The sequence below is a fragment of the Gobio gobio genome (genome assembly GCF_949357685.1).
Source record: "Gobio gobio genome assembly, chromosome: 9".
In the NCBI taxonomy this organism is placed as follows: domain Eukaryota; kingdom Metazoa; phylum Chordata; class Actinopteri; order Cypriniformes; family Gobionidae; genus Gobio; species Gobio gobio.
This window is the reverse complement of record NC_137115.1, coordinates 14,187,706-14,450,853: the sequence shown is the minus strand read 5'-3', so window position 1 is coordinate 14,450,853 and position 263,148 is coordinate 14,187,706. Positions and strand designations below refer to the sequence as shown.

The 263,148-nt window shown below is 40.2% G+C and overlaps 1 protein-coding gene across 8 annotated transcripts; it reads left to right on the top strand.

Annotated features, from left to right (window-relative positions):
- The first annotated feature begins 57,779 nt into the window (after positions 1 to 57,779).
- On the top strand, positions 57,780 to 217,278 carry LOC307131630 (semaphorin-6D-like). 8 transcript variants are annotated; one of them, XM_079825371.1, is made up of 21 exons: positions 57,780 to 57,916; positions 108,136 to 108,222; positions 158,541 to 158,571; positions 204,924 to 205,092; positions 206,103 to 206,214; positions 206,353 to 206,413; positions 206,916 to 206,978; positions 207,080 to 207,181; positions 207,331 to 207,421; positions 208,150 to 208,269; positions 208,557 to 208,645; positions 209,147 to 209,364; positions 209,451 to 209,582; positions 209,785 to 209,940; positions 210,489 to 210,662; positions 211,028 to 211,168; positions 211,343 to 211,420; positions 211,595 to 211,653; positions 212,000 to 212,056; positions 212,550 to 212,720; positions 213,660 to 217,118. In XM_079825371.1, the coding sequence occupies exons 4-21, from the start codon at positions 204,975 to 204,977 to the stop codon at positions 214,949 to 214,951; spliced, it is 3,234 nt and encodes a 1,077-aa protein (XP_079681497.1). In that variant the 5' UTR covers positions 57,780 to 57,916; positions 108,136 to 108,222; positions 158,541 to 158,571; positions 204,924 to 204,974; the 3' UTR covers positions 214,952 to 217,118. The 8 variants fall into 8 exon arrangements, with proteins under 8 accessions (XP_079681497.1, XP_079681502.1, XP_079681499.1 ...); XM_079825376.1 differs by lacking the exons at positions 212,000 to 212,056; positions 212,550 to 212,720 and having other exon boundaries at positions 213,660 to 217,117; XM_079825369.1 differs by lacking the exons at positions 57,780 to 57,916; positions 108,136 to 108,222; positions 158,541 to 158,571 and adding an exon at positions 197,101 to 197,188 and having other exon boundaries at positions 213,660 to 217,278.
- Positions 217,279 to 263,148: the final 45,870 nt, after the last annotated feature.

Sequence of the window (263,148 nt, the reverse complement as noted above, 5' to 3'; positions counted from 1 at the left end):
AAAAAATAAGCTGTCAATACTGCCAAGGGCCATGGTATAAGCAGGATAATCCACGACTAGCTGTGCATTAAACTATTTGATTTGCACTTTGCGTCGGGCGGTTCTTTGCCTCCATGTCGTGCATTAAAATTGTTTAAAGGGGTCATAACACACACAGTTTCCGGCAATCTCATGTTGATCTTGAGTACCAATAGAGTGGCATTGCATCATTTATATTTCTGAAGAGTCTTTAGTGTTATGAGACTAATAAAAGACAGATACACTGTCCCGATTCTTTCTGAAAACAGCCGAGCTCGTGGAGGCATGCAGTGGGCGGAGCTAAAGAGTCACTAGCGGAAACAAACACACACACACACACACACACACACAATACCTCTTTGCATTATTCCTGGATAATTATTCCTGCTGCTCCGGAAAAACAAACTGTGTACTGTTCCCTTAACACTGGGTTCTTTGGGAAGCTGATCCAGGTTATCTTTCCCTCACAACCAAAAACACACTTCTTTGGTGACATTGTTGATTTCGTGCTCTAAAAACAAAATGATAGCGCTGCCGACGGCTTCTGTAACCCGAAAAAAGCACATTGATGGGCGCGCACTCGCTCTCACTCTGGTTGATGTGCGCATCCGCTCATCCGCTCATCTGGAAGAAGTGCCCATACAAGGAATTCTGCCCTTTATGACCTCACACAGGTCCATACTCTGAAAAAAAACGTTCCGAAACTTATTCGAATCCTGAAGGAGTGTATTTGGCATAGAAATACTCTGTCATATGTCCAACTCATTGTTTGGCATTTTGGCCATGTTTAGCACGAGAATCCAACAATTTCACAGTGTGAATAATCCGAATGCATGAAATAGCATTAATGCATGAATTATCCCTTACTTACTTACTTGAACTAACAATGAACAGTTGCATTTTATGTACTAGCATTAACAATTAATAAATACTGTAACAAATGATTTGCTCATGGTTAGTTAATGTTTTTTTTTTTTTTACTGCATAAGGTTAATTAATGGAATCTTATTGTAAAGTGTAACCCTTATTTAGTATGCCAACATAACCTAATACTGGGGAATGTTGTCACAAAAAGTGAATGTGTGTTCAATGATCTGTATTTTTGGTGCAATAATGGTGGTAATATTCTAATAATATCTAATTTGGAATCAAGACTTGACTATAAACTAAATGACTATCAAAAATAAACCTACCCTGAGAAATTCACTGGAGTTAAAAGTGTGACTGCAAGCACCGGTCTCCTTTATTTTTTGTTCTTGGAAGCACTCAATACCCTGCTGACTTCTAAACAAACCTAATAACACTCAGTGAATTAATGACATAAATTAAAGTAATTCGTATTTTTTTCGTTCTACCTTACATACAAAAATAAAAATACAAAGACTGGATCTTTGTGCATGTCTGATGCCTAAACTAAAGTTAGTGGACATTTTTAGTTTTACAGTAACTATTAAACCTAACCTAGTTTCTATTGAGAAAATTTAAGTTAAATTGAATATTGAGAAAATGACATTACTGCAATATGTCTACATTTACTGTAAAGTGTATCATATTCCAATGTTGAATCAAATGATTCTCCCATTCCAGTGGCGGATCTAGAAAATTTTACATGGGGGGGCAAAGGGGTGGCAAGAGGTCTTGGCAGGGTGGCAGGGGTAGACGGTACATGGAAATCCCTATATGTGAATTGCTTTGACAAAACAAACACAAAACCACTTTTAAACTACAGTACTTATTGTTTAATCATGCCCTTACACACACTACAAAGGTTTTTAATTCACAACAGGAATAAGCCCAGTGTTCAAACAAAACAAAACAGTATAAAAAGCAAAATGAAAATATAAACAAATACCATAGGCTAATTGTGTCCAAGATGCAGTGGACTACAAATATACAACAGTGGACAATACTCAAGTTCTTATTATAATTAAAAACTTATAATTACAGTCCACAAATGAAATGACCCATGATCACCCATCTTTTTTAGGAAAGCTTAAGGCGACTGTTGTTGTGCTTTGCAGCAAAATGTTTCAAAAACAGCGTTGTGTGTTTCTCAACATGTTACAGTGTTTACATGGTACAATTTCTGGTAAGCTACACTTTTTTGTTATTTCAATTCAATTAAATTATTGTGATTTGATTTAATATTGACTCATTTGGATAAATATTAGGCACACAAGATGTAGCCTACCTAATCTCAAGAAAAAACAACTCACCTAATGCTGTAAACATACAGAGAGCCCTATCAGCTGGCAGTGTTATTTAAGGTTAAAAATAACTCAAATTACATATAATGCGTTTTTTTATTATAATAACAACTTTATTTAATTATATAAATATGTAATATGTAATATGGTACACTACACATATTTAGCAAAATACTCTCGACTATAGCACATTTCTAGCCAACTAATGTGCTATAGCCTAAATGGCTAAATCATTAAATCATAATCATTAAATGGCTTTCCTGAGGTAAATGTTATGTGACATAATTGTTCCCCAGTTGTTTTATTGACCCCTTTGTTAGATTGATTGGTCGATATTATGTATGAGGAATATACATTTAGGTAAGTTTTAGGCTACTGTTTCTTTCAACATTGTTCATTCGTGTTTATTTACTATTAGCTAGTAGAGATGATCGGTCCACGTGCAGCTAGGGATCTGTCACGTAACATTTACAAGCGCCAAAACGGCATTTATTGTTTGAATTTCGTAATAAAAGTGACAGAATCTGAGAGCTGAGATTTTTTTTAATATCATTAGTAACCTGCTTTGTCTTGTCTGTCGGTCTCCGTGTCCTCTTTGCTTCGCGATTTTTCTGTGCGTGAGAGCGTGAAAAGTGTCAATTGCGCGTGTCTCACGGTGAATGTGTGAGATTTGGCAGTTATGGATACAATATTTTTATATTTTTTATTAAGCTGTTCTTGTCTTTACTAAAATCAAAATTAGGCTAATCAAAGGGAAGAGTGCTCTTACGTATCATAACCGCTGATTTTGGCTAACGTAATAGACTCGCTGTTTTTGCTGCTGCTGAATCGTCTTTAGCATACAATACATTCATTACAAATGTAATTTTAAGTTAAACGTGTGTTTAAACTACACCTGGGGAAACTCACTTCCCCTTCAGGGGCTCTGGGGCAGCTCAGTCTCTCTCTCTCCGGGTTGTAGGGCCACCGCACCGCAGCAGACTCGCTGTGTGTGAGCCAGACTGAACGGACGCGGCTCTGCACGTTTGAATCAGGGACGTAGCTAAGTATTTGAGGGGCGGGGGGAGGGTTATTTTATGTATTTTAATTTTAATACATTTAAAATAAAAAATTAAATGGTTTACTTTTGGTAAATGTATTGGACATACTGGCGGGTTGTTTTTACAAGTACAGTTTTTGGATCATCAAAGTTAGGGGGGCAGCTGGGGGGGCAAGGCTCTAGAGTAGAGTAGGCAAGGCTCTTGCCCCCCTGTAGATCCGCCCATGTCCCATTCACAGGTCTGGGTTAAAGTCGTGAATATCCCCCTGTGATTTAACATTTAAAAATCTTCAAATGGTGATTTGGCTGAGTCTTTTCGGGTAACACCATCAAGAATGAAGCACAAGGTCTGTGACCCTGGTAAATTAGTCTTACATGTGTGACTCCTTCTGACTTGAAAATTAAACACTTCTGTAAAAATACAGTAAGTGGTATTGAAGACATTGTATATGTATATACCAGAGTTTCCCTGTTTAGAGCTCAGAATATGGCAGAACAAAGCGAGACAACCAAACAGACCAAAAATCATTTAAAGCTCAGCGAATTGCACCTATTTGTGGAAATGCTGTTTCCTGCAATCTATGGCAGCCCCCTGAGCAGGTCTAATTAACGGCCTGAGATATCGACCACCACTCCAGCCCAAGACAAATAACCCTGCATTTATCTCAAACCTATTTTACCTAATTAAAGCAACACTTCCATTGACTTTTACTCCTTGAACACTTTGAGTTTGATTGGGAAACTGGATTTATGAAAACCAGAGAAAGTCTGAAAGAGAGATTTTCAGTTAAAAAGAAAGACAAAACACCCAAAGAAAGAAAGTAGGTCTAACTTTAGAGGTCATGTTTGCTTATCCAGCTTCTCTCAAAAGAGTGCTATGCTGTAGAGAACAGATTAATCATTGTTATCATCTGTAAGCATCATCTGTAATTATCATTTTATTGGTCTGTTATGGGACAGTGTTTCTGTCTGACTGCTGCCATAACACAGCTGATTAACATACAATTGGATGTAGTATGTGTATTGTTCTGTGTTAGCTGTGCAGTGTAATTTGAAATCTTTAAAGTTTAATTAAAGAGTGCATGTGCACGCATGTGCAGTATTTGTTCTAGACCTATTTTCTCATGAAACGGAGAGGGATATGTGAGACAAATCCTAAGACATTAATTAAAACAATTTTACTCTGAACATGGTCATAAAAATGTATGACTAAATAATAACTCTTCCAGAACTACTAGTTATCTGGACCATTATTTTAAAATAGGAAAAAAAAAAAAATGTTTTTCACTTTAATTTCATGGTCCAGATCTCAAGTAGTTACTGTATTGTTTACCTAATAAGGAACTGTCACGGTCCTGGATTTTCTATTAATTCTCTTGTTTCCATATTAGTTAACAGTAGTAGCTGAAGTGTTAATGTAGGACTGCTCATATGTCCTGTATTATTTCCTTCAGGACCGTCCTTAGGGCAGTGCAAGTTATGCGAGTTATCCCAATGTCGAATGGACGCAATTGTGAATGCTAACTCCCACTGGGCCCCGCCCCATGCTTGGGATGGCCCTGACTTTCTGCATAGTTCAGACCATTCTTCTAAATTGTTACAAATCTGTTTACAAAGGAGACACATTTGAGATGTTGATATTGAGGTAACTGAGATAACACCAGGTGTTTTTTTTTTTTTAAAACAGCTAAGCCTTTTCAAAAGACTGGCTTGACTGTAATTTAACATTTAAACTTTGAGTAGTTGGGAAGCTTCAAAGTAGCTTCCACAACTCTTGTGCTCTCTGTTGTGCTTTAGTTTGTATCTATGTGACAGATAAACAGGAAAACTTAAGCGTAAGTCCTTTCAGTTCCTGTTGCTAAGGTGACCTGCTCCTACTGAACCTCAGTGTCACGCGATCACGGTCAACTTCACGCCTCAGCACTAATTTATCAAGAGAATATTCTGACAGTCCACCAGTGTGCGTGACCAGCCCATGACGCAGAGATAGCAGCACATGGCACAGTTATTACTAAATTTACATTTAACACTGAAGCATAGCAGGAAAAGGAAATGACTGCCTGTATCACCCCTGGGCATGCAGACAAGAAGAGGAACAGAGAGAGAGGCTCTGTTCCAAAACTTAGTAAGCTGTCTTCCTAGTCTCAACTAGTCAGTTTTTTTTCCCCTTCCTCACTTCCTTGTCTGAAGAGACCATCCTACCAGCATGTAATGTGACCAACCACAGTCCATTTTCCCATTTTTTTATGTACTGTAATAAGTCAGAAAATACTGATAGTTGGACAAAAAAAAATAAAAAATAAACGTACTCACCCTCATGTCGGTCCAAACTTGTATCACTTCCTTTCTTCACTTGCTGCTCTTTGTCAAACTCATTCTTGCCAGCCCAATCTGAAGATGATATGAGCCAATCATTAATAATTTTTTTTTTGGACAATTAAAATTGACCAAGCAATGAGAAGAAGAAAAAAAATAGTTTTGAAAGAATTTTGTTTCTAGCCCTTACGGTTCAAAAGTTATTAGCATAAATGTAAGTGCAAATTCAGACTGTTGGTGGCACTAGAATGAGTTAGAGACTCCAAATTTGCTGTGATTAATGTTCAAACTGTCCTATGTCCTATCGGAGTGCCAAATGTTATAATTTTCATATGTTATAATGTTAAAAGAGAGCGGTTCTATGGGTAGCCATAGACTAAAGAGCGGAAGAAGAGGAAAAAGTAGCAGAAAGAAAAATAAGAAGAACACATCAATAACAAAAGGTGTCTACCATAGACTGTAAAAAAAGATGGACGACATGCCTACACTCTCTTCCGTTGAAGTAAGGGATGCCTAAAAGTTAAAGTTCTTCCCGAAGTTTACGAAAAATGTCCGTTGGTGCCTCTCTGACTACTTCTCAGCATAAAATAATTAACTAAAACCAAACTTATTTAAAGAATGAACACTTGAACTAACATCAGTGTGATAAAAACGACATAAAATGACAGAAATTATCCTTGGAAAAAATGTATTTGAAGTGTAATTTGATTGTCTTGTTTGTCTATGTCCCATTACATTTCATGGAGAGGGCGGGGTTTATGAGCTATACAGCATCCAATCAAGATGCTTTGGCTTCACTTTTCAGGACTCGTATAGCACAATTGGTGGCTACGCACCTATAGGTTCTTGTCCCCAAATTAATTCAATACTGGGAATTTCGGTAACGCTTTAGATTATAGCCCGGAAAGTACTGCATAAGTAAAACAAATTTACAGCATAACTTTCGGTAATTATAGTGTAACTACAGTATAAAATACGTACGTGTAGGTATAAGGGAACAATATGTAATATTTGGGGAATAAATGGGAAACTACCAGGGAAATTAACAAATCATTTATACTAAATGATAATAATTAATATATTAAATTAGTTATTTCATTTTTAAGTAATTATCCGTGTAGTTACAGGGTAAGTGTGAATCTGCAGGCTGTAAATTAAAGTGTTGTTTGTTACCCTCTTGTTTCATGTAGTTACAGGGTAAATATGAATCTATACAGGCTGTAAATTAAAGTGGTGCGTGTTACCCTCTTGTTTCATGTAGTTACAGGGTAAGTACAATAATAACACGTACACAGTCTGATATCATGCGGAAACCTTTATTTGTAAAAAACTTTCAAAACAGATTTACAACACTTATTCGTTTCTCTTGCTTGGCTTCATCCTCCTCTTGTTCCTCTTCTTTTTCTTGACACAGATGAATCTTAAGAAGGAATGTCTCTAGCTATTCTGTATTATGTATTAAAAGAAAATACAGTACACCCAGAAATGTCCTGCCCATGTACTCGTACTTGAACTACAATAATCCATACAATACCAATGGATGAATCAATGTCTTCTGAAGTGAAACGATAGAGAAGAAAAAAAAACAATATTTATTTGTTTAAGCTGTAGACTATCGGTTCCGACCAACAGTCATCTATGCGTGCATGAGAGGGTTAAGTTCATGCTTGACGTTACTTGAAGTGTGACGTGAGCGCGCTGAAAAACTCTGGTCACGAGGATGTCGGATGCCATCGGTTTTTATTTTATTTTTTTAATTAATGCTCACAACAATATACAAACAATAACAAAATATATGATAATAGCAATGAGAAACAAACAAGACAGGAAGACAGAGACGGCAGTTCTCCAGTTAACAGCTGGTCGGAAAGCAAAAAGATCAATTATGAGAGCATTTCTGGGCGTACTTTTTCTTTTAATAAATATTACTACGGAACATTTAGTGGAAATAATGAAAAAGAAGAAGAGGAACAAGAGGAGGAGAAGCCAAGCAAGAGAACCAAAAATGGGACAAAACGTGCTTCTTTCTGTCAGGACGTTAGTATCTGAAATTAAAAGTTTATTTCAAAAAATAATAAATGAATAAGAAGTGTTGTAAATCTGTTTAGAAAGTTGTTTTTCAAATAAATGTTTCCAAGTGATATCCGATTGTGTACGTGTTTTTTACCCTGTAACTACATGAAACAAGAGGACAACAAGCACCACTTTACAGCCCGCAGATTCACACTTACCCTGTAACTACACGGATAAGTACCCCTTAATTAAAAAATACTTACAGTATAAATAAGTTGTTAGATTTCCTGGTAGTTCCCCCTTTATTCCCCAAATATTACATATTGTTCCCTTATACACATACATACTTTATAGTTACACTATAATTAACGAAAGTTACGCTGTAAATTCGTTTTTACTTTCCTGGCTGTAATCTAAAGTGTTACCGAAATTTCAAATAAAATAGTTCAATATAAAAAGAACATTTATAGACCAGAATTTGTGTGTAATGTATATTAATGCATATTGGTGTAGGTCTATTGTGTTGTTAGCTTAGCTACATGCTAAAGTCAAAACAGATTAACTGTGGGTTTAATAAAAAAAAAGTTGCTTTGCTTTGAAGTTGCATCTGCCAAATGGATAAATGGCACGTTACTGTGACAGGGTTACATTCAGGACTTATTGTGGTTTCACTCTTTTTTTGATCAAAAAAATAGAAGAAAGGAACAGACAAAACCCACAGTAAATGATTTACTTCCGCAGTAAACATTTTTGGAATGCTCCACAGATGGTGAAGCTGTCTAACGTTTAAACAGCCTTAGATTCTGACAACGCAGCTTATTCCTGTTTGCAGTGTATAATTAGCGGCATGTTTCGCGGCTTATCGTGGGCCGTAGTGAGTCACTCTGACAGAGGAGTGCCGAGAAATAGAAATGACTACTCGCTAAAAACAAGAGAGACCATGAGGAATGCACTCCAAGGGCTGCGAGGAGTGATGAAGTGCCTATGAGAATAAAAACACCAGCTGCAGCTGGCAGTTGCCCCCCTGTGCCAAAGCAGAGATTCTCTGCCTGGCAGCACTTTGACTGACAGCTGGGTCAAGAACACCCACGGTCAAATCACTCGCTTCTCTCACCCCAGATTTTACACATCACTACAAGACGTCAAGGTGATGTGTGTAATTTTTACTGGTAAAATACTTTCAGCTTTCAATGATTCCAGCTTAATATGCAACTATAAGTAAGCTATGTGTGCACCTCTCTGTGGTGCTAATTATTCCTCACTTTATTTGGCTCAATCTATTCCATACGTTTTGTGTGGGACAATCTGTTTGTTTAATCTATGGTGAATAATGGAAGTGTTCTGGGAACATATAAATGGTCAATAAAGGGACTGTTCACCCTAATGTTGTTCCAAAAACAGTATGACTTTCTTGGAACATTAAATAAGATATTTTTATGTCTCAGTGTTTTTTGGTCCATACAATGGAAGGCAATGGTCACCAAAACTGTTAGGTTACTAATATTCTTCAAAATGTCTTATTTTGTGTTCCACAAAAGAAAGTCATACAGGTTTGGAACAACATGAGGGTGAGAAAAAAACGTTTTGGGGGAACTATCCTTTTAACTTTCTGAATCATTGATTACATTTGACCTCAAAATGTTGTCGATAGCATTAAATGCTATCACAGAATTATGAAAAAAATGTAAACAGTACAAAAAATTAAAGCAAACTAAATTACTTTCTACAATAAATAGTTTTTCTCACTATGTCATGATGTGCATTTGACTTTTTGTCGTACAACTTGATATATCATCCATATTTATTGAATTTTTATCTCAGCACAGACCATATAATGAAACATCATGCAAATTGGCTGGTAATCACTGGCTGTGCTTCAAAAGGTCAGTGGCAAATTGGGTCAAAGTTAAGATATTGGTGAACATTGTGAAAGGGCATTTCGGAGGACAAAATGAGAGATTACATGTTTTCAAACAAGCTTATCTGCTCTGGTAATCACAAATAACCAGCTCAGATAAATTTATCTGAGACCCCAGACGGATGAAAAACGATGGGAAACAAAATAATTTGGAAGGCAGTAGTTAATAATGTTTGTTATAACATGATAATATTTGTTATAATCGTCTATTACAATATAATACACAACTTAGAATTATAGTTAGAATTCATATGTGAGTTAATTGTTTTGGGTTGCCAATTAATACAAGCACTAAATGCAGTTATAATCATCTTTATTTACATAGTGCAGAAACATTTATGTGACTTAAAGCTATTGTCAGATCTAATCGGATGTAAGATATGAGTATTTAATTATCAATCGCTGTGTTTGAAGACAGACAGTAAATGAGAGAAAACAGGAAACTCTCTCAAAGTGATCTAAGGGTCTCATAAACAAAGATGCATGCGACCGTCACATTATCCATTGTTCTAAATACAAAACAACAGCATGAAGAGATTTCAATTATTTCTCTCATGTATTACTTTGAAGGTTATTTTGGCCCCAGTGGTCTGATCGTTTTTCTTTAGCTTAATTATTCTGCAGGAAGAGTCTGTATACACTCTTTCATTTCCAAAACCACATATAAGGCAATGAAAATCATAGAAACCATGTGTATATGTACTTCTGGAGTGTTCTAGTTTTGTGTTTTTAACCCCCACCCCATTAACCTAAGACACACAAAAGAAATAACAATGTTATCTCTCTTAACAGAATGGAAAAGACAGGCACCTGCAGGTGACTATTTCAATCTCTAATTTTCAGATCAGAGGGGAAATAAACAATTCCCCTGTTAATTCATATTTAATGCTGCTCTTTCTGCATGTTTGTAAATTAACAATTAAAGTGGAATAAATCACGGAGAGAGATCAAAGAAACTACGTTTTCAAGAATCCAGAAAGTGCTTATGTCCTCTGTGATTCACTGGAAAGTGTGAACAGTAGAAGAGAAAACATCCTGGCGAGAGATTGCACACCCTCAGCTCTTTTCAAGCACACAAGCACCTTTATCGACAGGCAGAGGCATCTCCGGTGTGGCTTCATATGTGCTCATGTTTGAAAAACTTGCATGCCTGTATCTATTGACTAATATAGTTTTGATTGATATTGGAATTTCTCTACACTAATTCCTCTGAATTGAAAATCACTGATGTCTGACAGCGTTAACGTGAATGGTTGATAACATTTTTATCCTTACAAAGCAATATTGTGAGAAGAAGAATGTGAACAAACTTAAACAACGCTCGGGAGTCGGGACAGTTGATGGGCCAGTGCTTCATCGTCATGAAAGTTTGAGTCTTTTCCAATTTAAATATTCAAGCACAAGATGATGTAAAAGGGAACTCAATTTGTTACTTGCGCACAGTTTAGAAAGTTTCTGTGCGCAAACATCTGAAAAGTGCGGCCAGACAGCCGTATTAAAAAAATACCCGCCTCAGCAATTATCCTAGTAAACATAGTCGGTAATGGCTTATGTGAACATAAACAGTTGAGAAAGACAACACATGTGTACAGTATCAGTATATTGGATTTGTCTTAAAATGACAGCAGCCTTATTTAATGTATATATTTAATGTATAGAGTGAGGACTGCAGTGTTATTTTACGTTTAATTACTTTTTTCAGTTTGTATACCTGAAAACTACTGTTAGACTTACCTGAAAAAAACCTGAAAAGCACTGTTCATTTAATTTGTATCTTTGTTCATGTCATTATTCTAGCCTGTGCTCCCCTGGTCTTGTGTGGACTTTTATGTTGTTTCCTGTTCTTGTTGTATTTCCTGTTCCTGTTTTATAGTCCTTTGTAGTTTTTCTTGTTGATTAGGTCTCTGATTGTTCCCAGGTGTGTGTTCTTTGCCAATTACCCCTTGTGTATTTAAACCCCAGTGATTCTTGTGTTCCTTGTTGAGTCTTATCCTACATGGATGTTATGTTTGGTGCACTCATTCTTTTCCCTGGTTGTATTTGTGTTGGATTTTTTTGTGTTTATTTTATTGTGTTCACTGTATTTTGGAGTTCACCCTACATAACAGATTAATTGACCAAACATGGACCCAGCAATGAGGATTATGCGTCTGCGTTAAGGCAGTCACTACCTTGAGGACTATGTGACGGACTCTATCCAACTGGTTCATTTGGCCAAAATGGGGGTGATCCTCCTGAGCCGCTCAGGGGTACATTTCCCGTACAATGACGTAACTCACTGCTTAACTACCAAAGTACGATGCATCGTTGAAGAAATCAACTAGCTAGTCACGACTGTTTCCCGAAACCCTATTGTCGCAAATCTGTCGTTCAACCACGTTGGTTATTGATGTCACGCAGGTGGTGGAGTAATAAATGCTTTTAATGAATTATTTTGAGATCGAATTCATGCTAGATTTTTTGCTATACATTATGGACATGGCACCTGAGGAATAATTCTATTTTTTCTCAGTTATTTTGCTTTATTTCCAGATTCAAATAGGCTCTTTTTTTACGTACTATAGAGCACGTCCGCACATGCGCACTCTTCAAAAACTTTAAATCTCTTGACAAACTAAAAGACATTAATGACATTTGAATGTATTCTAAATAAAATATATAGGTTGTACTGAATGTCGGCTTGCTTATTTTGCTCAAGATAAGGATTTATTAAGTCCACAAGTCATGCAAACAAGAAACTATGCTTCTAACCACAGGTCGAGAGCGGTCGTTGCAACCACACAAGTTTGCGTTGCTGTTTGCGAACGTTCGTTCGAACGACGGTTTCGGGAAACACTGACTGGTTGAACTATGTTGATAACGACGGAACTTGCGACCATAGTTGGCTAACGATGCTTTTGGGAAACGCACCCCAGATCAATTATGCCATTGCATGGTCCTTGGACATTTTATTGTTGGAGTTGCAGAGGAGGATCACGGCACTCCCACAGTGGCCGCCACGCCAGTTTCCCTCATGGCTGCCACGCTACAGTCCTTGGCACGACCACAGAGTTCATCCCTGAACTTTCTGTCAGTCCTGACATGACCACGGAGCTTGTCCCTGAATTCTCTGTTTTGCCCTGACACGACCACAGAGGTCGTCCCTGAACTCTCTGTCTGATCTGAGATGGTCATGGAGACAGTCTATGAACTATCTGCCTATCTGTCTGCTGAGCCGTAGTGGGTTCCAGTTCCGCCTGCTCTGCCGTGGTGGTCTCTAGACCCACCTAATCTGCTGTGGTGGTCTCCTGTTCCGCCTGATTCACCATGGTGGTCATCAGTCTTGTCTCCTGTGCTGTGGTGGTCTTCTGCGCCACCGTTGAGGTCTTCAGTCCCATCTGCTCTGGTCTTCAGCTCTGCTGAGATGGTCTTCAGTCCCGTCAGCTCTGCCATTATCACTTACCCTGCCTACTCCTCCCTGGCCACCTGCTATGGCTGCGCCCCGCCTCTCTGACCCTCCTCAGTCTTCAGTTCCACCACGCTGGCCTCCCTCTTGGACTTATTTGTCTGTCTGTTGAGGAGTGTCTGGAATCTGCTCCTTAAAGGAGGGGGGTTGATTAGTTATCTGATTGTTGCCAGGTGTTTGTTGTTTGCCAATTACCCCTTGTGTATTTAAGCCCCAAATTGTGTGTGTTCCTTGTAGAGTCTTGTTCTACATGAATTTGGTGTACTCATTCTTTTCCTTGGTTCTCTGTTCTCTGTGTTGGATTTGTTATCATGTTTATTTTATCATTAAACTTACTGCATTTGGATCCATCTCTTCTTTGATTTTGAGTTCCCTCTACATAACAGTTCTACTCTACTTATTTTTGTTATTGCTTGTAATTTGATTATTTGTTTTTATTTATTTTTTTACTGCCTGTTTACTTGTCTTTAATAATGTTTTAAATGTATAAAAGTTAGGCTAGTAGTTTTAGCTGTGTTATTAGAGAATTGTGAATTTGAGTTTTAGGCCCTGTATCTGAGTCAGCAGATCTGATTACCCAGAAATAAGGAAAAAAACTGGTCCCAGCTCAGAGCCTTGTGGAACACCATAAGGGATTAACACAGAATTTTCCGTTATTTGTGAGAAAACGCTTCTCAGCCAAACAGAATTTTCGATTTCCATGTTTCACTGATATATGCTAGGGGGCGCTATTATGCATCTTCTGAATGAGTACAGAAGCTCCTGATCAAAACATATGTGAAGAAGACACACAAAAAAAAAAACAAGCGATCGTATGTAAGCAGATGCATATGAAATATAATGTGATCATCAATATTAAACATCATATAAATCAAAACGCCTAATGTTACTGAATGACATGTCGACCCAGAAGGACCTAGGACTTTGAAGCTTTGGGGGTGTTAATGGGCTCGATCTGCTCCATCTGTGTTCAATCATCATTCTGAATCTGATCTGGATGTAGACTTTGACAAAAAAAAAAAGATTTTCTCAGATTTTTGTTCAAAATGTTTTTTTATGGAATGCATTTTCTTCTTTTTTTGTTAAAGCAGAGAGTCAGCTCTTTCTTTTGATATATTGCATGCTCAAATATTCATACAACAAAATATTCTATGGGCCATTACATTTTTTTTAAATGATTAAAAACCCTGGCGGTGGCTGGCAACTTTTTTCAAATATGCTGACGGAGAAATAGTTAATGAACTGAATTGTGTATGATCATTAGTCTGCATTTAGTTATTTATTCAAAAACACTGGTGCTTGATGCTGTGGGGCAATGATTCTATTTAAAGCACAAATATTGCTGCTGGAATTATAAGACCAGATCCATTCCTGATCAATACACATTTAACACTCAAGCACACAGGCATACACACATTGATTCACTCACTCACAAATGCTCATATCTCCATATATTCACGCTCTACCCCTCTCACATCTCTCACACACAGGCCCCAGTGAGGGGCAGATGTATTATTAAGCTGCAATGTTTTGTAATGGAGGGTATAATGGCTGTCAGATGGCTCGGTGGTTAAATTGAGTTTGCTGATTGCTTCAGGCTGATATTAGACTGCTATCATAACACTGACAAACCCATCATCACAGCGCTACAATATATTCTCAATGTTTCATTACTAACCTGTGCATAAAGGCCATGTGTGTGTTTGAATGCGTTCTCATGCATGTGTCTGGGTTGTATGTCGTATAATTCTTTTTCAACAATTATCTATCCTTCACTCTCTCTTTTTCAACTCATAAACACATGCTGTTATTAAAGTGGCAGTTTGAATTCTGCTCTGGTGTTTAGCTAGAGTGAGATTACAACACTTTATCTCCTTATCCAGCACAGATGAGCTTTATGAGTTCATTATCATTTATGCAGGGCCTCACAGCTGGAGTTCTCTCCGTTCCCCATCTCTCTCTGTCTGGTGTTTGTAGTTTCAGCTGTGTTTCCTCACTTCTGTCATTAGTTATTGCTGGTCTCTCAGTGGGCCGAAGAAAAACTTTATTCTTTTTTTGAGTGAAGCGTTTCCTGGGGTACAGGCTTTGTATGTGGGAAAGATTTGGTCTACATGTGGGTCCACATGTGCAATGACAGTTTCCGGTACTGCATCAAATAGAAACCAAACTAAAATCTATATGCGTTAATGTGTGCCACACGTTCACAAGTGTTTTGCTGAGGTTTTACCAGCATTTTTCAAAGCTTTATATTTCTGTACTTGATTTGTGTAGTCACTGTCATATTGCAAATATTTACAAAACATAATAATTCTAAACAATTATCATATTATACATATATAATTTTAATTTTGTTGTCTGTAACTCATATAGTAACTCATAAGATACTATAGAGTATCTATACTACTAGAGTTTCAGAATGTAAAAATGTGCACAAAATCATGTCCAGACCACAATTAACCTCAAAATCTAAAGAAAAGCAAAGAATTTGCATTCTGTAATGTGCTTAACATCTTAATGCTCTTAAAAATAGGCATTGTTTTCCTTAATCAAATTATAATATCTTATTTATTTATTTTTGTTTTGGGGTAAAATATAACCTAGATATATTATTGATATTGTTCAAGAGATTCACCATAATGCAGAACTTGAAATGGGGACAGAGTGAGCTTTGTGTGTTCCTATGAACCTAATGAAACTCTCTCTTACTGTGTATAAAATCATCTTACACACCACACGAATCCCATCCACACATCCCTCCCCACCTCTGGGCCTCTGGGCTTCTGACGCCTCACTCCATCTCAGGACCACAGAGAACAAATACAACCTCTCACACTAGGATTTCTTTAAAACCAGGTCACAGGATCGTGGTAAGAACTCGACACATTAGCATGCCAGTTACACACACACTCATATCTCTCCACATGTGCCTGACTGCATGGAGAGTTTCTTCATAGGTCAGCGAGTATTTCAATCCTATAGTGCCCTGTGCCAATGGCAACAGACGGTTAATATAACATACACACTAACATCTGGAGTATTACAAACACGCAAGATTAAAAACAGACTAAAATGAAGAGAAAGAAACAAGGAATGACGAAAAAAAAAAACGGAGACTATTTCTAAATTAAGATTTAAAGTTGATTTAAATAGGAAATGTAATAACAAACGAAACAATTCACAGTCAAATAAGTGGACATGTAACTCTTTTGACTCTTTTGCATTTTCTGGGCTTTTCTTACCAATTCAAGCCCTTTCTAACCTCCAGTCTCTGATGCAGTGACTGAATAATTGTGATTTTCTCTGCTGTATGAACGCAGCAGATCCACAAATGCTCAGAAATTGAACATTTCTTTGTATTCGATTTGGTAGGCAAACATAAAACAAATGTATAAAGAAGAGCTACACATGACTTGAATAGTCTTCACTACTGAGCTGTGTTTTATTAGGTGAGATTAAATTATAAATGGTTTTAATCTGAAATTATACCACATTTAAAATGGATATTACATAAATGGAAAATTGCTTTAGCAACTTTTATCCTACACTACAAAAGCTCTTCTCATTTAGAATGAAGGCAGCAAACAGAGTGCAGAATTGTCATTTTATTCTAAATTAAATTATAACACCTATAAACCTATAAAAACACCTATAAACACCATGGAGTAATTCCAAAAACAGATTATATTAATATCCAATGCCTAAAATGCCACTTAACCCGTAAATGCATACCTCGGGTCTTTAGCGACCCAAGACGTCATCCACTACCCTCCTCCTCATTCATTTTTTAAAGTTAGACATCAACCTTCTTAGTATTCCTCAATCAATCCATTTTAAACAATATAACAATAACAAAATAATAAAATTATAATTGAATGCCTGTTTTTCAGTTTTTTGTATAGAAAAAAATTGTATAGGGTCGGTAACGACCCGAGGTTTGTAGGATTGTACTTTTTTTTCTTTCTACACAATAATAAATGAATCTATAATGACGAAATAAGTGCAATTCAGCTTTATTCCACAAGGTGGCAATGTCTGAAACACAATGATGAAGTGATGTTTCACTCATAGTTACCATATACGAAACAATAATAATTATAATCTGCAAAACTTGAAATGGCTCAGCGATTTACTGCAGAGCAAGTACTGAACACATTCAAATATTACTGTCACCTGATGAAGGATCTGGTGAAGGATGCTGTCAGTGATCAAAATATTTATTTTGAAGACGTTGAAAATGAGTTTTGAGAATATGCGTGAGATCGCGAATATGAGCCTGAGCTGAATGTACGAGGACAGTGATGATGGTATAAAACATCTGTCAAACTGAACCCTTCCAAACTCCAAAAGGTAACAAAATTGTAATATTTACAGAAATATGTTTCTGTAATTGTTACTCTAAAATCAGGAGTTTTATATTTTATCGCGACAGGTAGAGATCTATCCATGTTAGATATAGATATGGGTTGCTAAAGACCCGAATATGTAAGAATGTTTGGTGAAACAGTCAGTAATTGATATATTGCATTATATTTCATTCTAATAGACCATGATTGAAGAACATGTCATTAGAAAAAATATATATATATTAGACATATTGACAATTAACTGAAAACATTTGTACAAATGAATTATTAATTATTTATATTTAGTTTTGCTCATGTTAGTCTAATAAAACACCTATGTTGTGACTGTTTTGGATTTCTTTGAATTGCAGTTTAGTAAATTCATCTTCCTGTCATTCAGCATCTAATGGTTTGTGAAATATTATAATTCACACTCATAAATTGGTAGTAAACCCATGTTTAAATTCACAGTGAGAGTGTTTAAATGATGACTTGGGTAAAGTGATGGAATAGATAAAGTCGCTGGAGTGTCGTTTCCATATGACAGTGTGCGGTTCTGAAGGGTCAGCAGACTTTCAAACAGTTTCAATCATGCTGTTCATTCATAATCTCCTTTGTAATCGGTGAGTTGCCCCAGCGTGACTATCAGTGATGATTAGCTATGAGCCGGAGAGAATGATGATGAACTCTGAGACCCCCTTACCCATTTACTCCATTTACAATATAACATGCTACTTACTCTTATAGACCATGCAACATAACAGTGTAGTTAAGCACAGCCAACAGCAGACAATGAACTGGGGCAATATATACACAAGGTAATGAACTAAAAGGAAAGTAACTAATAAAACAAAGTGATGAGTGAGAAAAATAGGAACAAAGGAAACAGGAAACAAACTAAAAATCTTTGAAAACAAAACTAAAACAATACAAAAATTGACATTTAGGGATGGTTGAAATCTGACATGAGAAGCAAGGAAAATAGGCAGATAAATCTAAAAAAGTGGTGCAATTTACCTGAATTCTTCTAATGTTCTTAGGTATGTTAGTATGCCGTTTCAACTGTAACTGTTTAAAGTACATTTTGCACACTGAGTATATACAATACATTGTATAATATAGGCTACTTATTATACGGAATAGTACTATAATGAATAAATGGTGTATTATGTATTTCATGGGTGGCCAATCATGTTGGGCCAACATCTGAGTTTAGCCCCTTCATTATTATGTGTATTGTATATACTGTGCATGGTTAGTTAGCATTGTGTATTCTGTAAATATTGTATGTGTTCCTCTGTAACTTCATGACTGCTATGTTTTTTTTTAAAATATATTTTCACTCACCATTACTCTAGTGTAAATGGTATAATGACAATAAGGTGGTCTGATTTGAGTCTAAGAAACGTTTTCCTCCTTGGTTTTCCGTCTACACACAATCAACCTCAAACGCTCCAGTCACCCTGAGGACAGTCTGAGGCTAATAACATTTGTGCTAGACACCCACCAACTCAAATATATATTATAGAACACGATGCATGTCAGGCCCAGAGATATTAATCACTACATTAAACCTCATCTAATTATTCCAGCACACCACATGGGCAAACTCTAATTCACTCAAATGGACTTACAAACCCCTTACACTAGAATATAGCCAGAACTCTAATAATTCAATATCGTCCCACAGATTAATTAACCTTATAGACCAAGGACAGATTATAAGGATCCCCTCATGCTTCTGCTGCTTTATTTCTTTCTATCTATCAATCAATCTATCTATCTATCTATCTATCTATCTATCTATCTATCTATCTATCTATCTATCTATCTATCTATCTATCTATCTATCTATCTATCTATCTATCTATCTATATATCTATCTATCTATCTATCTATCTATCTATCTATCTATCTATCTATCTATCTATCTATCTATCTATCTATCTATCTATCTATCTATCTATCTATCTATCTATCTCTGTCTACCTCAATTGTACATTTGCAGTGGCTTTTTACTAGGTGTCAGGCTGACCTCTAAACTCGAGGCCCCTGGCAGCCAGAGGCCCTAGGGCACTGGCCCCATTGGACCATAATCCATCCTTGTTACTGACACATCCATGAAAGAGAGAGAGGCACACACACAGAGAGAGAGGGAGCGCTGTAGAGGCTAATGGACTAATGGGGGCATTTTGAACTAACTAGATGAAGGAATGTGCAAATGCCCACTTATGACTGGAAGACAAGCTGGACAAAATGATTACTGAAGCAAAAGAAGGGGAGGAGAGCGAGAGAACTTGAGACCTTGACCTCATCAAGCTGTATGCTGTGGGTCTTTGGCGTAGGGATGCACCAACAGCCGAAAACCCAAATGAGGTTATTTCATCTGATGAAGTGGAGCGCTGTGGCCCCCCTGACACACATTCTCACACACACACCTCAAAAACACACGGATAAACCACATCTGCTAATTTAGCAATGAGAATCTCACAGCAACCAAGGTGGGCCAAAGTCATTAAAACATAATAAGACTGATCTGGTCCTAATAAAGCCGAAACACAATCACAGGTTTCCGCTCTCTCACGCACACACAGATGCTATCATCTCATTAGATTTTCTCCTCTCAATCTTTTCTGCTCAGCAGTTTCATCATTACGGTCATTTGAGACTATATAATTTGTGCTAATCTAACATTGTTCATACAGACTGAGAGACTCTGCATTTGTAGATATGTCTGTTTTGTAGATTAAATCTGCTTTGTGGAACTACTTTTACACAACTGCATATAAATAAAACCCCTCCATGTGTATGATTGTCTGGAAACACACCTCACAAACTACACAAACACTCATGAATGCACACACACACACACACACACACACACACACACACACACACACACACACACACACACACACACACACACACACACACACACACACACACCCTACACTAAACCACTAAACCTACCCCTAAACCTACCCATCCCACAAAACCCTCTGCATTTTTACATTTTTAATAAAAAATAGTTTGGTATGTTTATTTTGCATTTTGATTACAAGAAAATCGGCAAGTCCTCATAATGTAGGGGGCGTGGCCTGAAACCTGAATACACACCACAATATAAGGACGTCCTCATACTGTAGGTCAATCCAGTGCACACACACACACACAGGGGTGGATTAACGCATATGATAACCTAGGCTGCAGCCTAGGGGCCTATACGTAATCAGGGGGCCTCTGTTCAGCGCTTTTTTACAAATATTTTCTTATTAACCACTTTAGCTCTGGGACCATTTTTGGGGATTTCCGAGCCCGATCTCACAAAAATGCGTATAAATAATACGAGTGTGCAATCTCGTGGAATGTATACGGAAAAATGAGTTTTGGCGTGCATATGGTACGCCGTTTTTCGCGTGAATATGATACGCACTTTATGGCGTATTAAGGCCCTGTTATACTCGCGCCTGGCTCCGCAGCGCGAGCTCCGCAAACTGAGCGCGCTCCTCCCCCAAACGGACGAGGCGTTTATAGTCGACGCGCGCACCGTTGTAGTATTCTGTGAAACGACAGGGGGCGACTTGGAGTAATTGTTCTTAAATCCGTCGAAAGCACGAGCGAAGAAGTAGTTTACCGGTCCGGAACAGGTGAACATGGCGTCCCGCAAGCCGTTCGTGGAACATAAACGAACCCACATGAGCCCCGTAACTTTACAAGAGAGACTGGCCGTCACACTACGTGTTCTTGCGTCTGGCAGTAACCAAAAATGTGTTGCCTACAGTTACAAGTTGGGCTCGACCACAGTTTCGTTGATCGTAGTACAAGTACATTCCCCCAAATTTTGCAGATGGTTTTTATACTAATATATATATATATATATATATATATATATATATATATATATATATATATATATATATATATATATATATATATATATATATATATATATATATATTAGTTCACAGTGCATTAACTGAAGATGACAACTAATTTCTGATTTTGTTTGTACATTCTGAAATTAACACTAAACAAGCACAATAAATGCTGCAGAAAGTGTCTTGTAAACTAATGTACTAAATGAAGCCTCTTTGTACAGATACTTTTTATAAAACATGCCTTATTTTATCAAAGGTTCTATTTCAGTTAGTGTAGGCTCATTTTGAAAATGTAAGCAGTTACTTAAGACAAGTGCAAACTGGGTGCTTAATGCAAATGTATTCTAAAGTCCTATTCACAAAAGGAATGGATGGTTGGACGGATGGATGGCCATCAATGCAAACTTTCCATGAATTCTGTGCCATCTGGCTGTCGCGATGATCCCTCATGGAATGGTCATAAATGTGCCGGTACTGACTCACCAGCTCGGACAAAGTCGCCTCAAAATCGTACATCTTCGGATGCGGAGGTGCGCACGGAGTTACAAAAAATGCGCTGCGCACCACCAGGCGAAATGGGGTCTTGCGGAGCCAACGCGCGAGACCGCCCCCTCCGCGTTGACGTCATTTTTGCCGCGCGCACCCTTGCGCTCTTGCGGCCGCGGCGAGTATAAACAAGACTTTATACGTACGAACCCATTCCCACCCTCCCACCGCCACCCTACCCAAAAGGGTGTCATATACACGCCATAAAGTGCGTATCATATGCACGCGAAAAACTGCGTAACATATGCACACGAAAACGAATTTTGGTGTATACATTTCACGAGATTGCACACTCGTACTATTGATACGCATTGTCATGAGATCGTGTTGGGATTTCCACCTGGATTTGGCCTACCCAAATTGAAAAGCTTATCATACCCACATACAGTGGTCTCTAAATACACAATTTTGGTGTCATTTTACAGGAAACCCTTTGAAGCTACATAAACCACTGCTAAAAGTTAAAAACATGTAAGTATACTATACATATTATGTTGTCTGTTCAGCAAATTTTTACAATATTTTCTTATTAACCACTTAAACTCTAGGACCACTTTTGGGGATTTCCGCCTGGATTTGGCTTACCCAAATTGGAAAGCATCCCATACCAACATACAGTGGTCTAAATACACAATTTTGGTGTCATTTTACAGGAAACCCTTTGAAGTTACATAAAGCACTGCTAAAAGTGATAAACATGTAAGTATGTTGTCTGAGCTGTAATAAAAAGATTTATTCAAATGGATCTGAAGGGTGGACTAGTGTATAAGCATTGTGATGCTGCTATACTTAAATATATAAAAGCTATATTTATGGATTATTTACGTTTTGAGGTTATAAACTCATAAAGTGACATGTATGTTTTATTATTCTGTGTATCTTTTAAAGTTATGAAAACTGAAGAAAAATTAGGGTACTGTACTTTCAGGCCTTTGCATCACCAATGGTTATTATTACTACAGCCTGTTTCATCATTCATATTGAATGTAGGGTCATTACACTCGTTAGGAGCATATGGAGAAAACTGCAAGTGATTAAGATCCCAGATAGCATGTACGTCTCCGAGATGTCTTTTAGAGCTCTTCATCTGGAAAGCATCTGCTGTGTACAAAGATCTGATAAAGTGAATTTTACATACATTCTAAATCATAACATTTTTTAAAGACTTTTTTAAAATGTCTATTTTCATCTGTCAGGAAACGTTTAATAGATGGACTGCAGATGAGCAAACATACATCTTTCAGATGAAAAGATGCACATCAAAATAGATGTCTCTGGGATTGCATTTACGCTATAGCATACATTTTATCAGGTCATACCTTCCCTGGGAATCAAACTCATGACCTTGGACTTGCTAGTGTCATCCTTTACTTTTTGAGCCACAGGAACTTGATATTAAATAAAGTGTAGCATTTACTATATCGTATGCATTATCCAATAGCATTGGCCAAATTAAATTTCCATTTTGGATGTCACTTTAATGAGCCATAAGTTACACCTTGAAAAGTAAATGCCAGTGCCAGGAAAAAATTGCAAGAGACACATGCCGTGCATAACACTGCTCCTTATACACACTAAAGAGTCTAGCTTTGAATCCTGCATTACCGATCACATTTTCCTAGAACTACTTTTGGAAACACAGCTGATCTGAATAGAGACCAGAATATGGTATTGAAATAAACACCAGGAGTCATGAACTGAGAAAGTTTATTAAAGGTCCCATGGCATGGATTTTTTTTATTATTTTATAATGTTTCCTGAGGTGTACTTATATTGTTAGTATGATTTTTACATCATAAAATGTTATTTTTTTCTATCCTGATATTAGCCCTCTGGGTTGAATGCTCTGTTTGAAGGGGCTTGTCTGCTGTGAGACTTCAGTGAAAACGCCCACTGTTGTGATTGGCTGACATCTTTGTTTTTGAAATGAGTATTAGATTTTGTTGCGGCGGGGGCATGGTTTAGCAAGGTCTGCAAGCACTGCCAGAGAGAGACAGACTGGGTACTCGTGGACCAGAGAGACGGAGAGCTGGAGAAAGATTGATGAGAAAGTTAAATTGTACTGAGTCGTTGAGAGCACTGTGAGCGCAAGTTTATTTTGTTTGGGAGTTCTGAATAAACCAAGTCCCAGTCACGCCGACCCTGTCTTCTTCCTCCTTATTCTACGAACTTTGTAACATGGGGAACCCCTCTCACGAATCGTGAAAGTGTTGATTATAGCATTATTTTTAGATGTTTTCCCATCACATGAAAGGCTGCAGTGATGAGCATTGAGTAGACAGAGTCTGTTGATTGCGTGAATGCAGTGATCTCATCATTGCAACGCGTTTTCTCTCACAAATTGCTTTCACCACAACTAACAGTAAACACAATATCGACATGAATACAGTAAGAGCTTTGTTGTGCAGCATAATAGTGTCATTCATTATAATGGCAGTTTGGGCAAGTGTGACAGCTTCAGCCATTATATAGAGAGTATTCTTTGATCGCTAATCTAGCGTCTAATCAAAATTGAAATAACAGATTTGTTTCATGCTACTAAGAGAAACAAAGTGAAGTTGATCGTTTAGTCACTGGCTTGATTCACAGATCAGGCATTCATGAACACTGTTACTTACTGTTTGTGGCGGTGCTGTCAAATCCATATCATAAAAGTCTGTTTGTAAAGCCTGTGCTGACATTGCGACTAAAATAAACTGAATCCATTTTCTCCAAATTCTCTGCGCTGGCAAAGCAGAGGAAGGGGAGGTAACCTTTCCCCATATGACGACATACAGGGAAGATTCCAGATCGGCTCGTCTGAGCTTCCATTTTCTCAAAGGCAGAGCAGGACACTCAGAGCTTGGTTTACACCTATCAAAATGTATAGCCACTTGGGGACCATATACAGGCTAGGGGAACTCAAATTAATGTAAAAAAATAAATAAAGTGAAATTTTCATGTCTTGGGACCTTTAAAGATAGTGTTCTCCACACGTCCAAATGACAGACACTGAGTTCAAAGACCCAACTCTGAGCATAATTTGCAATACGAAAATCCATTATTAATTTAAAAGCAAATGTAAAATCAGTCATTGTAATGTCTAATAATCTAATAGGTTACAGTACCAGATAATTCAGATTTCTGAGATCCAGAGTTCTGTTCTGCTGTTATCTGAATGTTGTGGAGAAATAAAACTGATTATTTGAAATGCTCTGTTCAAATGTAGATTTCAGATCAGTCATAAATCCAGAAATCTTCTCATCTGAATATTCCTGGAGTCTTCTAGCATAGATAGTCACACACCTTTCATAATTCCAAAGAAAAAACATTCTTCCTCCTCCAAGGATGAATTTTATCAGGACCCACCTAAAACATTAGCTTCATTCAGGAACAAAAAACAAGAGTATATTACAATCACTTCACACAGTCATTCAGAGCAGATCAAAACTGATATAAACTTTATAAAACAGTTGCAAATGCTAACAATGCATGTATTAGTGAGTACACCTTCAATATCCCCTATAGGCATAGTTGCTTTACGTCCAGGGCCGATGATATAGATGCATATACTGAAGGCTACATTCAGTCTCAGATGCAGTACAATCAAGAGATCTCAGATAATAAAATCAGCACAGTAAAATCACTTAAGAACAAACTCAAAATATCAAATCTTTATACTCAATTTATCTTTAAAAACAAAGAACAAAAACAAAGGTCCCACTTTATATTAGGGGGCCTTAATTGCTATGTACTTACATACTTGCAATGTACTTATTATGTTCATATTGTATTGCAAAACACTTTTGCTGATATTGAGGTGGGATACGGGTAAAGTTGAGACAGGTGTGGTGGTATGGGTAAGTTTAAGGGTAGGGTTAGGTGTAGGGGAAGTGTCAACAGTGTAATTTCAAATGTAACTACAGAAATTAATTACAGATGTAATTACATGCAGGTATTTTTAAAATGTTAGTACAATGTAAAAATGTATGTACACAATAAGTGCATTGTATCAAATTATTAATTTAAATGTTTGTACATAATATTTAAGGCTACCTAATATAAAGTTACAATCTGTGTTTGCTTTAGCTACTGGCTAAATTTTACTAAAGTTTTTAATATATTGTCATATGTAATAAGTGACAAACACACTATGATGCACTAGTGTTGCAAAAAAAAAAGTTACATAATAATACTTAACATGTCCCATGTTAACGTGGGCGTGGTTTGTGAGCGCTAGGAGAGCATGTTAAACTTTCTTTAAACGGCATCAAATATGCAGAAACAGCGTTTTCAAAGCGTTCTAATATTCGTACATATTTTTATAAACAACGAGACATTTTTTTTTTATTCTCGCATGCGACGAATCTGTCGCCATCTAACATCTGCTAAAAAATCAAGTAAAATGATTTACATGCACGCGCATGTCCCCAGTTAACACGATCCCCAGTTGATTCATAACCATAGACTGTAAAAAAAATATGGACGTAGTGTCTGTGACGTCACCCATAGGTTTCTGAAGAGCCGTTTTGAAGCGTAAAGTAGGGACGAGATGGCCGTATCTTGTCAGTGCGTCATCGCGCGTCACTCCCAGATAATAGAAAATGGGCAAAGAGGCGGGACGTGGGTGTAGCTGAGGTGACGAGATGACTAACAGACAGCAGATAAATGGCTATCCACCTGTCACTCAAAGTGGCCATGCCCTTAATTATGCAGAACTTTAAAGCTTTATATAACGTAAACAAATGAGTTATAAAAAAAACCACCCCCCTCACAGTTGTCATGAAGGATAAAATTAGCCGTATAGACCAAAACCACAATTTGTACCAGTGTTTTTCTGCTGTAAAGTTGGGCATTTTAACATGGGGCTCAATGAGATTCTGCTCCCTTCTGGAGCCTGTGGCCAGTCGATGAATTGCAGTTTAAGTCACTTCCGTATTGGCTTCAAGAGAAATTGCCGGAGGTTGCCGCTTGTCCATAACACCAGCCGCGCTTCTTTATCCTTCTTTTCAAAACTTGCACTCCTACACTCTCCATGACGACAGACGACGAGGAAGTTTCAGCAAAGGATTAAAGGATTTACAGAACCAAAAAAAGCGGAACGCTCGTTTTCTAAACTGCTGCTCGTCAAGAACGTGTAGACTACTGTTTATCTGACTATGCCCAATGACACTGGATCAGAGCTGTCAATCACTGCTTTATTCGATGCCCATTGTTGCCTGTACATTTGATTGACAAGGCTCAACACAATTGTTTTAGAGCCCTGTCAGGGCATGGGAAGTGGGGGTGCTGCAGGATTGCACAGGATTGCAAATGCAATGCAAATTTTTTATTCATTTACATGTATTCATTTTTAGCATTTAGTAATTTATTTGTAATAAACACTTTAAGTGGCCCATTAAAAATATTATTTATATGTTGAATTATGCTTTTAAAATATACATGAGGTCATATTGTGACCGTTGCGGTGTGCGTAAAAAGAATGCGTAGAGCAGTAATAGGCTATTTCCTCCAGAGTGGAGAGTGCCTTTCTGTGACATGCTACTTTAGACCTATCTGAAATAAGTAGCTAGGGCTGCCCCCAACTACATTTACATTTACATTTACATTTATGCATTTGGCAGACGCTTTTATCCAAAGCGACTTACATTGCATTCAAGGTACACATTTTACATTTTTGTCAATTCTTGCTTTCCCTGGGAATCGAACCCATGACCTTGGCGTTGCTAGCGCCATGCTCTACTGTTTGAGCTACAGGAATGCTGTAGGAATGCAGGAATGCAACTAGAGTTTTAGTATATATATATATAGTATATAGATGCAAATATTTATTAAATATATACTGTATACATGAATGAATGTGTGTATATATGTGTATATATATTTGACAGCACTAGTTTAAACAATATTGATATTTTTTAGATGAAAACATGAAAAGATACTTTAAATGTGAAATAAAACCGCCAGTAGGTGGCAGCAATTCACTGTTAATGAGTGAGTCATTGACTGAATCCGAAATCGGCCCCTAAACCCTCATTCACAATTTCCTACATTAGGCCACTAATATAGTTCACTTGAAGGAGTGACTGAAAACGAGTGAAATCGAACAGCCATTGTTTGTACATAGGCTGTACACTTGTAATTGCGGTGCATTGTGGGATTGAATGAGTGCACTCAATAACATCCACTATGGTTTCGGACGCCACTACAAATGGCTGTCCCCTCAAATAATGCCCTATTTGAGGGTATAGGGGGCAATTTCGGATTCAGCCATTGAGATTCAACCGATTTATTCAAACGGCTGATTCATTCAGGAACAAATCATTTGACTATCTTAATGAGTGAGTCGTTGAATCATTCATTCAACCGATTCGTTTTAAGTACAGATTCATTCAGTAAGAAATCACCCGCCATGTGTTGTTTCAAACTATTTTCGTTGGTGAAACAAAACAAAAACAGGCAATAGGGTGTCTAAAATGTAAGTAACTTAATATTAGCTTATTTTTTATTAAACTTGTATAAAATCAATATCACATTTGTTTTCATGCTGATGTCTGGAGAAAAATGGTACACTTCGTGTGATATTGATCAACTATTTTAAATTATATAAAATGCATACAGGGACATTTTTGTTGCCTTTTTTGGGGACATTTTAGCATTGTAATAGACTAAAACATGCAGTACTAGTCTAACCTACTAGACTACATGTTGTGTATTCGTACACTCTCTGGGTGTATGTGAGGGACATACTCGATAATGTCAGATTGCACATCGTTAAAACTAAAATTACAATATAAATTGCCAACCCCTATCTCTCTCTCTCGCTTGTTTGATTTCCGGGATATTGTATACAATTTGGGGGGTGGGGGGCCTCTAGAAATCCCTGAGCCTAGGGGCCTGTGTAGACCTTAATGCGCCCCTGCACACTCACAGTGTTGGGTTTTTCATGCTTTAACTGGGACATTCCATAGACATAATGATTTTTTATACTGTACAAACTGTATATCCCACCCCTTAACTCTAACCCTACCCCTAAACCTCTGCATTTGTTTGTATGATTTAATTTGAAATTCAAATATTTTGATATTTTGAAGAATATGGGCAACCAAACAGTTGATGGGCCACATTGACTTCCATAGTGAGGAAAGGAAAAATACTATGGAAGTCAATGGGGCCCATCAACTTTTTGGTTACTGACATTTTTCAAAATGTCTTCTTTTGAGTTCTGCAGAAGAAAGACATTTATACAGGTTTGGAACAACTTGAGGGTGAGTAAATGATGACAGATTTTTGTTCGGTGAACTATCCCTTTAACTACACATATTCTGTGTCACAACTAGGTGTCAAAAGTTCTTGCATAAAATATATTGAAACATATTCGGTACACTGCTGTGTTAATGTTATAATACTGAAAAACAACAAAAACAAAGAAAACTGTTCAGTTAGTAGCATCACATGCAGTTATTTACTCTCCAGCAGTGACGCACAGACACAAATTGAAAAATTAATGCGCACAAAAACACTAAATGTTTTGTTTCTGTTTCATCAGCTGCTCTGTTTTTCTTATATGTCTGTTCTGATCGGATATAGTCAGTCTATAGAAGGGTAATAGGGTCACAGGGTGAGTGTGTCCAACTGAATTAAACATATGAGGACCTGTCATTCGTGTTATGTTATCCTTGACCTGTGCACAAGCTGTATTGACGTTCACCTCTGCACCTGACACATTTGATTTACACCGTCACAGCGACCTGTGACACGACACCTGTCTTAACATGTGCTGATACAGCCATGACAGAATTGATCTGACCCAGAATAACGTCTTCTCTGCGGTGTCTCTTCGAGTCGGTCACACAGAAACGGCATGCGCATAGCACATTTGCTGCAACATAAGCTTGGCAAAATGAATATCTGTGCTGACTGTATTTGTTATTGACCCCTGACTCATTTGGACACAGCAACTTACATTTTTTTAACACTGCAAGTGTTTCAGTTTAATTTGTAAATATTGGAATGCTTTACTGATATCAAGGGAAACATATTTTCCCCTGCTGTCTATGGTTTATTATTTACTGATCCAATGAACACTTACCAATATGTATCTTTCGATAACTGGCAGATTTTTATTTTGTACATTTGAATTGCTCCTAACTTGAAATATGTGAGTAAGCTAATTCATACATTTAACTTAAAATGATCATGTAATCTCAACTTTTGTAGTGGAAACGTGGCTAGCTTTAACGGTCTAATTCAGTGAATGTTAATTTGCTCATTGGTAACACAATGCTTTGATAACATTAGCATATCATAGCAATCGCTGAATGAGTATTTCAATTAGAGCATTTAACATATATCTGTTCTCAAGCTAAGCTCATGCTCCACTCGTCACTATGATGGTAACCCCCCCCCCCCCCCCCCCCAAAAAAAAACAACATAACAAGCTCTTCTAAATGAGCAGAAAAACATTAAACACTACTAAATATCCAATTTAACATTAATCATTATAAAAAAACTTAATTTTAGCATTTACTCTTCCTTTTGAGTGTCATGGCAAAGCATGCTGGTAAATAGAAATTCCAGCCCACTTTGAGTTAAATTTAAGTTTGTCTAAATTAAAAGAAACAAGTTCATAAAACTCAAAACAATGAAATAATTTTGATGACTTAAAATTAATCAGTGTTGGGAGAGAAAAAGAGAAAGAGAAAAAGTTAATTTGTTTGAACTAATAATTGATTTAAGTTTACTCAAGCTAATTAATCATTTTGAGCATTAGGTTTTAAAGTGAGTTCAATAAGGACTGCAACTACCACAAGCATACAAGTTTACATGCTTGATGAATCACAAAACCATTATAGTCCTTATTATATTTTAAAGCAAACAATGTTTTTGAAGTTCACTTTTGAGGTACGAATATGTATTTTATGTTGTGGAGCAAAACTGAATAGTCTTTTCAAGAAATGCTAACAACAGACCTTTTTATTTAGAAATTGAAAAACAATATTCAAACCTACTTTATTTTGGGGGTCTTTAACTACTATGTACTAACATTAAAATTAATAATTTGATACTGTGCACTTATTGTGTACATACATGTTTTTACATTGTACTTTTTATTTAAAACTACATTTACATTTAAGTATTTAGCAGACGCTTTTATCCAAAGCGACTTACAAAGAGGAACAAAGCATTCATCAAACAATCGTGCCAACAGTCATTGTACAATTCCAGGTTTATTACACAACGAGTTGGAGATTTTTTCTTAATTTGTGTTTGTGTGTAAATGCATTGGTTTAAGAGTGTGGGATCGTTTAGCGCTTCAGCTGCTTCTTGAAAGATATTGGCTGTGTTCGAAATCGACCCCTATACCCTTAAATAGGGCACTATTTGAGGGAACAGCCAATTGTAGTGGTGTCCAAAATCATAGTGGACGTTTTTGAGTGCACTCATTCAATCCCACAATGCACCGCAATGATGAGTTTACAGCCGATGTAGTACGAGCAATGGCTGGAGAAGAGGCTTGTTCGATGCACCAGCGCTGCGCAGACCGATCGGCTCATAAGTACCGCGAGAGCATTTCGAGAGCAAACGACTCCATATGCTTTGGAATCGCTCTCACTTTCAACCATAGACTGTGCTCTCAACTCACTGTGAGAGTCGCGCGCTGAATTAATTACTGCTGTCCGATTCGTCCCGTGTATATTACTCCACAAGTCCACTTAAAGGAGTGAATGAAAACGAGTGAGCGAATTCTGACACTGAAGGCGCCGGAGGGGATGCCATTTTGTTTGAGCTTTGCTTGCTTGTTAAAATAAAATAAAAAATGCTTACAGTGTATTGATTGCTTTGTGTCACACGCAGTGCGTATGCCTGCCCGAGTATTCCCACAAGTTTTTTTCTCAGAGAACAGCTGCTGCATCACCACGTTGTGCTTTTACGAAATATTATCTTCCATTGTTCTTCCAATTGTAGAACTGAGAGAACAACAAAATGAAGAACTGTTCATGCAACAAGACATCCTATTCTCTTACGCAATGGTCAACAGCTTGTAAGTCAACAAGCTTAAAATTAACCCTATAGCGCTCTCTTCTAGTGTAGTACTGAACTTACTGGGAAATAATATAAAAAATATTAGAAAAGTGGAAATAAAACGTCTAACGTGTTTAATAATAAGCGTTTATCGGTTAGGGGTAGGTAAACAGACGTGCTGAATTAGAGACGATAAAAGTGAGTGGGTCCAATAGCATTGGTCCTGTCCCACCCACAAACAATGGTTCCGACGCCCATGCCTATAGGATTCCGCTGTGGATGCCATCTCCTGACGAGACGCGGGAATTCATTTGACACGCGGCCCGACTCTCACAGTGCATTATGGGTATTATCTAGCCGTCAAGCGTACATCGGTTGTAAACTCGTCATAGCGGTGCATTGTGGGATTGAATGAGTGCACTCAATAACGTCCACTATGGTTTCAGACACCACTACAATGGCTGTTCCCTAAATTTGTGCCCTATTCAAGGGTATAGGGGGAGATTTCTGCCAGGAGATGGCGTCCACAGCAGAAACAATCATCCATCCATCTTCCAAACTGCACTGGCCCAGCGCAATATTATGCATACAGGTATAAATTCCTTTTTAATTGATTTTTAAATTGTTTGATTAAGGTTTATACATGGGAGTTTCCATGGCAGAGTTCAAGATAAATATTTTCATTATTACTGGAGCTGCTGTTTTGCTACGTTTCAATTTAACAGCAAGCAGAAACTGCAAAAGAGGCAGCCCTTCCGGCTCACTCAGTGTCCGAATTCATTCACTCGTTTTCATTCACTCCCTCAGTTGGACTATGTCAGTGGACCAGTGTAGGGAATAGTGAATGAGTGTATAGGGGGCGATTTCGAACACAGCCATTGTGATGTTCTCAGCAGTTCAGGTTGCGGTTGGCAGCTCATTCCACCAGAGAGAAATACAGGGGGTAAAAGTTTTGGAGAGTGACTTTTTGCCTCGTTGTGAGAGAATGACAAGGCTTCGCTCATTCAGTGAGAGAGGGAACATACATTTGTAGTTGATTACTGCTGTAATTCATTTACGTAATTGCATCTATAATTACACTGTTGATCCTTCCCTAACCCCTTAACCCAGTGGTTCTCAAACCTGTCCTGGGGACCCCCCTCAGTGCACGGGTGCGTCTCAATCACCTCCCTAGTTCAGAAGTCAGGGCACTGATCAGGGAGTCAGCCCACTGACTTACATCCTTATCAGTGCCCTGACTACTGAACTAGGGAGCTGATTGAGACGCACGCCACGTTTTGCATGTCTCCCTCATCTAACACTCCTGATTCAACTTATCAGCTCATTAGTAGAGACTGCAAGACTTGAGGTGCGTTCCATTGGACAGGGTCCCTACGCAGTGTTCACTGCTCCCTAAACTCCCTGAGCACAGTTTATCAGTTGAAGTGGACTTCGAGGACAAAAATTGCTCATTTGGAATGCCCTGCAGCGTCATCAAAATGCCGGCCAGGGTCGGGCAGATTATAATATATAGCATAAATTAATATTGTAATTTACTTTACTTTCATATTTAAAACCATATAATTGGCATATACATTTACAAAACACAGTATGTATCTAAAAAATCCATCCATCCATCCATCTTCTTCCGCTTTATCCAGGGCCGGGTCGCGGGGGAAGCAGTCTAAGCAGAGATGCCCAGACTTCCCTCTCCCTAGACACTTCCTCTAGCTCTTCCGGGGGGACACCGAGGCGTTCCAAGGCCAGCCGGAAGACATAGTCCCTCCAGCGTGTCCTTGGTCTTCCCCGGGGCCTCCTCCCGGTTGGACATGCCCGAAACACCTTCCCGGGAAGGCATTCAGGAGGCATCCGGAACAGATGCCCGAGCCACCTCAGCTGACCCCTCTCGATGTGGAGGAGCAGCGGCGCTACTCCGAGTTCCTCCCGAGTGACTGAGCTTCTCACCCTATCTCTAAGGGAGCGCCCAGCCACCCTGCGGAGAAAGCTCATTTCGGCCGCCTGTATCCGGGATCTTGTCCTTTCGGTCATGACCCAAAGCTCATGACCATAGGTGATAGTAGGAACGTAGATTGACCGGTAAATCGAGAGCTTCGCCTTACGGCTTAGCTCTTTCTTCACCGCAACAGACCGGTACATCGACCGCATTACTGCAGAAGCTGCACCGATCCGTCTGTCAAAAATCTATCTAAAAAATATAAATCCAAACGTATTCTTAATCAATGGTCTTAATAATTGTAGCTTTCTCATCTCGTGTGCTTTCTTTCCCACTCGCAGCTGCATAGTAAACATAAAGGTAAATAAAGTAAAATTATTGTTTACATATTCATACAATAGAATATGCGAATATAACAATCATTGCCATAACCATTCATAAATACTCTAGTTTGTATAATAATAACTATAAATATTCAAACGCATACGTGAACTCCTCCATTGCTGAGCCATTTCAAAACTCTTCCAACGGCTCTGCTCCATCGTTAGTTCTGACTGGTGATGCGACACGCAATGACAGTTGGGTGATTTTCGCTCTCCACTTCCTGTGAAGTGATGTATCGATGTTCCCTTATTCCCTACGCTATTCGCAATGCCCTTCAAACTGTACATGATCGCTCCCTTCGGATTTGAATCTCACTTAAGATGGAACGCACCTTCGAATTGGGTGTGTCTAATGAGGGAGACATACAAAATGTGCAGTGGTGAGGGTTGCCCAGGACAGGGTTGAGAACCACTGCCTTAACCCACCCTTAAACCTAACCATACCACCGAACCTGTCCCTAACCTTACATGTACCCTGCACCCCAATAACAGAGAATGTATTTTGTAATACAACATAAGGTTTTTAATCCTCGGATACTAGCATTTTAATTTAACTTAATTTAATTATATACATCTGCTAATTGCTTAATTTAAATTATGCGTCCTGTTTTCTTCCTAAATTCAAATTCAGAAATTGAAGTGAAGTTTAAAGGTAGGGTAGGCAATTTTGGAGAGGTTAGCAATAGCATGCTAGCTTTGAAAGCATGATATCCCACCCTTCCTTCAGAGCACTCTCCAAAGTCTGAAAAGCAGCACAAGACAAGAGACGGCATTAACTCAAAGCACATAACATTACAATATGTGAATGTTATCTACTTACAAAGCACTGACTTGTACCACCTGACTGTTGCAGATTTATTTTGGCGTTGATGTTGTTGACTTGGGATGGAACGATTACCGGTTTCACGATAAACCGCGAAAAAAATGTGCTGACGGTTTGTAATATCGTTTAAAAATTGCATTATCATTAAAACCGCATTTGATTATCACAAATTTGAAAACTCACACTAAATCCTGTCCAGCCTGCATCAGTCTGGCGCACAAGTGTTTTTTGAACAAGAGGAAATGGCAGAAGGCAGTGACAACGCCGGGAGATTTTTCAGCCTTCTAAAAGCATCAAATCTGAGGTGTGGTCATATTTTGGCTTTTACAAAAGTCCTGAGGAAAACTTAATCGAAGATGGTCACCCTGTCGGCAGAACATGCAAGAAGAAAGTCACTGTAATAGGGGGAAACACTTCAAATCTGCGAACGCAAGGCAAGTGGACTTTGACCTGAATACTAAAACTACGTCTAGGAAATAATAACGTGAAGCTTGAGCCAAAGACGAGCAAACAAGTTCAGACAAGACTAGGGTTACATTTAAGGGATAATAATGTATATTCATTGTACACTTATTACACAGATTTTCTTTACCACATAAACAAGTACGGGGGCATATTGAATTGAGATGAATGTTTTAAATCTTACCCGTTCATAAATCCATTTGTACAGTGTACAAAACAATCGTCCAGACAAGATGATCACAAGAAGTTATAGTAATAATTATAGTAATCTTAAAAGTAAAGTCCTCTGATTTCATTTTCAATACAATCAAAAACAGAGACGCAAGTTGCATTAATGAAACGAGAGAGCGCGTCTGTTGTGATGTGTGGATGTGAATGTTTTCAGTGTGCGCATCTGTTCTTTTTGAACACTTTCATCTCATTTGAACAAAACCGTGATAATATTGATAATCGTGATAATTTAGGTCACTATAATCGTGATATGAAATTTGCATACCGTTCCATCCCTAGTGTTGACATAAATCCAAGTCGGAGGACATGAACAGCTCTGGGTAGAGAATCACGGGTTGCCATCTTGTAATATTGCACTTTTTGTCTGAATGCAATGATTGAACAAACATTTTTTTTTTGGTCCTGAGACTTCCACAGAAGATATATGTTCATGTTTTAATATTGAGACCACTTCTATTACTGATTGCTATCAGGATGTGAAAAGAGTTTCAACCAGTATAACAAAGTATTTTTTTTTATTTTTTAAATGCCTACCCTACCTTTAAAACACATTCTTAATTCAGTTTGATCTCAATAAAGGGTGAAGAAGCGCAAGGGTAATAAAAAGACTGAATGCCATATTTTAAAACCTGTGACTCTGTGTGTCCAGTGGGAAATGAAGATGTCCTGTATATATGTGTCCATTAGTAAGTGTATGCCAGTGTGTGAAAAGACAGCTGAAGCATGCCCTTACCCTGACCTCTGTTTTATGGGAGAGATGGGAAGGACACAAGCAAACTCAGGTCAGTCTATGAACTGCTTTATTGTTTATCAATAAATCAACCTTCCCTACAACAGATGAACATCAATCAATACAAATACTGTTGCCTTCGTTATGATGGCCTTCAAAAACCTAATTATGCTGCATGATCTCCCTGATCTGTATTTATTATTAAAACACTAATCAGACCCAACATAATCAAACATTATTGGTTCTGTCAGAGGACACCAGGTCATTTATCTTTATCTGATTCTACCCTCAAGCCCCTTCATTGATCACCTGGGCCTTTTTAAGAATGAGACACAAATGCATATACTATACAATAGGGCTGCACGATTTGAGGAAAATATCTCATTGTGATTATTCTGGTTAAAATTGCGATTTAAAATGCGATTTTTTTTTTACAAATGAAATTTGTGTGTATATATATAACATTTTGTGCCTATATATTATGACTAATAATAATAATTATGAGTATTATTATTGCTAATATATATATATATATATATATATATATATATATATATATATATATATATATATATATATATATATATATATATATATATATACATATATACACATATGGATTGTCATATAGATTTATTTAGAGAGGTATTATTTTTCCTATTTTTTATCCAAAATAGGATGGCATGAGCACTGCTGGGCACTAAACGCACTCATGTTTCATTCATACTGGAAGCAAGAGGGCGCCCTCGCGCAGAAACGCCACATTTGCCTCAGAGAGAAGTAATATAATGACAATGGGTGCGTCCTAAAACCTATAGGCAGCTGACTCGTTGTCCCGCTGCCTTATCCGACAATGGCTTGTAAGGTAGCATTTGTGCATGAAGGCATCTCACAAAATTAATTTCGGATATACTTCTTAGGCAGTGCAACAATTTAATGATCTACAGCAAAAAAGAGAGAGCTTTGGTGAAAACTAAACAAATATTTAATTTCTACATTAGTAATTTCTCGCTAGAAATGACATCAGAAGTAGAAAAATTTGGTTAAAAAAAAACTTACATTTACACACAAACTGACCAGCAAACGCAACTTTCGGACACCATCTTTTTTTTCCCAGCTCAACTGTCACAGAATGGAAAGCACAGGATTGTGGGATATCAAAGGCAGCGAAGGATACAAATATGCTGCCTTCAAAAATCGATCAGATGAAGGTCTCTCAGGAGACAGGAAGTGAAGCTAACATTAGATTCGGACGTGCCTTGGTGCCTTGAAATGTGTCCTCCGAAGACAGCATTTTTCCAGGTTTCAGACGCAGCATACAGTATATCAGGAAATCCCTAAAGTGAAGCTAGAGCTGTGCTGAATAAAAAAAGATAGAAACGCTTTGATTAAACATGAAGACAATAAACACACGATATATGGTTTATTTGAGTTCTTCAAGCCGTCTCGGGTATTTTCATAATAATAAAGTATATTATAATGCAGTGCTAATCGACATACACTTCATCACTGTATAGAATACAGTACAATCATTAATCGTCTGCCTCATCCTGTTATAAGAAACCACGTCAGCTCACAAAAAGGAAATTCAAACACTTAAATCATGTTAATAAACGTTGTCTTTTTTTGTTTTTTCAAACGCACATTATAAGCGACTCAAACTCGCAGTGCTTTCAGACGGAGCAGTGTTTACTGCTGATCACAGAGCCGCTCTTCACACTATACATTTGTTTAATTAAAATTGCAGCCTTCACGCTTTCATAATCGCACATAAGCCAAATTGTGATTGTGGTTCGATATCGATTAATCGTGTAGCCCTAATATACAATCACCACAGAGACGGACCCAAAACAGCAATATTAACTTCAGAATGAATGAAGGGGAATAGCTGAATCCAAATGGCATTCTTTCTTCATGCAACAGTACACTAGAGACACGCCCTTCCCTGCCTCTGACAGATGAGCTTATAAAATGAGACACATACACAGAGGAATATCAATCAATCACAGCTACTGCTGACATGACTTTCTGGATGGAGATATTATGTGTGTTACTAGTGAGCCTAGTAAGCATCCTAAATAGGCAACATTTTGTTGCATCGTAGATGTGCTCCCAATACAAAGCCTGTTGCCAGGCACCTTCAAAGATACTTTGTATTTTCTGGCCAGATTCCAAATCAGCATTACATGTTAGCATTTTCTGCAAACTCTGTGGCTGACAAACCAGAAAAAACGTCAATTATACAGTAAATACAATGCATTTCATAGTGAAAAATAATTGGTTAGGGTAGAATATGTTAAATATTTTATCATGATCTGTCTGAATGCTCGATTCTGATTAGCTGGGAGTTGTGCGATAAAACTAATGCACAGGTAGCAATTAAACTCATGCTGTTATCTCTTTACAGCTCTCATAAAATACATGTTGACGTTTAAACCTGAGTTTACCATCCTAAAGCAGATATTTCAGCTAAATTAATGTTTTTGTGCTGAATATTAATTGTCTCCCTCTCGACTGCGTTCTGTCTGTTTGACGTGCATGCACGCGCCCGCCACACTGATGCTCGTTCAGTGAAGTTTAACACAGAATGTCAGGACGCTCTTTCATGCAAAATGGAAATACTCGCGTGAATTAGTAACATTTACAGATGAGGATATAACTACTGTTTCCACTCCACTATTACTAAATGCATTTTGTCCATAGAAATGTGTTATTCAGTGCTGTAATTTGGCACGAATGGTGGAAGCTTACCGTGCACAAAGGGCAGACCCGACTAATCGATAATGAGAATCATTGCACATCCCGTGGAGGGCCTGCTCATGCTTGGATGTTGCCAGCCAGCTCTCCAATCCATAAACGGCCACTGGGAGTACCACGGTCTTATACATTTTGGCCTTCATTCGAATGGGCATTCGTTGATCGCACAGGATGCCGGTGACTTGGCGCCATTTCATCCAGGCGGCATTGACTCGGTCCGGGAGGGTATTGCCGTCACTGCTGATAACAGATCCGAGGCACTTGAAATTGGTCGCTGCCTTCAGATCTTCGCCATCAATGCTGATGACTTGTCTGAGGCCCGCATTCCATATACTCAGTCTTCTTGATGTTAAGCCTAGTCATCTCTCTAGATAGGCTAACTCATTCAATTAGATGTTCTAATTCAATTAAATAAATGTAACCTTACTGCACTACTTTATCTCTGTGTCTGATTTAAAGCGGACAGAATGCTAGATCTCACGAGTATTAGCTAATGAAAAGACCAATGACAACTTTAACTTGTCAATGCCTGCAAATGACCCTGGTATAAGCGCAAAATATAGCACACACAGTTAAGGGATAATCCATGGCTAGCTGTGCATTAAAAGGTTTGAATACACTCCGTGGAGGCAACCACCCTCCACCTTGGTTCTTTGGCTTCACGTCGTGCAATAAAATAGAGGGTATGCATTGACGTCACTTTACCGCCAGAACACGCCCCCTCAGTTGGACTGAGTGGCAAAAGAGCTGCTGCACTACTGGATTTAATAGGGGAAACTGCGAAAATGCTAGTAAAACAAACAGTTATCAGTTTAAATTAAAGCATATAGAGTTCCTCACAATTCACCAAAGATCCAGTGATCCGTGGATAATAATAATAATTTGTTACATTTATATAGCGCTTTTCTAGGCACTCAAAGTGCTTTACATAGAAGGGGGGAATCTCCTCATCCACCACCAATGTGCAGCCACCTGGATGATGCGACGGCAGCCATATTGCGCCAGAACGCCCACCACACACCAGCTGATTGGTGGAGAGGAGACACAGTGATGAAGCCAATCGTATATATATATGTATATATGGGGACGATTAGGAGGCCATGATGGACAGGGGCCAATGGGCAAATTTGGCCGGGATGCCGGGGTTACACCCCTACTCTTTATCGAAGGACATCCTGGGATTTTTAATGACCACAGAGAGTGAGGACCTCAGTTTAACGTCTCATCCGAAGGACGGTATTGGGGATATTGACATGCAGCCAGGAATAATGTTTCCTGACATGTATATGAGCCAGATTTCGACGCCGTCGAAATACACAAAGCAAATTTGCCTTTTGAAGGCTTTATATAAATACAATATAGGTAGGTCTAAATATACCTCGGATTTCTTGTTAATCTATTTGTCCAGTCAATCTCAAAGCTCTTTCCTTTTTAGCTGTGTTTTGTGTGTTTTTCGTGGCATTCAGACTGAAAACCAATGCTGCCTCTGTCTTTTTTGCCCCTCAGTGGGCATAACCGCACTACGGATGACTGTGACATCACACGTGCATACACTCTATTGTTTAATGCACAGCTAGTTGTGGATTATCCCTTACATATAAATGTGTGTGCTCTATGTTGTGGTTGTTAGAAGACTGTGTTATTAGCTTAGCAACATGCTAATATCAAACTCTAATGAACTGAACTGTGAGTCGAGTCTCCTGTAGGGTGTACCCGTTTTCCGGGAACATTCTTAATTTTGGTGTTTTGTCCCTGACTGGAGCTGTTCCTGGAAATGTCTCCGTTTTACAGCATGTTCGAAACACTCCAAAAATACACCTGAAAAAAAGTCAAATAGCCTGCTGGTTAACACAGCAATCATCTAGTGATTTTTTTCCACCAACAGAAGGGGCTGCAAAATACACTGATTCATTTGATAAATTTAACTTAACCTATACAACACTGTTACCATTCAAGTTAGTCATACACTAACTATTAATTGTATGTTAAATTATATTAAACTATACAACAGGGCATTAAAGCTACACTGTGTAACTTTTTTTGTTTATTCTTAGCAAAAACACTTAGTTCTTTCAAAAATATATGTGCTCATTAATGTATATTTACTTCTTTCAAGTAATAAAGTATTCTCGTAAGTTTATAATATGCCATTGAAAATACATACGGGTGAAGGGTTCGAATGCAGGTCGCCATGTTGCCCCTCCATCTTGAAAGTACATTAGCCAAAGAGGGACATACCCGTAAAATTCAAGCTTCGCCTTTCGCGTTTTAACACTCGATGGCACCATGTCGAATGTGGACAAGGTCGAACTGGAAGCCATGTTAATCTTGGACTAAATTGGCCACCGTAGGAGTTAAAACGAAATCGGAATTGAGAGGAACAGAAACTAATATTCACAGGATGGTCATATACCTTTTCACTGCTAGATGGGGGAAAATATTACACAGTGTAGCTTTAACAGTGTGCGGGATTGTTTCACACACAATTTTAAATGTTCCTAAAAGTTCTGTCCCCCCAAACCCCAAACCCACACATCTTAACTACACCACATAGGTGAAAGTACAACTGAGAATCCATTTTTGTTTTTTAAATCAACAAAATAAGAAACATAACTTGTGCTCAAAATGAGCCTAAATGCAAAATAATAAGCCTAATTAGGTATAGTTCCAGTTTTAATTATACAGTATATTCACAGTTTGTGAAATTGAATTAGTCACCTGTGCATTGCAGAAAAGAATGAACTCGTTAAATATGGAACCCACAACAATTTAAAAAACTAAAACATACAGAAATGTAAAATAATACCAAGAATAATATTTGACCACTGAACTAGGAAATGTCAGCAGTTTTCCATTTTAGACCATAGTCTCCATTGGTCTTCATATAAGAGAACTATTTGTATGACACAGAAAGTTGCTTTCTTTGTAGAACACTCAAGATGGCAGCTGACTATGTAGGCACTAGACAGCAAGTAAGCTCACCGGGGTTTGGTACAGTGCCATTGGGTGTTAGCTCTAAGACCATGAAGATTTTAGTGTGTGCGCGCATACTGATAAAGACAATGTGATTATGCATGCATTTGAAATGTCATAGAATCTATTGTTTTCAGATTTATTCAGCTCCCGTCTTTTACAGACAGCCAAAAAAACACAGAACCATGGCCAGAGCGCCAAAATGGATTAATCACATATGCTAAACACTGTCTCTGTCATGAGAGAACAATCATTTATTTAACACACACACTCACACCTTTGATGGCTGAATTAGTAGGAAGAGCACCTCCCAGTGTGGTGTAGGGTACCTAAAAGGGGGAGGAGATTCATTGATGTCTACTTGACCTGGCTAATTTGCATATTCATGAAGACATCTGAATAAAGCTGAACATTCTGACAAACAAACACACACACACACATACACTCGGAAGCTCAGTATGGGGTCTTGCTAGATGATAGACAGCAAAGCCTCTTGTTTCTCTGCTACACTGGAAAATATTTTCCTATTTTATTGTTTTGTTGTTTCACTGGCGGTAGAAGGAAAACAAGCAAATGGTTTACTTTTATGGGCCATCAACAGCAGCAAAGCAGCGAATTTGCCATTCAGAGGATAAAACTTCATCAGTGAATATAAAGCCTGCAGAAATAGATCATTTATAAGCATCTGTATATTCGCTGCCATATGAAAATACAAATTCATGAGCTTATAGCGTAAAGATAATTCCAAACTGCCAAATAGTCTGATGACTGATGCACACTAAGTGTTTATACTGTTTCATATTTCTTACACAAAACTGAAATTCTCTCCTATCCTAATTACATACAATAGTATGACAGATTGTGTGTTTTTGTAATAATATTCAGACAACCCCTTGCACAATGAAAGAGGAGGGGTTTATGACAGTCCTTTGATGTGAATGCATGTGGTTATGAGACAAAGAGGCTCGGTAGTATCAAAGTGCAGTTTTGCAATATGGTAGCATGTTTCTATATTTCCCTACAAGCTTACTACTCATACACATTGTACAATCAGTATAGTACATACTCTTAGTGCATAGTAAAAGTATGAAAATTAGAGATCAACTGACTTTTCAAAACAGATGCAATAATAATAATACAAATAATAATAATTTTCTTTAGTGCTGGCCGCTATACCGGTTCATACTGAATACCGGTGTTTATTTTTGTTATGATGTGAATTTTGATTATACCGCAATACCGGTATATGTCGCTTAAACAATGTTCGGAACACGGTGCAGCGCGACACTGTTTGAGAGGGGCCCCGTTTCACTGTTGCACTGTAGTGAGGACACAGCTGAGATTGCATTACAGCCTATGGCTAAACCCTAAACCCTCATTCACTATTCCCTAAATTATCCACTAATGTAGTTCACTTGAAGGAGTGAATGAAAACGAGTGAGTGAATTCAGACAGCCATTGTGTGTACATCGGCTGTACACTCGTTGTTGCGGTGCAATGTGGGATTGAATAAGTCCACTCAATAACGTTCATATGGTTTCGGACACCACTACAAATGGCTGTCCCATCAAATAATGCCATATTTGAGGGTATAGGGGGCGATTTCGTATTCAGCCCTTGAATATAGCGGATAATTCAAACAACACGTGGCGCGCGCAAGAGAGCGGTTTCTGCGCGGAGCGCCGTGATGAGATTAACAACGCTCACCACATGGATCATATAGCACAGATATAGACCGGAGAGAGCGCGTTTAAGTTTTTATGGACATATTTCATATACTCTAGTGCTCTAAACACGAACCAGCAGCGTGTATGCGCACATATTTCATCCCGTCTTCTTCAAATGAAATGTATGCAAACAAGGACACTGATACTACAGCCGTACGTCTGATCATGACCGCGATGCCACGATGGATTATTCTGCTATACCGAAGACAATGATGTCAGTTAATAAATAGACTGACAATTCAAAGAAGAATGGGCAAAAAAGTAACTGCTTTATTCTTTCTGGATAAACTTACGTGTGTCATTTGTTCAGAGACTAGTGCTCTTAAATGTACTGAAAATATCCTTAGACCTTTTAAATGTTCTTCCGCGTTTCTCCCAAGTTTTGGCAGTTTGTTGTTATATAGGGTTAGATTTTTAAAATGCTTAGGAGGCCCTCAACTTTTTCTCTCCTTGGTCATATTTTATTATTCATGTGTCTGTAATGAGTGTTGCAGGTCTGTGTTTTATTGGTTGTTGCCTCCCCACAGCATCATTTTGTGGGGGTTTGCAAACCTGTATTAATTCTAGTGTGGAATCTTTCTACAATAATCACTCATTATGACAGTAAAATAGGGCATTCTAGTCAATCTACTGCAGTATTTCCTCTCTCAATCAATAGAAAATGTGGTTAACAAATACAGTGATATTGTGGAGTGTTATAAGTGAGGAGACGGGAGACAGAGATGCGTCGAGTCAGCTTTACTATCCACTTCAATAATTCACATTACTGTACAGCGAGATGTAAACAACAGTCACACAACGTTAACCCGGAAGCGCTTCTCAAAACCCCGCTCCCTTAAAGGTACAGTCTCTGGGTGAATGTCTCTCTCAGTTTTACTTGTGGGTCACCACACAGGCCCCCCCAGAATTCACCCATCATAACAGACCCATACCGAACGGTTAATCCAAATAGAACAAGAACCCTATTCACTAGTGCGAAACAGAACAGTCCAGCTCATAACAGTCCCTAAGAGTCAACGTATTGGGGGGCGGACCAGGCGGCCATACTGGCTGCGCTTAATAGGAGAGGGGCAAGGGGCGGGGCAGGGACCGTGCCAGGGGAGAGGGCAGGGGCCGAGGCTGCTGCCGGAGGTCGCCCTCTCCGTGGGGGCTGGGCCAGCTGAAGCGGTTCGCCAATATCCACATGAGCAGGCTTGAGGCAGTCTATAGCCACCCACTCAGGCCTGCCCCCCATATCCACAACAAAGTTCTTAGACCCTCCAGCCAGGACACGGAAGGGCCCATCGTAGGGGGGCTGCAGCGGGGTACAATGGCCATCGTGGTGGATAAAAACGTACTTGGCTGACGGTAAATCCTTGGGCAGTAAGACTGGGGGAGGCCATGGTGAGACGTTGGAATGGGAACAAAAGCGTCTGCAATGTTCCTGGACACAGCACGATGGGCGGCAACCGACCAAGGGGCCATGGCACCTGGAAGAAACTCCCCCGGAACACGCAGGGGCTGGCCGTACACCAGCTCGGCTGATGAGGCTTGAAGATCTTGCTTGGGGGCGGAGCGAAGGCCCAGCATAACCCATGGGAGGCGGTCAACCCAGTTGTTGTCCGTAAGGCTAGCCCTGAGCGCAGCCTTCATGTCCCGATGAAGCTGCTCGCAAAGTCCGTTGCTCTGTGGGTTGTAGGCTGTCGTACGGTGGTGCTTCACCCCCAGAACCTCGGCGACCGCCGTCCAAAGCTCTGATGTGAACTGCGGATCCCGGTCCGAAGAGAGGTCGGACGGTGTTCCAAAACGGGCCACCCAAGCCATAATGAACGCCCGGGCTACTTCAGCTGATGTAATGGAGGACAGGGGAACCACCTCTGGCCACCTAGTTGTCCTGTCCACCATAGTGAGGAGGTAAGGATAACAGGAGGGGGGAAGTGGGCCCACCAGGTCCACATTCACATGATCAAAACGTCTCTCTGGCACTTTGAAGGGTGCCAAAGGTGCCTTGGTATGACGAGTCACCTTTGCGCGGGAGAGGCAGTCGGCGACTAAATTATCTTTGCCGGCCACATGCTGAATGTCAGTGGTGTACTCGGAGATGGCAGAGAGCTGGCGCTGCTGTCGACCAGACCATGTCTCTGAAAACTTGGCCATGGCGAACGTCAGCGGCTTGTGGTCAACGAAAGCCGTGAACCGCTGGCCCTCCAACAGAAAATGGAAATGACGGGTAGCGAGGAAAAGACCCAGGAGCTCCCTGTCGAAGGTGCTGTATTTCCTCTCATTGTCACGGAGCTTCCTACTGAAAAAGGCCAGCAGCTGCCAGGCACCTCCTACCCACTGTTCACACACAGCTCCCACGGCATAATCAGAGGCGTCCGTGGTAAGAGCAACTGGGGCGGTCGGAGACGGGTGCGCCAGCAGAGCAGCGTTGGCCAGCGCGGTTTTGGCAGCCTCCAGGGCCCCATTCATCTCCGGGGACCAATCCAACACGTCTGCCGGTTTTCCACCCCGCAAGGCGTCGTACAAGGGTCCCATGAGTTGGGCCGCATGAGGGAGGAAACGGTTGTAGAAGTTTACCATGCCCAGAAACTCCTGCAGGGACTTCACGGTGCGTGGGCGTGGAAAACTGGCTACGGCGTCCACCATGGCAGGGAGGGGGACAGCCCCCTGTGGGGTGATGTGGTGGTCAAGGAAGGTGATGGACGACCGGCCAAACTCACACTTGGCCGGGTTAATGATGAGACCATGATCACTGAGCCGGCCAAACAACTGCCGGAAATGCGAATGTCGTCCAAATAAACAAAGAGGAAAGGCATGTCCCACAGCACAGAGTCCATGAGGCGCTGAAACGTCTGCGCTGCCCCCTTGAGGCCAAAAGGCGTCCGTAGAAACTCGAAAAGTCCAAAGGGTGTGATGACTGCTGTCTTGGGGACATCCTGCGGGTGGACAGGCACCTGGTGGTAACCGCGAACCAGGTCCACCTTTGAAACGATGGTGGCGCCGGCTAGGTGGGCGGAGAAATCCTGTACATGCGGCACTGGGTACCGATTGGGGGTGTTGGCATTGTTCAGGCGACGGAAATCACCACAGGGATGCCAACCGCCATCAGCTTTGGTCACCATGTGTAGGGGGGAAGCCAACGGGCTGTTGGAGCGTCGCACGATGGCGAGGTGCTCCATGGTGGCGAACTCCTCCCTGGCGATCGTGAGCTTGGCAGAGTCGAGGCGCCGCGCACGTGCATAGATCGGGGGGCCCACTGTGGTAATGTAATGCTCCACGCCATGCTTAGCCACCGCCGATGAGAACGTGGGCGTGGTGATGTCAGGGAACTCAGCCAGTAGGCGTTGATACCGGTCTCCAGTGGCAAGCGTGTTTGTCAGACAAAGCGCCCCCGCCCCTCCAAGCGTGCAGGAGTATGAAGCAAAAGAAAGGGCATCGATCAGGCGGCAGTTCGTTACATCCACCAACAGTCTGTACGCGCAGAGGAAATCCGCCCCCAGGAGAGACGTAGACACAGCGGCCATGGCGAAATCCCAGCCAAAACGCCGCCCGCCGAAACACACTTCCACATACCTCGTGCCATAAGTACGAATGGGTGTGCTGTTAGCGGCATCCATCGGGGGGCCATACCCGCCAGCCATGGTGTCCACAGGCTTCGCTGGCAGGATGCTGCGCTGAGCCCCAGAATCAACCAGCAGCCGCCGGCCAGACAAGGCGTCAGTGATGAATAACAGCTTGCAGTCACAGCCAACGCCCATAGCTGCTAATGAGCGCCGGCCCTGGCTTTTCCCTGGGCTCCAAAACTGCAAGGCTGGTGACACTGCTTGGCCTTGGCCCCATACCTGGAGTGGTAGTAACACCACCCGTCCTTGCACTGTCGGCGGGCTGTCACAGCAGCTGCGGTGTCCGGGTCGTCCACCGGGGGTGGAAATGGGGCAGACTGGTGTTGGGGAGGCAACAGTGCATGGACAAACTGCTGCCGGTTGGCGAGGAAAATCCTGTCTGCCTCCACAGCCATCGCCCGGTAGTCTCTGGAGGAAAGGAGGGGGGAACTGGCCTGTGTTATCCCTCTCAACTGAAACTGAGCCTCGATGTGCTGAAACCAAGGCCGTGGATTGTTCTGCCAAAAGTCCGGCAACTTGATGGTGGCAGCGTAGATCGCGCCGACATTAACCGCGCCGCTAACTGCGCATCATTTTCACCACCGCCGTTGTGTGACATAATTCAACTCGTGTCTGGGTCACCAATGTGGAGTGTTATAAGTGAGGAGACGGGAGACAGAGATGCGCCGAGTCAGCTTTACTATACACTTCAATAATTAACATTACTGTACAGCGAGATGTAAACAACAGTCACACAACGTTAACCTGGAAGCGCTTCTCGAAACCCCGCTCCCTTAAAGGTACAGTCTCTGGGTGAATGTCTCTCTCAGTTTTACTTGTGGGTCACCACAATATAAATTTTTGGTCATACCGCCCAGCACTAATTTTCATTTCAATAATAAGAAATAAGTATGCATAACCATCATGAAAAGTCACAATGCAAAAAAACCTTATCTAGTTCATTATTCTTTCATTACACAAAACAAAAATATATATACATATCATTTTTTTGTTTTTGTAATGATAGAATAATGAACTAGTTAAGTTTTTTTGCATTGTGACTTTTCACAAAAAAAGTATTATAAGTGTTTTATAAGTTTTATATATTATAAGTATTATATATATATATATATATATATATATATATATATATATATATATATATATATATATATATATATATATATATATATATATATATATATATATATATATATATATATATATATATATACTTTCATTTATTTATTTTTTTATTATTTTAGCTTAGATCACCCATTCCTGGCATTTTTAATGAACTGTCTAGATCTTTAACCATTATGCCATTTCACCCAGTGCCCTCATTTACACACTTTTAAACATGCTGCATGAACAGTGCCTGGGAGCAACCATTAATTAAACCATTCTCAAGTTCTTAAAGTTTGATGAGCATGTATTAAATAATATAAATGTGTAGAGTGTGAGGCTATTGAAAGTCTCAGTGTGTGATATGTGCTTAATTCTCATGGATGATTAAACATCCCAGCGGTAGATGCTAGATGCTACCCATCTCCTAAACACTGATGAATGGTGTTTTTCGAAAATCCTGGAAACTTTCTGCACCCTCTTTATTTGAACACATTTTGTAAACATCATTTCATCAAAATAATGAGCTGTTAGTTCAGTTTGCATAAAATCTGCATCACTCAAACATGGCCAAAATCTTAACTTAAGACCTAATTTTCTTTATTCTGAAATATAATGTAAATAAATACATTTATGTCTAATTTTTGTGCAATTAGAGCCACAAAAACAGTGACGGTATTCAAGCAAGTTCCCAAAATCTTCCTATCTGCCATAGAGTGATGCCGGTATGCAGGGCCGTGCAGAGAGTTCTTCAGAGGCAGGGGCTCAAATGTAAAAAAGGGGCAATATGTAAATATATATATATTAGGGGTGTAAGTAGGCTACCTCGGTTTTGAAGTCACGGTTCGGTACGGATTCGGTACAGCAGTTTTACAAAATTGCGTTTTATTAATTTTTATTCAACAGTGGTTTAATAAAAAAAATTGTGTCTGTCCTTAAATTAATTCAATTATAACTAAAAGTTTCTTAAAGATAATGCTGTAAACTATATAGGGAGCCCTTACATATTGCTTTTAAAGATTAACAACAGAGCCCAAACTATTAGCCTAAATTAATTTGCTATTTATTTTTAGATATAATAATCAACACTCATAAGCTTCACATAAGGCAGTTTTTGCATTAATATCTAAATCTAATTATTATTATTTTTTGATTTATTTTGTTGAAATATAATCATTTAGTGGCTGTAATTTTCATGACAGGTTTATTTAAACATACATAACAGGCTAAGTGGTATATAATGAATATATATAGGCTAATATAAAGAATATATAGGCTAATATAGTGCATGTATTAAGTGAAAGAGTTAATCTCTCTAGTGAACTCACAGCTGTGGACACTGAATGACTTCTGAGGTAAATGTGATTCTACATGACATTGTTTATTTACAAGCTGTTTTATTGTCTTTCCGCGGTTGAAACACCGATGGAGCGATTACACAACATATGATGTCAATGGTGGAGAGAAATTGAAGTCAATGGTGGAGAGAAAAATCCAGGAATGTTTTCCTCAAAAAACTTATTTTCTTTTCGACTGAAGAAAGAAAGAAATGAACATCTTGAATGAGATGAGGGTGAGTAAAATATCCTTTAACTTGTTGATCACAGAGCTTGTTTTTTGCGATAATGCAAAAGCCTATGAAAAAATCCTATCGATTTTTTTCAGAGGGAACCAGTGTGATATAACTATATAACTACTGATATGTCTACAAAATGACGTCATACCTGGACCACTCTATTGGTCGCACACAGATAACCCCACCCAAACTCACACCAATGGTTGAGCCAATATCACTATGAACACAGAATGTTCACGTGTGTACGTGCAGGAATTTGTTCTTAACCTCGTTCTAATGTTAATGAATTTGGAGTTTTCTAAATGAGTGACCGTTTACCCGAAGTTGGTTGATGGCGTAAAACTATTTTCATAAAAGGGCTTTCCGTACAACCTTGGAAATCAATTAGCTCAGCAAACATATCGAAAGACGCAGTCTCAACACCAGTTCAAACGCAATAAACTCCTTTTATACAGACCCAGATATCAGAATAGAATATCTTTTATTATGAAAGTTAGTGGTGAACCATGATTTGTATGTCCGTTAAGTGAATAAAACCTAATGTTTTGATAACAAAACAATCTCTGATTATCATTCCTATAGTTGTGTTTCTGTTTTACCATTTTTAATTTGCTGTGTAAAGTGTTGTTTTGAGGAAAACTGGCCTTCAATCATTTCACGTCAACTATCATGTATATGTAACGTCAGTGAAACAACTGTTGATCAGATTCTGTAGATTTGTAAAGATCAATTGATACAGCTCATAATCCACAACATACTCATCTGTCAACACACACTCACATGTAACCTGCAGCGTGCGTCCTATCAGTGTTTTCAGGTCATGTGTGACAGGAAGCTAGAGCCTGACATTACTGATCTCTTACAGGTAGTGTGTGTGTGTGTGTGTGTGTGTGTGTGTGTGTGTGTGTGTGTGTGTGTGTGTGTGTGTGTGTGTGTGTGTGTGTGTGTGTGTGTGTGTGTGTGTGCAGAGAGCATCTGACCTGGATTGCTGCATCCAGTGGGAATATGTTTGTGGTTCAGTACAGTGATGCGGTTAGCTGAGCCATTCAATTCACACACGCAAACTTACAATGCAGCCATGTAAAGGAAAAAGTGCTAATGTTTGTGTGTGTGTGTGTGTGTGTGTGTGTGTGTGTGTGTGTGTGTGTGTGTGTGTGTGTGTGTGTGCGTGTGCGTGTGAGAGAGAGAGAGAGAGAGAGAGAGAGAGAGAGAGACTTTGAGAGGAGAATGCTCTCTACTGCTTGTGAGAGGCAAAGAAGGCATCTTAATCCCACTGGCTGCTTGGAGAGGGCATCATTATCCATGTAGGTCTCCAATTGAATTTTAATGTAGTCGAGTCCTGTGTCAAGACAGATTTAATTACTTTATTCAATAATTTAAACTTGCATATTCATATATTTTTAACTTTATAAAAAGTGTGTTGGATTTACATGATTTAATCTTGTTCCTCGGTTCCACATAAATCATTTAAGTTAAACAAACATAATTTGTTCACATAATTTCAAAATCATTGAATGAAGTTTTTTTTTTAAGTATCCCAATTAAGTAGCCTATAAGTTATTATAAGTTAGAGTTATTAATATTTTTTTGCACATTTATTCTCATGACTAAATTATGAGACTGTAGATAGCTTCCAAACTATAGCTATAGCTCATATTAGCATGTTAAATGCTAAGCTTGAAATGCTCTGCAAAGCAGTAATAACGTGCTGTATCAGTCCACAGCAAACGCTCCAATCTTCTCCACAATAGTAACCCAGTGTAATCTAAAATAAATTGGACAATGTGTTTTCCAGCTTTTTTTTTTTTCAGATTTTAAAACTGTAACTCACTACTAATAAAACACAGATATAAATAGAAAACAAATCTTATCCCAAGGTCAAAAAAAATAACTTTTGAATGAACCCACAAAGAAGTATTACCAGCTGTCAAGATGCTCTTCTCTGTTGTCCAGGAGGTTCTGAAATTTGGAAGCAGTCTAGCTTCAGCAATCAGCTCTGATTCCTCCATGACCTCTCCAAAACATTTCAGGATCCCTTCTTTTAGGGCCTTAAGGATGGGCTTACAGACATTACATGTTGACTCCAGCCTTTTCAGTTTGTCCAGTAATTGGTAAAGAGTTAGCAGCAGGAAACCCATATGGACAGATGATTCCCCTTGGAGTATGTTGAGGGCCATTGCAACAGGCTTCATTACAGCAGTGTACTCAGTGTACCCATTTCAGCTGAAGTCAACTTTCACCAAAAAAACTGAAATAGTGAATAATAATAACAATAAAAATAATAATATTCTAGTTTAGCTGTGTGATAGTACACACACACACACACACACACACACACACACACACACACACACACACACACACACACACACACACACACACCATACAAATTTGTATATCTGTTAAATGCTAACATGTCCTGCTACTTCATTTTTTATCTTTAACCCTCTGGGGGTCTTCGGTCATTTCTGACCCGAATTCTTTTTTTCTTTTTTTTATGTTACAAATCGTAGCTTTATCGGAATGGTCTGAAACTTGGTGACTTTATTGGTACTTGGTATATGAACACACAAAAAAATTGGGGACAGGATTTGAAAAGTTTAAGTAGTCGTAAAAAAAATAGTCACACTTAGGGTCTTTGGGTCAAAAATGACCCGCATAGGAAATTAATGGGAAATTGGCAAAAATATGAAAATACAAAGTTTTTTTGTACATACAATCTACAAATCAGCCAGGATGCAGAAAAAAAGTACTCAACAGTGAGGGGGTGAATCTCTAAAACATCAAGAGTGCAAAACAGACAAAAATACTCACACACACACACACAAAAACACAATTAGCTTTTGGAATGGTACGCATTAAAGGTCCTGTTCTTCGTGATCCCATTTTTCAAACTTTAGTTAGTGTGTAATGTTGCTGTTAGAGCATATATAATACCTGTAAAATTATAAAGCTCAAAGTTCAATGCCAAGCGAGATATTTTATTTAACAGAAGTTCCCTTTCAAAGCCTACAACGAACGGCCGGTTGGGACTACATCTCTGTACATCCTGCTTTAATCACGTCAGTAGAGCAGTTTGTCGACTAACCTCCGCCCACAAGAGTACGCGAAAAAGGGGGCGTGGTCTTGTTGTTCCCGCGTGGATAAGAGGAAGTGTTGCGTTCGGTTGCGTTTGTATAGTTTGTTTGTCGCCATGTCGTCGAGACGCTGTTATTTTCATCCCGGAGTCAAGTCACCTTTGTTTGGCTTTCCCAGGGACGCTGTACTTAGAGATCATTGAGCGCATGCATCCCCGTTATGGTGAGAGGCGCGACCTTTCCGGTAACGTGCACTCTGCATGCGCTAAGCTGCTGTCGAATCACAACACGGGAACCGCTGGCACAATCAGACCTAGTTACGTGTTTCTGAAGGAGGGACTTCATAGAACAGCGAAATCTTTCAAGCCGTTTTGAGGACAGTGAAAACAGCGGTATACAGATAAGTAAATTGTGTGAAAAATACTGTGTTTTTTTACACGCGAAACATGAACACATGTTATATTGCACACTGTAAACACAATCAAAGCTTCAAAAAAACACGAAAAACGGGACCTTTAATTTGTGTGTGCGTGTGTTTTTGTGTGTATAAGTGTGTGTGAGTTTTTTTGTCTGTTTTGCACTCTTGATGTTTTAGAGATTCACCCCTTCACTGTTGAGTCCTTTTTTTCTGCATCCTGGCTGATTTGTAGATTGTATGCAGAAAAAAACGAATTTCCCATTAATTTCCTATTGGGGTCATTTTTGGGCCGAAGGTCCTGAATGTGACTATTTTTTTTTTACGACCACTTAGACTTTTCAAATCCAGTCCCCATTTTTTTTGGGTGTTTATATACCAAGTACCAATAAAGTCACCAAGTTTCGGACTGTTCCGATCACCGGATGGCACCGATCTCATTAAAAAAATTGCTTTCATGAGGCCTAGGCTTGACTCTAAAATGAAATACAGCTTTAATAAAAAAAATTGTAAAAAATGATATATATATTTTTTTTTTATTATAGTAAATGGGAAAAAATAGGTCATAATTATTGCATAAATATTAATTATTAATCATAAAATTATCTCAAAACACCAAAAAAGAAAAGAAAAAATATTATTGAACAAAAATATATTTCAATGATTTTACTCAAATCTTTTTTTATCTTAATCCCGCCCTCCGGGTCATTTTTGACCCGAAGACCCTGAGTGTGACCCATAAATGAAGACCCCCAGAGGGTTAATGCTGTGCATACATTTTGGATTGCTTGTTCTCATTGTTCCTTCTGGTTGCACACCATCCTTTCTACAGCAAGGAACAGTGAGTTCCAGCAGGTCTGATTGGGTCGCAGGAACTGCAATTTACTCTCACGTTCCACAGTTTCAATAGCCAAGCCTGAACTGCTTGTTTTATTCCAAAGTGCACTGCATTTTGCAAATGCTGACTGTGACAGTGTCTTGTATGTATCATTCCAAGCGTCTACTGCTGTGGCATCAGCAGTGCTAATAAGATTGAGAAGATGGCATGCACACTTCTGATGTTTGTGAACACATCTTGGTACTCCATCTCCAAGTCACTTTCATCCGAGTCTTCTTCCTCCTGTGCATCCTGTGCGTCATCTTCTTTCTCCTCCCCATATACTCGAAAGGCCACTATCTGTAGTCGTCATAGTAATCTTTCCTCTGATTTCATACTCTGAGTGTATTTTCTTGTGGCACATAACCGGAGGGAGTCCCATGGTTCTGTGTATGAATGCAAGATTTCATATATGCTGCTCAATTTGCATGATTTAGATCATTTAAATGAATATAAAATGTGCTGAGGTATAGACGAAATACCTAATGTTATGTATTTTATATATTCGATTTTTTTATTAAGATAAGGTCAAAGTGCCCATAGCTACAAAATTATCCTGTAATAGGCATCATTGTGACACTTACCGTGACATGCTTTCTTAAGTTGGAGCTGGAATTCTTGAACACAGAGATAACAACCTGTTTTGGTGCACACAGGCACACATGGAGCGTAGCCTGTACGTATTTAGCCTACGTAATAAAAACGAATAAAACTATACATTCATTATTATTTAATGGTAAGGGGAGGAATGTCAACAAATGTAGCAAAGTAAACGTATATTTCTTTAATGAAAAATGAACGTGAGTATAAGTACGGCAAGTGAAACCTACTCATAAAATAACTTTTATTTTTTTTCGTTACTCAAGTAAATGTAACTAAATAAATGTAGCGCGTGACTAGCCACCTCTGCATATGGTATAACTCTAACAACAGCTTTCATAGATATGAAGGCCTGTACACACCGGGACGAATATCGCGTGCGCTTATCGCCAGCGTTTTTCGTGATGTTTTTTGGCGCGTCTTGAGTGTTCACACCCAAGCGATTTCCACTGGCGTTGCGCCGAGTGAACGTGCATATTCAGTAGATGCGCTCCCGGTACACAAGGTGGTGCTGCGGCACTTTACGCTTCTGACACTCGCTTGTCACACAGAAGAAGAGGAGAGACAGTATTTACGTGCTTGCCAAAACCATAGATATATTATGTCTATGGCAAAACCATTCACACACTTTTTGCTAACTGGCAAGCAGCATTAGCAGCCTATCTTCTTCTTTGTCTACTTACTACTTCTTCGTCGTATCAGTGTGTGCTCGGCAAGACCGATTTTGTGCTTGAGCGCCACCAAGTCGTGTTTTACTGTCACTTCAGCAGCTCCAGGCACGTGAACAAAAGCGCGGATCTCATTGGTCGGCCAGTTTTTTACGCGCCGCGTCAAAATAAAAAAACGAACCCGAGGCGTTTTTTTTTAAATGACGCTTTTATGCCTGGCGTTTTACGCGTCGGTGTGCACACTCACATTGGCGCCCATTGTTTAGTCATGAGGCGTTAAACGTCAGCGATAACGCGCGCGAAAATCGTCCCGGTGTGAACAGGCCTTAAAGCTAATAAACATGGCAGTTGAACTCGCATGGAATAACTTTCTCAGCAAGATTCTCCATAAACTGTTGTCCTGCCATGACAGTAGTTGACCTGAAAGAGAAGACTCTCTCTCTCCTTAATTCATTCAAATTCATAAAAAAAAATAATAATAATAATATATATATATATATATATATAATCTCACAGCGCTATTTTATTTCACTTCATAATTCTAGATCTAATGAGCTGTAGATAAAATTACATACGGAAATTAACGTTATTTTCTGGATTTCGAAATGCAAAACATTCATGACAGCTGTTACCTTGTCCATGCTGGCAAATAATCATGACCACCTGACATGAATTATATAAATAATGTTAATAGCACAGCCATTCAAAACCAGAGGGTCTACCATATGCATAGTAAAGCAATCACCGACAATCATTTGGGGTGGGAATTAATGTAAACACCGATATCGGATACCAGTCGTGTCTAAAGGGAATGTAAACAGCGGATCGGATATGGTCAACAGATCGTATCTGTGCATCAAGACTTGCAGTGTAAATGCAGCCTTTGGTCCTGGAGGGCCACTGTCCTGCTACGTTTACTTCCATCCCAAATCAAACACACTTTCCTGTGATTTACATGTAATCCTGAAGACTTAGGTGAGATTTTTCAGGTGTATTTGATTATGGCTGGATCTAAACTCTGCAGGACAGTAGCCCTCCAGGACCGGAGTTGCCCCTCCCTGCATTAGATTTTTAAGGAGCATCATCTCATATGAACAGAAACAGGAGCAATATTGGACACCCCAGGCTTAACGTCTCCAAATGACCCATACCGTACTGCTCAAATGATTTCTGCCACATGCTGACCTTTAGTGACCTATCAGGACAGCTTATCTTACTGTGCAGAGGAGTGCGCATGTGCTCTCAAAAACCAACAGGGGAAAAAGGGGGATGGTTACAGCGCCTGTGCGGGAGTGTGTGTGCGCATTTAGCCGAGACAGCACCCTCAGGGCCGTCTGCGATCTCGGTCTGGTCGCCTGCCTGTGCCGCAAGTATTGACTGAGTGTCTGATTGTCTTCAAACTGTCAGCGTGGGCTTATTGTGTTTCACAGCTCAAGAACAGCCTGAAGACAATGAGAAAAACTCCGGAACTGTGCTTTCATTCTCTCAGATCTCTCCACGTGGCAAAGTCTGAATGCTAATTTCACACCTGGGCTCATTACGTTCCTGTTAAAAATCTCTGATTATTAAAAGTGCCAAATTCAGAACAGCGCAACAACGCCAATTATGCCACCACAAACTCCTTTCAGAAACGTTCATCACACCTTATTGTGCTTTGCCACTGGACCCAAATAAAAGAACTTGCTATAATGTGGTGCTCAGGGGAAAGGAGGAAAGAAATCAAATTCTCTATGTTGGCTAATCTCTTCGATATATCGCCACACTGTATTGATTCATATCCTGCCACGCGCGGCTGTTATTCTGAGGAACAAATAAAGCGCAGAGGGAGCAAGTGATCAATTAGCCTCACATTATTCCTTTTGTCTGCCACAGCTGAGTGGTCTTATCAACCACAACCACACAACTTCCCCTCTGGCTGTCATCCCGAACCTGCTTCCAGAACCTGGCTTTATCAGAACCACTGCTGCAGTCTGGCTTTGCAGGGTGCATGTGTGAGTGTGTGCTCTGAGCTCAACTCCCAAGAGTTTAACAGACAAGGGTGTGTGTGTGTGTGTGTGTGGCATTGACTCTCTCTGCGCTCGCAGCTCGCACACACACACTCCGCCTCGCAGCTGCGTGTATGACAGAGAGAGCAGCGTGCATGTGGACCACTGTCTCTCAGTCTAAGCCTGTGACAGTCCAGCTTGTGGAGGAGCTCGCTCTCTCCATCTCTTCTTGCGCGTGTGTCCTGCAGAAACCCGACAGAACGTAAGTCCCTGGTGTCTTTCGATGCTTTTGTTTCAGCTGTGCATGTGTGTGAGACACTTCAGACGTCCCCGTTCCCTTGCAGTTCTTCCTTCTGCTGTTTGAAAGTCTGTCTAGATGTGTGTTTGGTGTACAATGGCAGATGTTTAAGGTGATTGGGTCAGGTTTTGATTTGGGGGGCTGATATTAATGGGACACTATGGGGGGTGACGGTTATCCACGACTCCCTGCATGTCACATCCAGAGAAACTACAAGATCGGCTAAAGGTTTGTATTCATGGGCGCTTTGTTCTGGTGTGATGTAAGCACGTGTTTACAAGACTGGCTGATCGCACACCTGATAATTTAATGAATCTGCAAATACTGTATGAGTAACAATCTGCCTGTTTATAGACCACACTGCACTAAATCCTTTCTTAATTAATCTTTTTATTTATTTTTTATTTTTTATTTTTTTACTTAATATTTACTTGATGAGCAAAATTATATGACACATCTTTTTTTCAGAGAATATATCTTCAATACGTTTTATTTGTCTTACCCCATTGGAAACTTTACTTGTTTAAAGTGTAAACTTCATTAAACAAGGAAAAAATAACAGTGGGGGAAAATGGGACAGGAAGTAATTAGCTTGTAACTTGTGGGTGCATATAGCTATATTTGTATGAGGTTTAGCCCCTTCATGGTAATGTCTGTGTAATATTCAATGCTGAATAATGCTAAATGCTGAATAATTAATAAGACTCATAAAGCCCCAGCATGTGTTTGAGACTCTAGCTGCAGGGATGCACTTTAGCACTCCAAACTGGACACAGCACGCCAACCATGCCCTCATCTCAGCAGCAATTACTGAATTAAAGGTGAAATGTAGTGGGAAATATTCCACTGTCAAATAATTTCTGCTCATTAGTAAATCTATGTGGGGAGGCTGATGTATCTTCCATCTCTCTTAATTTAATTTAATGTGCTTAATTGGATTGACCAAATTATGTTTTGTGTTGGCAAACAAATAACATAGCAAGAGCAAGAGAATGATCTATGATGGAAAAAGTAGAACAAGGCAGAAACGAAGGAAAAGTTCATACAAATTCTGTAATTATTTACTCTTCTTCTTGTTCTGTAAGCTGTTAGTGTTTTGTGGAGAACAAATGGATGATCATATTGATTCATGTTGATTGTTTAAATGCCCGCATGCTATTTTATTTTGAAATCTACTGAAGTCATACAATAACTTTGTGATGAAAAAACTTTGCTCAAGTTGATTCAGTGTTCAAACATTGGTGGGCCATTTTTTGAATAATCTTTTGAATACAAATGAGATTTGAGAGCTTCCACAGAAGAGAACATTTTCAGTGATTAAAGCCCTACTGAAATGCCTTTAAACACGCAGCATTATTCAATGTGTTGATGTAATTTCCATTGAAACAGGAAGACAGGGCGGGACATATGATCAGCTCCTCCCCTTTAAAAAAAAATAGCCAACAGCGTTTTGTTTATTTCACATCTCGACCAGAGGCGTTGAGCTCAGTAAAGCCACCATTTCTTAACCGTTTCTCCCCCATATCTCTTTAAAATATATCATTCTGTGCAAAATTGGTATTCGCTGAATTGCGCATATGATCCGCTCTGTGCTATCGTGTCTCTGGACCGGAGCAGAGCTGTGTGTGTGCAGCGGCAGTTCACACGACACTAACGTGAAACCAGATTTCATTCATCCCAATAGAAACCATATTTACACTGTCTGAATTGTTCCCTATCCCCTATATAGTGCACTATGTGCCATTCACCATGTAGAAAATAGTAATCATGTGAACAAGTGACCAATTTTAGCTTCAGCATCTTATAATGTGGTGGCGGTGGTGGTGGGTGGGGGGTGCTTTAGATTCTAGAGAGACTTTGATTGGACATAAAATCTGATGACAAGCTGAAGTGCAGAGCGAGAGACTGTAAGGCTAATACATATAAAAAATCTATCTATCTATCTATCTATCTATCTATCTATCTATCTATCTATCTATCTATCTATCTATCTATCTATCTATCTATCTATCTATCATCTATCTATCTATCTATCTATCTATCTATCTATCTATCTATCTATCTATCTATCTATCTATCTATCTATCTATCTATCTATCTATCTATCTATCTATCAAAGCGGTTAGCATTAGCAAGTCTCCCAACTCTTTCACAGGTGCTCTGTCTCTATTGTTGTTCTGTTCCTTGGCTTGTTGAGTTCTTTTCTCGTTTCCTTTATTCAGTGCCATATGAGATCCTTTCTGTGTGTGTGTATGTGCGTGTTGTTTGTGTGTCTTTGTTTTGTTGCCAGGGCTTGGCTGAAGCAGACAGCATCCATATTGCCCATGAGCAGAGACCCCACCCAACCACATTCACATGTGATGAATAAAACATGACATTGAGATTGTTCCTGGGCTGAGTGCAGCCGGGCAGTTCTGTTGACCCATCTCAGAGAGCCACCGACAGGTTCGGACTAATTTTGGGTCACTTTAAGCCCATATAAAAAAGGCACGTCAGTGTCTACAGAGGCTGAGTGAATCAGCAAGTCCAGAATGATCCAGCTTGGGTCCCTAGACTCCCCCAGCTGAGGGAAATATAAAGCAGGAACACGTTCAAAGGAAGTCAATGTTTATTCCCTCGGTATCTCTCTCTTTTTCTCACTCGCTCTATTTCTTTACCTCCCGCCATTGTTGAGAGCATGTGCGGATTTGTGGAACATATACATCTTTTTCCTGTTCTTCCCTGTGTGACTTTTAAGCCGCAAACTGAGGAACAAAATAGTCATATTTGAGCTCTCTCGAAGGAGTTTTATTTATGCAGAAATCACAATTTATTTACAATGCAAATTCAGAGCAAAGATAAAAAGATGACTGTTGTGTGTGTGGAAGGTAAAGATCCTGACCCACTCAAAGTTTGGCTGTTATCGGTTCTGAGAGATTAGCATACGCGATCGCTCGCGGCCGTGTATGTGTGTTTCTGTAGGTTTGAATGCCTACTCGCTTTCTCTGAACAGAAAGGAAGCTTCCTGCCTTTTTCACCCTGCCGTATCCTCTTCATCTCTCTCTTTCACAGCTTGTTTTATTTGTCTGCGGGGACTTGCATGTATGTCTTCCAGATTCACACTTTCTAATGTTTCGTTTGCCCCCTTATGTATGATTTCTCTTGGTAGAGGTGGGTTGATTCACCTCTCCACCCTAGGCAAGTGCCCTTTCTCTTTTTGAATGCCAAACATCTCCTTGCCCACCCCCAAACCGAGCCTATACCAACCCCTCACTTCCTTCTAAAACCCTCCCTGAGGTATGAGGCTGTTTTAATAAATAAGGAAAAGAGAAACCATTGCATCATACCATCTTGCGGAACCAGGGTTTTGAAAATCGGCATAAATCTGTCCCACTTTGCAGCTTAGACTATAATACCTGAAGAAAGGAATCCTTTAGCATTCCTGTTCATCTCAATGGCAGTTGCTTGCCTGGAAGTAAGAAATTTGAAATCTGCCATCTTTGCGCATGGGAATCATAGAAAATTTTAGCCGATCAGCTGAGCCATAAATGTCATGAGATTAATCCAGAAGTCTTAGACTATGCTCCTGGAGACCCACTACCCTCCAAAGTTTACTTCCAGACTGTGTCAACACACCTGTTTGTGATTTTCCGGTGACTATTTACTATTATGAACTTGATTAGCTGGTTCAAGAGTATTTCAGACAGGACCACTCAAGTCAAAAATACCAAATACAGAGTTAATTAAAAACATTTTTATTTGAATGTTTAGTAAAATAACATTTGGCGGTATGGTTCTGTTCTAAATTCCCTGTCCTTTCATGAGCTCCATGAAAAGCTAAGACAGGGAACAGCAGCACTTCTGGGGATGATCCTCGCTTCTTACTGGGAGAGCGTCTCAAATCCCCCTATTGAGAACAGAACGTGCATCAAATGACAACAGTATGACATTGATTAAGTTGAACACCCGTTTAGGAGGAGCTGGGGAGGAGGTGGGTTGCAAAGCAGCTTGCAGGGGAAGTGACAAGCAAGCAGATTGACGCTGGGTTTAAATAGGCGCCCTTATTTGAGAATGCCCATTGGGTGCATAGAATCTAATCAGCTGATATGGGAGGGCTTTGAATTTAACGGTCAGCTGTTGGCGGAGCTTGATTACGTAGTATTCTGACAATCAGCTGATAGCGAAGCTTGATTACGTAATGTTTTGACGTTCGGCTGATAGCGGAGCTTGACTACGTGGCCTGCCTGAACTAACGCTGAAGCTTGATTTGTTTAGGGCTGGAGATAACCTCTACAGGACAGTGGTCTCCAGACCCTTACAACGTATGCTTCAAGTTAATTTTATTAACTATACTTAAGTAAAGTTCAAGTATATATTTATTTTTATGTAGTAAGTATACTAATATCAATGTACTTGAAATATACTTGTATACTTCAAATCATATTTCATATATTTCATATCATTCAACAATAGATCAAAATAAATAAATCCCTACCTAAGTAAGTAAATAAATTAACTACTTTTAATAGCTATAAATAAGTAATTTTTACAGACAAGTGGTTCTGTTCAGGTTGTGTATGCTTCTCAATGACGGGCACTAATCTGCCGAAATTTGTGGAGTTTTCTGCAGAATTCTGCGCGCGCAAATTCAGTGTGGGTATAACTAATACTAGTCAACTTGTGGTAATTAAGGCCTTATGAAGCGAATCGATGCATTTGCATAAGAAAAATATTCATATTTAAAACTTTATTAACTAAATTATCTAGCTTCCGGCCGATCGCCTTACATATTCAACTTCAATTCAACTTTGAATTCACAGTTCAAAATGCTTATGCTACGTCTGACGTCATGAGTGTGGAGCAGTTATGATGGATATATACATGCACTTTTATGGACTTCAAAAACAAAGCAAAATTCACTGCCATTAAAAAGCTTGGAAGAGACAGGACATTTTTTATTATAACTTCAATTGTGTAGGACACCTAGGATGACTTGAGGGTGAGTAAATCATGGGCTAATTTTCATTTTTGGGTGAACTATCCCTTTAAGTGAACATAACATCATACTTATTATTATTCATATTATTTTGTACCTTTTATTTAGGTATAATTTTTTTTATACTTGAAATATACCTTTAACTGTACTTTTAACTCTTTCCATTTAAAAAAAATAAAATAAAAATGTATTCTAGCGTCATGCATTCTTTTTTTTCAACACTTGAATTTGGGTACGTTTCATTAAAAAAAGCACATTTCGTAACAAAAAGCTAAGAAAATCGCATTTTTGTCTTTTGATTGAAACATAGTTGGAGTAAATTGAGTCCATCAACACCGCCAAAGTTTCACAGTCATTAACCCTTCCTGAGTCAACATTTTATTTGCTAACGTTAAGGCCTGTTCACACCGGGACGATTTTCGCGCGTGTTTATCGCGACGGTTAACGCCTCGTGACTAAACAACGGGCGCCAATGTGAGTGTGCACACCGACGCATAAAACGGCAGGCGTAAAAGCGTCATTTTAAAAAAACACCTCGGGTTCGTTTTTTTGTTTTGACGCGGCGCATTAAAAACTGGCCAAACAATGAGATCAATGCTTTTGTTCACATGCCTGGAGCTGCTGAAGTGACATTAAAACACGACTTGGTCGCGCTCAAGGACAGAACGGTTTTGCCGAGCACACATTGATACGAAGAAGAAGTAGTAAGTAGACAAAGAAGAAAATGAGCTGATAATGCTGCCTGCCAGTTAGCAACAAGTGTGTGAATGGTTTTGGCCATAGACATAATATATCTGTGGTTTTGGCAAGCACGTAAATACTGCCTCTCTTCTTCTTCTGTGTGACAAGCGAGTGTCAGAAGCGTAAAGTGCCGCAGCACCATCTTGTGTACCGGGAGCGCTATCTACTGAATGTGCACGCTCACTTGGCGCATCGCCAGTGAAAATCGTTTGGGTGTGAACACTCAAGACGCGCCGAAAAACATCACGAAAAACGCTGGTGATAAGCGTGCGCGATATTCATCCCGGTGTGTACAGGCCTTTAGCCTGTTTTTGAACTTAATATGCTGTTTAATGTTTGATGATCACGTTATTTTACATTTGCATAAGCAATCTTCCATCACGTTTCTGCTTCTTCTTCTTTCCTGTGTTTTGATCCAGAGATTCTGTACTATTTCAGAAGATGTGTAACATTGCCTCCAACCGTATAACAGTGAAAACTTGGATAGCCGGAAAATTTTCAGTTATGCCTCATTTTATTTCAACCACCATTTTTAGTCGTTTGCGGTGTGTGCAGTAAGAGTTGTTTGCTATTCAAATCAACAATGGAGTTTAAAAAATACGACTGATGGACCGACGACAATATTCAGGCTTTATTAAGTTGATATGCGGAGGATGAAATCGAGTGGGAACCGAACAGTCACGCACAGTCCTAGGTCACCAGACTAATATGCACGGTACTTTAGACCGCGATGGAAACACAGACAGCAACAGGTCTGGGGGAAAAAAGTTCCTGTAATAAATAGTTGTGGGTAATTTCGGTGTAAATGCAGCCTATGTGTAATAGGATACTCAATCAAGAGTAAACAACTAAAAACCAAGTATACTTAGAATACTTAATTATACTATATATAGTAGCCTATATCTCGATCAAAAGATTGAGTACAAGTACTGGCCAAATAAATGTAGACTTTTCTGCCAGTATAAGTCAAGTATACTTAAGTGTACATAAAGTATACTTCTGAGAAGTATATAAAAAGTAGATTGAAAGTACACTTATTTTTAAGTGGGGGGACTAATCACTGAAAGAACCTTTGCTGTTCTGAGGTGTGACAGCAGAAATGTCTGAAGTCTAAACCCGGGCTCTGGGAAAGCTACAATAATATTACAAAATATTTGTGATATTTTGAAGAAGGATGGCTTTTCGAACCAGAAGGTGTAGCTATGGCATCTACCAGAGTCTAACAGACCTGTGCTAATCAGCCATACCCTGGCCCATTGACTCTGGCTTAAAATCACCCAGTTAGACAGGAAAGTTAGAAATAACCAACAAAATATATATTTTTGTTTATTTGTGCTGTTTAGGGGTGTGTAAATCTAAAATATTTGAAAAAAATAGCTTGTCTACATCTCAAGCACACCATGATTCATTCTGCTTTTTACTGCAGAACTATTAGCAAATGCAGGGGGTCTTTATCAGCATAAAGTCCAGTCCACTTTGCATATTTTAGGCCAATAACCATCCAGTCGGACAGGAAGAGACAATCTGACTGACCATGTAAAGAGACTGACCACAATTGTATTATATTCTTATGTACCATATAGTGTTGTGTAAAATAAAGTAGATGGTAGTCCTCATGCTATACCCAACATGATTTATTTATCTTTTTACTGAAAAGCTATTAGTACACGTGAATTGCCTCTGATTAACCAACCTCTTAATCACACTGTTTACCTAAGCACCTATTTTTAGGGGCAGCTTTATGTCTCTCTCTCTTTCTGTTTCTCTCTCAATCCATCTCTGCCACTAACCCAATCTCATTAATGATCGATCGATCTAGGTCGGCTATGTTCTATGGCTGGAGTCTGAAGTGGTTATAAGCCATGGTTCTCTGGATGGGGCTGATGCGGAGAACCGTCTCTCTCGTGGAGGCTGCAGTAATTAGCTACTCAATGTTATGGCACTACATCAATCAGAACCTCTTTTCATCCTGCCAGTACCATGATTGGACCGTTTGTTCTGCCTCTCATGGGCCAGTGTTCAGACACTGTGGCTGTTTTCTATGTACCTCTAGAGCAGAGCTGATAACAGGTCCTGCATGTGACTGAAGCTCTCAGTGGATGCAACTGATTTACATGGTTTTAGCAAGAGACATACAAGAAAGTTTCAATAATAAGGTAAAAGGAACATTGCACCAAATCTGACATGATGTTTGTTGGATCCATACAGCGCCAAAATCGGACCGTGTCAAGGTTAATAAATCTCTTAAAGGGGTTCTATAATGCCCCTTTTTACTAGATGTAAAATAAGTATCTGAAGTCCCTAGAGTTGTAGCTCAAAATACCAAAATATTTTTTTTTATAGCATTTTAAAATTGTCACTTTTTGTCACTTTAAATTCAAATGAGCTGCCGCTGTCGCCTTTCTATAAGAGGGCGGAGCTTCAAGAGCTTGTGTTAGCAGCACCGTTCGCAAAGACCCGCCCCCCTTAAGTTAGTGTTGCTATGTCCGACAAGCCACGATGTTCTCATGCAGTGAAAAACACATTGCAGAGCAAAGAGGATACTGACAACGCACTGACAGACAGGACAGAGCATGTTACTTTATATGAAAGTGTCATCTCTAAAATAGTCATTTTTTAAAGAAAAGTAAACAATAAATACCGTTTTGTGGCTCTTTAATGTGTGGTGACAGGTCGCTGTAGCGCCTCAGTTGAAGCTGCTCGTGAACCGATCATCTCTTCTAGTTAATAATAAAATAAACATGAATGAACTTCAGAAGGAATGTTGTTTCAACTGCGGAAAGACGTCGGTACACACCGTTTTTCAAGTTCAAGTCCACCAACGTTAATCTACGAACTCTCTTGAGAAAATGGCAGATGGCGGATTATGATTAGTCAGATCGCCTGTCAATCAAACTCCCAGCGAAGGGTGAATTACATCACACAGACACGCACTGAAAATGTCAGAAACTGTTCAGCCTTTTATGCTCAAACGGAGTCGGACAATGATGGAGAGACTCTCTAAGAAGTGACAACATGTAGAATGCAACAGGATATTTCTGAATGATTAGTTGATGAATTTATGTAGCTGATGTGGACTTAACTATCTTCAAGTCATTGATTGGCATATTCTGTCATGATAATCTATAAATCGCTTGCGTGGGAACTGTTGTTAGATGCCTTCAGAGCCAGAGAATATATGCTGCTGCATGGTGATAGAACAGGTATAGTTTAGCTTAATCACAGATATTCTCATCTTGATTTTATGACATGCTATTGCACTTGTGGTATATCATTACCACCCTAGTCTCTACCAGCCATTTGTTGTAGTCCTTAAAAAGTGATTTATTTAAAAGAAAATATATCCCTTTGCTTTGAATTTTGAGCGTTGTAACTTTGCAGATGTTGTTTATGCTCAAACAGCAACATTACACATTAACTAACATTAAAAAGTAAAATCATTATCAACCACCCCTTTAAAATATCCGATAATTTGACTTTACGGCTAGACAATGTTAGTTAAAATGTCATGTTATGTCTCAAAAACGTAATTATATTTATAAATGATTAATTTGTGATGTGTAAAAATACACTTTTTACTTAAAAAAATAATGACTGATGAATTATTACGTTTCAACAAAAAGTTCTCATTAAAGTTCTTACTAAATACACATTTTTTGTACAGCTCCTATGCTTTCCCAGTGTGGCATTCACTATTTCAGATAAATCTATCCCTAAATGGCACAAAAAAATCTGGTCCCTTTACATGTCAATCAGTCTCGTCTAAGTGGCCAGTTCTTGTTCATAATAAATGGTAAGTGGATCAGACCAACAGCCAAAATTCTAGATCTGTGAAACTATTTCATCTAACCTGGCAGGATATGTCAGTTTAATAGGTACATTCGCTCACATCAGAGGTCTTGTTCTCATAGAAGAATTACAAAAGGCAAGATGTTTTAATCAGTACACGATCATAATAATAATCAATTTTACTTTTGCTCACTGTTTCCCCTCACTTCCTATTCTCTATTTAGGCATCAGTGGGTGTGATTAGATGAGATTAGCTTTGTTAGTGCAGGTGTATAACACGCTTTAGGCAGAGATGGGAATAGAACAGACAAATGCATTTTGACACCAAAATATTTTAAATAATTCAGTCATGATGTAGAGTTTACAGAAAAACCACAGATACAGAGTTTTCCTCTGTTTCTGTCAGTTCTGATTCTTGCTCAGCTGATACGAGTTCATCATCCTTGATGTTTAACAAAACATGAAAGAGAAACAAATACATCTGCTGTTCTGTTGTGTTTCTATGAGGTCTAAATGCTAGGATGTTCCGTCAGAGTTTCAGAAATGACTTTGAGACTGCTCAAATGTGCTGGATCATAATGGACCACACGTAGTTCACAGGCCATGAAAACCTGATGGTGTGGAACAGAGTAGGCAGGATGGTCATTTCAACAGCTAGATGAACGGCCAGTCTAAGAGGTAACTTTACCATTATACTCCTCAGGGCCAAAATAAAATTCACCTTATTTACGACCACAAAGTGGGTCTGAGTGCTAGTGTGCGTGTGTGAATTCTCAGCCTTAACTGCATTTGTGAGACAAACAAATGTTGACAGCAAAACAGAATTAGCCTACAATGCTTTTCAACGGCATTAGCCCACTGCTCATCGGAATTACCTCAAAACACAAGAGAATTAACCCACAACACAATGGAATTAACCCACAATAAAACTGAATATTTTTAGCTAAATAACATTTTAAGTTCAATGAAAAATGGTGTATCACCTCAACATGCTAAAGGGAAACATTTGTCAATTGTGTCAGATAATTCTGCCGGACATGAAACGTATAGTTTACTTTACAACAGAACATTTTTTACAACTTGTATTTTAATATGCTGTATTTTGACAGATAAAATCACATTGTAGAAACAGAAACCCCCCCATAAAAGATATGCAGCAAAAGAGGAAGAGCCAAAGTCACTTTTAATCAACTCAGCTCACTCTGCGGCCATCTTGGAAACACCCCAGGCAGCATTTTTTTCCAGTCATGATAGTACAGCGTATCTACTTAAATTAGGGCACAGAATTCTACAGTGTTTGCCAAACTTATGTTTTAATAACATTTCACCAACACCAAGGGTTATATCAATTTCTTTAGCTTAAATTAAAGGTTCAAAACATATTTTTCTTGGTCAAGATAACACACTTACATCCTATAGATAACAGCAAAAATACCAAATGATGCCCCTGACTGGCTCTTGTCATTTTTTATTTAAAAAAAAAAGATCTGGGACATCATTATGTTCATTATGTTATGGTGTGACTCATCCTTATAATGTGCATGTGGTATATATATAATCACTGAAAAGCATTTTAACAACAAAAAATAAAAGGTGTAAATCTACATGTCAAGGTGAAGTGTTTAGTTTCTGCAGTCATAGATCTAAAAACTGTCTGTCTGACACAGTCATGCCATTGGTTGAGCCAAATGTAGGAGTGACATAGGAACTGGCATAGAGCAGGCTTTATCTCTTTGTCAAACAAAATAACATTATAGCTGTATACTATTCAACAAGCAATGGTTTGTAGCTGCAGGACAAGGCATTTATTAAATCATTTCAACATGCGCTGTGCAGTTTGTCATTTATGTCACTGAACATTGCTCTTGCATGATATTTTATTAGCTGTAAACAAAAATATTGGATATGGGCAAATGCTTCCAGGAAAGGAAAAAAAAATCTTCAAAAGAAACTCAGTGGGGGATTTGATTTACTGAGCCACATAGTACCATCTGGAGACAGGCAAGCTTTCCCCAATATGGAGTAGTTACATTACCCCACCCACTGACAAACATGCACATACAATTTACCATGGCCGGTTTAGACAGTATAACTTAATATACTGCATGTATAACCATATACAGGCATACACTACAGTCAGAATTTCACGTAAATTTCAAGGAAAAATGAGAGCGCGAGAGAAATGGCTCTCACCCGTAGCAAAAACAGCATGACAAACCATTTTACAGAACATAAAGAACAAAGCAGGTTTCAACAACACAAAAAGCAAAGCTTTAATTAAGCATAATGTTAATTAGTGTCGGTGTGGTGGAACACTTGTTCAGTCTGATTATCAGCTAATTAATCTCCAGAGAGAACACACTGAGCTCAGAGAGACCGATTAAATTCCAGAGACCAGCATGACCAGCGGCCTGAAAAAGAGAGAGATTTTTAATAAATAAAAGGTAAAAAACCTGTGTGGCAAGCTACCAAGTATACTAAGCAAATTGCTAACAACCCAGGCAATTAGATTCCACCTCCTATATTCAGCCAATCCCATTCGGTTTCTCCCTGTGATTCCCAAATGGGGTGGAGTCCAAACCTGTCTAAGATGGAGCCTGTTTACCCTGCTAACAAGATCTGAACCCTTAGGGGCATCGACCGCAGTCTGCAAGAGGCAAGTGTGTGTGTCTTCAGTATTCTCTAGCTTTCTGCTTTACAAACATCTCCTTTAAGGGGTGAGGGGGTGAAGCATCTAAAACCAGAATGCTTTGGCTTCCCAAAATACCCTGTACTCTTCTATTAGCTATACAGTAAGTGCTATTACACAACCCATTTTTTGAAGTATAAATGTGTCCTTTACGGAAGCGGATTCCATTTCAGACGTCACAAGCGTAAAGCCTTAGGACAGAAACATCATTTATGCAAGTACACATACGAATGGACAAGCAGTGCACTGCAAGTGTGCATACTTAGGGCTTACTTCCTTTGCATTCTTCGTGTACAGATGACAACGTTGTCAAAACAATCCCTGTTCACAATGATCCACGATTAAAAACGCTGTATTATGCAATGCATGGCAGGCCAGTAGTTGGCGGTCACTTTGTAAAAAAAAACTACACGCCTATAGACTGAACACGTAATACGCATGCGCAAGACGTCACCGTTTTCACAAAATCACATTTTTGTAGTTAAATTTATGTCTGCTGTCTATGCGGTTACAGATCAGGATAGTTAGTAGTGAAGGTTTTGGGACTGTGCATGCCCTTGTTTGAGCCATTAGCCAATCAGCTTTAACATGACATCATTTTTCTGCATCTCCAGAGTGATTAGTCACATGGCAGATTTCAAATCATGTACTTCCATTGCTAACAGATTGGTATTTTAGACCTCCTCCCGGCAATGCTGAAAATACACATATCAGGCATAACATTATGAGGTGAAGTGAATAACACTGATTATCTCTTCATCACGGCACATTTTAGTGGATAGGATATATTAGGCAGCAAGAGAACATTTTGTCCTCCAAAGTTGATGTGTTAGAAGCAGGAAAAATGGGTAAGCGTAAGGATTTGAGCGAGTTTGACAAGGGCCAAATTGTGATGGCTAGACGACTGGGTCAGAGCATCTTCAAAACTGCAGCTCTTGTGGGGTGTTCCCGGTCTGCAGTGGTCCAAACAAAGGAACAGTGGTGAACTGGCGACTGGGCCAAGGCTCATTGATGCACGCGGGGAGCGAAGGCTGGACCGTGTGGTCCGATCAAACAGACGAGCTACTGTAGCTCAAATTGCTCAAGAAGTTAATGCTGATTCTGATAGAAAGGAGTGAGAATACAAAGTGCATTGCAGTTTATTGTGTATGGGGCTGCATAGCCGCAGACCAGTCAGGGTGCCCATACTGACCCCGGTCCACTGACAAAAGCGCCAACAACGGGCATTTGAGCATCAGAACTGGACCACGGAGCAATGGAAGAAGTTGGCCTGGTCTGATTAATTACGTTTTCTTTTACATCACGTAGATGGTCGGGTGTGTGTGCGTCACTTACCTGTTGAACACATGCACCAGGATGCACTATGGGAAGAAGGCAAGCCGGCGGAGGCACAGAGGTGGAAAGAGTAACAAAATATTCTACTCAAGAAAAAGTAGTTCATTTAAAATGTACTCATTTAAAAAGTTACTTTTTTAACAGCGGGGGTGGGGGACTCTCCTGTGTAGGGTTTTGCAAATTTGATATCCCTCAGGACAACACCACGCTATTTTTTTCTTTATCCAAAGTATTTCCATACTAGCCAGGGGTTCACAACAGTGTTTCACTTTCAGCTGGGTCTGAATCCCTGTCTTGTCCGTCTCCATCTTTTTTGTGATTTTTGGCCATTTGTTCTCCCTCGCTTCAATTCAATGCAGTAGTTACCGGAGCGTAATTTTCCTCCCTTTCGTATTATTTATTTATTTTTTACTCAGTAACGGATGAGGTTTAAAATGTAGTGAAGTACATTACTTCAAACAAAACATACTTAAGTAAAAGTAAAATTACAGATTTTTAAAACTACTTAAAAAAGTAGAAGTACACAGAAAAACGAATAAATTACAGTAACGTAAGTAAATGTAATTTGTTACTTTACGCCTCTGCGGAGGCAGTGTGATGCTTTGGGCAATGTTCTGCTGGGAAACCTTGGGTCCCGCCACACGTGGATGTTACTTTGACACGTACCACCTACATAAGCATTGTTGCAGACCATGTACACCCTTTCATGCAAATGGTGGCTGTGGCCTCTTTCAGCAGGATAACACAAAGCAAAAATGGTTCAGGAATTGGTTTGAGGACCAAAACAAGGAGTTTGAGCTGTTGACTTGGCCTCCAAATTCCCCAGATCTCAATCCAATCGAGCACCTGTGGGATGTGCTGAACAAACAAGTTCGATCCATGGAGGCCCCACTTCGCAACTTGCAGGACTTAAAGGATCTGCTGCTAACATCTTGGTGCCAGATTCCACAGCACATCTTCAGGGGTCTAGTGGAGTCTATGCCTCGACGGGTCAGGGCTGTTTTGGCAGCAAACGTGGGACCAACACAATATATGTTTTGTATGTTATATATGTTTGCCATTATTGGTGTATAACGTGTATTCGGGTTGTGTTATGAATTGCAAATTGTCATATTTCAAAAAGCGGCAATGCGTGAAATTGAGCTTGAATAGCTAGATGCTCCTGTGTTCACGTACTTATGTGGAGTATGTTTTCGAGCCGTGTGTGTGTGTGTGGCGTAAGTAGACATACAGTATACATATGCACACCTCAACAAGAGAGCAGAGAGAAAAATTATGGGAAAAGTCGTAAAAAAACCAGGATTATGTGGGGTTAGTAATTGTGTTGACCTTCAGTTGGTATTTTTTGTCCAACCTTGTTTTTTAAGCAGCTCCATCAGAGAGACAGTAAACTGCCCACTGGCACAGTGCAGCACCCGTCTGGCCCCTTTAATTCAACACATTTCTAATGCAAGTTTGTACTTTCTTTGACATGATGTCAGTGTAGACATCCTTTTTCCATTAGAGGTTCAACACCTCCATCTCCAATTTACGTAAACGTTTTTTGTCCTTACAACTCCTCCTCTGCCATCCACACTCTGTGCTTAAGGACTTCATGGACCATTCTGAAAACAAAGTGGCCTTCAATTTCAACTCCAACACCTCTGACAGTGTCCATCACCTAGTCCCATCTCCCACTGTTCTGCTAACAAGGTTCTTGTCGCCCGCTCTTCTGCCAGACTTGAGCAAATGAGCTGATGAGCAAATACTCTAGTTTCTCATTAAAAATTGTGCAACCACTAGTCTTGAAGGGGACCTATTATGTCCCTTTTTATAAGATGTAATATAAGTCCGGTGTCTCCAGAATGTGTCTTTGAAGTTTCAGCTCAAAATACCCCACAGATCAATTATTATACTATGCCTTAAATGCCTCTTTTTGGGTGCAAGCAAAACCACACTGTTTTCTTGTAGGCCTATGTATTTTTAAATGTAAATGAGCTGCTGCTCCCTGCCCCTGCATTTTTAGAATGCCGTTTCCTGCTTGAGATGCTCTAAAGACGCGGAACGGTTTGAGCACAGAGGTCAAAACAAGTCGGTCTAATGCATTTACATAGAAAAGCATTGGAAAAGTAGGGCAGTGGAATGGAAAAACGTGTTCTGTGCTCATTGATAAAGTCAACAACAGACCATTTAGATTGTTTATCATGTAGCTGAGACATGCTTGTGTTTCCACTAGCTGCTGTAGCGTTGAGATAAACATGGCAGACTGTGTAGCTCACTTAGGTGAGAATCTAAGTTAATAGGGCAGATTCTAATACTCCAAGACCATCTTAAGACGATTCTAAAGAACATCAATAAGAGGCCTAGCAGAAACCCAGACTTTTTTCCATATTTTGGGATTTAAATGGCCACTTTGGTCAAGTAAAATACAATGAAGACTTGATGATAAGATATTTCATAATAGCCAAACCTGCTCACGGATGACTGCTTTTCTGCAGTTCCATCTTTGCTCCAACTTACCTGCCCAAGTAATCCTGAAGCTAAACTCTGCAGGATGGTATCCCTCCATGAGCAAGGTTGGCTGCCACTGATGCAATATGTGGGCTCCCCCCTGAAGTGGTTTATCCCAAAACCTACCACTTCACACTTGCCACACACATTTCTTGTTGACAAGAAATTGTCAGGGGAGGCAAGGGAGGCACAGCCTACCCAAAATAAAATTCCCAGTTCATTTCATTCATTTCATGCCTCAGAATGTGAATTTCTTGTTTGTAATTTCACAATTGTAACACATCAAATATACTGAAGTCAGAACCACAGGTGCTCTTCCCCGAACGTCCCAAATCTGCCTTTTGGAAAACCGTGCTAAGGCAGTCTGAGGGGATAGAGAAAAGAGAGGGGGAGACAAATTCATAGCCACATATTGTATCCAATCACCATTGAGTATTTCACTTTCAGCAGTTAGAGTGTTAAGAAAACCCTTGGTATATCAACCAGTCATCGGTGTAGCCATCGAAACCCTAAATGCTGCCATGATCAGGGTGTCAGCATAGGTTGCAGCAGGGATGATAAAGAGTTGGATTTAATCGCAGCAGTAAGTTGATTTATTAACAAACTTGAAACAAAATACTAGCTAAACACTGCAACAGAACAACCAACAATATAAAGACAAGAACGGACAAAGAACTGAACAAACAGGGTTTAAATACACAAGCTGACTAATCAACAAAATGAACAACAGGTGCAAATCCATGAGAATCCATAGAAACTAACCCAAACACAGGAAACAAAACTAAAACACGTGCAAAACCCACCCAAAACAAACACAAGACCAGATCACCCATGACACAGGGTAAAATGGGAAAGATTTAGTCACCAAGGTATCAAAGTGGTTGTTCTCTCAATATCTTCAGCCCTGTATCGGCCGTTCCAGACACTCTGATCCATATTTTCTCGTCTACTAGCTAGACCAGTTGCATGAAGCGGTTTTCAGTTACCCAGGGAGGTTTGAGATTAGTTTGAGCAAACTTTAACCAAATCGTTTAGTGGGTTTCATCGACATGGTACACTATTTGGCTATGGGCAAGCTCACACTACAGAACTATGAGACATGAATTGCCATGGTTCTCACACTACACAAGGATTTTTCTTTTTGTTTGTCGTCATCTTCTCTTAATAGCGCTCATACTACACAACACAATTCATATAAGGTGCACAAACTACACAATATTTGGCCAAGTGGCAACCCTGACCAACAATGGAAAAAAGTATTTAAAAGTGTATTATTGAACTGCGGTATTATTGGTTGAGAGAAAGGGACGGAGATGGTTAATATTATGCAAGTGGAAGTAAGCAAAAAGCCCAGAGTCAGCTGCCAGCAGCAGATCATTGGTTATTCTGACAAGAGCAGTCTCAGTGCTATGGTGGGGACGAAAACCAGATTGAAATTGTACATACAAATTATTATTAGAAAGATGTTCTTGAATTTGAATTGAAATACACTTTTCCACTACCTTATAGATAAATGGTAAATTTGAAATAGGAAGAAAATGATCAAAATTAAATGGATCGGACCCTGGTTTCTTAAGTATGGGAGTAATAACAGCAGATTTAAGAGATGGAGATACAGAACCAGAAACAAGTGAAGCGTGGACAATTTTGGTAATCAATGGTGACAGGGCTGGTAAACAAGAGATGTAGGTGTTCAGGTGTAAAGGAGATGAATATACAAATGAACAATTATAAGGTGTTATACCAGAACAGCAGATCAAGAATATGCCCCTTAGTATGAGTGGGCAGTGTGTTAAATTGCTGCATACCAAAGCAATCCAAACACGATAAAAATTAACTTGTAAATGCATTACTGACATTATCTATGTGAATGTTAAAATCACCCAGCATAATAACATTTAGAGACATGGAACATAGATAAATCAAGAGTTCTGAAAGTTCAGTTAAAAAGGCATTATTGCTTTAGGGAGGACGGTAAATAGTTGTGAGGATGGTAGGAATCGTCCCATTAATTTTTGAGGCAACTGACTCAAAAGATGAATATGTTGGCAAAGTTAACTGATATACTTTCAATTTCTCTTTATGAAGTATTGCTAGCCTCCCTCCCCGCCCCGTATCACAGGATTTACAAACATAACCATTTCCTGGGGGAACAGACTGGTTTAGATGAAAAAAGTAATCTGGTCTCATTTAAAGAAACTCAAACTTACGGTCAGACAGCAGATCATACACCAGAGGTCCTTTAGTGGAAAGTGATTGTTTATTAAGTAATCCAAAGGAGAGATAGTTTTTACCAGAATCGTTGCCAACCAATCTGGCCAGGTTGGCTAATACACTGTGATCCGTGTGAGCCTCCTCTGCGAGCAGGGTTTAGATGACCAAAAGGACCATATTTGACATGAGCCATCAATGTTATAACTCCGCCAAGACCCGCAATGTATATATTTCCGACGTGGTATGTACACAATATCCGAGGGAAGATGTACAGCTGACAGAAGATTAAAAAATGCAAACGGAGCTGAATAAGTTCCGCCACTAAATACTGGAGCATCATCCATACCACTGAATGGGTTACAGCAGAAAGGACGACCCAAATGTAGTTCATCCCCACCAGTAGCTCATTGATCTTCATAGTTGATCCCCGTGCCAGAGGTACCACAGTTTAAAACAGTTCATAAATGCATTCATAACTGCAGGAGGACTAAGAAGTACTAAAAAGTTTTAAAATTCCCTCCCTGAGCAGCGCCAGCTAATAGCACCAGCGTTCACCCGGAAGGACTAGGAAAGCCAATGTTTTTGATCGATGATGATAATTATCATGGGAAGTATTATTATTGATGCTTCCATATACATTAGTATGCATTTTAAAAACTCTAAATGTATTGTTTTGCTGGTACTTGTGTGTATTTAAATGTCTGAAACCTAAAATAAACATTATGCGGTTGAAAACACTGAATAGTTGACAAACGCTGAGCGCGTCTGTCTCTGGCTCTGCGTCAGCCAAAAAGCGAAAGTATATTTGAATTTAGAAGTTGATCACGTGATGCACTGACCCTTCTAATCACACCGGTGTGATCATACGTGAGAAAGGGTTCAACAGATTAAGTTCACATTTTGAGCTCTTTGTGAAACTATATAAATTATAAGGCCTACTTTTCGTAATGATCTCTTAATCTTCATCAGAGAAGTGAATTGTGTGATTGGCTGTTTGCCACACGTGTCAGACTTTCAGGTGCACGCATTTCAGAGTTAAATATCAAACTCTGGATTAAATCTGAGTTGATAGAGGACATTTATACCGCGCGTTGTGAGCCCGTTAAACATGATCTAAGCCAGGTTGGATTGATATGAATCTGTCAACAGAGTGTGTTCAACAAGCTCCATGTAACCGGCCTCTGATGTCATACTTTTTTCAGGTCAAGATATCTGAACTACCAAAGCTGCCAAAACACCAACAATAAAATTAAGCCTTACTTTAATATTCACCTACTCTAGATTACTCACCTCACACAGGGATCATTGTCTTTTTATAGCCATATTTCAATCAGAACAATTGTTTGACCCATTTACAATGACCCAATAACTATGTTAGTATATTTAAGATTTTGAGAAAATGAATGAATGTTTGCAGCTCTGGTCTATTTATAGACTGGCGGGCGTAAGTGTTTTGGGGCGTGTCCGGAAGGAGGGTGCCGGGTCGGGATGTGGTTGCGTGGCACAGCCAGTTTTGCATCTCGAAGCCAAAGACAAAAATAGGCACACAAATCCACACCCAAGAGGACTAACCTGAACAAACAGCTAGTTATTCGCTCTAGCACTCTCATCAGACAAGCCGATATGAAAAAGCAAATAAATAAATTCAGAGAGTATTTACCCACATTTCTTCAGGGGACACAAGCAGCTTGCTTAAGCAAAGGTTACACCATTCTTCTGCAGGAACATTCTGCCACTGAGGATATATTTGGAAAGTGCAATATTGAACTAATATGAAGTTTAGTTTGTTTCTATGTCTCATGAGTTTGAGTTATGCTTTACAAGTGTCATTTTGGTTCCTGAGAGGAGCCGGTCAGAAAACTGAGAGGCCAGATCAGGTCAAATCATATCAACATGATGAAGCATATCCTCAGGGTCAGACTTCACACACAATAATCTACTAAATCTACAGCTGATATATAAATGTTTAATCACTTATTCTCATTCAGAATTAAATAATAATGAAAAATATGATATTATTGTGGCAAGCAGGGTGAGGTCGAAAGCCATGTTCTTACGGCTCTCGGCCCCGTCATGCTTGCCACAATTAATATAATGATAAATTATATAATTATATATAAATAATAATAATTAAATAAACAGTTGCATTTTTTAATTAAACATTAACATGCCATTATTTAATTGTTATATCATTCATAATTATATACCTCCTTTCATATTAGCAGAAGTACAGTACCTTTTCAGTCATAGTTGATTTTCATTGACAGATAGAACCTTAAACATCTTGAAAATATGACACAGTGATACAGCGATAGCCTCTGTGTCAGTTTTTCAAGGGATGAGGGACAGATGTCAGCACTCACATATTAGGTCTGTCAGGTGTGTTACAAATGTGTGTGACCCTAGACTTTAATTCTAGGTAATTACCGTGTTTACTGCAAATCCTCCTGACCTGGACTAACATTGATGCTCAACTGACCCACACACACTCCCACACACGGGCTGCAGTGTGCCCTGTTATCCAGAGGAGATGACAGCGGCTATAATTACATTAGAGCAGTAAGTACATCTAATCGCCTCCATAGTACTCAAGCTGCCTGGAGGATGCAGCGGCCAGGCTGGGTATGTGTGAGCCTCACTCTCACAGTTATGTTCTCCCTAACTGCCTGTCACAAACCATTAAGGCTGACTGACCACATACTTGACTGCAGGACCATATGTACAGGTAAACTCACATAAATACAGACACCCACACAGATGGTTAAAACCTCCCAGAAAAGTCATTAACCATTTCATACCGATACTGAGTATATATCTCAAAATTCAGAGTATTTAAAGGTTTAATCATCATTTACTTACCCTCATGATGTTCCACTGTATGATTTTCTTTCTTTTAAAAGAAAAAGGACAAAAGCATAAAAGTACTAAAAAGTATCATGAATCTATATGACATTTAATACAATCAAACACAATACAATAGCTTTATATGAGAAAACAACAGAAATGTAAGGGCTGATGGACGTCAATGATGCCATATTGAAGTTCAAACATACTGGCAGTTCATCTCACCATCTGCCACTGGTCTGTCAAACAGAAAGTTTCACCCCAAACTCATTCCACTTTCGAGTTGATGTGTCAAGCTATTTATACATAGCCACAGTGTTTATAATCTTGAGGATATCATCCTACAAATGGGTTAGTTATAGGGGGCTTTAACACTAGGCACATTTGCTGCAGTCTAGTCTGAACATGATTGTTTCCAGCGCCCCTCACAGCACTGGCCTGGTTTGTCTCAACTTGATTCTATCGAACCATGACAATACTATATTACTGCAATACCGAAGGCTGCAGTTTCAGGACCGCAGTTCTGGGACCCTAGTTTATATATATAATAGTAATAGTGCCACTTTGCCAAATGTACTCCAACAAAGGAGACCTGAATTAAACCTAAAACAGATGCAAAGACTAGACCGATGGAAATGATAACTTTTTTTATCTTTCCACCTTATTTTTACCATAAGAGCAGACGCTGCTATTTTAAGGCTTTCGATTTCAGGCATCTCCAGTTATTTTATCTGTGCAAAAATGCATGCGCAGGTTACTTTACTTCCTAAGCGTCTGAGTTGCTTTCAAATTCACGCGAATCGGACCACAGTTCCAGTGCAACCGAACTCAGACCACCTCCTACAGGTATGCTGCATCCCAATCTGCCTACTTAGGGGAGAGCGGGGCACAACCTAACGCGGGGCTAGTTGTAACACACATGGTTTAAAACTTTCCACACATGCCAGGATAACGAAACTTAGTGTATTTACTAGTTGCCATGTCAACATTATTTAGAGAAAAAATTGCGCCAAAATTAAAAAAATATTTGGAAGATATCACTGAACATTTATTTAACCATAGCAAAAGTAAATTTTTCATCTCAGTTTTTTTTTTTTTTTTAAAGTTAAACAAATCTGATATTATTTTAATCTTATATCTGTTATTTAACAGTTTATATAGTTCTTTAATGCGGATCTATCCAGCAGAAGACACAAGCCAGGTTTAAATCCTAGTTGCGTAGGTGGGGTGCGTTGTAACACTGCGTTACAATGAGCCCCTATTAAAACAACGCTATTATATTCTATACTTTTATGAATTCTTTTGAGAAACCATGAGAAAAATGTGAATAATGACTGAAAGTCAGTGTTGAGAAATGATTAATTATTATTATGTTTTGAACTATGCTGTATAGCTGTGTTTTGAGGTGTGTTCGTAGTCAAACTCAAAAATGTGTATATTTTTAATGATTAAAAAATGGCATTATTTTATTTTAAAAAGTTAATAATTGTATTTTATTGACATAATATTTTAGTTTGTCTTGTTTTGTTTTTTTTGGCTTATTATTTGATTATTTCAGATAACATTTTAAGCTGTCATTTGGTCATGTTACAATATGCCCCTCACATGTTATAATGTACCCCACCTATGGGGCATGTTGTCACATATCACTTACATTCTTTCGGGGTAAATCAAGAAAAAAGTATACACTGTATCAATGAAACAAAACCACATAATTGTACTAGACGTGTGAAATTAATCTGGGAAAAAATAAATACTCTGAACCCCAAGTGGATTTACACAAACTGAGAAAGTAAAAAAGCGTTAGGTTGGACCCCACTCTCCCCTATACTATGCCCTAAAAGTATGCACTGTTTTTGTGAAGAAAAATACATAGTTTTGAGTGTGTAGCAGAATAGTAGGCAAACCTTGGGACATACTACTTCGTCATGATTGCGTTTTTAACGGACTGCTCTGTCACTTAGTTTTGTGCATCCTGTCACTGTTTAAACTGCCCTGTCAATCATCTTGTCACCGTTAAAGTCCTCCACATTCAATTTAATTGAATTTCCTACCATATCGGAGAGAAATGTAGTAGAGCGTTGATCTGCCAATCGTGGGTCTTTCATGCGGAGAACTCTCCTCATGTGTTTGCATGATGCATTTAAAGGTTAATGACCAAACTTATTTTTATAAAAGTTCACAATGCTGTTGCAGATGAAATATAATATGGATAACATTGAATACATCTCTTTTTGTCAGGTTAGATACTGCTTATTAATCTCTCAAACCCCTTGATCTAAACCTCTCCACTAAACTGTTTTGAAACTAAACAGCCAGTGTGAAAGCATAGAAAAGCACCAACAGTTGTCTCTGCACATTCAACCACAATAGAAGAAAGTGTTTTAAAAAAGTGTTTGCAAAAAATTACACTTCAGCTTTAAATAAACTATTCTGACTCATGGCTTGTCATTGTCCTGTTGGTTTCTGCTGGTAAACGGACACTGACCTAATCCGTTTACATGAAAAATTATATTTCCTCAAACTGAGTTTACCCTGGACTAATCTAACCTTCTGCAAAAAAAGGGAAAATGCTGGCACTGAGAATACAAATAAGACATTTTTTGAAGACTTAAAGGGTATTAATGAAACATTTGTGAAGATTTTCTTATGAAGAAACTTCTGTGCAGGTACTGCATTGCCAAAATTAACAGATGACTAACGTAATCTGTTAGAAGACCTTTTAGAAATACAAGAAACTATTTATTCCCTTCTCATCATGATTCCCCAGGGCCATATGACTGCACAGCTAAGCATTTAATATCACTGCAGACCGAACATTCGACATTTTGAATATGTGATTTTTTTTTTGAGGTCTTAACCCTAACCCTTAATATTGTTGAAAGTACAGATCAATTAGTCTTATGCATCAAGACAAAATGCAAAAATTATGTGAAAGCAAAATGATACTATGGGTCTTTACAAATCATGTTACCAAAGCTTGAAAATGTTTGAATTTGTCTATGTTCTTTGGATTGCTAGGACAGTTGGCTTCATGCGTTGTATCTAATGCAATACAATGAAAGGTACAATTTTATGTGTGACTTAAGGTATGTTTACACTGCATGACTGATTTCCAAGGTCTGCAACAAAACCCCCGGATTGGGCCAAATCGGTACTCATTGTGGTCGCTGATGTTCGCTAAGTATGAGCAGGTCAGCAACGTGATCTGAGCCAGTCTTGAGCAGTCACAGACACTGCGTAATTTTCAAACCTTTTGGATTATATCGCTACGTAAACTTGTAGTGTGTACAATGCAACAAGGTGGAACTAATCCAACCAATCACAGCGCAGATGGTATAAACAGAAAAATCTTGTAAACTCTTGCGTGAATTTTTCATCATTTTATTTAAAAAAAAAAAACACATTTGGGACTTAGTTTGTTACAATGTTGCATTTTCTTCTTGGTTCGGTTTGCTTTCACAAGTCCACCTTTCAAAGCATACCAAAATGTGTTCATGCAAGTCACATGCAAGTACAGCTGTCCTTTTATTGATCAGAGATTCCTCTGCGTCATCCATCAAGATGATTGATAAGTTTGCTCCATGAGCTTATTGTGGCTGTATTTGTAACTGTCGAGACACACACAAACACTATATGAATGCAGGGGCGTAAATTTCATCTAAAAGTTGGGGGGGGACGATAAACATGAAATTTCTCAAGAGCAATTTTTGAAGGGGACACAAATAACACAGCCAAAATCGTACTTGTAAGGATATGTGTACCAAAAAAAAAAAAAAAAAAAAAAAACCTTTTGTGCTTATTTGGTGTTTTGGTGCACTGAAAAATTATATTATGTCCGTTTTTCTTTTCTCTGTCATATTATCTGACCAACAACACAGCGATATTTGATTAAATATGAGTAAGGTTCACCACACAGTCATATTATAATTATTAAATTATTTTGCACCCTCCACATAGTATTTTATACTATATTCAGATCTTTAGATATTCAAGTGCAGCAAGCCCTCTGATCTGCCACTTATTATCATAGGCCTAGTGAGCAAAACCCAACACAGATCTGGCGGAGCGGCCGTCTGCATATACTTTAGGTTTAGAATTAGCGCCAATTCGAGGGCGGGTTGCTTGAATTATGGGTTCATTAGTCCATTATTCTTAATGAAAAACACAGCAAGAAAACAGTAGCAATGACACATTCCCTTAAATAGGCACTTTTACATTTCGTTTTGAAACCAAATCTTCCGCGATCATCTTGTCTGTCAGCTGTGATCTAGCCTTGTTCTCTCCCCAAACTTGTGTGGTAGATTTTTTACGTTCTATGGTTAACGTTACTTTGGGTGCGCGGTGGACCAAACCACTGTGGGGCAAGAGGGGAGGGGGGGACTCAAAATGTTTCTAAACTTAAACGCATTTTTTGTCCCGTTTGCTTTTGTATTGTTTTACTACTTACACATTTATTTTAAGTATATATTATTATATTATTTACAATACTCAGCATGGTTTTTAGGGGGGGACAACCCTCAGATTGGGGGGGTCCTGTCCCCCCCGTCCCCCCCGTGATTTACGCCCCTGTATGAATGTAGCCGTCATTCCCCCTGTTAAATTCTATACTAAATTCATATTAATACTGCAGAAAATTCAAAAACGTTCTTTCTGGATCTCCCAGCGCTGTCTAGAGGTTAACTTTGTCAAGACAAACGCAAATATACAAATGTTATAATACATCTACAGCAGGAATCAAGGCTTCATCGGGACAGCATTCTTGCACAGAGAAGCGCAATTACACAACATTTTAAAATAAACAGGTGCTCTTTTGGTTTTCAACTGTGATACTAATGTGCTCACTCACAGAATCAGACTATTGCTTTTTATATAGCACATCATTGGTCCGTTGGGTCAGATTGCTTTCACACCTCAAGCGAGCCGCCCCAGATTTATTTTGCAATTGGGCCATAATTAATTCTTTCCATTTTAAAAACATTTTATTGTAGCTTCCTGCATACTTTTTTATCAACACTTGAATGTGGGTAAGTTTCATAAAAAAAGCAACATTTTAAACAAAAGGCTAAGAAAATCACATTTTAGTCAAAGACTTTGTCCGGATTGAATTCAGAATGATGATCAAAACATAGACGGGAGTATATCGAGTCCATCAGCACCACCAAAGCTTGACAGTCGTTGCCTCTTCATGGGTTTCATTCAACATTTCATTCAGTAACATTAGGCTGTTTTGAACTTCTGTATGCTGTTTAATGTTTGATGAACACGTTATTTTACATTTGCATTAGCAATCTTCTATCATTTGTTTTTGCTTCTTCTTCACCTGTGTTTTGATCCGGAGATTATGTACTAGAAGAACCGTAATAGCGCCATACCGTATAACAGTGAAAGCATGAATAGCCAGAAAATTCAGTCAGTGGCAGGGAAATAGTAAGAGATTTGAAGTAAATTCCAATGTACACTACCAGTGGATTAGCCAACGCAAAAATTCAGATACTAATTAGGATCAATATTTTCAAGCAATGTAAGTTTATAAGACTATGTAAAACTATGTAAGACTATTTTTTTATGTACAACATTTTTTTTGAATAGGCTACTCAATCAAAAGAGTAAACACAACTAAAAGGCAAGTATACTTAGAATACTTAATTATACTTTTAAGTACATCTTGATCAAAAGTTTGAGTTCAAGTATAAGCCAAATATACAACACTTTTCTGTACTAGTAAAGTATACTTAAATGCAATTTTTATATTTCTTAGAACTACATAAGTAGACTGAAAGTATACTTTCTTATTTTTAGTTTAAAAGAAGTATATTAATAGCACACTTGAATAAACTTCTTTTTCATAAGGGCCAGGTTACGAAATAAACGCTCAGGTGTGAAAAACCCTTACAGTCCTGTAGTGTACTGCCCTTAATTGTCCAAATGTATTCAAGTACGTTGAAGCCATATAGCCCCATTACGGATAATATGATGACTTGTGTGCTGGACGCACACATCTGGCATTGTATTTGTGATGAGAGCGGATGTGTAAAGTTGATATTCATCATGTGGCTTCAATTTGGACCTCAGATTCATTGACCTTCAGCAGTGCAATGGTGCTTCTCATCAGATTCACAAAGGAATCTAAACTGATCAATAGAGCACACTGAGCAGCCTTTTAATCTTCTGTGAAATCCATGTTTAATGAATCTCTGATTTTGATGGATTGCTATGATAGAGACGGAGATTAAATTACCTGATTCTGGATTACCATCTAACGGAACAGAACCAATGAAATATTCAATAAACAAACAGAGGAAATCACACAAATTTTCTCCAACAAGATTTGCATTGATCAAGAGGGCTTGTGGTGGCTCTCTGTCTCTCTGCGACAGCGGATCTTATGATAAACAATGCTTCATACGCTGCTGGCTTTCTTCTTTTTGACATGATACAAAGCCCAAATATGGAGGTTAATATAAACATCAATTATTAATATCTCTATAAAATCCTCCTGGAGGAGCAAAAAGAGAGAGATGAGATTGATCAAGACTCTAATATCAACAAGGACTGCAGCACAGTGAGGAATCTCTTTTTTTCTTCTTTCTTTCTTTTTCGGAGCCTGTAATATGCTTTTATTAAACAGAAAGGCCCTTCTCCTCTGGGCTGTCTCTGTTCCTGGAGGCTAACTTATCCAATTCAGTCTTTCTAAAGCACCTTCAACAGGTCAATATTAAAGTCTTTTTCAAAGTTACACTCTAACACTGAAGAAAACCATTTAGATTGGCTAAATCAAAACTGTCAAAAAAGGTCCCCTTCATAGGTTCACTTGACGCTGTGGCAGTAGCTGGTGCAATGGGAACATCATCCAAGTGTGACACCATCCAGGTGAACACCTTCTCTGATGCACTATATCAACAGTGCCTTAAAAAGGACGTGCCTGCAACACCGATAAGTGTGTTAAGTGCTTGGGCTTTCTGCATGCACAAGTGGTGTTTAAAGGGTTATCGATCTGCTCACACTGTGATAATTTCAAGATTAGAGTTCTTCACTCAAGCATCTCCTACTTTTCGCAAAAAGGAGGACAATCTCACACTTCTGTAGTTCTGCAGTTGCTGAGGTGCCGCATGAGCAAGGGTTCTGGGCATCTGATGTTAAAGTGGTCATGACATGAGAATGTCATACATGACTTTTGGTATTTAAAGGGATAGTTCACCCAAAAATTAAAATTAGCCCATAATTTACTCACTCCCCAAGTCATCCTAGGTGTATAAGACATTCTTCTTTCAGACGAATAAAATCAGAGTTATATTACAAAAGTCCAGGCTAATCCAAGCATTAGAATTTGATTCATAGTTGCTCTGTTTTTGAAGTCCATAAAAAGTGCATCTGTCCGTCAAATAACGTGCTCCACGCGGCTCCGGGGTGTTAATAAAGGCCTTCTGAAGCAAATCGACGTGTTTGTGTAAGAAAAATATTCATATTTATAACTTTATCAAGTAAACTTTCGACCGACCGCATTCCATGGAAAAATGTTGAAAGTGAAACTCAAGATGCGTACGTGACGTCATGACGAGCGTACCTGGTCGCGTTAGTCTTTCGATCGGCAGGTTAACTTTCAGCAATTTTTCCATAAATTGAACAGGGAAGGCGGTCGGTCGAAAGTTTACTTGATAAAGTTTTAAATATGGATATTTTTCTTACACAAACACATCGATTCGCTTCAGAAGGCCTTTATTAACACCCCAGAGCCGCGTGGAGCATGTTATTTGATGGGCAGATGCACTTTTTATGGACTTCAAAAACAGAGCAACTATGAATCCAATTCTAATGCTTGGATTAGCCTGAACTTTTGTAATATAACTCAGATTTTATTCGTCTGAAAGAAGAATGTCACATACACCTAGGATGACTTGATGGTGAGTAAATTATGGGCTAATTTTCATTTTGGGGTGAACTATCCCTTTAAGACGTATTTGTATCATTAATACATCCTGCAAGTTCCATAACTTAAAACGTCCTCTTCATCAATAAAAAAGTATTTATATAATCAAGCTGTAAAAAGGCTTTGTTTGGATGCGAGGTGGCATGTGGCGTCACAGGGTTACAATCATTTGCATACGACTGCCTCTGGAGCAAGACAACAATGGCAACTTTTACATCATCACATTATTATCCCCGCTCACTGGTGTTCAGTAAATGCGCAGCGAGTAAATCTACAGTAGTTGTTTACAAAAAGATTGCGATGCCATGCAGACACAGCATGCTTGGCTGTGGAAAAAAATAAGGCAACGGCTATTTGCACTAAGTGTTAATAGCGACTAGATTCTATTTACACTTAGTGAAAATAACATATTTTCTTAGTGATAGATGATATTTACACTAAGTGCAAATAGCTGTAGATGCTATTTACTAAGTGAAATAGCATACTAAGTGTAAATAGTAATTACAGGCAATGTATTCTTTATTTTGACAGATACATACTATTTGCACCTCAGTATTGTTGTACATTAACAGGATGCAATTATAACATAGAGTGTAAATGATTATATTTATTAAAATTATTAAATAAATGCAGCCTTTATGGGACAATAAAGGCCCTCCCTACACCTACCCCTAACCCTACCCAATAAATGCTTTTATTATTATTAAACATTTCGTTAGGCACTTTATTTCCACATTAATCCACATTTATTTCCACGTAAATGCCTTTCCGATATGATTTGTGATGATAAAAGGGATAAGAGCGAGCTCTGCAAAAGGTGGATTCAAACCCGGGTCGATCGCGCCAAAACCAAGATCCTAAAGCCGTACAATACTGATTGCACCACTGAAGACATTGAAATTTGAGCATTTTTGTTATGTTGTTTGGCCCAACCAGGTATTGTTAGGCGGAGCTAGTGTGAATAGCACTGGCCAACAAGGCACGCTATTTGCACTTGGTGTGAATAGACACAAAAAATGATCTTGGCATACATTTCTGAAGGATCCTGATGTCAGAGAAAAAGGGATTCAGTTTATTTTTAACGAACATGCTACTAACGTCAGTGCTGACTTGTGTGTCTGTACCATACATTTTACCAGCCACTTTTTTGAGAGTCGCAATTCGATACTGGCTTTGCCCAAAAACTTTTGCACAAATATCAGCCTGTGCCTACTTTTCTGGAACCAGCAAGGTAAGCAATGTATTTCGTTTGTAAACCGGTAATGACAGTTAAATTCATAATGAACAATCCTAGTATTTTTATTCAAAAGAAATCTATCTTTATAATGGCAGAATCTGTGGAGTTTATCTGGACACTTGCCATGCAATGTCATCCAATCACAGCAGTGGGCGTTTACTCTGAAGTCTCACAGCAGACACGCCCCCCTTAAAACAGAGCCTTCAAACCAGAAGGCCAAATTCAGAGTGGGAAATTTGTTTTTGTGGTGTCATTTATTTCATTTATTGTCATTTGTGGTGTCATTTATTTCTAAATTATGACAATTTGTTGATGTAAAAACCATATTAACATTATAACTGCACCTCAGGAAACATTATAAAATCATTTTAAAAATCCAGTTCATGACCACTTTAAGCTTGAGGCTATGAAGAGTGAGCCGATGTATTCCCCCGTTACTCTCTGTCCGGCAGTGTGTTTTTCCAGTGAAATTTACACATGACGAGTTATGCCCGATTAAGGTAGCTTGCAATGCAATTTCTTTCAAGCATGATGGTGATGTTCCCTAGACTGCCGGAGTTTCAGACTCTGAGGAGTTCAGTTTAGGGCAGGAGGACGGCTCTTCCCACATGCAATAAGGAAGCACGTCCCTCTCTGATTTCTACAGAAATGTTGGATATGGTTTCATGTACAATGGACTGTTAAAGCTGGACTGGCAGGAGTCCAGCAACTGATTTGGCACTGATTTTCTTCCACCAAACATGTGATTGGCTGCTCTATGGCTTGGTCGTTGGCAACGGAGAGACAACTGTGGTTAAACCTCACAGATATTAGGTAAATAGATAGACTTAAGGTGTATGTGGCGGCGATAGTCTTAGAAGGTTTCACAGGGCCTTCTTTCGAACTGCTTGAGTCAGCTTTGGATAGAATTCGGATGTTTAAGATGTCTTGTTGTTGGGCTTGACATCCCTTGAAAGGATTTACAGGGATTGTTGGTGACATTCGATATGGATTTTGTTCCAATTCTGGTGATGGTTTTCTAGAGTTCAACACTAGGTTACCTACTTAAGGTTGCTTCTACTTCATTTCTCTCTTAGGTTGTGATGTTACAGTTGTTTTATTCTCTGCTCTTTGAGTCGCAAGAGGTTGAGAGACTGCATATGGTGTTAGAGGTTTTGACCACACAAACCAGTGGTATGAATCTGATCAGCTGTTTGCTTGTTTTGGTGGGCACAACAGCTGCTGCTAAGAAACAAAAGATGGTGTTATCTATTATTGTGTATTTGGAGGACATTTATGTGGCAGCAGTTTGGGCTTCTCTGCACTCTTTTGTCAGATTTTATTATCTGAATGTGATTTTTTTTTTTTTTTAACTGATGTCTTCTATCAGTCTATGCTATATGTTCACGTCTTGAAAAACTTGCATCCAAGCCAAAACTAGCATGGTGCTTATGTGGGAAACAGGTTTGAATCCAGTCAGCGTGAATGATTGCAGGTGTGTTTTTTAAACACTTAAAGGGACAGTTCACCCAAAGATTTACTCACCGTCATGTTGCTCCAAACCTGTATGGGTTAGGGTTAGGGTTCATCAACTGTTTGGTTACCGATATTCTTCAAAATATCTTATTTTGTGTTCAGCAGAAGAAAGAAATGCATACAGGTTTGGAACAAATAATCCTGAAGACCTCGATTAGCTTGTTCAGGTGTGTTTGATTAGGGTTGGAGTTAAACTCAGCAGGACAGTGGCCGCCTCCTGGACCGAAGTTGCCCATTCCTGATGTAAGCTATCATTACACCAAAGTTTCATATCTAAAGGGATAGTTCACCCAAAAGTCAGTATTTTGATATTGAATATCTCTGTTACACTTTCAGTTGACAGGTCTTACGTGAATGAACTAGGGCATTCAGAAGAGGACTGTCATTGTGATTGACAAGTGGAACACAACAGAGATTTTATCCTCAGAGAAGAGAGTACAGGCATACTTTTTTGACGATTTTAGGTGTAATGTTTCATGTGTTTTTAATGATTTTGATTTATGACAAAGGCATACATGTGTGTTTTTAGGCAAATTGCAAAGTGTATTTAGTGGCAACTTCCTGTCAAATCCTAATAAAATGTAGTCTTAAGGCTTGTTCACATCATCACACATATTTGTAATGAAAATTCAGTCCAGTGTTTGCATTCAATTTGTCTATTCAGACCAGTGTGAGAAAATTACAGACAGGGTTGAGTGAAAATGCAAATTCACTCTATGACAGTAGTTGGTGCTTATAGAAAAGCAGAAATACATGGGTTACTCTCTTAAACTAAGCAGCACTACGCAACTTTCCATTTCTGACAAAGATAACAAAGGAAGCCTTGTACACATCTCACATTTCAAGCAGCCATTCAGATTTTTATATTCACTGTGATGTTTATCAAATACCACCAAAGATCACGTTTATCACACCAAACATTTGTCTCCGTGCGAATAGGTCTTTATATGCATAAGTATGTTAACATGGACAGTTTACATTGACTTTAATCATCTTCATCATCATTGTTATTCCGTAGGCATGCCCAAATAAACAAAAACACAGCTGGTCATTTTCCTCCTTCCTCCTATGAACTGATTTTACACTGATTAGCCTGTTAGCTGCTAATCTTCCTTACAGATTAGTGATCAGATTCAGCTAATGAGAGCAACGCTATCTGCTATCAGCATGCACATGAGCACAAGACCATCAGCAACACACGCATAAAAGGATGACATACCCATATTCAACCTCACCAGAACTTAAGACCAGAGGTCTTCAACCCTGGAGCCACTGTCCTGTAGAGTTTAGCTCCAACCCTAATCAAACACAACTGAACCAGCTAATTAAGCTCTTTGGGATTGCTTGAAAATCACAGGCAGGCATGCTGAAGCAGTTTGGAAATAATCTTTGAAGTGGGTCTTCAGGAACAGGGTTGAAGACCTCTGCTTAAGATGATATTCCTGCACCTGATATCAATCGTAAATTCACAATTGTAAAGCATTTTTTTGGACTGTACATGTGAACACTGTACATATACACACATCTAATGAAGTTAAGATGCCTAAAAGCAAGTGTATGAATGAGTCATTATTGTCTATTTCTGGAAATCCAGAGTGGAGATCAAAGCCAGCTAGCAGGGTGGATCCGGGCTGCATTAATCCACATGTATAATGCATGTCACAGTGTCTGGATGTGCTGGTAGCATATGGCCATAATGAGACGGTGGATCCCCAGAACAGCGGGAGACATTAACGACAAATTCCTCTCAGGAACAATGAAAGCACAGCTCACAGCAATACCAACTACAGATGTGCAAAGCTCTCCCACAAGCGTCCTAATCGAGAGCCGAGCTTACAAATGCAAAACATCCATCACTGAAAGAATCATACAAGACCAAACCAAAGACACCAGAAAATAGAGCTCAAAAGTTACTTCACACCTTTTCAGTGACCGTGGTTCTGACTGATTTGTTTTCTCCATTGGGTTTTCGAATAATTCTTCAATATAGAGCAATGAGATTAATCACAACTATATGAAGTTTGATACTAAGAAAAAATATTTTAAAATATAAAAAGACAAATGTACAAGATTGTGTACTTAAAGGAATTGTACAACCAAAAATTGAAATTCTGTGATTTTCTCACTACAAATGCAAAAACCCATCATTAAATGTTTAATTGAAGTGAATAACACTGATTATCTCTTCATCACGCCACCTGTTATTGGGTGGGGTATATTAGGCACCAAGTGAGCATTTTTTCCTCATTTTGTGATTTCAGCGAGTTTGACAAGGGCCAAATTGTGATAGCTAGACGACTGGGTCAGAGCATCTCCCAAACTGCAGCTCTTATGGGGTGTTCTCGGTCTGCAGTGGTCAGTGTCTATCATGTCATGGGTGGCCAAGGCTCATTGATGCACATGCTAGTTCTTATAGAAAGGTGTCAGAATACACAGTGCATCGCAGTTTGTTGCGTATGGGCCTGAATAGCCGCAGACCAGTCAGGGTGCCCATGTTGAGCCCTGTCCACCTCCGAAAACGCCAACAGTGGGCATGTGAGCATCAGATCTGGACAACGGAACAATGGAAGAAGGTGGCCTAATCTGATGGATCACGTTTTCTTTTACATCACGTGGATGGTCGGGTGCTTGTGCATCGCTTACCTGTGGGACACATGGCACCAGGATGCACTATGTGAAGAAGTCAAGCCGGCAGAGGCAGTGTAATGTTTTGGGCAATGTTCTGTTGGAAACCTTTGGTCCTGCCATCCATGTGGCTGTAACTTTGACACATACCACCTACCTAAGCATTGTTGCAGACCATGTAACCCTTTAATGGAAACGGTATTCCCTGGTGGCCGTGGCCTCTTTCAGCAGGATAATGCGCCCTGCCACAGGGAAAAACTGGTTCAGGAATGGTTTGAGGTGCACGAGTTTGAGGTGTTGACTTGGCCTCCAAATTCCCCAGATCTCAATCCAATCGAGCATCTGTGAGATGTGCTGAACAAACAAGTCCGATCCATGGAGGCACCACCTCGCAACTTACAGGACTTAAAGGATTTGCTGCTAACATCTTGGTGCCAGATACCACAGCACACCTTCAGGGGTCTAGCTGAGTCCATGCCTCAACAGGTCAGGGCTGTTTTGGCAGCAAAAAGGGACCAACATAATATTAGGAAGGTAGTCATAATGTTTTGCCTGATCAGTGTATATATATATATATATATATATATATATATATATATATATATATATATATATATATATACACAGTTGACTCACCTACATTCCTCGACAGTTTTCAGCATGCCTTCACCACCCCAACTCCTCATGCTTGGCTTGTTCCCACCACAACCAGGAATACAGGGGGAGTACTCTGGGCTCGGGCCAAATACAGAGCTCGGAGCCCTCTCCTCGGACAGCATGCCAAATACGCATATAATTTTTTTTATCTGACGTATTTGTAAGTGTGAACTTGTGAAATAAACCATATAAGACACAACCACAACTAACCTACTGGTTAACACACATGCTAGAATCTCTTGTGCTCTATGGTATGACAAACCCAAATCTGGCTAGTCATTTGATGAAGAAGAATGGAAAAAAAGGGGGGGGGGGGGGGAACAGAACATAGAATACATGCTATGTTACATGTTACAGAGCACTTTCCTCAGTTCACCTCATCTCCTGAAGCATCATTTTTTAGGTTCTGCGTCAATCTCCACGTCAGATTTTGATGTATTTTTGTGTCAGCTTCTACTAAGTAACCCTGTATCTTTTTTGTTGGCTAATGTTTTCTGACTGCAGTGCTTTGCATCTGGCTTCTAAAACACTCTGAAGCATTTAGTATGTTTGCATATTTCATCATTCAAATCAAAGGAACATCCAAATGCAGACTGTCCCCAACTAGCATGACTTCCTTTCTTAGCCTATACTGAGAATCAAGAGTTGTACCATGATGAAACGATCTGAAACTGCAGGTTTGCAAAGGATAAATATCAAAATAATGACATTTTAATTGCTAAATAAATGAACTGAGGCACATTTATTTGACATATTTAATCTCTGAGACAAAATGTCTGTGAGGTTCGGTAAGTTTTACTGATGTGGGTACGTGTGTGTGTGAGGAAATCAGTGTAGTGCAGCTTTTATTTCAAACAACATTTCAGAAATGATTTGCACAAAGTGGAAAAAAACAGCCCGAGGCGATCTCTACATCCAGTTAAGGCCAACAAAATGTTGACATTATTTTTAAATGGCACCAAATGATGTAGAAATTTGCGACCTATGAAAGGACTTTTTATATTATTAGAACAAACCTTTAAATCAATATTAAATAACAGAATGCACTTTAAATCTTCAAAAATAAGAAAACAAAGAATTACAAAGAAAAAACTATACTTCAGGTATAAGTTTAGACTGCAGAAATGTCTCATGCAGCTTGGACACATATGGATTTCTCTGCTGGCTTATTAGCCAGCTGGTTAATTTTGGTTAGTACTGGTTTGGTGCTGATATATCTAGTGGATCAGGAAAACTATGCTCTTCAGCAGTAAAACTTAGTGAAGCAGAAGTTAGTAAAATGACATTTACAAAAAAATGACATAAGGAAACAAAATGTTAATGCTACCATTAGCTTTGCAGGTTAATTTGTCAACAAGTAAGGTTTATCAACCAAATTGGCATGGATAAATGCAATTTATGAAAGCATGAGATCCCACCGTCCCTTCAGAGCGCTCTCCAAAGCCACGCCTCCTTCAAAACACATGAACGCGCACTGCCAGGGCAGCAGAGTCTGCAAAGCGTCACAAGACATGCCGGTAAATTACCTCAGGTCTCAAAGCACATAACGAACGTGAACAACTTACAGTGCTCTTACTTGTACCACCTTACTGGAGCAGATTAATTCCGGTGTTGATAGAGTTGACAGAAACTGCTTGAGTCTGAGGACATGAAAGGCTCCGGGTAGAACATCACTGCTTGCCATCTTGTAATTACGGTTATGACATGACGTGAACACAGCATAACCTCGTTGTCTTGGTTCTGGAGGAACTGTAAAATGTGGCTGTTGTTTGTTTGCGGCACTCAGTGGCTGTGTCCGAAATCGCATACTCTCTTGAGTAGGTACTTATTTTGAATAAGTAATTACTTCACAACCGCTAAAAAAGTATGTTCCATGTAGTATTAAGCGTGTAGTGTGTAATCCAGACGTAGATTTGCCATGTTGACATTATCATTTGACCTACCAGTGTCAGTTGCGTTGCTTGACTGCCATTCACAAATTCTCTGCCGTGGCCTCATGGGATGGTAACGTGTCCATCGTATGCACACTTCAGAATCTCACCGGAAGAAGAAGGCTGTCTGCGGTACTTTTTGCCTCACTTTTATGAGTACTGTGAATTCAGACATGCTACTTTTGTCACATACTGTTTTTTGCCAATTATATAGTAGGGAAGTATGCGATAACCACGGAAGCCTTACAGAATGCGCTGTGATGTGTGATGTCTGCGCGAGCAGGGTACGCGGAGGTATGGAAATGCATATGACTGGCAGCTAGGACATCCTATCATTGCATTCAGACCGTATGCAATGATTGAACGAAAACGTTTTGGTCCTGAGACTTCAACAGAAGATATATGTACATGTTTTAATATTAAGACCACTTCTATTATTGATTGCTATCAGGATGTGAAGAGAGTTTCAACCAGTAAAACAAAAAGTGTTTATAAAACAAATTGCCTACCCTACCTTCAATGTTTGTTCTTTGTGAGTGTATGAGTGGAAATAAATAGAATCATTCATTTGTTTCTCTAAACAATGTATGCTTTAATATCACATTATTCATTAACTTTTCCACATTTGTGCATTTTATTTACTCAAAAGTGAATGTTTATTGGTAACTGTGTACATCTACCTAGGTGCCACCAAGTTCATACGACGTCAATAGCATTTTGATTCAAGTTGATTCCAAGTTTCCACATTGAAAATTAGACAAATAGTGTTCATTTGCAGTTTTCCGGGTAGAAATGTGGATATTCCGAAATGATGAGTAATGAGTTTCACTTATAATAGGTGCTATGGACCTGCTTATGTACGTTTGTAATGGGACCAGGTTCTGCTCTTTTGGTGAGCAGTGTGAGAACAACAAGGGACATGCCTGAATAATCACTTTCTTGGCACATAGTACCTCAGTGCAGCTAAATTACCAATTACAGTCAACAACTTCAATCCATTCCCCAAGAGCTCATTGCACCTTACACACTAACAGCCTGGCTTTAAATAATGCATTCATTAGCTGATGTTTGGGAATTTTGTGTGGTGCTATAAAAAGATTAAGATTTACACAGTATATATTTTCAAAAATCCTATTTTTCACCAAAGACTTGTTGACATATCTGTGTCTGTATCTATTTGTGTTTCAAGATGATGTATATAGTTTTAAAATGTAATGTTCCATTTTCCCAGTTTCTCATGCTTGAGTGTCAATTTCTTGCTCAACCAATGGCAGGACTATTTGTTTGTCTGGACAGTGCGGGAGGGGTAAAAAAAGTGCAGCTTTAATAGTAATTTGCTTTTATATTATAACAATCTAAAACTGTTTAAGTAAAAAAAAAAAAAAAAAGTAAACATTTATACATAGATTGAAAAGAGTTCAACTGCTTCTCATTGGGCTGCTGATCACCCTGGCAGGGTTTATTTTGCGATAATGACCAGCTGACTGGGACAAAAGTCAATTACACAGTTAAGCACTCTTTATACAAAATATTTGAGTGCACTCTGCCGTGATTGACCAATCAGAATCAAGTATTCCAGAGAGTAGTGGACTAAGCAGAGTCACAATAGTGAATTGTATGTGTTTGAGGGTTGAGTCCATGTTAGTTGTTGTTTGTTACGTGTGTTGAGTGTGTGTGTAGCGCTGGTTAATGAGGCCGTATGGTGGATAATGGAGTCGGTCTGCTGTTGTTCTGCAGTTGTAAGAGCCCAGTCCGACCCCGTCCCGCCTTACATCTCCTCTCCTTTCATCAACAGGAATGCCTCCGTTTGCTAAACGAGAGTCTGATTAGTTCCTACAGACTGAGAGCGTTTCTTCATCGCTCTGTTCTCCTCCCTCTCTGAGCCGCTCCATTCTGTCTGTCACTGCTTTTGTTCACTTGTGGGAAACAGAGTTCTCTAAGCCTTTATTCAGAACAGAGCTGGAACCCAATCAAACACAGAGAGAGTGAATATAGAGAAAGAGAGAGAATCGCTGGTCTGATGACTGGCATGTGAAACAGTAAAGTGTGGAGTCTCCAGGCACATTAGAGCTAAGAGGAAAAACCAATCACCACTTTAATATCTCTTTTTTTTCTCCTAGATCTAATCTAAGAGCAAATTGAGAGTTTTGCTTAAGTTTCCTGATAACTTTTCCTGAGATTAAGAGCCAAGCAATCCTTCTGGAGATTCAGAAGAGATCAATTTCATCTACCTGAGCTCCAAGGCCAAAACTCTGCTATCCATATTCATTTAATGTGCTATCCACATTAATTTTATAGCCATATTCTGTACTCTTACATAAATCATTTAATAAAAAAGTAATTTTAGGAGGAACTTCTGAGAAAAGTAGATACTTGATTGAAACAAACCTGAGAAAATGTATGATTTGAAGTGTGATATGAAACGGCAACCTATCAGAAAATGTGTTTGTATTATACTATTATATCATTATATTAGGCTACGTAACACATTTTACAATCTTATTAATTTAGCCAATTAGAATCCTTGCCAATTTTAGACCTTTAATTGTAAGGCAAGGCATTGCAAATCAAAAATTATGTTTTATCAAAGAAGTTCGAGAGTTACACGTTCAAATGATCTATCCAATCAGCATGAGAGGAGGCCTATATATGCGTAGCCCACTCACCTGTGCTCCTCGACAGTTTCCAGCATCCCATCCCATCTCCTCACACTCGCCTGGTTATGCTGAGTTCAGACTGCACGATTTTCAAACTCGTCAGATCACTGCTCTTTTCACACTGCATGACTATCTGGGGTAGTATGCAGTTGCTGCTGTGTTCACACTGACCGATGGATCAGCGACAGGAGGTTTCACACTGCAAGAGGAAGAATCGCTGACAACTCAGTCCGGTGCACAAACTACATTTCACAAGCAAACACACGTGAGAAGTGAAAAGGAAACAATGCAAGATCACACGGGGGTCAGACCGGAGTTCTCGCGTGAGCCTGGAATTGTTATTAAAAATGATAGACTGCAGAAAGTTTGCGATCCAAATTGTCTATGTGCTGATTTGCAGCAAAAAGAAGCAAAATAAAAAAAGAGTATGGCAGAGGAAATGGATGGGGAGACACAGGGAGCAAGGATTGTGTTGGGCAAAGAGAGTTGGAGGTAAAATAATTTGGTAATGTTCTGCTGTTGTGGCTGGTCACGCAAATGTCTGTGCTTTGTTTCTGTTTGATATACTTGTAAATATATATATTAAAACGGATATTCTGGTCTAAAATTCCTCCCCGAACGTCCCGCTGCCTGTATCTTGCTCTCTCATTGGCTGTAGGTCAGCTGATGTCATTTTCAGTCAAAACACATTTCACACAGTAGGATTTTGAATCGCCGACAGGTCTAGATATTTAGCATGCCAAATATCTAACGTACGGTGGCCCAGTAGTGCACAACACAACGAAATTTAAAAAGCATACATAAGTTCACAACACAACAAAATAAATCCACAACACAACGGAATGAAACCACAACACAACGAAATCAAGCCACAACACAACGAAAAATCCACAACACAACGAAATAGCCACAACACAACGGAAATGCTCCCAACCACTCGGGGGCACTCGGAGCGCTGTAAAGTTGCCACTGTTCTATAGAGTTGGCAATCTTACAAAGAAATCAATACCACAATTAGTTTCAACAGTATGTAGGCTAACCATTGTTTATCTATATGAAATATTAATTTTAAATCACATCACCTACATGCATTATAGCTGCATATTTATGCTCGAGAATGTTTTGACCCGATACCACGGCACTAAGGGAACGTCTGCCAATTCCACCAATTGGTTGAAATGTATAATTTGTATGAATTAAAATTACTTTTTAACATTTAAAAACAGATATGTTAAAATTCCACAGCTTGATAAAATTGACTTAATAATGCACAACACAACATTAGAATTTGAAAATTAAAAAAAAAAAGTTAATTTAATTCATACAAATTATTTCAACTTGGTGGAATTGGCAGACGCTCCCTTAGCGCCGAGGCAGCGGGTCAAAGCGTTCTCGAGTATACATATGCAGCTATTATGCACGTAAGTGATTTTTAATTGATATTTCATGTCGATATACAACTGCACACTTAAAACTGATCGTAGTGTTTAAATATTTGTAAGATTGGCGAATCTATATAGAACAATGCAAGGAAAACTAACTTTAGCGCACTCCGAGAGTCCCCTAGTGGTTGGGAGCATTTCCGTTGTGTTGTGGCTATTTCGTTGTGTTGTGGACTTTTCGTTGTGTTGTGGATTTTTCGTTGTGTTGTGCCTTGATTTCGTTGTGTTGTGGATTTTTCGTTGAGTTGTGGATTTTTCTTTGTGTTGTGGATTTTTCGTTGTGTTGTGTCTTGATTTCGTTGTGTTGTGGTTTCATTCCGTTGTGTTGTGAATTTATTTCGTTGTGTTGTGAACTTATGTATGCTTTTTAAATTTCGTTGTGTTGTGCACTACTGGGCCACCGTACTAACGGGCGTTGGCGACTTATCGGCGATTCTCTCAGATCGCCTCTTGGATCATTCACAGTGTATGATTGTCACTCATGTGCACGAGCACCGATTTGCCTATTATTTTGGGCATATGTCTGCGATTTCGCAAAACCTGTCGGCGAGTCAAAATCGGGGCTAAAATCGGGCAGTGTGAACTCAGCATTACTATCCTAACCAGAGATAAGGGAGGAGTACTCTGGGTTCGGGCCAAAATACAGAACTCCAAAATACCGAAATCTCCTTGCAAGCCAAATACGCACACTACTTTACTCTGATTATTTATTATCTGATTATTTGTAAGTGTGAACTTGTGAATCACTTTAAAAAAGGACCCCCAAATACAATGATTCCCTTGTGAGGGACTCCATCATAAAGGCCAAAGTATACTTCGGCCGTCCGTGTTCGTGCACCGTCCGCGTGGCATAATTTTCATTATCCGCGTACAACAGCGCATGTGCCAGAAAGTCAGAAGAGTCACAACAATTGTACTGTGCATGTGTCAAACTCGGCCATTTGTGCTCATCCGCGGTTGAGTATACTTGAAATCGCGAGATGTGTCTGGACACGGAAATTGAAGTATTCCCGGGGCGTTACTCCATAATAAAATATGAAGGAAGATTTGTGTAATTCAGAAGTGTGTAATAAGGCTTAACACATATTATGATAAAACCCAAAAAAAATGAAAAAAGTTGGACATACACGTTGTGTGATGGATAAAATGACTGATGTGTAATATGCCTATGACATGAATGCATGATCTCTCAACACTCATACTCTCATTCTTTTGTCCTTTACTTTCAAAATATCATGCCCACAGCTCAGAAATGATGCCAGCGTCCAGTAGAGGGTCACAGCTGTGTCCTTTCATCAGATTACCCTCTAAACAAGAGAAAAGACTCCTCCGATGGGAGCCAACGAACAGCTCAGAGGAGTGTGTGTTCTGTGTTTGGTTAAACTCGATCTTGTCTTTCATAAACCATGCTTTTATCAAGTTCATTTTGAGCCTGTATGTGATTGTAAAAAGTTTGGAGTCCAGCGTCCTGCACACAACAGAGCTCTTAGGGCTGTTTGCGGCTGGTACTCGCTTTAGCTGGCACAGAGGGTGAAACAGCCTGGCACGGCTGCCCTCTTCTTTCTCTCGCAGGCCATACCCGGCAGGACGCCAGCCTGTGCTAGTGAGGCCACTTGTCTTTTAACAGAAAAGAAGGTTCTCTATCTTCTCCATCATCTGGCAGGGTCAGGCCTCATAGAGGGAACAATGACCGCATACATTCAACCACAGAAAGCAAACATAGACCGTGCCGGGCAGCGGACACACTTACAAACCATCCCTCATCCAGTTCTTTGTGTGTGCGAGTCCAGCCCGGTGCGGTTGTTGGGATGCCAAAAGGTTTGGATTTTCCCAGGATTGCTGTGCGGTTCGGTGTGAGAGTTTGTGGGCAGGAAGGAATCTGCCCTTTTTCAGTGGCACTCAAAAGAAAAACTGTGAAATCGGCTCTGAACTGCAGCGGAGGACAAACAGAAGAGCAGAGGAGACAAACCCAACCCGACTTGACCCAACTTGTTGGAGGCTTTTCAGAACTCGTTGCAGTGGAGAATGACATCACTGTCCCAAACAGCCAACACAAAGACGCAAAAAAAAAATGCTCACAACATCAAGCCCTGAATGTACACGCTGAATTTAGACCAGGCCTCCCTAATCCGCTGGTTTCCTCTAGTCCTCATCCTGCTCCAAATAAGTTTCAAAGTTATTTTGCATATCCTCATGAGCAGCCTGAAGAACTCCTCTGAAGAATTAATTCCCTGTTTTGGTTGCCATGCAACAGCATTTACAGTAGGTGCCATTAGCGAGGATAAATATGGATTTTCCATCAATTACTGCCATATTCATGCACAATGGTTTTTACATGGTAACCCAAGGTACTTCAAATAATAACATGTCCATGGTACTTTTTGTTTGTCATTCAACACTGCCTAACTTTAACAGTTAAGAGATGTATCAAACAGGGATGGCATCAGACAGACATGATTGATAATTATATAGCATATATATACACCAAGGTACAGTACTTCAGAGAATACCATGGAAGATGTTTGTCCTTGCAAAATGTACACTTTCAGAAAAAAAAAATTTGCGCAAATTTCTCCCTTTAGGGGTACAACACTTGGGCAGTTCCCTTAAAGAGACCATTTGTCCCATTAACCCTTAAATGGTTTATTGAAGTACATAAGAGATCTTATACCCTTACGAAAATGAACCATGGAACCATTACAAATAAAACCAAAAAAACATGGTTATTATAGTTAAACCATGGTAACCACAAATTAACAATGACTTAGCTACTCTAACCATAGTTTAACCATGGTATTTGGTACATTTGGTACATGGTACATTGTATTAGCCAAAAAAAACATGGTTGCTACACTTTTAATATAATAAAACCATTGTTAATTTTCGTAAGGGAGACACCAACCTCCACGGCTCTACAATTGGCGAAAGTGCAAAGGTCATCTTGGAACACATGCCTTGAAAAACCAACATTACAGCTTTGATGTCATTGAATGTCTGTCAGAGTTGGGCAACTGTCACTGTTTGCAGATACCATAGAAATGAATGAGAAGTGGCGTAAACAGAAGCCTACCTGCCGCCAATGCCAATTGTCAGTGACTTCTCTTATAGTGCCAATTCTCAGTGACTTCTCTTAGCTATTTTTCGCTTTAAAATCTAAAAATAGATAAATCAAAAACAAATGTTTAATGGCAAACATGTTTATTTTTATCTGATAGCATGTTAGTTAATTAAATTATAACCTTTTCAGCATAGTTAAGCCTCCCCAGCAGGCAATAGCCATCATTTCACCATCTTGGTTAACTACAGACCCAATGTAGTTTGGCTATGAGTAACCCACTTCTAGCCAAAATAACTTTGAATTTGGTTATATGTCATTTTTGACAAAATAGTGTGCGAGATGTATGATATTTCATCATGTAAGCAAAGTCAACAGTGATTACAAGGTGTTCGGTTTCATTTCTTTAATTAAAAGAGAACAACTGCACACTCTCTTAAGCATAGAATGGCATTTATTTACCAACATTTCGGCTAGTAGCCTAGAGTTTTGAGCTCCTCAACTTGCACCTCAAAAAGGTGTGTGTCTGCTTTGTCTTACTTGGTAGGCTCATTTCTTTGACATGTTCATGTTCTAGATGACTAGTCAATAATTGGGCTACTGTTAGACGTCTATCTATTTTCACTGCCAGTCCAAATTTTGCCTTGTTTTAGCCTAGACGTCAGGGCTGTGTTTGGATGGCTATTAGACATCTTGTAAATGCTAAATTGCTTTTAGGAAATTTTGTATTCTCATCTCTCCTCATCCCTGCTTACTACATGACAGCATGTCATTATGTAATGCACTTGTTTATGCCGGATTATAGAAATAAAATAATTTAGTTAATTTAGAAAACAAATAAAAACTGAATATGTCTGCCCAATACAGCGTAAGCCGAATGAGAGTCGCAGCACAGACCAGCAGCAGGAGTGAGATTTCTTTCATCACGAGAGTGAGAAGCTGAATGACAAGATGATCGCGTAAGATTTGGTTTCAAAGCAAAATGTAAAAGCGCCTATTTAAGGGAGTTTGTCATTGTTGTTGTGTTTTTCATTAAGAATAATAGGTTAAGGTTGTTAGGCAACTGCTTACTGCCCAAAGTCAAAGGTACCCCCCAAGTCTATATGATATTCTGGTGTTGCATCAAACCCATGTTTGCGTCAAATATGGATAAACTCAACTGTTGGGTTTAAAATTTCAAATAAGAAATGTAAACCAACGGTTGGGTTTATCCATACTTGACACAAACATGGGCTGAAACAACCCAGCATTTTTTAGAGTGTAAGTTTACAGGATTTTTTCATCTGTTTTATGGTCAGTCAGGCGAGAATTTAAGTAATAGCATCTCTCCTCTACAAGCAGCAAATTTTCAGGTATCATTCATTTCTGTAGCACAAATGGTGCAAAACCAGTTATGTGTCAAAAGTTTCTAACAATTGAGGTTTGTTCAAATTCATAATCCTCACAACAGTAAAAGTGATACTTGCTAGCAAGCACCACTACAAAATGTGGAAAGGATAGAATATTAAGTTACAGGCTGTCAGAATGAACAATAAGTTTGACATAATGTAGCCGACAGTCAAAGATGACACATTCAGAAATATAAAAGCAGCAAACAGCAGCAGTTCAGTAACATATACCAAAAGGCTTCAGGCAAACAGATTATCTAGCCAACAGTTTCCTTAAAAGAGCCCCAACTCAACACTTCACTGAAGTAAACTAAACTGATGCTTTCTCCATGTGCTGCACCACACATACACACTCTAATGTCATACACACGGAGCGGTAATCAATCCTGCTGCCAGTGTGAGAGCAGACGTCTTTCTCAGATCAGCTCTTCTGCTACGCTGCTAACTCTAAATTATGGCTTTGACTTCACAGCCCAGCACGAAGCCTTCTCTCTAAAACTCACTCTCATGCTGTCTGATGAGATAAACACCACAATAATAACCACGATCAATGCAAACCAGCCTTTGTGCTTTATTTCAAGTCAACATGAAAACAAAATGGAGCCTTTTTACTTTCTTAATACACATTCCTTGAGTTTTTGTTCATGGTTCATCTGTGGACGTTAAGCCAAAAACCTGCTTCTGAAAATACTTTTCTTTTCAACTGACATCAAAATTATTTCTTAATTGTATGTTTTATTTATTACTATTATTTTGTATAACCCCCTACCCTACAACCACCTGGCTCTTTTATTTTATGTAACTTCCATTTTTAGCCTAATATTTTCCTGTTTCACCCATAAAATATTTAAATGGCTGTTTTTTAAATGAATTAGTTAATAAATACATAAATTAAAGTGCCCCTATTCTACTATTTTACATGATCCTAATTTTGTTTACATGCATTAAAGGTCAAAAAACAGTTTTCACACCACATTTTTCAATGATTCTCCAACGACTCACAGATGAATCAATCTCTCTAAATCCCACCTTTCCGCGAGCCTACTCTGCTCTGATTGGCCAGATGGCCCGGTCTGTTGTAATTGGTCTACCGTGTACAGCAAAATTTCAGAAGCTAAACGGTCATTACCATAACTGAACTTAAGCTCTGTCCAGAGTCTTCCGAAAACTCAGCGATTGTACACACTGTTAAGACAGTAACGATGATGTTGATTTTACCATATCAATCCGAGCGCGAGTCCGATGATGAAACATTGGAAGAACTAGTTATTCAACCCGAACTTCCACGGCTAAAGCAGGATGTTTCTCAGTAATACTCTACTCATTTTGAGGTACATTATGAGATGTTGCAACTGCAATTCCTCATCACCATCGGCATTAACAAGTGTATGTCCATCAACAAACCGATGTGTATATTTCTAATTTATTGCAGAGCACATGTGGGAATTGTATCAATAATGGTGCATACGTTAGCCCAGCACTAACATGAATGATATAACATAAACGTTTGTAAAAACTACATTAAGACACAGTTTTAGGTAGTAGTGGCCCACAGCTGCTTGGCAGAAGTATTTCAGTAAGACAGTAATAACATGAGTTAGCCTGTTAGCCAGAAACGTACACAATATAAAACACAAAACTAAGTATTTTGAACCTGGTAGAAAATCTATACATCAATAATTAATCATACTTACAGGTTGTGATTTTGGGTACTGACCCATATTCAGCATTTTGCGAATCCTGAGTTGAACTCCGAAATTTAAGAAGCAGTCTTCAGTAAAATTACATTTGAGGGCGGGACGAGTTGTTCGTGGACGGACAACGTAATAATAATAATAATAATAATAATAATTTGTTACATTTATATAGCGCTTTTCTAGGCACTCAAAGTGCTTTACATATAGAAGGGGAAATCTCAACCACCACCAATGTGCAGCATCCACCTGGATGATGCGACGGCAGCCATATTGCGCCAGAACGCCCACCACACACCAGCTGATTGGTGGAGAGGAGACAGAGTGATGAAGCCAATCTGTATATGGGGATGATTAGGAGGCCATGATGGAGAGGGCCAATGGGCAAATTTGGGATTTTTAATGACCACAGAGAGTCAGGACCTCGGTTTAACGTCTCATCCGAAGGACGTACAACATTATGCAAATGTATTTTATAGTGACGTAGAACCAAATTCGGAATACAAACGACTAGGGGTGTGCCACGAGATCTCGCGAGACTAAACTGTGACGAGATCTCTCGTGTCATATTAGGTGTGTTCGACATTGGCTGCGGTGAGATGCAACTGATCGGCGAGAGAAGCCGCGTGCAGGCGGGGAGGATCTGCAAACAGAGACGTGAAGTCGGACACTTTCTGCTTCCCGCAGTAACGCTCGCGCTGTGTTTGCATACTTTATCACAGCTGAAATTAAATAAATGCAATATTTGGCAATACACGGATGTTTCAGAGACATTATTGTCATGTAATACTTTACTCAGCGTATGTTTGTACAAGAATAAAGTTCAACATATAAGCCTACACTATCAATGAAGTGGGGTCTACGTTTTTTATCAGTTTTATTTTGATAAACATGACAATATAACATCGCGACTACATGAAAGGAGGTTTTACTGTTATAAAAAACTAATTTGTGGGCATTAGTGGAACTGAAGGTTTTAGAATAAACACGAAACACACGTGAGCGCCGTCATGCGGTGAATCTGGCCAATCGCGGATCAGCTGTGTCGTGTCAGAGTCCGTGCAGCCTCATGCAGCCTCTCTTGTGAAACTGCACCGACTGTATTAGCCGGCTGCTCTCGAATTGCTCTCAAGGGCACTTTGATGTCACTGTCACGTGGCGTCGGCACTGTCTCAAGTAGGACAAATTTTCTAACCAGCATGCCCTGCTTCAAGTCAGCCGCCGATCGATCTGCGCATCGCTGTATGAAGTCGAACAAGCCTAACGTCTTGACCTGGTCATGACAGAGTGTGAGGGTGAAGTTAGGATAGAATATGCCAATGCTACGATTAGGCTACATTACGCCCCCACTGTAATTTTGCTTTTTATAGAAATAAAAACAATTTACTTCAAGTGGATAACAGTCGCTTCAATTCCATCAGCTCATCCAACACGAGTTTACCTAGTGCGCAGCACTGCCACTGATCACATGACGAGAAGACATTGAACGTGTTGTTGAGTATATTGAGTACTTTGATTATGGTTATTGTTTGCACTTAATATCTGATCAATTTGTGGGAAGGAGAGGAGTTCAGTTAGGAGGTCAAAAGAAGCTCATGTGCAGTTCCAAGGTCTGAAGAGACAATCATACAGGAAAGAAGTCAGTCAGTTGAGTTTTTGGCAAAACCTTTACAGTGCTTGTTGTCTTTTACTGCATATGATAATTCATACTCAGAAAGTAGAACTGAAATGACATTCATTACAAGATGATGTGTTAAAACATTTCAAATGCACCTGCAAAATATTTTCTAGTCATGTGTTTCATCATACTTAAAAATCTCATCTCGTTCTCGTGAACCCAATCTCGTGTCTAGTCTCGTCTCATGAGATAAGTGTCTCGTCACACCCCTACAAATGACTCGTATGGATGGTTCAGGTTTCAGAGTCGATTCTTTCTTTTGGGAGATCGTAACATTATTTATCTTGCGCTCTTTTGACTTTATAACTTTGCAGAATGTTTACATTCACAAACAGCTATATTACACACTGCATGAAAGGGAATATCCGAAAAACAATAAGAGAGATACTTTAAAATTTGAGATTGTGACCACCAATTTTTAAACAATAAGGCAGAAAAAGATATAGAAATATTTGAGATTACGGAGGCACTATGGTTGCAAAAATGTTCTTGTTTTGACTTTTAAAGGCTTTTATTTTGAACGTTTTTATTTTGTGATGTGTGCAAACCTGTATCTGATCATTATGGGTTTTTTTTTCTGTTCTTTTGACAGAAAGAGCGAGAGTGACAGAGAGAGTTATGAGACTAAACTGTTCATATTTAGGAACACATACACTGTGGTCAAAACTTATTTTTAGTGTGAATGTGGGCAGCGTTCAAGGTTCAGAGAATGTTAGCTACATTTCTGAATGCCAGCGTGTGTGTTTGTGTGGTACAGTTTAAACTCATCAATCCACTCTTTCCCTTCCACTGAAATGTCTTTGAACTGATCAGAGGAACGGAACACTTAAAGTTAGTTCACCTCGTGTTTTTTCTCTCTGCGGGTCTTATCTGCTGGGCTGTTCTTGAGCTAAAGGCATTAAGAAGCTTTACGCTCCACACAGTCTGACCGCAAAAGGTCAGTTTTGCAAATTGGGTTCATTAATCTTTAATAGTACAGCAACTCTACAGAACCTCTTCATCCATGCCTGCAGATTAAATGAATCACATGCTCGAAAAGATTAGTCTGTTGGAAATTTTCTTGGATAGGATGAAGACTGTCCTGAGAGTCTGGAACCTTTGAGCTTACTTGAAGAAAAAAAAAAAAAACCCTGACTGACACACTTTTCTGTTATCTGTTAGAGCTACAGGCTGAGGTAGAGGATGCTGCCATTTCTCTGCTGTGAAATCACAATTATTACCACAGTATCTACTGTAGTTATAGCCCTGTTTTTCTTCAGATGGACTGTTTGACAGCTCTTGTCTCTTTTCTGGACAGGACTGTGAAAAACTGACACTCAACAGCCATGTCCTCCTTCAAGCCTCACTGAATGAGATGAAATCGCATCTGTTGCTGTTCCTAAAGGTAAGACAGCAGTAAATTCTCCCAAACGTGGAAAGAAGACACAATAATGAAACATTCTCCAGAACAAATACACCCAGAAGAAAATGGTATCGCTCAGAAGTTGGTCTGTCATAGCCCATGAGACTAAATAGAGTTCTCATTTATGTCACTGAGGTATTAAATGAGACTTTGTCTCAGATATTTACCCTACAATTCCAAAGCACAAGTAAAAACAGACGCAAATAAGACAAATTGTTGGCATGAAGTTGCACTGTCACCAGGACAAGCGACAAAAACAATTTGATGGTCTCTTGCTTTCACTCGCCTATAATTTTCTTTTTCTGCTTTCATATGTAGAACAGCAAAGTCGGATTCAGTTTTTTTATTTGAGATCAAAAGAAAAGTTTTATTGATTTGTTTCCCTGTGAAGATGTCTATGCTGCATGTTTTTGTAGCAAAACATTTAGGAACATACTACTGTTCATTTATATCTGATTTAGTGATTATTCTCTAAATGTATTAGTTATATTTAGTGTAAATATACATTTTCATATGTTTAATCACTGTTACCTTGTTTCCCCCCCTCATTACTGCTCTGGTTTCAGAAATAATATCATCGCATTTCATTTCATTTTTTTTTTTTTTTCATTTTCTGTGTAGTTAGTTACTGAAATTTCAAGCACTCAAAAGGCTAGTTGAACGATTTTACATTATAGGATTTTAACTTGAAGAAGCTAGTGATTCAAAGTTGCGTCACCAGTACCAGTATGAGCTAAATCATACTTAGGCTCACACCATTATCTCCTCTGGTTCAGAGCCTCATGGATTCATCTTGCAATTTTCTGTATTTTTAATGAGGAGCAGTTCTACACCAGATGGGTCACCTGTTCTTTCGACCATAATGATAGACTTATTAAAGATGTATGATTCATCAAAATCTCATCAATCCCCCTTTGTCTGTCTGTCTATCTCCCTTAAAAGTTGTCCAGGGAATGGTCAATCAAGCATATAGTCCAATAATTACTACTGTATACATATACAAAGTAAAACTACAGGTGAACCTATCAAGTCCCATATTGAAACAGTAATAAATATATAGTGTGTTGGCCTATATATATATATATATATATATCCATTCTGGCAAACTGACTCACAATGAGCACATTTTCAAAAATGAGTTATTGTTATTTGTGTCTGTGTGGGATTCTGCAGAGAAATAATCTAAAGTCTTTAAATCTATATTGTACAGTTTGGCATACAAAAAAAAATTATAAAACAAACATATATCTATTGGTCTTCATTTTGGTTCTATTGCTTTGTTCCTCGCCTTGCACCCGAAGGTCTTTTTTACATTTCTATGGAGACAAGCAATGCAAACATCAGTGGTGCAAAGTATTTGAGTAAATGTAATTAGTTACAGTACTTAAGTATCTTTTTGGCTACTTTGTAATTGTACTGAGTATCAAAGATATTGATGCCTTTACTCATTTTTACTCTCTACTTGACCATATTTTTGAGCAAGTAAATGTACTTTTTACTCTAATACATTTGTGATGAGCAATGCAGTTACACATTACATATTGCATGCCACCTAACTTTGTCTGCAGCAGTTTGTTTCTGCTATAGCTAAAGAAGCGAAATCGCCATCTAAGGGCATTGAAGGTAGCCTACTTTTTCTTGTGTGTTTTGCCTTTACTCACCCAAACTTGTCAACAAGGCTACTTTACGTGAATGCGAGTGCATTAGCATTTAGTTGATGAATCACAGGTGTTTAATTTATGAGATGAGGTCATGACTGCAGCTGGTGATGAGGCCAAAACCAGCACATCCAGTGCAAGTAGACTTTGACTATTAATTTTACTTAACACTATTTTATTTATCCGCTATATTGAAGAGACCTTTTAGAAGGATACTGGTTTATTTATTGTGCACTTGAGCTTAACTGAGACTTGTGAGTTTGTAGATGTTTAAGAGGCTGTTGTGTTGTGTTATTGATTTTTCGAGGTGTTAAGTTTTATATAGATTTTAGAGATAAACATGATTTCTTATCTTTCAAATCAACTGTTTCTTATTTTCACTGGCGTGTCTCTTAGGTGTTGAGCACTAGTGCATCTTTGAGCCAACAGTTAGAATGAGTAAAATACTTATACTGTTAAAATTAGATACTTTAAGTCATATTGGAATTGGTGACTTGTAACTTGTAATAGAGTCCTTTTCACTGCAAGGTATCTGTACTTTTACTCAAGTATGATTTTTAGGTAGCCTGGATGCCAGCCGAACTTAGCCCCGCCCACAACATTTGAGGTCGGGATGTTCGGTCTAGACTTGATCCGTTGTGGAGCAACTATGCTCGAACAAGAGCTGTTCGGACCAATCAAATTGTCAGGGCGGGCTTTACACGATGATGGACAGATGCTCAACAGTAACATAATTATGCACGTCACCAAAAAGCGCTTTGGTTGAATTCGTACTAATCCTAAACGGAGAGCTTGTTCGTATATGCATTCACCTTTACTATTTCTCTCAAAAAATGAAGATCGTGTTGGTAAGTACTCAGTGTATCCTTAAATTCATTTTTACAACACTGGCAAAGATCATTTACACTCATCTTCTTATTCTACTTCTTCCAGCGTGCGTGCAGTTGAGTTCTGTTGACAACTATGCGTCGCTCCATTGCTCTGAGGTCAGAGGCATTTTCTTTCCTGGTTCGGTTGAAAAACGCCCCCATAATCACAGCCCAGTGGAGCAGTATCAGACTCATATTCTGACGAGAATTGAGTATGACGACGTCAGGCTAGTTTTTAGGTACTCTTTACACCTCATGGCAAACATTGAATATTGGGAACTGTTCCAGAGTACATATGAACCATATTCTAGCAGACTTACTAACAGACATATTCTGTTGTGGTTCTTTGGCCCATACCTGAGTAACAAACAAACCAAACTAATGTCAAAAAAACAAAAGCAGTAGTGTGAAAAGTTCTGTAAGTATAGGCACCTTTGACATGTTGGTCTTCATTGAAATTAGTTGTTTTAGGAATCTAAGTCTACATGACACCGTTTTCAACTAAGAACCGAAAACTTTGATAACACTTTATTTTGATGATGCCTTTTGAACATTCTGTTAACTATAAGTAACTTTGCAACAGTACATGTCAATAACTCTCATTAGCGAATCAATAAACTTTCTGCTTAAAGGATTAGTTCACTTTAAAAAAAACTTTTGCTGATAATTTACTCACCCCCAAGTCATCCAAGATGTCCATGTCTTTCTTTCTAAAGTCGAAAAGAAATTAAGTTTTTTGATGAAAACATTCCAGGATTGTTCTCCATTTAATGGACTTCAATGGGCTCCAAACGGTTTCAGTACAGTTTCAAAGGGCTTTAAGCGATACCAAACAATGAATAAAAGGTGTTATCTAGCGAAACAATCTGTTTCTGCGAGAAACTGAGCAGTATTTATGCTATTATTTTACCTCTTATCAGACGAAGGTGATCATCTCTGAGCTCCGCCATAACTTCCGCTATCTATGACCAGGCTCGTATTTTGACCTCACTTAGCGGAAGTTATGGCAACTTAATTTATTTTCGACTGCAGAAAGAAAGACATGGACATATTGGATGACATGGGGGTGAGTAAATTATCAGCAAAAGTTTATCTAAAAGTGAACTAATCCTTTAATATCTGCAAACTCTTTAATGTGATGGTCCCCCGACAGACATTCTACGGACTATAAGTAACTGTGCAAGTATACGTCAACTTAGCCTAACCCTAACCCTACCAGTCTACTAATACTCTACTAACACTCTAATGAGAGTTAGTAGACATTTAGGTGCAATGTAACTCATAGTAAACAGAATGTGTTAAAGGGACCATCTAAATAAAGTGAAACCAAAACTTTTTCATTAATATACATTCATTTTCTTGGGGCCAAAAAAAGCAAACTTTTGAAAACAGTTTTCAAAGTGTACGTTTTTGAGGACGATACCATTATTGTCTCTGTGTAAAATACAAAAATGAGAATTTGTGAAAACAGTGACGTCATGCGCATGTGTATTACGTGTTCAGTCTATAGGTGTGCTTCCTTAAAAAGTGACCTCGCCAACTACTGGCGTGGCACTCATAATACAGCATTTTCGCTGATGCATGTCAACAGGGATCGTTTTGACAACGTTGTGGTCTGTCTGCAAAAAACATGTACATTTTTAGTACATCATTGTCATGTAAACGTACCCTCAAATAGTCGTACAGCAGTGAGAGCGGTCAAAAGTCAACTGTTACCCCTTTTCCACCAAAGCAGAGCCAGAGCTAGATCGGAGCCAGAGCCTAGTTTCAAATCGGTTCTTTGTGTTTCCACACACAAAGCCCCAGCTCCGAGCCAGGAAAAGTGGTTCTTAAGTAGCACCAAAACATTGCTGGGCTAGAACAGGGCTAGAAGTAAGAACCGATTACGTCAGGCGCTGGGGGCGGGGTCAACAAGACGAACACAAACTTTAGATCCACCATTTTTGAAATAGCAGCTAATGGAGCTAACAGCTGCTGTTCGTTTGTAATCTCCGTCTATACAAATTACGGTGAACTACATGAATGCGTTGGATTCGCTGTGTTTGCGTTGTGTTTTGATGCCGATGTAGGATCATAAAGCCATGTGAATGAATAGTAGGCCTAACGCAACGTTTGCATTGTTGATGGAAGGCTTGTTCGCAGCGGTGCTGTGCAGAGACCGATCGCCGTATGATAACGAGTCCAGCGAGGGCACATGACTCCTTATGCTTTTGATTCACTCATGCGTTTTTTTTTATATCATACGTGGATCGGTCTGCGCAGTGACGATGCATCTCGAACAAGCCTGGTGTGTTTGTGTTTCCCGCTGCCCAGGGTTGCCAGGTTTTCACAACAAACCCGCCCAATTGCTACTCAAAAGAAGCCCAATCGCGTTCCAGGGGGGGATTCCCCAGTAAAAATCACATTTGGGGGTAAAATATGTGTTTTTTGGCACTAAAATTCGCATTCCCGGGGCTAAATATCACATAATTGGGGTCGCTTCATCCCGCGGACATGAAAAAACAGCCCGCGGCAAAACCACATACTTGGCAACATTGCCGCTGCCTCGCTAGCGTTGCTGAGAGAGATGAGACGTATACAGTGACGTAAGACATGGTTCTGTTGTGGCTCTCAGCCCGTGGAAAAGCAAACCGGTTCTTAGAAGGCTCCTCAGTCGAACCAACTATGAACTGGGACTAGCTCTGGCTCTGAATTAGCTCTAGCACTGCCTTGGTGGAAAAGGGGTATGTGTGCAAACCCTGATCAGAACTGTCAAATGCAGATCAGCGGCTAGCGGTCAGACAGCTGCAGCTTCGCATTTAATAACACATCTGCTCCAGAACGCACGTCGCAATCACAGACACATTTGAGACACTTCACAGGGTGTTGATACTCATCAAGAATGAGCAATTATGGAAAACATTTATTGGCTATCGGCAAACCTCTTGTGCAGCCTCTGTAATCTGCTGAGTTTGAAAGTGAGAGTGCTGGACTGACGCTTGGATGGGTTTTATATTCAGTCGGCCCTGCTGAATACAGCTGTCCACTTCCCACCCACTAGAACAAATTTTAGATTTGATATTCCATTTCTAGCTGCATTAATGATGCCATCATTGCAGCCAGTAACAGTGGAGCATTAACCCAAATGTGGCAAATTATCGTTTTTCTGAGCAGAACCAAATAGAGTTAGCACAAACCTGCCTGCCATAAACCTACTCGGCAGTGAAACCGGACAGCACTTGAAGGTCCTGAAGTTCACTGAAGCAGTGCAGATGGTGACCAGAAAAGCTAATTTAAACCTTTACTGCCTCTGCAGCCACAAAGGACTGGGCTGTATGCCCTCTTTTGGCTCAAAGTCTCTGATGATGAAATTTTGTGGGCTGTGAATTTATCTGATATGCTGCCTTCAAGTCCCCAGAAGTTAAAAAGTTAAAGTTATTTTGGTGCAATAATAATAATAACAACAACAATAATAAAGAATGTAGATATTAATTTATTCAACATATCTATTCCGAGCTTTTAATTTATTAAAACAACTTTAAAAATGCAATCCATACATAAAATGGCTTGAATATACCTTTATATAAATATATTAAAATATTTTGTATATTTTATCAGTCAAAAGAAATTAAAACCTTGAGCATACTCTTGTATTTTTATTTATTTATTTATGTTTAATATTATAACAAAGCTTCACTGCTTATTAATATGTCAAATTTATTGACCGCAAAATCGTGTTTTATTTTTTACATCTTTTAAATGCACAAGCTCTCTCTCTCTCTCTCTCTCTCTCTCTCTCTCTCTTATAAGCTTCCACCATCATACGTTAGTTGACACGTAACCAACTCTGAAAGCTAGGGCTTAGTGTTTTTTTCTCTCTCTTTGAAACTGGAAATTATAACTCTGTATGTGCGCTCATCTCGCAAATATGATCATTCCAATATGACTTGAAGGCAGCAATACTTCCATCAGTTCTGCGAGGTCTAATCAAAAATGGCAGTCCAGAGCAGATTACAGGGTTCAAAACGGAACAGTGGTTATGAACTGCAATGATACTTGGTTTCTAAGCGGTTGGCTTTAGCTTGACATTTGGATGGGTCTTAACGGGTGGGTGGCTTTCCCTCTTGGCACATTCTCCATTTGGTTGAGTACCATGTAAAATTCTTAGAGCATGAGTAGGAAGCCATGCGCCGTGAGGGCCACCAGGGTCAAAAGTGCTATTTGGTGTGGTGAACCTCAAAGAAGAACTCTCATATGGCTGATCAATTCAAGGAACTGTGGGTTAAAAGAGTAGATGAAGAATCTGACAATGTTTATGTTTTTTGTCCTTTTTGGAGCATGATAGTCTTTTTTTATGAATAAACTATGACAGAATACATAAACTACTTCCTAACTGCCTTCATTTTATGGTGTTAATAAACAATAGTGTGGCAAATATTTGATTTGCGGAAACGGTGGAGGAGATAAAGCTTTGTTTTACAGAGATTTCGTATCCAGAGACACTCAGAGATTAGAATCAGCTCCACCTCAGACCCAGATTTACAGTTCTGCTCTTTGGGAAGCGTTCAAACCAGACAGCCATATTAAACTTGAAGACAAAAGGACAATAACCTTACACATCCAATTTATGTTTAAACAAAAAACAGTAAACCAGGAAGAGATGTTATCATTTACCTACTCTGTACTCAATTAAACTCCATAAACTGAGTCCAAGGTTGTCTAGGAGACATTTGTAAACTTTTATGACCCTATATTCCGCCCCACTGTCTAAGGCCTTTAGTGAACTCACGTAATGCCACTTACCCATTAAAATTTATTTAGTTTAGCGTGACTGCAACCCCGCAGAGAGCCCTGTGGGTGTGTGAACAATGAGTGTGTTGGGGTGATCAGGGTCAGGGGAAATTCATTCCCTCATTGCTGTTCCGAGCACCAAACAACCCTAAGAAGGATGTTTAGGGTTAGTCACTGGCGTCATTTCAGCAGCAGGAGATCTATTAGAACCCTCAGAGGAGGGTAATTATATATATATATATATACACATGTACATGCACATGCACATGAACTTTAATGACATCCTATTCTTAATCCGTAGGGTTTAATATGGAGTTGGCCCACCCTTTGCATCTATAACAGCTTCTTTCCACAAGGTTTAGGAGTGTGTTTATGGGAATTTTTGAACATTCTTCTAGAAGCGCATTTGTCAGGCACTGATGTTGGTCGAGAAGGCCTGGCTCACAGTCTCCCCTCTAATTCATCCCAAAGGTGTTCTATCGGGTTGAGGTCAGGACTCTGTGCAGGCCAGTCAAGTTCCTCCACACCAAACTCACTTATCCATGTCTTTATGGACCTTTCTTTGTGCACTGGTGCGCAGTCATGTTGGAACAGGAATGGGCCATCCCCAAACTGTTCCCACAAAGTTGGGAGCATGAAATTGTATTGGTATGCTGAAGCATTAAGAGTTCCTTTCACTGGAACTAAGGGGCCAAGCCCAACCCCTGAAAAACAACCCCTACACCATAATCCCCCCTCCACCAAACTTTACACTTGGCACAATGCAGTCAGGCAAGTACCGTTCTCCTGGCAACTGCCAATACCAAACTCATCCATCGGATTACCAGACAGAGAAGCGTGATTCGTCACTCCAGAGAACACGTCTCCACTGCTCTAGAGTCCGATGGCGGTGTTCTTTACACCACTGCATCCAACACTTTGCATTGCACTTGGTGAAGTAAGGCTTGGATGCAGCTGCTCGGCCATGGAAACCCATTCCATGAAGCTCTCTACGCACTGCTCTTGAGGTAATCTGTAGGCTACACAAAGTTTGGAGGTCTGTAGCTATTGACTCTGCAGAAAGTTGGCGACTTCTGACCCCGCTTTGTGAATTTACGTAGCCTAACATATATGCTACTTGTGCTCTTTCTACTATATCTTTACACTGTTGGAAAATCATGTGTTTTTGTGGAAGAACACCTCACCTACCAACAGCGCTATGTGCGGTGTGAAGTTAATTCGATGATTGTGCTAAAAATGTGAGCGGCAATAGAGTGTAAAATAGAAGACAAAGTGACTCTTTGAATTGATGAGGAGAGCTTGGCTCATGAATATTAATTATATGAGGTGACATTCACCCAGTAATCCTAACTGATTTGCTCAAAGACATTGGGAACAAGGCGTTAGCCATGGATGGATTACTGCGTGTCTGTTTGTCCAGGCCTTCATTTGCACAATCGCTTTGTTTAGAAGTCGTTAATTTATACAATTATTTACAAGTGGAGAAACAAACTTGGACATTTTTACATAAATATGACCTCCAAGCTAACATGCCTGCACAAAGGGATCCAATTTAAATTTCTAGGGTTCTTTAAAACAAAACAAAAATAAAAGAATGCAGAACTTTATTTTCTTATATCGTTTCTTTATAGCAATTTCTACTTGCCCTGCCAACATTTTTATTAGCTCCAACAAAAATATGATGGATAATTTTAAATAATGGATTATGTTATTAATAGTAATAATATATATATATAATATATATTATTGATTATATATAATAGTATAAATAATAATAAAAAGAAAAAGAATACTTTTACAAATAACAAATTTATATTTTTCATTAAACACAAAAAAAGCAATAATTTAATTAATTGACATGTATAGAATACAATGGTTTGTGATCATAGATCAAAAAATTATGTCTCCAAAACAAAAATGTGCAGTTGTGTTCGTGAGGTGGAGCTGTGGTATCAAGGTCCCGCCCATATTCCCGAAGACACAGCTGTCAATCATGACATTACACCCTGTTTTTATAGCATCAAATAACTGAAACCAAACTTATTAGAAGAAAAAAAAACACTTGAACATACCTTGGTGTGATACGAACTACCTAAAATTGTGAAATATTTGAAGTGTAACTGTTTTTTTTCTTAGTTTGGGTCACGTCCCATTCAATTACATGGAGAGGGCGGGGTTTATGACATATACTGCATCCAGCCACACATGTTTTGGCTTCAGTTTTCAGGATGTGTGCGCCATACTTGCTTATGATGCATTTTTAACTCTACGTAGCTTAGTGACATTAAAATCAGCAGATTTTGTTACCACAATGTTCAACATTGCAGAACTCAAATTGTTAAGTTGACGACTTAAAATATTTCTACATGATCAACAGCTTTAAGATACTGTATATTGGACCAGTGACCATTCCACCTCCCACACTGTCCTAATGAATCTGATGTGTTGTCGTCATTGAAGTTTTATTTTAACAATGCCTCCTGGTGTAATGGTATCTTGGAAATGAACCGCTATAAAAGTGTAATGGATGGCTCAGTGTGGTCAGGTTTGTTTCATAGGGCAGAGAGCAGAGTCTACATCTGATTTAATAAACCTGTCAATTGTACCAGCACAGTACGTACCATGTGGTGTATGTGCGTGCAGTGAATGAGTCATCTGCCGACGTGAATAATCTAAAGTGGTACCTTACTCTGCTGACGCCATGTGTGTTTGTGCTGAGGTCGAGTTATGTCATACCTTCATTTGAATTATGAAACGAAGGGCATGACAAAGGACACAAGTGGACTGACACGCCTTCTGTTGTTTGACATATGTTGAGATGTTTTTAAAGCGATTTAAACGTCCACGTGAAGAGGTGTGTCTAAACTGATCAAACATGGGTGAATGGATAATGACACAAACACTGATCCTGTGCGTCTTTGATCAGATCATACTGACAGCACAGATAAATGAGATGAACTTCAGCCTTTGAACTAAACCTCACACATACCTCACCACTAATCACTACACCACAAACAAACACACACCACACACATACACACACCACACACATTTAGTTTTTGCAGTGTTTTTGCACTACAGCATTTGTGCAAAGTCAAGTCTATCTAACTATCTATCTATCTATCTATCTATCTATCTATCTATCTATCTATCTATCTATCTATCTATCTATCTATCTATCTATCTATCTATCTATCTATCTATCTATCTATCTATCTATCTATCTATCTATCTATCTATCTATCTATCTATCTATCTATCTATCTATCTATCTATCCATAAATCTATCTGTCTATTGATCATTTTATCTATCGTTCATCCATCCGTTCGTTTGTTTGTTCTATCTTTCTATCTATCTATCATTCTATCTATCTTTTAATCTATTGTTTGTTCGTTCTATTGATCGTTCTATCTATCTATCGATCTACCTGTCTATTGATCATTCTATCTATCGCTAGTTCTATAACACTCCATCCATCTATCCATTTTTCATTCTACTCTATCTATCTATCTATCTATCTATCTATCTATCTATCTATCTATCTATCTATCTATCTATCTATCTATCTATCTATCTATCTATCTATCTATCTATCTATCTATCTATCTATCTATCTATCTATCTATCTATCTATCTATCTATCTATCTATCTATCTATCTATCTATCTATCTATCTATCTATCTATCTATCCATCTATCCATCTATCGTTCTATTGTTTGTTCATTCTATCTATCTATCTATCTATCTATCTATCTATCTATCTATCTATCTATCTATCTATCTATCTATCTATCTATCTATCTATCTATCTATCTATCTATCTATCTATCTATCTATCTATCTATCTATCTATCATCTATCTATCTATCTATCTATCTATCTATCTATCTATCTATCTATCTATCTATCTATCTATCTATCTATCTATCTATCTATCATTCTATCGTTCTATCATTCTATCTATTGTTCTATCTATTTATCTATTGTTCTGTCTATCTATCATTCTATCGTTCTATTGTTTGTTCGTTCTATCTATCATTCTATCTATTGATCATTCTATCTATCGTTTGTTCTATCGAACAATAAAACTATCCATCCATCTACAATATCTATCGATCGATCGTTCATTCATCCATTCATTTGTTCTATCTATCTATCTATCTATCTATCTATCTATCTATCTATCTATCTATCTATCTATCTATCTATCTATCTATCTATCTATCTATCTATCTATCTATCTATCTATCTATCTATCTATCTATCTATCTATCTATCTATCTATCTATCTATCTATCGTTCTATCGTTCTATCGTTCTATCATTCTATCTATTGTTCTATCTATTTATCTATTGTTCTGTCTATCTATCATTCTATCGTTCTATTGTTTGTTCGTTCTATCTATCATTCTATCTATTGATCATTCTATCTATCGTTTGTTCTATCTAACAATAAAACTATCCATCCATCTACAATATCTATTGATCGATCGTTCATTCATCCATTCATTTGTTTGTTCTATCTATCTATTGTTCGTTCTATCTTTCTATCTATCTATCGTTCTATCAATCGATCTATTGTTTGTTTGTTATATTGTTTGTTTCGTTCTATCGATCGTTCTATCCATCTATTGATCTATCTATCAATCTATCTGTCTATCAGAGATGCGCGGGTTGATCCAAAATGAGCGGGTGCCCGCGGCCACCCGCGGTTACCCGCGGTTACGAGTCATCCAAAAATATTTTTAATGATATTCGGGTCACGGTCGGTCGGATCGTCAATAAATCCTTATTTACCTTTTGAATGTTGAGCGTTATTAACTTTTGAATAAATGCTGACGCGGGACAAAATGCCCGATTTCCCAAAACGTTGAACTGAGCAATGCCATTGTACCATTTTAATAGGCTACTTTTAAACGCATTTAAAGTCAGTTTTATGTAGGCCTATTTTCTGAGAGGGGGCGGGATTTTTGTTGGGAAAGTCGGGGGAGAGACGCACACTTCGATTAGACTGGATAAACACATGCAGCATCTTAATTGTTAAGAAAATTAAACGAAATAAATGAATAAATCAAGCCTGTATTACATAACACTAGGCTATATCATACAGCATTCAGAAAAATAACAGTTTGCGCTCCTAAGGGCTTTCACACTTTTCCAAATGTTTTCCAAATGTGGGCTGATGAATTCTTCAAGCCGGGTCGAAACATAAACATCGCATTCATCAATAATATGCATCTGGAGCTGAAATGGAAAATGATGGGCCGCCTCAAGAACTTCCTGCTCTCGCTGCTGCACCTCTGAGCGCACCACGCCAGGGCCTGAAACATTTTCTCAATGGCCCAATGAGCTACGATGAGCATTTACTACTTTTAAAAAATGCGGGTCAGGAAGCGGGTCGGGTACAATATTTTCTTCTTTTTTTTTTGCGGTCCGAGTTGCGGGCGGGTTAGTTGAAAACGTCGGTCGGGTGCGGGTTGTTTATACATTGACCCGCGCATCACTGCTGTCTATTCATCTATCTATTTTTCATTCCACAATTCATTCTATCTATCATTCATTCTATCTATCGATCTATATGTCATTCATTCTATCTAGCGATCTCTCAATTGTCCGTTCATTCTTTCACTCTTTCCATAATTTGTTCATTTGTCCGTTCGTTCATTTATTCCATCTGTCCTTAATGTCTGTAAACATTCAACCTTTATGGCTTTTGTCAAGCCAGCATTCAAAGTTTGACTTCACAAACTGCTTTTCTTGTGAAAGAAAAAAAATAATGATGGTGAATTTCTCTACATTTGGATTCCTTTAAGGATCTGCAATACTGTGCTACACACAGCCAGGAACAGCACAGGATTTGACACAGTTTACCAAACTTTACTCTTACTATTAGTTCTTCTGGTATTTAGGAATAATTGTGTCTATACTTTCTCTTTACAGTTTTTCTCAATCACTTTGGCACATTTTTTCAAAACTGTCTTAACATTCTTTAAACTGTAAGCTCAATTGTCACAACTGTTTGCTGGAAGATCAGAACTGTATAGCATATCTGCAAAATGTAGTTACTCACCCACAAAATTTAATTCATGCTTCAAAACCTAGTTATTGTGTCAGTAAATTTTGTCATCATGTGAGGCATACTGGTCAAAATGTTTAGATGTTTTTTTCCACAAATATTTCATGTTATACTTTTTTTATTGACACTAACTGCTTTCTATTCTATATAATGTCAGTTTTGTCTAGATGAATGCTCTGAATGAGCTATTTACTGTAAATACAGATTCAGATAGTAGGTAAAAATTGACTGGGAAAAGTCAATAATGTAGTACACAAAAAGAAAACATTTTTTTATAATATACAGTACAGTTTCTTTTTTTAAGAAACTTGTCACATGTAAGTTTAAAATTCACTGTTGTTTATTCATTTTTACACACTTTATTATGTCTTTCTCTAACACATAAATACTGTATCTTCTTACTCATCTTCCAATTGCCATGACAATAATTTTCAGTTTACATGTAACACATTTCTACAAAAATAAATGTACTATATAAATATAAATGAGTAAGTACAAATATGTACAAATCAAGCACATTCTGGCAGGTCATTTTAGTCAAGTTCGCATCAGCTGACTGTCAGCTGATCACGTCTTCCTATAGGGATACGATGTCTACTACAGCATACATAGGCTTCTTCAGTACTATCAGCAGCTACCACGTTTCTCCAGAGCTCATTTATCCTCCTCCATCCTCAGCTCCTCCTCTCGTCCAGTCAGGATTTGGTATTCTGATTCCCCTTGAATCAGACTAAATTCCAGATTATTTTGCACATTAAATATTGACATTAATGATCTCTGAAATACATTATATTGGTTATATTGGGCCTGACAGAAATAAGTACTGATGCTGTTCAGGGTTGTGATGTTCCTTCACGTTCAAAAATGGTGGTGATTGTGCTGTCAGCAAACTCCATTGCAACACCGATCAGGCATAACATTATGACCTAATATTGTGTTGGTCCCCCTTTTGCTGTTTGCAAAACAGCCCTGAACCGTTGAGGCATGGACTCGTCAATAGACCCCGGAAGGTGTGCTGTGGTATCTGTCACCAAGATGTTAGTAGCAGATCATCCTGGTGCATCCTGGTGCCACATGTTCCACAGGTAAGCGATGCACACGCACCCGGCCATCCACGTGATGTAAAAGAAAACGTGATTTATCTTCATCACGGCACTTGTTACAGTAGTGGGTGGATATATTAACAAGTGAACATTTTGTCCTCAAAGTTGATGTTTTGGAAGCAGAAAAATGAGCAAGCGTAAGGATTTGAGCGAGTTTAACAGGGGGCAAATTGTGATGGCTAGATGACTGGGTCAGAGCATCTCCAAAACTGTGGCTCTTGTGGGGTGTTCCCGGTCTGCAGTGGTCAGTATCTATCAAAAGTGCTCCATGGAAGGAACAGTGGTGAACCAGTGACAGAGTCATGGGCGGTCCAAGGCTCATTAATGCACGTGGGGAGCGAAGTTTGGCCCGTGTGGTCCAATCAAACAGACAAGCTACTGTATCTCAAATTGCTCAAGAAGTTAATGCTGGTTCTGATAGAAAAGTGTCAGAATAAACAGTGCATCTCAGTTTGTTGCGTATGGGGCTACATAGCCGCAGACCAGTCAGGCTGCCCATGCTGACCCCTGTCCAACACCGAAAGTGTGTGTTGCAATTTAAAAAAACATTTCATGTCATGTCTGACAGATTTTGATCACTGAATTAATCATTTTGCGTGTGATGGCTCACACAATGAAAGAATGTTTATAAGTTGTGAAGAGTTTACATTTACATTTATGCATTTGGCAGACGCTTTTATCCAAAGCGACTTATTACAGGGACAATCCCCCTGGAGCAACATGAAGTAAAGTGCCTTGCTCAAGAAAACACTGGTGGTGACCACTGGGATCGAACCAGCAACCTTCTGCATATCAGTTCCATGGTTTAACCCACTTGACCACCATCTTACAGTTTGTTTGACAGTTTCACTGAGAATCAACAAGCTATGTGCATTTAGTCATTGTGCAAATTGTAGACAATTGTACTAACTCTTTTGCTCACATGTGCCAAAACAAATGCAATTTGCTTAAATCAATAAAAAAATGATACCCTGATGTGAACAAGAAATGAATTGTTCAGAGATCTGACCTTATTGTTTTGAGGAAAAAAAAAGTTTCATTCAAGAATTGAGCCAAAGCAATTGAGAAAAACTGTAATAGCTCACTATGACTGGGTGGGCTGTGTTTCTGAACACCGAATAGGGTTTGTTGATGCGTAATTTTGGCTAGTCATGTGTGCATGCGTTCAAATGTAATCTTTCTGCCGTCAGTGCAATTTCTTTTGTTTCAATGTATGGTCTTTTTCTTCAAAATTTCGCTAGTTATACTTTGTCTACCTGGTACAATGAACTCTTTTATTTCAAAACATCAATACAAATCTCTCTCTCACTTCCCAATCCCCCCGAACACCAACCTCTGCAACACCTGCCCCAAACCCACCATCTGTAATTACAAACATCCTGTATCGTATGTCATTGAGGGGCATTATGGCAAGGCTAATTGTATCAGTGTTTCTGTTAGAGCAGGACACAGAGCAGAGCGTGTTTTGGCTACGATGACGGATGCTGAGCCCCTTTCCATGAGCCCCTGTGAGACACAAGCAGAAACAAACGCTCATCCCTCCCTCCTGCCCTCCATCACACTCTCTCTCTCTACTCTCATCTATCAGTGCTGTGACCTCCCGCTATAAACAACAAAACGCTTTTATCCAATGCTGAATCATCTCAGGCTGTTTAATTACAGAGCAGCTCATTGCTTTTATGAGTGCTGTGGTCGGAAAATGGAGAGAGAGTTTCCCTTACATGAATGTTTCTGGCTTCTATTTGAGTTTGAGTGTCAGTGTTTGTAACTGTGGTGGACGGCAGAGGCTTGTATAGTTGATCAGACACAGATAAACATAAGCAGAGCTCACATGAATCAGTCTGTCAGGAAACATTACACAGCCCACTGGAGGACAGCGCTATCAGCAGCCCTACACTAACATTAACACATCAATCAGGATTCAATTGCACAACCTCTCTCTCCTTTTCCTTGTTTCCTTCCTCATTCTCTTTCCATAAAAACTTTTTACAGGACCACAAACAAGTCATAAATGTGGGCACTCATCAATGAAATGACTAATTTGTTCATTAATGAAGGCTTTTTTTCTTTTATTTAGTCAACAATAACAGAGACGAAGAGGAAAAACTTTTTAATTTTAATTAAAACATACTGTTAATGAAAATATGACAAAAAGAAGAAAAAGATAAAATCCTGTTTCGGTTAAATAGTGATTCATGTTTAAATTAACATTAAAATTCTTAAATATTTGGTTTCATTTGACTATTTCCTAAATGTATTTTCGTTAGCTTAAATTAGATGCTATTTTGGTCAGAGTAAAAAAAGAGTGGCATGACAAAATATTGACTAAATTCAAAAGAGATTTTTTTGTCAAAAGACAAGATTTTTTTTTTTTATTAAACTGTAAAACATTTTTTTTTAATCAATACATAAGTACTTTGAGGTGATGCTTTTACTCAAACTCTTTGAATATATTCAACTTGCTTTGGTGTAAAGTCTACCCTACACTTTTTCAAGAGTTTAAAATCCAAAGCAAAGGACAGAAAAAGAGAGAGTCCGAGCAGAGGGGGTTGGCTAGGGTATTAAATATCTCCTTTAAGATGCTTTGGACGGTGCAGATTGGTGAGAGAGCTCGGCTAAACTCTTGGCTCCTGCTGGGCTTATGAGACTGCAGTCACAGAGTTTTACAGATCTGTTTCAGACTCTGACCTACAACTTACAAAGGTGAAAAGTGGCCAGAAAGACTAAAAACAAACTCTAGAAGGATTTGGAGATGGATGCCAGAAGAAACATGAGTGGACCAAAGCACAATATGAACCTCAAACAATAAAAGTGTCTTGTGACAGTGAGCTCAGGAATGGAGAGAAAGTGTTTTTGTTCAGTTTTTTCTTTCACACTTAGTCTGATTGTTTGGTCTGAACCAAGGATGTCCATTATGCCTATCTATTATAAGCTCAAATTATTCCCAATCCCATCTCAGTGGCAGCTGTCATGTGTCTAATTAATCAGGAGCTGCAGGATAATGATGTCTAATAGTGATTATCCTGTGGAGAAGAAAAAATTGCATACTTTTACATTCCCATTTACACCTGGTGTCTCTTTTGTCCACTTTCAACCACTTCTGTCCTGATTTCTTCAAGAGGACGGTCTATGGGTGGCTAAAAATATATATAGGCCTTTTCAGATCTTTCGATCTAATGGACAAAATGAGCTCACGTATTTTACATATGAACGCAACCAGAGACGACAGAAAAACATACAGAGATCAGCAGCTTTTGTTTCTGCTCTGATAGCTGTAAGACAACGCCAAGTGCTGTGAGTGCATGTTAGAAATCAGGAATGGTGAGAGAACATTGTGTTTGGTACGTTTTTGTCTTCAAACCAAACTTGGGTCTTCAGCCGATAAAGTTTAAATTCCATCTGGCTAACGTGCTTACCATAATGTTTTAGGTCAGTAGGCGGTCTTTTGTGACTGTTCGAATGCGTTTTTGGCTACCTTTGCAAGGGTTGAAAGTGGAGAAGCTCAAAGTGTTTTAGACCCTGTTTACACCTGTATTTAGCATCCTCCACTTTTGATTTTGATGTCATTTGACCAAAAAACATCTTAATACCAGGCATAAACAGGGCCTTAAACTCTTTAGATTCTTAGGGTGTGTTCACACTTGGCAGGTTTGATTCAACAAGCAGACTTAGACCGCTTAAAAGGGGGTAAAAAAAAGTCTTAAAAATGGCAATTAGAACCAAGAGAACAAAGCTAAGAGAACCCAGACTAAATGCACCATTTTCTTTTTGGGTCCAGGTCAAAAGAACCAAGAGAACACAACTACAAGTGTGAACACACCCTTAATCTACAAAATTTACTCCTAAGCCACATTTTCAAGTCAAGTCAACTTTATAGCACGTTATACAATACAGATTGTTTCAAAGTAGCCTCACAGTACACTGTAAAAAAAATTGTATTTAGTATACAAATCAGTAATTTCTAGTGACTGATCACATCTAAATTTTTCAGTTGGCCAAATTGAATTTCTGTGAATTGATACAATTTTATTCACAGAAATTCAATTTGGCCAACTAGAAAATGTAGATGTGATCAGTCACTAGAAAATTTTTAATTGGAGACCTAAATTGTTTTACAGTGTAATAAACATTATGGGAAACATTATGCAAACAATAAAATATGAGACAAATTCAAATTCTATGTAAAAGAGGTCTAATGAGACCAGTGTCTTTCAGCTCAAGTCAGTTCAGTGTTGATTCAGTTCAGTTCAATAACTGTGTAAAATTCAGGAGCTCTAAAGAAGACAATAGTGTCAGCTCATGTCAGTTCAATGTTGATCCAAGTCTGTACAGTAACAGCTGCAAAATTAGTCAATTATGAAACAAATGTGACTCTAAAAAAGACATTTTCAGCTTAATTCAGTTTCAAATGCAAGTTATCATCTGGTAGTGTCAATGTAGTTAAATCAATAATATTACTGAATATTAAGTGTCTTTTATAAAACAGGTAGTTCCAGTCCTTGATTCTGATTGGTCAATAGCTGTGTTTTTTCGTGAATAAAACACAGCTATGACCAGTGTTGGGCAAGTTACTGAAAATTAGTAATTAGTTACAGTTACTTGTTACTTCTTTTACATAATTGAATTACTTTACCAAGTACTGTATATCAAAAGTATTTAGTTACTAGGGTAGCAGGGTAACTTTTAAGTTACTTTTATGTCTGCTTTTTAAATGTAAATATGAACAGTACTGACCAGTCAAGAACAATAAACATACTTGTTAGACCTATTTATTGTAACCAACAGGGCAAAAGGCCTTCAAATCAAGTAGTACATGCAGCGAGCGTTCCTTCGGCGCAGCTAGGAGAGTATACTGGGAGAGTTATGGCCTTTTTACACCTGTTCACTTCATTCGTTTTCTCTGACCAAATATCTATCCGATTGTTAAAAGACCAGAAGTAAACTTCCAAGATTCTTTCGAGACGGATTAAAATCCGATCACTCAAACAAACCAACTCAGAAGGTGCAACACGCGTCGCCGCAAATGAGTAAAGCAAGCCAACATGCAAATTGCCGCAAGTGAAACTGAAAGTAAGTCTTAGATGCTCAAAAACACAATCATCTTCATTAAAACTAATGAGACTAAATTATCTTAGCAGGTCTTAGTTTGCTCTCTCATATTGCAGTCTTTGATCTTTTAACTGATAAATAAAATGCAGCTCATATATTTTGCTTTCATTGACGTGAACTCCGTTAAATGTGCATATAGCGTGGGAATTGAAGATCGGATTTATATTCGTTTTGCGGAGAGGTGTTTGGTAAGACAACCTGCATGTTTTTTTGTTTTGTTTTGTTTTGTGTAGCCCATTTCGTTTGCGAGCGTCTACGTCTAACCTCAATTTATAAAAAAAGGCCTTTTTACTGTGGTGTTGGTGGTGGTGGGGATGGAATTTTAAACTAACATTGTGATGCTTGAAGTCTTTGATATCTATGTATTGATTTTATTATAGGCAAGACAAGTCAAGTGTTGATTTGAGAGGCTAAAGAATTAGGTTAACTCGCTCTCAGCCGCTGACCACTTAGTCGTCACTTTAAAAAACAAAAACTTTAATTTAACAAACAAAAAAATGCCCCAAACATTTTTTCTAAATTAACTTAATAAAGAAATGAAACTAAATATAACTAGTTTGACATTAAAAACAAAACTAATTTACTGAACTATTTTAATGGTTGCAACAATGTGTAATAGGGAGGATAAAAAAAGAAAGAAAAAAAAAAACACGGGCCAGGCTAGGGCATCTAAGCTTCTTGTCTGCAAGCATTCATTTTTCACAAAAGAGAGTAACGCGAGTAACCAACTCATTTAGATTTCAGTAAATGTAATTGCGTTACTTGATTAAAAAAATATTTAGTTACTTGCACGTTACAGCTAAAAGTAGTGGAATTACAGTAGTGCTTTACTTTGTAGCGCGTTAATCCCAACACTGGCTATGATCGCTTCAACCAACAGTTCTGTGTATCACTGCACAACACCCTTAGCAACCAATCTTAGCAATGTAAATATATGTTTATTCTAAATTTATATTGTTTATTGAAGTTTACTGCATTATTGTGAGAGAGAGATTGAGTGACCAATTGCATTACCTGCATTCAGATTTAGCATATTCCTTCAGGTCAGTCCTGTAAAGGGTTTTTCCCCATGTCCTGACACTGACGCTAGTCAAAGCATTTTTCAGTTGCGTCTTTCCCGTGTTCATACAACAAGTTTCAGTCCTTTGAATATAAAAGTTTTCGTTATTGAGTGACTCACTCATAAAGACAGTCCATCTAATGGCGTAAAAGAGTAACTTTTGTTGCTGTCACTGATCTACATTTATATAGATCACTAGTTGCTGTTCACGGTCAGCTGCTATTTTTTATGAAGGAAGGAAGGCTTTTGGCTTTAATATTTGTATTGTGTGGTAACCATTTTATAAAAGCAACAAGGTACTTATTGTTGCTTACTTAAATTCCAACTAGGCAAGCCAAAGGCGACAGTGGCAAGGAACCCAAACTCCATCCATCAGGTGACAGAAATGGAGAAAAAAAACTTTGGAAGAAACCAGGCTCAGGAGGACTTGTTTGGAAAACCGCTATTACACAAACTGAACTCTAATGTCAAACATACTCAAGTCCACACCAGGAGCTCCGGTGTGAAAGCACCCTCAGTTACCTGTCAGCCCACACTGCATGGTCTATTTAGATAGAGTCACGCACGCCTGGAGCGACAAACACTATTTCCAGCCATCATCATTATCTGCTCTGTGATAAATCTGGAAATTATAGACATACTTCCTGCGAGACAGTACGAGTCTTACCCCTGCAACCTCACGCCATGACCAACAATTGCCCTCTACACCAGCTAATGCCTATCTATTTATCTAGCAGCTAATAAAGGTCTGTGTGTGTGCGTTTCATAATTTTATCCAAACAATCAGCTTAATGGAAGCCATATAAGCAGATGGCTTTATTGCCGTTCGTCTCTCAGATATTACCATAAACACTAACGGCTGGCACAGTAATCAGAATTAAAGAGCACTCTCATTTCATATACACATACACGCACGCACGGATGCAGAGATGCGGGTAACAGTAATGACAGCTTTATTTGTTATAGAGAAGTTAACGTACTCCGGCCTGAACTGGTGTCATTTTCACAGCAGATTCATTTAGAGACGCAGGGCTGAATAAATCTGCTGAATTAAAGCTTCATGTTTTTCTCTATTGCTGAATTGAAATCTGTGCAATTATATCAACTTAACCCATCAGATCTGTGTTTATTAACAACTTCTCAGTCTATTCATACACTCCCACAGTTAAATGATTCATATCCGCCTAGGAACATCGCGTTTAAATGCCTTGTTAGAATTCTGATTCTAAAAAAAGGTGTTTATTAATTTCGGATGAGTGACCCTGATTGCTAAAATGTGTGACAAGTACAAATTTTCAATTACGCCGATGTCTGGAGCCAGATCTGGAGAGTATGAAACAGACAACGACGCTGATTTAATTAATGTTTCACAAGCCTGATCACAGATAGAGACAGGTATGGAAAGATTTCCAAGACTATCATGGAAAACACACCTGTTATGAAGGATGAAATTAATTTTGTCTTGAGCTCCAGTCACCTCTAGACAGAAACATCAATAGTTAGCAATTAAATCAAGTCTATCGGAATCTGTTCCAACGAGCGTCAATTTTGTAATTATTTTGTAAAGATAACTTTGGAGCTTGTTTTTCTGTTCATTCAGAAGTGAGACACACAGTTACGCATTGTTCGTGCCAAACATACACTCTTTGTCCATCTGTGGACACACACACACATGATCACAGAGGCCATTATCCTGTCGTTCTGCTTGTCAAAGGAAACACACTATTATGCACATACACACACATATAAGGAGAGTTAAATAGACTTAAAGCAGGTGGACTTTAACTAATAGTTCTAAGGCTTTGTCCACACTAACACATTTTCGTTTGAAAATGCATCTTTTTCTGTTTTGGCCTTCCGTCCACATTGAGATGGCATTTTTCTCAACAAAGATGGAGCTTTATGAAAATGCTCTCCCAAGTGAATGAATTTGAAAACGTTGCTTTAAAAAGTGCCTGCTTTATACAGTGCCCTCCATTAATATTGGCACCCTTGGTATATATGAGCAAAGGTGGCTGTGAAAATAAATCTACATTGTTTATCCTTTTGATCTTTCATACAAAAAGTGTATGAAAAAGTGGGGGGAAACTCCCATTCTGAAGTCATTATGTTTTTCTGCAATGCATGTTGGCCACAAATATTGGCACCCCTAGAGATTCCTATGAGTAAAATATCTCTGAAGTATATTCCCATTCATATAAGGGTTTTTTTGTTGTTGTTTTTTTTCAATCTCCATATCCACCATTAAGGCAATAATTAAGAAATTCCAATCAACTAAAGATGTTACAAATCTGCCTGGAAAAGGACATGAGTTTATATCATCCTAATGCACAGTGAGGAGGACAGTTCAAGTGGCCAAAGACTCCAAGGATCAAAGCTGGAGAATTGCAGAGATTAGTTGAGTCTTGGGGTCCCAAAACCTAATGAATTGATCAAACAGCACCTACATTACCACAAGTAGTTTGGGAGGGTTTTAAGAAAAATCCTCCTCGCTCATCCAAAAACAAACTGGGAGCTGGTTCTGTAGTCATATGAAACTAAACTAGATTAAACTGTTTGGCAGCAAACACACCAGATGATTTGGATCTTTATTGTTGTGGGCCTATTTTCTGCTGGAGGTCCTGGACATCCTAGACATCTTATAATGGGCCGTGGTTGGATCTTCCATCAGGACAATGATCCAAAACAAACATCAAAATCAACACAAAAAATGTGTCACTGAGCACAGAATGAAGCTTCTGCCATGGCCGTCCCAGTTCCCTGAACTGACCCCTATAGAAAATGAGTGGGGTGAACTGAAGTGTATACGCACCAACACTCTAAAAAAAAAAAGGTTCTATATTGCACCAAAAATGGTTCTTGGCTCGTAATCATAGGGGAACCTTTTTTAGTGCTATATAGCACCAATTTTGGTGCTTCAGTGGTTCTTCAGCGGTTCTTCAGAGGTTCTTCAGTGGTTCTTCAGAGGTTCTTCACCGGTTCTTTGACTAAGGTGCTATATAGCACCTCTGAAGAACCGTTGAAGAACCACTGAAGCACCAAAATTGGTGCTATATAGCACTAAAAAAGGTTCCCCTATGATTACGAGCCTTTTTTTTTAGAGTGAACTTGGAGCTGGAAATCTGAAAGATCTGGAAAGGATTCTCTATGAAGGAATGGTCTCTGATTCTCCAAACTCATCAGGCATTATAGAAGAAGACTGTTATCTTTGGAAAAGGACGTTGCAATAATTGGGTAACAATAATTGTGGCCAACATTAACTAGAGAAAAACATTTCATGAGATTTTCCCCCCACTTTCAATTAGACCATAGGATTTAGAGTGCAACCTGGACACAATTGGTGGGATATTTAGCTAATAAAATGATAGTGCCAGAAGAATAGCGTGATAACTTTATTATGTCTGCTCTCTAAGTGTCATCTTGTGAACTTTTTGTATGTTTTATGCATGCACAGTATGGTTTGATTTAAGCAGATGTTTCATGATCAACTTTTGGAAAAAGCTTGAAAATGCTAATGTGGACAGGGAGCGTTTTGAAATGAAAACGCCCCCTTTTCAAATGTCTCCGGATTAATGTAGACGTAGCCCAAGATCTGTTCCAAAACCTAGTGTACTGCCTACCTAGAAAGACCTGTAAGGCATCATTCTATCCGCTCCTGATACAACGGTTGTTTCAAATGTTATGCAGCCCTATTATGTTGCCTTCAATGATACCTCATTTTGGCCAAATCACAGAATTAATTGTAATGAGCTCAGTGTACAAATTCATCCAAGATGGTGGACAAATCTACTCAAGAGTTAAAACTAAATTTTCTTTCTAGGAGAATGCTAAAAATATTGATAAATTTGGCTATTTCACCATGTATTTTTTTGTGATTAGAGAACTGCATTGTTAGCTTAGCAACATGCTAAAATAAAACTTATTTGTGATTCAAATCTCCTGTGCAACTTCAGGTGAGAAGTGCTATTTGTGTGGTGTTCGGAGTTGTAGATCTATATAAATCTGTCTAGGGCTTTCGTTTCAGTTAGTACGCTGTCTTTAACCCAAAGTATATGTCATTTTTACACATACCAGATATACTAGCCTACTGTCCCATTTTTTATAACTGTTTGTACTCTGTATGCACAGGTTGCTCAGGTAAATGTTTTTTTTTTTTTGCACAAATTAGTTTGTCCAACACTGGCCCGGGCTGTTGTTTCACAATCTGAAAAAAAATGAATGGAAGAGATGGATGAAGACTGGAAAAAATATCAGAGACCAGAACATCAAGATGTCCACATTTATAAGTGCTTGAATGGGCAGCTTTAGTTTAAAAGAGTAAATACTATCAAGCCAAAAAATCGTACTTACTAGTTAAACACGTATGAATGTCACCACAACTAGGGTTACGTCCTGTTTCCTTTCAAGGGAACTTGCGCTGCGGGAATTCCTCTGCGTGATTGCGTCATGAAGACCAGGAGAAGTTTAATCTGCTCTGCCCAGTGAGGGCACTAGTTGCTTACGTCCACAGAGCTGCCCTGTGGCGCAAGTCTGATTAACTGTTTGTCTGTTTCGGGTCCCCGAGTAAAGGGAAGTAAGTGGATAGTCGAGGCTATTTCACTCGCATATGAGTCGGCTGGCCAACCTTCACCGCTAAAGGTCCGAGCCCAATCTACTAGGAGTATGGCTGCCTCCATGGCTCTTTTGTCAGGAGTCTCCCTTCAGGAGGTGTGTGATGCGGCAGGGTGGTCCTCTCCGCATACCTTTGTAAGGTTTTATAACCTAGACGTGGCCTCTACTCCAGGTTGTCGGTGCTTGTAGTTTAATGTGCGTTACGACTTCACATATACAGGCATTTGAGAGTTATGGCGGCATGGTTATTGAGTTTCCGCATTGCTTTGACTTGAAAGGGAACGTCTCAGGTTACGTATATAACCATGGTTCCCTGAGAGGGAAGGAGACGCTGCGTCGCTTTGCCATACTCCCGGCACGCCTGTGACCGACTTGTTCGACTTTTTCAGAAGCTGACACTGTTTGGTTCAGGGGTGCTTTATAGTTTCCTGGTCAATGACGTCCCGTCATGCCATTAGACTGATTTTATGAGTGCTTCATGATGCAATCACGCAGAGGCGTTCCCCCGCAGACATGGAGTTTCCAGAGGTCTGGACGCGGGTGCCATAGGGTGCCCCGTCTCTGAGTCAGGAGGTCCTTCCTCAGAGGAATGGGCCAAGGAGGTGCTGTCGCGAGGAGCAATAGTTCCGGGAACCATGTCCGGTTGGGCCAATATAGAGCGACCAACAGGACTTGCTCCTCGTCCTCCCTGACCTTGCACAGTGTCTTTGCAAGAAGGCTCACTGGGGGGACGCATATTTGCGTAGGCCCCGGGGCCAGCTGTGTGCCAGAGCATCCGAGCCGAAGGTCCCCTCGGTCAGGGAATAAAACCACTGGCAATGGGTCGTGTCCGGGGCGGCAAACAGGTCTATCTGTGCGGACCCGAGGCGACTCCATATCAGCTGCACCACCTGGGGATGGAGTCACCACTCTCCCGGGAGCACTGGCTGTCGTGGGAGCTCGTCGGCAGCACGATTGAGCAGGCCCGGAATGTGAATGGCACGAAGCGACCTCAGATGCTTCAGACTCCATAAGGGGAGATGGCGGGCGAGTTGTGACATGCGACGGGAGCGTAGACCACCCTGTTTGTTGACGTATGCAACGGTCGCAGTGTTGTCCGTACGGACCAGAACGTGCTTGCCTCTGAGCGGAACTTTGAAGTGGCTGAGTGCAAGACGAACTGCTAACAACTCGAGGCAATTGATATGCCATTGCAGTTGAGGCCCCGTCCACAGACCCGAAACTGCAAGCACGTTGTATGTGGCACCCCAGCCGGTGGATGAGGCATCCGTGGACACAACAGAACGCCTGGACACTTGTTCTAGGGGAATTCCCGCCCGTAGAAACGAAGGATCCGACCACGGGCTGAAGGTTGGCGGCACCTCGGAGTCACTTGGACGCGGAGGGACCGCTGCGCCACGCCCATCTCAGGACTCGTATAGCCAGCGTTGAAGCGGTCTCCGCTGTCCTGCCTCTGAACGAATTCAGGCAGTTCAACACTGACTGGACGCGCTCCTCTGTGAGGTCGCGCTGTCATGGCGACCGAGTCTATCTCCATACCGAGAAAAGTAATCCGCTGTGTGGGACAGAGTTTGCTCTTCTCCCAGTTGACCCGAAGTCCCAACTGGCTGAGGTGACTGAGCACCTTGTCCCTGTGTTCGCACAACTGCTCTCGCGACTGGGCAAGGATAAGCCAGTCGTCGAGGTAGTTGAGAATGCAAACACCATGCTCTCTCATGGGAGCAATGGCCGTCTCCGCAACCTTCGTAAAGACGCGGGGTCGACAGGGACAGGCCGAAGGGCAAGATGCGGTACTGACATGCCCGTCCCTCAAACGCAAAGCGCAGAAAGGGACGGAGTCGAGGGGAATCGAGACATGAAAGTACGCGTCCTTCAGGTCGATCGCTGCAAACCAATCTTGGGGACGGACGCACTTGAAGATGCGCTTCTGCGTTAGCATTCTGAACGGCAGCCTGTGAAGGGACCGGTTCAGGAATCGCAGGTCCAAGATCGGCCGTAACCCGCCGCCTTTCTTGGGTACAATGAAGTACGGGCTGTAGAACCCGGACCTCATATCGGCTGGAGGGACCGGCTCCATCGCATCCTTCGCCAGTAGGACTGCGATCTCCGCCCGGAGCACGGGGGCGTTCTCCTTCGCTACTGGGAAGTGAACACCCCCAAACTTAGGGGGACGCCGGGCGAACTGAATCGCATAGCCGCGTCTGATGGTACGGCCCCGAGACGGGCTGGGAAGCGCTAGCCAGGCTTCCAGACACCGAGCAAGGGGATTAACCACAGACGTACCCGCAGCAGGGCATCGACGCAGAATGCAGGGATTCGACTCGGATGGCATGGGAGCGGCCCGAAGTGGGATCTGAGTGTGCTGTGCAACACTTACCTGCGTCCGCGGAGGGGGCGAGCGAGTGTGGGGAGGCCGCTTGAGTGAGTTCCCACCGCCAAGCGCGCTCCCCAAATGAAGGAGGGGCTGAGCGTGGCAAGGCTTTGTGGCGTTGCGCACGGTCTGCCTCACCTCCTTCCTCAGCGGGGAACAAGAGTGGCGAGGCATAGCGTCGCGCACTGTTGTCCACGCACCGCTGAGAAGAGGGGAATGAGAGTGGCGAGGCTTTGTAGCGTCACACACTGCCATTCTCGCCCTCTTGTGGGGAGGGGAATGAAAGCGGCGAGGCTTTGTAGCGTCACACGCTGCCATTCCTGAACTCGCGAGACCAAGAGGTATTGGAACTGCTCTTATTTTTTTATTTGGGTACCACTGGCTGTTTTTAACATCAGTGGCGGAACAGAATTACTAATGGTTTTCCACCCGGCCCTCCGCCGGGAAAGAACAGTTCCAGACCGAATCCGGGTCAATGGTGTTTCTGGACCAAGGTGGACATCGTCTAGCCAAGGGCCAGCGCTGTGCGCAGCTCAACCTCGGCTCAGAACTACCCTCGTGCACTAAGCAGGGCGGAGGTGGCCTGCCAGTGGCACTGCCACCCCACCGATGAGGGTAGTGAGAGAGAAGAAACCTTTATACAGATTATGGCCCTATTGGTGTTCCATATTTTGGCAGCAATAGTTCCACAATGCCAAAGCCTTCCAATGCACATCCGAGAAAAGGCAAGGGGCAGGCAAGGCGATTTATGTGTTGCACTATGGCTCAGCCACCCAGGAAAGCATGGCTGTGAAGTATGAATCTGATTCAGCACGAGCGCCCACTATTATGGTGGGAATCTCAGCATCATCTTCATTTTCAACACATAACAGCCCTCTCTCCGATGCAGCGATTTACATCTGTCCTCTGCTAGAGCCCCAAATGAAACACTAGGTCCCCTTTTAAGGACCAGCAATCCCATCTGTAAGCTACCAGCAGACATGTGAGATAGTGAGTGTGGCCGTGAGACGACACACGGCGCGCTGAACACTTAAGCCCTTATGAAAAAGGCAAGACGAACAACGCGCCGACGTGGCTATGCTCTCATGAGAGAGCATAGACCACCCACAAACACAGTCTCAACATGCTTGCGATGCGATAGAGGAGTGAGGGGCCCACAGAGATGTACGCGGTGGGGAAGCCTCACTGTAATCCTCAGGTCACCCAGGCTTATCAGCCAAAATAGTCCCCCCTCTGGTGCACCAGAAAAGAGACTAGATCGGGGTATAAGCGAAGGGACTCAACCCCGTTTGAGGCATCATAGTCTCGACCGTGCATCGGAGGCGCCGAGTGACGCGCGCTGAGTTGCCGTGGCAACCCGCGCTGAGTTGCCGTGGCAACCCGCGCTGTCACCCGGCAGCCAGACGGCACACGGCGCGCTGAACACTCAAACCCTCACGCGGAAGGTGAGATGACCAGCGCGTCGACGTGATCCCGTTCCCCTGAGAGAACACGGATCACACACGAACACGGTCTCAACATGTTTATGCGAGAGGGATCGTGGCCGTCAGGACAGGAAACAACCGCATCCAGAAACGCACGAGTGGAATGACGTCTTGAAAAAGACGCAGTGTCACACCCGTGTTGCTCTTTTATGAGGAAACGCTCTTTCAACAGTGCTGAAGCACCCAGGGGAAGACCGCGGCAACACACAGGTGGTAAGTGCAGTCCTGTGTTTGCACTCACTGAACAAACGCCCTCACCAAAACCGACAGTTGCTGTGAGAACAGCAGTTTGTTATGCTGATGCAGCGGTGAGCACGCGGTCGTGCTGATTGTGCCTTTTCGCCAACACAGAGCGTCCTTCTCGTTCTCTGGAGCATCTCTCTTGCAGATAGGCTCTCTTTTAGAAAAGCAGTCTTGCTTCATCAACGCCGTTCGGCTCCGAAGTGAATGACAGCGTGCATTCGCTCTCACTTCCTGTTTATACCCGCGGCGCGGGGCGGAGCACGAGATGCAAATCTCGCACGCCAATGGCCCATTGGCCTGTTCTCTATATCTCGAAGCTGATAGGGGCTCCCTGAAGTGATCCCAATTCGTCGGTACGTCCGACGTACGTCGAACGTGACCGACTGAAAGGGAACCATGGTTATATACGTAACCTGAGACGTTTTCCCAGGACATGTCCTATTTTCAAGTCCTGTCCTGGCCCTAATATAAAAATGTTCTATCCATACAGAGGGGGCATACTTTAAATGTATTGAAATTAATAAGGAATCGTTGAGTAAACTTCGAGTATCATTTGAGTATCTCATTGCCGGGCCAAGTGTCCTGGTTTTCGGTAATCAAAATATGGTCACCCTAACCACAACGTCATACTTGCGGGTGGGAAAATTACTTTAAGCCCCAAGATTCTGAGTTTGGAGCATGTTAGTGAGAAAACATGCCAGGCACAAAGGATGCAGCTTGAATTAATGGTAAATTTGTTAAAATAAATGAAATTATTTATTTTTTATTTATATTAGTGTGCATGTGTCAACCTCCTGTGTTTATGCTTTAAAAGGCTACCCGTTTGGTTGTATGCATACACTAACATACAAAAAGTATAAGAAAATAAAGTATATTTTGGGCTTTGGAAGGCAGTCGACAGTCACTGTTGACAGAGCCACAACTTCACCAGGACAAACCATTGTGTTAACAGTCCACTGATTCAGCCACACTCACACAATAACATCATTGTAATTGGAGCCCCATTTCACAGGGTCACTGAGTCAGGTCAAGGTCAGAGGTCAATGAGTCAGGTGAAATCTGTTGCACCTGCAACTCAGCACAACACAACTAATAATAGAGAGCTGAGATCAACAAAACACACTCAAATAGACAAAAAACACACTAGCAAATGAGGAGCATGTGACCAGTTTTAGTCAAATGTTCATGTGTTACTCAAAAAGAACTGAAAGAAATGTTTAAACAGCAGTCAATTCTACCTTATCTAGAAAAACAAGACTCTCCCAGTTATCAAACAGTAACACACACACACACACACGCACGCGCACACACACACACACTATATTGACAAAAGTATTGAGACACCCCTCCAAATCATTGAATTCAGGTGTTCCAATCACTTCCATGGCCACAGCTGTATAAAATCAAGCACCTAGGCATGCAGACTGCTTCTACAAACATTCGTGAAAGAATGGGTCACTCTCATGAGCTCAGTGAAGCGTGGTACCGTGAGGTTGCCACCTGTGCAATAAGTCCATTTGTGAAATTTCCTCAATACTAAATATTCCACGGTCAACTGTTAGTGGTATTATAACTAAGTGGAAGCAATTGAGAACAACAGCAACTCAACCACGAAGTGGTAAGCCAAATAAAATCACAGAGCGGGGTCAGCGAATGCAGAGGAGCACAGTGCTCAGAAATCGGCAACTTTCTGAGTCAATAGCAATATACTCGGAATGTGGCACTGAGGAAAATTTCTGGTGCAATGTGATGGTGGGGGCTTTTCAAATTGCTAATTTTAAACCAAAAGTAAATTGAACACGGCCGCTCGGGCATTCATAACGGAGCGATGCGACGCAAAACAAGTGTTGTCAATGAATTCCTATGAAAGTTAAGCTTCCGTGGGCATGAACTGAAAATGCGCCAGACTGGACACGCAACGTGAATGACTGTGCAGCCGTGAATGAATGACAGTGCGGCCGTGCTCATTTAGAATTAGAATTAGAGCCAATTCGGGGGCAGGCTGCTTGGATTGTGGGTTCAGTAGCCTATTATTAATGAAAAACACAACAACAAAACAGTACAATATCAAACTTCCTTAAAAAGGCGCTTTTACATTTCACTTTGAAACCAAATCTTCCGTGAACCGTGATAATCTTGTCATTCAGCTCCACACTCTCGTGATGAATGAACTCCTTCTGCATTTGTGCTGCGACTCTCATTCAGCTCACTCTGTATTAAGCAGACATATACAGTTTTTAATTGTAGTGTCTGTTCTCTAACTGAACTAAATAAGTATTACTATAAAAATCTAAATGACGGTGGGGGCGGTGCCACGGTGGGCAAGTGATGTAACCGGTGTTTCATCTGAACACCGGCAACACTATCGCAGCAAGCCTACAACATACCTCCAAACTTCAAGTGGCCATCAGATTAGCTCAAGAACAGTGCGTAGAGAGCTTCATGGAATGGGTTTCAATAGCAGAGCAGCTGCATCCAAGCCTTACATCACCAAGTGCAATGCAAAGCGTCGGATGCAGGGGTGTAAAGCAGTGGTTCTCAAACCTGTGCAAATTTAGCATGTCTTCCTCATCTAACACACCTGACTCAACTCATCAGCTCATGCAGTAGAGACTGCAACACTTGAATTGGGTGTGTCTGATGAGGGAATGTGCAGTGGTGAGGGGTCCCCAGGACAGGTTTGAGAACCACTAGTGTAAAGCACGCCGTCACTGGACACTAGAGCAGTGGAGACGTGCTCTCTGAAGTGACGAATCATGCTTCTCTGTCTGGCAATCCTATGGGCGAGTCTGGGTTTGGCGATTGCCAGGAGAATGGTACTTGCCTGACTGCATTTGATGGAAGGGGGATTATGGTCCAGTGAAAGGAACACTTAATGCTTCAGCATACCAAGATATTTTGGACAATTTCATGCTCCCAACTTTGTGGGAACAGTTTGGGGATGGCCCCTTCCTGCTCCAACATGACTGCGCACCAGTGTACAAAGCAAGGTCCATAAAGACATGGATGAGTGAATTTGGTGTGGAGGAACTTGACTGGCTTGCATAGAGTCCTGACCTCGACCCGACAGAACACCTTTGGGATGAATTAGAGCGGAGACTTTCTCCTTCTCGTCCAACATCTGTGCCTGACCTCACACATGCTCTTCTAGAAGAATGGTCAAAAATTCCCATAAACACTAGGGTTGGGTACCGAAATCCGGTTCCAATATGGCACCGGTACTTATATAACCGGTATGTACCGGACCGAATCAGAACGCAGATTTCGGTTCCTCATTTCGGTGCCAAAATTCAAACGTGCTTTCGCGCTTTGGCTGAGCCAGAGACAGACGCTCAGCGCTGGTCACCTCACAACTCATGACAACTATTCAGTGTTTTCAACGACATCATGTTTATTTCAGGTATCAGACATTTAAATGCTCATAAGTAGGCTACTAGCAAAAAACACACCCTGATGTCTATGAAAGCGGCTATGACAATCCTTTCAGACGATTATAATTTGACTAACGTTACATGTTTTATTCACATCAGATACATGCACATTATATAGTAACTATAGCGTTTACTCTGTTCTTCTTCCAGTTCACTGGTCACTTACTTTCATGTATTTCGTGAGACGAGAATGCTCTCAAGTGTTGTAAATCCGACAGATCCGATTCTGAGGCGCAAACTAACATGGCGCCGCCCATTGCGCTTTATAGATCAACTAACACACATTGACTCACACATTTGAACATCAGATAGTTCGTGACACAGTTAAGAAGTTTGTGAATATTTTGAATAAAAAGAAAAAACGAAATAAACCCGATACAGCTGAGCTGTCAGCGCTATTGCGGCTGCTGTGTCATCATGTGAGAAACATGACGCGTCGCCATGGAAACATTAAGACGATGCGTTCTAAAATATTTAGCCAGAGAATATGATCATATTTCAAAAAAGAGCTGAAGCTCGAAGCTGGTTAGTAGCATACCAAGAATACAGACTACTGCTGTTATTATTGTAATTAAGAGTTATATTAGGCTTGTTGTAGTTGGGTTAGGTGGCTTAGGTTTTACTGTGAATTTGTAAATAAGTAAATTATAATTTGTAAATAAGTAAATTGTGTTTTGTTTTTATTTATATTCATACATTTAAGTATACATTAAACTTTTAATAAATGGTTCAATTTAAATAAAAAATAAATAAATAAAAAGCCATTTAATGTCATCCACCTCGTTTTGTGGCCTTTTTTTTAAAAAAAAGCATCGGTTCAGGCACCGTTTAGGCACCGGAACCGTTTTAAAAGTATCGGTTTGGCACCGGAATCGAAAAAAACCCAAACGATACCCAAACCTAATAAACACACTCCTAAACTTTGTGGAAAGCCTTACCATTAGAGTTGAAGCTGTTATAGCTGCAAAAGGTGGGCCAACTCCATATTAAACCCTACGGATTAAGAATGGGATGTCATTAAAGTTCATGCATGTAAAGGCAGATGTCCCAAAACTTTTGGCAATATAGTGTATGAGCCCCACAACATGACACACTTGTTGTGTATCTGTGGGCTGAGGATTGTGGGTTAACAGCCATATGGCCTTCCTGCTGGAGTGCAACCTGCCTAAAAGTGTCTTTATACAGACATACTGCTTCACACCTGAGTCTGTCAATGACCTCTGGTGGATTAAAAGCTGGTCAATCTGCTCAGAACTGATTGGAGATAATCAGAACATGTTTGAGAGGAATGCAGGTTTAAGATTAACCTACTGCAGAAAATGACTGCTGCTCAACATTAATGTAAAGTAGGACAATATGTAATCAAACTGAGAACGGAATATGATTTTAAAAAACACAATAATGTTCATTACATTTTAGGGGAGGTTGGGGTGGGAGTAGGCAAAAGTAAAAAAAAAAAAAAGTTTATCCATTATTACGATGCCATGCCTGGAAAAAATTTTTTTTTTCATTTTTTTTTTTTTAAACGGTCAAACCAATAATCAGATATGGTCAACTTGCAATTCGTAATTGAATGTGTAGAAATAAGAAACATGAATAGAGCCCTTTTCAGCATATTAGGCATGAGAAGAATGAATGTGTGCATGTTTTAAATTAATTTTATGAACATGGTTACCTAACTTGCCTTGAAGCCTTTCAGAAAAAGAAAAATATTATTTGCATATAGTTCAAATGGATTATTTACAATTAAGTGTTGTTCTTTTAAAATTATTATTTATTGTTTATACCCTTTAAATACATTAATTGCTTTAAATAAGGAGGACAATTACATGACATCCTCTCTAAAATCTAACAAAAAAATGTAGAGATGCTTTAATTTCTTCATGACATTCACCTGCAAAAGGTTTTACAAGATTTTTCAAAAACGAAACTCATTAAAACATACCTGTGGTCAGGAGTGCTACTATGGTTTCTGGGCCCCCTGGACCATTTATTGGCCTGTGGCCCCTGTCGCAATCACATCCTTTTGGGCCCACTCTCTGTTCAAGTCATCTCTGTCCCCAAGCCTTTCGAGTGAATGTATGGGGGTTTGTGAGGTGTAAGCTTATTTACATTATAAAAAGTTATGCATGTCGCAGTCCACAAATTATTCAATTGCCAAACTATAGTTTTTTTTTTCTTTTGCAATATGTTCACAGTTACGGAGGGATTCAGGCAAGTGGACCGATTACAGCTTTGGAGCCTATGCTCTATTGCTATGGATCGTCAAAAATTTTTGTGTTCTCATTGGTTGTTTGGCATATGGGACATTTCATGTGCTAGAAGAGCATAAGAAGTCGCTAAAATATGGATTACTGAAAATCACCTATATGCATATGATGCCAAACTAACTCAACTAATTTAAATGAACATACTGTAAAGTAAACCATCACTGTATATTTTCATGTTTTTCTCAGACAAAATTTATGAAAATCTATGGAAGACATATTTCCACAAAGTAAATATTGTCTGGTAATGCATCTAAAACATAACCCTTTCTTATTTTTAGTTATTTATTTTTATATTGCTTTGTAATACAAACTCAAATATTTTAAACGAAACTCATTAAAACATACCTGTGGTCAGGAGACAACTCAAGGTATGTGGTCAGGAGACAACTCAAATATTTTGAGTTTGTCTGGAGCTTTGTACCACTTACAGGCTACATTTGGTTAAATAGAAAAGATAGGGCAATGGGGAAAAAACTCACTGCACTGTTGCACTTCAATGGCTTAATGCTTGAGTGGTCTGGCCATCATCAGCATCCACTCATCAGCAAAAAAACTGGCTGAGGAGTTTGCTTATGACAACAATGTCAAGTAGAATACATATTATTATTACTACTATAACAACAATTATTCTTACTTGTATTATTTACTGTGTACAGACCAACAGCCTGGGTGTCAGGGTAAAGATATCTCACCTCATCCCTTAATGACAGCCTCTTTTGAACGAACTAGATTTCATTACCCGGGTTTAGTTAAGGTTATCTGGCTGACAGTGAACAATAACAGATCCTGAATCATCAGTCTCAGACGAACCCACAGATCCAATCCTCCAGATCAGATCAGATTAGATGTCTGCTTCCTAATGTGACAAACTGTCCACATTTGGACCAGTATTTCAAGAAAAATTGTTGGTTTTTATAATAATAGTTTCTCTTTTCTTTCATTTACAATTTAAACATGAGCCAGGATTAGGATTAGTGAGAAGAATATGTATTTAAAGGAATATATAATTTTGTAATAATAATAACATATAATTTTGTTTTTAATTTGACTGGTTTTGACACCAGTAAAACTTGAGTCACAGCCCGAAAAATGTGTGTCTAGGTCTAACTCTAACTAAATAAATAAATATGTCAGAAACAATTTCAGTCCATTTGCAATCCATTTCCACCTTGCAGCAAAGTTTGTATTGATTCTGGAACTTTCTCAATTGCACCCACGCATCGAAAAGGAATGCTCTGTCCCTTGTCTAGCTATTGTGGAGAGAAAATAACAAAATAGTAATAGATTTAAATTTGGATTTTGCAATCATAATTAATTAAATTGTATATTTTGATATACAGGCATAATATTATGACCACCTTCCTAATATTGTGTTGGTCCCCCTGACCCGTCAAGGCATGGACTCCACTAGACCCCTGAAGGTGTGCTGTGGTATCTGGCACCAAGATGTTAGCAGCAGATTCTTTAAGTCCTGTAAGTTGCAAGGTGGGGCCTCCATGGATCAGACTTGTTTGTTCAGCACATCCCACAGATGCTTGATTAGATTGAGATCTGGGGAATTTAGAGGACAAGTCAACACCTCAAACTCATTGTGCTCCTCAAACCATTCCTGAACCATTTCTGCTTTGTGGCAGGGGGTATTATCCTGCTGAAAGAGGCCACAACCACCAGGGAATACTGTTTCCATGAAAGGATGTACATGGTCTGCAACAATACTTAGGTAGGTGGTACGTGTCAAAGTAACATCCACATGGATGGAAGGATCCAAGGTTACCAAGCAGAACATTGCCTAAAGCATCACACTGCCTCCGCCAGCTTGCCTTCTTCCCATAGTGCGTAAGTTATACACACGCACCTGGCCATCCACTTGATGTAAAATAAAACGTGATTCATCAGACCAGTCCACCTTCTTCCATTGCTCCGTGATCCAGTTTCTGATGCTCATGTGCCCACTGTATGCAGTCCCATACGCAACAAACGGCAATACACTGTGTATTCTGACACCTTTCTATCAGAACCAGCATTAAATTCTTGCGCAATTTGAGCTACAATAGCTCGTCTGTTCGCTCGGACCACATGGCCCAGCCTTCGCTCCCCATGTGCATCAATGAGCCTTGGCCACCCATGACCCTGTCGCCGATTCACCACTGTTCCTTCCTTGGATCACTTTTGATAGATACTGACCACCAGGAACACCCCACAAGAGCTGCAGTTTTGAAGATGCTCTGACCCAGTCGTCTAGCCATCACAATTTGGCCCTTGTCAAACTCGCTAAAATTGTTACACTTGCCAATTTTTCCTGCTTCTAACACATCAACTTTGAGGACAAAATGTTCACTCGCTGCCTAGTATTTCCCACCTACGAACAGGTGCCGTGATGAAGAGATAATCAGTGTTATTCACTTCACCGGTCATAATGTTATGCCTGATCGGTGTATATGAGATTGATGTACAATGAAAACGTAACTTTTGGAAGTCAAAACCTACTTTTCTGTCCTAAAAGAGTCTATAACGAAACTAAACTGCTAAAACAAAACAAACATACACACACAAACTTACAATTTCACATCACAGCTTAGTTTGGGACAGTTTGGACTTTAAGTTAGGGCGTTTAACACCTGTAAAGACCTCTTGATCTGGTGGATTCATATCAAAATTGAGAACTTTGTAAGTGTACAAACAGTTTAATAAGAAGATACTTTATAAAGACAGTACATTACGCATACAGACAGGAGCCATCTTGGAAAACAGTCTCGACTAGTCGAGCCACGAACGCTGTGATAAGTGAGCTGGTCGATAGGAATTAAAGGACAACTCCGGTGAAAAATGAACTTAGGGGTAATTAACACATGGTTACCGAGTAGATCGTTCTCTGGGTTCAGTGCTTTCTTCCGGAAACAACGGACCATATGAGATTCCAATTCACAGTTCATCACCTAGCACAGCGTTCGTGGCTCGACTTGTCGAGACTGTTTTCCAAGATGGCTCCTGTCTGTATACGCGTAATGTACTGTCTTTATAAAGTCTCTTCTTATTAAACTGTTTGAACACTTACAAAGTTCTCAATGCTTCGGTTTGCAAGTAGGGACCCTCATTATGCTACCGTGTTAGTGTGAGGCTATTTTGAGCCTTGTTAGTGGTATTAACTAGCAATTTAATTTTACTTATTCTGTGCCCCATATACAAGTGTTATAAGCTAATCTGTTTTTAGAGATAAAACTCTTTACATTCGATTTTCATGAAAACGCATCCCAGAGAACGATCTACTCGGTCACCATGTGTTAAAGGGTTAGTTCACCCAAAAATGCAAATTCTGTCATTAATTACTCACCCTCATGTCGTTCGACACCCGTAAGACCTCCGTTCATCTTCGGAACACAAATGAAGATATTTTTGTTGAAAGCTGATGGCTGAGAAAGGCTTCAGATAGGCCTCCATTGGCATTCAGTACATTTACACTCCCAAGACCCATAAAAGGCACTTAAAACGTTGTTACAAAGTCCATCTCACCACAGTGACTCTACAATAATTTTAAGATGCGACGACAATAGTTTTTGTGCGCAAAAAAAAATCGAAATAACACCTTTATCCAACTTGTTCTTGTCTTCCGTGTAGGCCTCCACGACACATGCGCGAGAATATGACGCAGATCCGGCATTCAGACACATGACCCAGAAGCGATTTGTTTACAAGCAGAGGAAGACGCGCGTATCTAAGCTGTTGAATTCTACATTGATTGTGCTTTAGGTCTCGGCGTAGTTCTCAAAATCGGACTAAAGTGTGCATTTCATGGATTCCCGAACCCAGGCGCTACGTCATATTCTCGCGCATGCGTCGTGGAGGCACACACGGAAGACAAGAAGAGGTTGAATGAAGTCGTTATTTTGATTTTTTTTTTGCACACAAAAACTATTGTCGTCGCTTCGTAAAATTATTGTAGAGTCACTGTGGTGAAATGGACTCTGTAACGATGTTTTAAGTGCCTTTTATGGGTCTTGGGAGTGTAAATGTACTGAATGCCAATGGAGGCCTATCTGAAGCCTTTCTCAGCCATCAGCTTTCAACAAAAATATCTTAATTTGTGTTCCGAAGATGAACGGAGGTCTTACAGGTGTCGAACGACATGAGGGTGAGTAATTAATGACAGAATTTTCATTTTTGGGTGAACTAACCCTTTTATTACCCCCAGGTTCATTTTTCACTGGAGTTGTCCTTTAATTGATGTCATGAAATACACAAGTTACACTTATGCTGGCAGGAATGCTGTTAATTTTTCATAAATGATGTGCATTTGAGGTCATCACAGGCAGAGTATTTGATGGTGTTTTGCGTGTTTATCTGTGTGTGTAACAGAATGGTGTATTTCCTGTGTGAACATATGGCATGTAAGTGCCTGTTCAAAACTCCTACTGAGTCATACAACAGATCTCTCTCACTCTCTCTCTCACCTCACACTACAAGTCTCTAGTGGACCAGCACATAGTAAAGGCTCCACCTACACTCACTACTCAAATGAGATTCACTCAGGGATGAGATTCACCCTTGTAAAACGCTGAGCCAGCAAGAGGCCATCCGCGGGAAATACCACAATGCTCTGCTGCAGATGAGCGGGGGTCCCAAACATCACCAAATACTTCATCAGAGCAAGAGAGCATGGCTTGAAATAATAGTCTGAAAAATCTATTTTTTAAAAATGAAAACTATATAAAAAATATGAGCGACTATTCCTTTAACATAATCATCATGCAAATACACAAGAAATAGCACTATGCCTCTCTTCTGAAAGTCACCATCTGACACCCTCACTTCACTCACAGTGAGTCAGAGTGGCGATTGTAGTGCTTCCTGTGGATTAGGCTGTATATACAGCGCCTGTGTAATCTGATGGCTGTCTATGAGAGCGACCACAGCCGCGTTAAATTAAGAGTGCATCAGTAGAGCTGTGGGATTTGTCTGAATGAATAGAGCATCGTGTGTTTCTTCAGCGGAGCTCTGGAAGAAAACAATAGCGTGATTCTGTGTTGAACTGCATTAAGCATGACATGATGAGTCACATACACACTCTCACGTCACACACATTTACAAACACGCACATGCACTCACACACATGCAACCTCTGAAACGCATCCAGAAACACAGGCAGATGCACAGAAATGAGAAAGCAAAAGGTACAAACTTTTGTTTGTATCCTTACATCCCAAATGTCTTCAGAGACTAGACAAAACCTGGAAACACGGATACCTAGCTCTAAGAACATTTTGCTTATGTTCCCGTTAAATTATACAGATCTCTGAATGTCCACTTTCAAAACATGCAGTTTTTCAAAAAAAATTAAAACTTTTTTTCTTGCTTATATGTTCACGTTAAGAGAACATTCCATTTTAACATTTTGCGAACTTAATGGGAATGTACATTTGAATGTTCTCGGAACAGTAGTAAAATAAAAAAATCCAACTTTTGAGAACATTATTGATAACTTTTATTGTTATTGAATTAATGTTTTACTATTGTTACTGGAAGAACATCACACAGAGTGTATAGTGCTATATAATTGATGTGATATCCAGTGTTGTCTCGACATTTCAGTAGTCGGTACCACCAATATCCCAAAAAAAAATCACGGTTCTCTATACGGTACTATAGAAAAAACTAACAAAACTATTTTACTATTTGAAGTGAATCCCCTAGTTGGGGATGTATATTATTGAGATCCATTCTAGATGTAGCCAAAGAATTTATATATATATAAAAAGGCAGCTGTTAGATTTTTTTTATCTCTTTGGGAAAAGATAATTACATGTGTTACTTCAAACATCAACAAGCAACATTTCTTTATTTATTACATTTTCATAACTTGAGAAGCCCAAAGCTAATCTTGCCAATTAATCTTACCTAATTAAACTGCAAAAAAAAGAATATTATTGGAATGTCACTTTTCTGATTAATCTGATCTCTTCTGTTAAAAAGTAGAAGTTAATAATTAAACAACTCTTTTGTATCCTTTTCTGTGTGCTCTGAGCATATGATTGACGACTAGAGCAGAACACGTCACCCTGCCTCATCACAGTGAAATGAAGTGCTTGTGCTTGTGCCGTTTATCTTTCATCCAGAGCGCTGGCAGCTGCAAAACACAAACATTTGGATCAACATTAGTGCCAGGATACTGAAATACTCCCTCCCAATGTCTGAAAACAGCATGAAACGACATGCACAACCTGTTTAACTTCTGTAATCTCATGTGTTTCTGAGTGAAACAGATATTCAGTGATTCCAGTCATGTAGGATATGGAACAAAAACAGAATTTGATTCGATCAGGTATGTTAGGTTGTGATATTATAGGTTAATATTATTTTGTTTTTCCCTTACCTTCTTGTGCTACATGCAAGTCCACCTGAGAAGATCCTACTTGCGAATTTGGAATCATAACTGTCGTAATGTGCATTTGTGTAGTTTTAGTAGGGAAAAAAACTGACCTAGAGGGCAATTTCACATGTATTTGTTTGCCACTTAAAAGCTTTTTTAGCAATGGTGCAAGAAAATGAAGTGCAAACAATGTGTCTTAGATGTTACACTGTATGCTTTATGTTTAGTCACACAAGCCTGTCGCCTCATAAACCTTACTTTATTGCAGGCTTTGTTGCTATTTTTGTCAATGCTACACAAAATGCATATAAAAACAACATTGACAATTAAAACTTGTCCAGTGCCAATTTGCTTCTTGCCTTGACCTCGGAAAGACAGCGCTCAAAGAAAATCCCATGGTAATTATGTCATTGTGGTGGCGTTCATGTCTCAGAAATGTGATTATTCCGATATGACTCGAAGACAGCACTGCTGACATCAACACAAAAAAAAAAGTCATTTCAGAGGCAGAGAAAGTTACAATGTTTCAATGGAAGATTATTAAAAACTTTTTCTTTCGGAATAATACACACTGATGAATCGTGCACAATAAGCAGGGACATTTATTAGGAAAGTAAAAAGGTCAGTTTGGACTCCGGGTTGATTTTAATATGTGTGTTAGTGTGGCTACATACAGATCTCTGATCTATTAAACAGCTGATAAAATCTATTGCAAGCATTAATAAGCACAGTGAGAAAACTCTCACACACACATGCCATCAATGAGATAATAGCATTCAGCAGACGATGAGAGTAAATGTTTACAGCCACTGTATGCAGCCTGAAGTCATTAGCGTGGAATGCACCAATACGACCCTAATTAGCACACAGGTGTCAGGGGAACAGAGCGGCAACACAGAGTCAGAAATCATCCCCATCCACACCTACACATACACACACACAGTTCCACACAAGAAAACAAATAGTCTACAGGAGGACAGAAGGGCACAGATAGAGTTGCATTGCAAGTCTTCTAAGTTTTGGTTCATATACTGCAGCTAAATCATTAAAGAAAAAATTGCTATGGTCACTAATGTTACTTTAGTAAAAAATAGCTAACACCAAACAGGCTAAACTCTTAGCATTCATGTTTCTTGTTTACAGCAAAACATTTATGGTGATCACTATAGGGGCTTTCACAACGGGCAGTTATATTAACTTAGTTATAGGAACTAAACACCAGGGTGGTTCCCTGAGAACTAAAAGTTTCCCTAGGGCAATTTTCCTGGTTGCATTCACACCGCGAGGAACTACTGCTGTTGTGACTTTTATTTTGATTATGCGTTGGACCTTTATTTTGACAACGCAGAGCCTGAGCGCACAGCGCTCACATTCTCCGTCTTCATCTGTTTACGATCTGTTTTACAGTCCTGTCTAATACGTTATTAGATAGAACTGTTATACAAAGAAAGTAGACAGTGTATGAAAAAGTATTAGCATTCGCCGTGTGGTTGATGTCCAATGTTGCTAGCTGAGCAGAAATACATAATCATGTTTCACTTGTCCCCCTCAAAGTTGCGTTGGGTTTTCTCTTTAGGGTAAAGGTTGAGAGGTCCATCAATCGCAGTTTTTTCATGTTCGTAGAGTTAATATATAGACCAGTGGTCTAAAAGTGGCCCGCCAGCAATAATATCTGGCCTGCACCCACAGACAGATTATTTTGATAGCGGCTGGTACTGAAATAGATCTGTCATGATAGTGTAACGAAGGCCAGCTAGCGACAGCTGTGCAGGTAAATCTTACTGCTGTGACTGTAACAGTGACAGATGCTAGAGGTCACAGCCTTTAGCCTCCTTGTTAGAGTGTCCGACTCTCATGCAGAAAGACTCGGGTTCGTGCACCGCTTGGAGCGGGTGCTGCGAACCGGAGAGATTACAACATCAACAGTTGTGTATAATCAATTGCTCTTTAGTGACTTTGCCTTAAAAAAAAAACGAAAACTTTTTTGCAGCAATGTGATTATTTTTGGATGAATTGAGAGCTTTTAATTTTAAAAGTGCTGAAAGATATTTAAAAGAGTCTGTGGAATGGATCGCTATACACGCCTCTAAAATAGTGAATTGAAACGTTTGCTTATAACGTGGGGACCAACACGTAAACAATAACAAATCAAATTCAGCTTCCTTTTTATCAAAAATATTGACAAGACAACCAACAAAAAAAAGGTGCCATGCTTCGTCTCGTGGTGGCTTCTGATATTATATTCTTTACAAACAGCGACAACTTCGTTGCAGATAAGACCGGCTTTGCATTCACAAAACCAGGTAGGATGAACGCAGTTGTCTTTCCATTCTTCTTTGTATGCCCTATTTTCGCTGTCGACTTTTCTCTTTAGACTCTTTGATAATGCCATTTTCTCTCACTGGCTTAAATGTTAACATCACTGCACGCGACGTAATCACGTACCTCCAGCAGGCAAACAATTAAAAAAATGCAGTTTACTACGTGAGGATGACGAGGAATAATTATGTGTAAAAGTAGGCTATGTCAAATAATTATTATAATAAGTTATGCTCCATTGTGTAACAAGCAAATTAAAATACACATTTATTATTTAACATTCTATTAATGGGCTTATTCAAGTCCTCTTTTATTTTTTGAGTTATTTTTATCCATTCCGCATCTCTCACATATGTGTGTTTTAGCAAGGCGGTGTGTGTGTTGGTGAATGAAGATACTTAGGTTACGTGTCACTACTGCTTTATTAATTTATAAAAAAATTTTAACAGAGTAAGAACTCACTACCAGTTACAATAGACACTGTAACAGTATGGCAACAGGCAATTCTGGTGGCATTTTTCATCAATTAATTTCTTAAATTATCCCTTGACTATGTTCTGGGCCGCCATCTAGTGGTACTTTTTTTTTTGGCCTGATGCCAAATTTACTTGCAGACCCCTGACATAGACTATAATCTGTGTGTGTAGACGTTTTTTTTTTTTTTTTTGCGGGTGCTGGTGTTTCGCATGCGTTTCAGCCAATCAGCGTACACTTATTTCACTGGTAGTTCCTATTGTGCTGGGTTAAATCCTTAGGAGCTAAATTAGTTCCCCCAAAAGGAGTTCCTAGAAATGGGAGCTCTAGCGTAGCTCTACCTGGAAGACTCCAATGTCACGTCATTCATCTAGCTAGCCAATCATTTCTCGTCTTCTGTAGTATATAAGTTCTGTTCCCACCCATTACTACGTTCGCAGATACTGACACCATACTCTGGGCTTGGCCCAAAATTCCGAGTCGGAGCCTTCCCCCGGACAGCATGCCAAATACCAATAATCTTTACTCTATTTAATTTGATGTAAGTGTGAACTCGTGAATTACAAGTACATAAACTTTTATTCCAAAGTTAATTATATAACAGAATAACGGCACACACGCAAAACATGAGCAAAGCGCACACGTTTAGATTTGTGCCGAATGAGAGAGGTACGATCCCAAGTTGGTTTGTATAGCACATTTCCCACACAGTGGTAATTTCAGTTATAGTGTTTATAATGTTAATGTGTAATATGTATGTAAACATATAATATTTATAAATTTAATAATATTTTTTTTCTGTATACATAGAAGCAATATATATATATATATGTGGGAGGTTTTCTATCAACAATGCAATTTTGACCTGGTGCAACTTATTTTCCGGAAAATATGGCAATGTAGTATTCATTAAAAGATTCAATCTCACAACCTCAAACCTCAAATCCAGTGACTAGTTGTGGAAGCGATCATTGCAGCAGCCTGGGAACTGGTGCAAACATGTACCCCGATGCCCAGAAATTGATTGGAGCTGGCGAATTTAACCGTTTTTGTATGCAATGCGTATCTGACATTCTGTGAACGGTCCGAGATTATTGTTCAACAACTGCATTGCCGTAAGACCCATTACTGAGCGGTTAATACAGATCACACACACAGAGCCCCTCGTGATGAGATGCTGAAATTAAGCTGATTAGTGTTTGCACTGGCCCTACAGCACCGGCCCTCATTGGCCCTCGGGAACCCCGGCCACATCTCTCTCCCGCTTCTGCCTGCGGTTCGATAAGACGGAGCGAAAATGAGCTTATCAAAAATAATGGATTGTCTCAAACAAAGTCAACATGGAGAGCGATAGGACAGAATGTTCAGAGAGAGAGAAAGAGGGCATAGGGTACCATACAGCTAGCGAATATCGGTTTTCCTCGCCCTAGCAAGGAGAAACTGATGAGATGCAAGAGGACAGACACACACGCACGCAATCAATGCAGCGAGCGCGCTACGACCTGTGTGAGAGGAATATTAGCCGAGCAGGTTCAGCCCGCAGGCGCCCGTATGCACGCGCTACAGCCATTAGAGTCCAAACAGAAGGAAATATGGGAGTGACACGCCAGGACACACACTAAACAGAGTGTTAAAAAAATCAAACATCCCCTCACATGCTGCTGCGCTGAACCTCGGCAGATGGTTGCAAACATTCAGTGGGATCGAACAAGCGTTCTCTGCGCAATGGCAGCCATCCACGTCTGGACCGAAACACAGCACGATGGCGTTCTCAGGGCAGGGCTGTGTAATGAATAATTAAAAAGCAGAGTTTGGCACCTTGCAGGAGAGAGAGGGAAGGTTGGGACGTCCTTTATATGGCCGTGTTTGTACCAGAGGCAGTGGACGCCAGCAGGTCAACCCTCATATTATACAGTACACCAGCCAGACACAGATGGACAAGAGAGACAGACACACACAGAGAGAGAGAGTGAGAATGAGGTAAATGAGTGTACTGTAGTGACAGATGGTTTGTACACACTTTCTATCAAAATTTTTTTTATTACTTTGAATAATTTGCCAAACCCTTAACTGTACTGAGGAATTACAGACCTTTAATATAATTAAGCACAATAACAATTGTTTTAGTCACCTGAATTGGAGCCAGGATACATAAGCAAAGACCTAGAACAAGACTAATGTCCAAAATCAAATTGTTCCCTACTTTATAGTATGTGAACAGTATGACAATAGAGTACTAAGTTCGAACACATAGTATTCCTTACACCTAACCCTACCCTTAAACTTGCCCATACCACACCTGTCCCTAATTCTACCCGTATCCCACCTCAATATCAGTAAAAGTGTTTTGCAATACAATTTGAACACAGTAAGTACATTGTACTTATTTTTTTATGTAAGTACATAGTACTTAAGGCCACCTAATATAAAGTGGGGCCGGAATTCCCAATGTCAGCCAAGAAGGAATGTAGTGTCAGTGTAGAAGGTTTTTTTGTTTTTTGCATCCAAGATTGAATCATAGAATCATCAACATGCATTAAAATGATAAACAGTAAATATGGTCCATTTTGGTTTGATGTTGACTTTAGTCTCCCAGTTTTTCTCCTAGAAAGCAGAGCGTAAACTTAGAGCACATTGAGACATTTGCTTAGGTCCCCTATTTTTCAGATTTATCTATAGAGAAAAAGACCCTAGTAATCTAGTGTCTCCTCTAAATTACCAAAAGAGAACAAACAGTACTTTGATTTGCCAAGACACCAGCGTTTGCAATCAGAAGTCACCAAAATACCACATTTTTGCTCTATATTCTATGTGTTTTTTAAGTCTCCAAAAGAATTTTAGGAGGAACATCTGAGACATGATACTTAAAGGGGTAGTCCATCCAAAAAGTTCACTAACTCTCATGTCGTTCCAAACCTGTATGATCTTCTTTCTTCTTTAGAAAATAAAAAATAAAATATTTTGAAGAATGTTGGTAACCAAACAGTTTTGGTGACCATTGACTTGCATTGTATGGACAAATGTTTAGCTAAAGAATATAATACAGGTTTGGAACAACATGAGGGTGAGGACATTATTTTTGGGTGGACAATCCTTTCCGGTAGCATTTACCTTTAAAAGCAAACTCAATTCATTTTCTTTAGCTATAAAAGGGTCTCTGAGCAATACAATTTTCCTCTGGGAATTCAAGAGTTTTATTTGTCACATACACAGTTATATACACAATATACAACTGGCAGTGAAATGTAAACAGGTCCGCTCCATGGACAGTGCAAATAACAGTTACAAGAAATTAAAATAGAAATAGAATAAAATTAGAATAAAAAGTATTAACATAAGTAGAATTATAAATAAATCAAGTAAAAGATAAAAATAGGAAATAAGATAAAAATAAAAATATAAAAATTAAAATATAAAAATATAAAAAAATAAGTGGATATGATAAGTGAGCAACTGTAGACTTAGAAATAAGTGGTTAACATAAATATATATATATGTATATATAAAGAAGTATAATGTGCAAGGGTTATTACAGGTTGTTACGCAGTAACAATAGGAAAGTAAAGTGCAGTGCAATGGCAGTATGTGGATGTTAATGTTTAAACTGGATGTTTATGTGTGTGCGGGGGTGAAGTGAAGTCACGTGACTGAGTTCAGGAGTCTGATGGCCTGGGGGAAGAAACTCCTCCTGAGTCTTTCAGTCTTTGCCATCAGGCTACGGAAGCGCTTACCAGATGGCAGCAGGGTGAAGTGAGAGTTTGCAGGGTGATTAATGTCTCTGATGATTTTAGTAGCTCTACCTCTGCAGCGTTTGGTGTAGATGTCCTGCAGAGACGGGAGAGCTGAGCCTGAGATGCGCTCGGATAAGCGCACCACTCTTTGCAGGGCTTTGGAATCGTGACTGGTGCTGTTCCCGTACCACGCTGTGATGCACTGAGTCAGGACACTTTCTATCGCCCCTCGATAGAAAGTTTTCAGGATGGCTGGTGAAACCCTGAATTTCCTCAGCTGGCGCAGGTGGTACAGTCTTTGCCTGGCTTTTTTCACCTGTGTCTGGATGTGTGTAGTCCAGGTCAGATCCTCGGAGATGTTCACACCCAGGTATTTGAAGCTGCTCACTCTCTCTACCGGTGTCCCGCTGATCATGAGAGGGGAGTATGACCGATGCTGTCTCTTCCTGAAGTCCACAATCAGTTCTTTGGTCTTGTTAACATTCAGAGAGAGACAGTTGTCCTGGCACCATGATGTCAGTTGCTCCACTTCGTCCAAGTATGCCGTCTCATTGTTGTTGGAGATGAGACCCAGGACAACAGTATCATCAGCAAACTTGATGATAGAGGTGGAGCTGTGTGTGGACAAACAGTCATGGGAATGACAATTTACTGCAGTATCAATTTATAAACCTTTATCTTTACTGTGAAGTTATAGCCCTGAGGAATTACAAGCTTTTATTGTAGCAAAGACATCTGATAAAGTCAAAATATATTTGTATTTCCTTTGATTAACTGCTCTCAAAGAGGCCCAAGCATGTCTTTGATGGTGTATAGTTATTACTAGATCCATATTACATTTGTAGCATTTGAAAATGAAAAACAAACAAGACAAAAAGGTTAAAGAAAATGCTTGTGGATTTATTTGGCTTGAGATTGTTTTGGCAAGTTAGCAAGTCAAGTCTTTCTGGTTAAGTTAAATGAAAGTATCAAAGCTGATGCTCCTAACCAGAGAATTAGATTCAGGTCAAAGACAAGCAAATGCTGGGTCGGTTTCCCGCCCACTCTCTTGTTGTTTACGAACCAGGGCCTCCTCATTGTGTTTGAGCGGCATTTGATGCGTATTAACATATAAAACTCAAAATCATGGGAAGGGGTTATTGGGGCGGTCAGAGAAACTTTCGGAAGTTGTAAAGCTCCTTCAGAATCTTCACAAAACAACGTTTTTCCCCTCTAAATTCGGCACCCAGGGCTCGTCTTTCTGCTTGTGACCCCGAAGCTGATCCCAGAGCAGGGCTGAAAGAACGCATTGAGTGGGTGAGGGGCCCTGAGCGGCCATCTCAGGATCAGTCTGACAGGGTCAGGAGCAGAACTGCCCCCTCTCCTCGCCACGCTAGACGTAGCGCTAAACAAGTTACACAAAAGCTGGGACAGACAATACCGAACCACTCCTACGGACTTCCTACATCTTGGTTGTGATTAGGATAGAAAGGCACATTGCGAAAGCTGTTGCCTTGAAAAAGCCAACATTGAATTTAAACTCGAAATTATTATTATTCTTCTAAGATAACATTTCTGAGTCTAACTACTCATAGAGCTTCAAAGCTACCTGGATCCGACCTTCAGGCTGCTATATTTTCTATATGATTATGGTTCTCCTAAAACGGAACCTAAAAATTTGCTCATCTGGTTTAACCCAAAATGAGCAAAAACTGTTCAAACTGTTTGTCATAAATTAAAATCTAAACACAAACAACCTCCCTCTCTCTCACCCTAGCAACCTCATAGCAACCACTCAGAACACCCTAGCAACTGCCTGGCAACCTGTTTGTCTGATAGACTGCATGGCTTTTAAAACTTCAAGCTTTTAAAACTACTTCAAACATTCATGGCAGGCTTTTTCGAGCCAACATCAAAGTTTGCCTTGACAAACTTTTTTTTATCTTTTTAGATTTGACTTTTCAAGACCAAAGGAAATAAAAATGTATGTTTTGAGGCATTCCATCTGTGCTAGTCTATATGATGGTTGCTTGCATTTAAAACTTTAAAAGTTATTTTCTTCATGGAAAATCGGACAAAAATATTGCTGATTCATCTTGTCTGCTGGAGAATATAATTTTTCACCAATATAATAGTGGAAACATCCATTGCCCATAAATTATAAATACCACCTGCCTCTGACATCACGGCTATGAAGTAAGCTGAAATCTGATTCATGGTCTTTAAAAGTGTCTTGTCATTTACGGGATATACATAAAGTCTCTAGGTTACTTTCAAATGGAATATTCTTAGGCAGAAACTTGCAGCCTAAACTGTACAAATGCTAATGGCAAAACTTGTGCTACACTGAGACTGATGTTTGTTCATTCGTTTACAGGTACTCTGAGAGCGTTTTTCCTGCAGTTTCGGTAAGTACTGATCCATAGATCTTTTTTCTGTGCCGTTTCATAAGTGCCACAATATGCCTCTAACGTCTCATCAAACGCGCTAAGCGTTCCAATCGCTTCAAAACCCGACAGGAGCCCACACAGTTTCTCCCTGTAGTGCTGGCCTGCTTTCAGAGCCAAACCATCCTCATTCAAGTCCGCTCCCACTTCCTCTCTCTCCCCGAACAGCAGAAATCCCTTTTTGTCTTTCGCTCAAAGTGGACTCTAATCCGTTTATTAGCCTGAAAGCTATTGGGACGTGAAGACAAACCACATGATTCCTCTGCCCTGCTCCTCTCTCCGTCCCCCCCTCGGGAGGAGAGCCTCGCCTCATACTAACAGCTAGCATGATTTATACTTCTGTCGGCTCCTGCTATCTCCCCTAACACCTCGTAATGTGTCCCTCTTGCTGTGCCGCCCTGGCCAGGCTAAACGGCTAAACGACTGACAGTGAAACAGCACTGCTGGGTCAGACAAGGCAAAACCCGTCATGTCCTCTACTCTAATTAACAACCATTGCTCTCAATTACCAACACACACATACACACTCATTGTACTGCCAATGGCTCAAACACACATTCTTTCATATTATCTGCAGCAGGGGCATAGCAACAATGACTTTTAAGACCTCATGAATTAGTTTTCTGTGTGGATTTTCTATTGAAACAGGAAGTTTTGAGCATATTACACATCACAGCCACGATTTGCTACTTTATATTTTGGACATTTTCATAAAGGAATGCCGAGATTTGTCTGGACAAGACGCTAGCTGTTGGAAGTCAGAACAATCTGCCAAATTTCACAGAAAATTTTATATTGTATGATGGGAACAGAATGTTTAGCTTCAGACTATGATTCCATTCAGTCTGAGGATATAAAACATGCTTGATATTTCGAGCCGATTTCAAAACATTGATTTTGTTTTTCACTTGGGTCTGGATCATGCACACGCATTCAAGAGATGGCATTTTTCTAAGCATGATTTTAACTGAAGATGCAAAATCTATGATACATTTTTTGTCATATTTTGTCCAAATATGTTAATTTAAAAATATTTTATTGATGTAGAGCTCTACAGAGATACAATAGGATTTTTCCCATTGGTTTTTGGAATGTGACCAACAAAAGTGTATGATTCTAACACATTTTTTTCATCATGAACATATTCACAAATTAGCAATTATTTTGTGAATTTTGAAGCCTGAATACACTCAGTTAGAATTTGAATTAGAAAAATTTGCAAGAGCATGATTATAAACAGTAGATGAGTTTGGTGTTTGGTGTGATGACATTTAATGTTCCCGACAACCTCTTTAGTCCCTTTTAGCCACTTATTAGCAAACACATATTTAAAAACAAGTAAAAGAAAAAAAATCATTGAGGATCATAAAGGTGATTTGACTGATTTATTTTATGTTGTAGAATAAAATGTGAAAATATCATGCTTGTGTTAAGTCCTTATTTCAGACATTTACCCAAAAACCCATTAAAAAAAAACAGAAGTGCTAAAATGCTAACTCATATCTGGGTTTTGGCCTACAAAAATATGTCATCCCTGCATGCATTCTATAGCTTACTTACAAAATAGCTGCCCAGGTACATTTCCAAGATGGCGACCAAATTGACTGATTGGCTTTAATGCGACTTTGACTGATCAAGCACACTTGCGGCCATAGCCTTTCTGCAAAACAGTTGGCGAAGAATGTTAGCACTGGAAAATGTTAAAGCATTTTTTCAGATCGTTCCTGCACACCCAAATAAGTTGGCAAAACTCAAAATATTTGAGGTAATCAGTTACATCAAAAATGTTAAGTTCTGTCATAACTCTTGGAGTGTTTATCATGGTAATGGTTATGACCATGTTGATATGTTTGGTCTTGGCAGAATAGCTGATGCTGTAGGTTATTGCTGCTGCAGGGCAAGTACGGGACTTGCTACTGCCAATACATACACGACACGCTGCTGTGAGCAAGTAAGAACTGCTCCTGCAGTACAATAGAGTGTACATTAATTACCCGTAGCAGATCTATACAGGTGGAGCTGGGGAAGGTGGAGGGTTTCTGAAAGCGCGCTGCACTGCTAAGGCAAATGCTACCCGAGTATTTGAAGGTTGAACATGCAAGCTAATTGGCTACTGATACAGCAGGAACCAATCAGCTTTGCCCTAAAGATGACGATGTGATTATGAACAAGTAGTTAAAGGACCTATTAGCCTGCACCATTTAGAGTTTCATGGCTGAACTTCGTGTTTAAGAAATTCAATTTTTTAGTAAGCAGAACTAGCAGATTTTTATTGTGTACTCATTTTAATTGCATTTTAATTGCTCTTAACTTGAAATAATTGAGTAAGCTAATTAATACATTTAATTTAAAATCATCATGTAATCTAAATTTAAATACTTTTAGTAGTGGAAACTTGTCTTTAGCTTTAAGTACCTAATTCAGTAAATGCTTACTTGCTAATTGGTAACAGAATGCTTTGATAGCCATATAGCAATCGCTGAAAGAGTACGACAGAATAGAACATTTAACATATATCTGTACTCAAACTAAGCTCATGCTCCAGTTGTCACCATGATGGTAACTTTGTCTAAATGAAAAGAAACAAGTTAACAATTAACCAATTCAGATTACTTAAAATGTGTCAGTTTTGTGAACTCAAAAGAAAAAGAAAGTTTTGTCATAAATTCATTTGATTGAACTAATTTGCTTAATTTAAGTTTACCCTACTCAAACCAATTAATTATTATGAGCATTGGGTTTTACAGTGCAGCCAAGATCTGCAGCCTCGCGCTCTCTCTCTCTGAACGCTCCAGGGTGAACATTCTGAGATATGTGAGACAAAATAATACAGCACTCACTGTAAATATTTGCTATTATATATTAGACAGTCTGGCCAGTGCCCCCCAGCCCAACATTAATCATCATTCATCTATCAAATTGAGTTACGACTGAATGATCAATACTGACACAGGTGCCAGATCTTATTTACTACAGAAAAAGAGAGCGAGAGAGAGAGAGAGAGAGAGAGAGAGAGAGAGAGAGAGAGAGAGAGAGAGAGAGAGAGAGAGAGAGAGGGAGAAATAAAGGACCTTCTTTGTTCAGACAGGAGCACATGTCTGCTTGCTAAAGTCTCTTGACTGCTGTAATGCTCATTCTGATAGGAGTAACCAGACAGAGATTCTTCATCAAATAAACCAGTTGTTCAAATGGGAACAGATGAAAAGATCTATTCAATTTCTTTTGAAATCCAATTTCAACTGTTGAAACAAAAAATCATATAACGAAGATATTTTTTTTTCTATCTACCTGTAAAGCTTTCATAAAATTATACAAGCATTTTCACTGAAGGCATTTTTTCTCATGGCATATAATAAATGTTTGTTGAAAAACTAATAAATCAATTCAAGAACAAAACTCCACATGAGGCAAAGCTACTGATCTCCACACACATATTAATGTGTACAATACATGTGCTCAAATATATGAATAACAATTACCCTCCCACATCAGTAGCCTCAAAAGTGTTTTGCCATGCAATATGAACACAATTACATGGTACTTAATATTCATTCATTCATTGACTAATTTAGATGTTAAAATATAGTAGTTAGTACCCTTAAAGGGATAGTTCACCAAAAAATTTAAATTAGCCCACGATTTACTCACCCTCAAGCCATCATATGTGTACATGTGTTAATCTTCTTTAAGACGAATACAATCAAAATATATAAAAAATGTCCTGGTTCTTACCAGCTTTATAATGGCAGTGAATGGCTATCTCTGTTTTGAAGTGCAAAACTTGGTTCTCGTGAGAACTAGCTGGAACGCCAGTCTCTCATGAACGTGCATACGACAGTTAGCGGAAGTTAGAGATTACAGTTTGTAAAGTTTTAAATATGGATATTTTTCTTACACAAACGCATGGCTTCCCTTCTGAAGGCCTTTATTAACCTCCCAGAGCTGTGTGGACCACTTTTATGATGGAGATGCACTTCAGTCAGGTCCCCTTAAGTCAAAAACACCATAGACAAACTTTTAGTCAACTTTTTATTGGCATATTTTGCTAAATTGACATTTGGCGATATGGCTCTGTACTAAATTCCCCATCCGCATGAGCTCCATGAAAAGCCAAGAGAGGGAACAGCAGCACATTTTGGGGACAATGTCCCATTTTTTAAACTGGGAGGGCAGCGAAATCCTCCATTTAGAACAGAGTATGCATCAATTACAACAGAATGACATTGATTAAGTTAAACACAGTTTAAGGAGGAGCTGGGGTGGAGGTGGGTTGCAAAGCAGCCAAGCAGGCAGACTGAACTGAAGCTGCGCTTAAGTAAGGTGCCCTGTTTGAGAGTTGCCAATTTAGTGCATAGGAATCGGATCAGCTGATATGGGCGGGGTTGGAATTTTTCCAATCAGCTGATAGCTGAGCTTGACTACGTGGCCTGCCTGAACTAACGCAGAATGCTTGATTTTAATGTACTTCAAAACAAAAACGTCTCGGTTACTTATGTAACCCTCGTTCCCTGAAGGAGGGAACGGAGACGTACGTCGAAACTGACCGACGAATTGGGATCTGATCTCAGAGACCAATCTACTTCGAGTGTATTAAGAACGAGCCAATGGAGATTGGCATGCGATCCACGCATTCCACGCACCGCCCTGCAGCGCGGGTATAAATAAGGAAGTGGAATGCTTGATCATTGCTTTTTTCTGCTGAGGAGCCGAACTAGTGACTCGGCCCCCTAGCGGAAGCACAGCACCTGGCGACGGGACGTACGTCTCCGTTCCCTCCTTCAGGGAACGAGGGTTACATACGTAACCGAGACGTTCCCTTTCAGTCGGTCACGTTCGACGTACGTCGGAACTGACCGATGAATTGGGATCCCTACCAAAACGCCAGGGCGCTGGCCCTTCCAGCGTCCTGCTTGAGCGCACTGGACCATCTTAGATGGTACGGAAGTCAGGGCTCCAAGCAGGGAGGTCAGTCACTGCTGTTTCTGCAAGACCCACCCAGTGTGACTATTGGATAACGCTGGGAAAGCGTGCCCGTCTCGGGAGATGGTACGCTGCGGAGCCACGTCCTTCAGTGGAAGGATTGGTGGCAGAATACGCATAAGGACTAACCTGGCAGGGTAGTGCAACATATGGCAGTCTCTGGGGTGGTTCCAACCTGGTTCCAGGGGGGAAAGAACACGCCCAGAGACGACAGAGCGGGCTCTGTCAAGGGAAAGACACGGGGCTAGCCGAATAGGGTAGCTGGTACCGTGGAAGAATACACATATGGGGTAGCCGTGAGGGGACCACTACATATGGAACCCAGCCTACACACACGTTTCACAAGCATACAGGTGCAGGCCTGGCGTCAGACGGCCGCAACGTCTGGCACCGCAGGGGTGACGGAGGAGCTCGACAGGGTTAGCCGTTTCCGGGGAACACAACTGGAGAAAATAGACGCACGTATCCAGCCCAGAGGGCGGGAGTGGCGTTGCAAGCCGACACTTAGAACGGGCACTTAGCGCTACTGGCCACTGGGGGCAAGGATGCGGGAAGATACCGGCTCTACACGGAGGCTATCGAATCTAGCGAACGTGTTAGGTGTCGCCCAGCCCGCAACTCTACATATATCTGTCAGCGAGGTGCCTTGAGCCAGCGCCCAGGAAGAAGCAACACTCCTTGTTGAGTGTGCTCGCAACCCGAACGGGCAAGGCACGTCTTGGGACTGGTAAGCCAAGACGATAGCATCCACTATCCAGTGGGCTAACCTCTGCTTGGAGACAGCCTTTCCCTTCAGCTGGCCTCCGTAACAGACGAAGAGTTGCTCTGAGGTCCGAAAGCTTTGAGTTCGGTCGACGTAAGCGCGAAGAGCGCAGACGGGACATAGCAAAGCCTGGGCTGGGTCTGCCTCCTCCGAAGGCAGCGCATGCAGGTTCACTACCTGGTCCCGGAAGGGAGTGGTAGGAACCTTGGGCACGTATCCAGGCCGGGGTCTCAGGACAACGTGAGAGTTGGCCGGCCCGAATTCTAGGCACGATTCGTTGACCGAAAGTGCATGCAGGTCCCCTACCCTCTTGATGGAGGCCAATGCCGTCAGAAGCACTGTCTTCATTGACAGGATTTTAAGCTCCACAGACTGCAAAGGCTCAAAGGGAGGGCTCTGAAGTGCTGTGAGCACTAGAGCCAAGTCCCAAGAGGGTAACGAGTTTGGACGAGGAGGATTTAGCCTCCTCGCACCTCTGAGGAACCTGACGATTAGGTCGTGCTTTCCCAAGGACTTACCTTCGACTGCGTCGTGATACGCCGCTATTGCTGCGACGTACACTTTGAGGGTGTAGGGAGACAGCCTTCGCTCCAGCCCATCTTGCAGGAAAGAAAGCACGACACTAACCCAACACCTTCGGGGGTTTTTCCTGGTGGGAAGAGCACCATTCAACGAACAGGTTCCACTTCAAAGCGTAGAGGCGCCTCGTAGAGGGGGCTCTAGCAGAAGAGATGGTGTCCACCACTGCCTGTGGTAGACCACCTAGAACCTCCGCGTCCCGTCCAGGGACCAGACATGGAGTTTCCAGAGGTCTGGACGCGGGTGCCATAGAGTGCCCCGTCCCTGAGAAAGAAGGTCCCTCCTCAGGGGAATCGGCCAAGGAGGGGCTGTCGCGAGGAGAGTTAGTTCTGGGAACCAGGTCCGGTTGGGCCAGTAGGGCGCAACTAACAAGACCTGCTCCTCGTCCTCCCTGACCTTGCACAGGGTCTGTGCAAGAAGGCTCACTGGGGGAAACGCATATTTGCGCAGGTCCCGGGGCCAGCTGTGCGCCAGTGCATCCGTGCCGAGGGTGCCCCCGGTCAGGGAATAGTACCACTGGCAATGGGTCGAGTCCGGAGAGGCAAACAGGTCTACCTGTGCGGCTCCGAAGAGGTCCCATATCAGCTGGACCGCCTGGGGATGGAGTCGCCACTCCCCCGGAGGTTCCGACTGGCGAGAGAGCTCGTCGGCTGTCTGGTTCAGCGCACCTGGGAAGTGAATGGCACGAAGCGACCTCAGATGCTTCTGACTCCAAAGGAGGAGGTGGCGGGCGAGGAACATGCAATGGGAGCGTAGATCACCCTGACGGTTGATGTATGCAACGGCCGCAGTGCTGTCCGTACGGACCAGTACATGCTTGCCACGTAGCGGCCCCTTGAGGCGGCGCAGTGCCAAGTGTACCGCTAACAACTCGAGGCAATTGATATGCCAATGCAATTGAGGTCCTGTCCACAGACCTGAAACTGCATGCCCGTTGTACGTGGCCCCCCAGCCCGTGGAGGAGGCATCCGTGAAGAGCACAGCATGCCTGGACACTTGTTCTAAGGGCACCCCGGCCCGGAGAAACGAAGCGTCGGACCATGGGCCAAAAGTTTGGCGGCAGTAAGGAGTCACTGGGACCCGGTACTGGCCGCTCTGCCACGCCCACCTCGGGACTCGGCCATGGAGCCAGTGTCGAAGCGGTCTCATATGAAGCAATCCGAGCTGCGTTACCACGGCTGCAGATGCCATATGCCCCAGGAGCCTCTGAAAAAATTTCAGTGGGACCGCTGTCCTGCTCTTGAACGAATTCAAGCAGTTCAACACCGACCGGACCAGCTCTTCCGTGAGGCGCACAGTCTGGCTGACCGAATCCAGCTCCATAATGAGATAAGAGATCCTCTGTGTGGGACAGAGTTTGCTCTTCTCTCGGTTGACCCGAAGGCCCAACAGGCTGAGGTGACTGAGCACCATGCACCATGTGTTCGCACAACTGCTCCCGAGACTGGGCGAGTATGAGCCAGTCGTCGAGATAGTTGAGGATACGAACGCCGCGTTCTCTGAGCGGAACAATGGCTGCCTCTGCGACTTTCGTGAAGATGCGAGGCGACAGGGACAGCCCGAAGGGCAGGACTTTGTACTGATATGCCTTCCCCTCGAACGCAAAACGTAGGAACGGTCTGTGTCGAGGAAGGATAGACATGAAAGTATGCATCCTTCAGGTCGATCGCTGCGAACCAATCTTGGGGACGGATGCATTCGAAGATGCGTTTCTGCGTTAGCATCCGGAACGGGAGCTTGTGCAGGGCCCGATTCAGGATACGCAGGTCCAAGATTGGCCGTAACCCACCCCCTTTCTTGGGTACAATGAAGTAGGGGCTGTAGAACCCCGCCTTCATATCGGCTGGAGGAACCGGCTCGACCGCGTCCTTCGCCAGTAGGACATCGATCTCTGACCGCAAGACCTGAGCATCGCTGCTTCGCACGGAGGTGAAGAGGATGCCCTTGTACTTGTGAGGCCGGTGAGCGAACTGAATCGCGTAGCCGAGTCTGATGGTACGGATGAGCCAGCGAGACGGCCTGGGGGCCGAAGCCCAGAGACCGCACAAGCGGGACCAACGGCACCACAGACGTACCCGGGGTGGGGCAGCGAGGCGGAATAGACAGACCCGACTCGGGAGGCCCGGAGGCGGCCCGGAGTGTTGTCTGAGTATTCCAGGGTGGGGCAGAGTGTGGGTGAGAAGACCCGGGGGCATTCTCGGTGCCCACACTGCTGCCCCCTGGCGAAGGGAGGGGAGGAAAGAAGTGACAAGGCCCGGGGGCGTCGCACACTGCCAACCTGGCCCTCTTGGGGCCCAGGGAGAGAGGAAACTGCTCTGAAAATGTGGGTACCGCTGGACTCCGGAGAGCCAGCGGCAGAGTATTGACACCAGTCAGGGCCCCCGGTCCTCCTCCGGGGGGGGTGAGGGAGGGGTGCGGACACCAACTCCCTCGGAGCAGCTCCTGTTCTCCCTGGGCTGCCCATCTCAGGGCCGCTTGCCCTTACGCTTGCTTGTAGACTAGCAAGCCCTGAGTGGGTTGGGCGCCTCCCTTACGTCCGGCACCCTGCTTCCCAGATGGAGGCTGCTGCCTGGGTTTCGCAGGGGCGGAGGCGGACGCAGGGGGGGCGCCCTCGGCGACAAGCAGGCAGAGGTGCTGCGAATTAGGATTTTTTTTTTTTTTTTTAAACCACCTCTGTCTGCTTCTAGGCCATCGAGAACTGCTGGGCAAAGTACTCGACGGCGTCGCCGAAGAGGCCAGCCTGACAGACAGGGGCGTTAAGGAACCGAACTTAGTCGGACTCACGCATATCTGCCAGGTTTAGCCCCAGGTTCCTGGACCACTAGTGTGGACATCGCCTGACCCAGGGAGCGTGCAGTGACTTCCGTCGCCCAGAGAGCGAGGTCCACCACCGCACGCAGTTCCTGCATAACCCCTGGGTCGGGACTACCCTCGTACATGCAGGACAGAGGGTAGTGAGAGAGGGAAAAATGTATACAGATTTCGGCCCTTTTGGTGTTCCATATTTTGACACCAAATAGTTCCATACTGCTAATGGGGGCCCGAAGAGATGTACCCGGCGGGGATGCCCCACTGTAATCCTCAGGTCCACCAAAGCTTATTAGCTAAAGTAGTCCTTTTCTGATGCACCAGAAAAGAAACTAGATCAGGGAATAAGGAAAGGGACTCAACCCCATTTGAGGTTTCATAGTCTGGACCGCGCATCTAGAGAGTGCCGAGTGACGCGCTGGGTTGCCGTGGCAACCCCCGCTGTCAGCCGGCGCTCAACGGCACACGGCGCGCTGAACGCTCGAGCCCTTACGAGAAAGGTGAGACGAACAACGCGCCGACGTGACCATGCTCTCCTGAGAGAGCATGGATCACCCACGAACGCAATCACACATGTTTATATGTGAGAGAGATCGTGGCCGTCAAATGAGGACAGGAAACAACCGCATCCAGAAACACACGGTTTGAATGACATCTTGAAAAAGACGCAGGGTCAAACCGTGTTGCTCTTTTAGAAAAGGAAAACCGCTCTTTCAGTGCTGAAGCACTCAGGGAGATGACCGCGGCTCACGCAGTTCAGATAGTGCAAGCCTGCGTGAGCACTCAGAAATGGAAACGCCCAGCCAACCAACAAAACCAGCTCTTTATCTCCTCTGAAGCGGCCACCCGCTGAAAAGCGCCGTCACACCCGCACTGGAACAGCAATCCTTCTCACGAGACTCGAATAACACTCTTCGTAGACACAGCAATGACGCTGTTCGGCTCCGAAAAAAAAGGCAATGATCAAGCATTCCACTTCCTTATTTGTACCCGCGCTGCGGGGCGGTGCGTGGAATGCGTGGATCGCATGCCAATCTCCATTGGCTCGTTTTTAATACACTCGAAGTAGATTGGTCTCTGAGATCAGATCCCAATTCGTCGGTCAGTTCCGACGTACGTCGAACGTGACCGACTGAAAGGGAACAGTCATTCACTGCCATTTAAATGCTTGGAAACATCAGGATATGTATTAATGTAACTCTGATTGTGTTCATCAGATAGAAGAAAGTGATATACACATAGGATGACATGTGGGTGAGTAAATCATGGGTTAATTTTAATTTTCATATTTGGAGCCTTTTGGAGCTTGGAAGGGTTCAGTTTATTGTTGATTTTCATAACTATTTTACAAAAAAAGAAAAGTATATTTTTGTGTACGTTACAGAATTTATTTTCATTATATTACAGAATTGTAAGTGAAAATTTACTTTTATTAATTAAATGATCATACATTTACAAAAATATATACATATATATAATTATTTGATTCTGGGGTAAGATACCTTTTTTTTTAGATTTACAGATATGTATCTCCAATCTACACTTAATACACTCTGCAAGACCTAGCACTTATCTGAGGCGACATAATAAGTACTATCAAAGTACATCCACTAAACACATACACACTCTATCTAACGTATCAATTCATAACATCACTCACAGTAATAACAGCTTTGAATAACTGCAGTCAAGGAAGTGAATGAATGAGTGACAGATATATCTCATGGCTAATGTTCAGTGAAGCTTCACTATAATAAAAGGCTTAAGACAAGCATTTCTGAGAGTAACCAAGTAACACGCCTGTCTCCAGGAAAACTATTAGTCTTTACGAGGATTTAACAAGCTAGGATTAAGTCTAAAACAGATCACTGCATGTCTTGCATCCAGCAGACCTTTATGATGGATTTGAGACCCAAAGTCCTGAGGGACTTGTAAAGAAGGCAGCATTTCTGTTGTCAAACACTAATATGACATTGTGTCTGGAGCAAATCTTTTATCCTTTAACATTTCATCTGAAGTGACCTACAATATTCCATTTCATAGACAGTCCCACTGGAGCAATGCATGTTTAGTTGTCTAGTTTTCTTTTACATAATGGGGACTTGCAAACAAAAAAAATGCTACAAATGAGTATAAGTATTTTTAAAGCCATCCTATAGCTTTGTGAGGAACAGACTGAAATTTAAATTATTAAGGCCCAATCCCATTTCTACCCCTTAGCCCTACTTTTTCCCCTACCCCTTCGTTTTGCGCGTTCACGTGAAGGGGTAGGGGTGTCTCGATTCTCTTTTGGCTGGAGTGGTAGGGGTAAGGGGAAGGGCCAGATAGCCCTTCAAATGAAGATTTTTCAGGACCACACTTCAAACGAAGGGGTATGAGGAGTTTCCCTCCACCGATTCCGTGCTGCTAGAATGTGTGTATGTTGCCACTCGGGATCGATCACTTGTGTGTCGCCTGGCTGACAGTTTCTCCGTAGCTTGCTAAATGCACTATTTGATTGATTTGAACACATATTAATAATAGTTTAAAAAATATATATCTGGTCATCCTTCATAACGCAGCCGATATTTACTGTACTGTACCGGCTGGCTCGGATCAGCACGGAATGGAACGGTTAATAAACAAAGAGAACAGTTTGACCCGATGAAAAAGCGGCTTGACCAGGCTTGTATCATTCTGTATCATCTTAGGAAACTCTGGCTCATACGTTTTTGAACTGAAAATGAGCGCCGTTGTATTAAGTCCAAATACAGCGCAAAACTCTGTTGGGAGTGAGTAATTTGTTAAACGTGCCTGATTTCTGTTAGATATAGCCTACGCACTTCATTTTGCTGTTTATACTGGTTAAATGTCACAGGACACTAATAAAATAAACGGGGTATGATGACGTGTAATGTTATAGTAGTGGTGTCCCATTTCTTAGGGGAATATTTTCACCCCTACGCCTTGGCACTCTGTTTCAAGGGGCAAGGGGTAGGGGTAGGTGAAGGTGAAGTGGTATAAAATAGAATTGGGATTGGGCCTAAATGTAAAAAATTGCCCCTTATCCCTGTGCTGTAGCTTTATCAAAATATCATTCATTTCAAATGTGGAGCATCAAGTTTGATCAACAGTGAATAAGAAGTGTGTGTAATGCACAAAATAGCCATGAAAAATAAGGGAATAAATGTATAATAATTTTAAAATGTATATAATAATTAACTATTAATTATCATTATTATTGTTAGTATTATTATTATTGATGGACAATGCATCATAACTGTGATCTCCATAACTCTTTTGTCCATCGGTCACCTTTACTTATTATTGATTATTGACCATTAAGCTACTACCAACAAAACATAGTTACCAAACACTATGATCACAAATGGAAAGCTCAAAAATCCAATGCATACAAGCAACACACACATTCGCATAAAAAAAACAGGCTATTAAACCTTAACATTATATAAGTGATGTTATATAAGGACAACAGACTACTAAAAATAAAGGCTCTTTCGGCTTGACCTCATATATACAGTAGGGCGGTGAAAATTCTAAAGATAACAGGGGGCTCAAAAATTAAAACAGTTATGCAACTACTTGGTGTGCATAAATCAATGAACTCTTCAACTGTTGCCTTAAAGTAGGGCGTTAGTTCCCTTTCGCTGACTCGGTGAGGATCGAAACAACATCACTGCGTATTTTTAACCAACAATGCCTCCTCTCTGGGTCAGGGCTTCATGAGCAAAGCCAAGCAGGGAAATAATTGTGTATAAAAACCTACTGCTGTGTGTGTGTGTGTGTGTGTGTGTGTGTGTGTGTGTGTGTGTGTGTGTGTGTGTGTGTGTGTGTGTGTGTGTGTGTGTGTGTGTGTGTGTGTGCGTGCGTGCGTGCGTGCGTGCGTGCGTGCGTGCGTGTGTGTGTGATTATTACCTTTCTCTGTTTGCGGGATTATTCCCCTTTTTGGCCCTGCGCTCTACCAGGCCCCGTTACTCCAAACAAACAGAGCAGACACTCTGGAGGGCCTGAAGCTAATGTAGAAACACTATCCTCCAGCTCTCAAACCGCATGTTAATGCTTGGATCTGTGGTGCTGGTCACTCATCGGGCTCAGTCACTGCAGTCAAACTGCCCTGGTAGAGCCATGGCTCTCTCCTTATTAGCAAGCCTGACAACACACCGTAGACAGAGCGGAGGGGATTAGACTGGACTCCAGAGAGGACAGACAGAAGCGCTCAGTATAAACCGCCCGTACATTTGTACAGAACAACTCTCTGTGGGTTTTAAAGAAGGATATGAGCAGTGCCATACTGGCTGTGACTCAAACTCAGCCTTAGAGATAGAGAGACAGAGAGATGTCCTTACGTAAATGTTTCGGGTTCAACAATATTAATGGCACTTGCCTCTAAAAATAAGTTAACTTCGCCCATGAATTTAAAAAAAAAGTTGAATACAATAAGTAATACTGTAAGTCCACAATGTAAATAACACGCAATACCTTTTTGAATCAGAAGTTGCTATGTTTGTAGAGGAATGTGAAGTTATGTCAATTCTATTATAAAATAAAAAATAATAATAAAAAAGTGCTGTGCCAGATCGATGTAGATGTCTCAGTTTAAATGACAGCACGGAGCATGAATAAACCAATCATCACTTCCTCCTTATTACTATATATATATATATAATTTTTTTTTTTTTTTTTTTGGTCTAATGCTATTTCATGCATTCTGACTTATTTACACTGTTAAAGAGTAAATGCTTAACATGGCCAAAATTTAAAAACAATGAGTTGTATGTATGACAGAGTATTTCTGGGCCAAATAAACTCCTTCAGGATTCAAATAAGTTTCTGAACGTTTTTTTTTTTTTTCCTAGTATGGCATCTTACAGGGTTGAATTCCTTGTATGGGCACTTGAGTGCGCACGTCAACCAGAGCGAGAGCAAGAAGCACGTCTAACAACAAGTTTCGTTACGGAAGCTGTCGGCAGCGCTGTCATTTTGTTTTTAGACCACGAAATCAACAATGTCACTAAAGAATGTTTGTTTTTGGTTGAAAGGGAAAGATAACCTTATTCAGCTTCCAAAATAACCCAGCATTAAGGAAACAGTGGATGCAGTTTGTTTTCCCAGATCAGCAACGGGTCACGAGTCGAAACCGCAGGCGGTGATTGAAACTACATCAAATGTCTTTTTTTTTGTTGAGCATATAATGTAAACAACACGAACGTATAGTGATTCAAAACTTATCCAGGGATAATGTGGGATAATAATTGTTTGTGTGTGTGCGTGCGTGCGTGTGTGCTCGTGAATCCTTAGCTCCGCCCACTGCACACCTCCACGAGTTTGGCTGTTTTCGGAAAGAAGCGGTACAGCTGTCTTTTATGAATATGATAAAACTAAAGACTCTTCGGAGATATGAAGGATGCAATACTACTCTATAGGTACTCAAGATTATCATGAGATTGGCAGAAACGGTGTGTATTATGTACCCTTTAAGGTCCAATTCACACCATTAAAGGGATAGTTCACCCAAAAATGAAATTTTATGTTTATCTGCTTAGCCCCAGGGCATCCAAGATGTAGGTGTCTTTGTTTCTTCAGTAGAACACAAATTAAGATTTTTAACTCCAACCGTTGCAGTGTGATAGTCGTATAATGCATGTCAATGGGGATATTTTAGAGTATGAGAGCAATGAGAGTAAAAACACATAGACATATGAATCCTTATTAAACCATGCAGCTCCTGGCGACACATTGATGTCTTAAGACACAAAACGATCGGTTTCTGCGAGAAACGAACAGTATTTGGTATTTTTTTACCTCTTATCAGACGAATGTCATCTAGTATTCCCAGCGCCATAACTTCCGGCGAATAAGGTCAAAATACTAGCGTGATCAAAGACATATATACGTACAAAGATATATATACGTACATTAGTGCCTCATTCGACCGATCGGCGCAGGCACTAATGAGGATTCTATGTATATATCTATGATCGAGCCGGTATTTTGCATGTATTTTGACCTTATTCGCCGGAAGTGATGGTGAGGGGACGGCTGATGCAGAGCCATAGAAAAAAAGGAAATATATTTTTAAATATGGATCTTTTTCTTACACAAATGCATCGATTCGCTTCAGAAGGCCTTTATTAACACCCCGGAGCCGCATGGAGCACGTTATTTGACGGACAGATGCATTTTTTATGGACTTCAAAAACAGAGCAACTATTACTACTATTATAATGCTTAGATCAGCCAGAATATTTTTAATATAACTCAGATTTTAACCTTCTGAAATCGGATCAACAATCCTTGATTAGCGTTAAACTTTGCTTAATTTAATCCTTATTGGTGCAACCCACCCTAAGTGTTTTTCACGTTAAGCGTTTTAAAAACGTCCCGCTGTTTTATTTTAAAGAAAAAAAAAGAACATTATTTTTGTGGTAATCGACATAATGCCATAAAATGTTGTCGATAGAGCTTAACCTGTATTGAACCTGGAACATTACTTTAAAGGCTGGATTATGTCCCATGTGTTGATCCTGGACATAGAGCTGAAGGTCATTGCTGGGAACTACACACACTCACAGCTTTGATATCGCTGTGGGAGAACTCTGACTTTGTGATAACAGATAACCCATGATTTACCTCAAGGAGCTGACAGCTTTACCCTGAGAGACAATGCACACATGTACAGACCCGTCTGCAGGAGGCGTGTGGTAGGATGAGAGGGTGGAGTTTGTGTCTTTGCTGACTCCATCTGTTCAGTGTTAAGGCTGACACAGGCATATGCAGGCAGACTGAACCAGAACGAGACCTCATATTGCAAAAACAGCTTCATCACGCTGTGTGTCATGAGTCACTCTTCCTCTAGAAGAGGAATTGAGGTAAAACACTATCCCAGGGACTTTCCCAAAAAAACACACCCATGCTCCCAATACTTTAATAACGTGAGAGAACCTGTTCTGTTCCGGAAGATATGTTGCCTTAAAACCTTTCTCTTATTTGTTCAAGCGTTCTGTAATACCTGCCATAAGATTGGATCTATTCCATCTGAACAGGTGATGAATATTAGGGATTGTAGTGGGCAAGAGAAAAAGAACTCTCAAAATATCACAGGAATCCAGGAGAATATGTGGCATGAACTTTACCAACGACAAACAAAGCCAAGAGAAAAGGTTCATTTTGGGTTGTATTGACATTAGACTCTTGACAATCAGGAGCGGGTAAAGGTTGGACTGCTAATGAGCATGATGTTCAACATGAAGTTCATATCCCAGACGGGTGATTCATGAACAGGCGAAATACTGTACTCCTGTATCATCACTGGGTCATTCACCACATGATTACACCAGAACTGTACAAGTCTGTGTACTGTAAGCCACATTGGGAAAAAAGTGTCTGATAAATGACTAATATATGTACCAGCCATTGTACAGTCGTGTACAGCAATGATGATACATCATGTCAAACATCCTATAGCTTTTGTCTGAAAACATCCTATATCTTTTGCTCTTCACAAGCTCTGTTCCGAAACCAAGTGAGCTGACTTTTAAAGCAGCATCATAAAATGTAACCACTTAAGTAATTGATTTGGGCAACAGTTCAGCAAACCACACAAATACTGCTTCTCATGCAAACCCAAAGTCACGACTTACAATTAATTCCAGTAGAGTTTTGTGCTAGCATGTTGCTAAGCTAATACTCTGGTGAGCAAACACAGAACACAAATATTTATTAAAATAGTTTTCATTACATTGAATTTTTTCACTACAATACACTTTTCAGCAACAATATTTTAAACATTTAAATTAAACATCTTTTTAACTTTTGTAATGTAGGGTACAGCGGGGGAGAGGCGCCTTTGATTTTATTTTCCTCTAAACCTCTATATGGCAAAAAACTTGCCGCAGCACTTTCCAAAACATCTGCTTTTTTAAGATGCACGTGGAAATTTGTCTGATCTTTGTTGTGATCGCGAGCAGCAACGCAAAGATGATTCTGCACTAATTTGATCTATTATTTTATGTTTTTCTTTTAATTTTGTAGATTTAAATACCAAGTGAGAATCAGTAAAAATGATTGTTTAGATTATTAAGTTGGGTGTCCACCTTAGAGATAATACCCTTATTTATAATGAAACAATTGTATTTAAAAATATATATGATATTAATCATATCATATAATAAAATATAATTTATTGTTACTACTGCTATTATGGGATCTCCTTCAATGATTTCAGAATCTTTACTTTTTAAAATAATTTTGTTTCTGTATTTTTAAAAGATTGACAGTTTATTTATTGAACAAAAATTGTTTGTGTTTGTGTGTGCATGCGTGCGTAAGTGTGCTCGTGAATCCTTAGCTCCGCGCACTGCACGCCTCCACGAGTACGGCTGTTTTCGGAAAGAATCGGTACAAAGAATCGGTCTTTTATGAATATGATAAAACTAAAGACTCTTCGGAAATATGAAGGATGCAACAATACTCTATAGGTACTCAAGATTAACATGAGATTGGCAGAAACTGTGTGCATTATGTACCCTTTAAGGTCCAATTCACACCATTTTATCAAAATAAACCGAAAATAGTACAAACTGTGTTTACTAAAAGTGATCGTTTTGAACAAGTATTAACTTAGACATTATTTTAACTAACGTATTTGAATCAATACTGTGTGCCTTTTGCCCTGTGCTGGTTAGCCTTTAAAAGGCCCCCCTCGCCACCTCATACGAACCACTTTTTTAGGATTTATTTTCACACAAAATCTGTGGCTCCATCAATGTTCAAAACAAACATATATATTTGTCTGAAATGTATGCAATCATAAACTTTGGGAGTAGTGAAAAGCACATTTTTTCTTAAGGTGTGCTTTAGCCCCATTGAACCCTACATTTCTAATATACAGATTGGATCAATTCTTGACCTGACTAAGAGTTTGCTAAAATAATTCCTGTAGATATCTGCCTGTTGGGAAGGATCAGCAAGTGACAGAAAAAGTCAAGTTGTTTCATTTTGTTTAAAGATTACAAAGAGAAAAAACCCTATTCTAACTGTTTGGAACATGCTGTCTAGGGAAGCAGCTCGCCATGTTTTGGAATAGATCCATAATATAGCCATATGGTAATGGGCTTGAATTCCCATTTCTCCTCTTTTAATCACTATGAGTGAGACTGTTTTTTTGCAAAGGGAACATAAATTTCTAGTCTTTTGATGCATGAATGTTTGAACTTGCATCTAATTCTGGAGTCATTACAGGTTAAACCAGCAGACTGTTTCTAGCTGCAGGTCTATTCACCTAGCAACCAGATGTCCCTGGCAAAGAGAAGACCTTTATGTGTTACACTCTGACCTCTTACAAAACAAAACATATTTAACCTTCACCTCCTACACACACACAGAGAAAGAAGGACAGTTCTGCTGCTGAGGAGAGGAAACGCTGTAGTGAACAAATGCGGTTGTGTGAATGGTACAGGGGCACATTCCCATACAGAGCAATGTGTGTGCCAGCAGGCCAGTGTTCGGAGACAGGAGAGGAGGGGGGGCTGGGATCTTTGCAAACAGTCCATAAAGAGACCCTGCCACCCTCCCGTTCACATGCTAATGAGAGCCACTTTGTGTGGGGGTTAAAAAACTCTCAGGGGTCCGAACAACGTCGATTTAAACCCACAATAGAGCCTCAATTCTCTCGAGAAAAACCCACAATGCTCTCTCTCTGTCTCTCTCGCGCTGATAAAGAGATCAGTATGGATGTGTGGGTGTCAGGGTGCATTAGGCACTGACAGAGTGTGATGTACAGAGATCATAATTCACTCACACACACACACATTTCCTGAAATCGGTATTGATCAGCTGTCCTGAAAAGCAGACCCCCTCCTTTTTTGACATTTTCTGTGCGGGTTATAAAAAGGTTGAGAATGGTTTTAGATGTGGTAAAATGGAGCTGAGTTTGCTGCGCTCTTATTGGTACCTGAATAAAGGCTTAAATTAACCAAAATATTAAATAAAATATAGATTTTGAAACCCCAAAATATGATGATTGCCTTGTGATGGGCAGACTTCCTAAAATATAAAGGCAGCTATATATTTTCTTATATACAAACCCATTTATATTGCGTGAGAAAAACATATAAAAGCATGAGAACTTACTTGAAAACTTACTTCGGACTACGGATAGTTCACCCAAAAATTATGTCATTAATTATTCACCCTCATGTCGTTCCAAACCCATAAGACCTTCGTTCATGTTATTAAATAGCTATTCAATTAACACTTTTAAAGCCCAGATAGGTAGTAAAAACATGTCCATGTGACTCCAGATGAAAATACTTTTTGTGCGCAAAAACAAACAAAAAAGAACTTTATTCACTAATTTCGTTCTAGCCTGTGTCAGTCTCCTACGCAGTTTAGGTTGTCAACCTTTCGAGTTCTTACAGGTTTAGAATGACATGAGGGTGAGTAATTAATGACAGAATTATCATTGTTGTGTGAACTATCCCTTTAAGACTTAAACTCAAAAATTAAATACTTAACTAAAAGATTTTGGTGTCACAATTTACTAAAAACAAAACAAATTATTAAAATTATACCTGGAAAAAAATGCTTTTTAATAAGCCTTGTTATGCTCTTTATGCTCTTTTTATGAATTTGCAAAGAAATATACAGTAATATTATTCAGAATCAGTTTTTATAGAGAATAGAGCCCTACAAACCTCCGTCAGAAAGCTAAAGGCAACAGTGTGTCAAAATATTTGTTTGATTAATTGTGATTATTCTGATGAATTAATCGGCATTTTATGCAATTCAATCTAAATATTTAATTAATTGACATATTAATTTAAACTAAATGTTGCTGTTTGTGCTGCCACAGCAGACAAGCTACGCTGCAAACAATGGGGAATAGCGTATAATATGCAAAATAAATAACAAAGAATAACAACAACAAGAAATATGACTAAAATTTTATGAATTAAGATTAATCTAAAAGACGGAACAATAATAATAGTGAGCATAGGAACTGCCAGATTGTGCTGGCACACAGCAGTCTCTCTTCTCTTTGTAGGTTAAGGAGTTTTTATTGTTGTTAGATTCAAGGTCTGCCTGTTAACTTTTGTTGAAGGACTTTTCAGAGACCTCTTTAAACTTTTGGCATTCAGTCAAGAATGTCTCTCAGACTAACACATACACCTGCTGCTCTTTCAGATTATGCTAAACTCTCTGTAAGAGGTAAAAGTCAGAATATAGAGGTTACATTTCACATTTATTTATTTTATCCAGAGCAACTTACAAATGAGGAATACAGCACAGCGATTGAAGGAGGCAATAGTATGAGATGTGCTAACAATACAAAGTTTCAAAGGTTGGTCAGAATGCAAGTTCAAGTTGTACGATTTGATTCGTTTGAAAACATGTTGTTAAGAAACAAACTAAGCATGAAGCATGACCCCTAAATCTTACCTCAATGAGGTGTAGGCAGATCGTACTAAGATGTACAAATGAATGGTCACCAATTTGCTAATACATAAAATAGTTACAAATTGCCATGAGAGTATTTTTTGCAACGTTTTTTGCGAAGTCTTGAGCTTCTCAGATTGTTCACAGGGGGAGGAAAAAAAATCCTAGTAATCTCCTCCTCTAGAGGTTCAAATCTGAGCAGTGTTGCAAAATGTGTCTGATACCAAACTCTGTAACCAAAATTCACAAAGTCATAGGAATATTTATTACTGAATGATCTGACCGGTGCTGCCCACATCATTCCTAGTAGAGCGTATAGCAAAAACAACACCATGGTCATGGGTTTGATTTCCAGGAATTACAATCAGTTGCCTCAAAATTGTTAAGAAATTTAAAGTTCAAGTAAGCAGAACTTGCAGGTTTTTATTTTGTAAGCATACATTTTAATTGCTCTGAACTTGAAATGCTTGAGTAAGCTAATTCATACATTTAACTTAAAAATATAATGTAATCTCAATTTTTAGTAGTGGAAACTTGACTAGCTTTAACTAGTTAATTCAATAAATGCCACCTTGCTGATTGGTTAGACAATGCTTTGGTAGCATTCTCATAGCATAGAACTTGCTGAATGAGGACAGCAATATAATATATTTAACATAAATCAGTTCTCAAACAATGCTCATGCTCCACTCGTCACCATGATGGTAATGCTACAAAAAAAAACAACATAACAGAAACTCTTCTAAAGTAGCATATCAAAACATTAAACACTACTAAATCTCCCACTTAACGTTAATCTGACACACACACACACACACACACACAAACATAATATAAGACTTAATTTTGGCATTTACTGTCCCTTTTGAGTGTCACGGCATGCTATGAAAAGTTTCGGTTAAATTTAAATTAGTCTAAATTAAAAGAAACAAGTTCATAAAACTCAAAACAATGAAACAATTCAGATTACTTAAAATGTGTCAGTTTTGAGAACTCAAAAGAAAAAGAAAGTTCCAAATACTCATAAAAGTTAATATGTTTGAACTAATTTCATTTGAGTTTGTTTCATTTGAGTTGGCTCTACTCAAACAAATTAATTAATTTGAGCTAGCTAAATATTGGCAGCATAGTATGCGCTTAGCCTGATTTTTCTCACCAAACTTACTCTGTAGCCTTCGCTCAGCTTGCACATGCACCTTGAGTTTGTTCGCACTGATTTTGTCCCAGGGGCAGATCAACCAGGGTGGCATGGGGAGGCAATTGCCACCCTAATAAAAAACCAGCCCAGAATTATCCCAGTATAAAATAAAGATGTAAGCAGTGTTTCCTATACCATTTTTCAGCAGCTGCATTTCAATGTGATGAAAAAATACAGCATAATGCAAAATAATGGCAAGAAAATGTATCTTTCTATTAATCATCCTTGCAGGTTGCTTGCACATTGAAGTGCGCCCATGTAGTCCACTTCATTGGCGAATGACTCTAATGAACCGGTTCTTTCTGAATCAAAAGCACACAGCGCAACCAGTGTAGGCCAATTCACTTCACAATTCACTTACAAATTGAGTTTCAAACTGTTTTTTTCCCCCATTTGTTAAAAGAAATGCAATCCTCTCAGAATCGGATGTTTCTGGGATTCCGTATTGTTTGGCAAGTGGATTCTCTGACTGCCCACTCCACTTTTATCATGGATAGACCTTTTTGCCATCAGACCAAAAAATCTAATTAAATCAATAAGAAGATCCAGATCACGGAAACTGATAGCAGAGTTAGGAAGGAATCTAAACTATATTGAAAAGTTTGAAAGACATATTTACGCCGGGATTTCCACCTCTGTTAATAACAGAAACTCAAACATCAATTCCAAAACTGATTCAGTCTCAGTACTTTCATATTTTGGTATTTCTTTCTAATGTGAGCAAATTTCTCTAAACTTGCACAAAAAAAATTGTGATTTATATATCATCCAAGTATAGCCAACATAGCATAAATAAAACGACTTGTCTTCACGATACAAGCTCAAACATTTAGGATCTACTGATGCTTTTAATATACAGTGTCTTGATTTGGTGCCCTGGATATTGACATTTTGTTATTTATTTTTGGTAACACTTTAGTTTAGGGTCCAATTCTCACTATTAACTAGTTGCTTATTAGCATGCATATTACTAGGATGTTGGTAGTTTATTAATAATTATAAAGCACATATTAATGCCTTATTCTGCATAACCTTATTCTACATTCCCATGAACTCAGTAGATGTTATTTCTGTATCATTTCGCCCGATCATCAGTGAATATAACTGCTAACCGTACACACACACACACACACACACACACACACACACACACACACACACACACACACACACGCGCGTCAGCAGGCCGGTGATAGCCCGTCTGAAAAGCACATAGCCCCGGGACTTTGGGCTTTGCGAGCTGGCGTTACAAGTCCGAGTCTGATCACAAATGAACCAATAACACCTTATCCAGCGTGTGACAGCGTGCTAAGGTATGTGATCAATAGATATCAAATGATCTGTAACAATGCAATACTAACACATTCACTGTAAAAAAAAATCAGGTCTCCAATTGAAAATTTTCTAGTGACTGATCACATCAAAATTTTTTAGCTTAACATAAGTGTGTTGCACCGTTCCTGTCGGATCCAATATAGAAGGAACAGTATTGTGTTTTAATCTAAATATGTCTGCAAATCCAGTCTCGACCTCTATCTTGTTTAAAATCGATTCTGCATCGTTTAGCTCCACAAGTCGGTGAGCGGGCTTGAGACGGTGCTTCTGCGTCCTACTACGTCAATGGTCGACATATTCTGAGATCTCTCGTTTTCTGGGCCTGGTGTCTATAAAAGCTTTTCTTTGACTAACAAGGACGTTTTCAGCTCTGAAACTTACAGGATATTCTTATATCACAATGAACTTTTATATACCAAAAGCTCAAAGGAAAGTTGATTTCTCAATTCATCACCCCTTTAAAATTTAACATTCCACTCTGATTATATCTCAGGTGTAAACTTGTCTCTCTCACACCCACACAGATGTACACACACACACACACACACACACACACACACACAAACACAATGATAGTGTTACAGAATCTGAGCTTATTGCTAAAAGGTTTTTTTGGGGCAAAAAAGTGTCAACTGCAATACAATAGCTAACGCTAATATTGCTAACTGTCATTCTCGTTGCAATCGTAGCCATCTTCACAATCTTATAACATGATAACATCTCTTTCTCTGTAAAAGTGGCCTCTTTCTCTGGATTTCCACCCAAAACCCAGATAAAAGCTGCAGTTGGCAAACATTCAGTGTGCAACCCAGAAATAGCTTGGAATAATAAGCCTGATTTACAAACAGCTTACAAAATATGGATCACACATGTCAGCTGTGAAGCGTGTGTGTTTGCAGTGCTGAAATGTTAAAGTTAATCACGCAGAGGCTAATGAGGTCAGAGCAGTGAATGTGTCCCCATCAGCTTAAAGCAGTATAGCATACACACACACACACACACACACACACTGACAGAAAGAGAAGACAGGCTTAATAATATTCTCTCTCTCCGAGTCTGACACTCTCTGACCCGCTTGCTCCAGTCAGTCAGGCTGCTGAGACACAAGAGGAGAAAATACATGTATTTATCTAAACTGTCCCCATCTCCACGGCAGCAGAAACCACAGCCTTGTGGATTCACAGACTATTCAGCACATGCAAGTGACTTACAGACATTGGAATACACACTATGTATATGACACGAGACAACCTATCCAAGCTATATTTCCTGTAGTAAAATGCTCTAGAGTCAGTCAGAAGAAGGGGCTGTACGTTTCCAGAAAAGTCTAGATTTTTAAAGTCTAAAGACAATATGTTGTAGCTGACCCTCTCATTGGTTGTCGCTGTGATGTTTTGGTGTTGCTAGTGTTTGTTAGGGCTTATTCGGAAAGGCACAGATAATGACTTCAAAATGAATAACAAATTCTAACAATATAAATTATTCGTTAGAAGCCGTCATTTCTTGTGCTTGCTGTGTAACAGACCCAGGATATTACGGATAAACGTCTAAAATTACAATGCAATATTGGGTGTGTAAAGTGAATGAGTTTAAACTCTATATTAATGAAAATTAGCTTGTTTAATGAGCTAATGTAATTGGTAACACTTATTTTAGGGTTCAGTTCTCACTTTTAACTAGTTGCTAATTTGCATGCATATTACTAAGATAGGGGCCTGTTTATTAGTACTTATAAAGCACATATTAATGCCTTATTCTGCATGACCTTATTCTAAATCCCTTAATCCTACCCAATACCTAAACTTAAACAATACAAGAATTACCTTACTAGCTATTAATAAGCAGTAAATTAGGAGTTTATTGAGGCAAAAGTCGTAGTTAATAGTGAACCATGGTTCGTTTTCGTAAGGGTATGTAGCGAACAAAACCCTTCAAATTGGTCACACACACACACACACACACACACACACACACACACACACACACACACACACACACACACACACACACACACACACACACACACACACACACACACATACATTCAGTTTTATCTGAATACAGATACAAATAATTGTGCCATTGCTACAATATTGACTTGCTGCACACCCCAAGTTAGGGCATTGCTAGATGGCTGCTAGGGTTTTTTGGCTGGTTGCAAGGACATTGTTAAGTAGCTGCTTGGATGTTCTGGGTGGTTGCTAGGACGTTAGTTGGTTGCTAGCATGATTTTGGTGGGGCTAGAGTGGTCTTTGTGGTTACTACAACATTGCTAGCTGGCTATTTGGGACATTGCGTGCTATCTATTGGTGGCCGTGGTCGCTGGAATTTTCAGGGTAGTTGCTAGGGTGTTACTAGGTGGCTGCTAGGATATTGCTAGGTAGCTTTTTGGGTGTTCTGGGTGGTTGCTAGGGTTTTCTGGGTGGTAGCATGGGCCCTTATGGGTCTTTGCCAAAATGTTGGTAGTTGGTTACTAGACTGTTTTGAGTGTTACTAGGGTGGTCTGGGTGGCTGTTGTGTGGCTTATGAAGTGTTTTAACTGGTTGCTAGCATGTTGCTAGTTGACTGCTTGGGAATTCACCTCCAAGTCTATATGATATTCCAGTCTCTATGGCTTTAGCCTGTCTTTTAAAATAAATCTATGGGATATTTTTCTTTTTATCGTCAACCAGATGCAAAGTTTGATCAATTTGACTGCAGAAAAGAAACAGTGAAAAGTAATCACAGCTCATTACCAAGCCACCCAGTTTGAGGTTGTATTCATGTTCATAGCACAAAGATCAGTTACAGAGCTGAACAAACCCTTAACTTTAAGCTGCCGCGGCTTGTCTGTAAGGCCAGGTGCCCGCACTTAATTATTCATCCAAAACATAGACCTCTATAAACTGAATAAATAATACATTGTAAATGTGTTCAGTAATAAATATTTTTTCAGATTTTCTAGACTATTTTAAGCCGTAAAGTCAGCAGGATATATTAAAATTGTATGTATGGCTTCAGCACGCTTGTATTAATAGTTTCCCCCAGCTCTACAGCGCCCCACAATTTTACAATGTAAATCTGTGGTGCAAGATGGAACTGCAGCGCGCTCTAAATGAGAGCCACTGGGTCAGAGTTCAGGCTGTCCCGCTTATTTTCACGTTACTTTATGTAAACCCCGCTCCAGACCAAGACAATATCAATTCGCTGTTTATATTAGTTTGTATCAGGTCAGTAACTCGTTGGCATGTCTGTTCTTCGTATCAAATTAATGAAAGTCTAAACATGCTAATGTAAATAGCCTTTATATAGTTCTGTTGTGTTTTTTTATGTTTGTTCTGAGAATAGAAATGACTTTATTTTTCTCAACGGAATTCCTCAACAACTTGTAACATTCTAAAACTAAATTTGGAGGCAATAAATAGCCCACTCTAAAAAAAAAAAGGTTCTATATTGCACCAAAAATGGTTCTTGGCTCGTAATCATAGGGGAACCTTTTTTAGTGCTATATAGCACCAATTTTGGTGCTTCAGTGGTTCTTCAGCGGTTCTTCAGAGGTTCTTCAGCGGTTCTTCAGAGGTTCTTCAACGGTTCTTTGACTAAGGTGCTATATAGCACCTCTGAAGAACCGCTGAAGAACCACTGAAGCACCAAAATTGGTGCTATATAGCACTAAAAAAGGTTCCCCTATGATTACGAGCCTTTTTTTTTAGAGTGTACATTAAGGCTTTTAGACTATTAAGGCAATACTATGATAGCATTCTATGCATGTCTGTCAATCAACAATAGAGTGCCACTCTCAGTCTGAATAATGCAAGGACGTTTGACCTCTGCCAAAGTGTGTCTGCATGCATGTGGTCAGCGATTAGAATATAAACCGTACAAAATGTTTATCATAAACTAGTGATAAGACCCAGAATCAGCCCTACCTAAATATACAATCAGGAGTTGCTACTGACTTTAAGTATTCATCTTTATCCAACATTATGAGCAATAATAACAACAGTGATACCTTCCTCAGACAACAGCAGTAATGCACTGATGCGAATTCAAGTTGGTGACTTTCTCCTCGTTTTGTTTCTGTGCAAAAGGAAATGCGAGTAAAAGAGGCAGATGACACACTGACAATGCTACGAGAGGGAAAGTGACCCCTGGAACATCTTCTTGTCTCATTCTTTCATTCATTCGGCAGTTTAATATTCATCACTTCCCTTCAGCTCTGCCCTCACAGGCGTCCCACCGCCCAGACCGCCCCAAATCCCCTCACAAATCCCCACTTCAACATTACCTCATTTACAAAAGCAAAGTCAAGACAAAAGAGCACGTCTCTGAGCAGCGCCGCCTTTAACATGCAGGACGCAGCCATTGAGGCGACAGAGAGGCGCTATTATGAGCTCTTTCACCTCTGAGAACGTTTCTTTAATGATTCTGTTCTGTTTCCATGTAATTCCTTTGCTTCCTTCATTATGTTAATAATTTCTTCACCTCAAGACAACAGATTTGCCCACACTATTATGCCAGAGCAAACAGAAAGGTGTACACCTGAAAATTAACCTTGAAAAACCGGCCTCTCTCTTTATCACATATTGCACCCATACGCAAAGTGATTTATGACCTTGCAGGGAACTTGTTTTTAAAATCCTATTACATGGTAAGTGAAGTCCGAGCTGTCCTCAAACCTCTGTTTAACACAGATTTATTCAGTCATTTAAAGGCAATTCTCTCCAATCAGGGTTTATTGCTCATCGCTCCCAAACAGTCTACTAAAACAAAAGTCTAATCTCAGACATACACACAGCAAATGTGTGACATATGTTACTGTTCCGGCCCTCCAGGGGACGTACAAACCTTCTGATGAGTCTATCAGGAAGACCCCTGCTGCTGTCTCCATCTCTTAAAGGGGCAGTTGAATGAAATTCTGGTGTGATTTACTAACCTTCATGTCATTCCAAATGTGTTTCTTCTGTGGAATACAAATGCTTTTTTCCCCATACAACAAAAGTCGTATTTGACCAAGGGCTGTCAAGCTCGAAAAAGCACTATAAATGTGTTTACATAGTTCATTGGACTCACACCATATTCTAAATCTTCTGAAGTCATACAATAGCTTTATGTGAAGAAAAGAACAAAAATTTTGTAATTCAAATTAATAAAATACAAATATTATATAAACACATATTTAAACCTAATGGTAAACCATTATTTTTATGGTGATGTATTTTATCTAAATATATTTAGAATATTGTAAATAATGTACAATATAAATCTATTTGTACATACTTTAAAAAGGGAAGATATATTTTTGTAAATGTAATTTAACATTTATATTAGTAATATATATATATATATATATATATATCCTCTAAGTTGCTGGGTCACTTGGTCAATGTCTTCTTTTGTTGTGGATATGATGTGGCTATTATGCCAAACATCTATTGGTGAGTATTATGACAGAATTCCTTTAAAATTTCCTACGAATGACTTTTTGTTTTAATCTACTTTTGTGGCTCTCACATTACACACTTTATGGGTGAGGGTCAAATTCAGTCCACCTCACATTATGGTCTATTTCAACAGTAATGCACTCACACACATGCACAGACAACACATGCACAAGAGGCATATGCGTAAACACTGTTACACACCCTAACAGCAGACTTTAGCTGCATCAACTGGTGTTGAGAAAGCTTGTTTAGGCTTGTTGCAGATTGGAGTGAATCTGGTGTACAAAACAACACACATGCATTTGTGTGTGTGTGTGTGTGTGTGTGTGTGTGTGTGTGTGTGTGTGTGTGTGTGTGTGTGTGTGTGTGTGTGTGTGTGTGTGTGTGTGTGTGTGTGTGTGTGTGTGTGTGTGTGTGTGTGTGTGTGTGTGTGTGTGTGTGTGTGTGTGTGTGTGTGTGTGTGTGTGTGTGTGTGTGTGTGTGTTTGTTTGTACAGGTTTATATTACATTGTGGGGGCAAAATGTCCCCACAAGAATAGTAAAACCTGAAATGACCTACATTTTGGGGACCAGTTAGCGGTAATGTTTTTTTTGAAAATGCAAAAGTGTGTGTGTGTGTGTGTGTGTGTGTGTGTGCTTGTGAGACTGGTTACAGCTTGCTTTCAGGCAGGGCAAATAAAATATGCCCACTCATCTAGTCAGGGACACACTCTTGACGTCATAATACACGAAACATTCCCCCATCACCTGCCCCTCTTACTTCCTCTCACACACTTGCACAGCACAGATGTACAGGAACATCTATATGGTGACACAACATGAATTAGATAAACTGTGTATGAAAAAAAAAGTGTATGAATATCATTGTAATTTTCTGAGTTGTTTTGCGATGGCATATTTTAGTCAATAAATAAAGTCACTCCCTCTTAATAGAGACTTTTTTTGTTACTTTTTTGAGACTTTTCAGTGTTTATTTTTTGTTAATTTCAGCCTGAAGCAGTTATCATTTTCACTGTTCGCCCATAGGCTTGCTGGTCTGAATACGAGGTTTGTCCAGGCGCATTGTTGGCGCGTTGCTATTTTGAGGCAAATGAAAACGACTGGACCATTGACCAGCAAAAACCTGGCACAGGGATGCGCAGCAGCACACAAACATACCAAATAAAATAATTCATCTCTGGAGAAGCGTTAAGAGTCTTTCCGCCATGTAAATAGCGAATTCGCCATGGTGCCAGCGCAACTGGCTTTTGAAGTGAATGGGAGAAGAGACTCTGATTGGTTTATTGCACATTACGCCCAAAACACACCCATTACTCATTAAGAGACTGGTACAACCCTTTTGGACCATGCGCCTGGTGCAATAACTGTTTTTTTCGTCATTAAACTAGCAAAAGTGGATTCGGACATGCCCTAAGCGCTTCAGACCATGCGCTCAGATTGCTAAAAATAGGGTCTTTAGACCAGAGGTGGACAGTAACTAAGTACATTTACTTGAGTACTGTACTTAAGTACACTTTTTGAGTATCTGTACTTTCCTTGAGTAGTATTGTTTCTGGAAACTTATGACTTTAACTTCACTACATTTGAAAGACAAATATCGTACTTTTTACTCCATTACATTTCTATCAAGGCCCTTCTATCAAGTAGAAAGTCGTAGCCGCTTTGAAAGTCAGTGGATGAATTTTTTTTTTTTTTTTTTTTTGCAGACAGCATCAGTAATCACTCTTGTAGGATGAAGTTCAATGATTTCCAAGTATTTTTTGAACACTAATCAATTGATGGCAAAATAGAAGGCGGCAGTTCCCAGACGCAGTGCGAGCAACCATAGTCATAAACTGTTAAAATCCAGAAGAGCAGACGTGGATAAGTCTGAAAAAGTGTGAAGACACGAAAGTGCACACAGAAAGCTGCCTCTCAGATGCCAGACCACAAGTACTGAATTTTAGTTAAACTAATTCTACTAAAATCTTAAAATTAACATTGACATTAACATTCAACAATGATGTTAGTTAGCATGCAAAAACAATGTAGTTGGACTAATAATGTTAACTGAAGTCCTTTCAGAAATATGTTTTTACATAATCCTGTCAAATAAACACAATGTAGAAACCTTTCTTTTCTAGTATGATTTTGACTTTGATAAGAGCTTTGTAACTTTTAAGCAAGTATTTAAATTTAAATTTTAAAACTTTCACTTGTAATGGAGTAATATTTAACCTATAGTACTTTTACTTTTACTCAAGTAATGGAGTTGTGTACTTTGTCCACCTCTGCTTTAGACATTGTGATAGACTAAGGTCACAAACGGACACACTAGAGTTTCGTGAATGTGGCAAAATCAATAATAAGCCAAATTTGTATTGAAAAGCGTGTTTGAACTGAAAAGAATGACAATGTATTGGAATGTCAATTGCATGCGGTTAGCTTGTATACTTCATTCCAAAAATGAATGCATCCTTTCTTCTGTGGAACGTGAAGGAAGATGTTTTTTTAACTACATTTTGTCCATTCAATGAAAGTCAAAGGGGTCGATTATATCCTTTTATGTAAGTCTTACAAATATTTCTACCTAAAGCAAGCCGATATTTGACCCTTATAAATGTCTCCATAGCAGACTGGATGGCAACGTACCCAGTCCATAATGAGTGTTGAAGTTTTCCTACCTATTTGGCAAACGGGAAGACTGTGGCCTTATTTCTCTCTTTTCTCAATCAGGTAGCCTTTCTACTGCATAGGCAGCCAAGTTTTATTGAAAGCCCATTTTGCCAGCGGAAGTACCCCTATAATAACCCCATGATACATTTTAACACAATAGACTAGCTGTTTAGGAAAACACAGATTTAGTAAATCAGAAACATGTGTTATTCAGACCTTCTTATAAAGCTGAGCTTAAACATAACCTCTTGATCCTGCAACATCAGATAAAAAAACACTTTTATGACTTGACAAGAGAAGTTAATATCTGATACTGATGTGAATAAGAGTGACATTATGAATGTCAGTCAGGAACAGAGCACTGATGTGGTTTAATAGCTTAATGTCTAATTAGTTTCAGTCTCTGATCTGAAGTAACAACAGACACACGTCCCTCCGCAAACAACAGGTTATGAGCGCTGAGCTGAATATCCTCAATACAGACGGCTGTTTTCAGGAACAGATAAGAGCAGCTGAGCGGAAAGATGTCACCTGAGTCTAAAAGACAGATAGAATGAGAGAGAATATATGACATTTTCCAGGAGAATGAGATCCTAGATTCCTAAAAAAAAAAAAAAAATTATTGCGCATGTAAATTTCATGGCGATGAGTCAATAAATAATGAGCTCGAATGTCATTTCCTGTCTTCAATCTGTTGGTTCGCACGGACGCTGACATATCCCTCTGGAAATTACCTACGGGAGAGACTATGAATATGATTATGTCTATCTGAGCACGGTGATAGCTCAGTACATTCATAATTAATGTAAGTGTCAACAAAAATCTCCAGTTCTTGTGGCATATTCTTAAACCATATACACATCCTGTCTGCAGTTTCCTGTTGGGATGTAAACACAAGGTCTGAGGAGAACTGTGTTTCAGTAGTAGTAAGAGTAGAAACTGAAGAAACAAACTGGAATGTTTTTTTTTTGTTTTTGTTTTTTTATGTGCGAGACGGTCATGACTGTTTGGAGGACATGCACAGGGCTGTGCCTTCAAGGACAGGGCACTTTCAGAGGGTTGTTGACCGCAGTTACAGATCGTTGACACAGAATCATGACGGTTTATATCAATGTGTAATCAAAAAGTGAACACTCTTTAGAACATCCTGTCTATCTATCTATCTATCTATCTATCTATCTATCTATCTATCTATCTATCTATCTATCTATCTATCTATCTATCTATCTATCTATCTATCTATCTATCTATCTATCTATCTATCTATCTATCTATCTATCTATCTATCTATCTATCTATCTATCTATCTATCTATCTATCTATCCATCCATCCATCCATCCATCCATCCATCCATCCATCCATCCATCCATCTATCTATCTATCTATCTATCTATCTATCTATCTATCTATCTATCTATCTATCTATCTATCTATCTATCTATCTATCTATCTATCTATCTATCTATCTATCTATCTATCTATCTATCTATCTATCTATCTATCTATCTATCTATCTATCTATCAATTATGAAGGTATCATAGCTGCTCTCTAAATGCTCTCTAGGAAGTGACTATCCAACGAAAGAAAGAAAGAAAGCAGGACATGTCGTCTGCGAAGGAGTGTAAATATGGACCGTTTATTGTGTTCAGCTGTGTGAAGTGTTTTGAAGGTTTAAATGCCAGAGCAGTTGGTCTCAGTAGCAGGAGGGGTCGGGCTTGCCCGAGCTTGGTTAAGTTTCTCGCTCTCTCAGAACGATGAACATTAAATTGCTGAATCATAATCTTAACAAGTGACACGCCCTCTGCGCACGCGATTTCACCAACAGGTCCTGACAAAAAAAGCATTTCCCATGATGAAATTGAACATGGAGTATGCCATGGGTGACTGCGGCTTTTATGATTAGAAATAAAAAACAAAACGACCCTTTCTGCCAAAGAACTATACCAACGTTCGTTCAAAATTGAATTTATGGAGTATTTAATTTATGTACTGATGGAAATTTCCCTTGAAAATATGAAACTGTCCAAATGAATTATCTAAACAGTATCACACAGAAATTCAGCATGACATTATGACAGAGCGAGTTATGCAGTCTGGGTGTCAAGCAGTCGGACTCAAAGGCTCCAGACCTTCTCCCACACACACACCGGCCGATTAAGAGCGTGTCTGTGGCATGATGCTGGTCTGGGCTCCATTTGTCACACAAGTGTTGCACTTCCACGGCCTTGTCTCTCTGTGTGTGTCTCTCCGTGCCATCTGTGGGGGTTGGACAGTACTAAATCAGGCTGAGCAGTGAGAGTGGATGGGCTGCAGAGGTCTGCAGGCTGACCCTTCACCCTACACCCCCCGCAGAGCACTCAAGAGGCTAGGAGTGCCCACCTCTGCCGTCAATCTCAAACATACAGTAGACAACGGCAGACCAGCAGCAAGTAGTTTAGAAGTCGTTCTGCCTTCTTGCTAAACATTCAAATGTTAATGAACAGTACTGTGGGCGATAATGGAGAGGTGTGTGTCACAAGTTTGTGAGTGTGTTTATGCATGTATGTAAATGAGTGTATGGTGTCAGGCGTCACTGCCACAGCCTCTGGACACACGAGGAAGATTAAATCTATGCATGCATTTTATCTAAGAAAGTAAAGATTTGCTGTTTTTGTTTGATGTATAGATGATTATAGCATGAACCTGCACTAATACTGTGAAAGCTAGGCTAGTAATGAAAAAAAAAAAAAAAAAAAAATTATATATATATATATATATATATATATATATATATATATATATATATATATATATATATATATATAATTTGTGATTTTTACTAGCCTAGCTTTCACAGTATTAGTGCAGGTTCATGTGTGTGTGTGTGTGTGTGTGTGTGTGTGTGTGTGCGTGTGTGTGTGTATGTGTGTGTGATTCTATAATTGCAGATACATTTGGTGGCCAAAGTCATTATTTTTTCAAATGGTTATATTTTAAATTATTTTACCCATTAATTAATCATTGTCATGGATCACAAGATGTTACAGGCCATAACAATATAATAATAACAATATAATATTTTCTTTAAAAAGTATCTTATACAACTGAAAATCATGATTTCTTGTAATTTATCAAAATATTTTATTTTACTTTTCTTTTGGTAATAATTCATTTATTTTATTTATAAAAGCTCATTTAGTTATTTCCCTAATTCTACAACATTAAATTGTTTAAAAATATATATTTTATCTAATAAAAATGTAAGTCCATAAATCTTGCATCAATTCTGTTACTGTACCATATTTTGCCTTTTAATAGGTGGAATTATTTCCCACAACTACGTAAGATACAGGAAATTATGTAACTTTCCCTCACTGATAGGTATGTGTGCTCTCTCTCTGAAAATATTTTAATCTACAAAAGTCTTAAACCAAGAGTTATTTTGCAAAACTTCAAAATTGTTAACACAATATCAAAAGGAAAACAGAATTGATAACACAGTGGATTGTTTGAAAATCGTTTAATCATGATTTCATGAGTGTCATCTGTTCTTATCATTAGAGTTTTGGGCTACAAATTTTACAATGTTAAATTATGTTACTGTCAAACAAGGTAGAGTAACAATAGGTGCGTTTACATAGAGCACTGTATTCGGTTTAAAAGTCCAATCTGAATGAAAATGCTCCATATAAACACCTCGATCGGAATAAAAATTCCCAAACCGAATGAAATTGTAATCGGTTTAAGAGGGGTGGGATAAACCTTTTCATGAACCGATCAAACGAAAAACTCCACCATGTAAACGACCTGATCCGATTACTTTGAGTGTACGTCTTTCTGTGACGTGATATACAATGCGCGCCTCCACAACTGAAGAGCGCGCGCCGCGCTCACACCAGGCTAATGTTGACAAGAAAGAAAAGTTAATTTTTCTGGGGTATTAAACTTTTTATTTCATAACATGTTGTGAACATAATGTTGGAATAATGACACAGACATAGCCTGGCTACACCATCTCATCTTGACAGTGTTTGTCCTATAGGCTTCAACTGCGCCTGACAGTACAATTCATTTTTCTGAGGTGATTCTTACACTTTACAACAAATAATAAATAGCTTTTATAAAACTCTATAAGTCCTGGTGGCCGTTTAGAGTTGCCATGGCAACGGGTAACATTCAAGCTGCTGGAGAGGACGTGTCAACATTTCTCTCTGTTTCTCATAAGTTATATATATATATATGTATATAAAGTTCAACAACTGCTTCAAATTGGTTAAGTAACATTACCCACAGTCTGCTTTAATTACTTTTGTTAATATTTATACCTCTGTGATTATGGTATATTTCCTAATCGTTTGAAATATCTATGCGTTTAGTACTAGTAATGATGCTGTCTTGAATGTCTTGAATGCTTTCATTCATGTTTCACCGTATATCCTATGTTTTTATTAATAATTTGGGTGCATTTTATTATTAATTCTGTGTTTTTCAAAATAAATGAATTTAATTCATTTTGAGTCCGCATTCATCATTCACAGCTGCTGAAATAGCCATTGTATAGGACATAAATTAGGTTAAACTACTGCATGTCCGCCCACAGAAAAATAACTAAATATAAAAATTACCAAAACAGAACTATTGCTCAACGAATGTCGCAGTTACTATAACTGGCAACGTTACGAATCTGATGCGACAGACAAACTGTGTGCGCATGTCACAAAATTATTCCGATTGAAAGCCAGCACATGTAAACACCAGATCGGTTTAGATAATGTCCAATGTAAACAGTCCACCAAATCTTTCAATCGGAATGATTTTAATCGGAATGACAAAAAAGTGCGCATGTAAACGTGGCTACTGTTGCCTAATTTGTCTTTAACAGAGTTGACAAACAATAGCTAGCTACTACTACATGCGGCACTTTTGTTTTTGCCCCCCTTTTTCATGAGCTGAACTCAAAGATCTAAGACTTTTATGTACACAAAAGGCCTATTTCTCCAAATATTGTTTGCAAATCTGTCTAAATCTGTGTTAGTGAGCACTTCTCCTTTGCCGAGATAATCCATCCACCTCACAGGTGTGGCATATCAAGATGCTGATTAGGCAGCACGATTATTGCACAGGTGTGCCTTAGGCTGGCCACAATAAAAGGCCACTCTAAAATGTGCAGTTTTACTGTATTGGGAGGGGTCCAGGCCGCGGGGGTCCCGGGGGGGGGGGGTCCATAGTCAATATATCTGGTGCGACTACCATTTACCTCACGCAATGCAACACATCTCCTTCGCATAGAGTTGATCAGGTTGTTGATTGTGGCCTTTGGAATGTTGGTCCACTTCTCTTCAATGGCTGTGCGAAGTTGTTGGATATTGGCAGGAACTGGAACATGCTCCACATATGCAACTGCACATTTTTAGAGTGGCGTTTAAAAACACAGATTTAGACAGATTTGTGGACAATATTTGAGAGAAATAGGCCTTTTGTGTACATAGAAAAAGTCTTAGATTTTTGAGTTCAGCTCATGAAAAATGGGGGCAAAAACAAAAGTGTTGCGTTTATAATTTTGTTTTATAAAAAAATATTTTTTTTCATTAAATGTAAAAAGGAAGTAATTTGTGTTTTTCAAGCAATGAATTATTAAAATGTACTATATTTTCAATAAGATACTGGAAGGAATTTCTGTTAGTGAACAGTTTTTTTCCTTAACTTTTTTAAATGTACCTCCAATTACAGTTTTCCCATATATATATTTGCGTTTCACACCAACATAAGTTGAGTAAACTCTAAAATGTCCTGAAGCTGGTTGCCTTAAACCTTTAGGTTTTGTAAACTTAAATTTCTGTTAGGCAAACTCTATATTTCTTGTCACCTAAACTTAAAATTTAAAAAGTTTGGTATACTAGGGTATAAATGTAGTTTGAACAGACACACAACTTTAATTTTTTAAGTTTGTATAACTAATTGACCTTTATTCCTTCTTTACTCCTTTTTTAAACAACTATGATAAAGTTAAAACCTTAATAAAGCGCGCCTGGATTTCTCAGTTGTGTCTTATGAGCTCTGAATGAGCAACCTCTGAACAATAAAAAAAAATCCTTTGGGAGGTCTTAGGATGTCAAACTTTTCACTTTTCAATTTACTCTACCCGCTCTATTTCCCTGCAACGTCTTCACCTGTGCTGATGAGTTTATTAACAGCAAACTCAACTAGGTCAGTGGAACAAATTCTAAAACTATTACCTTTATGTGTGTCTGTCCAGTTACCTGCAGGATGTGTTGGCAATCTGAGTTGTTTCTCCACAGTTATATTTATTTAATGTCCTAATCGTTATATGTACTCCGTTAGAAACTGCTGAGAGCAGAGATAATATTGACTTTTAGATGCTTGTGTGCATTTCACAGCAACAATTATGCACTTATAAGAACCACAATACTAAATGCTGTTGACTGCAGTGTCTCTGCACAGCTGCCAAATCCTCTAACACTTCTTTGTTTTACTATCAGCTCGTACGTGTTAATGTTCACACTCGTACACAATGCAGTGAAAAGTGAATCTTTAACCAATTCACACAGAAGCTTATGTTAATATTTAATTGATCAACAAACAATTCTGAAATATATACCGGACGATTGGATTCTATTTGTGCAGACGTGCATATACGCAAACAATAAACTTTGATCAAAGCTGTGTTTAATGTAAGAGAATGCTTTCTATGCACGCCTTATGTTATTGAAAATGGTTGACGGTGAAAATGCATAGGAAATAAATTCTATTCGCTCCTTTCTTTTTTTGCCTCAAGCTGAAAGTCAAGATTTCCTTCCAAAGAACAGTTCCAAGGAGTGTGGTTCGCTGTCCTCCCTTCCCAAAACAGTTCTGTGGAAAAGATTTAACAAGCAGCTTACTGCTGGGGGAAGGGATTGAGAAGAGAGGGGGGCCCCTCAGGGTCACCAAGATGTGAGGGCCTCTCGCATATATACACATACAAGATATCCAAGGCATTTTATTGCTGTGTTAAAAGTGTTTACATTGCAAAAGCATTATTAAATATTATAAATATCTTTATATACATAAATACATACACATATACAGACAATAAAGGTCTCACACTCTGGCAGGGGAAAGAGAAAAAAAACACCCTAGCAAGGGAAAGCAGCCAAAAACCACATCTACTAGCGCTGGAGTGGATAGAGGGAGTAGAGAGAAAGAGAGAGGGAGAGAGGGAGAGGGATAAATGGGGAGGGATCAGTTTCTAGGCTAGGCTGTGGTTGGCTCTGCTGATGGATGGACTCGGGATGGATCGAGTTACACCATTTGCCGTGCATTAGTTTGTTTTCCCCCGCTCAGAACGGAGAGAGACACTTCAAGCTTGACTCAGAGTTGTTGCGATCCAAATCGCGTAAAGAGAATCACGGATTCAGATGAGGTGAGTTGATTTTATTGGGATAATGCAACGTTGCGAGCGTGTGAGACTGTAAAAATGGGGAAAAGGAAAAGAAGCTGCAAGAAAAAGATTTCCAAAACATCAGAAGTACTCTAGGTGCAGCGCAAAAATAGAACTGGAGCTATTTTTGTTCTCCCTGTTACCCGTTCACACCGATTCGGATTGTTTATAAGCGGAGTGACGCACGCGCTTAAAGTTCTTCATTCTGAAGAGCAGATCTCTTGAGGTAATTACTTAGTTGGTTTTATTTGGTTTGTGTTGTATTGGTTTGGTGAATGACGGGGGGATGGTACTAGAGGAGAGGGAGGGTCTTGGTGCCATTTGATCGGTGAGCTTTTGAAGATCACAAAGCTTTACCCAGAAGACGAGCTGGACGAGCCCCGTGGGCTCTGGGAATTGTTTTGCGTGGTTCGGATAAAACAAACACATGGGGATCTTCTGGCTTTATGGACCGAGCTACACACATGCTGTCTGATTCCATTGGATTTAATAGCGTAAACACTTTGGAATATAACGCGGAGAGAGTATCGTAATCTACATGCTCCTTTGGAGAACATTCAGGTAGGATTTCTGTTCTCCTTTTTACACTTTGTTGTCACACAAATGTTGGAGTAGGATGGTGTAATGCTGCTGTACGAAACTTTTTTTCTGTATTTACTGATAATTCGAGACTGCTGCAAGCGCTTAGGTAAAAGTAACTGATTATATTTAGCATTATTAATGAGAGAAAAGCAGTGCAATACTGTCACATCCTGTTGATACAGTGCGTTTATTCGATTAAATAGACAATTTGTTTTATAGCGCATCATGTTTTTGTCTGCGTTTTATCATAATGAAAATATAAATCACGCACAAAGCTGAAACAGAAGCTGATTCAAGCATTCGATTCGTCTATTATATCGTTTCTACCCTTGCATAGTATAATAAACTGAACAGATGGGACAAGGGTCAGAAATTAACCCAGATGTAGGGCAAAAATGCCCCATATTCAATATATGGGGGCAACATGTTCATCTTATGAATTCCCACGATTTTACCTAAAATTTGAAATGTAGGCTATATAATATAAATGTAGGTTATATTTATTCTATGTATAGCCATGGCCACTTTAGTGTACATTTCAATTAGTTAATTAATTTGAAATGGTTGGAACAAATGGGCGCACGCTCGTTTTATGTGAGGGGAAAAAAGGTCAAAAATCCTGTAAATCAATGCCAGTCAATTTCTGACATTGGATGGGACAGATGTCTCCATAATGCACTTTAGATCCCTCCTGTCCCGTAATGATGAGGGATCGAAGTTCGCATAGAAGTACAACATGGAAGGTTTAGAGCCATATGAATTCATTTAACCTTTGCCTGGGTGTTACAAACAAACTGATACGATCTTTTAAACAATAAAACAATAATAATATCTAGCTCTTGCCGGTAGAATGGTCCGGGGTAGAGGGAGGGAGAGTGAGTGTTGCTGTTGTTGTGTAAAGTGGGTTTTGGAGCCCACGGTCATGCATTAACACAATCAATTTCCCAGCAGAAGCCATTACCGACCCAACACTCCACTGTTGTCTTTATGCATTTACTGCAACTCAAGAGATTCGTCACGGCTCGGCTCCAGCCTGAACGCTTTGATTCATATGCTCTCTTCAGACTCAGAGGCGGAGTTCAGGTCCGTTTCCGAGCGGAGAGGGTTTTGGGGATGCTTTATGCTGTTCATGCTCTGAATCTGTCATTTAAACGAACTGAGTGACATCCGAGATGCGCTGCGATAAGCACACATGCAGCAAATAAAGCGAAACGAGACTTTGTTACGTGAGTGGCAGCCGTCAGCGGGATGAATAAACGAATGAATGAGTTGTACGAACGAATAAATTATTATTTCTTTCGCCGGTGCACGCGCAGAATATTGCTGGTAGCAAAACACTTGAGTAATTTTGGACTTGGGAAAATGTTGAGTTCAAAGACTGAGGTAACACATTAAATGTCTCAATTTGAAAGTAGCCTACCATCTTTGAGTGGGTTGTAAGACTAATAGAAAAAACGAAGTTGAAATGCTTCAGCTGCTACACATCTGTCAAAACAATTGTTATGCCATTGTCCCAACCCACCTATTTCATTTTATAGCTACATGGTAATTCACAACAGTAAACAACTAGGAAACATTTTAATTCAAACCAGCATGTAACAAATGTCGAACAAATACATTAAACATAAGCTGACAGCTACAACATAAGCTAAAAACATAAGGCATAAGTGTTTGTGCTGAGCTTTTGTTAAGATTGTGAGCACCACATGCAGTAAAACCTGAAATTACCTACATGATGTGAAGCAGCCAACAGCTTAATAAGCAAACTAAATAATATCTTAATTAAGCTGAAAGTTTTGCGAAGGTTAGGTTTAGGGGTCGGAATAGAACATATAATTTGCTTAGTATAAAACATGTCATTGGAAAGTCTCCACAATGATACAAAAACATGTTAATCACACAACACAGAATAGCTTGTATGGATGTACTATATATCAAATAAACTACTGTCACCTCAGAAGGATGCTGGCCATGTATGATAATGATTTCACCCTGTAGCTAATTTTTAATTGGTTAAACGGTGTTAACTCGCTCTTTATTACAACACTCTCCGCTCTTCTCCATTTTTTGCTGTGCGACCATATGGAAGTTAATGACATATGCTGTTCCCTTAATGCATACTTTTGTTAATTTGTGCTTCATGAAAGTGTGACATTGAGATTTAGCGTTTCATCTCTCTGAAAAACGCACTGCAAGAGTGTGCGGCCCCCCACGTTTGCTCTTATCTCTGCTGAACCTGTCAACCCTCTTTCAGAGAGCGGCAGATAACATCTACCTCTTCTGAAACTTCACTGTGAAGCAGTTTCAGCACTTTTCATGTGGGTGTGTGAATAAAATCAGTCACAACAGCTGGCCACATTGTGTCCACTAAGCCCACGCCAGTCCTGCTGTCTTGTGTTCAGCCTCGGTCAGGCTTGAGTAACTGATTTAACCTTTAAAGCATGGAGTTCTCCTCACTGGCCCGGACTGAACGGACCCTGAGCTCGCTATTGTTCCCTCAATACACACACTTGCACACACCTGCAGGATAGGGCTTTGGGAGAGTGGGGGTGGGGAGGAGAGGAGCTGCTCAGGTGGGGCGGTGACCTTTCTTACAGCTGTGGAGTAACAAGTTGTGACTCCTCAGCTGTAATCCCACTGTAAACAACTTTATGATTTTAGTGCTCTTCTGTGGGAGAGCTCTAATCTCAGCGTGAGTGTCTCTGAAACCACACACATCACAACTGTTGAGTTGTGAAAGCTGATCCGAGGGCCCGTTTTTCAAGATCATTTTAAAGTTTGAGGGGGCGTTATGAGCAATATCTAATCACAATACATTTAGTTAAGTATATTATATCACAATGTAGCTGTTTTTTTGCAGGGATTTCTATGAAAGATTCTTGTAAAATATATAAATATGTTGCTCTCCATTTGTTAACATTAGTTAACTAAATCAATGAATGAAAATGAAAAATACTTCTAAAGCATGTGCTAATCTTAGTTAATGTCAATTTAAACATGTACTAATACACTATTATAATTAAGTTGTAAATGTTCAAATTATTTATTGGACCTGAGCTAACATGAACTAACAATGAACATTGTATTTTTATTACCTAACGTTAACCAAGATAACGTTTCTGGCTCATTCTTAATGTTATTAAAGTAACTAAGTAAATAAGTAAATACACTTATTGTGAAGTGTTACCAATATCTTTTTTGCATATTCTAGTTAATTAGATACAATAAAAAAGAAATATACGTCACCTGACATGATTATTTATTTATTTATTTATTTATTAATGATGCATTATTTGCTGGACACAAACCAAAATATATGATGCTTCAAAACAAATCATACGTCCGACTTTTAAGTTAGTACATTATTAAACTGATACTTCATCAAACTAATAGTTCAGACTCTAAATTCTGATTGGATGAGCCACAATGCCACAATTCAATATAAAATAGCTTATATATGCAAACCAGTGACTGGATGTTTTCAATAAATTAATGCAGAAACTATATGACTATTCATAACAAATGAAAACTCTGCCTTTATAACACATTTTAAAATGAAAAATGGTAAAACAAACATTTTACATTACAGCTCACACACAGAATTCTGACATTGTAATGTAAAATGATCAATATAAACACACCGGTGACCACAAATCTGTTATTATATTATATTAACACAGAAACGTGGCAATGTAGTTTGGCAATCATTAATGATTAAACTCTAATGTGTGTTGTGCCTAACAAATACCTTTAAATTCTACAAGTCAATACAAGTTCTAAAACAAGTTTGGGATAAGTTTGGAACACATCCCACTCTGTATTGTCATGTTTTTTTCATTTTTCTTCATTGCTTTTGTATGTAAATAACATAATGCACTTCTGAGCACTGATAGCCACTCGTATATTTCCACCGGTTATTTCTGCGGTTCTGTGGTGTATACCATCATACTGCCCAGCCGTATTATTTTACAGCTTCTGTTGATTTATTCCTTCACCTCCTTTCTCAGTGTCAGGCCTCAGGCAGATCTGCAGGGTTTGTGTTAAACTAAAGTAAAGTTGATTGAAATGCTCCTCGGTTAAGCAACAATTCTCTCCTGCATCGAGATACATGAAACTAACGATAGCACATCAGCAGCCACTGGGGAGCGTTTAGTTTGCAAGGTTAACTAAAGCCACCAAACGTCACCGACCGGCTTTGTTCCTTTGGCCTTCACTGTCGCATTTCCTGCAGCTGGACTCTCTCAGGCGGGCGCTGGGTGGATCTGCTGCAGGCAATCTTACTGGAACGACCTGCCAACTCAAGGGGCGTGCCAGCATCCCGGGAAACGCAGCCAAAAACATCAGCGAGTGCGCGATTGCGTCGCACTGAGAGAGGCTGTAATGAGAGCAGCCGGGGAGCAGCTAAACACTCACTGGTTGCGTGACTAGTCGCCTCTCTCTATGCAGGGCCTGTCCGGGCTCATACACCGGAGGGCAAGAATGGAAAACCAAACCAAGACGCTCAATAGAAAACACGTTGCGCTTGCAGTATATTGAAAAGAAATTTAAGACGGCTGACCTTTGTATGTCCTTTGTTTCTGTTTTGCATTAGGTTTCTCTTGCTCTCTTTGCCCAAGCCTGTTTTTTTTTTTTCGTACATTGAAATTGTTGTGGGATTGTAACACGTCTCTGTAACTCCCCGTGGTGTTTCTATGAATAATGATTAGAGCTTGTGAGGAATTTCTGTCATTGACAATGAATATGTTCCAGGGTGCTGGAAATATCCCTCTTTAGTTCGTGAAGTAATATCCAGGCGAAGGAAAATGATACGGCGCTGTGAAGCTGTGATTAGACTCTCAGTGCTGTATTAAACTGGGGCTCCTCTTGTACACACCGCTTAATCCATACGGTGTTTCCCGGCCCCTCCGAGAGCCCTGTTCTGCTGATGTGTGCACTTCTGCACGGATCAAAGATGCACTTGGGAAAAGAAATTCATTTGGAGCTCCGTTATGATAGACACATTTTTTGACCCCTTGACCTTTGACTTCAACTAAGTGTCCAAGCATTAAAGCTTTTAATCGCTCAAGCACCACATGGGCAAAGAAAAGGTAATATTTATTTTTGTCCATCTTCTGGTCTCTCCTCTTCTCACCTTGTCTCGTCTTGATCCTTCTCGTCTTATCTCTTCAGTTCGCATCACGTCTGTCTGATCTCATCAGGTGTGTCCTAGTCTCTCCTGCTTCAATTTACACCTCATCTTGTCTCTTTTCTTCTTACTTTGTCTTTCTCTATCTTCTGGTCTCATCTCGTCTGTCTTTTTCATCTCTTCTTGTCTCATCTCGTCTCTCATGCTTGTCTCGTGTCACTTGGTATGTCCTCATCTTATCTGTTTCTTGTCGTCCTTTTCTCATCTTGTCTCATTTCTTCTAGTGTCTCATCCCTGTCTCATGTTCTCTCCTTACCTCTCTTTTCTTCAATTTTTGCCTCATCTCTTTTCTTTTTATCTCGTCTCTCCTCTTCTGGTCTCGCTTATGTTCTATTCTCATCTTGCCTCTCATTCTTGTCTCATCTCCTTTTTTCGTGGCTTTCCTTTCTTCAAATTTTACCTTGTTTTGTCTATACCTATCTTGTCCATCCTTTTTATCTCTTCTCATCTCATGTGCTTTTCTTGTCTCAAATTGTCTCATGTTGGTCTCAGATGTGTCCTCCTTCTTTTATCTGTTCTATTTTTGTCTTACTGCCTCCTTTTTCTCATATTGACCTCTCACCTCATCTTTTCTTTTCTTGTCTCAAATTTTATGTTTTCATATGGTCTGTCACAGCTGTCTCATGTCCTCTCCAGGCTTTAATTCTTGTCTCGTCTTGTCTCAAATTCTTCTCATTTTGTCTCTCCTTTTCTTTTCTTCTCTTCTCTTCTTGTCTCTTATGCAGGTCTCAGCTCCTCTTGTCTAACTGTTTCTTATCTTTCCCCTTTCCTTATCTCATCTTTTCTTTTCTCATATAGTATTTTCTCCTCTAGTATCTTGTCCTTGTCTCATCTCCTCTCCTTGCTTCAATTCTCACCCTGTCTTGTCTCATCTCATCTCTTATCTTTTTTTATCATCTCGTCTGGTGTCTCTCCGTCCCTTCTCATCCCTTCGTCTTCTCATATAAACCTTTTCTCTCTTCTCATCTCGTCTAAAAATGGCCAGAGAAAGAGTCATTTCTATTGATCTGATCAAAACACGATAGCCCAGAATCCCTTGCAGTCAGCCTGTAGAAATGAAGATCCATTATGGCAACAGATGAGCAGAGAAACTCCCTTCCTCGCAGGACTGTGGATTGTATTTCAGTTGGAGAATTTCCTCAGGGCACGTCTCATTCAGCTGATCAATTGAGAACTGGTCAATCAACAGCTAATCAATAACAGCAGGGTGGTACAGGCAGCATATGCATATTACAGTGAGGGAGCAGGTGCGCAGGGGCACTAATTGCAAAAATGTCAATACTATATGCAAGCATGTGTGGTGAGACGCTCTCAGGAAGTGGTTAGGGCCTGACTCACTCACTCTCTCTGGTTCTGCCAAGCTGCTTGTTGTCTCCATGTAAATTGTTTATATCCGTTTGGGCTTTGCTGGCATGAATAATTTGTAGCTTTATAAATATTTGACTTTACACTGGTCATTAATATGCACAGATGATTGTCTCTCCAGGACACGACCCCAACCACAGCATGCAGACCTTTGAAAATCGTCCTTTTTGAATGTCCTTTTGAAGACTTCTGTGCCAGGCGCAGCAAACACTCTCCCACCTATAGTATTCAATCTAAACACACATGCACACACACTTAATAGTAAACAAATTATATCCTAAAATATAGTGTGAAAGTGTGTATTGTAAAGTGTGTTCATTTCTGCTTTTGTGGTGTCTCAAGCGCTCACAATCCACCCCCTCTCTGTCTGTTTTTTGACCTTCCTCTCATGGACAGATTTTCAATCATGGGCATTGGCTGCCAAATACACACACACTGAATGACCTGTTGGGAGTGAACCTGTATGCGAATAAAAAACAGGCGCTCTAATCTACGCAGCAAATCCTGACAGAGGTCATACACAAAAACGCACAAAGAGCACCTGGGATGTATGTTGACATCTGTATGTCTGTGTGTGTGTTGCAGGTAACATCTACATAAGTGCAGTACAGGAGGTGTTTGCCCTCTGTGCCAGCAATGGGGTGGCGAGAACTGACGACTGACCTGCTGCTACTACTGCTACTGATGGCGTCCCACCTGGAGGCTGTGAGCTTTCCTGAGGACAACATCCCTTTAGACGTTGTGGACAGACACTGTAAGAACAGGCAAATGTCACTCTGTTTGTGAATTGCCCTCATCTACATAAGATCTTTATCAAGCTCTTTGAAAAAACATTTATTTTCTTCAGCTAAGTGCACTTTTGGCCCTGCGGGCTTTTAGAAAACAAACTACCATAAAGCACACTTTTTACACTCTCACTAGTTCATCACATTTCCCATTAAAAATAGCCAGTGGATATACATACAACACAAAATATTTTTTGTCGTCATTTTTCTGAACATCAAAAACAAATTACATTTCTACCATCTCAAATCATGAACTTTTTAATAGCATTTTGTGGTGGTCTTTTAAAAAAAAGAAGAAAAAAATGTCTGAGTCCTTTGTTTTCCAAAATAAATTTCATAATTAGTATGTATGTATCGTAAATATGCACAGTTAAATTACACAGTCGCCTTTTTTACACAATTTAACAACATTACAGCTCGATTGGAAAAGGCACACACTAAAATTGTTCTAATATTTTAAATATTTAAATGGTTTGTTTCATTATTGGATTAAAAAAACAGCAACATAATAACAATCTATATGTTTATAATGGATTTTCCTAGTTTAATATTGAAAGTATTGGTTTGGGACTAGGCCTATTCAAACCAATAAAATCAAACAAAGTAATATGAAAGGTTGCAAAAAATAAATTATGTTAAAGCATGCTAAAATTTTGAATGTAATAATTCGTTTTAATATCAACCTCTGGGACATAAAAGTGCCTTTACTTGAAAATACAGCCATCTACCCTCTTAAGAAGACGACACACGTCTATAGTCGCTGCATTAGCGCTTCTGTGCTCTGCAGTGAGAAAACACCCTAGCATGCTGACAGTGCAGTCGCTGGACGTCAATGCGGGAGCTGCTGGTGTAATATTCATTACTTTAGCAAAGTCTTTCTACGGGGCAGTTTAACATGCAGTTGCCACAGTCAATCGATACCAACATCGATCTCTGTTGACGCTAATACTGAATAACAGCGCATCTGTTTGTTCTGCAGATGCACGACAATACCCGGTTTTCCGTGGACGCCCCTCTGGCAACGAATCTCAGCATAGACTGGACTTTCAGCTGATGACCCAGATACATGATACACTCTTCATCGCGGGCAGGTAAGTCAGCACTTAAACGGAACCAAGATCTTTGACCTTTTGACCTGTTCAGACAGCTCAGATGAGCTGGTTGATGAACAGCAGAACTGTGAATAGCAATAGTGTGTGTAATGTAAACTTTCTATCTCTCTCGCACAGGGACCAGGTGTATTTAGTGAGTCTAAGAGAGTCTTACAGGAACGAGATCATTCCATACAGGGTGGGTTTACAGTAAATCACTTTATGACCGAACACTCTTGTTCTTACCAGGCGTGACACAATAAAGCTATAAAAACTAAGTTCCAGTAATCACAAAGTTTCTGTTTCTCTGTCCCCGCCCACAGTAAAATGGTAATGGTCCAAAATTACAGAGCTATAGACATTAAAACATCAAAAAAATAAAATTGTTTATTGATTGTACTACTTTGTGAAGCGACCTTGGGTTCTTTGAAAGGCGCTATAAAAATATACATATACACTTGTTCCAAGTCATCTCAATTACACAAAGTGTCCCAATAACATTGAATTCACCCCATATGTGTGTGTATATACAGTATATACACACATACAGTATATTTCAATAAATATGCAGGTTATTCATTAATCACAGCTGTAAACTTTTTGCATCACGCCTGATTAGAAAGCAGAGTAGTACAGTGTTAATATTTACAAGTGTGCGGGTGGGAGACTGTGTCTAATGGTGATGGTGTGTAATGTCACAGAAACTGACGTGGCGGTCTGGGCAGGCGGACAGGGAGACGTGCGCCATGAAGGGAAAGCATAGAGTGAGTCCTACACCTCTTCAGCATAAATCAGCTGTCATTGGTCTTGAGGTATTTACAGCACTGAAGCAACCATAAATCTCACTGTCTTGTCTTCCTCTCAGGACGAGTGCCATAATTTCATTAAAGTCCTGGTTCCGAGAAATGATGATCTTGTGTTCATCTGCGGAACAAATGGTTTCAACCCCATGTGCCGTTACTACAGGGTAGGTCACGTTGTAGGTCTATGTGACTGTCTGGCTGTTGTTTTGCTCTTAATAAGTGACTGGTTAATGTGAAGGAGAGCAGTTTTACAGTACAATGAAGATAAGAACTCAACATCTCTTTATTTTTTCTATTTCCATCTCTTGTTTAGTTGGATAACCTGGAGTTTGATGGGGAAGAGATCAGCGGTTTGGCCCGATGCCCATTTGACGCCAAGCAGACAAATGTCGCCCTGTTTGCTGGTATGAGAGCTGTCAGGATAATGAGGAGGATGATGAATAACTTTGCTATGAATTTTAAAGGTTTTGGATAAAATTAACGCTCCAATGAGAGCAGAGACTGATGTTAAACATTAAATCAGATGCCGCGAGAGCGTGCTGTCTTCTCACCAGCTCTGTTAGTATATAGACAAAAACGGCACAACCTGACAAAAATTAGTAGTGTGATGTCACATGTTTATCTGAATGAGTCTGTACAGGAAACACTGCAAAAAAAACCCCTCTTAATCAGTATTTTAGGCTTGTTTTACAGTTCATTTACAGGCTAATTTTAAGCATTAAACTCACTCAATTTAACTAGATTTATGCTTAAAACAAGAATTTGTATTCATTGTATTTATTACTATTACCTAGAAAGCCACATTACATATTTTTGTAGTTCCTGTAACATAAAATAGCAGGAACAATTAAGTAAAAAGCATAAAATGCTATGAAATAACTTGTGTATTGTGCATTTAAGAATATACAGTAAATGACCAGAGTGCTTTTGAAGGGGTTTTTTTTTCTTTTCGTTTTGTCTAAATAGACCTTACCTTGGAGATTCTTTTTTGCTTTTCTGTTTCTTTCTCAGTGTAAATAGGCCTTTAGTGTTCAGTGAATGTGTGCTGAATTCCAAATACATTGCGTGAGTTATATGCAATTGTGTAATGAAGCTGAAGTGTGTTTTAAGCTCACATATTTATGTGTCACAGATGGTAAGCTGTACTCGGCTACGGTGGCGGACTTCCTGGCCAGCGATGCTGTGATTTATCGCAGCATGGGAGACGGTTCTGCCCTTCGGACCATCAAGTATGACTCCAAGTGGCTAAAAGGTATAGACATTCTTGCTTGTCTGCTAGTCTGTGTCAGCCTATGTAATGCTAACATTGCAAAATTTGTTGAACCCAGTACACATTTGATCTATAACCTCTAACCATACCTTAAAGAAGTGGGTCATTGTGGGAGAACAGAAAATGGCGGGTGTTGATATAAAATCCAGCTTTCTGTGGCACAATCTAGGTCAACACTCAGGCATTCCACTTAGCCAACAAAAATGCATCAAAATTTAACTTGGGGTCAGCGATGGAGATGTTAATGCTTCTCTTTCTTTCTCTCCCAGAACCCCATTTCCTCCACGCCGTGGATTATGGGGATTTCGTCTACTTCTTTTTCAGAGAAATCGCAGCCGAGCACAACAACTTGGGAAAGGTATGACTTGCAACCTAATGTGCAATGCTAACGTTGCTACAATGCTAAAGTTAGCAAAACATGTGATACCATGGTACAGTGATGGTAATACCATGGTATCTAAACTGTGATAAAACAGTTCAGATTTTTATGTTAATGTAGTATTCATAGGCTTTTATTTAGAGATGAACGTTTGTCCCTGAGGGTCAATATATCATCCGTTGCCTTAGGATTTGCTTTAAATTGGCCCGTATAATGAATTCTTTGTACTACAGACTAATGAATATTTAAGTTTAGTTAATTTTGCAGTCAACACCTGCATCGAGAGCAGGTTTTACAGTTGTGAATTATTAAGATGGTAACATGGTGCTAATTCAAGCCCTTTAGCACACTGCTGTTTTGTTCTATCTAAGAGAAAAAGGCTTCTTGCGTATATTTAGATTCAACTGAGCTGCTTGGGAGATAGATCTATTATTTAGAGAGCGATGCTGAGTTTCTCCCACTATTTTTCTCTCACCACAGGCGGTTTACTCCAGAGTGGCTCGGATCTGTAAAAATGACATGGGAGGGTCTCAGCGGGTGCTGGAGAAACACTGGACATCTTTTGTTAAGGCTCGCCTGAACTGTTCTGTTCCTGGAGAATCGTTTTTCTACTTTGACGTCCTCCAGGCTATTACGGACATAATCAACATTAATGGGGTGCCTTCTGTGGTTGGAGTTTTCACCACCCAGTTGAACAGGTAAAGCTTGTCACAAGCCTTTCCATAATATCTCCACATGAAAACAGGCTGAATAGCGCTAACACCACTGTTTCCGATTTATTCAGTATCCCTGGCTCCGCGGTGTGTGCGTTCTCCATGGAGGACATCGAGAAAGCCTTCCTTGGCCGTTTCAAAGAGCAGAAGACGGCAGATTCAGTGTGGACACCATTTCCAGAGGAAAAGCTGCCCAAGCCCAGGTTGGTGCATGGCACTAGTGCGTGACGGGCTAATCATTGCGAGATTAATAATTAACACGCGATAATTGGACATGCTGCATATTTAACCTGTGTGTGCAGTGGCCATATGGAGGCGGGTATAGATTTACAGGCATGTGGCACATGGCTCTTTGCCCTCTTTCCCTCAACCGGAACTGCATGTGTGCGCATTTTGTCTTTTCAGACCCGGCTGCTGTGCGGCACACGGTTCAGCGGAGTCCTTCAAAACCTCAATCGAGTTTCCAGACGAGACCCTTCAGTTCATCAAGTCACACCCACTCATGGACGCCTCAGTCCCCTCCATCGGAGACGAACCATGGTTCACCAAAACAAGAGTCAGGTACGGGCAAAATGCCACCATTCAGGCTAGTCTCAAAACCTTGTTCTGACACTATCGCAAGATTTGCTGCAACCAAGACTATTGACTAACAGCGTAGTCTAAGTACTGCCCACTTTGACAGGAAGACACCATCTGATCAATATGTAAACCCAGCTCCTTTTTATTTGACTTTTTTTTTAAATACATTTAAAGATATTTACATTTCATAATCAGAAAAAAAAATTGATACCCCTCAGAAAGAAATCCTATACTGGCACAGATTTTACATATACTTACATAAGAACTCACTGACAGTTTGCCATCTATACCCAGTGTCAGCTGTTAAATAAGCATCAGGTAAACATTTTATAACCCTCCCAGCAAAGAGCTTTAGTTTCACGCTCTAAACAACTGGCACGCCTAATTTAACTAGTTCAGTTCTTGATAGATGTGTCGCGTTTCAACATGTTTTGTCCTGTGCCAGATCAAGTTAAGGTTTTGTAATTCAGGCGTCTCCTTGTAACTGAAAAACAGCCCTGCACTCAAGTGTTTTTCCTTCTTCTTTGTAGGTATAGGCTAACGGCACTTGCTGTGGATAACACCGCAGGACCCCATAAGAATTACACAGTGGTTTTCATTGGCTCTGAGGCAGGCATCTTGCTAAAAGTTCTGGCCAAGACGTCCCCTCTGTCTTTAAATGACAGCGTCCTATTGGAGGAGATTGACGTTTTCAACCAAGCCAAGTATGTTCTCATCCTATAATTATATTGCATGATCAGTCTTTAGACATATTGTTTTTGTCTTTAAATTGTGAGAAACTTATTTGTAGACCCAAGAGTCATTTTATGAAACTGTCTTGGCTATTTACCCATAAATGAAATTGTCTTTTTGTGACCTGAATAAGAGTTTTGGATCGTTTAAGATGAGATTAGATATGTTTGATGTGAAAGCAAAAGGTTTTCACTTTCCCTCTGCAGTGTGTGTGTTTTTTGTTCTCTTTCTTCTAAACTGTGTGGCTAAAGAAAGTAGTGACTGACAGATAGATCCGATAACATGTGATTTATCTGTTCTTCACCGTCTCCCTCCCTCTGTTCTATTTTTCTCCCAGGTGTTTATCCAGCAATGAGGATGATCGGCGAATTCTGTCTTTCCACCTAGATAAAGACACCCACACGCTCTATGTGGCCTTTTCCAGCTGTGTGGTCAGAATACCACTCAGTCGCTGCGAACGACACAGTTCCTGTCAAAAGTGAGTGCTGAATGCAGCTCCACTTATCCCTTGTTTATACAGGCAGCAAAATCAATTTCTTATGTCATATCTAATTCACGTTTCATTTTATTAGTCTGAACGGCACAAAAACCATAGTGAGGTGTGTTAATTTTCCGTATTGTGTAGATAAAAACGTTGTTTTTTGTGTTGCAGGTCTTGTATTGCTTCTAGAGACCCGTACTGTGGGTGGATGTCACATGGAGCTTGTGAGCGTGTTCCTGCAGCTATTCAGTAAGTCCTATAATCATTAAAAATACTCAGATTTACCTAGAAAATGCAACAGGGAAAAAAACAGTTATGCTAAACGGAACAACTGACTTATTTCCTGCAAAACTAAACTAGATTCACCCATCAGTCCAAAGTTTGTGCAGAATTTCTTATCCCTCTGTCTTTCCTGTTTTGCAGAACTGGTTATGAGCAAGATGTTGAATACGGCAACACAGCTCATCTCGGCGATTGTCATGGTGAGCTAATCAACACGTGCCCCCTTTCAGAAGCATTAGTTAGTAGTTCTCACATCAATAACCCCCTCACACTCTCAGCTGATTGAAATTAACACATATCACACAAGCATCATACTAATTCCTCTGATAATTAAACAAATTAAACATGTATACACATACATTGCGTAGGCCTGAACATTACAGATACATACACCTGCAAGTGAAAGAGCGATACAGCGTAAACCAGAGGAAAACAACACTTTTTTTGATCATTTGATTAAAAAAAAAACAGTTTTAGCGTTTTTATAATTTCAAATTTTTATTTTTGTTATTTTATGCTGATTTCCTGTTCCTTTAATTCTTTTAGAATTTTTGGCCACTACATCAGAGCCAGATTTCAAATCATATGGCGACCCAACCTCTGGTTAGTTTCCTGTACTGCACTGATTTCCTTCCTTGAGTTCATCATTCTACAAATTTCCCTTTCTTTTTTCCTCTACTGCTGCCACCGACCTTTAATCCTGTGCTCTTCATCACACCATCATCGCTATCATTAAGAGGGCGTCTGATCTCTCATCACCAGCTTTTCCATTATTTCATCCACTCATGCTTTTGTTCTTGCATGGATATGTGCTGCCTCCATCTTATCTCTCTGGACTATGTTGTCGTCGTCTCATTCTATTAGAGATAGTCTTCATCCTTTCCCTCCTCTCAGACTGAAGTTTTCCTTACCTGAGACTCTGCACAACCATTACTTACCTGTAATGGTCCAAAACATCAGAGTCAATCTCTAAAAAAATAACCTCAATGAATCGTATAAACTGACATATGTCAGTCCTGTCTCTATGCACTAACCCCGATCGTTACGTTGCGCCTATCATGGGCTCCGATTCTTAACAGTTTGTTTGTCGCTACAGACATGGAGTTGCCATCCTCGTCAGTCACAGTGCCCGCGACCTCTGAACCCATACAATCACCCCAAACCATCCCCACTCAGATTCCCCAACTCTTTGGCTCACGGAAATTTGAGCTCCACGATGACCCAGCCACTTCACATTCTGTTGAGCATATACCAGGTGTGCTGGAGGGTAAGGCCTTGACCAGAGCGCTCAGCGCTGCTGCATGGAATTCTGGGTAATAGCTGCTATTAGCGCTGCTAGTCATATGAGAGAGTACATACATCTCTGATAGCAGCCCATTTCTTACCAGAATGGCATGATAAGCAATTCTGCAGTCAGTCACACTACATTAGCAAAGTAGAGATACAGGCTCCTAATGCATGCGCTCTTGAAAACTTTTAGATCAGCAAAATGCCTTGTTGTCTTGAAGTGTATTGAGATGATAAAAGCAGCTATACTCAGATTCCATCAGCGTTTAAAGCTTTTTATTATTATTTTCCCTACTTTTATGTTCCTATGATTTGTTCTCCACTTTTAACTTTATTTTATATATATTTTAGTTTCATGCAGTTTCTATGGGATTTTTTTTGTTAAATCTTTCCTAAATGGCTACATCTTTATCTTCTTTCATCCATTTCTTTCTCTGCCCTTTGTTTTGGGTTTTAGGAAATCTTCCAAAGGCCTTGCCACTAAGCAACACTTTTAAGCACCTTTCAAGCAACATTGTTCACTCACTAACTCTTTCGAATATCTGCGGACGCTAACAAAAATCACCCTCGGGTTCTAGACAAAGACAGTGGGCTTAATTCTTTTTGGGAAAACTCTTATGTAAAACCAGAACATACTAACTCACCTGATACTCAACCCTTGTGCAATAAAATGTTCCACCACACCTCTTTACTAATTTGCCTCCTTCACTAATATAATAACAGGGTACCTCATTGTATTTTCTGAATTTCTTGCTTGGTAGATTTATTTAAAAAGTTGAAAATGACAGTAGTAGACTTTTGATTCACACCAAATGGTTGAGCATGTTTTGGGGGAAAGGACTTTTTGCTTTAAGAAAGAGTTGTTCAGTGATCAACTGTGCAAGTGTGCTAACATGCTGTTTGGCTATCTGTATTGCAGGTGTGTGGGAAATACAAGCAGGTGAATCTAACCAGATGGTGCACATGAACATCCTTATCTCTTGTGTGTTAGCTGCATTCCTGCTTGGTGCATTCATCGCCGGCATGGTCGTTTACTGCTATAGAGACGCTTTCCTTCGCACTCCACGCAAGATCCAAAAAGATGCAGAGTCAGCACAGTCCTGCACTGATTCCACTGGCAGCTTTGCCAAGCTCAACGGCCTGTTTGACAGTCCTGTCAAAGAGTACCAACCCAATAATGATTCTCCCAAACTCTACACCAACCTGTTGAGCAATGGGAGGGAGGTTCCAACCACCGGAGACACTAAGACGATGCTCCTGAGCGGGCAGCCACCAGAACTAGCAGCACTGCCAACGCCCGAGTCCACACCTGTGCTGCAACAGAAGAGCCTTCAGCCTATCAAGAACCAGTGGGAGAGAGCTCATGGTAAGATAAGTAGCTCCCGCAAAGATGGACCACCCAAAAGCCCGCAATACCTTCCCTCCAGTCCACCTCCCCATTCTGGCATCATCAACCCCCACATCCCTAGTGCTGTGGTACTGCCCAATGCCACACATGAGAACAGGGCATCCTTCAGTACTCCCGAAGGGCCTCAAGCAGAAAGGAAGGTCCAGAATAGCGATCAACATGGTTCCAAATCTGGCCGTAAAGACCAGAGGCGCACTGTGGACGCCAGGAACACGCTGAACGACCTCTTGAAGCACCTGAATGAGAGCAACCCAAAGGCCCTCATGGTGGAGATGCCCAAATCCCGACAGCACCTTATGCTGGAACCCATTGTAAGCCCAACAGAGATTCCACCTAAAGTCCCAAGCCGAGAGGCCTCTTTGTACTCTCCCTCTTCATCTTTACCCAGGAATAGCCCGACTAAAAGACTGGATGTGCCGACTACACCAACATCACCCACAGGGCAGATGGGAACTCTCGAGAGGCAGCGGTATCACCGTAGCTCTTCTCAGCGACACTCCATATCCTCGCCGCCCAAAGGGCTGCACTCACCTAGTGGGGCCATAGTGTCCCGGCAGCCTAGTATGAACAGAGGTGGGTACATGCCCCCAACTCCTACCCCACCCACTAGACTAGACTCTCATGGGGTACCAATGGCTATGACACCTTCTGTATCCCGACAGAGCAGCTACAGTGGTCACGGATCTTTACCACGAACATCCCTCAAACGGACAGCATCGTTAAGGCCCGATGTGCCACCCAAACCCAACGGTTTTGCACCACAGACTGCACAAATGAGGGCAGTGAACAAGTATAGCTACTGAAATGCTTAGTAAGATCTTACTCTTTGAATGGACACTGGGAGTAAAAGCGCTTTGCCTACAGAGATATGGTGTGCCAGTCTCCATTTCCTTTGAAGGGAAATGAATCGGATCCCCAGAGCTTCTGTTTCGGGTAGTTGTGCTAGTTCTCAATGACCATGTCCCGTCACGCTTGAGTGACAGGTGATGGATTCTGATCTTTAAGGCGGCAGGGACGCCTGAGGTCATAGGTCACAGCTGACGTGCAGCGTAAAGCAGCTGCGTAGTTGCTGTGGTGATCGGGCAGTGAATGCTCCCCCCTGCACTGTTCTCCCCATAAATGTGAACTGTATTTGTTAGACTGTTTGGAAAATGTGGTATTCTTGCTTGGATATCTCTCAAGAAGACAAATTCAAAGGGACGTGTTGCGTGTCTGTGTTTGATTAGTCTCTGGGGCTAACCGGTGTGCATTCATTGTCCATGTTTTTTCAGCAAACTGAGTACAAGCTTGAGTCAGCGCTGTCACAAAACTAAATCCCGTTTAAGGTGCATTAACATCAGATCATTTCTGCGTGCAAAATAAATGTCCAGGGCTCCTTCTTGGACTACTGATTTTAAAACTCACAGGGTAAAAGTGCCCTCAACATTTGTGCTGCTAGTGTAGATGATGACAGTGTTTAACTCCAGTGTGACGTTCCAAGCAGCAGTGTCAAGCTGCTGCAAGCTTTTAAACCCACAGACTCAGCACAGGATCACGCTGGTCAAATGTACTATGTTCTGTTTTTAGTTCCAGAAAATCAATGGGAGTCCCGTAATCCCATAAAGTCAATTTTCAACTATGACATAAGGCAGATCATTGATCAACCTCTCTCCTTTCCTACATGCCAAATACTGTTGTTGGGTCTATAAAGTTCTTTCTCAAATCATTTTTGTTTCCCTCTGAACTCTTGAATATTCCTTCCAGTTTACACCATTTTAGAGAGCTTGCTTCTTGGTTCCTGGGCAAAGTATTACATAAAACTGCAAACAGCACACTCCTTACTTTAAACCACTCTTCAGCTCTGTACTAGACCCTATGCGTGAGATAAGCTTCACTCTGCTTGTTTTAAAGAATAGAGGCCTCAATTGCATACTCACAATAAGTGTACAATCACTGCAATACCTTACCAGTGTGTCTTGCAGAGTCGTGCCAGTGATATTGTTATTGTAAATATACAACTATTTAAGTGTGGACATTTTCAAGATCTGAATTTGTGTATTTGTGTGCCTTATTAAAGTCATGAGAGCTTGATTTGGTTTTGGACATTTCACAATCATCAAACAATATATTCATATTTGGAGTAGGGGCAGGTGCGGGGCAATATTTGGAGTCGGGGTAGGTGTGCCCCCTTCAATGTTTGTGGTGGTCCTAGCCCTGTATGGTCGATACTAAGATATGGCCGAGGCCGATCCCTCAGAAAGGTTTCTTTTATATAAGAACGTTTCAGAAGGAAAATAAATGCAAACAGCCATTTTCTTATTGCTACTTTGTTCGTATGCGTTTCTGGAAGGTGCTAATTTGCGATGATAAGATGCCATGTAATGAATGTATTATGAATCTAAAATGTTTATCACCCGACTCTCAGCTCACAATATTTCACAACATTTAACGGGGGGTCAAAACAAGATGCGTTTTTAGAGAGGAGCATCTATGATTAGAGACTCACAGTTTGTTTGAAATTACTTGGGAATTTCAGTGTATTGAGGTAAAAATTTGCCTCTTCAAGCCCAAAGCTCCATGTTTGTTTACATGTTCTGATTGTATTTGAGCAACAGAGCGGAGGCTGATCCATCATCACCTGATAAAGATCAGTTTTATTAAAGGAGAGAGAGTTGATCCTGTGCTCTGGTTCAAGTTGTCCTGTGTTAAGCTGCCTTGTATATTGCAATATAAATCTGCAATCTGACTTCAAGCCTTTACTGTTGAGTCAATATATGTGCAAAGAAACCAGACTGGTCTACCTTTTATTTTTAATACTGTGCACACATTGGCAGTTGGAATACAGCTTTTCTTTTCTGGAATATTTTAATGTGTAGATATTGTAAAGCTGTACTGAGAAAGTGTAAATAATTACAGTCATTGTTTAAGAATATTTTTGTTGACTTTTTTTAACACGGCATGTATAGTTGAAATAAAATATTACTGCACAGAAAAGGTTTTCATTCTTTTTTTTTTTTTTTGTAGTAAAGAATGCTAACTCTGTAACACACTTGTAAATTGAAAATATAATCTGCAATCATGGGACAGCCGAGATGTCAAACTTGGTGCGACTCCACTCTTTACAGGATGAGTAAATGAAAAAAAGAACCTTTAAAGCTGGTTTGAATTCAAATGATTTGAAATGCAAATATTTTTGCAAATGAACACTGAACCCCAACACACACTGACATGCTGAACCTGTGAGCTGAAATTCAGAGCTGCACGACTGATGTTTTTATCGTCTTTACTGATGAGAGACTTAGCACAGACTTTATTTTTAGAGCCTTGTTTTGAAATCTCGGTGGAGAATAAGCCATTCCACATCTCTTTGGGAAATCCTCCAAAGTCATTTGTAAGCTGAGCACCCAACATCTGCTCCACTGGCTCAGACTACAGCCACATACACATTCGCTCTCTCTCTCACACACACACACTGATAGCATCAGGTATCCAAGATCGTATGAGAGACTTCACTAGAATTTCAGTAGTGGCCAATGTTTTGACTGTTTAGGTCAGACACGTCTGGGCTGGTAAATTCAAGAATGTGTATAGTTATTGTTAAGAAGGTCTTAAAGTGCAAAGTCGGTAAAGTTCCCTTGTCTACTACACTATTTGCATAGTGTATAGATAATTAAAATAATAATAATGACAAAAACTTTCAGCGCACAGCAGTGATGTGCAACCCAGACAGCAACATAGTGTCGGCCCAGATTCGGGCCACATCTGTGGATTCATCGCGTATCAGATGTGGGCTGACACTATGTTGCTGTCTGGGATATTATTTTGAACATTGATAATAATAAGAAATGTTTCTAGAGCATTAAAACAGCATATTAGAATGATTTCTGAAGTATCATGTGACTGGATTAATGCCTTCACAGAAATAAATTACATTTTAAAATATATTATAGAAAACAGTTCATTTAAATTGTAATAATATTTTACAATATTACTGTATTTTTGATCAAATAAATGAAATAACACATAAAAAAAATCTTACTGACCCCAGCGATATGTATATTTTCAAAATTGACTAAGCTGAATGACTACTAGAATATATTAAAGGGATTTTTTAACCAAATTTGAAAACTTCACACAAGCACCATCTCTGATAGGACGAAATTTCTATTCTAACCCTTTAACCAGATTTCGTTTCTCTGTTGTGATCATATCATTTTAAGCTGCTAAACTCCTGGAAAGTTTTCAGTCCAATGATACAGTAAGGGAATTCATACAAACAATCAGTCCAAAACAGTGCTAAAGTAAAGAAACCAGGGCTGCGTTTCCCAAAGGCATCGTAGGCCTAAGTAGATCGTAGAACCATTGCCACCAATTGTCTCTACGATAAACTTAGTTCACAATGCTTTTGAGAAGCCCAAGCTAATTCAATCAGAGATGACTTACTTTGCGTTTTCTTTGGATTATTCATTCCAAGGTGTTTCACTTTTAAAACACGAGCTCCGTCATATTCTGTGGTTGTTTCATTTAGTTAGCAACGCCCAACTTCATACGATCCCATTTGTTCTCATTCAATGAGCTGTTTAACCCTTAAATGAATGTTTCACCAATCATTATTACATATTCGGGTCTTTAGTGTCACGATAATATAAAACTCTCCTGATATTAGAGTAACTATTACAGAAGAATAAAATAAAACATATTTTGTTGGCTTGGAAGGGTTCAGTTTGAGCATATTGGTTATGTTGACGGAAGTTAGCTATTTTCAGGCGCTGCGTAATATCATTGCGTCTGCTGCACCCATGGTACGGCAGCAAAGTTCCTTGATTATTACGCAGGAATGAGAGAATAATTCCTAGCAGTGGCGGGCCGTGCATTTCACACCTAGGCCTTCAGTGGTATCCTCCCTGAATTAATTCACCTCTTAATAAAATCATCATGACAGCCACGGCTATAGAAACCATTAATATTATACAGAAACGCAGTATAACAGGGCGTTGCGTCTCTCATGAAGCGAGAATGATTAAATTATTAAATAATTTAAGAATTATTAACGCAGGAAACCCAATTGACACTATTCAACAAGTCTCCTTTCACTGCAGCCACAGCTGCGCCACATATATCATATCTTAACAGAAGCATCGATCCGCTCTGGGTTTTCCGTGCATTTGTGTAGTAGGCTAACGTTACCTTTTGAGTTCTCCGACCACGGAAAGCAAATTGTTCTTTTTTTTGTGCAAATTTTACACGAAAGAAAACGCAACAGCATAAATGGTTCTTGAAAAATCTTACCAACAGTATGACAAATTTTCAAAGATAATACAAAGTTGTTTACATTTAAACCCCACAAAACTATATTTTAATAGTATGAAAATGTTGTAAATAATATATTAACGAAAATAATAATAACAAAAAAAAATCGATCATAAATTTACAAGAAAAAAAAAAAACATTCATCCTGGAAAAAAAAAACATTCATCATGGAAAAAACGGGGCACGGAATAGCCAGCCCAGGGTTGACTGTAGGCTATAAAATTGTAAATAAAATGCATTATAGCTTAACATACTCACCAAATGATTATTTGTACAAAAAACATGCCAATGTGTGCAGCTGACCCGTCCTCTCAAATAAATCAAGGAGATCCGCGGGACTTCAAAATCAGTGACAGTATAGCCTACATTACAGTCCATTCGTTTTTAGCCATGACAGATCGAATAGCATTCTGTGACTGTGCGTTAAGCTGGAGAAGACTGCATGCGGGAATTTTGAAAATGGCTTTGTAGGTATGTTAATTAATACATTAATTTCTTCTCCTCTGTCAGCCATTGGGGATAGAAAAAACGCTATTAAACTACAGATGTTTTATCTTGTGCAGTTTGCTATTCTGACTAGGCTACTAGTACGCTCTCTGACCATCCAATCAAAGGACGTGAAAATGCTGACGTTATTGTACGCCAGCTAGATGGCCCCGCTGTCGCCAACTCGAAATCTGATTGGCTGATTAAATCGGAGTGGTTATCTGATTGGTTAAAGCGCAAAGTTTCATTGCCATTAATTTTAAGCTAGCGGCGCCTGCAATATTTATTCTGAAGGCCTCAATGCAGATTTATTTGACCTGGCAACACATGATGGCTGAAATATGATTGGATAAAAGCTCAAACATAAACAAACACTACTGGAAGCAGCGCAACCAAGAGAAAAAGCTATAAAGTTAAGAAAATAGACTATTGGGGATAATTTAACACACATTTATGGAAAAAATATATTACAATTTAAGTCCGTGATTCTGATAGTGATTAGGCCAGCAGAGAAGGCCTTGCTGGCCCTGACGGCCCACCACTGGTTCCTAGCTCTATCGGTCTAAAAAATACACATCACAACATGTAAATAGGAAAATGTTGGCGTTATTTAGACTAGCTTGAGCCGTTCACCACCAGTCTTTGTGCTAAGCTAGGTTTGCGGTGGGTGGAACGCATGGAGATGAGAATGGCATGTATGGATTTATCTAACTCTGGGTGATACGGTGAATAAGCTAAAGTCCCAAAAAGTCGGCGTGTTCCCTTAACTCGGATATATACATCACAAGAGCGAAGAAAAGACTATCGAAATTTCCATTTCAAAAACCAACACCATACAATCCAAAAGGGGAAACAAAGCATGTGTGAAAAATCAATAAGGAGAATCCCTTCATATTTATATACATTATAACATTGGATCATATTGCATAGTGCACTAGAGAATAATCTGTCACGCTTCAGATATTTAACAAATACACAAGCTAAATAACTACATCTTATTACAAAAATCTGAAACGCACAGAACTATCATAAAAAAGTATTATGTATAATGGGAACATTACATAAGTGGTTCTTTGATGGTTTTTGTGGCAGTGCTTTAATGAGAATGAATTTAGAGACAACTTTTTGTAAATGGATTTAGGTGTCTCATATAGCCATACTACAGCTTATTCTGGGTATGAACCACTGTTTTGTGCAGTTAGACTGAAAAAATGTGGTCAAAGGCTGAGATTATACACATTCTAAGCATGCTATAACCCCGCAAACATTTGGATGTTTAATGCCCGTTGAAAAGACGTCCCTCTGACACAACCGCCATGGTTGAAAATATTGATTTTTAGTAAATTTTCTGTGTTGCATATTTTTACAGATTTATGCCGTCTTACCTTTTGACCAGGGACACGACGTTACCGTCAGACCAATGTTTGCTAGGAACCCTCTCAAAGAATCTGCATCTCTACATGCATCCACTTTAAAGCCCTTCTGTTAAAAAAATTGCATAAAGAGACTAGTCAAACATTAAACAACTGACCATCTAAGTACTTCCTTAATGCAGAGCCAAATAGCTGGTTTGCAAGTACTGAATTTTGGAAGTGTTTTATGATTTGAAGTGTGTGCAATTGAATGGAAATAAAATAATAGGTTAAATGGTGAGAAATCACAGCTATTCTCTGTAAAGGGGGGTTGCATGAACTGTAATTACACCAGCCAGCGGGGGAATATTTCAACAAGCACTGCCATCTCTCTTACACACACACACACACACACACACAGTCCCCAGGATTATGTGCTTTGATTCATGGCATTGTCATTGTACCTGCAAACCAAGCATTGGTTAATGGAGTCTGACCGAACACTCCAGATGTACACACATATACACATAAAAAGTCATTTTTCACAGTTTAACATGAACACAAAAGCACCTTGAGTTAGACATTCATCATCATTTTCTCCTCAAATTTAAGACTTTGAACACACAAACAAGCAATGTGAAGAGGGAACAATAGATTCTTAGTAACAGAACATCCTAGATCTCAAAGTTTAAGCTATTAATAAAGGAGGTGTCGCATCAAACCCACTCCTTTCCTCTTGCAGAGCTTTCAGTAATCTTTGTTAGAACTATAAATCTGAAATAAATGTTAAAATGTTTGGAATCCAATGCTGTTCAAGGTTGTGCTGGTAAGCATAGCCCTGTTTGGCCCTGCTGGTGGATGATGTAACTACACCATCTGACTAGAGTAGTGTTACTGTAGTGTTTATTTTTTTTTAAACCAGCATGAACTCCATTTTGTTCCAGGCTGCTGGTTAGAGCTGGTATATTGCTGGTCTAGCTGGTGGCATAGTCATTCTGTTCCCAAGCAAAGTAGAAGTCAGCATCCGATGTTGGTCCCAGCCTGCAAAACATACCTTATGCTGGGGACCAACCAGGGGCGGACTGGGGCAAAAAAGTGGCCCTGGACTTTTTGGCACAAAGCGGCCCATAACAACTGGTCCGCAACACATCTCACCATAAACTCACCAGCTCATTAAAGCAATTTTAAACACCACTTACTAACATTAAAATATAGATGTTATTTATACAGAAATATAAATGCTATTTTTTATTGAAATGATTATCATTAACATTAATGAATGACTTCATAAATAATTTAGAAATTTTCTTTTTTACACAATTTCAAATCTTTTCCATACAGTGAAGTTTAATATCACTAAAGTTCAATACCTACCATAAAATCAGTCCGTATAAAGCAATGCTATGGTCTAGAAGTGTAACATACTGCTCTGAGACAGAAGGTTTAAGATCCAAACGCAGCTTTATTAAAGGGAAATCCACACTCAACAAACAGGCAAGGGGTCATAACAAGTAATGTTCCATATTTATCAGTTCCACTGTTTTGTGATAAAAGTGATATTGTGACAGAAATGTATTGATTTGTGATTGGACTGTCAGCTGGTGGCAATTTTTGATATAGCACCTAAACAAAATCTCACAGGAACCTCAGTTTTTGTGATATCAACTTCAAATTTGGATCACAACTTTTTTAAGCAATTTTGGAGTCTAGAGCAGTACGTTACAGCAAACTTTATAAAAAAAATTTGAAGTGCTGTCAATTCAGCAAAAGTGTCTTTAAAAAAAAACAACCATTTAAGTTTAGATTACGTTTTCACGTCTGCGCGAAAAGAGGGGGGGGGGCAGTTTAGGGCTGTGCGATATTGAAGAAAAATGCGATATGCAATATCCTTGTTAAATAATGCGATATTCGATATGCGATATGATATTGCTTTAAGTGTGTAAAATCTATTTCTTGTTGTTTTTCACAAGTTATTATGTTTAATAACTCGTTTTAAAGTCAAGTCAGTCACATAAGTAACAGTCGTGTGCCCAGTCTATTCTCTGCTATATGTGTCAACCTAAAACGTAGACTTTTCACAATGTTGAAGTAGCCTAAATCATTCAGATATTGTGTGCCCTTGCGATATGCATATTGCGATATGTACATTTGCGATATTTCGATAATTTCGATATATTGTGCAGCCCTAGGGCAGTTAGTGATTATCTCTAAGGACAACCAAATAATAAATTATATTGACCATCTGAATGTCTTATCAACAAATGGAAAATTCGCTCAGCTATTTATAGTCATAACAATTTTACCCTCAGCAGGGGCACTTTTTACCCCAAATACCATACTTTTACATATTATTGAAAAACTGAAAATCATTAAGTTATTTTCTCAAAAATATTTGGTAATTTCATTGATTCTCATTTGCTACTTCTATAACGTTAAAAAAAGCCACTAAATATTAGACCAAATTAACAGAATCAACTGTACATTGCTGATCAGCCAAATTTTCATACAGTCAAACACTGATCTAGTGTTTTAGAGCAGAATAAAATCAAAGGCGCCTGTGCTTAACCAGCAAGTAGCTAAACACAATAGAAAGACAATCTAAAATGTATTATCTTTATTTTACAGCACCCCATCTTTCACTATCAACACATCTGCAATTTCACAGTTGAGATAAACATCCTTTCTTTGTGTAGCGCTACTGCTGATTAGCGATGAAGTGAACACTGTCTGAGCAGTTTAGTATACAGTTCTGCATAGGCAAATGCAGATGTTCTAGAATACATTTATAAAACCCAATGCTTTCAACCTGTATTTAAAAAGGTTTCTTGATCTTAGCACAGGTAGATACACGCTATGGGTAATCCCACATTCCTCCGAGATAAATGCAGTCACCCTCTGTGATTCTGGAGTTTATCCAGGGAGGAGTGTTTGGACATGCAATTTCACTGATATGACCTCTGCCTGAAACCTCAACCAATCAATGTCCTGTTTAACGCAGTCAGCCAAATACAGGCCTGAGGGGGTTTAAATGGACCTAATTTGAGAAATCTGATGTGAGACAGACGTCAGATGGCTGTTTTGTGAGGCAATGCTGTCCTGTCTTTGTTAGCACAAGTGGCTCTTCATTTGCTTTTAGCAAGCATTCTAGAAGAATCACACCCTTAAAAAAAATCTCTCTCCCTCTCTCACACACACCGATTCTGTGGTCCCTACATTTCCTCACACAGAGCTGTGGCAAATTCCCAGAGAGGCCCAGCCACATTTATATGCAGCCTTCATCCCCACTCACTCTTTTGCTGTTACGGTTTCTCTCTCTGGAGTGAGGTGTTCCACATCCTTTGAATTCACACATTCCTGAGTATTTGTTGCTCTCAGATGCTTCTGTATGATTGAACATCCTCATAATGTTATACAGGGCAGCTGGGATCCCTAAGATATGAGATTCAGAAAAACACATGGATAGAGAGAAGAGACTGGGTTTGCCTTTACAAAAACAAGCTGCTCAAGAGCAACCCAAGGCCACCACATTATTGTAAACCAGAAATAATTGAATTACTATTACTGAGCTATATGGCGGGTGGGTCTAGGGGACATTTCCTATGTTTTCAAGAAGGTTAGGAATGGAAAAAAAATGTCTTTTTAAAAACTGTGCCATTTAAAAACTGGAATCAACATACATTTTCATGACGTTCAGTTACAGTTCTGAATGAAATTCCCAAAGCATTTACACCAAAATGACACGAACATTTCCATTATGACATATTTTTTTATGATAATTAGGCACATATTCCCTGCCAATTATAAAAAAGTATATTATCTTGACAGTAATAATAATAATAAAATATTATTATTTTTAAGTTAAGCATTTATGTTAAATGGCATTTATTGCACTCATTTTAATTTATGCTGATGATTGTGTCCAGACTTTTATATTATTGTATTACAGTAATGAGAGTAAGTGTTCACATGACAATAGTAATACTTTCTTTCTTTCTTTCTTTCTTTCTTTCTTTCTTTCTTTCTTTCTTTCTTTCTTTCTTTCTTTCTTTCTTTCTTTCTTTCTCTTTGAAATTTGTCCCAAGCATTTCTTCAATAGATTTGCCCTTCTACTGGAATAAATGCAACATTATGTCCCCCGACTCTCAAAGTAGCTGTAGTCTTGCTCTTGACAAATGTCCAAAGTCTTTTCTCAGTGATTAGAAAGTAGCAATTTCCCTATGCCGCACAAATTCTTTCATGTGAAAAGGTATCATTATCATTTGGGCTGCTCTCGGGAAAGGTGTCTAAAGCACACTTCATGGTCTTCTTTTCCAATGAGAAGCGTTTTACAATGCACCTTACATTCACTAAAAGCACTCAAGGAATAACCAGCACATTCATATTCATCACACAGATATTTTAGTCATTTCGGTAGATTATTACGACCGACCGACTTCTTCTAAGGAGTTTTAAAGGAGTTCTAAGGAGTTTTAAAGTGTTTAAAAGTGTTAAAGTATGGTATGATCAGTAAAGGCTTTAACATTCAGTTCTGAAAGTTATGTCATGTAGGCCTATGTGATTTACAAAAAAATAAAATAATAATAATAAAAAATTGTAAAGACATTTACAAAAACAAAACTCTGCATATGATTGAAAATTATATTTAGTGAAGTTTTAGTAACTAATTTCGGGAGGAGCACGTCCAGATAATTAAACCTATCTAAACAATGGAGCGCGCCAGATAATGTAACCTAATCAAACCCAAGTGGAGCACCCTCAGATAATTAAACCTAATTAAACACATGTGGAGCATATCAAGCCAATCGATTTAATCAACGATAAGAGGTGTGTGTATATGTACAGCATATTTACCTTCTTTCGTTGACCGTTTTTATTTTTAGCATCCCTCCACCACCCCATCTCCTCACTTTGATTTAATAAACTCATTAGACGTCAACACAATCCATAATAAAATACAGTCTAGTTGTAGACTATCTTCATCATGGGGGGGGTACTCTGGGTTCGGGCCAAATTCCGAGCCCGGAGCCCTCCCCCGGACAGCACGCCAAATACGCATAATCTTTACTCCATTTAATTTGATGTACGTGTGAACTCGTGAAATAGGGACATATGATACTTGAATATGAAAGTTGCCAGTTTTACCATGTTTTAGTGAAAATAACATTTTGAGTTTTTCAAATGACTGTGATATTACTGAAGAAAGCCTGGAAACAGATAATAATATCTCCAACACTTTTCCTGCATCTACTAAAATTCCTGTATCTACTTACTAAAGAATCGTATATAATTTCAATACAAAGGGGACCTTATGAGCGTTTTTACATTTTCAACTTTCTTCAATGTAGCTGTTTGAGCATTAAAAAGGTCTGCAAAGCTACAAAGCACAGAGTCTCTCTATATCAGTAAGCACTGTTTCTGAACTCCCTGAAACCCCTCCATTGTAGTCTTGAGTTTTCTTCCCAGAATGTAGTAGACGTCACAATATCCCTCATTTAAATAATTCCCACCCAAGGCATGGACAAATAATGGATCGAGGCCTGGTTGAGTTGTGTTAGTAGTGTGTTAACTCGCAGTTATGGTAAGGGTGACATTTCTGAAACACGCTTGAAGCGGTTGACCAATCACATCACATTGCACTTTTTTGGAAAGAGAGGCTTCACAGAGACTGGAGTGTTACACACAGAATGGAAAGAAAGGTCCTGCAACAATGTAAAATATGTATAAAAAATAAATAAATAAATAATGTGGGTTTTTTTTTTTTTTTTTTTTTTTTTTACATTCAAGCATGAAAATCTGTTCTAGTAGACCCCCAAAACTGCTCGGGTTATGTATATAACCCTTGTTCCCTGAGAAGGGGAACGAGCACTGCATCGGGACGACGCTTTGGGGATGCTCCCTTAGCATCAGCGAATCTGAAACCAGAATGCCAACTAGGCCAATCCGATTGGCGTGCGTGATGACGTCATCGTGACGGCATACCCGGAAGTATAAAAGGGTTGCTGGAGCGTAATGGCGGTAGTAATTGCTCTGAAGCATGCGCTCCAGGCGCGCCAAGGTGTGGCGTCGGGATGCAGTGCTCGTTCCCCTTCTCAGGGAACAAGGGTTATATACATAACCCGAGCAGTTCCCTTTCGAGGGAACTCGCACTGCATCGGGACGACGCTTTGGGGAACGAGTACCCACTAGGCCACACCGAAGGGTAGCGCCTGCCCTAGTGTGAAGCCGGAAACCGGGCACAGCTAGGACTGGAGCACCCTCGCACCAGGCGTCGTAGGGAGATCCAGGCTATAAAACCTGATAAAAGTGTGTGGGGTAGCCCACCCGGCCGCCTCGCAGATATCCTGCAAGGGGACCCCAGAAAGAAGGGCCACCGAAGAGGCCATGCCTCTGGTGGAATGAGCCCTCACAGCCACAGGTGAAGGCAAACTGCGCACCTGATAGGCCATGGTAATCGCCTGGACAATCCAATTACTGATTGTCTGAGTAGACGCAGGCAATCCCTTCTTAGGTGAGCCGAAACACACCAACAGTTGTTGTGATCTCCTCCACTGTGCAGACTTCGCCAGATAAACTCTTAGAGCCCTAACCGGGCAGAGTAGGTGAAGCCTCCCTTCTTCCGCCGTCACATGAGGTGGAGGATGAAATGCCTGCAGGACCAATGACCTGACCACCCTTGATGGCACCTTAGGCACGTAGCCCGGCCTAGGGTGTAAGATGGCCTTTACTCCTCCCGGGGCAAACTCCAGGCAGGTTGGCGTTACCGCCAAGGCCTGGAGATCTCCCACTCTCCTGAGAGAGGTAATGGCAAGGAGAAAAGCCACCTTAAGGGTCAGATCCTTCGGTCCAGCCGACTCCAATGGTTCGAAGGGGGCCTCAGCCAATCCTTCGAGAACCACTGCCAGGTCCCAGGTTGGAACTCTGGACCGAGCCGCAGGCCTCATCCTCCGAGCCCCACGGAGGAATTGTACAAACAGCTGGTGCCTACCCAGAGGCCCATCACCCAAAGGAGTGTGGAAAGCCGCAATGGCAGCCACGTACACCTTGAGTGTGGACGGGGTAAGCCCTGCAGAGAAACGATCTTGGAGGAACTCCAGCACTGAAGCCACTGGGCAGTTAACTGGGTCCACCTCACGTTCTCTGCACCAAGTGGAAAATACATTCCACTTGAGGCTGTACAGTCTCCTCGTAGACGGAGCCCTGGAGCTGAGTAAGGTCTCTATCACGTCTGCCGATAGGCCAGCCTCTATGAACCTGGTCCCCTCAGGGGCCAGACCCACAGGTTCCAAATCTCCGGGCGGGGGTAAAATATCGTACCCGCCGCCTGAGATAGGAGATCCCTCCTCAGAGGAATCTCCCACGGCTGACCTGCTAGCAGAGCTATGATATCCGAGAACCAAACTCGAGTCGGCCAACGGGGTGCTACCAGAAGTAGACTGACCCCCTGTCGACGGACCCTTTCCAGGAATCCCGGGAGCAGAGCAATCGGGGGAAATGCGTACAGACGCAGCCTCGGCCACGTCTGTACCATGGCATCCAGCCCCAGCGGAGCTGGATGCGTGAGGGAAAACCACAGTGGACAGTGGGACGTCTCTCGAGACGCAAACAGATCCACTTCCACTGGGCCGAACCTCTTGCATATGGCCTCCACCACCTCTGGGTGGAGTCGCCACTCCCCGGGCCTCAGCCCCTGCCTCGACAGGATGTCTGCTCCCTGATTTTGGACCCCCGGGACATACATTGCCCTGATGGACAACAGTTTCCCCTGGGTCCACAGGAGGACTTGGCGTGCTGTCTTGTACAGAAAGCGCGACCTCAGTCCTCCCTGGCGGTTGATGTACGCTACGACAGACGTATTGTCTGTCCGTACCAGGACGTGCTGGCCTCGGAGGTGCGGGAGAAAGCTCCTGAGAGCTTTGTATACCGCCATCATCTCCAGGCAATTTATATGCCAGGAGGAATGACGGCTCTCCCATGGGCCCCTCGCAAAGCGGCCGTCCATGACCGCGCCCCAGCCAGTGAGGGAGGCGTCTGTTGAAACGGATTTCCGGCAACAAGACGCTCCCAACACTGGCCCTCGGGACAGAAACCAAGGTTTCTTCCATATGGCTAGGGAACGAGAGCATTTGCGCGTTACCCTGATCATACGGAAAGGATTCCCTCTGGGGGAAAACCCCTTGGTTTTCAACCACCACTGGATGGGTCTCATGTATAGCAGGCCAAAAGGTATTATGTTGGACGCTGCTGCCATGTGACCCAGCACTCTCTGAAAGTGCTTCACAGTGATGTTGTGGCCTAGCCTTATTCCTGAGACCATCGCCTGTATGGTCTCGACTCGCGCGGGAGACAATCGTGCCCGCATCGTTGTCGAGTCCCACACGACCCCGAGGAACGTAGTCCTCTGGGACGGCGTCAACACGCTCTTTTTCATGTTGAGTCTCAGCCCCAAGCATTTCATGTGGTTCAGAACGACATCTCGATGCCGAACCGCCACCTCGTACGACTGGGCCAGTATGAGCCAGTCTTCGATATAATTCAGCACACGGATGCCCTGAAGTCTCATTGGAGCCAGAGCTGCATCCATGCACTTCGTGAACGTGCGTGGGGAGAGGGCTAGGCCAAAGGGAAGCACTCGATACTGGTACGCTTCGCCCCCGAAAGCGAACCTCAGGTACTTCCTGTGACATGGAAGGATGGAGACATGGAAATATGCGTCCTTTAGATCTATCGTGACGAACCAGTCCTCGGACTGGATCTGACTCACGATCATGGGAATAGTGAGCATTTTGAACCTGAAGCTCCTCAGAGACAGATTCAAAACCCTCAGATCTATAATCGGACGCAACCCTCCATCCTTTTTGGGAACTATAAAGTACCGGCTGTAGAACCCGGACTCTCTTTCCAGCGGAGAAACACGCTCTATGGCTTCCTTCGCTAGAAGAGTTTTTACTTCTAGTTCCATTACCCGAACCTGCTCGGGTATCACTGCTGTCCAGTATAACCCCCTGAATTGTGGAGGAGGAAAACCGAACTGCAGTTTGTACCCCTTTTCTACAGTACGCAGGACCCACGTAGAAATATTCGGAAGGCATTTCCATGCGCCGAAATAATCTACTAAGGGAACCAGCCTCTCGAGGCTGGCGTCGGGTGTTACACGGTTCCCGTTCCCAACCTCCTGAAGCGGCTGACCGGCAGGAAGTAGTTGGGAACGGTTCTCCGTGTGCGGACGCGCGAGCTGACCAGCCGCAGGTCTTTCCAGAGGCGGCTGGTGCAGCATGCGTTCGCGGGAAATCGATGTGGCCCGAAGCGTCATAGACGGCGGGATTACCACATCGATTTTCCCAGAGCGCCGCGGAGGAAACAACCTCGGTTGTTTCTCCGCGGGGGGGACCGCTCTTAGAAGCCCAGCCGTGGCTAGGACTTCTTCCCAGCAGCCTTCCGCGCCTGAAGGACGTTCCGAAGATCGCCTTTAGGAGCTGAAGGTTGCTGCTGAGAGCGCCGCCTCTGTTGCCAGGCTCCCGGGGGAGGGGCTCTAGAAGCGACGCTCTCCTTTTGCACCTTCCGGTGCGAGGAGCTGGATGACGGCTGAGGCTGCCCGCTAGGGCCAGCCTTCCCAGGTTTAGAGCGGCGAGGGAGATACTGGTGGAAGGCTGCTGACTGTTTCTTCGCCTCCTGGTGTCTGGAAACGACGGTGTTAACCGCGTCTCCAAACAACCCAGAAGGCGAGATCGGGGAGTCCAGGAGAAAAGCTCTATCCTTCTCCTTTATCCCCGACAGATTCAGCCAGAGATGTCTCTCCACTGTCACCATGGAAGCCATGGAGCGGCCGATAGCGCGGGCCGTCTCCTTGGTGACTCGGAGAGACAAATCTGCAGCCTTCCTCAGTTCCAGAATGTCCTCCGGAGAGGGACCATCTCCCTCGTCCAACTCTTTAAGGAGGTCGGCCTGGTAGGCCTGCAGAATTGATAATGTGTGCAGGGAACCACCAGCCCGACCAGCCGCCATATATGCTTTGCCCACCAAAGATGAGGTGTCCCGACAGGGTTTGGTGGGCAAAACCGGAGCCTTAAGGGACGATGCAGAGTCGGGTGAAAGATAGCTCGCGAGAGCTTCCTCCACCCGAGGCATCGCCCCATAGCCCGCCTCGCGTGCCCCCAGAACATTGGAATAGTCCAATACTGGGGGATTGCAAACACGCGAAGAATAGGGCCGTTTCCATGATCTACACACCTCGGTGTGTAGATCCGGGAAAAAAGGCAGGCCCCGGCGAGGTGTTTGAACCCGGTGTGAGAGGAACCGGTCATCCAGCCTGCTGGGTAGCTGGATTTCCGGAGCCTCTTGTGGCCAACTTATATTTAATTTGGCCACTGCCCGGGTCAACACCTCGACCAGCTCCTCTTGGGCGGGTGGATGAAGCGATGAAACAATTCCTGCTTCATCCCCCGCCTCGGTGCCTATTTCCTCCGGCTCCTCGGAACCGGAGAGAACAAGCATCGGACCTCCCACCCCGGGGGAAGAAGCCGCAGCGCGGGCTTCCACACGGGGAGGAAGATCCTCGGAACTGTCAGAGGAGGATCGGGAAAGTGCCGCAGCAGTCCCGAAACCCTCTGACAAATCCCGCTGTGAGCCCCATGATCTGCGACGCCGAGCCGCCTCAGCGACTGCGGGTCCAGAACCACGAGGCTCACGAGGCTGGCCGGCCTCATCAAACGCAGCCAGCCGAGAGCGAAGCACCCTGAGCGTCAGTTTTTCGCAGTGCTCACAAGCGGCTCCCTCGAGAGCCGCTTGGGCATGCTGGACGCCCAGGCAGTGCACACAAAGCAGGTGTGTATCCGAGCCCGACATGAACCTGGGACACGGATGCACACACTGTTTGAATTCATTCACTCTCACACTTTCCATTTTACTTTTCTCACACACTTTCACTGACAAACAACAGTAAATAGACAGACAGTAACAGATAGCGCTATGCTGAAGAGCAATAACTACCGCCATTACGCTCCAGCAACCCTTTTATACTTCCGGGTATGCCGTCACGATGACGTCATCACGCACGCCAATCGGATTGGCCTAGTTGGCATTCTGGTTTCAGATTCGCTGATGCTAAGGGAGCATCCCCAAAGCGTCGTCCCGATGCAGTGCGAGTTCCCTCGAAAGGGAACAAAATAAAGATAATTTCTTAAAGGTATAGTCACCTTTCATTGTTCCAAACTTACATGGCTTTCTTGCCTCTGTGGAACACTAATTGAGAAAGGTTTAAGAACTGTGCAGGCCATGGGGATCAGGGTTGTAAAACTCCAAGAAAAGCACCACAAAAGCTGCGTTTCCACCTCAGGAACTTTCCCCAGGAACTCTGAACTTAGTGGTACTCGGTGTGTTTCGACCGCAGGGACCAGGGTCTAAATTAATTTTCTGGCTAAAAATGTCCCCCTCAGAAAGTCTCTGCTCATGAGGTAGTACTTTTTCAAAGTTCAGGAACTTTCGTGGGTGGGACTTGGGAGCTAAACATGCTGGGGTGCGTTTCCCGAAAGCGTTGTTAGACAACTATGGTTGCAAGTTCCATCGTTATCAGCATAGTTCAACGAGTCAGTGTTTCCCGAAACCATAGTTCCAACAGTAACACTTTACAATAAGGTTGTATTAGTTAACAGTAGTTAATGCATTAGTTAACATGAACTAATCATGAACAACACCTGTTCAGCATTAGTTAATATTTGTTAACGTAAATTCATAAAAATACAGCTGTTCATGGTTTGTTCATGTTAGTTCACTGTGCATAATGTTAACAAGATTTTAATAATGCATTAGTAAATGTTGAAATTAACATTAACAAAGATAAATAAATGCTTTATTAGTGCAGTTCATTATTAGCTCATGTTAACTAATGTAGTTAACTAATGTTAACTAACAAACCTTATTGTAAAGTGTTACTGTTCCAATGAAGTTGCGTGGTTGGAACGACAGCTCTCGACCTGTGGTTAGAAGCATAGTTTCTTGTTTGTATAACATGTGGACTTAATAAATCCTTATCTTGAGCAAAATAAGCAAGCTGACATTCAGTACAAACTATATCTTTTATTTAGAATACATACAAATGTAATTTACGTCGTTTAGTTTGTCAAGAGATTTAAAGCACTGTTTTTAAAGAGTGCGCATGTGCGTACGTGCTCTAGTACGTAAGGACGAGCCTATGATTGAAATAATGCAAAATAACTGAGAAAAATTAGAATGAATCCTCAGATGCCATGTTCATAATTTATAGCAAAAAATCTAGACTTAATTAAACCTTAAATGGATTCATTAAAATAAGTTATTACACTTTAAAATTAAAATTTCCAGATAAATTACTCACCCCTCAAGTTTTTGAGGAAAAGTTTTTTTCACATAATGGGCTTTCACTTAATGGGCATTTCACATAATGGCAACCAAAATGATGAGGGTCCAAATAAGGCTCTGCAAAACCATCAGTCCGACATCGTTGTTTAACCTTTTTTTGCTAAAGGATGTTTGTATTAGTCTTCGCACAAGCACTTTGTAAACACGGGGCCGGTAGTTCTGCCTGCGTCTAGCTTGATTACGTACTCCGTGGTGTGTCGCGGAGCAATTTAGGTTAAAAAGCTAAAAAGTTAAAAATTAAAATGTTTTTTTTAGAAAATGACCAATGGTTTCGCTAGATTAGACCCTATTCCTCAGCTGGGAATGGCAGTGCCCTTTGAAACTGCATTGATTTGGACCTTCAACATTTTGGTTGCCATTGAAGTACATTGTGTGGAGAAAAATCCTGAAATGTTTTCCTCAAAAAACTTATTTTCCACTGAAGAAAGAAAGACATGAACATCTTGGATGGCATGGGGGGGGGGGGGGGGGTAAATTATCAGGACATTTTCAATTTGAAGTGAACTAATCCTTTAAGTTCACGCAGCATTTTGATTGGTTGACTCCACGCAGCATTTTATTTCATCCACCATTTTTAAAAGTCTGTTGCGGTGCGTGCAGTAAGAGATGTTTGCTATTCAAATCAACAATGGAGTTCAAAAAATACAACCGATGGACCGATGACGAGGTTTAGGCTTTATTAAGCTAGTATGCAGAGAGAAATCCAGTGAGAACGCACGCAGTCCTACGTCACCGGACTAAATCGCCTAATCTTCACGGTACTTTCAAACGCAATAGAAATGCAGACAACAACAGGTCTGGGGGAAAAAAAGTTTGGGACAAATTGTTCCAGGTAATTTAGGTGGAAATGCGGCTAAAGTAGTTAATGCCTGACATGAGGATGAGTAAAGGATGACAGAATTAATTTAGCATTTTTGCTTTAACATTTATGGGAATTGGGAACACATTGCTGGCACTGAATGATGATAACTCAGTGATGTGTGATGCTAAAGAAACACAGTAACTCAGCAGTTCACACTAGTGTCGCAAGGCTGCAGACTGGAGGTGATGCTGATGTAGGACCACAATTTTTGGATATTTTCAAATATCAGTATTTTTTTGTATTCACACTGTGCACATAAAAACAAGATCAGTGTTGGCATATGTAAGCATCAATAAGAATGAAAGTGCGGCCACACATTGTGTTCTATTCACTTTTTTAGTCATATATTGCATACGAATAGAGAAGAAGGTTTAACCAATTATGGATTTAAACAGTTGTTATTTATAATTGATTAAGAAAACATAAAGTCCTAGAGTGTGACATCATATCCTGTTACCCATATTCATTAGGGTCTGAAGTCATTTCACAAGTTTTAAGCCTAGTGTGACCGCACCTTCAGATTTGGGCCACTTCCATTCTGTAGCGTGAATAAATCTGTTTAAAAAAGTGAGATCACAGTTAGTACATAGGTGTTTATTATCTCTTTTTTTGGCATAGATCCTCATGTGGTCGCAATACAACTGGCTTGTGCTATTATTTTCCTAACATTGTGATTTTAGATTATGAACAAAGTTCAGGCATGTCCACAGAAAATAGAAGATTCATTCAAACAATAAAGAGAACACCAAAACGTAAAAATCTGGACAATCACTAGAGATAGAAATGGGCAGCTATAGATATTGCTAAGCTGGAGAAGTGTTGCATTAAAATAATGTTCCAATAGAAGTCTATGGGGCAGGGCATTTGAGAGGTTTAAAGTAAAAATGTCAATCATAAAGTTCACGAGACCTTAGAACAGGGGTGTCGAACATGCGGCCTGCAGGATGAATGCATCTGTCGAATGCAAGAGTTCAGTCTGGACCAAAATTAGAAATATATGTTACAAAACATACAGTATCAGTATGATTTGTTAATACTACTCTATTACTCTATTAAAGCTAAAGCAAACCAAGTACTCGATACATTTACATTTACATTTAGTCATTTAGCAGACTCTTTTATCCAAAGCGACTTACAAATGAGAGTAATAGAAGCAACTAGAACAGTCAAGGGCAACAGTATGCAAGTGCTGTAAAAAGTCTCAGTTAATCTAGCACAGAACACACAGGGCAGAATTTTTTTTATTTTTTTTTATAAATTAGACAGACAGAAAATGAATAGAATGATATGTGCTATTCTTGATTGGTCAGGTGCTGCTGGAAGAGATGTGTCTTTAGATGTTTTTTGAAAATGGCTACAGACTCGGCCGCACGAATTGAGATAGGCAGGTCATTCCACCAGGTGGGGGCGGTCCAGGAAAAGGTCAGTGAGAGTGATTTCAAGCCTCTTTGGTATGGCACCACAAGGCATCGTTCACTGGCAGAACGTAAGCTCCTGGAGGGTGTGTAAGTTTGAACAAGTGAGTTTAGGTATATTGGTGCAGAGCCAGTGGTTGCTTTGAAGGCGAGCACCAGTGCCTTGAATTTGATGCGAGCAGCTATTGGCAGCCAGTGCAGACTGATGAAGAGAGGCAATTTGTTTTGTTTCATGCTTCAAGTAATAGAGTGATTCATTTAATTGTGTGGCATTTCAGAGCTCACACATAAAACTTTTCACCTAAAACTAAATCTGTAAGGGTTTTTTTCCAGCAAAACCCAGTTCATTTCCATCTTTAAAATGTGTTGTTAACAGCAATGATGACAATATGACACCTAACAAGTTTGACTGAGGTCTAATAGAAAGTAAAGCTGCTAATGATGTGCACGGATAAATCATTTGTGATAAATACAGCAGTATTCCATTTAAAAAAAAATATATGAATTTGGATTTCATGATAATTAAAGCCACTGAAGTAATACAACATTCAATTTCTCTTGTCAATATATTTTTGTTTGAAATAATATTCCCCAATTCCCAAAAGGAGAATAAATTAATTCAGGACTTTATTAACTCCAGAAGAGCAGGTGTTGAGATTAATTTGACATCCACTCTTTAAACCAAATGAAGTGAGCATATTAAAAGCACAAGTTTACACTTCATAAACTAAGTATTGCTGAGCTGTGTTGATGGTTTGTGTGTGTTGAGGAAAAATGCCTATTCTTCATTTCTTACACAGACTCAAAAGGAGCTCTAAAGACATACGTCATTGTGGCACACACTCACCTGGGCCTGTCCCTGGGGCAGAGTGTGTGTTAGTGCATGTGCGTGCTGTCGGGAGGAGGGTCACGGAAAAACCCAACCACAAAAAAGCAGCCAGACAACACAGGAGCACCTGATCACTGTCATAACACGCTACTCCCATCCCAACACACAACACAGCAATACAAACACATTCACTGTAGGCAAGCAAACCAGACTGAACAAAGGGTTTGCGTGTATGACTACAGACCAATAAACTTAATTACACCCTACACTGTGTTCATGCTTTGAACATTTACAACAATAATCATATGTTTGGGCTGCTGACATGACATTAAAGTCGCCATGAAATCAAAATGTACCATTTTTTTAAAGGAATATTGCCGTATTTATTCTAAAGCAGTTTCACTCGGATATAGATCACAATAGGGAAGAAAATACTATGCAACTTCATTCATCGACAGAAAACAAATCATTGTTATATAACTGGAAGAAGCGGAAGCGTTCGTCTGTGGCATAATAAAAGCTCCACTTCTCTCGAGCAGTGTGTCACGCTTGTCTCTCATTAGCAATCGCTCCAGCGGCATCGTTCTGCTCCAACTGCTTTCAGCTCCACCCTGCTTCTTACTACAGTAACACTAATACATCTTTAATACTAGGGATGCTCATATTGACTGTTTAACCGTTAACCGAAAGTACGAATTTTGACGGTTAAAACTTTTTTTTTTTTTTTTTTGCAGGGTTGAAGAAAAATATGTTGTATTTGTTAACCACACGTGTTTATACAGACATATTTCGCAAAACGAAGCAATGGAAAAGAAGTAGGCCTAATGTGTGGAACCATTTCGATAGAAGGCTGGCCACTCTAGCGAGGCATCCCGGGGCATCAGTGCCATCTGAAGCCTTGTTTAAGGCTTTTCGTAGCGTGGTTTTGGTCAAGTTTACTACAGTAAACATTTTCACGTATGTTCTTCTCTACCACTGTTTCCTGATGGTTTATAGAACAATTACTCTGAGTCGCCCTCTGTTGTTTCAAAGAATAGCACTACAGTGAGCGTGTCGAGTATAAACTCGTCCTCAAACGGACAAAAAACAAACAAGGTGTGGATTGAAGTAGGCCTGCTATTTTTTTTTTTTTTTTTTGTCTGATGGAAAAAAAAATATTCCGGTTCTTCAAAGCTTCAAACAGATTCAGTGTATTTTCGTTTTGTCATCTTAATTTGGTAATTATTTAAGTGAAAATATTTAGTATTGGCCTATTTATTTTATGCTTTTTATTTATATTTTATTCTGTGTTTCTCTGTTGTCAAAAATGCTGCAGGTGCATGAAAATTTTTATAATGTGTGAATCCAGGTTCTGTTGTTGTTGATCTGTTCTGTATGCTGCTGTTTGCATGGTAAAATAAACCGGTGAAAAAAGTGTCTTTTTAACGGGTCACAGACACTCGTCAATGTATTTTTATTTAATGCCAATTCAATATTATAATCTTATCAGTTAACGGTTAATATTCGGATAATTAAATGCGGTTATCGGTTGGGAAAATTAACCGAAATGAGCATCCCTATTTAATACATTAACTCATCCATGAATATGATTTCTGCCCGAGTCCCTTCGGATTCTTTTCCACTGGCTGAAGAGGTGAAGACAACAATAATTCTGCGAAATCAAGCTACGCATTTGTTTTGGATAAGCGACCTCTAGCGGCAAAAATTACATATTGTGCCTTTAGGCAGTGACAGCAGTCTGGCATGCTTTAAAGGGACACTCCACAAAATTTTTTAATTCCTCATGCTGTCCCCAATGTATATGACTTTCTTTCTTCTGTGGAACACAAACAAGAGATTTTTAGAAAAAATAGCCCTTCTCTGAATCAATATAAGGCAAGCGGATAAATCCCGGATAAAGTTGAAGCTTCAATAACTATGCAAAAGCACAAGTGCACTCAGAGCGTGTCTGAATCCACTTTTGCTAGTATAACGATGAAAAAAAAAAGGTCTGCACATCAGGCGGATGGCCCAAAAGGGTTGTACCTAGTCTCTTAATGAGTCATTGGTGTGTTTTGGGGTGTACCGTGCAATAAACCAATGAGAGTCTCATCTCCCATTCCCTTTAAAAGCCAGTTGTGCTTGCATAGACACCCTCAACCTAACAAGTCAGTTTAAATATGTGTGTGTATTGCCACGATTGGTTAAATAAGTAGCCAATTTCATTTGTCATTACCTCAAATAGATAATTCTGATACATGCAATGACTATCCATTATGACATGTAGGCATTGTTATCTTTATGTACACAATAATCATCTTTTACATTGTAATAGACCCTTTTCACATTTCCGGGTTTCTCAGAGCGGAAGTCGTCATAGTTAGGTTAAATATTATAGCTGTGAATGAGATAATACATTAAATATTTTTTTGTGTGCCCATTTGCTCACATAGCAAAAGAAAAACTCCACAGTAGTGATTTCACAACTTTCAAAAAGAGGGAAAAAATAAAGTGGGATCGATAACAGCAGTCAAAAGAGAGAAATATGTTCATTTTTACCATCACTCCCATAGACGCTATTACTAAACACCCTCACAGCAGCGCTAACTTTTTTATTGTAATTTGATGCAAAAGTAATAAAATACAAAGTATTAGTGTTATAAATGTACATATATTTTTTTAAAAATGAAAATACAAAAAACGCTGCAGGATTTACGATATTGATGACTGTTAAAACGTGTAATCACAGTCTGTGAAAAGGGTATATCCTTTTATTTCCAATATTTGGCATGTTTGTGTGCTGTTGCGCGTCCCTGTGTGTGTAACAATCAACTTTGCACTTCGTTGCGTTGTGCACCTTCCTATAAGGGCATATTATAAGCGCGCCCTTTAACACTTTCCCCCACCAAACACAGAATTTTCCGTTATTTGTGAGAAAACGCTTCCCTGCCAAACACGAAATGTTCACTGTTAGACGCTAGGGGGCGCTATTAAGCATCTTCTGAATGAGTTCTGAATCTCCTGATCAAAACACATGTGAAGAAGAAGAAGACGCAAAAAAAACAAGCGATCGTATAAGCAGATGCATATGTAAAATAACATGATCAACAACATTAAACATCATATAAATCAAAACTGCCTAAAATGTTACTGAATGTAATCTTTCTAAATATAAAACAAATATAAAAATGACGGCCATCTAAAACGTTTCAGAAAAAAAGTTCAATGAATGATGTATAAATAATATTGTTGTGCCAACAATTTTAGAACATGATAAAAATAACGCTTTGTTAACGTTACTGAATGAATGTTTGTTCATAACTTTGAGAGAACTTTGCCAAAATGTTGCCAAAAGTTGAGAATGTTCCTTGTCAGCTGGGTACTTGCATTATATGGATTTAAAGATTTTCATTGTTGGGTGGTGTATCCTTTTAAACTGACTTGAAAAAGTATAATTCCTAACTTCTTCATATTCTAATCCTTCCATTATCCCAAAATAATTAAAAGAAAATTGGATAATGGTAAGATTTGTTCTTTTAAAAAATTTATTTGTCACACTGCAGGACAGGAAGTGAACTGCAAAAATCTAAAGGGTTATTAAAAATGTGACCTGTCTGTCTAAGCTTTTCTTCTCTCTCTCTCCCCTGACTGTGATAAAGGGTTTATTCTCCATTTCTGAGAAGAAGGGGTGCTTCATTCGTGTTTATTAAAAGCCTGCTGGATGTCTCTCTTTCTTAGGGTCTCTTCAGGATGTATAGCTGCCTAATAAGTCTCTGAACAGCCCAGCCAGCCGTTTGTCCAAAACAGAAGATAATGATAATTTACAGAATTACAAGTTAATTACAAAACCAAAAACACCAAGATCTACACTGGGAAAACAGTGTTACTCTGTGACATTCTACTTATATACAGGCAAAAACTATGTTAACTGTGATTCACACTCTGCTTAATTTCTGCATGTTTAAACAACATTTAACATACTGTTTGAAGAACAGCACCATCACATCTGCATATCATTTACACTGCTGAATGTAAGTGAGACAAACCAAAATATTTAAATGCTATTTTTGGTAATGAACATGATGGTCTGTTAGATAGTTATTCAGCAGATGCAAATGCATAAAGATGTTGAGTACAGATAATGATAATCGATGATTGTTTTTCTTCTTAGTCAGAGAACAAAGTCAATATTTATAAAGAATTAATGAATACTCAGTTGCACAAGGATTAGATAAAGTAAAACTGGACATGCCTGGGATTACTGATAAACCATTATCAATTGAATAACCAACTGCAGGATCTACTGAGTCCCAAATCTGCTAATCCTTTATTGATTTAAGACTGATTGCAGATTGATTTGTGTAGTTAAAATCAATAGGCAGTCATTTACTTTCTTTAACACACATTATGTGTTGTGTTGTGAACGTCTCGGTTACGGATGTAACCCTCGTTCCCTGAGGAGGGAACGGAGACGTAACGTTAGTGACTAACGAATGGGGATTTTGCTTAGAAGCCTATCAACTTTGAGTTTAGAGAAAACGCCCAATGGCGTGCCAATGCCATGGGGCATGCGGAATTTGCATACGTAACTCCGCCTCACCGCGTGAGTATATAAGGAAGTACGTGGCAATATCGCATTATGTTACCTGCTTGAGGAGCCCAGACTGAACTCCTGCGTTCCAGAAAGCACAGCTGATGTGGCAACGGGACGTTACGTCTCCGTTCCCTCCTCAGGGAATGAGGGTTACATCCGTAACCGAGACGTTCCCTTTCGTTCAGTCACTACGACGTAACGTTAGTGACTAACGAATGGGGGTCCCAATATAATCCCGCCACTCAGCTGTCTTCCAGTGCCCTGCGTAAGTGTGAGTACCCTGTCGTAAGACTAGTACGGACGAAGGACTCCCAGTTATCACAGGATTACCAAGGTACACTGGGAAGCATATCCCAGTGAGGGAATGCCAAGGATGCCTACTCGTGGGGAGGACTTAAGAGACATATATGAGCCGGCTAGGGGCTGCATATGGAGATCTCTAGGGTACCAGCCGAAGGTGGATTTTTAACCCTAGGGTTGACGGGGACACGCCAAGGGAAGAAACCCGCTCACTGCGGAGACTTACGGTGAAATACTCGTATTGGGGGTCGCCGGAGGGGAACCATGCACACGGGGCACCTGGCCGGAGACGAGGGTCTGGGCTCGCTAGAGGGCAGACACACAGGTATCGGTGTAAGCAGTGCTGGAGGAGCTCAGGGCTCTCGGGGGAGCTCACCTGAGGAAATATCGCACGTATCCAGTCCGTGGAGTGGAGTGGCGAGCAAGCGAAGACACCCGAATGAGTTGGGTGTCGCCCAGCCTGCAGCTCTGCAGATGTCTGTCAGTGAGGCGCCATACGCTAGAGCCCAAGAGGAGGCCACACTCCGAGTGGAGTGTGCCCTCACACCAAGGGGACATGGTCGACCTTGCTGCTGGTAAGCCAAAACAATGGTGTCCACTATCCAGTGAGACAACCTTTGCTTTGAGAGAGCACTTCCCTTCCGCTCTCCACCATAACAGACAAAGAGCTGGTCTGAGGTCCTGAACACTGCGTCATGTCTACGTAGGCGCGGAGGGCGCGTACTGGTCAGAGCAATGCCAAGGCTGGGTCTGCCTCCTCCAAGGCAGCACTTGCAGGTTCACTACCTGTCTCTGAAGGGAGTGGTAGGAACCTTGGGCACATATCCAGGCCGAGGTCTCAGGATCACGTGAGAGTTAGCCGGCCCGAATTCCAGGCACGCTTCGTCAACCGAAAAAGCCTGCAGGTCCCCGACCCTCTTAAGAGAGGCCAACGCGGTCAGCAGAGCCGTCTTCATCGACAGGAACTTAATATCAACCGACCGCAAAGGCTCAAAGGGAGGCCTCTGCAGAGCACTTAAAACTACTGAGAGATCCCAAGAGGGTACGAGAGGAGAGCGAGGAGGATTCAGTCTCCTCGCCCCCCTCAGGAACCTGATGATCAGGTCGTGCTGACTTACCTTTTTGTTCTCCAAGAGATTGTGGCGGGCAGATATAGCGGCCACATAAACTTTGAGGGTGGAGGGAGACAGCCCACGCTCCAACCCCTCTTGGAGAAACTCAAGCATGGACCCGATCGGGCATTTCCAGGGGTCTTCTGGCGGGAAGAGCACCAGGTGACGAAGAGGTTCCACTTCAACGCATAGGCATGCCGAGTGGACTCTGCCCTAGCGGAAGTGATGGTGGCGACCACCGTAGGTGGCAGGCCACTCAAACCTGCCGCGTCCCGTATAGGAGCCACACGTGGAGGTTCCAGAGGTCGGGACGCGGGTGCCATAGGGTGCCCCGTCTCTGAGTAAGGAGGTCCGGTCTCAGAGGAATAGGCCAGGGAGGGGCTGTCGCAAGGAGTATGAGTTCGGGGAACCAGGTCCGGCCGTGCCAGTACGGGGCGACCAAAAGGACCTGCTCCTTGTCCTCCCTGATCTTGCACAGGAGCTGTGCGAGTAGGCTCACTGGGGGGAACGCATATTTGCGTAGGCCCCGCGGCCAGCTGTGCGCCAGTGCATCCGTGCCGAGCGTGCCCTCGGTCAGGGAAAAGAACAGGCTGCAGTGGGAAGAGTCGTGGGAGGCAAACAGATCTACCTGTGCGTCGCCGAACTGTTCCCAAATCAGCTGGACCGTCTGGGGATGGAGTCTCCATTCTCCCGGGAGATGCTGAAACCGCGAGAGCTCGTCGGCTGCATGGTTCAGGACCCCCGGAATATGTACAGCACGAAGGGACCTCAGGCGCTTCTGATTCCATAAAACGAGATGGCGGGCGAGTTGAGACATATGGCGGGAGCGTAGACCGCCCTGGTGGTTGATGTACGCTACTACGGCTGTGTTGTCTGACCGGACAAGCACATGTTGACCCTTCAGCAGCGCTCGGAAGCGGTGCAGGGCGAACCGTACTGCCAGCAACTCGAGGCAATTGACATGCAGGAGGCGCTGGGGTCCTGTCCAGGAGCCCGCGGCTGCTTGTCCATTGCACATGGCACCCCAGCCCGTGGCAGAGGCATCCGTCGATACGACAACATGCCTGGAAACTCGTTCTAAGGGCACACCGGCCCGTAGAAAACTGAGGTTCGACCACGGGGTGAGCGTCTGTAAGCAGGCCCGAGTCACTTGGATCCGGGGCGTGCCAGACAGCCATGCCCATCTCGGGACTCGATCGCGAAGCCAGTGCTGAAGCCAGTGCTGAAGCGGTCTCATATGAAGCAATCCGAGCGGTGTTACCGCGGCTGCAGATGCCATATGCCCCAGGAGCCTCTGAAATAGTTTCAGTGGAACCGCACTCTTGCTCTCGATTTGACGGAGGCAAGCCAGCAGAGACTGCGCGCGCACGCTCGTAAGCTGCGCGCACATGGTGACCGAGTCGATCTCCATACCGAGAAAAGAGATCCTCTGCACGGGGCAAAGTTTGCTCTTTTCCCAGTTGACCCGAAGGCCCAGACGGGCTAAGTGGTGGAGAACCAGATCTCTGTGTCCGCAAACCTGCTCCCGAGAGTGGCCCAGTATGAGCCAGTCGTCAAGGTAGTTCAGGATGCGGACCCCGTGCTGCCGAAGGGGCGCAAGGGCTGCCTCGGCAATCTTCGTGAAGACGCGAGGGGACAGAGATAGCCCGAATGGGAGAACCGCGTACTGATATGCCCGCCCCTCGAAAGCAAACCGTAGGAACGGTCTGTGTCGAGGAAGGATGGAGACATGGAAGTAGGCGTCCTTCAGGTCGATCGCTGCAAACCAATCGTGAGGACGAACGCATTCGAAAGGCGTTTCGCAGTCAACATCTTGAACGGAAGCCGGTGAAGGATCGGTTCAAGATGCGAAGGTCCAGGATTGGTCGTAACCCACCGGTTTTCTTGGGTACAATGAAGTAGGGGCTGTAGAACCCCGACTTCATTTCGGCCGGAGGGACAGGCTCGATCGCACCCTTCGCCAGTAGGGTGGCAATCTCCGCACGCATGACGGGGGCATGGGCCCCGGTCACGGTATAGCGGACTCCCCTGTAACGGGGAGGAGCCTGCGCGAACGGAATCGCGTAGCCGAGTCTGACGGTCCGCGCAACCCAGCGGGACAGCCCCGGAAGCTGAAGCCATGCTTCCAGAGACTGCACCAACGGGGTCATACGGACGGCAGACGTACCCAGGGTGGGGCAGCGAGGCAGCGTTACCGGCCCGGACAGGGGAGTCTGTTGGGCGTCCCGGGGTCGGGGGACGGTTAACGGCTGCGTCCTGACAGCGGAGACCAGGGAAGGACACACGTTCCACTGGGGTCTGCTCTGCCAGGGGGCTGGCGACAGAGAGGGATGCGAGTGGCGAGACCCGAGGGTGGCGCGCACTGTCATCACCGGTCTCTGGGTCCTCAGAGACAGGAACATGAGTTCTTCCCAAGCGCTGCTAGCCCGGGGGCCAGCAGCGGAAGGATTTTCCCCCGGCCCTCCACCGGGGGAAGGAGAGGCCCTGCTACCATCCCCTGGGAAGAACTGGAACCCATCTCTGAGTTGTCCACCTCCAGCCTGGCATTTAACCAGTCTGGGGAGCGGACTGGGCAACATCCTCAACCACCTCCACGGCGCGGCCCAGGTGAATGCTGCTGCTGGGGCCGGGCGGGAAGAGGGAGTCGCGTGATCTCCTCATGCACCCCGGGAGCGAAAGGCATTGGGGGCGGGGCCCAACAGCTGTCGGGTGCCGCCCCCAAAAACCAAAAAAAACAAAAACCAATCGCGCAACCACGAGCAACCACGAGCACCCCCACTGGGCGGAGTTCCACACCAGCGTGAGACTCGCGGCTGCCCGAGATAACATGGCTGTCAACTTTAGGTCAGATCAGGCAGTGCTGACACACCCGGAGGCGGAGCACAACCTAATCGTCATCCCCAAAGGACTCCAGCCCACCTTGGGATGCGGCGATCGACATCTCACTGCTATCCGGAGCGTAAACTGAACGAACGGGGCGTCAGAGACGGGCCGTAGATTCAATCCAACACTCGCGGGAGCGATGTATAAGAGGGGGGCGTGGCCCGAGGAATGGACGTCGGGGTTCTTAATACCACAGCACCGCCCTCAGGTCACCCTGGCCACCAGCCAAAGTAGCATCTCACTCGGGGACGGTAGATTGGGGTGTGGCAGAGGGGACTCTCTCTCCTCACGGAGATCATTGAGTCTCGACCGCGACATCGCGATGGTCACGCCCCCGCAATGGAAACGTGACACATCCGCAAACACTGCCCGAACGTGCTGAAGCCCAAACACGCTCGAGCAGTGAATGCGTCCATAGACAGCAGCGGAAAATCGATCGCACTCGGAAGTGCACGGGCGAGCTGTCTTGAAAAAGACGTGCCACGCGCAAGCTCTTTTTGTGAGAGGAAAGCCTCGCAGTCGATGCCGAAGCGCCCAGGGAAACACACACCAGCTGTCAAACGGACCACTGCGCAGATCAGCAGGCAGGAAGTATGCGATCACTGGAACGCGCCGTCACACCAACACCGACTGGAAAGCTGCTCGTCTCGAAGAAGCTGACAGAGTCTCAGAAGGCTGTAGGAGTGAAGAGGTAGGTTCTCTTGGCTCCGAAAGCAGAACATAATGCGATATTGCCACGTACTTCCTTATATACTCACGCGGTGAGGCGGAGTTACGTATGCAAATTCCGCATGCCCCATGGCATTGGCACGCCATTGGGCGTTTTCTCGAAGTTGATAGGCTTCTAAGCGAAACCCCCATTCGTTAGTCACTAACGTTACGTCGTAGTGACTGAACGAAAGGGAACTTATGTTTGCTTTTTAAATTTCGTTGTGTTGTACACTACTGTGGCCACCATACATTTGAGTATTAGTAGACTGTCTGCTTAAAGGATTAGTTCACTTCAGAATTAACATTTCCTGATAATTTACTCACCCACATCTCATCAAAGATGTTCATGTCTTTCTTTCTTCAGTCGAAAAGAAATTCAGTTTTTTGAGTATACATGAGTTGGGTTTATCAACCATTAGTGACAATAAAAATATTAAATTTTTTTGACAAAATTTGAGACCCCCTTCAAATTTTGCTTTTGAGGTTAAGGGGGTCTTAAATTTTGTCAAAAAAATAAAATATTTTTATTGTCACTAATGTATGTTGATGGGCGTTCCTCAAGTTTACCGCTATGGGCGTGCTTTTGAGCCAGCGAGGAATGAAAAACAAAGGACCAGCGAGAGACTTCCCTCAGTCTCCATGTGCTCTACTTCTATTGGATAGTCGCGTCGCGTTCATGGGATTCATTTGTATAAAGATGGACTTCGGCCAGCTTTTTTGACGCGCGGCATTGGTTCAAATGCAGCGCCGCCTTCCCGGAATGCTTTGCGGGCGCATTAAAGTCGCTTGACGTCACCCATAGGAATAAAGTGAAGTGCGGCGCGACAGAAGTGTCACACGGACAAGTGGATCTGTACCCTAACGGTACAGATCCACTTTTGCGGCACGACTGAAGCATGGTGTTGTGACGCTTCCCCTCATGTGTATGTTGATGGGCGTTCCTCAAGTTTACCACTATGGGCGTGCTTTTGAGCCAGCGGTGAATGAAAAACAAAGGACCAGCGAGAGACTTCCCTTAGTCTCCATATGCTCTACTGCTATTGGATAGTCGCGTTGCGTTCAACGGATTAATTTGCATAAAGATGGGCTTCGGCCAGCTTTTTTGACGCGCGGCATTTGTTCAAATGCAGCGCCGCCTTCCCAGAATGCTTTGCGTGTCACTTGTCCGTGCCCATCTTTATGCAAATGAATCCGTTGAACGCGACACGACTATCCAATAGAAGTAGAGCACATGGAGACTGGGGGAAGTCTCTTGCGGGTCCTTTGTTTATCATTCCCCGCTGACTCAAACGCACACCCATAACGGTAGCAACGGAAGCATCACAATACCACGCTTCAGTCGTGCCGCGAAAGTGGATCTGTACCGTAAGCCTTGTTTATACTTTCGTCTGACTGCGTGCCTCGTCCGCTTGGCACTCTGCGATGACATAATTTTTGCCACGCACACCTGATCGCGCTCGTGCGGACGTGTCGAGTATAAATAAGGCTTTAGGAAGGATTTAAAGTGTCAGAGAAATACGCAGAAATGGCCATTTGCAGACACTGTTCTGCTGAATTGTCTAAGCACCCTCAAATGCAAGCAAGAGCACCCTCAGTTGATACTGTAATAATATATTGACAAATGTTCCAGTGCATATTTGTGTCTGTAGAACGTCAAATGTATAATTTACAACGTGACATAGTTGTACGCAATGGCCAATACGTTTTAAGTTTTAAGTGGCAACGTTTTAAGTTAGTTCACTGCTCAAACCGCTAGAGTTTATTCAGTGCTGATTTATACAGGCTTGCAAAACCTCTCATGAACAAACAAACAAAATTTGATTATGATTTGATTATGATACCTGTATGTATAATAGGCCAAAGATAAGATGGCCAAATAAAAATATTTTTATTTTACTTGGTTTTTTTTTTGTTATATTGTGCTTTGTTTGTATAATGTCTGCTGGAATGCTAAACATGTTCAGTGTTAAATAAATATTTATAAATTGTAGTTTTGTAAAAAAAAAAAAAATTATTATTATCGGTATTGCCCAGCAATCGGGAGATGGGGACCCCCCCAAATATTGACGGGTATTTCGCACACTGGATAAGACCCTATTCCTCAGCTGGGAACGTGCAGAGCCCTCTAAAGCTCTTCAAAGCCCTTTGAAACTGCATTGATTTGGACCTTCAACCCGTTGGTTGCCATTGAAGTACATTATATGGAGTCCTGGAATGTTTTCCTCAAAAACATTTTTTTTTTTTCGACTGAAGAAAGATAGACATGGACATCTTGGATGAGATGGGGGTGAGTAAATTATCAGGAAATTTAAATTTTGAAGTGAACTAATTCAAATGAAAATTAGCCCAGATTTACTCACCCTCAAGTCATCCTAGGTGTATATGACATTCTTCTTTCAGACGAATACAATCGGAGTTATATTAAAAAAGACGAATACAAAAATGTCCTGGTTCTTCCTAGCTTTATAATGGCAGTGAATGGCTATTTTGTTTTGAAGTCCATAAAAGTTCATCCATCTATCATAAAAGTGCTCCACACGGCTCCAGGGGGATAATAAAGTCCTTCTGAAGTGAAGCGATGTGTTTGTGTAAGAAAAATGACCATATTTAAAACTTTATAAACTAAAATAACTAGCTTCCGGCAGACGGCCTACGCAAGTCAACTTACGGCAAAAAAATAGTGATGTGTCGTTCAGGAATGATTCATTCATTTTGTGTTGACTGTGCAACATGCCATGGGTTCTGTACAGGATCTTTTCTGATTCTGCATTTAGCCTATGGGGCTGTGAGTTGGTTAAGTTTCAAGAGGTGAACCCTCATTCCGGGACTGCATGCATATGGGGCTGTCACGGACCAGATCAGACATTGATGAAGGAACTAACAACTCAAACCTGAAGACACGAGAGGTGTACTAATCTTTCCAGGGAACAGACGTGATTAATTCCTATTCTAATTTGACATTGAAGGGGTGCATACAACATATTTGCCCACCGGCAACTATAGTTGCGCGCACATTCAAATACGATTTTCAAGGAAAATTTTTTTATTTATTTATTGGGGAAAATAAATGCAGAACATGTTCACATAGGACACTATTAGCATGACTAAATGCATGAAACCATTCAGAAAAATTTGGGCACAAATGGGTTAACACCCTGGAGCCATGTGGAGCACTTTTATGATGGCTAGATGCACTTTTATGGACTTCAAAACAGAAACATCTATTTACTGTCATAATAAAGCTTGGAAGAGCCATGACATTTTTTAATATAACTCAAATTGTATTCGTCTAAAAGAAGAATGTCATATACACCTAGGATGACTTGAGGGTGAGTAAATCATGGGCTAATTTTTTATTTTTATTTTTTTGGGTGAACTATCCCTTTAATGTCAACATACTAACCCAAACCCTAATACCTAACTTAACAGTTTACGAACAGTATACTACAGTCTAAAAATCCTCTAAAGAGATTTAGTGTACATATATTTGCAAAGATACTCATAGTTAGTATATTATCTAAAGTGGACCATCGAAATAAAGTATGTTTACATTTTTATTTCGTCACCATTGATGATGCTAACAAGTCCAACATCTGCTTTTCATGGTCCATTCGACTCCCATTGGACAAAATTTCAATGTTTTGTTTTGAAATATGTCACATTACAGAGCTAAAATGAGTTGTGAAGGCCTTTCATGTTCACTGTCAACATAGGGCCCTGAAGATGTTGTATAGTGACAGAAGGGGCACCTCCTCCTTCCTCAATTCTACTTTACACTGTCAGACGTGTGAATATATCACAAGCGAGTATGAAATAGACATGAAAATAGAGGCTGAGAGTGAACAGGAGATGTAAAGGGGCCCTCAGCGCTCGGGTGCTCTGGTTAGCTGTGGGCTAGAGGGTCAGTGGTTTGAATAGTAGATGCTTTGATCACAGAGGAGCTCAGTAACCTTCAGCTCAGCAGACTGGAAACACATTGGGGACAGACAGGGAGAGAAAGAGAGAAAGACAAAGACATAGAGAGAGAAATGTATATTGCTTTGAATTTGTGTTGTTTCTTGCTGTCTTTGACTCTGCGGTGCGTCTGATTGTTGTCGCCATGGTTTCAGGGAGGGAGGGTCCGTCGGCCAGCAAGTCATAAGTTAAATCCCTCAAACAGCAGGACGCAAGTCTTTGTGTTGCAGTACATGCCATTTTATTGTGTCTGAAAGGCAATTCAGGCCAATGTATCCATTTCCTAAACCACAAAAGATATACACACCCACAAACACAAATACACACATACGTACACACACAATACACCTTATACAGCAGTACAATGCAAGCATTCTGTTTCTACACAAAAGCCTCTATTGTCTCAGCACATAAAAGACTAATATGAGCTGCCCTGCCTTCAGCCTTGTAGAGATGAAATCCTGTTGTCACGAGCATCACACAAGTTCACAGAGCCAGAACCTTCTAAACCCAAGACTGTTGTAATAAATATTACATGAAAACAGCTAAAATACTGCACACCTGATAAGCTAAAGCAATATTCTTGGTTCAATAGCACTTAATCTCTATGGACAGCATCTGTATCATGCTAATGATTACCACAAAGAAAATTTTTGGTGGGACTATTTTTGTAGAGGATAAACGTTTAGTTAGCCATATAGGTTTAGTGAACTTTTCATGCTTAAAAACATGTAAGTAGGGCTCAAATCAACCTTTTTTTTCCCACACGTCAATTGCCAGCACTGGGATTGAACTCTCAGTCCATGAGCCACTGGAGGATGATGAACCCAATTGTAAAATGCAATTAGGAGAAGCTGAGACTTAGAATTTTATTTTAATAAATGTCCAAGCAACAAAAACCCACAGCCGGAGAAAAGCAGCAAAATGTAATTATGAAATAACAAAACCTGTCCAAAAAGGGCAGTCCACAAAAATATTCCAAAATTCCAAAGATCTTAAAGGGTTCATCCAAAAAAGAAAATTATGTCATTAATTACTCACGCTCATGTCATTACCAACCAGTAAGACCTTCGTTCATCTTCGGAACACAAATTAATATATTTTTGACCCCACATAGACAGCAATGCAACAACCACTTTCAAGGCCCAGAAAGGTAGTAAAGACTTCGTTAAAATAGTTTATGTGACTACAGTGGTTCAACCTTAATGGTATGAAGCGACAATAATACTTTTTATGCGCAAAAAATAAAGACTTTGTTCAACAATCTCTTCTCTTCCGTGAAACTCTCCTGTGCTGTTCACGTAAGCACCCCAACGCATGCATGTGGTGCTCAGCCAATAGTGAGCTGGCATTCTGCCATAGAACTCAGAATTTCTTTTAAATCTCTCTTTTAAATTGCCTGTGATAACAGACAGCATATCACAGATGATGTTGATAAAAACCAATTTAGCCATAAAAGTGGTTCATTATCGTTTACAAGAGACGAACATGCTGAGAATGTGTTTTATAACGAAGGTAAAGTTCTAACTAGCAACAGATGCAGAGAAAATATTTCAGTTGCCTCAAGGTGAGAGACAGTTTACAGACAGACTTTACAGGCAGACAGTGTGAGGGCCTGACTCACGCTTTCGTGTATGTCAGAAGCACTTTTTTATAAGCACACTAAAATGGTTTTGCTTCTTGCACTGAAATTTCATGAAGGCAAGAATGAGTTCCATATTCATAACTACGACAGAGAGTGCAGTCAGCCTTTCTACTGCAGGACCTGACAGAATACAGGCTACTGATCAATGGCTAGTAGCAGAACTTTGCTAAGGTCAGGGGTTACCATGGACAGCAGAAAGGCAACACAAAGGTCACAAGCCTTATTGTTGTGAAAATCGTAGTACAAACACACCAAAAAACAATGGCCATGGCCTTCAAAACCTACTGCCTGACCTGTTATTCTCTCTACAGAGTCAGCAAAGGAAGGTCAAATCACCAGCAGGAGATCTGCTCCCCAACACACACACACACACACACACAAGCTGGTCAGGCTATTTTCCATTCATAGAGTAAATGGACACACAATGCCACGAGCCATTAAGTAGTTACTGAAGTATGGTTAAGTGTTATGAGTTATAGTGAGGTTTTGTGGATGATTGTGAGGTCTAAAGCCTGTGACACACCAAGCTGATGATCAGTCGTCGGCCTAAGTCAGGCCTTCATTGAGCGTCTGTCAGCCCGGTGTTCCGAAATCACTCTGATTGGATGTTCAGCTTAGCGAACCAATGCACGGGAATAAAAAACGAAAATGATGAAAGTAAGCAAACAATGAAGTCAAGGCGACATACACAGATGGCTCTTCTAATTTTACACCTACATCTTACCTGAGCATTTCAATATGTTAATATTTTCATAACGACATGGCATCTGGAATGAAGAAAGTAAAGACCAATTGATCAACATGATTCATATTCAAAATTACAAATACAAAGCAATTGCTGCATTGTTTACAGTTTTGTATATATGCAATTTTGTCCCCTTTTTGAATGACGAATATAGAGTACTGCCACCTGCTGGTATGCAAAGTTATTTCCTCTCACGCAGGTGCAGAACGTACATGCTAGTTGGCTGTTGGCTGTAGTTTTCAATGTGGGTATGTTTACACGACACGTAAAAACTTTATGCGTTTTGGCTATCCATTTACATGACAACTGCGTTTTGGGGGCCTGAAAATGCAAGCTTTTGAAAACAGGTTTCAAAGTGCAAGGGTTTGAAACCGACGGGCCCTATTTTAACAATCTGAGTGCATGGTCTAAAGCGCACGTCACAGGTGCACTTAGGGCATGTCCGAATCCACTTTTGCTAGTTTAACGACAGGAAAAATGGTTGGCATGGTCTAAAAGGGCTGTCCCTATTCTCTTAATGAGTAATGGGTGTGTTTGGGGCGTAACGTGCAATAAACCAATCAGAGTCTCATCTCCCATTCCCTTTAAAAGCCAGTTGCGCAGTTTGCAAGCGGAAAAACTGAACGCTTCACTAGTGAGGAAACGGATCTGCTCGTCCGTTGACACCTGCTTGCACGTCATTACTACAAATATGTAGGCTCATTCTGATACATGCAATGACTTTCCATTATGACATGTAGGCATTTTTATATTTATGTACATCATAATAATCTTTTACATTTGAATTCTTTAATTTTTCATATTTAAAAATGTTTGTGCGCTGCTGCACGTGTTGTGGACCCGCCTATAGGCACATATTACTAATGCGCTCTTTAAATATAAAAAAAATATTGCAGCATTGACTTTAGACCAGGTTTTTGTTGTTCAGTCTATTTCAGTTGCCTCAAAATAGCAACGCGTCAACAATGTGCCTGAACATATCCCGTTTTCAGACCAGCACACCCATGGGCACACAAATGGGCGTGGTGCAAGACGTGAAAATGATAAACGTGTCGGTCTGAAACTAGCAAAAAAACACTTGCATCGCGCCTGGCACCGGGTGTACAATAGGGCCCGATACCTTTACCGTCTCTATGTAAACAACAAAAATGTGAATTTGTGACGTCATGCAACGGCACATGTGTATTACATGTTCACGCATGGGTATTACATGTTCGCAGGGTGTTTCTTGACTAAGTGACATCTCCAACTACTGGCCTGGCATGCATAATACAGCCATTTTTTGTAATTTTCGCAGATCCACGTGAATGGGGATCGTTTTGACAATGTTGTCATCTGTTTACATCATTGTCGTGTTAATATATCCTGTGTGCTTTTAAGTGCAGCTGTTTTGCCCAGACGGAGCTGACGCAAGGCGACAGTCGGCTTTCATTGTCACTATTTCTTTGATGTCGGTTTGGTGTGTCACAGTCACAGGATAAAAAATAAAGTATACTCAAAGTATACTCATACTAAAGTATAAATTTAGACGTCATTAAGAGTTTATAATAGTGATGAATGCATTCGAAAAATAAACCTTCAAAACATTTAATTTATCAATTTAATTTAACATTTAACAAATACATTTTTTGTTCCCAGTGGAGGGGCGGCTGCCATCCGTAGAGGATAGAGGAGGATGATGGGGATGAACAGGCAGAGCGATTTAATGGGAGGCTCGCTGCCGAAACATAGGTCCACCAGGGGGTGGAGGAGTAAGAGGCCATCCACCAAGGGCATCCAGTACCATCGCATGACACCACGAATGAGGGCCAGCCAGCTGGTTGAGGATCGAGCGGCAGTGTGTTTGGGGAACCAGACCAAAAATTGTTTTTCCCTTTTTATTTCCTCTCTCCCCTCTCTCCTCTCCGTCTCCACTCATCCTACCATCTCCTTTCTCTCGCCTCATATGTCCTTACCCCAGGGGGTGCGTGACGGGCCCCATCTATAATGATAATGCTTCTAACTATTTTGACCAGCAGGTGACACGCCAGCCTGTGGTTTTTCGATCACTTAGAAACAGTAAATCATTTTCAAATCAATGTAGCGATTCAATTGAATCAGGAAAATCTTTATTTCTCCATCAGCAATGCTACTTTCACAGCACAAAAATCATTAATGTAGTTCCAACTCAAATGTATTAAATAAATATACTGAATAAAATTAAATACCAAATCATCAATCATCTTGTTGATTTAGCTATATAACTATACAAATATAATATAACTATATAAATTGATAAATTGGTGTAATTTTTTCTGCACAAGTGAATGTGCTGCTAAACAACAGTTTTACCACCTGCTCCTGCTTACTCATCAGCTTCCGATCATTAAAGGGTTAGTTCACCCAAAAATGAAAATTCTGTCATTACTCACCCCTGTGTCGTTCCAAACCCATAAGACCTTCATTCATCTTCGGAACACAAATTAAGATTTTTTTGATGAAATCCGAGAGCTCTCTGACCCCTCCATAGACAGCAATTTACACTTTCAAGGCCCAGAAAGGTAGTAAAGACATTGTTAAAATAGTCCATGTGACAACAGTGGTTCAACCTTAATTTTATGAAGCAACGAGAATATTTAACAGAGAATAAACAAACAGAAATAACGACTTTAGGGCGTTCTGGCATAGCTCTGGCATAACTTGGACGCGCTGGACTGTATCTACTACGTCAACAGCGTAGGAGACTGACACATCCGTAAAGAAATTGTTGAACAAAGTTGTTATTTTTGTTTGCAAAAAGGTTTTTGCACACAAAAAGTATTTTCGACGCTTCATAAAATTAAGGTTGAACCACTGGACTGTTTTATCAATAGTCTGGGCCTTGAAAGTGTTAATTAAATAGCTGTCTATGGAGGGGTCAGAGAGCTCTTGGATTTCATCAAAAATATCTTAATTTGTGTTCTGAATAGGGATGGGCGATATCTTATCGTTTGCGATATATCGGTAAAAATTCTCCCCACGAAAAGAATGAATCTTCCTGCGATAATTACGATAAAACCTAATTGATGACGCAACCCATTTGCAGCCCACGCGCAGATGAAAACAACGATGGCGGAAACTGCGGAGGAGTTTATTGCTAAAAGAGGAGCTACCTCTACAATCTGGAATCTGTACACACAGATATATTTTCACTCGCTGAGTACTTGGACTGAGCGCTTGAGATCCGCGCTTTGTCAAGCGATCTATAAAGCATACTATTTCAGTTAATCTCAATGAATGCACAGTGTATTTGGCGCACAGTAAACACACTCAAAGAGAGAGCGAGAGTCTTACATACCACACAGAACTGTCATGCTACATGTAAACCATATTCTTTGTTGTATTTTTCTGTAAAATAACGCTGTTCATTTGGAATTCAGCCTTTATGAACATGAAGAAACTAATACGCAAACGGCAATCTCATTAGCTGGTGCTCGCCTAATACTGTGTTTTGATTTCAGCAAATCAGTTCGAGCGAACGCAGACAACGTGATTAATATTCATGAACCCAAAAGCTCATCAATCCTTAGTGTGGTTTATAATGTTATTAGTTATAGAATTAGTAGTATTATTATCTTATCAGTAGGCATGTGGCGGTATCAAATTTTCATGTTGCGATTAATTGCTGAAGCTTTTATCACGGTATACGGTATTATCACGATATTGAAATAAGTTGCAAAAAAAGTGTTGTCATACTATAACAGGTTAAATCACTTTCTTATAACAAAAGAACCAAACATTTAAATACAATAAAGCAATACACAAAAATGTATAAAGTAAACAAATATTTAAAACAGATTAAAGTGCAAAAGAATTATAAAGAACAATAGGTATGCTGAAATGTACATTTACCTAAGATTAATACAAGCTTTAGAAGTATTTTTCATTGTCACTAATGTTAAATACTGGAGCCTTGTAGAGTGTGTGATTGAACAACAGTCAGAACACATTCAAACAATATCTAGGGCATGTAATTTAGTCCAGATTAAAATATAAAATGCAAGTCTTTAAGTATTATGAATTAGGTTATGTGATTACTGGGGAAACGGCTGCATTTCTGCTGTTCCGTCAGCGCCCTCTGCTGTCGAAGAATGAATGTGCACTTCAGCGTCTCCTCATTCCGCCATGTGCTCGGCTCATGCACGGTCTATTTACATCAGTGTGCGTTCCTCTTTGACGTGTTTTTCATTTTTAACGGTTGATGGGTAAAGTATTCTTAAAATTCATTCTAAAAATCGGAATAATTCGTAATAAATTATTATTCACGGTATTTTGAAGTGCCCACGATAACAATATTGTGCATGTTCATTATTGCGGTATATTGTATTACCGTTTACCGGCACATGCCTACTTATCAGTATTATGTTTTTTTTTTTACAGAAACACTGAATAACCAAAAATGTCTAAGCACCACCACCAATCCTCAATTCAGTTAAAATGACAAATATGCATTCATATTTTTTCATTCACATGATTACCAAGTTTTAGTTCAAATTACTTTTTTTAATTTGAAGACAAGGTTGGGATTATTACTTTTGCTGTTTGCACAATTTTTGCCACTGTTTGCACCATGAGAATATGAATAAATACAGAATCAGTGTTTGCATTTCAAACTTGATATTGATTTGAATTATTATTGTTTGTATTGTTTGATGTTTTTCATCACAGTTGCACTATTTAAACATTACCTGCACTTTTACAGAAGAAACGTATATCTGCGATATTTCCATTTCTGAAAAGGCTGGTGTTTGGAATTTTACTGTTTTTAATATTTTTTTAATTCTTTTAAGACATTTTTTTAATATAGGAGCCTATTTGATGATGAGTACGTTTTACTTAAGATCATTGTTTGTTTTACTGAGCCTCTCAAGAATGCGTGGAGCTCTCACTTGTAGCCATAAACATGTTACTACATTTATATTGTCATCGATATCGTTATCGCAATAAATTCCAGAAAATATTGTGATATATTTTTAAGTCCATATCGCCCATCCCTAGTTCAGAAGATGAACAAAGTTCTTACGGGCTGGGAACGACTAATGGCATTAATGACAGAATTTTAATTTCTGGGTGAACTAACCCTTTAAGACAGCTCAGTAAGGAAATGCTGCAAAAGTATATGATGAAAGAGTATAGGCAGCATGCTCAGTGTGTGTTTAACACTGGTCTTTGCAAAGCGCACACACAATAGAAGTGTGCATCAGGCGCATGAATGTGAAGATTCAGTGAATGCATTCGATAACAGCACTGGTGGGTTGGGCTGATGTCCAAGGTAAACACTGTAGGTGTATAAGTGCCTGCATTCGTGGCCATAGATGTGCATGCATTCATGTGAATGCATGTAGTGTGTGCGCTCAGTGGTTTTCGTGGCTCGCTTCCTTTCTGTTATGCGTGACCTCCGCTGTTGCGCCGTTCATATGCTGATAGACCTGCTGTGTGTTTGCTAAATACAATCTGAGAGACAAAAGACCGTCCTACCGACAAACACTCACACTCAGAAATACAAAAACGCTGAGTGTCTCCTTTCCAAACATAGGCACATTGAGAGGTTCTGTCCCTCTCTCTGCGGTTAAAGGTTGTTAGAAGTTTGTGTTTGTAATGGACCTCAAGAGGCATTGAAGATGAATAATACAAACAGACAGAACCTTCAATTAATCAGATAATATATAAATATGCCATTAGAATGATTTGCCAATTCACATTCCTCATAAACAGCATGTATTAGAACTAGTGAATCATAAATCATTATAAAAATAGAATGCCAAAGTGCAGATGATACATTTTTACTAGTGCATTTACTAGTTTGAAGCATCTGTACAGGATGATTTTGGCCGTAACCCTGTGCGCAACTCCTTTCAACTTCCGGAAGTTAAACTTGAAGCATGCTTCAATTGTCCATTTGCCAGTAGTCCTCATAAAAAGTGCATATTTGCTTGAATTGTGCCATCCGCACAGTCCTTGCAAGCTGTGCAAGTGCAGCCTGAATTATTGTACATTCTTAGAAGTCGATTCACGATTCATGTTTGGGCCGTTGCTGAAAAGAATTACTCAAAGAAGAAGATGGAAAATGCTAATAAAAACAACAGAATACAAAGGTGGAAATTGATATCAGAGGAGGTCATAGTGAGTGCAGTGCAACGAAGATATCTTCACACAAATGAAGATATTTTAGTTGAAATCTGATGGCTCTGAAAGGCCTCCATTGGCACAATGCACGGTACACTCTCAAGACCCTTAAAAGGTACTAAAGACGTCGTTAAAAAGTCCATCTCACTACAGTGGTTCTAACAATAACTTTATGGAGTGACGATAATAGTTTTTGTGCGCAAAATAACGATAATAGTTTTCGTGCGCACCCTAAATAACGACTTATATAGTGATGACGATTTCAAAACACGGCATCATGAAGCTTCGAAGCGCTATGAATCAGTGAGTCGAATCATGATTCAGATCGCGTGTCAAACCGCCAAACTGCTGAAATTTGGCGATCCAAACTGCTGAATCGACTCACTGATTCATAACGCTTCGAAGCTTCATGATGCCGTGTTTTGAAATCGTCATCACTATATAAGTCGTTATTTAGGGTTTTTTTGCACACAAAAACTATTATCGTCACTCCATAAAGTTATTGTAGAACCACTGTAGTGAGATGGACTTTGTAACGACGTCTTTAGTACCTTTTAAGGGTCTTGAGAGTGTACCTTGCATTGTGCCAATGGAGGCCTTTTAGAGCCATCAGATTTCAACTAAGATATCTTCATTTGTGTTCCAAAGATGAACGGAGGTCTTACAGGTGTCGAACGACATGAGGGTAAGTAATTAATGACAGAATTTTCATTTTTGGGTGAACTAACCTTTAAGTAAAGTTCAAGTATATTTTTACGTATACTTTATGTAGTAAGTATAATAATATCAATGTACTACAAGTATATTTGTAAGTGTACAGTTTCAATACTACTTGAGACAAAATTGGCCAGGGCTCCAGACAAAAATATCAATTAAGGAGCCATTGGCGGGATTAAGATAAAAAAGATTTGAGTAAAATCAATGAAATATATTTTTGTTCAATAATATTTTTTCTTTTCTTTTTTGGTGTTTTGAGATAATTTTATGATTTATAATTAATATTTGTGCAATAATTATGACCCATTTTTTCCCATTGAATATAATAGAAAATTTATTTATATATATATATATAATTTTTTTTTTGTTGTTTTTTTTTTATTTTATTAAAGCTGTATTTAATTTTAGAGTCAAGCCTAGGCCTCATGAAAGCAATTTTTAAATGAGATCGGTGCCATCCGATGGACACATTGAGCATTTTTATCACGCAATAGCACATTTTTACCACTATAGTGGATCTTGCGTTTTATAATTTTTTTTTTACAATCATAGCTTCATCGGAATGGTCCGAAACTTGGTGACTTTATTGGTACTTGGTATATGAACACCCAAAAAAATTGTGGACAGGATTTGAAAAGTCTAAGTGGTCGTTAAAAAAAATAGTCACACACAGGACCTTCGGGTCAAAAATGACCCCCATAGGAAATTAATGGGAAATTGGCAAAAATATGAAAATACAGAGTTTTTCTGTGCATACAATCTACAAATCAGCCAGGATGCAGAAAAAAAAGGACTCAACAGTGAAGGGGTGAATCTCTAAAACATCAAGAGTGCAAACCAGACAAAAAAACTCACTCAAAACGACACATATACCCACAAACTGACCACCAACCACAACATTCAGGTACCATTGTTTTTTTTTTTTTTAGCTCAACTCTCATGGAATTGAACACACATAATAGTGGGATATCATAGGCAGCAGAGGATCCATCTACAGTATGTTGCCTTCTAAAATCAATCAGATCTCAGTACACAGGATGTGACACATCATTGGATTTGGACGTGCCTCTGTATGGTGCCAGCAGAGGCAGCATTTTTCAGCTTTCAGACGCAGTCAGAATCTCAATATGATTGGTGTTTCAAAGAGAAGTCCAGTCCCATGCAATACATTTTTACCCCATTTCTGAACTGATTTGGGTCTGAAACTCTGGAATTATGCAGAAGGACAGCATGGTGGTAATTGAGTGTAATGCATTATTTTTGCTATCTGAATAATCCAAAGGATTCAATAAATAAATGCAGAAATTAAAGAATGATGTCCTGTCTGTCTATAAATATCGAATTAAACATTTTGATTTATTAATAAACTCTCACTGAATACTAAAGTTAACAGGCAGATTTACAGAAACCTATGCAGAGAGTTTTGAGGATGATTGAAGGCGGAAATAAGTCAGAGATGGGGCGGCAGTGTTTTCTCCTCCCGGTAATTACAGAGAGGGTTTTTTTTTTTTTTTTTTAATGGGCCTCCCGTGGTCTTTGCCACTTCTTACCTTCTCACAGAATAATAGAGAAAGGGCTAAAGAGACTGTGTGTACGTGTGAAAGAACGACGACCCCCCGTGCCAAGGTAATTACTTCCCCTCTCTATTTCTGTGTGTGCTCAGGTGGAACACTCATTATGTCCGTGTTCTCATGAAAACACACACATACATATGAAAACTCTGTGTCACACACATATACTGTACATACATAGTGTTGCACAGTCACTCTGTCCTCAACTCAAATGCACAGAAAACAGCACTTTGTCACATTTTCTGCTTACATGGGCTTACTTATGAAATGTCTTTGTGACTGGGATTAACTCTTTATGTTCCATGTTAAAACACTGAACGTACAAATGTTTGGAGGGGGAGAGTATGGCGTTGAAGGAAGAGGAGGATGAAATTTGAGATAGTCTGTTCCTGTATTTCCCACAGAAGGCCCCTCACTCATAAACCACACTGTGCTTTTTCAGCTCCGCTGAACACTTCAATCTCTTATACACAAAGCTCACAAGAGCTGACTGTTAAATCCTCCAGGATATCCTGCTATAACACAAAATCTACTTTGCAATGTTTTTTATAGTAAGTATAATGGGGTGTCATAACATGATTACAACTAAGTGCACAATTCTCTGTTATGAACGATAAAAGACAAAGTAAAAAAAAATTAAAAAAAAGAATATATATAGCAAAAATGTGGTGATAGATGAGATGAGGATTGGAGATCAGAAGATAGAAGGATGATTGTGGACTTGGAGGGTTTTTTTCTTTTCTTTTTTTTCCTATTAGTGGGTCTACTCTGCCATCTTCTGTCACAATTGAGAATGAGATTTTTTTATTTCATTTTTTTTTTTTCTTTTGTGAAAAGGCCCATATTAAGAACACATAGGGCCCTGGGGCTATAAAAAACCCAAGGGCCCCCATAGTAGCCGATTCTGGTGCCACAATGTTTTCTACCACAGAACTAATTAGTATTTTTTTTAAACAAAATCTTCAATGCACAATGAGGAGATACAATGAGTAGGCCTATATATAAATATCCCAGGCTGCAACACATTAACTCCAGATATGAGGTCAAAGCAAACAGGTTTCCAGAAACAGCAACAAACTGCCTTAAGGAGTTTTAAAACCAGTGAGGTCCCAAATGTGAGCTATTTAGGGGGTTTCGGGGCATGGTCCCCATAGAACATTTAGATTTCTCTGATCTACATATGTGCAGTTTAAGAAGAAAAAAAAAGCTTTCAAAACCATGTTAGTGGGCAGCATCTGTCATACCTGCTCTCTCCTCATTTCATTCTCATTCATTTCCATCACTCTCTCCTCATTTCCATCAGAATTTCACTCTTTTCTCTCAGTCTCCTTCTCTTGCCCTGTCTCTTCCCATCCTAAAGCTGAGCTTTGACTGATCTTTTCATTTTCGTCTCTGTCAGTGAAGAAAGTAAACATAGCCTATATTTTATTAAGCATTTACTTAGATAAGTTAATTCACTGAAGGCTACGAATGAAGGCTAGGTAAATTAGTTTATGAAATTAATTCACAATATGTACACACACAATCATTATTTTATGCCTAATTTGATGAAATCGGCTTCGGTAATGTCATTTTTTCATTAAAAATTGTGAAATTAGACAAAATGTTATTAGTTTGCCTGATTATTTTTGTTGGTTGTTTAACATTTCTATCTAAGAACAGCTGTCAAAAATGAAATGTTTAGTTTAGCTTCTTACATCTCGCAACGTTTACTGAAGTGGCACAACTCATGCTCAGCAGCTTCTGTGAACATAAAGCCCGCCTACTTTAATTTGATTGGTCATCTAAAATATTTTCACATTGACAAGCGGTGACAGACCGCAGGCAGTTTCAGATGAGAAGATATCCGTGCAGCACTATAGTAGTGTTACAGTTTTTCTGAATTTCTAAAACACTAAACTCCATTCTCTGTCTGAATCAAATTCTCAATAGCCTAAACCAGTTTGTCAAATAATTCACTCTTTCTTAAAACCTTAAACAAGTTCATGCAGTTAGACACTGTTTGCAAAACTCTAAACA

Bases quoted from the DNA above. Each gene is read 5' to 3' on its own strand.
- LOC307131630 (XM_079825369.1), top strand. From the start codon at position 204,975: ATGGGGTGGCGAGAACTGACGACTGACCTGCTGCTACTACTGCTACTG. The intron at 209,941-210,488 runs GTACGGGCAAAA...TCTTCTTTGTAG, and splicing joins TTCACCAAAACAAGAGTCAG to GTATAGGCTAACGGCACTTG. The intron at 212,721-213,659 runs GTAAGGCCTTGA...TCTGTATTGCAG, and splicing joins TATACCAGGTGTGCTGGAGG to GTGTGTGGGAAATACAAGCA.